This window comes from Pteronotus mesoamericanus, unplaced genomic scaffold (genome assembly GCF_021234165.1).
Source record: "Pteronotus mesoamericanus isolate MK-2021 breed Mesoamerican mustached bat unplaced genomic scaffold, CSHL_Meso_final scaffold_54, whole genome shotgun sequence".
In the NCBI taxonomy this organism is placed as follows: Eukaryota; Metazoa; Chordata; class Mammalia; order Chiroptera; family Mormoopidae; genus Pteronotus; species Pteronotus mesoamericanus.
Window position 1 is genome coordinate 47,250,915 of NW_026555321.1, and position 288,358 is coordinate 47,539,272.

General features: G+C 39.4%; 4 protein-coding genes and 3 pseudogenes across 10 annotated transcripts; 5 read left to right on the forward strand and 2 right to left on the reverse strand.

Moving 5' to 3' along the window:
* Window positions 1-7,856: 7,856 nt before the first annotated feature.
* CUNH3orf49 (chromosome unknown C3orf49 homolog) lies at window positions 7,857-23,269 on the forward strand. Its single transcript, XM_054595279.1, has 5 exons — window positions 7,857-7,984; window positions 13,084-13,376; window positions 16,505-16,629; window positions 22,504-22,617; window positions 23,072-23,269. Exons 1-5 carry the CDS (start codon window positions 7,857-7,859, stop codon window positions 23,267-23,269), a joined length of 858 nt encoding a protein of 285 aa, XP_054451254.1.
* Window positions 18,093-21,262, forward strand: LOC129088477 (tRNA (uracil-5-)-methyltransferase homolog A-like; annotated as a pseudogene).
* THOC7 (THO complex subunit 7) lies at window positions 23,155-44,049 on the reverse strand. The gene is made up of 8 exons (XM_054594859.1): window positions 43,943-44,049; window positions 31,390-31,507; window positions 30,537-30,664; window positions 30,137-30,223; window positions 28,532-28,589; window positions 25,496-25,562; window positions 25,342-25,411; window positions 23,155-24,604 (listed from the first exon to the last, which is right to left on the reverse strand). Exons 1-8 carry the CDS (start codon window positions 43,959-43,961, stop codon window positions 24,537-24,539), a joined length of 615 nt encoding a protein of 204 aa, XP_054450834.1. The 5' UTR covers window positions 43,962-44,049; the 3' UTR covers window positions 23,155-24,536.
* A 196-nt stretch (window positions 44,050-44,245) lies between these two features.
* ATXN7 (ataxin 7) lies at window positions 44,246-179,109 on the forward strand. 6 transcript variants are annotated; one of them, XM_054595909.1, is made up of 14 exons: window positions 44,246-44,307; window positions 74,399-74,497; window positions 87,942-88,289; window positions 88,516-88,584; window positions 128,863-128,967; window positions 157,644-157,896; window positions 159,958-160,217; window positions 160,692-160,774; window positions 164,954-165,219; window positions 166,694-166,892; window positions 167,245-167,366; window positions 171,113-172,100; window positions 172,892-172,958; window positions 174,823-179,109. In XM_054595909.1, exons 3-14 carry the CDS (start codon window positions 87,953-87,955, stop codon window positions 174,930-174,932), a joined length of 2,859 nt encoding a protein of 952 aa, XP_054451884.1. In that variant the 5' UTR covers window positions 44,246-44,307; window positions 74,399-74,497; window positions 87,942-87,952; the 3' UTR covers window positions 174,933-179,109. The 6 variants fall into 6 exon arrangements, with proteins under 6 accessions (XP_054451884.1, XP_054451885.1, XP_054451886.1 ...); XM_054595910.1 differs by lacking the exon at window positions 172,892-172,958; XM_054595911.1 differs by lacking the exons at window positions 44,246-44,307; window positions 74,399-74,497 and adding an exon at window positions 87,471-87,574.
* Window positions 62,452-63,452, forward strand: LOC129088526 (actin-related protein 2/3 complex subunit 2-like; annotated as a pseudogene).
* An 18,245-nt stretch (window positions 179,110-197,354) lies between the features above and the next one.
* On the reverse strand, window positions 197,355-212,644 carry PSMD6 (proteasome 26S subunit, non-ATPase 6). Of its 2 annotated transcripts, XM_054595893.1 has the most exons (9): window positions 212,419-212,644; window positions 211,493-211,698; window positions 208,865-209,010; window positions 208,398-208,617; window positions 208,178-208,286; window positions 202,429-202,597; window positions 199,347-199,423; window positions 197,684-197,761; window positions 197,355-197,549 (listed from the first exon to the last, which is right to left on the reverse strand). In XM_054595893.1, the coding sequence occupies exons 1-8, from the start codon at window positions 212,561-212,563 to the stop codon at window positions 197,715-197,717; spliced, it is 1,119 nt and encodes a 372-aa protein (XP_054451868.1). In that variant the 5' UTR covers window positions 212,564-212,644; the 3' UTR covers window positions 197,355-197,549; window positions 197,684-197,714. The 2 variants fall into 2 exon arrangements, with proteins under 2 accessions (XP_054451868.1, XP_054451867.1); XM_054595892.1 differs by lacking the exon at window positions 199,347-199,423.
* Window positions 212,645-273,369: 60,725 nt separating this feature from the next.
* Window positions 273,370-273,451, forward strand: LOC129061158 (uncharacterized; annotated as a pseudogene).
* The last annotated feature ends 14,907 nt before the right edge of the window (window positions 273,452-288,358 follow it).

A 288,358-nucleotide genomic window follows, 5' to 3' on the forward strand; every position in this document is an offset into this window, starting at 1 on the left:
AGAGGAATATTTACAAATGTCCAGGGAATGATCCTATGGGTATGACTCCAAGACATATATCCCTTGAAGGATGGTTGAAAGGAAAAGGGTACTTATGGAGGACTCTTAAATTGGTGCCCTTCCCTCTAGCTCTGTTACCCACTACCTGAACCACTACAATCTCACATTGAAAGACTGCAACAACCTAACTTTCCAGGCCAGAATCCCCCTCCCTCTACTCACCTCCTTATACCCAGTTCATCTCAGTATTATACCTCTTAAGAATTCCTTAAACCTGTACACTTCTATCTCACTCTACTCCTAACCACCATCGTGTCTAGCCTGGGCCAATTGCCTACCCAATGACATTTAAACAACTATACTTGTTCCCTCTTTTGCATTTTCCAAACTGCACAGAACAGGCTTTTTAAAGCACAAGTACACTACCTGGGCCAGTGTAGCTCAGTTGATTGGGCATCATCCTGCAAAGTGCAAGGTTGCCAGTTTGATTCCCAGTTGGGGCACATGCCAGGGTTGTGAGGTCAGTCCCTGGTCAGGGCACATACAAGAGGCAACTGATCAATGTTACTCTCATCTCAGTGACTCCCTCTATCTCCCCCACTTTCTCTAAAAAATCAATAAGCATGTCCTTGGGTGAGGATAAAAAGTAAAAATATATAATAATAAAACACAGGCATAATGTTACCTTCCCTTGTCACCTATGTTCCCACTACATTGGTCTCCACATGGCCCAGTTCTCACCTACCTCAGACCCTTTGCTCTGGTTGTTTTTCATCTTTGAAATACTTTTGCCAGAGCTTACTATCATTTGCCTCCTTCTCAACATGAAATGTCTTGCCTCAAATATGAACTCTTTAAGAGGTCTTTCATGATCACTCTGGCAGAAGCACCCACGTGCCCTTACTCTCTACCATGTATTTCTAGTTTTCTCATATCATTTTTTTAGTAGTGCCTGAAATGCTTTACCTATCTGTTAACATGTTTGCTTCTCTGTTGCATCCACTAGAAAGTAATTCCTGGGCAGGGATTCTAGTCGTTTTGTTCAAGGCCGAATCCCCATTGCACAGAATAAATATGTATTGACTACCTCTGTAAAAACCCACATCAAATTCATTGAGGGAGAAAGACAGAATGGTGGTTTTGAGGCAGGGGGTGGGGCCAGGGAGGTGGAGAATGGGGAGTTAGTTTAACGGGTATAGAGTTTCAGTTTTGCAACATATAAAAAGTTCAGGAGACGAATAATGATGATGGTGGCACAATGGTGTGAATATATTAATGACAGTGAACTGTACATTTAAAAATGGTTAAGATGGGACTGTTAGTCATGACATCGGCACAGGCAGACATGGCTTGCCTCTTTGCACAACCACATCAAAATATAGAACTACTATCACTCAGATGCATCAGAGATTGAGTTGAATGGAATTCTGACAACTACACAATTAAAGAAATCACATCCGTCCAGACAGGTAGGAGGGGCACAGACATGAAATGGGCTGGTCCCACACCCATGTGTGGTGGATAAAAATTCAGGAGGTATATCTTGAGAGCAAAGAGTTCCAGCCCCACACCAGGCCCCCTAGTCCAGGATCCCAGTACCAGGAAGATAAGTCCCCACAACTTCTGGCCTCAAAAACCAGCAGGGATTAAGTTGGTGGAAAAACTTCTGGAGACCCAAGCAGTTTCTCTTAAAGAACCCACACACAGAGTCACCTACTCAGACTCACTCCCTCTCAGCTCAGTCACTGGGGTAGCAGCTTGAAAGACACCGGTGAGACAGAGGGAGAAACTGAAGTCTGGCATCAAGGCAAACAGAGGCTATTGTCCCTTTTCTAAACCCTCATGCCACAGAGCCAGTAAGCTGGTGCTTATCTGAGACTCCATCAACCTGGCTGTAGGGTAAATGGAGGCAGTCTGGCTTCCTCACCCAGGTACTTGGGTAACTAGGGGAAACAGCTTCTTAACCTTGAAGGCGTCTGATAAAGTAGTGTCCTCATAGCCTTGGGTCTGGGTGCAATAAACTGCCCCTTAGCCTTGACTAGGCTCGCATTGCACAGCTCATGCTAGGTTACCTCACTTTTTGGCCTGAGGTGGGCTTTGTTCCTTCTAGTACTTAAGAAGATAGGGGCTTCTTACTGGGGGAGTGAGTAAGGGAGTGAGGGAACAAGTAAGGGATTGAGGGAGTAGAGTGGAGCACTGACATAGACACGGGCTTGTGGCCTGTGTAACTCCCCCAGATAAAGGCATGTCAAGCATCCCCATGGCTCCTTGCATACTCTTCCATCTACCTGAGTCTTGAGTGGACCTGCCCAGCCTAGGGAGGTTGCGACATACTGGCTAACACTGTTTGACCCACCTTGGAGATCCCCAGAGACTCTGTTCCACCCAACTTACAGGCCCATCCAAGCTGCTTTTCCATATCAATGGTTGGTCTTGGCTCATGCTTCACAATTCCCTAAATCGGACCAAACAAACAACAGCTAGCTTCAGTGAACCCCAAGCCCAGCACTGGTAGCAGCCAGCTTAGGTTCACAACTTGGCTTCCCCTGGGAATCTCCAAGCCTAGCACAAGTAACAGCCATCTCAGAGTGCTTCATAGCTCAGACAGAGTGCCCTGGGTAAAACGCAAATAGGGACTGACCTTGGCCTGCACCACCAAGGAAACCCTAGGATCATACCCAGTGGACAGCTACAGACTACACCAGAGAACCACCACCCTCCCCTGAACATCTGATCCACCACAGAGGGCAGAGATTGACGGTCAGTGGTCACAGCCTTGCAGCTGACTAGCCTGGCTTAATCCTTCCCATTGATCTGCCAACAGCAACCAAGGCTCAACTGCAAGAGAAGGGTATATTCGGCCCACGTGATGGGTGCACCTCAAGTACCCAGTTTGGGTGATAGGGGAGGCTGTGCCACCAGACCCCTTGGAACACCTACTATATTAAGCCACACTACAAAGAAACAGAGTCAAAGCAGCTGTACCTAATGTGTAGAAATAAACACAGGGAGGCTGCCAAAATGAGGAGACAAAGAAACATGCCCCACATCATAAACAAATCAACAAACAACAAGTGCCAGAGAAGTTGTAGGAAAAAGGGAACCCTAGTACACTGTTGGTGGGAATGCAGACTGGTGCAGCCACTGTGGAAAAGAGTCTGGAATTTCCTCAAAAGGCTAAAAATGGAACTGCCTTTTGACCCAGCAATTCTACTGCTAGGATTATACCCTAAGAATCCCAAAAAACCAATTCAAAAGAACCTATGCACGCCAATGTTTATAGCAGCACAATTTACAATAGCCAAGTGCTGGAAGCAACCTAAGTGCTTATCAATAAATGAGTGAATCCAAAGACTATGGTATATTTACACAATGGAATACTATGCAGCATAAAGAAAGAAAGAGCTATTACCCTTTCGTGACAGCAATGGATGGAACTGGAGAGCACTATGCTAAGCAAAATCAGCCAGCGAGTGACAGACAAATATGATTTGATCTCACTTATAAGTGGAACCTAATCAACAAAACAAAAAAGCAAAAAAAAATATAATCAGCAACATTGAAAGAATAAACAAACTGACAGTAACGAGAGGGGAGTATGAAGGGAGAACTGAGGAAAAGAAGGGGAAGAGTCAAGTCAAGGAACATATATAAAGGACCCATGGACAAAATCAAAGTGGGGAAGGATTGAGGGTTGGGAGGTGGGGGTGGGTGGTGCAGGGAAAAGTAGTGGTGGGAAAATGGAGACAAATATATCTGAATAATAAAATTTTTCTTTTAATTTTTCAAAAAGTGAAAAAAAGAAACATGACCCAAGTGAAAAACAGATAAACACTCCAGAAAGAGTTAAATGAAATGGAAATAAGCAACCTATCAGATGCAGAGTTTAAAACACTGGTTATAAGGATATTCAAGGAATTTAGTGAGGACCTCGGCAGCATAAAAAAAGAACCAGTCAGAAACAAAGGATACACTAACTGAAATAAAGAACAATTTACAGGGAAACAAGAGTAGAGTGGATGAAGCCAAGAATCAAATCAATGATTTGAAACATAAGGAAAAAAAGAACAACAAGAAGATAATAACAATCAGAACAATAAGAAAAAAAGAATCCAAAAAAAAAATTAGGATGGTATAAGCAGCCTCTGGGACAATTTCAAGAGGTCCAATATTCACATCATAGGGGTGCCAGAAGGAGAAGGAAAAGAGCAAGAAATTGAAAATCTACTTGAAAAAAATAATGAAAGAAAGTGTCCCTAATGTGGTGAAGGAAAGAGACATACAAGTCCAGGAAGCACAGAAAGTCCCAAATAAGATGGATGCAAAGAGGCCCACTCTAAGACACTTCATAATTAAAATGCCAAAGGTTAAAGATAAAGAGAGAAACGTAAAAGCAGCAAGAGAAAAGAAGTTAGTTACCTACAGGGGAGTTCCCATAAGACTGTCAGCTGATTTCTCAAAAGAAACTTTGCAGGCTAGAAGGGACTGACAAGAAATATTCAAAGCTATGAAAAGCAGGGACCTATGACTAAGATTTCTCTACCCAGGAAAGCTACCATTTAGAATGGAAGAGCAGATAAAGAGCTTCCCAGACAAGAAAAAACCTAAAGGAGTTCATCATCCCCAATTCATTATTGTATGAAATATTAAAGGAACTTATTTAAGAAAAAAAGATCAAAACAATAAACAATAAAATGGCAAAAAAGACACACCTATCAACATTGAATCTAAAAAACAAACTAAGCAAAAAAGAACAAAGACAGAATCATGGATATGGAGAACATATGATGGTTGCCAGATAGGACGGGTGTTGGGGAGAATGGGTGAAGAGGCAAGGGGATTAAGAAGTACAAATAGGTAGTTACAGAATAGCCATGGGGATGTAAAAGTACAGTATAGGTAATGGAGTAGCCAAAGAAAATACATGCATGACCCATGGACATGAACAATGGCGGGGGGATTGCCTGAGGGAGTGGGGGTGCTTGGTAGAGCAGGGCAAAGGGAGAAAACCCAGGACAACTGTAATAGCATAATCAATAAAATATAATTTTTAAAAAATGGTTAAGATGGTAAATTAAAATTATGTATATTTTACCTCAACTGTGATTTTTAAATACCCTTAATAATTCTGCACTGCTCTGAAGATCAAAACAAAGATCTTCCATTTGTTCTGTAGGGTCCAGCTGCTCTGCGCTGCCTCTCCCTGCAGCTCATCACCTGCATTGGCTCTTTGCTGCAGCCACCTGCCTGACTGTAACAGTGAGAAATTGTAACCTACCCCAGCATTCTTTTGACATTGTTTCTGTCAAAACAATGGATAAACAGCATGTTCATATAAGAATCCTAGGAACTAACTTCAAAAGATACAAATGCCAATGTTCAGGCATCCCAGCTCCAGGAGATTTTCTGACCTTCAGCCATGGAACCAGAATGACATGGAACCAGATGAGTAAACCAGGATGACATACAACGGACATCACTTAGCTTATCGGAATGGACTGTGCTCATTTCCACACAGAGAACTTTGCAACCTCCTTCCTTGATCTCTTTGTTCTGTTCCCTTCTCCCTCCGTATAAAAACCTCTGCCTCCAGTGAGAGGTGGAGATGGGCTTTGAGAAATGAGGCCCCCATCTTCCAGATGGCAGGCATCTGCAAATAAACCATCTTTCCTTTACATCAGCCCCTGCCTCTCAACTATTGGCTTTGGCAGCCACAGGCAGCTGAACCCACTTTTAGTTACATGATGATTTTATACTCCTTTAGAGGCATCAGGATCCTTCCACCTTTGGGCTTTGGTAGATGCTGATTCATCTTCCTGGGACAGAAAGATTTTCACACAACTGGCTGTTTCTCCTGGTTCAGTTCTCAGGCCCAATGACTTGTCAGAGAAAACTGCTTCATTCTCTCCCACAGTCTTATAAGTTGTATTAGTTCAATGGTACTGTGTTGGTCACTGTAGTTTCCCAGGTGTTGAGAGTAGTGCCAGCATCCACCAGGCATTTAAATAGTTGCTAGGTAACAACACATAAAACATCCCTGGAAGGTGGCAGTTACTATTACTATTTCACAGATAAGAAAGTGGAGATCCAGATAAGTTTTTCACCTGCTCATGGCCCCAAAACTTGTAAGAGACAAAGCTAGAATTTAAAAACAGATTTGGCTGAAATCAGTATCCTTGGTGCCCTAGCTCTTCTCTCTGTCTTCTCCCATGCTCCACTCTTACAAGTTCCATCATCCGCTTTGGGACTCCTTGAAGAACCCGTGCATCTTGTCACAGAAGCCAAAGCAGCAAATGTTTTAGCCTGTTAGACACGCACTCACAGAATTGCATACTAATAGACATATGTAAACAGATATACACATACACAAACAAAAATCATCTCTCTTTTTCTACTACAGAGTTAATCTTATTCAGAATTAAGACAACTATTCCAATAACTGAATGAAAAGAATTGGGCTGTGGTTAAAGAAAATGCTCATTCATTCATTTATTCACTCATGCACCTGTTATTTGTTGTGCTCTGGGGATTCCAATGGACAAGGAAAACTGACCAGGTAGAACCACATACTCATTTGGCTAGAGCACATCAGGTGTGCTGTGTTTCGGTGATTCTCAAAGGATCACTTGCATCCACTCTCCTATGGGTACTATTATATCCCTACTTTACAGATGAGAAAACAAGCAGATAGGTTAAGTGAACTGATGAAGGCCACACAACTGAGCTGGAACAAGAAAAACCAGGTGTAACTCCCAAACCCACTCTCTTAACTTCTCAATGTTACATATGTCATTCTTGAACATTTTTAAGTTCCTTCCCCCAGTACTGGAATATACAAGGCCCTTGCTTGCTACTCAAAGTGGAGCATGTGAGTCAGCATCATCAGCATCACCTGGGAGCTTGTTAGAAATGCAAATTATTGGATTCCACCCCATACATACTGAATTGAAATCTGCATTTTAATAAGACCCCAGGTAATTCGTGTGCACTTGAAAGCTTGAGAAGCATTCTCCAGATTACTGATGAGTACAAACACAGAAAGCAGAGTAATTTTTGTATGCCCGAACAATTTTCTAGATTTTTCCTTTTTAACATTCAGTTACTTCGGACTAAAAAACTCAAGCGACCATGAGTGATGGGAATAAATCCTAGTGTCTGCTGCCACCTTGTGGTTAAAAGTTTCAACACAGCCAAAATTGGCTCTTTTCCACAAAATAAATGGGAAAATGTTAGAAGGAAGGGGTGGACCAGGCGCTCAACTTTTTTAGCCATGTGCTTTAAGAGACCCCTACAAAATCCCAAAATATAATAAAATAGTCTTTGGGGTGCCGTTTGAGAAGACCAGATAACCACTGGCCTTTTCATGTGTGTCCCTGGGGTAAAGGGTATCATCAGTTCTCATTAAGAGATCTAACAAAAGCTGGGATCATTGGTATTGCTATAGGTTCTTTCCTTCCTGGAATTCAGTATGCACAGATGAATGTGATAATCAATTTGTGTGTGATGATTTTATTACCAACCTGAATGGTGGTGTTTAGATTATCAGGTCAGCTTTTCTGCATTTGCCTTGCCCAAGGAGCTACAACACCTATTCCACAAAGTGAAAAGGAATTTCCCACTGCTCTGCCAAGTGCATCACTGGGAACTCTGTGAAGTGGTGAACAAGGCCAGGCCTACAAATGATGTCTTTGACATCTGGAGGCAAATAAAAAAATTTTCAAAAATCTCCTACGTATTTTATCCCAAACAGCCCAGAAATTAAAAGTGCCTCAGTCACTGGGTAATTTTGTTTTGAAGTCTGTGAGCTCAAAAGCTAAAGAATTCCCAAACAGCTACTGCAGGTGACGTTGAGAGCAATGGACAGACCTCAGCTCTATCAACCGGAGCCCTTTAAGTTTGGTTATGGAAGAGTTAGCCAGTACCGAAGAGTTGGGCAGCAACCCAGAAGAAAAAAAGGCTCATTCAAAAGGAAGGGGATGGAAAGGTAGGAAATTGGGACTTGCTTTATTTTCCATTGAGTGAGGCTCTTTGGATTTTGCATTAAACAATATTCACTGTGACATTAGAAGAGGTAGCATCCTTTTAAGCATCTCTTTTTAAACATTGCATTTGGAAATAAAGGCTCTGTGTGCAATGGAAGAGGGCGCTGTGTTTATACATTAGATCAAGAAACTTCACTTTGTCATCTGAAAAGTCTTTATTATAATGAGGAAAACCTTTCCTTTCCCCTGAATTTGAGTTTTAATGCGGCATATGTCCCCAAAGTAAGCACTGGTACTAATTTCAGTCTCAGCATTTTAAACATCACCCAAATTATTTTGAAAATTCAGTAGTTCATTCAAGATGAGTCAGTGTTTTTGTTTCTTTTCCCAGCAATGTTGGCTGCTAAAATAGGTACTTACTATATTTCACCTATGTGTGTGCTCTTTAATGTAACCTGAAAACTGTCTTACACCTGATATTTCTTGACAACGGCAACACCATGAATGCAGACATGAAATATTCCAAATATAATACATTTTAATTTGGAAAGTCAGTTAGATTATTTATTTTCCAATTTCTTCGGCTTCTTTCTTACTAGGGTCATTAGCAATAGCTCAGGCACAGAGAAATGAGTTGTTTTTATGAGGCCAGAAGCATCACAGACTCAAGTTTTGAAATTTCATGGACAAAATGAAATTTGCAGAGATGTTCACTTTTATAAAGAAATAGGAGTTGAAGCGATACAACCGAATAAATTCACTAATAACAAAGAAATTTAAAAACTTAAAAAGGGTAGTATTCTTTGCATAACAGACATAGCAGCCGTTCTATTCTAGGCCCTGAAGCAAAATCACTTTTGTTAATTGCTATAAATAGATTAGGAATAGGGGAAGGAGCGATGGGAATGGAAAACACATTCTAGAGATTTCAGAGACTGCTAAGAGCTGGGTTTTTTTTTTACCTGAGAAGTTGCACGGAAGACCTTCAGTGCTCCCGGACCTCCTAAAATGTTTTTTCATTGTTGCGTGTGTGAGCATGTGTGTATTTACAGTACTAGAAAAAGATGGCTTTATTAAAGGATGCTTAGAGGGGTCTATGGAAGATTGATCCTAGCCCATAAATGACCTTTGGGTGAATTAGAACATGACACTCCTTCCTGAGGATACTGTACTGTCAACTGCTAGAAAGCTATTAGAGTAACTATACACAACTGTAATGACTAAATGTGAATCACACCTCCTAGAAATTGTGAAATGTTAACTGGTTGACCTCTGCTAACCCAGAAGGTCTCCCTTCTTTTGACCTCTACCCTGTGCTCCCTTGTCTTTTACATTTTTCCCACACAGATCTGATACACATGGTACTAAAAGCAATCATTGATTGAATGTTTTGTTAGGTTCCAAGCACATCAGTTATGCCTTTTATTCACACATTCCTGAGAATAGTATGCCTATTATCATATGGGAAAACCGAAGCTTACAGAGTTGAATAACATGCCCAAGATCACACAGCGAGGAAGTATGTTGCTGGGTTGAACTGAGATCATTTACCTCTAGCACTGGGGCTCTTACTGACACACTTTCCATGTATAATGACAGAGGAGCTGGATAGCTTAAGTCCAGTTTTGAACAATGTTTTCCTGAGTATATGTGCTACTGGTGGCACATGAAATATTTTAGGTAGTATACAAAGAACATTTTTTTTAATGGTTGTGAATTTATTTACATCCACATTAGAAATTTGTACAGGGTCTGGCAGAAGCAAGGCCTGCTTGAGTGTCATTGGTAGGGTAATAATATGGGGGTAATAATTTATAGTTTTAATTTAAACATTTCACCTAAAATATATGGTGTGCTAGAATGTGGTATTGTTATGTTACAGAATTACATGCTTATGACTTTGTAATAGAAGATTTAGTAATAAAAAAGGGGTGTTATTTGTGCTGGACCCTGTATTACAGGTATTATCAGGTATTATTACAGATATTACAGGTTATCTCATGCATATAATATGATATAGCATAATATGTAACCTGTGATTTCACTCAAAGAAATGGAGACTTATGGTCACACAAAAACCTATATACAATGGTTATGCAGCTTTATTTATAATAGCCCTGAAGGAAAACAACCCAAATGTCTTCCAATGAGTGAATGTTAAACAAAGTGTGGTACATCCATATCATGAAATGTTACTCAGCAATAAACAGGAACAAATTATTGACATACAAGAACATGGATGAATCTCCAGAGAAATATGTTGAATGAAAAAAGTAAATCCCAAAATATTACATACTGCATGATTTCATTTATATAACATTCTCTAAAAGATGTAAATTTTATACATGAAGAACAACTTAGTGTTTGCCGCGGGTTAAAGAAAATGTGAGGTGAGGGAGAAGTGGTTGTGATAAACATGTTCTGTATTTTGATAGTCTCAATTTCAATACCCTGGTCATGATAATGTGTTATAGTTTCTCAAGAGATTACCATTGGGGGAAACTGGGTAAAGAATAACAGAGTTTCTTTTTTTAAAAAAAATAGACAACATATTTTTTGTTTTTTAATCATTTTTTAATGTTATTCTGTTACGGTTGTCCCAATTTTTTCTCCTTTGTCCTCGTCCACCCATCCCCCCCACCCCATGCCCACCCCGGCACAGTCAATTCCCAGGTTGTAGTTCATGTCCATGGGTCATTCATACATGTTTTTTGTCTAGCTCCTTCCACTTCTTTCCACCATGATTCCTGTCCCTGCTCCTCTCTGGGTACTTTCAGTCTGTTGCATGTTTCCATGCCTGTGGTTCTATTTTGTTCATTAGTGTATGTTGTTCATTAGATTCCTCTTGTAGGTGAAATCATATGGTATTTTCCTTTCATTGACTGGCTTATTTCACTTTGCATAATACTCTCCAGTTCCATCTATGGTGTCACAAAAGGTAGGAGTTCCTTCTTTCTTTCTGCTGCATAGTATTCCATTGTGTCAGTGTACCACAGGTTTTTGATCCACTCACTTACTGATGGACAGGCGGTTTCCAGCATTTCGCTATTGTAAATAGAACTGCTATGAACATAGGAGTTCATAAGTTCTTTTGAATTGGTGATTCCAGACTCTTAGAGTATATTCCTAGCAGCAGAATTTCTGGGTCAAAAAGGCAGTTCCATTTTTAGTTTTTTGAGGAATTTCCATACTGTTTTCCACAGCGGCTGCACCAGTCTACATTCCTACCACCAGTGGACTAGGGTTCCCCTTTTTCCACAATCTCACCAGCACTTGTTGTTTGTTAATGTGTTAATGATGGCCATTCTAACTGGTATGAAGTGCTATCTCATTGAGGTTTTAATTTGTACCTTTCTGATGACTAGTGATGTTGAGCATCTTTTCATATGTCTATAGGCCATCTGTTTGTCCTCCCTGGAGAAGTGTCTTTACAGGTCCTTGGCCCATTTTTTAATTGGATTATTTGTCTTCCTGGTGTTGAGTAATCTATAGATTCAGTGTAATTCCTATTAAAATGCCAATGGCATATTTCACAGATCTACAACAAATATTTCAAAAATTTATATGAAACCAACAAAGCCCCCAAATAGCCTCAGCAATCTTGAGAAAGAAGAACAAAATATGAAGGATCACAATACCCAATATCGAACTATACTACAAGGCCTCTATAATTGAAACAGTCTGGTACTGGCATAAGAACAGATACATAGATCAATGGCACAGAATAGAGAACCCAGAAATAAACCCATGCTTCTATGGTCAATTACTATTTGACAAAGGGGACATGAGCGTACAATGGAGTAAAGACAGTCTCTTCAATAAATGGTGTTGGGAGAACCGGACTGGTACATGCAAAAAAATGAAACTAGACCACCAACTTACACCATATAGCAGAATAAACTCAAAATGGATAAAAGACTTAAATATAAATTGTGATACCATAAAAGTCCTAGAGGAAAACAAAGGCAGGAAAATTTCAGATATCCCACATAGCAATATTTTTGCTGATATATCTCCTAGGGCGAGGGAAATAAAGGAAAAAATAAACAAATTGGACTACATCAAACTAAAAAGCTTCTGCATGGCTAAAGAAACTATCATCAAAATGAAAAGGGAACCAACCATGTAGGAGAACATATTTGTCAACGATACATCGGACAAAGGTTTGATCTCCAAAATATATAAAGAACTTAACATATTATTCCTTACAAATGACAACTTTAATTTTTTTTTAATTCCTGGTATTTTATGGGTATTATTGCTTTTGGATGAGATTAACAAAAAACTGTTCATTGAGGAAGAATATTAGGTAAATTCTAGTATTATGGAATGGGTGATGTTTACTCGCACAGAGGATAACAACACAGACCTTGGGATCAGATTGTTTGGGCGTAAGTTATTTAATCTTTCCAAGTTTTAATTTCCTCTTTGTAAAAGGTAGATGACCATATGAGGGTTAAATTATGTGTTACACATGAAAAAAGCAGAGTATTTAGCACATAGAAATCTATTAAGAAGTTTTATTTATTTTTATTACTAAAATATGCCAAAATGATGAAGATGGTATATGACTGTTTAGAATTTTGGAACTGTGTTTAGAATTATTCTAAATGAATGTTCTCTGTAAATGGATCCTTGGAGACTATATTCTTTATTGGCTATCCTAGCATACTGTTTCATCTCTCACCACCGAAGTCTTAAAATCACCAAATCCAGCAAAAACTATCTCAAGCCATCATTGAAATATGATTGCCAATTTGTCGATATGAGGTAATATATTCTAACAGTCACAAACCAAGATTAAAATCTGCATTTGTACCTGGTCAATTAATTTAACCTCTCTATGTCTCCGTTTATTCATTAATAAAATTAAGATAATAATATAACCTGCCTGCTGTGAGGATTAAATGAGATAGTGGCAGAATGCACTTACTAAAGTTTGGTGACAAGACACCAAGTAGTGGCTTTGGCTTTATTTTCTGTGACTTGATTCTCAGGATTGTACAATTTGTTCATATTTGCAACTTGGATTTTAATGATTTCAATTGTTTATTTTTAACTTTTCAATTTCCTTAATACAAATTATTTTTATTTTGTTTAGATGGCACAGAGCTGTGTCTACCAACTTAGTAAAAGAGAATGTATTGGTCCCCAAAGAGGACTCATCTAGTAGTAGTGACATGGAATTTCATGAAAGCCAGCAAAATCAGAAAAAAAATTTGATGAAGAAAGTGAAGACTTTTGTCGGCAGAATGTTGTCATCCGAGTACAGATGCAAGCCCACAAATGTCAGTGGAGAGGGAACCACACAGAGCCTTCTTCCTAGAATTGTCAAGGAGCTTCCATCACCGAGGTTATTCACCACACCAAGGATCAGAAAGCTCTCACAGAATGGTAATCACAGGCAATATATGGCTAAGGGTTGAGGCCAATAGAAACAATAAAATTAAGATGGATTTTCTTGCTGCTCAATGTAGGGTATCACCTGGGATCTTGTCTGCAATGCAGGCTCCCAGGCCCCACCCAGGTCTACCAAGTCAGTATCTGTATTTTAGAAAGATCCCCAGGTAACTTGTACATACATATATTTTTGAAAGTTTCAAATTAGATTGCATTTGGTACCTTCCAGTCCAATTGATCAGTGGTTTAATCAGTTTAAAACCCCTTTTTATTTAAATATACAGGGTCCAGCATAAATAATGCTCCTTTTTAATTACAAAATCTCTCATTACAAAATCATCAGCATGTGATTCTGTAACATAACAATATCACACTCGAGCACACCATATGACATTTTAGGGGAAATATTCAAATTAAAACTATAAATTATTACCTCCATATTATTACCCTACCAACCACACTCAAGCAGACCTTACTTCTGCCGGACCCTGTATATGCATACATACATATATGTCAGGAAATCAAACTAAAGTGGGATGGCTAATTCCAACAGTCAAGGGTGTGGTGAGAATTCTATGAATAAAATTTATGATTGGTAAGTCATAATGGATATTTTATTCTATTGTATCTACTTCTCTTGTAGTTTGTGAAAGAATGGATATCTGAAGAAAAACATTGTCTTTTTTGCAAGTAGTAATGCTGACTTAGAAGGTCCTATGAGTGATAACTAACAATACCACTAATATTTGCATTCTCCTCTGTAGATTTTACAAATTAATAGATCTTATTTTTTAGAGCAGTTTTTAGATTTACTGGAAAAATTGAGCAGAAAGTATAGAGAATTAGTTCCCATATGGCCCCTCTCCTCACCCCACATTCACAACTGATGATCTATTATTGATATATTATTATTATTATTATTATTATTAACTAAAGTCATAGTTTACATTAGGGTTCACTCTATGCCTTGCACAATTCTATGGGTTTGAAAAACTCATCATGTAGTGTCATGTAACCACCATTACAACATCATACAGGATAGCTTCACCTGCCTAAAGAGCCTCTGTAGCTTCTTAATATCCTTTATAGCACAACATCAGGGAACATATACAGCCTTTCTGCATTTGCAGGGAAGCCAGACATAATTTCACATTTTGCACAGTGATGAGGCTGAAAGCCTAGTGGGTACTTTTCCCACAAAAAATAAAAATGAAAAACCGATGGCTTCAAGTTGGCTGAGTGTCCTTTCAAACAAACTTCTGGAAAAAGCAGTCACCATACAAACATCCAAGCATCTAACAGTTACCTTGGGATGGAGTGACCTGCCTCTTTCTGTTGAAAGTAACAAAAAGAACATGCTTCTATATTGATGAAACAGGGGTTGAAGAGTCCGGCAGGACACAGAAGACCATCTTCCTTTTCCTCATTTGTGTACATTGGCTTATTTTTGTCTTAGTTGGAGTAACAAATCTCTACACTAAGATTTCTCCAGAAAACCTGATCATCCTTCAGGCTTCAGCTCAAGTATTACAACCCTGTCTCACCTACGGCCCAAAAACCATTGCCTTCCCTGCTGACCCTCATAAGTTTCCAATAAATATTTGCTAGGTACATATTACATGTCAGCCACACTTTGGGGACAGAGTAGCAAGTAGAACAGACATGATCCCCACCTCTATGTAGTTACAGCACAGAGCAACATTCTAACATTACACAGTTACATCTGATGCAAAGTAGAACACGAGGTGTTCTGAAAACACATCACACATGCTACTTTAGGGAAGGACACTCCAAAAAGGCCTCCCTAAAGAAGGGATTACTCAGTGGAGATCTCAAGGACACCTAGCATCAAATTAGTAAAGAATGATGAGAACCATGTCCCAGGGAGAGGGGGAGCATATTCAATCCCAATATCAAGAGAGCACCAGACATAATTAAGAAATGAAAGTAATCCAGCCAAGGGTGTTGTAAACCCTGTTAAGAATTTTTTACTTTTCCTAAGGATGATAAGAAATCATCAAATATTTGCAAACTGGGGATTTATATAATCTAATTTGCATCTTTAAAAGATAGCTCAGTCTGCAAAGTGGAGACTGGATTGGAAGAAGGCAGGACAAATGCAGGAAGAACAAAATAAACAGACTCAGACTCATATTCATTCAGGCAAAGGATGGCATTAGCATGAGCTGGTCACAGCAGTGGAGATAGAGGAGCTGGGTAGTGGAGGGTTAGGCAGTGAAGAGAGTCTCTGGGCTGAGCACCTGCTTTGAAAGTGGAGCCCCCATTCATCAACGTTAGGTGTCATGGCTCCACGAGAGGATCCTTATCAACAGACCTTAAGCAGGACAAGATGAGTTTAGGTGCTGTGCACAGCAAATCACTGAAACACAGACCAAACTGCAAATACATTTTCCCACTGTCCCCATGAATCTCTTTAACTACATCAAGGAAAACGTCTCATTTCCTGCCTTTTCCTCTTATTTTAATAAAAAGCAACTTCAAGTTTAGTGCCTTCCGCAGCCAGTAACATGGTTTTGTTTTTACCATATTATTTTTAGTATCTATTTATGATACTGGTTTTCAACTTATGGTAGCATTTTAAAGTTTTCTTTAGAAATACATTTATTTTGTTAAGAATTGAATTGATATAAAAAATACTAAAGAATTCACATAGCTCCTGGATTATGGGCAAAACTGTTAGGATGGTATGTCAACACCTGAGCCTTGAGCCACATTGCTGATGGGTAAATTTAAATTTATTTCAACCAACAACAAATATTGAAGGGATATCTTACACATTAGAGGTTACTTTTTCTAATTTCACAACAGTTAAAGGGAAAAGCAACAGAGGGCAAACTGAAGTCTCCAGGACAGAGAGGTGACCAACGACCTTATTAAGACTGGTCAGTGACCACTGAGATCACAACCGCAAGAAAAGGCAAATGTGTGCAAGAGAAAATGTAAGATACAGAAAAGCAAATCCATGTGTAATTTTTAACCCAAAGGAAAAAACTACTGAGGCAGCATGTGATGCTCTTTTTCAGAATACTTTCTAATAGGAAGAACATGTTTATCATTGTGATCATTACAGGTTCTTTTTTTCCCCCCCTCTTCACTCTAAGCGACTATACAACTTGATGTTGTAGAAGCAGAGACAGAGAAGATAACCCAAGGAAATACACTCCTCCGAGCCAGGAGAACCACCAGACGGTTATCTGTGACATCCCTTCCTTCAGGACTGCGGAAGGTATCGTAAAACACTGAAACAAATTGGCCTCTGAAGATTTACGTGTAGTTAATGTTTAGCATGTTATAAATACCAGCTTCTCTCCTGCCACATGTCCCTCACAAGAAAGGCTTTCAATCTCCTGCTTATGTGTCCTCTCCAGGAATTTAGGGTCCAGAAAACAGGCTAATCAGGTCTGATTCCTCCATTTCTGAGCTCAAATGGTTTCTACTTCAATCTGAGAAGTAGATTGATTCTACTCAAACTGAGCTTCGACTACAATCTCAGTAACAATAAAGCTTAAAGCTCTATATTACTATATTAATGGTTCAAATACCAAGTTAGTATACTAGCATCTGGCCTATCATGCATGCCATGTGGAGAGCATTCACTAGATCAGCACTGCCCAGCAAAACTTTCTTTGAGGATGCAAGTGTTCAATACAGTAGGTGCTAGCCATATGTGACTTTTGAGACTTTGAAATGTTGCCAGTGCAACTGAGGAAGTGAATTTTTTATTTTATTTGACTTTACTTGAAATTAAAACGTAAACGGCCACATATGTAGGTAGTATAAAGAATGCAGCCCTAGACCACCCATGATTGTCCAAACCAGAGCTTATATTTATCTGTAGGTATGTAAATTTGAGCCTAAATTGCTCAGACTGAAATATTGTTATTTTAAATATAAAACATTTACGTAAAGCTGACTATATTCTAGACCCTATTCCAAGTGCTTTAAAAATATCAACTTATTGGCCCCGGACAGGTGGCTCGATTGGTTGGAACATCATCCCATTCACCAAAAGGCTGCAGGTTCAATTCTTAGTCAGGATACATGCCTAGGTTGTGGGTTTGGATGCCCAGTCAGGATGCATATGGGAGACAACCAATCAATGTTTCTCTCACATTGATATTTTTCTCTCTCTCTCCCTTTCTTTCTATCTCTCTAAAAGCAATAAAAATATATCCTTAGGTGAGGATAAAAAAAATATATCAACTTATCAGGTAATTCTTACAACAGTCCTATAAGGTATGACAATGTTATCCTTATTTTAGAGATGGCATAGAGGTTAAGTCATTTGTCCAGATGAGTGACAGAGTCAGGCTTCTAAGCCAGGAAGATCTGGATCTAGAGTCCTTGCTCTTTAATTACTATGCTAAGTACTAATTGTACCATCCAGTATGGTAGTCGATAGCTACATGAGACTATTTGTTAATTAAAATTAAATTAAATTAAAAATTCAGTTTTTTATTGCACTAGCTACATTTCAAGTTCTCAATTAATATGTGGCTAGTGGCAGAACAGATAAAGAACATTTTTATTTTCACAAAAAATTTGATTAAAAAGCACTGCTCTAAAGCATCAGAGTACACCATATTAGTTTTGAATCTTGCCTCTTTCACACAAGGTTCATATTTATTGTATTCCTATTATGTACCGGGCAATTCCTAGGTTTGGAGCTACAAAGGTGATCCTATGGGCATGGTCCTGTTTTGTGGGATTTATAGCTTAATAGAAGATATAGACGTGAAACCATGGCACTGTAGAGTAGTGGAATAAGGATAATCATTTGACTGAATGGAACTGGGGCAGGTGGATACAGAGGAAAAGATGAAATTTGATCCCTATCTCACACCATATGCAAGGCTTAGTTTTTGTTGGGTTATAGATCTCTATGGAAAAGGTAAAACCTTAAAAATTTTTTAAGGACAATAAGAATATCTTCATGATTTCAGTATAGAGAAAGGCTTCTTAGAATACATCACTGACCATAAAGGAAAAGATGGATATGTAATTGAATGCAGGACTAGCTACCTGATGCAATGAAAGCCCAACACAGGAGACAGGTGTTGGAAAGAAAGGAAAGTGGTTTATTTCAGATGCCAGCAATATGGAAGAGGGAGGAGTCTTGTCCCAAGGCCCATCTTGTCATCTCTGGTCAAGCCAGTGATTCTTATGGGAGTTGGTGGGAATTTGGGATGGGGGAGTGAGGATGTGCAGGTGCTGGTGAGAGAGGAAAGTGGGAGTAAGGGGAAGGGCTGTGGACATGCAGGACCCGATATGAATTTTCATGGTCAACACCCCTGGGTTGGCCACCTGGGTTTTTGTCAGCTGAATTCCTGAACCAGGACCTTGAGGTCAGGTTGCTTCTTAGGTTCACACAGGAATTGTCACTGCTGAACTATAAAGTGTACTTAGAAAAGAAACAGAACACGCAAGCTCTAGTTTTGAGGGCAAAACTAGAGCAACAAGCTGGGTTTAATATTTAATAAAATTGATATGGGTAGCTTCATATAAGTATAGTATATTCATTCCCTGTTACAGATACTTTTGGCTATATGAAAATTAAGAATTTCAGTTCATCAAAAAACATTAAATTAGGCACTGCTTCATCTGCTGGCCAATGACAGTGGTGGGGAGATAAGCGGCTGGTGTGGGCCCCTGGCCAGTGGGTGGTACACCCCGTGCCCAACACCTGAACCTGAGCACTGAGAGTTTGAGTCCCACCCCCATATCGCCAAACAGTGCCCCAGGCCCAGGGTGAGGCAGCGGATGCAGCCCTGATGAGGTCCTCAATCCAGGCAGTTGACTGACTGGATGACAAATGATAAGTTCGACAGTGAATGCCAGGGGCAATGTAGAGCTGCAGCCAGGATGGCAGTAGTGCTCTGGGCATCTCTGCAGCCCCAGCCACCCACAGCGGGGAAGAGAGGGCGGGGATGGCTGTGCAGTCAGGGCCTTAGCCTGGGTTCTATACCTCCGTCAGGGATGACTTATTCACTTTGGAGATCAAGTTGGAGCGGCAGAACATGCCTCACATGTGAGCTCCAGTGATGTCTGGCACTTTCTGGACCACTTTGGCCTGCAGCCCCATAAAGGCCAAACTTTTTAGGCAACCCTCTGTGCCTTTGTGACATTCTGAAGCACCTCTGAGTGGGACAAGCCCTTGTGTGTACTGCACTGTGTCCTCTAGAAGGGCTGCCCAAGGCTGAAACCAAGGCCAGGAAAAGGCAGCATGAGGAAGAGGCAGTGTGAGGATGCACGGCAGCGGTAGTGACTCCTCTTTGGACTGCATCCTGTGTTGAGCAGCTTGATCAGAAGTGACTGGAATGTGAACAGGTGCTGAAGAAGCTCGCCAAGGATATTGGGAACACCAACCATGCCCTGCTGCTCTTGCAGAGGCACGGCACAACAAAGCCTTCTGTCCACTGGAGGGGGTCAGGCCATTACCCCCGCAGACTGAGTGTCATAATAAGTTTGAGTTTGATGGGCATCGGGTAGACTGAGAAGACAACACTGTTAGCTGTGGCTAGGAAAGTACAAAGACATATGCTGTGGTGACCTCTTTTGACATCATGCACATCCATGAGACCACAAAGCAGGTAGTAAAGGCCTTCCAGGAGTTGAACCAGTCTACTTCGTACTTGCCATATGACACAGAGACACACTCAGACCACTGGAAGCAGCTGATTGTGTGTACCAACTGCCAGGGGCCAAGCCATTGCCATCGATCACCTCCAACTTCAGAAACTGAATCCTGAGTATCTGGCAGGGCTGAAGGCCTCCTTGGTGCAGCACTTCATAGTGGGGCCAGGTAAGGCCAGTGGGGTGACTTGTCTCTACTTTACGCAGGAGGGACAGCAAGACTCTCAGCCAAAAGGGCCTGCCCCTGGAGTGCATGGCTAGGGACCATTATATCCACAAAGACCTGCTGGGGTTGAACTTCCAGATCTCCCTTCACACCTTCCAGGTGAACAGGCTGACTGCTGAGGTGCTCTATGTAGTCTCCAGGACTGGCCCAGCTGGACACAAGGAGCACAGTGCTGGATGTATCTGAGGCACCAACACCAGCCACCTCGCCCTGGTCTCTAGAAGATGAAGAGAGATGTGGGAACTGAGCTATGCCAGGAGGCTGTGACAGTTGCCTGGGTGAACACCCACAACAATGAGTTGAGCAACGAGTTCTACTGCTGTAGGGTAGAGGACCTGGTGCCTGCCCTGGTGAGCACACTGGCTTCCCAGAAGCTCATTGCCGTCCTATACCACCTGGTACCCACGTGAATCCCAAAGTGATCCTGGGTGTCCACAGACCTTAGAACATCAAGTAGCTCCAGTATGTCTCCTGCAATCCCCAGTCATCCATGGGCAACTTTGTAGATCTCTTCAGTGCCCCATCTAACTGAGTGAAGAGCACCTTCTTCTGGCCAGTCAAGGCAGTGGCCATGGACCTGTACCTGCAGACTCCATATTGCAAGATGCTTATCTTATTTGAGAGGGTAGAGCACCGAATGGCACAGAGACCCCAAAGCCCCCTGAGCCCCAGGACCCTCCAAGCCCAGCACTCACCGGGGCCCCCTGATGATACCCACCAGGAAGCTGAGTCATCCCCTTTCCTAGGCTCTGGAGCAGTGGAAACCAGTCCTAGAACAGAACCCAGTCTGTATCGGGGCAGAAACCAGGTGGCTCTTGAAGTCCTTGCCTCACTCCAAAACTCTCAGAGATGGCAATCAACAGGGCACAAGATCCAGCTGTCCTGTCTAGGGCCAGCCTGTTCCTGTGGGCTGCAGGCTTCTGATCCCGCACACACACACCCATTTTTTTTGCACCAGTTGGCCTGCAAGGGCTCTAGTGAACTGCTGAACAAAAAGTAGAATAAAAATTTATTTTAAAAAATTAAATAAAATGTTCTCTACTGGCTATAGATGGGTTTTCTTTAGTTCTCATATTCTCAAAAATATGTAATTGCCCACATTTAAAGATTAGACTATTTCAAATAAAAATCTGGATTTTCAGCTTTCTTTTGAAAAATAGGAAGATATATAAACTCTAGGCCACCAGGTCCTCATGGCAACAGCAGGAGCTGTGCAGAGGCTGCCCCATTTGCTTGAGACATGTTCTCTCCAGTTCACACCAGCCCCAACTGGTTCTGCTTTACAAAATCTGCCTGACCCTTCTAGGCATTTGACTTTATATTAGTGGTAGTGAACAACCCAGAAGTAACTTAGTCATTACCAAAGGTGGTAAGTACTTAGTAGGCAAAAGTACTGAATTTTATGAGAGAGGAGTCCAACTATACACAGACTGGGGGAGGTTCTGCAAGTGACATTTGAGCTTGGGCAAGCTTGCAGGACAGAGGGGTCGCTCAGCTGACTCATTTGTAAGCTTCTCACCAGGCAAAGGGTAGGAACCAGATACGGTCTTATATCCTACTTTAAGTAGGTCTCACAATCATCCTAATGCTGTTTATTAAGCAGAACAGGAAGAAAGAGTGAACCCAATAAGACCAAAAAAAAAAAAAAAAAAAAAAAAAAAAAAAATTTGCCAGGAGCCATGACCTAGGAATGATTTCTAATAGCAACACTATTAGAACAGGTACTTGTAACCAGCACACCAGGGATAAGAGGAAAAAATCAAGCATGCGGCAGAAAGAACACAGAGCTTTCTTTTTATGTCTGGAGACATGTCTTTCATGAAAATAAGGAAACCTACAGAACAAAAAAAAAGACCAAATTAACAACTGGATCCAGTAATAATGAGCTTTCTGGGGCACTGGTCCACAACAGCTCCACACTCACTGTGCTCAGCAGCTGCACAGGCAATTTCTTCTTCCGCTTATGAATGACCTGCTTTTCTCTTGATACTGTATATTCTTTCAGAACCAGACAATCTCATTTCTCTGCACCCTATAGATCTCTTCAAAGAGAGTTCTGTGCACAAAGGAGATACATGGGATGTGGAGAATAATATGAATATAGACACCAACTCAACATTGTTATGTGGCAAATGTTCAGTTTACAAGAGACTCTCCCAAGGGTGAGAATTCTTATTTAAGCACTGTCACAAAAAAAATGTTGGTGCATCCTAATCTGATGTTTTTGCATTTTTATGATAGGTTCCATATTCCTCAAAAAAGAGACCACACTTTCCAGCACTTAAAAAGAAAAAACACAGCATGGACAACATCCTCCGAAAATCAGATTTGACAGTAGGAAACCTTCAAACGCAGGTAGTGGACAAAAGCTTTACTTTTGTGTTTCAGAAGCATCAGAAGTTCAGGTTTAACTGAATGCACAGCCCTGCTGGACAGCACAAATGTGGGATGAATTTAATGATTACCATTAAGAAATAATGTTAGTGGGGGGCATTTTGAAAGTGGCTGAAGGGTTGCTGAAGGCACCTAGAATGATGATGTTATGTGTCTAACAAATACTAAGTGAATTAAATTAAAATAAAGGCATGCACATAGGCTTCTTTTGAGGAGAAATGAAATTGTCTTTACCACTAAGTGGTAAATATAAATTTTTAAGCTATTTGCTATGACTTGAATTAAAATAATGCTTTGGGACTTACAAAATGTCCACTAATTCCTGAACTCATCTCTCAGGTAAAACTACCATCCCTTAGGTTTTGACAAGGTTTCCTGACACATGGCTTCATTTATTTGTATCTACATGTCATAGGTGGATGACCTCATAGAAACAATGACTGATAAGTCCATGAAGTTACTGGCCCAAAGACACGCTGAGCTTCAACAGTGTGAGTTTCTAGGGGACGAAATTCTTCAGTCTTCTAAGCAATTCCAGAGGATTTCCAGGAGAACCATGAGGAAGTATAAACTGAAAAATGTGTGCTTCCCATGTACCTGCTGCTGCTTCTGACTTTGTTCCTGATTGCATAAAAATTATCTTCCTACGGATTCTTACGTTTTGGTACATAATCCTGAATACATTTCTCTAGTGAATTAATCAATGTGGGATGGGGCATATTTAAGAATATTCTGCCCAACAGTCCTTAAAAAATGCTTTTACAAAAATTGGTTTTTAATCCTGAATCAATATAAGTGACTTTTGCTTCATAATTCTTACTAATAATGAAAAACAGAAATATTTTATTAAGGCATAACAATTCTGCAAAAAACTTTCTCCTACGATTTTCCAGATGAAATTAGAGGATGCATTTAAAGGTATTACAACACTTTTGATGTTAACAACAACTGAGCTAATTTTAAATTTTCACTTTTAAAAAATACGAATTCTTATTAAAATTATAAAAATGTAACATTAAGGTATAATTCACATAAAGTGTCATGTTTCTGAACTAAAAGAAATGAATAAGAATGAAACCTAACAAGTATTAAAAATATAATTCAATATTTAAGAAAAGTATAGGTGATTCAGTCTTAGCTTAATTTTGAAAAAAGTCATAAAATCCTTTATGCAAGACCGTCTTTATAGGCTATTCATCTCAAACTTCCCTTCATTTTATCAACTTTTTTCCATTAAAAATGACTCCTAAAGAACAAAATAGTAGAGAGAAACATGAACAAAACATTTAACAACCACATTGCTCAAGTATTAAGGAGAGAGATCTAGAAAGTAATGCGTATGGATTAACTTTACATTTTATTACCTCTTACACCAATGATTCTTAGTATCATGGAAACTGGCCCACAACAACCATACACCACAAACATTTTGCACACAATTTCACAAGATCACAGCCCTCCTGAAGCCTATTCAAGTACTTCATTTTCAAAAGTGGTAACAATTTATAGAAGCTGACTCATTTTCTTCAGGCACATCCTAGAAACACCACCTTCTCACAATCTTCAACTTATTTTATAAGCAAATCAATGTTAACAGTTAAGAACTACGAGCACAAACATTATCTGACTTGAAAAAGTTGTATTCAACATTTTTGGATGATGTTTCCTACCTTTTAAAAATAAATAAGGTATTTCAATAAAACAAATCTATATACTGAAGTCATTTTCCTTTGTGTGAAGAACTATAAACTGTATATTAACATTTAAAAGCAGAGTAGTTCAGTATCAAAACTTTAAATATCTCAAGAGGACAGCAAATTCTAAACACACTAATCATGTTGCTGATTCAATAGTCTTGGGAATGGTGAGCATTTGCCTGTCTATGGCTTCGGATCTGCTTCCAGACTTGTTTCCTGAGCTTCATCCACCTCTGAGAGCTTTTCATCATCTGCAATTGAGAAAGAAAAATAAATCCTTAGTCCAATTTGCTTAATTTATGTTTAATAAATACATGAAAACATGTTTATCCTTTACTAGCCAATATATTTAAAACAATGACGGCAAAATAACAGCCTAGAACTGTAATTGGCATACACAGGTGTTTAGTTTTAAAAGTTCTGTTTTTGTTGTTCTTGTGTATTAGTTGAATCAAAATGTAAAATTTATGTGATATAGGTTTCACTAAAAAAACCATAAAAATCTAGGCCTTAGGGTTTTCTTGAAAACAATCAGATCAGATAACACAGATATTTCTAGTTGACTATCATCAATACAATGACCAAGTCTCCAGTTGCCCCAAAGCACCCACTGTTCAAGAGAGTGCAGATATGCTTATCACTAATTACTTCACTCACTTATTATGGTCTGCCTGGTTCCTGAATTGTTACTTTATACTATAGCAAAAACTATAATAAACCAAGAAATTTCCAAATATATCATCCTTGAATTTCTCTTAATATAAATTACTGAATGTGTTTAAATCATTATTACAAATCCAGACTTTTATGCATACATTCAGAAAGTTGAACAACATAAGTATCTTGTAACATTATCTTATAAGTATCTTATATTGCTGTTCTAAAATTGAAGGTGTATTCTCTCTTAAAGATGTATATTTTAGAAAGTGTGTTCCTGGATCACTTAAAAATCTTCATAAACATTTGTTATGAAACTATCTTTACTTACTTTCCAGTGTTTGCTGAAGTTCATGGATGGTACTAAGAAGGACATGAAACTGTTTCCGTCTCAATTCCAGCTGTATTAACAAGAAAAAAAATTAATTTACATTGATCTATAAACACACATATCATGAAGTCTATAAAATTATATGTGCAGATACCTTGTCTTCAACACTTTCTTTAATGTGTGAAAGATGCTCTAATTCTTTGCCCAGAGCCTCTAGTGCCCTGAAAAACAATAAAACTGTTATATTTTGCTAATTGGGGTAACAGAGTTCACAATACCTAACTTTTTAGATACTAAGTAGTATTTTAAAAATAAAAAAGGATGAATTATAACACTAATGAGACTTTTATTTTTTAAATATATTCTCTTGATTATGCTATTACAGTTGTCCCATCTTTTCCCCCTTTCCCTCCTCTACCTGGTACCTCCCACTATTCCCTCTAGCAACTCCCCCCTCCCCTTTTTCCATGTCCATGGGTCATGCATATAAGTTTTTTGGTTACTCCATTTCCTACACTGCTCTTAACATCCCGCTGTCTATTCTGTACCCACCAATTTGTACTTCTTAATCCCTGCACCTTTTCCTCTATTCTCCCCCTTTCCCCTCCCAACTGATAACCCTCCAAATGATCTCCGTATCTATGATTCTGTTTCTGTTCTGCTTGTTTGCTTAGTTTGGTTTTTTAGATTCAATTGTTGATAGTTGTGAATTTATTGCCATTTTAATGTTCATAGTTTTGATCTTCTTTTTCTTAAATAAGTCAGTCCCTTTAACATTTCATATAATAATGGCTGGGTGATGATGCGCTACTTCAGCTTTTTCTTGTCTAGGAAGCACTTTATCTGCCCTTCCATTGTAAATGACAGCTTTGCTGGATAGAGTAATCTAGGATGTAGCTCCTTGCTTTTCATCACTTTGAATATTTATCAGTTCCTCCTAGCCTGCAAAGTTTCTTTTGAGAAATCAGCTGACAATCTAATGGGAACTCCTTTGTAGGTAATTAACTTAATTAACTTCTTTTCTCTTGCAGCTTTGAAGATTCTCTCTTTATTTTTAACCTTTGGCATTTTAATTATGATTTATCTTGGTGTGGTCTTCTTTGGGTCCATTTTGTTTGGCACATTTTGTGCTTCCTGGACATGTATATCTATTTCTTTCACCAAAGTAGGAAAGCTTTTTTCTTTCATTATATTTGCAAATAGGTTTCCAATTTCTTGCTCTTCTTCTTCTCCTTCTGGCACGCCTATGATTTGAATATTCGTACATTTGAAGTTGTCCCCGAGGCTCCTTAGCCTATCCTTGCTTTTTTGGATTTTTTTCTCCGTGCTGTTCTGTTTTTTTTCCTCCTTAAGTTCCAAATCATTGATCTGATTCTTCATTTCATCCCCTCCACTGTTGGTTCCCTGTAAATTTTTCTTTATTTCACTTAGTGTAACCTTCATTTCATTGAAGTACCCAATGAGTTCCTTGAGCATCCTAATAACCAGTGTTTTGAACTCTGCATCTGATAGATTGCTAATCTCCATTTTGTTTAGTTCTCTTTCTGGAGTTTTGAACTTTCATTTGGGTCATGTTTTGTCTCCTCATTTTGGCAGCCTCCCTGTGTTTGTTTCTATGTATTAGGTACAGCTGCTTTGACTCCCTGTCTTAGTAGTGTGGCCCATTGTAGAAAAGTGTACCCATAAGTTGGATGGTGTAGAACTCCAGGTAATCATAAGGGCGGATCAGCCTTAGTGAGCCAGGTTGATGGAGTCTCCAACAAGGTGTCCCTGCGCTGTGGCTCTGTGTGGGGGAGGGCTCGTAAAGGGGATAATGTCACTGCCTGGCCTCTGGAGTTTCATCTGGTAAGAAGTTGTCCCCTGGCACTCACCCTCATGCCAGACACTTGAGTTTCTCTCTCTATGACACTGGTGCCCTGCCAGCTGCTGTCCCAGTGCTGGAGCCTAGAGGGAGTGAGTATGCATAGGTCCTAATTCTGTGTGGGCCGTTTAAGAGGAGACTCCTGGGAATCCCACAGTTTCTTCCACCACCCCAACCCCCATTGTTTTTTACAGCCAAAAGTTATAGGGACTTATCTTCCTGGCACTGGAACCTTGGGCTGAGTGGTCTGATGTGGGGCTGGGATTCCGCACTCCCAAGGTATCCCTCCCAATTTTACCTACCACACATGCATGTGGGACTGCTGGTTCCAAGTCTTTACAACTCTGCATGTCTCTACTCCTCCTACCTGTCTGGATGAACTGACTTATTTAATTCTTTGGTTGTCGGATTTCCATATAGCTTGATTTTTCTGACAATTCTAGGTGATAGTTGTTTTGTAGTTTAGTTGTAATTTTTGCTGTGGTTGTGCAAGGGAGGAACTGTGTTTACCTACACCTCCATCTTGCTATGATAAGCCTTTTAAAGCTAATATGATTTCTTCTTACTTTTAAATATGTACTTATTTTCTTTAAAATTAAATTTCTATACAATCTTTACAGTATAGGAAAACTATAGATAATAGAATATCAAACCTCAAGAATTGGTATGTTTAACAACATTTTACCATATTTCTTTTTTTCTTTTTGGTAAAAGAAATAAAATATTACAGGTTAATTGCTGATTAATTTGAAATACACTTTTAACCTTACCCCAAATCCTCTATCTCAAGCCATTTTTCTTCCTTTACCTCCCACTCAGGCAATCACTGTATTATTCCAATCTTTTTGAATGTATATATTTGTATCTCTAAATAATGTACAGTGTAACTATATAATATTTTGGGGTCCTACAACTTTTATAAATGATTATAATTCTATATATACTTTAGAAGCTTAGGAATAACTTAACATTTATTTTATATATGTATATATAGATATATGTCTTCTCTTTTTCTTTTCTCTGATTATGTTTTTGAGATTTCTATTTAAAATGTGTCTATATACTTTATTCTTTTTAACTCATATTTAGTATTATACTATGAGTAGACCACATTCTAGTTATCATTTTCATATTGATGAAAATTTATTTTAGAACTATAGCAGTAAGGCAGGAGGAATAAAATCTAATCAGCAGTATTAGAATACATCATATTGACTATCTGATCCCTCCTTTTGGAGTATATTATGGATTCCTGTAAAAATGGATTGGCTAGTATATAAACATTTATATATAAACATTAGTTACTTTCAAGTAAAGCTCTAAACATACTTTAATGTCTCATGTCTGTCTGGATGATGTTGAATCACTTTTGCCAAAGCATCATATTCTGAAAGATATAAAAATATTTACTAAATTAAGTTCTTTTTTGAATATCAAAACAAAATGTGTAATATCACAAGTGTCTCCTAATCACTTTTCTGTTACATAAAGAGATGAAAACATTGCAGGATGTAAAGAGTATTGACAGTTTCATTTGAGTCAGCTACAACTGTAATGATACATGACTTAAGAGTGTTCCAAACGAGGACTTCAGCTCCCACTTTGTTTTTCATTTACCTATTCATGGTCAGAATATACAAAAGGCCAGCAGAAGCATAAGTGATCTTATGTCATTGATTGTCAAATGGACTGATTCTAAAGAGGACTGTATTTACTATTGGCCCAGTCAATAAAAGATCAGCAAGGTAAATACATCATACCATTAATTTTAGATCTTTGACAACAGCAAATTATACTTCTCACTCATTCTCAAGGTAATCATTTCAGAAACTTGGAAATGATTTAAAATTCAGGAACCTCATTTCTGTTCCACTGAGACTTCCAGGATAAGCTATGCACCTCCTACTAACCTTTCTCTTGAAATGATAAGTTGCAGCATTCATTTAAAAGCCTCATTAGTCAACAAAAAGAATGTAAAACATTTTAACAGAATTTAGAATTGATATTAATTATTAAACAAGTTGGTATATCTTGCTGTAAATTCTCCAGTGAATTTACAAAACATCTTTTAAAAATAAGGAGTTTAACATCATTTTAATTAGTTCATTAAAAAGTAAAACTCATTGTTTTAGAAATTAGCATATTAATTCAATAAGTGTGATTTTTAATAAAAATTTTTTAGATTACAAAATAATACATGCTTAGTGAAAAAAAAGGAAAAAAGAAAAAAAAGAAAAAAATTTAAGCCATAAAAGACTGCAACCACCAAATAACCATTAACATTTTCCATTTCCTTTTAGTTTTTCATATATGTCACAATTCTGATTATACATTATAGTTTTGTCTTTCTTTCAATTTACATATAGGAGGAACAATGCCTCTGCCATTACAAATTATTTTGAAATAGTTTCTATGGATTGCAATAATGACATACCCTAATTTATAAACAAAAGAGATCAAAACAAAACTTAAACTTCCTCTTATTATTTAGGCAGCTTGTAAATGTATGCCTCCTTTTTACAAAATGAGCTTAAATTCTTTTCTTTTTTTAAAGTAGTTCCATTAAACAAACAAACAGCAAACAGAAATGTAAATCTAGTATACTTATGTAAATAGCCTTTCCTAAATAACCGTAATATTATTTAGGCAAAGGGTTCTGAAGACAGAAGACAAATAAACAAACAAAAACCTGAATACTGAAGAAATACTTGCATAATCAATTCAATCCAGTAAAAAAAAAATGTTTTTTCAGCATAGCTTTCCTTCTCTGCTATTTTAAAGAATGTAATTTTAAAGAATTCAACTTGGCTCCTAATTCTTCTTTATAATTCAGGTTAATTCTAGCTGAAGAGTCTACCTCACAACATTAAAAAGAGCATGAAAATACTTGTCAATAATAAAGTATGTGCATACTAAATCCCACAAAACCCTTACCTTGGCGATTTTTTCGTATTCGTTTTGCTTGAAGAATTTGCTTTTTACACTCAGCAATTTTTTCATGTGCTCCAGCAATGCTACATTCTATATAAAAAGGTTTTTTAAAGATAGTCATAACAACATGTATAATTTCCATCCATTTTCAATTTTAAAATGTTTTTAAATTAAGTTCCTTTGCTAATAAAATCAATGCTGATGTTTAAAAAAATAGCTGTAACTTAAAGTACTGTATCATATTAAAATACATTTCTGTAACTAATTTTACTATATTTTTACTATTAATATTGTTATTATTTTACCTCTTATCAAAGAAAAATGTTAGCAGGTATTATTTCCTTTAGGCCATAAAAATTAAAATTACAGATAAAGAAATATTAATTACTTTAAGTTTCTTTACCTATTTCTTTGTAAATTTTTTCATAATTTTCCATTTCTCTGAGATTCATATCATATACCAGCAAAGTTTTGCCCATTGAAAATTCACACTGGGATAGTGTACTCAGCATACGTTGGTACTGGCTGTATCTAATTAAAAAAAAAGGAAAGTTTAAAGATTTTTGTGGATTACCGAAGTTGAAATATTTACAGTGCGGACAAAGATTTGCAAATTACATAAAGTTCTGAGAGAATCCTTTGCTTTAAAATAATTTAGAATATCTGTCCCTTATGTTTTCTTTTTCCAAATGTACTATATTTGAATTCATAAACTACTTTAGTTACAAATGCAAACATGGAACTGTTGTTCCTATAAGTTTAATCCATATAGCTACTTGCTTGAATTTTTGTTTTTAAATACTTTTAAAAATACTTTGACCAGATTTTTTTAATCTTCACAATTCTCACAATTTTTTCACTCTATATAATTATGTGAAAAGCTAATTCAAATGAAAAATTTTCTAATTTAAAAAGTTATTAAGTATATGTAAAACTTTGCAGCACCCTATTAGCTTACTAAAAAAAGAACATTTCATTTAGATATTTAAACACTTATCTGCTAAAAGTGACCAAATAATGGTCTGGATTTAATCTTCACTTCTTCTTACCACTATGCCTTCTGCACATTTTAATAAACATTTACTAGGCCTCTCCAGTGAGAATATTAAGGCCAGAAAAATCTACTCTTGATTAACCAAGAGTTGACTTAATTGCATATTTAAGGTGAATAAAAATTTGCAATATTAACGGGATTGTGTATAAGGTCTAAAATCATATTGGGACATTGGTATAGAAACAACAGTAAACAGAAATACCCCTCTTCCTGGGATCCAGAATTGCACCATTTAATGAAACTTTTCACTAGCAGATTAATTCTGCGATCATCTCCAGCACCATCTCCATCAATTAGGAGACGCTTCCGTATGACTTCATCTGGAGGAAAGAAGAATTGATGTGAATTAAAGAGACTGTCTGGCTCTTGTTAATTTCAGGAACATAACCAATATCACTATTTCATTCATCCAAAAGAAAATTACTGAAATGTAAATGTATTCAGTGCCACTAGATTGCACACTTAAAAAATGTTAAAATGGTCAATTCTATATTATGTAGGCTTTACTACTTACTATGTATTTGTAAGTTACTGTGTCAGTTACTTACTAAGTTACTTACTAAGTTACTAAGTTACTTACTAAGTATTTGTAAGTCTATATGTGTCAGGCACTATTCTAGGGACTGGGGTTGTAGCAGTGAAAAGCCATGCCCTCACAGAACTGTGATTCTACTTGCTGAGTTGTTGAGTAGAATTAATTTTCAGGTACCACCAAGGAAATAAGCCAATAATTCTTAGAGAGCTTCTTCGGGGGAAAAACGTTCAAATGGAAAGAAAACTGAAGTGTTCTTGTCTCTGACTAGTATGAGGTGCTGGTAACAGGAACAGAGGGAAAAGAGGATTTAAGGATATAATGGCAGACTAGGAAAAAAGAATGAGAGATGGAGCAGAGAAAAAGGAATGGATTTGTTTTTTAAAATGTGTAATTTAGTTATTATATTTGCAATTTTTTTCCCCATGAAGGCTTTTTTGTTTTTATTTTTTAAACAAGTCTGTTTCACTTTTGCTTTAAGGCAAAGAAAAAGAGGAATTAGAAAAGAAGCAGAAATGATTATGATGAGTAAGAAGTGGTCTGGCAGCTGGGAGCTAGTATTCTTCCTGAACAAAATCATGCTGGATCACAACAGGAAAGAGGCAATTTGAAACTGCAATATATCATTTTCACGTATCAGAATGGTAAAGATCAAAAGACCTGGTAATAAAAATGTTAACAAGGGTGCTGAGAAATTGCACTTACACTGATGGAATGTAAACAGCTACACTCTTTGTAGGGCAACTGACTAAAAACAATATTTAAAATGCACATTCTAGGAATTCATAATATAGATTCATGTGTACCCATGCACAAAGATAAATGTAAAGGGATGTCCTTAACAGTGTTGTTTGTAGAGGAAAGATTGCAAAACTAAACATTCACCAGGAAGAAACTGGTTAAACTATGAAACATATTATGCAGCCAAAAGAATAGTGTGGATATATATACTATTGCCACATGCACACACACAAAAGTTAGATATACTAAGTAAAATGAAAACAAAACAGATACAGAGAAGCATAGAGCTTGTTGCCATTTGTGTAGAAAAGGGAGAGGCATGCTATGTGTCTGCATTATGTGTGCATACATCACACACGTAGTGTGTTTATGTATTCAGAGAATATCTTTGGAAGGATACACAAGATACTGATACTACTGGTTGTTTTTGGTAAGAGAGATGACAAAGGATGAGATTTAATTTTATAAATGGCTTTGTAGAATTGTTTGTTGGGTTTTTAACATGTGCATGCATTTTTTAATAATAAATTTTAAAGTATAAATACTTCCTGGAGAGCCTGCCTGATGAATTAAGAGCAAATCTTTAAACAACGGTTCCTGTGTGTAGGCAGAAATATTTTTGAGCGCAGGTGCAGCAGAGATAAACTCTATAAGGCTGATGGCTCATTTTAAAATTTACTGTGACATCAGATAAACATTTTAGAATTGGGTTTTGTTCTCAGAACCATGGCTTTTATAGGCTGCTTAAACAACAGATTCATCAGGTGTTTTAATTTTACACTTTAAATAGAAAATTAGCCCTAGCTGGTGTGGCTCAGTGGATTGAGCACCGGCTTGCGAACCAAAGGGTCACCGGCTTGATTCCCAACGTTGGACACATGCCTAGGTTTCAGGCCAGGTCCCCAGCAGGGGGCGCACGAAATGTAACCACGCATTGATGTTTCTCTCCCGCTCTCTAAAAAATAAATAAACTCTTTTTTTTAAAGATTTTTACTATAAAAAATTTTTTTTAAAAATTAGTTTGTAAAAGCTTTCAGTTTTTAACCACCAACAATGTTATTTGAGGAGACAGACAAAACACAGTCCTTGAAGAGATGAAAATGCAGAAAATGAACTGATTTTTTTAAAAACCACAAACATATTTTAACTTTGTTAAAATAAAAGGAAACATAACAATGGGTAAGCAGTCTGGCATTCAACTGATACTGTTCAATTCCTTTGCCAGTCTTTTTATCCTTGCTTTTCCAAACCCCCTACCCCTAACCCTGCCTCCCCAAACTCCTCCTTTCTCCCAGATGTCTGGATATACTACTTTGTTTATGACCAGGGATCTCAAATGTAAATGCATTCAAGGAATAGAGAAATTGGGGAGTGACTATCGTAACTAAGGGGAAGTTACTACCAGAACTTGTTTTTCAAGAGATTTTTTTTTAAGTCTGGTAACTAACCAAAAAAAAAAAAGTTGCAAACAGATTTGCTATCTTTCCACCTGTATACTTAACATCTGTTCACTTTTATATATGTAATATCCCAATTACAAAAGTTTTTGAAAAATGTTTAAAATACTGTAAAGGCCAAGTAAACTTGGGAAAGGGTTCACGAGGGCCAGTTCCATGTCTTGCTCATTCTTTTTTCTTCCTAGCCTCTCACACTGTGTCTACATTTCTGATGTTCAAAAAATATTTTAAAATTGGATTTGTGGTGCCCTCCTGGGGCAACCCACCTCTCCCACCCAAGGAGAGGTTGGTCTCCATAAAACACTAACAAGTAGCAGCCAACTGTATCATTTTCAGGTTAGCAGCAGAGATTTCTCTTTTTGAACAAAAGACATGAATATTTGATCAATGAGCAGATGTGTCTGTCTCTAAGGTACCAGAGTAAGTTCTTTCACTCTACTTGGAGAAATAATACGCATATGAATACACACACCCAGAAGGCTGTGATTATTAAATGAGTGGCTCGGACACACAGTAGAAGAAATTAGGAGAGCTCCCTTTGGTTTGGGGGTTTTAGGGCAAGTTGATTTTGAGTTGCTCTTTTGATATTTAAAAATCATCAATCAAAAAAGCTAAAAGGCACCTAACAAAATTTCAAATATTTTACCTTTAAACCAATGCTAGATATACTACTTGCATACATGCATTATATATGTCCATCAACAGGGGACGAATTAAATAAATTTTGGTACAGGAATATGATGAAATAGCATGAAGCTCTATAAAACAAAAACGTCAACATGCTGACACAGCAATCATTTAAGATAACTTGTTAAAGAGCATGGTGAAGAACTGTACGTTTGGCATGTTTCTTTCATATAAAAATGAGGAATAAGAACATATAGTCACAAAGATACCCTGAAATGATATACAAGAAACTAATAAAACCGATAGAGGGGAGTATAAGCAGAATAGATGAGGAATGGGCTAGAAGGTGGGGAAATATCTTTTTATATTATTTGCTTTTGAGCCATATGCATACTCAAAATCTGTTAGCTGTTATTTGAAAATGAAAGCTATCATGTAGTGATGTTATCATAGGAGTTTGCATATGTCCAAATGCAATGAACTATACACACTGAATATGTGCAGGTCTTTGTATATCAATTATGCCACTGTTAAAAAAGATAGTAAGCTAAAGTCCTTTTCCTGGCCCCCACTCCAGGCAGGGAGAAAACTGTAAACTGCAGCAGCCGGACCAGGGACTTGGCTACCCTAGAACACCAGTGAGGCAGGGTGAGTGAAGACAAATACTGGGACCCAAGCCCATAAAGGCTGTTTGTGGTCAGATTGTGGGAGTCCACACTAGTAAAAGCCATATTAGTAGACTTGAATCTTGCTGGTAAGCACCTGGGAGTTTCTAAAGATTCATGGGTAGGACTTTCTGGCAGGATTAGGCTGAGGGCAGTGTATGAAGTGCACTACAAATGGAGAAAGGCCAAAGGCCAGGAGGTTAGTTAGGGGGCTACCAAAGTATATATACAGTTAGGAGCTAAAATGCCATGAATTAAAGTAGAGATTAGAATCACAGGTCCTGAAAGGCAGGTCAGGGCTAAGAAGAGACTTAGAAGAAGGCAGGACCAATGCCAACACTGGGAGGCACAAAGAAGAGTCTGGTATGACCAGTCTGGTGGCCCCAGCCGAGGATTCCATCAAGACAGTCAAGGCCACTTTCTGCCTTCAGTCCTGTCCCTTTTCTAAGAGCAGAGCATGTCTTCACAGCCAAACTGCTGGGTCAAAAGTCAAAACTGAGGCCACTGTTCTGCTCAGCCCACACAGTGTTTACTTTGGGTATGTGTAAGTATGTGACCAATATTTAACTTCATCTGTAAAATGGGAATAAAACTATCCACTTTGTAAAACTTCCGTGAAACTTTATGAAAATATATACAAGGAGCATAATGCCTGTTCATAGTAGAAAAGCAGGGGAAAAAAAGGGTATCCTTATCCTTACGTTAAATTTAATCTGCAATTTGTATCATCCTAAAAATGGCAGAATGTTGAAATTCTATAGATAAATCAATATACGTAGATAGATATCCATTTATGCATACGAAGTTTTGCCCAATTATGATCTCTCACAAATTTACTTCTGTCTCAACCTTGTTATTGCAAGGTCACAATATTTCTAGCTTAAACTGCATGGAGAGTTGCCTAAAAAATTCTCAAGGGCCCTGGCTGATGTGGTTCAGTGGACTGAGCACCAGCCTGCAAATCAAAGGGTCACAGGTTCGATTCCCAGTCAGGGCACATGCCTGGGCTGCAGGCAAGGTCCTCAGTAGGGGGCGTGCGAGAGCCAAACATGTTGTTTCTTTCCCTCCCTCCCTTCTCCTTTGTCTAGAAATAAATAAAATCTTTAAAAAAAAATTTTTTCTGGGGATGAGAATTACTGAAAAACCATATATAAAGCAAAGCACAACTCCAATAGAAACAAAATCAAATGAAGGGGTGAGGTGCCAGTTTGAAAACAGGCTCTGCTCTTGTGAAATTCAAGGATGGCCCACTGTTGACAGTTCCTAACACACATGGTATAAGCATTATTATTTTTAATGATACCTCATCCATTATCTCTAAATTGAACACACCTAAAAAAGTTTCATTTACTATATACATTCACTTCATAAATCATTATCATGGTTGAAGCCCTTTATAAGCAATTTGAATACTAATATTAATAATTCTGGCGGGCCTTGGCACACCCTGTATAACAGTAATGATGGCTTAGAAACTATTTTATTGATGTTGTCAATACCATTCCTTAGTTGTCATAATTACTTTCTTTACTATGAAGATCAACATCATCTAGAAAGAGCTTTTAAACCCAAATGCTTAACATCTGCCTGGAGAATGGTGGCTTTCCATTTGACTTTAAGTTTATAGGAAGATTTCCCACTGCCCTCAGTTATATTATATGTTGAACCATAATTATACCTACAAAATATCTGGCACTCAAAAATCACTTTAAAATCAGTATGACACCTGTTGCTGATGAGCAAATATTTGTTCACAAAATTGAAATGCATTTAGGTCCCTTCCTATCTTATCTACCAACCTATACCTAGAAGAAATATAAAATTACTTAATACACTAAGCCTCAAAAAGTCTTTTCTGAGGGTTAGATTTTAATGCCCATTTTCCATAAACAGAGAAGCAGGAAAAAAGTCTTCCTTTATAGTCACAGGACCAACTCTCCATTTCCAAGCCTCTTGTCAGGTGGCACAGCCATTTAAATTGTGTTCTCATTTTAGTGTGGACAGACAATCTCTCATAAACCCAGATTAATATTCCTTTCAAAACCCACAGTTGTTATTCAGTCACCTTCAAAGTACTCTCTATTTGATGAAATACTCCTATCGAGACATTTTTTCCACTACCCAAAACAGTTTCTGAACTTGTCGATTTTGATGCCTTTTAGTGCTTCTGCCATTTTTTTGTTTCACCTCTTATGTATTGGCTGCATGAAATGGGCAAATGTGTTGAAAGAGTCTTCAAAAAATTTCACTGAGGCCGAACACAGACTCTCATAACAACACCAGTTGGTACACTGATACAGATGGGTTCCTAAAACATTCACCCAGTGGGGGAAGCCTGTGTTACAAAGGGCTCACCCTCTGCAAGATAACTGGGCCTCATATAAGATTTTAAAGGATATATACATACATATTGGCATTTTAATAAATACATAATGCTTGCAATATGCTAAGTATTGTTCTAAGTTGTTTTCACATATAAACACATGTAATCTCTGTAACAGCCCTAGTAAGTAGATATTATTACTCCTATTTTACAGGTGCAGGTAGAAAATATTTTCACTTGCCCTGAATTAAATATCACAAGAAGAGTAGAGCTGGGACTCAAATTCAGGAGTTGGGAACCAAAGAAGTTGCTTTTTATCTTTTATGAGCATTTATTTTTATTTATTTATTGAGAAGGGGTAAGGGAGGGAGAGAAACATCAATGTGTGGTTTCCTTGTGCATGCCTCCTACCAGGGAGCTGGCCTGCAAGCCAGGCATGTGTCCTGACTGGGACTTGAACTTGTGATCCTTTGGTTCGCAGGCCAGTACTCAATCCACTGAGCCACCGTGCCCAGGTCTTTTGTGAGCATTTAAAAACCATTCCAGAAGGGAACACAAGAAAGTTTCTAGTGACTACCTTTGAGGAGAGGGAATTAGTAATAGAACATAATTAGGAGAAGGTGCTCACTTGTCACATTTCTTCTTGAATTTTCTGACATTACTTTAAAAAAAAAATCAACGGTGGTTATCTAGGTAATACAGTTAATGGCCATTTTGAGGTATTATTCCTTCATTCTTTTCTGTATTAAAAATTCTAAGAAATGTTTCTTAATAAACCTATGATGTGTTAATAACGAGAAGAAATTGGCTTGACCTGAACTGTTAACAAGAGGAGAAACTAAGGCCATGTAAAAACAATGTATATGCAGATTCCTTTTAGATTTATCATTAGTTCACCACTGCTCAAGAGTTCTTAAGGTGAATTACATATATTCCATTGTGTTAGCTTCCTTATGGTAAAATAACACCTAGCCAATCCTTTCAGGAAGCTTAAAATCATTAAAAACAATTTTAAGGCCAACACTATGAAGAAGACACAAAAATGGAAGTGGAAAAAAATAAGATAATTTGATTCCTTTATGTAAATACTGATCTGTTGTGAGATACTTAGGACCAGCCTAAATAAATTGCAGATGTCAAAGTAAAAATACTGTGTTGAGGTCCTTTGTTTTTCTCTAGATTTATTTAAATATTTAGAGTACAGTGCTAATAAAGTCAAGGTTGAAACTCCAATCCTGCATTGTGAAACCACTTATTTTGGCTAAGGAAACATTATTTAATAATTGAACAGCAGTAGTAACCCCTGTGCTGGGGCCATGGCCTAAGGAACAAAGTGGGCAAATTCATTGGCACTAGTGAAAAAAACAGAACAAAAAAACAAAAAAACCCCTGTGCTCATCTAAGTAACACTGCATCAGCAATTGAAATAGAAATAACAGCAGCAGCAGCAGACACTTATACGGTGTTTATACACTCCTATTTGATGACCTTAGATCTTTTTTGTTTCCTATCACTCTGAAAAGTATCCTGTTCTGGACAATAAAATAAATGGTCATTCAAAGTGCTTTACATATAATATACTTCATCCTTGAAACAACCCTATAGAGTTATGTATTATTATCTTCCTTTACAGACTAGTGGTGTCTCTTCTGCAGTTAAAGGAAAATATAAACAATTACATGATTAGAAAGTCATTGTACAGTTCCATTATTTTGTCACATTGATCATAGGCATAATTAAAACCATTATTTCAAGTTTTAACGAGTATTTAGCCATGAATTACACATTCTAATTAAAAAAAAAAACTAAACACTGTCAAAACCAACAAGCTCTATTAAATGGAAGGCACTGTCACATCCAGCTCCTTACCAGCCCCTTCTCACCTCCCATCTGTTGCTGACATATCAATATATCTACCTAATTCTATATCACAAAAAGGTTTCTGAAATGATTTCTATCAGGGTACTGACACTGTTTAGCACCTTTTAAATTACCACATACAAAATATAAACTGTGAACATAGTTTAAATTCAAAGTGACAACTTCTAAACTGCTCTTCAGTTAATCAAAATGCTGGGGTGCAACAGGAGAGGAAAGAGAATGGCTGTGCCAATAACTGGCTATGACAGTAAGTCATTGACTTTCCAAGACCTCCATTTTTCCATCTATAAAATGACTGTGCTGATGATAATATCAATAGTACAGTATCTACATATAACAAAATGGTGTTTCTTTCCTTCCCTCTGAGGCAGGGAAGTTCCCCTAATTAATCAACGTGTCATCGTGCTGGGTGCAAGAAATAAAGAGCTTGTCCTCCAAGAGTTCCCAGTTCAATTAGATAGGCAGACCCATTATGCAAGGATTACATGAGAGCACAACACCTTGCCAGGCACCTCAGATCAAACTCATAAGAGGACAACAGCCTTCCTCTGTGCTCTGGAGACAGGTACTGGTATTCCTCCAAGAACCTCTCAGGATGACTGAGATATCTAAGCCACCCACTTTTCAGTTTTCACCACCATCACCCTAATTCAAGCCTATTTTGTCTCTCACTTGCAATGCCAATGGCCTCCCTGCTTCCATTATTGCCTTTCGAGAATTCATTCTCTACACAGCAACAGAATGATTGAAAAGACAGATCACTAATCTTCTGCTTAAAATATTCCAATCACTTCCAAATATCCACAGAAGACAACTCAATTTCCTTTCCATGGCCAATAAGACTCTTCATGTAATTTTTTCCAACCTCCTTTTGTGTCACACTGCTCCTTGGTCCATCCACTTGGCTCACCTGGATCCAGTCCCAGTGGCTGCCCTCGCCCCGCGCCCCCCCCCCCCCCGCTATCTTCCCTAGAGGGAGAAGAGTTTGTTTTCACCTCAGGCTTCTGGAATACTCTATATGGAATACTTTTTCTGGGGTCTTCACAGAGTTGACAACTGCGGGTCTCACATTAAATGTCACTTTTGAGAGCAGCCATACTTGATCAACCTATTTTAACCTAGTTGCTGGTGGCCCTTCCCCATTAATCTCCCTTACATTCTATCTAGTTCATTTTCAGAACTCAATTAACTTCAGAAATTACTTATGTTCTTTTTCAAAAACTATCTTATTTACTGATCGATCACAAACAATTGCTTCTCTCCCCTAAGTAGGAGTCAGGCCTTCTTCTGTAGTTTACTGTTGAAGCCAGCACCTGGCATTGTGCCTAGACAGTATGCAATAGATACTTGTTGGCCTATCACACATCTCTTACTTCTGCTTGATTTTTACCAAAATCTCAGTTGAAGAAAACCACATTTAGAGAGAACTGCCTGAAGAAGTTGTAGTTTGTCCTTTCCTCTATGATCTAGATATTCTTAAAGCAAACAAGCAAGCAAAAAAAAAAAAAAAAAAAAAAAAAAAAAAATCTTGCTCTAAATTAAGGCAGACTAGCAAAGCTACTCACCTAAACCACAGTCTATTGGCTTTTTTAACTTGTGATTTGGCCCTCCTTGACCTAGTAAGTGATGTGCTAATTTATAGCCCAATGATCCTCAGTGCTACAAAGAAGTTAATGTAACACTGGCTTTTCTTTATAAGCACCCCAAAGATAAGCTTTTTCTCCAGTGTTTAAGAAAAAAACTGCTTGTCTGGTTATCTAATGCTGCCTTCTCTCATATGCACTACATCACAGAATGGACAACCTCCTGACGCTTGGTATAGATTGCTAGAGAAACAAGATCCACCATAGCTTTCTTAATAAGTGTACCCTAGCATTTTGAGGATCACCCTCACTTCTAACTTTCTCTTATTTTTCCTAGTCTCCATGTTCTTTTTCCCCTGCTTCCTCATCCATTTATTTTGTGTTTACTCATATGGTGAGCTGCTGTATTTTCTAGAATAAGCCAAGTAAAGTGTCAAGGGCTACAGCAACAGTATACATGAAATAACATGGTTATAAGTGAAAGATTAACTGCTTCTAGGAAAGAGAAAAGGAGAATGTATGAGGTAGATCTGTCTACAGACAGAGAAGGACAATCATGCAGATTAAAAAGAGGAAGGAGTCACAGTTCTCATCTAAGGAAAGTGGAGGAGAGATGAGTAACAGCTCTTACACTTAATAGTATTTACTGAACATTATTATGTGTCAGACTCAGTGAAAAGCACTTTACAACTTTTACTGCATTTAATCCTCATAACAACCCTACGAGGTAGATTTTATTATACCCAAAGAATGAAACTGAGGCTCAAAGAAGTTAATTAACCTGCAAAAGGTCAGACAGCTTGCATGTGGCACTTCCTGTGGCCTCTCAGGATATAGGGGGCACTTGACTGTAGCCAGTAACTTTACTAGAACTCATCTTTCTTTCTTATCTCCTATCTGACAAAACCTCTCTCTGAAGTTCTCTACCTCAATAAATAGAGAAGTACAGTGGCATTAACAAGCATAGAGTCACTCAACTCAAGACACCTAGGATAATCCTTGATCCTTCCCCTCACATCCACTCAGTCATTGATGTCCTGACATTCTCCCTCATAAATTTCTCTCCCACGTGTCTACTTCTCTGCATTCCCACTTTGTTGGAAACCCCATTAGCTCTTATCAGGACCACAGCAGTAGTAGCTGTGTGACCAGATGAATAATGATGAAGGGGAAGAACACTGGAGCCAAACCACGTGGTTTTGAGCCCAGGCTCTAGAACTTACTACCTGTGCAACTTTGGGCAAGTTACTTAGTATCTTCATATCCCAATTTCATCTGTAAAGTGGGGACAATAATTAGAATACTATTTGACATACAATAAATACTATATAAATGTTAGAAGTGGGGAAAGGAACTTCGCACTTTCCCTTCTCTCATCATTCTTCACACAGAAGAATATAGTGGTCATATTTTTTTTAATGCAAATCTGATCACAAAAGACCAGTGTTAAAAACTTTTAATGATTTTCCATTGCCCTCAGAAATCTCTCGTTCATAACTTTCAAAATTCTAGCCAATATTTGTAATCTTTGTGTTCTTCCAAAACTTTGGGGCCTTTTCACAAGTCATTTCCCACCTAGAACACTAGTCCAACTATATCTATTCATCCTTTATGATGAGATTAAAGTTAACTTTTTCAGGAGGGCCTTCTGATCTCCAAGAATGATTAAAGAAATCTTTGTTACATGCTTCTACAGTTCCCAACCTTGTACTTTCCCTATGGTAACACAGGCCACACTTGAAACTATTATCCAACGTGTCTTTTCCACCAGACTGCAACCTCAGAAAGCAAAAGGTCTTGCCTGTAGGTTCTGGGCTGTAAGCCTATGAATATCTACTGAATCAATGAAATTGGAATGAAGCAAAGTTAAATTTTCCCATAAAGTTTCTGGATCTTTAAGATCCTCCCCTCTTACCGCCCCCCCATCACATCCACAAATTTGGCCCTATTACTCTTCTTGCCATTGCCTGGCCCCTTACTGTGGGGACCTGTCTACTCCCAACTCTTCAGAAGTGTCCTCTACACAGGTAACTATGGCTACTAATTACTCCCTCCTCAAATAAACACAGCGTCCCTGTATGTCCCCTTCCCAGATGTCAAACAACTGGATAGCATTTTGGATTTTCCCTCCAGCTGCCCATCATGCCAGTCCACCCTCCCCAAGGCGGCAAGTTATTTTATTTCTGCTTTCAGTCCACAGACCACCCTCCTCACTCAGGTCACCTTCCTAAACAGCCCTCAAAACTTTCCAGCCTCTATCCCTAACTTCCTCCCCGAGCCACATACACACTCCAAAAAAAACCCTCTAAATATCTACCCTCGGTCGCCCCATACCTACACTGGCTCCTCACCTCAGGAGTCTCACAGGCACATTCACTGGCTGTCCTTTAGACGCGGTTCACATCCACTTTAAAATACTGACCCGGCTCCCTCACCCCACCCCCAACCCAGGGCCAGTTCCGGGCCTCACTGTGATGCACCCCAAGGTGAGGAGCCCCTCCGATTCTGTCCAGAGGACTCCTCCAGGTGTCACCATCTGTAGGGCGACACTCCTGGTACCCTTCTCTCCTTCCCGGCTGGTCCCAACTCCGCCCCATCCCCGGATTCCCACTGCTTTCCGCCGTCCACACGACCTGCGGACCCCGGGTGCGCAGCCTCCTCCACCTCCTTCCCTGCGTGGCTCCTCGGAGCCCACTACCACACCGAGCTCTCCCTCAGCTCGTCCCCGACAGCCCGGACCCCTTCCAGGCACCACCCACCCACGTGGGCCCCAGGGGCCCGACCACCCTCTCGGCACCACCACCCCTGGCCCTGCGCGGCATCCGGAAGCGGCCAGGGGAGGCCGTAGAGACCCGGGAGGTTCAGTGGCGAGGCCAGGGGCTCCGGAAAGCGGCCGTGCAGGCCGCGGCACCCGGGAGCAGGCCAAGGTGGCGGGAGCGGCCTCACCGTCAGTCACGGCTCCCATGGCGTGCGCGGCGGCGGCGGCGGCGCAGGCTGAGGCGGCGGTTGGCGGCGGCGGAGGTCAAACTCCCACAATGCAGCCGGGTAAACAGCCATGGAGGCGGAGGCGGCGGCGCCCGCGGCCGCCCGCTCCGACGCCTGAGCTGAGCCGCGCCGCGCCGCGCTGCCGCGGGACCCGAGCTCCCCGCGCTGCGCACACTGCTTGGGGGCGGCCGCGGCCGGCACGTGTGGGAGCCTGGTCAGGCGGGCGGCGGCCCTGGCGGCAGCCCGATCCCCGCCGCCCCCCCGCCGCCCCCGCCCGGCCCGGCCCACGCCCAGAGGCCGCCCCGGAGGCCGACGCCAGCAGCCAGGTGAGATCTCTGGGCGCGCCCGTGCAGCGGGGGCTGCGAACCGCCCGGGGTTGGGACCCCGCGCCTTCCAGGGAAAGGGGATCGCGCGGCCCCGGCCGCCCCATCCGTACTGCCACTGCTGGGGGTGTGCTCGCCCCCTCGGGGGTGGGGAGGGTGACGGGGGCGCCTGGACCTGGCTGAGCCTCGGGGACATGGAACAGGGGGCGCGGCGCGAGGGTCCCGCGAAGTTAGCGCCCACGCGTGCCCGGGCGGGTCTCGAATGTGCGCACTAGCGCCCGGCGCGGCCGGAGATCGAATAAGGCCCCGCGTCCAGGTGGCGCGGAGCGGGCCCCAGCGGCCGTCCCTTCTCCCCGGGGTGCCGGTGGGTGCTGGGAAAGGGGGAGGGAGAAACTTGGCGACCTCCAAGAGGACCTCGCGGCTCGACTGCGAGCGTCGTGCCCGACGTCCTACCCGGCGCCGGGGTCCCGTCGCTCTTCAGGGATAGGGTGCTTTTTATTTATGTTTTCTTTGATTTTTTCAAAAAATGTCTATGTGACTATCCCCATCTTAAGGGGAAGTTGAAAGTGAAGGGGGAGGGAGGTGCTTAATGAGAAACGTTGCCTTGTGTGTAGAGTTACACATTTCCGGAACACACTGTGAATTGTATTGGCATCTCTTCCCAAAAGTCACTTTGATTCAGTTTCGATGAGTTTCTCGCAAAGGGCGACCTTTACGTGGTGAGAGGTTGAGGGGAAGCAAGCGTCGATACAACTGGTTTTATCTCCAGTGGGATGGGTTCAGTTAGCCACAGGCAGCGTGTCAGAGTTTCGAACCGAGGTTTGATATTTTATTGAGCGTGGAGTTATTTTCCAATTTTCCTGTCCCCCAAGTATCCTGCCTCTTCATTTCCGGGATGAAGCAATTATGTAGGATGGATCTGGTTGTTCGATTCCTTTCTGAAGTTGGGTTCGTTCTCCTTGTTTCTCCCAGGTTTTTCAAAGGGGAAGAGTTGTCAATGAAAGTGAAGTGTGTTTAATTAACCTCTAGCTAGTAACCGCAGTATAGGTAAAATTTGATCCATATATATGAGGTCGAAACTTCAGTAATGCTCTTGAACAGTACTTTGAAGAATTAGTATCTTTGACTTTTGGCACAAAGGCCAAAAAATAAAAAGTTACTTTGAGTGAAGATTGTGAGGCATAACTTTCTCTCCTCACAGGGTGGGGAACCTTCCCCGGCTTTTAAATAATATTGGCCTAAACACTTGCTGCTATCCGTCTAAGTTGCTGCTCATTTTCTTGATTTTAGAAGGAGAGAAGCTAACCAAAAGGATTACTTAAAATCTTAAATATTATAAATTATAAATTGAATGTATCGATTGATTATCTGTCTATCCTAAGGGGCACTTTGGCCGGGATGGTTATTATTTAAAAGGTAATTGTCAAGTGGTGAAATGAAGTTCTTTTTTAAGTTACTTGTTACTTTGTTTTGTCATCATGATGCTGATTTTGAAACAGTATCTAGTGATTTAAAATAATCTTTAATGTTTATAGACAAGTATCACTGCCCCTGCAACTATTAAATTGTCATGAGACATTCTATTCATAGATGGAATCCTGGCTGATTTTGTAACTCACAACTTTGTCGAACAGTGCCAGGAACGTTCTTAAGTTATAGTAGATCAAGAGAGATTGGAAAAACTTTAGAGTTCAAGATAAGTCTGAACATAAACAGTTCTGAAAGTTCTTCACACAAATGATGGGAAATACATGAAAATATGAGCCTTTATGAAGTTTTAAAAATATGCTTTCTCAGCCATATAATTTAACTCCCAATTGCATTGACACAGATCTGTGTGTTGAACATTTGAGAATTATTTTAATGGACTTTTCTTCATATCATATATAGTGAAAGAATGTCTTTTAGTAAACTTTATAAAATGTCTCTTTTTTCATGTAATCAATAATATATCAGCATGTTCATGAATGTGAAAGTAGGAAGGACTCAAGCTCTACTAGGCCATGTTAACATTTCTCTCTTTTCCTGGGAAATCTCTGAGGAGAAGTAGCAGATTTTAAGCTATGACAAACTGATTTGGACTTTGGACCTTACATTTAATGACCTTACATATAAATTACCTTACATTTGGCTATTTACGCAAGTCTTTAGATTCCTGGTTTCTTTGAGACTATGGGAGTCTAGATGAGAAAGTTTGAGTGTTTATTTAATTTTAGCTTTCTGAATTTATAAAGGATGATGACAGAACTAAGTAAGTGGTCTTTATCCTGATTCTTTGAAATGATGTGGGCATTTCTATAATAAGTGTTCAGGGCAAGGGTTATCCTGAGGGTTCTGTGGACCTTTAGGGTCCATTGATAGGCTTCAAGAGATTCTTGAAACCCATATCATTACCCAGACTTTTTGTGTACGTGTATTTTTCTGGGGAAAAGTCCCATTGTTTTGTTATAAAAGAGGTCCCTGGCCTAAAAAAGTTAGAGATTTATATTTTTATTAAATAAAATGGGAGTGTGAATAATACTTAACAGAAAAAAGCAGGAAAAAGTAGATCTTTGTGTTCAATACTTGCCTTTTAAAGTTTTCTTTAGCCCAGTCATGTGGCCTTAGAGGTGCAGAAAGACACTTCCATTTCGTTCCCACAGCAAAGCGCTGCCTGTTAGTTGATAAACCACATACATAAAGGGCTTGACATGCTATTCTGAGTGCATTGTGGGTGTTTTTAAATTATATTTAAAAACTTAGAACAGAAAGATTTATGGTCTATCAGCAGAGACTTGATCTTGACTACCAGCCCCTGAAGCAAACATTTCGTTCAACTCCACTACTTTATTACTCTCCAGCAAATCTGAAATTTGACTGGGAGGCAATCACTCTAAAAAAATGTGTTTGTGCCTTGGCAAGACAGCAGGGCATGATGGAAAAAACAGATTCTAAGTTAAAACAGAGAAGTTCAAATCTGGGTTCTTTCATTTACTATAGCTACTGAATTTGCCTGACCCTTGAGTTCCTTATCTGGATCAAACTTAGTAGAGATGTTGGGAGGCTGGCGTGAAGTTTCTTATATAAAACTCTGAGTGCCTCATTTGTCCCACAGGAAGGATATGGAAGCTAGATGCGGGTAACCATTAATAAACATCTGAGTTAACATGTATAAACATGACCTGTAATAGTGATAAACATTTTTTTCAAATAAGTATGGTGACAATATTAACAAACTGAAACATTTTTTAAAAATCAAGTTTTCAAAAATGAGAGGATTTAGTTGTACTTATATTATGGATATTTGGGGGAAAGTTGAGGGAAATCGTGGTGCAGTTGACAAAGCTGAGGACATGGATGCTGGGCAGAAAGAAACAATAACCATCCACAGGCATATAGCTCTCTTTTTGGGTGAGATTCCATTTAAGCTGTGCTCTTCACCTGTAATTAAAATGAGAAATCTAAATTAAAAAATCGCATGTGTATTTTCTAGTCCATCATCTCTAAAGAGGTTTGTTCACTCCCTCCTTTATGGGATCCTCACAGGTACCCAGGGATTTAATTAGTGGAAGTTACACCTATAACTTTGGCCATCTAATTCTGACATCTTTAAAATGCCTCCACAGCTGGTGTCTGTATCAATTTTTCTCAATAGGGAAAGTGGAAGAACCGAAATGCATTAGGGTAATGAGTAAAAAGTGAGAGATATATAAATAAAATGCTTATAATGTTATGGCCATAAAGATATAATGTGCTTCTACTATTTCTGTGTTCTTTCCTTTTTCCTCTCATCTGTTCATGGTGAGCATTCATGTCTTCTGCTTTCAGGTGGGTTAGTGGCTATGAGCACAGCTTTAGACTTTTGGTTTTGACAACCGTGGATTGACTCCCATTTCCTTAGCTTTCTGGTTGTGTTCAGCTTGAGCCAGTCAGCCTCACTGAGTCTCAAAGAGATGACCATTAAATGAGACAATAAAAAACAAAAGGCTTTGCTCAGTTCTAGGCCCCTAGTAAATTCTCAAAGGTGGTAGTCATTTTGAGGATGGTTTCATTCTCATCTTGGAAAGAGCTAATGCATTCTTTCAAAGAGAAAACCTTTAATTATACTGATTCCTATATAAACCTTCTGGGACCATCCTACTTTCAACTCAGAAAAAGCCTTTCACATCTTTCTGGTTTCCATGGACGGGTCCCACTGCGTTACAAGACCTATTAGACCTGTCCAGTGCACTTAACATTTGGGTTGAATTCTCTGTTAGGCTGGCAAATTATGTGTAAATTCTGGATATGTCAGGGGTCAAACCAACAAGAATACACAGATTTGGAGCCGTGATTCATGCAAAACGACATGTTTTATGGCCTAGAACAGAGGTCAGCAATCTTTCTGTAAAGAACAAGATAGTAAATATTTTCAAATTTGCAAGCCACCCAGGTCTCTGTTGCACTTACTCAGCTCTGCCAGTGTATCTAGAAAGCAGTCATAAACATAAGGGAATGGGCATGGCTGTGTTCCAGTAAAAGATTGTGGGCACTATGTTTGAATTTCATGAAATTTTTATATACCATGAAATTAATTTTTCAACCATTTGAAAGTTTAAAAGCCATTCTGGGCTCATGGTATGTATGGGCAAGCAGCTGGATTTGACCCGTAAGCTGTGGCTTGCCTAGAGAAATGTTAGACTCATCAGTCCTATAGGTTTGTGGCATCCTTAAGGAACCCCCCGCTCCCAATATACACACACTGCCATTTGGCACCTCAAGTATTTTATGCATAAGCTAATGCCCCATCTCCCCATTAGGATAAAACTCAAGTAGGTTAGTTGTTATTAGTCGTAATGTGTGGCCTTCTCTTCTTAGCACAAGCATTATACTGTATCACCAGTGAATTTTACTTACTGCTAGAAAAGTTCTCACTTTGCCCCGTTTTCTATACAACTTTATGATTGAACCGTGTCTATATGATGGCTCTGTAGGGAATCAGTGCCTTCGGAGCTGCCCAGTGCTTCAAGTTCCTTTTATTCCCCCCTTGCCCTGGAGGGGAAGTAATTGATACTGGCCCTCAGGTTGCTAAGTAGACACTTTTATGTTAAGGAAATCTGTATCCTGCCTCCCCCACCTGCTTTCTGCATGATGTTTTGTTAAATAAAGCACACAAAGATTCCTCTTGTGCTCTAACCCCCAGAGACTAGCTCCAGGTTTGGTGTGTACAGAGCATGTAGATGTATATGTCTGTGTGTAATTTCATCCGGCCATCACTGAAGCTCTAAGGGCTGCTGCTTTTGGTTTCGCCTTTTTTCTCTTCATTGACCCTTCTCTCTTGGCCATTGTATGAGATGCAGATTTGGTGACCTGGTAATTGCTATAACTGATTGGTGTGTCCATTCCTTAACATTCTCTTCTAATTTACTTGTTTTGCAACAAGTATGTTCTTTTTTAAGTTTATCTTTTAAAACAACATTATGCTGAAAATAAAACCACTAGAAGTTATTGGGTGTTTTAGAATTTTCCCCCTCCAAATATAAACCTTATGTAATCCTAGAGGCGTGAATCAATATTTTAGCTATTTAGGAATAAGTCTCAGTTTTTAAAAGTTGTTGCCATTTTATCTAGATTTTAGAAATGTAAAATATGTTATTACACTTAACACTTAAGGATTTCTTTTTTTAAAAAGGTAAATTTGGTACATGTTTTCTGGATGACATTTTAGGCCATAAAATAAAATGGTGAGCCAACATCTAGGAATTTATCTTAAAGAAACCAACCATTGGTCAAGTATGCATAGTAGTACCAGACTACTCACTGCCCAATTTTTTTTTTTATAGTAGAAAAACATGGGAAGTGATCTAAATGCCTATTAATAAAGGGTTAAGTCAATTAGGGCCTACCAATATAGTGAAATAGTGTGCAGTCTTTAAAAAGGCTGATGCAGGTTGATATTTTTTGGTATGTAATGATATTTAGAGAAAAGAGGATAGCATGCAAATATGTATTGTGTGTGTATCTAAATATGTAACATGTATCTGAAAGGATATACTGTGCTGAATAATAGAAACTTGTTTCTAGGTAGTAAGTGTGGGTGACATTTTTTAAAAATGTTTTTCTCATTTTTTTTCTTATTTAGCATGTGCTTTTATAATCAGGAAAAATAACAAGGCTATTAAAGAATAAATATAGTAATTTAAAAACATCCCTTATTTGTGGCTAATTGAGCCCTCATTCCCTGAGATGACTAATTCCCTTCACTGTCTGTGTTGTATTGAATGAGAAATGAAATACATCTTCCCATACCTTTAAAACTGTTTTCTGTATTATTAATAAGAATGCATTTCAGACTCTTCCAACAGGAAAGAAAAAATTCCACATAGGACCAAACAGTTTTCAGGAGAAACTCACTGAAAACACACACATTTACATTGAAGTAGTTTGTTGTACCACAGAATTCTCGCTGTGGAAAGATTTTTCCCCCTTTGAAATTCCTATAAAATCATGAGTTCATATGTATGGAGGCAGTATAGAGTAGTGTTTAAAACATGATCTCTCTCACTTAGTGTCTCTGTTACTTTACCCAGTAAAAACCTCAGTCTCATCTCTAAAATGTGGGTAATACCTTGCTAAGTTATTGTGAAGATTAAAAGGGTGCTTAGCAGAGTGCCAGATACTAAGCAGTAACTAAGGAGGAAGAAGTGGTAGAAGCAGTAGGGTATAGAATAATAATAGTAATGATAATGATAATATTGGTGTTGGTAATTATAATATTGACTGCTAATATTTCTTCTCTTCCAATCATAGGTTCACATAAGGGTAGAGCGTTACTTGGCACATTCACCAGTGTAAACCCTCTAACCAGACCAGGTACCTAGACCAAGACAGGTGTGTGGTCTAGTTTCACCCAGTCATGCTCCTTTTACCCTGATATCTCTATGTACTGTCAAAAAAACAAAAAAGTTCAGGTGCTCACAACTCACTGGCATAAAGTTGGCGCTACATAAATGTTTGTCGACTGGATGGTAACCAAAGGAAGCATTTCTTCTTGACAGTATCTGGTAAATTTTTAAGAGGGTTTTGGTCATCTTGAAAGTATATGGAAGAAAGTGCAGGCACGAAAACTGTTAAGGGAGAATCTGTTTGATTCCTAGTTTTTAAATGAATCGTAGCAATTTTGTGTTATTTTTCTTCTCTTAGCCAGTTACCTTCAATTTCAATTTGACTATGTCTGCACCTCCATTCTTGTGGTATAACTATGATCAATTTAGAAAAGTTTTCACAAAAGTTATTTTGGCTTAAGAGCATGTTCAGTTCTCTGCGTTATACCCCCAAGTTCTGACAGAGATACATTTCCCTGTTTTTATGGAATTGGAAACATTGACCTGGTCATGAAGATTGAGAAGTTTAACCACATTTGGCTATGACATAGTTATTTGGCAACTTTGAGCTTTGAGTTTGTTCATATGAAACTTTGGGAAATGCATGGAACTTTAAAAAATGTAGAAATATGACAGTTCATGAAGCATGTCAGTCAGTTATCTATGGCTGAGTAGCAACAGCCCACTACAAAACTTTGTGGCTTAATACAGTAACCATTTATCTGCTCACAATTGGGGCAGGGCAGTTGCTTAGCTGGTCTTGCTTGGCTTGAGGTCTCTAATGTGGCTGTTGTCATTTGGAGGCTCCAGTTGGAGCTGGTTGATCTAGGGACCTGTAGCTGGGACAGCTCTTGGAGCTCTACTTGATCCCATCTTTCAGCAGCTGAAGCAGACTTTCTCACCTGGAGGCACCTTATTACAAGAGGGTGACAGCTGAAAGGCCTTTTGAGGCCTCGACTAAGAAGTCATAGTGTTGCCTTGGCTGGTGTGGCTTAATGAACCGAGCACCAGCCTGCAGACTGAGAGGTTGCCAGTTTGATGCCTCAGTTGTGGGCCAGGTCCCTAGTTGGGGGCATGTAAGAGGCAATCAATCCATGCTTCTCTCACACGTTAATGTTTCTCTCCCTCTCTCCCTCCTTTCTCCTCTCTAAAAAATAAATACAATCTTTAAAAAAAAAAGAAGGAAGTCACACAGTTACATTCTCTTAGTCATAGCAAGCCACAGGACCAGTACAGATTCAGGGGCTTGGAAATACTCTAAGACACCACTTCTTGCTGGGAGATGCTGCCCTGTGTGTCTCACAGGTCTTGCCTTCAGGAAATTGAGTGGGGCTGGGGTGGGGGTCATTGTTGAGGCCATCTTTGCAAACAACATGCCCATTGCTTTTGTTATAGTAACCAAATTTTTTGTTTGCCTTGGTTGGTAAACTCCTATGAGAAGCAGTGCTAAGTGCTTCCCTGTATTATCTCTTGGGGTAATAGTTGTATGAGATAGGCACTGTTATTATTCCCATTGTAAAGGTGTGATGAATGAGCCTTAGGGAGATTAAGTAACTTGCCATATATCTTTTACATAGTTAGGGCCAGATCCTAAAAGTTGGGGGAAATTTATCCCTATACCAGTGCTTTTTAAATCCATGGCTGAAAAAATTTTCATGGGAGATGGAGAATGAGAAGTAGAATGAAGCATATCTTTAAAGACTCTCAATAGAAAAATCCAATATATGAATGTTTTCCATGAATTTTGTATTCTATTCCATGATACATCCCTGTTTTACCATCAAATTAATAGTTTAAATTGCTTGCCAATCAAATTAAATTTTATCTCCCAAATCCTTGAGAAAATAGGTTTTTCTATATTTGAAATAATAGGTCTTTGGTTGTAAGCAGTAGAAACTAAATCTTCAAAAAAAGAGGTTACTGGAAGGATGTGGTGTAGCTCCCAGAAATGATGAGAGGTGAGGAAGGAAGCATCAGAATGGATCAGATCCAGAGTAGCCTCAGGGATCAAGGCAGCAATGCCACCTCAGGGCACTGGATTTACTAACCTCTCCAACTAACTATTTTTAACCCCATTCTTTACTGAGAGAGTGTCCCTCAGGCCTAGACTGGCCCTTGACAGGTACTTGGTTACTTGCTGAGGAAAGTACCTGCTGGGAAGTTGTCATTCCCCAGCAAGAGGAGTGGATGTAGGGCTGGTAAAGCCAACAGATGTCCAGTGTCTGAACACTTGTGGGCTGCTATGTAAGAGTTGCTTTGTGCATTATCTGTCACATTTAATATTGGCAGCACCTGCAGTATTCCCTGATTCAACTTTCTCCCTCTCAACCCCACATGCCTCCAAAGGCTTTTAAACCCCAAAGTGCGAAGAACTCTTGTGACTATCTAGACCATCCATTTCCATCTCTGCTGATCAGTGCTTACCATTGTTAGTGCAATAATATATTTATTTTGTATGTGTTACTTCTTTCTAAAGCATACACATTTCTCTGATTTTTAAAGAAAAGCATATGAACTGTAATTTAAATGTTTATTGATAACAGGGCCCCTGTTAAAAACATTTTTTACCCAGTGAGCAGTGACCCCCTTACGACACAGTGAGATAAACTGGCCCCTGCACTCAACTTCTCCACACTGCCCTGCATTTGTTTTTCTGTCTTCTCCTGGTGTCTAGCTGCCTTCATTGTAACTTTGCCAATACTTCAAACATTTTAGACCTTAAAGCTCATAGGCTAAAGGGCCAACCGATATTGCCTATCCTTTATAGTATAAGTAAAACCATGTTTCAAATGATAAAATGTGCAAATCCAATGTAATTTTATTCAGAGCATTTTCACATGTATTCCATGTTTTATTTTATATGCTAATCTTTTGAAGTAAGAGAAGAGCCAGTTTTTCCCCATTTTTCAAATGAGCACATTAAGTAGAAAAGGCAAGTGATTTCTCCCTTAGCATAGGACTGTTGGCCAGAAAACCTGGGTGCTACCCATGCCTTTGCTGAGGGAGGTTCTAGAACAGTGCAGAAGCCCCTTTTCTGGTTTCTCAAGATTCTGAGCTGAATCAGAGATGGGTACACTTGTGTTTGCCCTCTATTACTATAGGAACATGGGGATATAAGGAAGGTATCTAGCAGTCACCTTGGTCACTAGCAGCCACTTTTGTTTATTCTTGCTTTGGAACCCCAGCATCTTTTTATTTCCCCACAAATAACCACGGTGAGGAGCCGACTTACCCCACCTCTTCCAGCAATGATTAGCTCATTTTGAAGTACCTCTTGGAGCCCTTCAGTCTGGCCTTTTTCCCTCCCCATGGTTTAATTACCACCTTAGGATGCAGTCACTTGTCCTCTCAATCCCTGGACTCTTTTAAATGGTCCACTCTGTTTCTTGCTGTTCAGGTCCACTACCACAGAAATTTTGTGAGGAGCACTTGGTGCTTTTGTTTAATTAGGGTCTCCAGGTAGTTTTCTGTTAACAATAATGTTGTATGTTAGGCCCTCTCCCCCATGCTTTTAAAGTTACATTGTAGTCTGAACCATCAGCATGCTCCTAACAGTGATGTGGTGGTTCTGTTTGGCCAGACCTTTTGGTAAATAGAGAGAGCCCACACTTTTCCCTAGCTTTTAGAACGCTGTCCTAACTTTTACCACTAGTGTTTAAATTCTTTTTAAATTTGTTTCAGGCATTGATTTCTACAGCTTCTAACCATGTTCAATTAAGACTTACCTCTAGTCAAAAAACTGCCTTTTTTTCTCTTGCATTTCTAGTTTGTCTCATGGTCTTATTTTGACAGACTTTTTGAACTTTTGTTTTTTAAAAATTTTATTTACTTTTAGAGGGAAGGGAAGGGAGTGAGAGAGGGAGAGAAACATGTGAAAGATACATTAATCTTTTATTTCTTTACATTTTATTCATTGATGTGTTTAAGTTTTAACATATTGAACACAAAGGAATTTTTAGTGGCCTGGCACATAGCTCCTCTTGCATACTCTAAGAGGAAATATTTAAGACTCCATTCTCTATCCCCTTCCCTCTTCATCCTGTTATTATCATTCTGGTAGTTATAACTCTAAATCACTTGGAAATCAAAGTTAGAAAAGAGACCACGTGCTATTACATTAGGACAGTTTAAAAGGAATCGCTTGTTCAAATTTACTGGCTTCCTGAAGCTAGTAAAGATGTTTATGGTTTCTAAGGTTCCCTGTTAATATATTTCAATACTATAAGACAGTGAAAAACACATGTGTAGCTATTATAAGTTATGAGAAAGGTAACTCCTAGAAAAGATAGTATTTCAGTTTTCTGTTTAGAAGTACAAATAGTGATAAACTGAAAAATCAGTTGTCTTATTAAACAGCAGTCATGAACTGGTCGTAGGCAGGTTTCTTAGTGTGTCTGTTGCTTTAGCTAACAGCCAGCAACGATTAGCTTTCTTTTCCATAGATCTGGTGTCAAGTATTAATCAACTGTGGACTGGAAAGTTTTTATTGGCTAGCATTTGTAGTGGAAGAAACACCAGTCTGTTTTTTATCTGTAGTCTCTTAGCCATATAACTTCATATGATATTGTCTCTGTGGCTTTCTTACAAAGAGAAACAGTCCCATTCATTTTCATGTATATTAGGAGTACTTCAGAGTATGAAAAGAGTGAATTTTAACCTTGAAGAGTTTAAATTGTCTCAAGGTCATGATGTATACCAGGGGAAAAAATTTTCCATGTTAAATCCAATTTACCATTCTTGTTTTTCACATTTTGAATGGTTTTGAAAGTTTTTAAGAAAAGTTTATAAAATGTTTATACTATTGACAATCTTAAAATAACACAAAAAATAAGAAATGTAATTTGGATTTTGAGTTTGAAAAATTACATACACTTGGTTCTTGTAGAAAACAGATTCTTGAATACTTACAGGGTTTTCGTTTAATAATTTTTTCCTGATTGTGAAAATCACACATAGGTGTTCGTAAAAATTTGGAAAATTTCACAAATACACAGAAGGAAATAAAAGTGACTCATACTTCTGCTTCCCAGACATACCACTTTTAACATTTGATATGTATCCACCCAGCTGCTTATATAGTTACCAATATAATATCCTTTGAAATGAATGCTTAGAAGAAAGAGTAATGAGTGGTATGAGTATGAGTATGAGAAATACTTGTAGAGAGGGAACTCAGTTTTGTTAATCCCCTTGCCTCTCTCAGATATTGCCTTAAGGCTGAAGAAAGGGGCTTCCCGACCAGGATGGAAGAAGTGATATGTCTTTCCTTTTGGTTGGCCATGGGTGAAGTTTAGAACATCTTTTCTGCAGACTGCCGTTTATCTGCCTGTGTCTTTATGTTAGCAACTCTGTCAGCTCTGAATGCCTGCTAGGTACAGAGGGAGACATTTAAATTCTTGTTGGAATAGCTTGTTGACATAGGCCACATCAGTTCTCATCAAACTCCCTGGAAGAACTCTCTAAATCTGCTCTTGTTCAAAAGAATGCCCCAATGTTAAGAAATAATAGTAACCTCTAGGTTACTTGTGCCAAGTGAAAGCAAAGTGGAGTGTTTATAGACTCCCAGGTGATTCCCAATTAACATCTAACCTTAAATTCAGCCACTTTGGTAAAAAAAAAAATCTGAAGGAGGAGCTCAGAGCAGATTATAGTATAAGCATATGCCAGTCCTCTCCTGTGGAAAAGAAAAATGTTCAGCTGTTAAAGAGACAGGCAAGACTAAGCAAAGCAGAATTTTCTTATCCTGCTTTTCTTTCACCTTAGTGCAGAAAAAAGATTTATCCTGGGATGAAGGAGAGAAAGAAGGAAAGATCATGGGCAGGTAGCTAGTAATATAAGATGGTTGGCTCTCTTTCTATGTGCATTAGCTAGTGGTAAGAAGATCCTCAGGTCTGAGAAAGTAGCATAGTCAAGTTGACACACAGGGCAATTTCCCCAGGCAGTGATACAACTTATTAGTATTCAGGGTGAAAATACAATACTGACTTCGATTCCAGGCCCTCAGCAAGAGGAAACCCAGGTAGAAGTAGGAGGAAGTGGTATCTCTTTGTAAATGTTTTATTCTTGACCCCTCTATTCTGCCTTTCAGGAGCACATCCTGTGTTCTCCTGCACTGACCAGTTTGAAGGGTGTCACTTCTGTCTGAGAACTGTAAGAACTTACAGGTAGTGCTTTATCTGAAGGAGTTGCTTTGGAAGATGAATAACCATTGTGATAACTGCTCACAAGCAAAGGAGAGAGATTGCTGGATTTATAAATCTGTGGTTTGAATTCTTAGGTCTGGCAGGAAACAAAGTCCAGTGCATAAGGTTCAGGAGACTTCAATGAAGAGGTTATTTTCAGAGGAGTGGGCAGAATTAAGGATGACATGGGGTCCTTCACCCAGAAACTTAGCAGCAGTGGGAAGCTGCTATTACCGCTCAATCCAAAGGAGCAAAGAGAAGAAATAGCATTCATTCCTGAAGTCCGGGGAGAGAGCTTGAGCCACAGAGGAGGAGACCACTGGAGGGATTCAGCCACTGACAGAAAATGCAGCCCAGAACGAAGAGGAAATGGGAAGCACTACACCCTTCCCCTACTTGCTTTCTACCCTCTTTGATCTCCTTCCAGTGTCTTCTATTGCATACCCACCTGGAAGCCTGCCTGCATGAACCCAGTGATGCTACCCATAGAGGTCAGGCTTTGGGGCACAGGGCAGGGTCAGAATGGTGGAAAATTCATCTGGGGATAAAAAGAGGGATCACACAGAAAATTACTAGTAGCATATTCATAATCCCCCTTTCATCAATTTATCTCATTGTCCTTATCTCCTGAAATGCCAAAAATAAACCTTAAAGCATGTAAATGATTGATTATGACTCAGTTCTGTCTTTTAATATAAGTAATCCAAACAGTTATCCTTATCAGAGTAACTAAATATTCAGAGAAAGAATCTGAAAAATTCTCAGAAGAATTGGAAAATCACTGAAAAACCTTCTGTTGGAACATTTTGCTCTTAGTTAAAATTAAACTAAGATTTTTAAAAATCATTCATGTGAACTGTATAAGTGATTTATCCTAAAATATAAAAATTATGCTTTTAATCATACATTGGTAAAATGGGTTTTTGTTGTTAAGATACGAAAGGAAAGTGTAACTTTTTATGTCCTTGAATATTATCTCTTCAGATCTATTTAACTAAAGTGGAATGAATTGGCAAGAAGATTCTCACTTAGCCAATATAAATATAAGAAAAGATTTATAGTTACTGAAAGTGGGCCTGGCCCTCGCCTGTGTGGCTTGGTTGGAGCATCACCCTGTAACTGAAAGGTTGCAGGTTTGATTCCTGGTCAGGGCACATACCTAGGTTGTGAGTTCAGTCCTTGGTCTGGGTGCATACGGGAGGCAACCAATTGATGTTTCTCTCTCACATCGATGTTTCTCTCCTTTCCTCTCTCTCTAAAAGCAATGAAAAAAAAAGTCCTTGGATGAGGATAAAAAACAAACCAACAACAACAACAAAAAAGCAGATCTGTTTCAATCCATAGCTTTCATGAACATTTGGTTTTGAGAGACAGAAAGATAAATAAGATATTTACTCTACTTTTCAGAAACATGTGCAGTGAAGAGAGGTGTACACTCAAGTATCATAATCAGTGATGGGCAGTTTAAAGGAAGCATCAGCTGTGCAATTAAAAAGAAGTGGCTTAGTTTGTCTTTACCAGAGACTCTTTCATATGGCTCACACACAGTATCAAAAGTCTGCGCTTGCCATGTCCAGCTCTGGTCAGAGTGAGCCTTTTATTATTGACTGTTTCAGCAAGGATAGCCAAGCTTTTAATGCTTCCCTATTCCTTCAAGAATGGATGACATCCAGAACCTTACCCTGTCCTTCAGTGATCCTTTTATCTGGCCCCATCTGCATCTCCAGCCTCCCCTTTCCTTTTAGTTCCTCATACTTGCTGTGCTTCCTCAGTCTTAGTCTTGAGATTCCCTTTGCTTGATTGCCAGCTGCCACTCTCCTCTCCAAACACCTTTTTCTGCCTCCTGGTCCCAGTTCAAATGCCACCTCTTCACAGAAGTCTACTCTGACCTTAGAGACAAAATCCAGGGATTTTGTTACTTGCTCTAATATCCTTGAATATGGATTTAGGCACCCCATTCTTCTCCTTCAAGCACATTTCAGTTTTTCTGCATGGAGGTTTGATGGCCATCTTCCCTGCCAGAATATCAAGCACCATGTAAATAGGTTATGTATGTGTCTGCCTGTTTCACAGCAATAGCCTCAGTACCAAATATGGTATGTAATGGTGCTCAACAAGAATTGTAGAAGAAAGGAAAAGATTTGATTTCAAGTCCTGACCCATACCTACCTTTCACTCATCAGTTCTGTGACCTTTGGTATCTGGTCACTTGGAGTCTCAATTTCTTATCTGCATTATGGGGTAATAATGATAATGGCACTTAGTAAGTGCCAGGCACTGTGTGCTTTTACTTGTGTCATCTCAGTTCATCCTCACAGAGCTGAATGACTTGCTTGAGGTCACACATTTTGTGAATAGATAACAGGATTTAAATCTTGGTCTGTTTAATTCCGGAAAGGGATTGTTCTTCTCTAGGCCTTTGTGTGATTGTCCTGGGGGCATAATATGCAGGAGAGACGCCCATGCTAGAAATGTTGACATTAATGAAGAAGCACGCTGGAGATCTCTTAAACAGTTTTAGGAACTCAGAGTTTGAGAGTAACTCCACTTAGATGAAGTGATTTCTAACCTGAGTAATAAAGTTAGCTGGTTCTGGAAGCCGCCTGAAGTGCAAATGCCCTGAGACACACACTGGGGCCTGAGACTGGAGAGCCTTGCTGGCTGGGCCAGGGAGTTGCTACGGTCTGTAAAACGCTGCCTGGAGACCTTAATGGGTTTTCCGTATTGAAAGTATTGTGGAAGCAGAAATGTCCAAAGCCGTCTCCCAGTTTGCATCTCCATAGGAATGGAAGCATTGTAGCTGATTCTTTCATTTTACTGCAGCACCCAGCACAACAGTGTTTGGAAAGGAATCGGCTGTGTGAGGGAAGGAATGGATATTTACATTCAGGTGTTTGGTATAATTCTGTTGTTTGTTTTTGTTTTTTGTAAGAGTAGATTGCTTAGCCCAGATGAATGGCAACCTTGCAAAAATTACTTCACCTCATTGGCCTGTTTCTCATTTGGAAATTAAGGATAAATAAAATATCTACCTCGAAGGTTTGTTTTGTAACATCCACACAGTGCCTGGCACCAAATAAGCTTTCCAATGATGTTAGCTGTATTATTGTTACTATTTCCTGCCTACTCTGGCTCATGCCTCTTGAATGATTGTACATTGTTTATTTATCAAAAACAGGTTGACTGGGACATAGAAATTGACATATTTTTAAAGATCATGATTTTAGGGTTTACAAAGATAGTAAAATTGACAAAGAAAAAAACAATGACACACCTTAGTGGGGCAGTCCTAGAACCATTGTATGTGCCTGGACTAAGTTTTCCCTGTGTTCTTCCTAAGAAGTAGGTTTGATTGTATCTATTTTACAGATAAAGAAGCTATGATCTTTTCTTTCTAAGATATTATCAGACAACTATAGAGGTAGACATTAAACCATGTGCTTCTTAAAACCTTTTATGTCCTCAGCATTGTAAAGGCTTTACTTATCTTCCATCAACTTCAGCATCTTTGCCAGGAGGAAAATATGGAAACAGGGCTCTTAACTTTTTCTAATCTGTTAGATTAATTAGAAGCACCAGGCATAGTGTGATGACTTGTACATACTACAGGCTCAGGAAATTTTTATTGAATATAAATATTAATCAGATTGGGTGAAAAATAAAAAGATGACACAGGAAAGCAGTATTAGATGCTGGGATCAGTCTACTTCGGGTTTGTTTTTTTTTAAAGTCTGAGATCACTAAAGATTTTATTAGCATTGCCCAGCAATTTGCAGCCTTTTTCATCTCATGGCACACATGAAGTGATTACAAAAATTCTGCAGTGCACCCAAAAATATATTTTTTGCTGATATAACAAAAAATTGTTACGATTTTGATTCATTCATACCAGGTGGCTATTGCTGTGTTGGCTGTTGTAATTTTTTATTTGACAGTCTAAGGGAAAAGAGGTCAGTGCCCCTAAGGGATCAGGCATTGCATGCTTTAAAAATTCTTGTGGCACACTGGTTGAAAATCACTGGCATAGCCTATTTACACAGACTAAAGGTTGGAATCTGAGTACCTAAGGTGAAAAATTTCCTGTATGTGTTGCAGGGTGTAAACTTTAGTCTGTGCAGTTTAGTTATCTATAGAAATCTGTTTGCTTCCCACTCCATACCCCCACAGCGCAAGAAGCTCCTGGCTCTGTCCTTTTGTTGGGCTGATTAGTTTAGTGTCAATGAAGAAAAACTGTGTACATTAAAATATACAAATCATAAATTAGAAGATGTAGCTGCTGCTTTAGATCATCACTATTATATTTTCAAGCTAAATCTGACTGATTTTTTTTTTTCCTTTAGCTCATGCAATTAAGAGTTGACATAAAGTAAATACCATTTAATGGTAAGGGGGGAGAAAGCAGGAAACCTGATTGTATAGGACATCTAGTATGCTGCATTTAATTCTAGATTTCCTCTCCCTTTCTCCAACAACAACAACAACAAAATTCCTCTGGAAGCACGTCATTATGGAAAGGCATTTATTGGCCACATGAAACCTGGCCAGTTAGATGGTAGTTTGATTACTAAGTATCTTCTTCATGGTTTATCATGCTACAAAATGAAGATACTTAAAAAGGTAATTATAAATAAAACAAACAGTATAAGTATAAATAAAATACATAATATACATATATGTAGTAAAATATTACTATAAATATGAACATATAAAAATATGTAATATACGTATAATAAAATAATATAAAACAAATATCCATGAGTCTATACTGATATAAATAAATGATTGAATAAGTAAACAAATAGCATAGATAAACCTACTACATTGAAGAATTTTAAATGATTTTTGTGATAATTCCCTTGAAAGGAGATGAAACATAACTGCCCATTCCTTAAATGGACTGTAGTGACATCCTTCCAAAGAGTACAGTATGCAAAATGAAAAAAATAATGAGTTTACAGTGGAGAAACTTGCCAAACAGTACTTCAGCCAGATGATTAAGTTAATATGAACAGTGATAAACGTGGCCTTGATATGATGTAATGAAAATGGCTGCGGGGAGTGGAAGTGGTTTTGAGAGCAGAAATGGCTGGCTAGAGCTGTGGGCTGGGTGGGGACTGGTTTTGTGGGTGAAGCAGCAGCAGCAGCAGTGGGGGCATGGTAGGCAGATTCAGGCTTCTGGGGTCAGCCACTGCCATGATCCTGCTGGAGGCGAACAACTGCATTATTGAGAAGATGCTCACACTCAAGTTCGAGAATGCCGCGTCAGGAAACCAGAAGCAGTAGAAGTAACATTTGCAAATTTTGATGGGGTCCTCTATCGTATTGCAGATCCTAATGGAGACAAAACAAAAGTGGTGGTCAGTATTTCTTTGAAATTATACAAGGAACTTCATGCACATGGTGCTGATGAGTTACTGAAGAGACTGCACAGGAGTAAGTTGGTAAATCCAGAATCAGGATACAATGTCTTTTTGTTACATGACCTTGAAAATCTGCCTGCATCCAAGGATTCCATTGTGCATCAGGTTGGCATGTTGAAATGAAATCATTTTGCCTCTGTCATTGAGAAATTTCCCCAGTTCCAAGAAGAGGGCAAGGAAGGCACAAATAGGGCAGTCATCCATTATAGAGATGATGAGACCATGTATGTTGAATCTAAAAAGGACAGAGTCACAGTAGTCTTCAGCACAGTATTTAAGGATGGTGACAGTGTGGTCATTGGAAAGGTGTTCATGCAGGAGTTCAAAGAAGGATGCAGAGCCAGCCACATAGCCCCACAGGTCCTCTTTAGCCACAGGGAACCTCTTCTGGAGCTGAAAAACACCAATGCTGCTTTGGGTGAAAACACTGGCTATATTACCTTCATGATATTCCCTTACTACAACAATACCAGTGCTCAAGACAACATCATCAACCTGATCCACATGTTCCCGAACAACCTGCACTACCACATCAAGTGCTCTAAGACCTATATTCACACACATATGCAGGCAAAAACATCTGATGTCCTCAAGGTACTGAACATACATGCTCAGATGCTGAGAAAAAAGAAATGAAAACAACCATGGGGAAGATGTTTTCATCCTGCTAACTCTTGGGAACAGGAAGAGGAAGCAGCTGGCAACTGAAGGGTGGAAGACTTGCTACTGAATAATCGTAGCTTTTAATGTTGCACCTCTTCATTAAGGGATTCTCCATTTTGGTTCCATTTTATACACTTTGGAAAATAATCTGCAGAAATGAGCTGTACTTGCAAGGACTTAATAGTTCCCAAAAATTAAAAATAAAGAAAAAGAATAAAGAAAAATCCACTTGATCAACTTAATTCCTTCCCTTTATCTTCCCTCCTTTACTCTTCTTTCCTTCTACTCTCCTTCCAAGCTCTTTTGCTTTGCAGTATGTTAGATAATAAGTTGCAGGATAATGCAGTCTTAACTTGTTTTCTCCTAAGTATTTGAGTTCAAAACTCTTGTACCTAACATACATTTGGGGTCATTAATAAAGAAAATCCTTCTATCTTTAAAAAAAAAAAAAGAAAGAAAGAAAATGGCTACCTCTGTGATCTTCCTTCCTGTTCTATAATCCTGTTATAATCATGAGAAAACTATTGACAAACAATTGGAGACTTCCTACAAAATACCCAACAGTACTCCTCAAAACTGTTGTCAAGGTCATCAAAAAGGTACAGTCTAGAGAAACTGTTAGAGCCTAGAGGAGGAGTAAGGAGATCTGACAGATAAATATAATGTGGGATCCTGGAAGGCATCCTGGAACCGGAAAAAAAAAATTAGGCAAAAACTAAGGAAATTTGAAGTATGGACTTCAGTTAATAATAATGTGTCAATATTGGTTCATTAGCTGTGACAAATGTAGCAATTATTAATGTAAAGGGTTAATGATAGGGAAAACCAAGTGCAGGGCATATAGGAATTCTGAATAATCTTAACTTCCCTGTAAACATAAAACCATTCTAAAATTAAAATTTTATTTTAAAAAAGTGATGGTAAAGACAAGTCTATGGTTCAAGTTTAATTTTCATCATGCTGGGAGCCTGAAGTATGGGTAAATAAAGCAGTGCTTGGTGTTCTGGACAGATTATGATGTAGAAGTGGGGCAGCTCTTCCTCGCTGCTGTCCTGTAAAGCCATGGCAGTTTGCCTGCAGAATCACAGAGCACAGTATTTCTAAATGTTCTCCTATGCAGTTTCCTGCTGGCATGACTTTTCCCTTTTTGCTTCTGCCCAGTAGCAGTCCCTTGAGTGGCATTTGCTGTCCTAGTTAATCAGAGGGTAGCATTAATAAAAAACTCTTCTCTTCCCCTCCTAAGAAGTTTCAATGGGCACTGGGAATGTAGGTCAAATTGCATCACTGCAAGAAAGGAGTGAACAGGAAGGTATGTATCAGTGCTGCCAACCTCTCTTTAGATTCTGAGTCACAATGAACCAGTGTTGAGCAGCTTAGGTGTGAGATACAGGGAATCAGGGATTTATGTTTTTGAAGTAGTCTCAGAATGTTTATATATTAATCAGTGATTTTAAAAAAAGATCTCTGTCTAAAGCTCTAGTGAAAATAACTTACACTGTTTAATTTGCATCTCCCAGCTTCTAGAATTCTTTTTTGCCTCTTTTTTATCACCTGCATATTGCAATAGTTTATATTAATTTAGCCAGAGAGATGGTTGGATTGTAGAAAATATTGCCATGTGTCTATTTAAAAAAAAAATCTATTTTTTGATAATCATATAAATCTAATTAATATATGTTGCTAATTATATATAATTGTATGCTCAGTGGAATCTCGATTAGCATATAGAAATCACAAAATATGTTTTATTTTTCATGTTATGTTTAAAGAATACTGTTCCATAGTTCTTTTAATGGCTAAATCTTACAGATTTTAAGATATAGGAAGTCTCTAAATATACGTTTTTATTTTTACACATTGTATGCTACTTACCCTTTGTAAGGCATTCATATATTGGCTGCTAATGTGGTCCCCATGGGTGACATTGTCATGAACAGTCAGCATCCTGACAGCAACACCTACTGTGCTCTAGTCCGTTTCCACTCTCCTTGGCTGTATCAAGATAATTGGCAATTTATCTGTATACAAAATGGAAAGTCATAGAACATTTATTTGCAAAGGTTTTGGTGTTATTTAATCTTATAGATTGAATACATTATTCTGTGAAATGTTTATAATACAATATACTTTTAGCTAATTTTAACTTTTTATTTTACAATCATTTTAGATTCATGGGAAGTTGCAAAGATAGTACAAAGAGGTCCTGGTTACTCTCTAGTTTCTCCCAGTGATTACCTCTTACCTAAGTATAGTACAATATCAAAACCAGGAAATTGACATTGGCAGGAAATATGTGTGTAATTTTATGTCATTTTATCTTGTGTAGATTCTTGTAACCACTACCATAATCAAGATACAGAGCTGTTGCATTACTGCAGTAATCTCCTCCTTGCTACCCCTCTATAGTCACAGTCATTCCTGTTATCCTCACAGCCCCTAACTCCTGGCAGCTGCTAATCTGTCCTCCAACTCTATAATTTTGTCATTTGGGGAATGTTACATAAATGTGATCTTTTGAGATTTGCTTTTTTCACTTGGAATTTTAAAAAGAATTTTACTTTAAAAGACTATTTATGTTAAACATTTTTAAAGAATATTTATTTTTTAAAGAAGTTGTTATCCAGAATTTGATTCACTAATTTTCCCACCGGTGTTTTTCTAGCTTGGGTGTTTCATACTCTGTGTTGCTATATTTGAACAGCCACTAAAGTCATATGTGCCAATATAATATCTGATTATAGCATTAACCTTATTGCCTGCCGCGAGGGCTGAAACCATGAAGTTAAAGGGAAAATCACCTCAGGAAAAGCCTGTCAACAAAGTAGGTATTACAATTGATTACTGAGTATGAACAAGATGTCTAAATGTGTACTTAAAGTATACCAAATAAAGTAAAAGAACTCTTCAAGAAGAGAGACTTTTTGGAACATATTTAAATGAACAGCAATTGAAATAGTTACATTAATTAGTTAATGTAAAGATCACGTCACAGAATTGTTATATGTGGTTAGTAAGAAATGTTACCATGTAAACGCCTGTGTCTGCAGCCTGTTAATCAGATTCTTTCAATGTCTTGAGTAGGAAATGGAGCCCTGTGGGTAGATGAGGACTGGGAACAGAAAGCCTCAGAAGGAACAAATCTTTCTCAGATGACAGTGTGTTGTTTTCTAACAAAATATAAAAAATTCTTAAGGAGCTGTAGGAGGGCATCTTAGTATTTCACTACAAATATCATCAGGGTTTCAGGGAATCCCACGTGGCTGGACCTACAGAACTGAATCCCACAGCACCATTCCGCACCTCAACTAGCAGTGAAGAAGAGGGTGTGAGCCCTGGCTCGTAGTCTTGCCCAGAATTTGTGTTCCTGAAGATTGTGTCAGGACAGATTCTTACGCATGGGTTCATCTTGTAACTGTGTGACTGACAACTGGTCTTCATTTGGCTATGGCCCCTACATTTTAAATGGTTTTTGTTTCAAATAGGAATATATTCTTTGTAATTAAAATCAGCCTCTATTTATGGGTTTAACATCTTTCTATTGATCATCTTTGTTTTATTCAAGCAGCGTATATTTATATTTTAAGTAGCTATTAGGATGTAAGAAAAGGGATATTATCATTTATTGGTCACTGGATGTCTGTCAGACACTGTTCTAAATGTTTATGTACATTCATACATGTAACTACAATATTGAAAAACTGCACAAATGATAATCATTAAGTCATAGATCTGAAATAAACAGCACACCAGTACTAACTCTTCCTAACAAATAGGCCAATTTTCTTGATAGGTTTATTTAAGAGTTTTATTGCCCCAAACACAATGTATATATATATTATATACATATATATGTGTATGTATATAATATGTAATAATATCCATATTTATATGTGTATAATATAATATATAACATACATATGTATGTGTATATCATACATATGTATATGTATATAATATGTAATATAATTTTTAAAATATATAACATATGTATAATTTTAAAAATATGTACTTGTTAAGTAATTTGTTTATTCATGAGATGATATGTGAGTAACATGAAATCTAGAGATGTAAGGCCTACCCCTTTTTTTAACAGCTTTCTATTTAATTGAGGAAAAGAAGTTACAAGTACAAGAAAAATCATCTAACTACAAGAGTGAAAACTACTTAACCTATCAATGCAACATGTATAAAATAGCAACCCATAATTATCAAATAAATCTTTGAGATTGTAAATGCTGTAAATGTTCAGAGTAGGAAACAATTATTGATCTCTGATCCTTGATTTTGTCACCTGCAAAATGTAGGTAATGTCTATCTCATAGTGAGAAATGAATAAAATATGTATGTAAAGACTTAATATAATGCTAATAGTACACCTTCAATAAATTAAAGCTGTGCTATTGATGATGAAAATTTTGATGGTAATTAGAACAACATAGTACTGTATTGGGGTAGGCAGACTTTCATTGCTACCCAAAACCTCAGTAGCTTAATGCAATACATGTTTATTTCTCACTCAAGTCATAGCTTATCATGGATTGTCACAGAGACTCTTGCTTCATCCAGTCATTCAGGGGTGAAATTTTGTGGCTCTGTCCACCTCTAGGAGCTTGAAGCCGTCTCTACTTGACCAGCAGAGAGACTAAAGAAAAAGACAATGAGATTTGCATGGGCCAGGCGCAGAAGTGGCTTCCAAACTTTATCTTCACATTTTAGGATTCCGTCATGTTGCTATACCTTACTGCAATGAATACTGGAAAATTTAGTCTAATTGTGTGCTCTGAAAGATAAGAATGTGGATGTAGGTAAGCAATGGCAATCTCTATCACAAATAACATTTAGAAAGACTTAATAGGAGAGATCTTTCTTGAATCTTTCAGAGAAGTGAAATTTGTAATAGGTTTCCAGCCTAACTTTAAGTGGCATTATTTAAAAAGGTAAAGTAGAAGAATTTTTTTTTAAGTACTGCAAGCATTACTAATCAAATTACACGTTTAATCCACCAGCCACTGTCTTCCCTATAAGCCATTTAACTGCTATAGCCCTCCATTTCCTCACTTAAAAATATTCATCATAGAGTTGTGTTGAAGGTTAAATAAGACAGTGCATGTGAAGTTCTATACACGGGGTCTAGCACAAAGTAAATACTCAGGGACTAAGTTGTTATCATTATTGGTAGTTTTATTTATAAGCCTGGCCCCTGAGCTGAATGCTTACTAGCTATTCATTTATTTGACATCTTTTTTAAAGGACCAGTAAAGAATGACTCAGCTGAGGATATTCGTATGAATTTTAGAATTCTGCAACTCCAGGCCAGTAGGAGATTAATGTTCTGGCACAATATTGACAGAGAAGACTTCTCTACCTGCCAGGCTCCCCTCCCCTCAGTCAACTCCACCAAACTCAATTCTCCTAATAAGAGGACAAAAGCACTGCACTTTAATTTACCTCTTACCCCTGCTCCCCGTTCCTCACAGTTGAGGATTGTAGGAGAGTTTGGCTAGGACAAGTGAGAGTAAATGCCAGAACAGCTACTTATTGTTCAGGCTTAATTACAAGTCCTTAACAAGGCAAGTACATCCCACCCCAGACACATGTTAACCTTAGTGAGCATTGCTATCAAAGCATGTCATTCCACTTAATTCAATTCTATTCAGTAGGCATATATTAATACTTACCATGTCAAGACCTGGGGATACAAGGATGAAATGAAATGTAGACTCTGCCTCTAAGAAGTCCACTTTGGGAGATAAATGTGTTGACCTGAAGATATTTCATCTGAGCTAGGTTTTCAAGGCTGGATGTGAGTTACTTACAAGGTGGGAACAAAGGAGTTCAAGATGGTGGGAACAGTAGGTGTGGAGGAATAGAGGTAGGGATTGTTGGGGTGAGTGACAGTAGGAGAAATGGTTTTAAGCTCAGGTCTATACTGCCTCACTTCTGCTCCTTATTGGCCTCATCTCACAAGCCTCAGTTTTCTCTCTGTTAAAGGTATGTAGTAATAGTTCCTGTATCATAGACCTGGGAGGATTAAGTGAGATAATACATGGGTTAACACCAGGCACATAGTAAATGCTTAGTACACATCAGCTGCTACTACTCTTACTGTCATGTGCTTTTGTAAATCAACCTGAAAATATACTGAATTGAAAAAGATTTTGGCATAAAGATTAAAGAACTGCTGGGAACTTTATCATATGTTTGGTTCTCTGTTCGGCTAATGATGAAATAGTGTGCTGTAGTCACAGTTGATGGGGAAATGGCTTGCCAACCCCTGAACTAAAAGGAGAAAGAGCCCAGTTAACCTCAGTGAAGCCTGGGAGAGAGGACTTGAGGTGTGCGACCCTAGATGGTGAAGGGACTGCAGGATGGCAGTATCGAGCCCTTTGGATAGAAGACAGATGTGGGTATGTGCAGATATGTAGAAGCTGTCAGAAAATGGAGGCTCCTTTAAAAATGATAAGAGTGTGAGGAATTTCATGCAGGGTCAGGAAAGTGCTAAGACTGACTGCAGGGACTAAAATGTATTCATGAAACCTACTCCAGAGGTGTTATAGTTCTTCCTTGTAAATGGTTTCACCTTCCTCTTTACCAGCTGTTTTCAAACTCTCATTTGTTCAGTGGAGTGGCCCTGAGAGCAGTACCTGTAGTTCATTAGGTGTAGAAACTCCAGCTGGGCTTCAAAGACGGGGCACGATTGAAATCGTGGTAGAGATACCCAGTAGCATGATTGAAAAGACAGGTTGTGTGGAATATAGAGGTTCATTCATAAATTTGCTTTGCAAGGGAGAAAGCTGTCCAGGATAAAAGCAAAGTAGAACTTGGGTAGGGGGGATGTGAGTAAACTAGGGACCCCATTAATTCAGATTTCTGTAGAACATTGCTATCGCTGACAAGTAACCTGAGTTTAAAATTTGTGGTTTTTCACCCTGGCCTGTGTGGCTCGGTTCATTGGGCATCATCCTACAAACTGCAAAGTTGCCAGTTCATCAGGGCACATGCCTGGGTTGTGGGCCGGGTCCCAGGTTCGGGGTGTGCAAGAGACAACTGATCAATGTTTTTCTCTCACATCAATATTTCTCTCCCTCTTTCTAGAATCAATGAAAAGAAAAACAAATTCTTTTTAATTCATGGTTTTTCATTTGGGAGAAGAAACTTAGGAAAACAACAGGCTGACAAACTTGAGCCACAAACTTGACTCTCTATAGGAGATAGGCCTGGCAAGAAAATAAATGATGCAGAAAGGTGGGTGCCTTAGAAAGTACATGCCCAAGGACAAAAGGCTGCACAGGACACAGCATCACCTGGTTGTCCCCAAGCAGATTTTTGGACATTCCAAGAGAAAATGGAATATGAAATTTTATGTGAATCTTTCCACCTTTTAAATATGAGCAACACATTTCTTTTTTTTTTCCCCCTGGGATCACTGAAGAAACAAAAAAGTGAACTATTTTAGGCCTCTGGACTTTCTATTTGCAGTGAGGGTCAAAGAGTAGAGAGAAATGCATAGCACAAAGAGTTAGGTGGCTCACCTGGACATACTGCTGATTCCTGTGCCAGGCACAGTACCTGTCAGGGAGCACACACTTAAGGTGGTTTATTAAATAAAGAGACCAGCTTATGTGAACCCCCCTTGGTTTTCAGTCGTTTCACACATAGAATGGAAAGGTAGGAGTTAGCCTTCCGTCAGCTCTAACTTAGAAGACAGAATCAAGTCAAAACTTGTGTAGCCCTCCTTGTAGGGCCTACCTCTCTAGATTTCTTTCTTCCTTTTCATGCCTTTCTAAGCACCCAGGGTGCCATTCTCACATTAAAGCTCCATGGTTTGCTTAGAACTTAAGAAAGTTTCAGAAATAAAAATAAAGTTTGTACTGTTGTGCTTCAAAACAAGACTGCTCAGTTTAGCCATCTTTTTTTTTTCTTTATTATGGTTAGTAGGCTTTTGCCTAATTTTTATAGACTGTTATATAACAAGAACATTCCAGATTATGCCATAAATTGCAACAAAGCTCTCAGAGTCCTAAAATGACATAGAGATGTTACTCCTAGAAAATAAGTCATTTTCTCTCTAAAAGTTGATATCATGCTGCTCATGTAATAGTGTGGGCTTTTCTTTGTTTAAAGGGCATGAGAGGATTTTTCTGAAGCTTTGGGCACTGGATCTTTTGTTAAAAGTTCTAGTGATATCTGCCCTTTTATTGTTTCAATACAAAAGTTTTAACTGTCTTGAGCAAGATTATTATTGCAGTTATCAGAAATTAATTGGAAAAGATTTAAGTTCAGAAGAAGGGGGCCACTATCCCTACAGGTCCAGAGAATTCTTGGAAGTCTAAGGAAGGAAATGCTTGGGTCTCTGGGGACTAGACTTGGGAGAGGAAAGACCTAGAATGCCAGGCAGAAACTATTTTCTGTTCTCTTCTGTAAGAGCTAGGTAGCCTCTTGGGCCATATTTGCTCTGAGCAGCACATTTATTCTTTTCTCTTTTCTGACTGGTTCTTTCCTGTAGACTGAGAGCACAGGGGGGTGCTTGCAGCCTAGACCAGGATAGACCCTCTTCATTCCAATTTCTAGTTCCAAGGGAAACAAGTTGAATCTCACTTTGGGTCATGTGTCCAGCTTTGGCTAAAATGGGAGCAGTTTGGAGTCCGATAGTACAAATATGACTTGGCATGAAGCTGAGGATTACATAGTGCTGAGAAGAAGAGTCACCATGGGCTAGACAGTAACTTTGAAAGAGTGGCATCTTCTACAGTTTCACCCACTCGCGCCCCCAACCCCCAAAAAATAAATTTATCCTTTCATGATTTTGGAGAACATTCAAGTTATGTCCTTTTTTTCTTGTTTCCTTCTGTCCCATCTCTATCATTTAAAAAAAATCTTAAAAATTTGTATTTATTGAATGCTAGTTACATAGTAGGTAGTGAATAAATAAAAGCTATCAGATTTCATGTTTCTATTCTTAGGCCATGCTCCCCAGTCTTCCTTTCGAACTATTTATCTTTCCCTTTTCAAAACAAAATGAAGTTTAGGCAGTTTGTTGTACTGCAAGGGGAACTAAATATCACCAAAGGCTTCCATCCTAGTTCCAATTTCAAACCATTTATTTGCTGGGTAATCTTGAGCAAATTATGAGTTCTCTTAGTCTGTTTGTTCACTAGCAGAATTGAAATTATAGTAACAGCTCTTTTGAGCAGTGTCATGGTGAAGATAAAATGAAAGAATATATACAAACATATGGTAGTTTTTTCCCCTATGAAAGAAAGGTTTCTGACCCCTTTCCTCTAAGTAAAGAAGTTACTATTTTTAAATGCTTATTTTTAGTAACTGCCACTACCATTTTCCTCTAAGAATAGGGTTTCCTTTAAAGCATTTTTAAGGTATGTGGACTGGATGTAGTGAATTTTTTTATGGCAAGTACTGTCTTGGGGAAAATTTCATAGTACCGAAAATCTGATGGCTTCCTTGGATGCTTTGGAGATATAGCTGGAATGTCCTGATGGAAAACTGAAAAATAGCTTGACCCAGTGAAATAAGATCAAGCACACAGTCTAATCTGATGCCGGTTTTGTTCCATCTCCACCTCAAGTGTACTCTGAAGGAATCACCGTCAGTGAGGTGAATGGTTATCTCTAACACATAACATCTTTATTGGCCGTCTTTTTCCTGGTAATTTGTAGCTTCCTTTGAGTGATTGTTGCGTAGCTAGTCATTGTTTAGGATGCAAAGAAATGAATTTTGTGTCAGGACAGATATATTAAGATAGTGGGTTTTATTGCAAATAAGGCAGAAAAGAAACACTAAAATAGAAATCAGAGAAAATTTTTAAAAGATGGGAGACTGGGAAGGAAATACAAATCCAGAGAAGAGAAACACACCCGGCTTTTAAAGATTGTAGGAATGATCACTTTAATGAGTGATTACATTACTGAATAACATTTTGTGGGTGAATAAAAAAACTGTCTAAAAAAAGGAGAGTGGAAGGATATGATCCAGGAATAACTTAAAAGCCAACAAAGATAATTACTAGTGAATGTTCAAAACACTTAACTTTCCGAGATGCTTTATTAGTATCCCACACCATGGAAATATTTGACTTACCATCTCAGAGTTACGAAAATACGTAAAAGTTGATCAAAGCAATAATCCTGTCACATAACTTGATGATAGCCAGTGAGTATTGTCAGAAGAGAAGTATGTTGCTGGTGAATTTTTCATGTGAAATCAGCCTGCCTTGTGCTGTTTTATGCTTCAGTATCTGCTCCATAGCTGTGTCATTGCCCATATTTGTTGTTCTCTCTCTTCTTCTGCAAGTCAAACTTGAAATCCAGTTAAATTTCTAACTCTGGTTTGTTAATTTCCAGTTCCTTGACTCCTTAACTCAGTGATCCTTCCTAAATTACAATAACTTGAATAGTAGCCCCCTTCTACTTGAAATGTTCATGTACATATATGCACAAAAATATGTAGATAATGGAACACAATTTTCTTGTGCTTCTTAGGAAGATGGTTTGATTTTTTGTTTCTTGTTTGTAGTATTATGAATTGCTTTTATAAACTGTTAGATGATAAAGGACAGAGCGAGCTCTCCAAATAATAATCTCATTCAGTGTGTGCGTGTTTTTAAATCTGTGGTTCTGACAGGTTTCATAGGAGCAGGCTTTCTGAATAGCCATTTTAAAAATTAATTGAAAACTCATTAGTGGCAAATTATGCACAATGACTAAGCCCCAGGTGCCTTCTCTCTGTACATACTGAATAGTATTTGTTCTTAGTTTACTGTAAATATAGCCAATTAAGGTCATTGTAAAAAAAAAAAAACAACCTGAATTACATTTATTGTGAAACTTCTAAAGTGCCTCAAATTTTAACACTTTGACAGTCAAAGCACACATAATAATTTTGGAACATCAGGTAACTAATGAGATTGTAGATTTCTAGTTAGCTTTACCTCTCATTTCATCCCTTTGCCCCTTTTCTCTGTTTGTAGATCTGAACAGAATTAAGAAGAAAGCACTTACACAGTCACAGCAGATGAAGATCCACTGGTAAATTGATCAGGAGTTTTGGCCTGCCCTCCAAAGAAAAGGTAACTGGCTGTTCCAGCATAGCACAACTGAAAAAATGGGATGCTTCTGAGTATAACAGAGCAAGTTTTACCAAAGGATGATGGTTTTTAAATATAAGATATCTGGATAAGGTTTCAAATTTTAAGCATAACTCTGAATGTGATCTTACTAACATGAAATGACAGTGAATTTGGGAGTACAATATTATTAGGTGTTAGTCAAGACAAAAACTGCTAAATACTGCCGCGCCCCCCCCCCCCCATCATTTTTTAAAATATACAGGAAGACTTTGGGGATAGGACAACCTCCCGCCCCATAAATCCATATTCATTTTTTTCTTAGGAAGTTGTCCAAAGATAATGCTGTTGTATTTCTGTCCAGCCCTTTTTTCCCCAGCCCCTGTTTTTTTCTCTCCACAAGCAGCATAGACCTAGCTACTTAGGGCTAGGAAGATCCTATACAAATTATAAAACAGGCAGGAGTTCTTAAGACACACTTTTCAGGCCCAGTGCCTTTGCCCAGCCATCAGACAGACGGCTCTGCTCATGAGCAGTCCCACATCTTTACAAAAATAGCAGCCACCATTAGTTGGAAACAATGTGTTTGCCATTGTGCATTACTATGTGTTTGCCATTGTGCATTACTATGTGTTTGCCATTGTGCATTACTGTGTGTTTGCCATTGTGCATTTACTATTTGGGGAGGAGGGATGGTAAGTTTTACATAAGGTGAAAAAGAGGAAACATTCCTGGAGGAATTTTTTATTCCCATGGATTCTTGTAATTTTTTTCTATTTTATACTTTATAGACAGTGGTGGGAAATAACATTAAGCTTTCAACTATATGAGCCACTTCATGAAATTACAAAAACCTGATATATAGAAATCCTTCCCAGGCACCCTCTATGACCTCCCTCTCTTATCTAGCCCAGTATCATTCTGCCACACCCCAGCATACACAGTGGCAATTCAGCTGTCCTGTACTAGCTGTGTAATATGGTGCCAGCTGTGGAAAACTGTCAGATCAAATTATCCTTTTCCTGAAGGAATTTTTATTAAAAAATCCATTCTTCCATCTCCTAAAAACAATGAGGGGCTTACATGTTAAGATGATGTTTAGGATGAGTCATGTCATTGAAGGGTAAAACTGAACAGAATCCAAATAGGAAAGACCAAAGGCTTTTTAGCTTCTGAGATTGATCAGAAGTTTGCCTTCTGATCAATAAGTAAATAAGTTTACTTATTTAGGCAACAAATGCATTGCCTCAATCAGGTTTTAGGCAATGATGGAAACATCTTGAACAATGTGAACATTTAGCTACAAAGTTAACATTTTTACCCTTACCAGACAGAAAGAGGAGCTTCCCGAATGATGTGTCAGTTCTGTTTAGGTGTTTAGAACACAGTACTAGGCAGCTCTGAAGTCTCCACCCTCAAAATAGGCCCTTAGAATTTTCTGGCCTAAGAGCAGCAATGCATCGGTACCCTTTGGTGATCACCGAAGTCATCAGAAAGGATGACACTTATTGTGGTATGTCTGGAAGATACCAGAGAAGATAGAAGCAGGGCTTTACTACATGGTGGTCAGCAACTGGCAGTGGTAGATTTGGGGGGAAAGGAGAGAGGAAACATTTGACAGAAATGCCAAATGAACATTTTAGTCCATAATTATTTATCGAGTTTGTACTATGTGCAAAGGGAGGGATTGTCTTTCAGGAGGAAAAGAGAAGAATAACGGGTGATTTCACAGACTGCATTTATAATATCTGTTGTTGTTTGTTTTGTTTATTTTTTTTTTGAGTACTATTCTGATGAAAAGATTAATATGATACCAGGAAGTCAATGATGAGAGGCAGGGACAATAGAAGTGTCACAAACTCAAGTCTGCAGGGACCAGCCAGCCAGAGGAATAAAAGGGGCCAGGTGGAACTGAGAAACTATCAAATTCATGGCCAACCTAAAAGGGCAGCATCTTTTCAGCACCATCTGATTGTAGGCCCAATATCCATTCCACAAATAGTTATTTCATGCCTACCTATGTACTGTGCTCTTCTGGGTACTGCACATTAATTAGTAAATCAAAGGGACAAAAGTCCCTGCCATGGTGGCACCTACCTTTTAATGGAAAGAAACATAATAGGTGGCAAATGCAATAAATACATACATTATTCATTATACTAGATCATGATAACTGGTTAGAAATAGCATGTCAGGGTAAGGAAAATCAGGAGTGCTGATGAGAGGGCAGGGCTTACAATTTTAAATGAGAAGTCAGGTTAGGATATTTTGAGAAGGTGAGATCTTAGCACTGCAGGTGAAGGAATGAACCACTGAGCTATCTGAGGATACAGTGAACATCCAGTGCAAAGGGCTACAACAGAAGTCTGTCTGAGTTGTTCAGGCAATGGAAAGAAGAAGGCTAGAGCTGAGTGAGAAGGCAGGAGAGTGGTAGGAAATAAAGTCAGACAGGCACAAGAACAGTGTGTACCACCTCATAGCCCATCCAAGCCTTCGCTTGTACTTCGGGAGAAGTGGGAGGCCACCAGAATGTTATGAGTAGATGAGTGACCTGATCTCACTTCTGTTTTGAAATGAAACTACTGTGGGTACTATATTGAGATAGAGTGTGGGGGGAAGGGGAAAAGCAATGAGACAAGTTAATCTGGAGTTATTGCAATAACCCATGTAAGTGATGATGCTGCTTCCAGACCTTCCAGATTTTTAAGGGAACTGAAATCTTGATTTCAATGATTTTCCTTGAGTTTTTCAATGTTAGCAACTAATTTAAGGAAAGAAAACAGTTTGAGTCAACCTTAATAAATCTGTGGGATTCTGCCATTTGTTGACAATTCACTACATTAGGTATAGAAGTGGTGAAGGAATTCAGAGAAAGCTGAGGACTTTGGGCTAGGCTAAATTGGGGAGATTAAGAGTTGATTTGAAGATCACATGAAAGTTTGTCTCTGATTAGCATAAAAGCTGAAGGAAGACAAAGATAAGGGCATACAACTATTCACAATGGCCAAAAAGTGGAAACAACCCAAATGTTCATCAACTGATTAATGGATTAAAACAAATTATAGATACATGCTTTAACATAGATGAGCCTTGAAAATGTTATGCCAACTGAAAGAAGTCAGACACAAAAGTACACACGTTGTATCATTTCATTTAAGTGAAATATCCAAAATTGGCAAATATTGCTCCCTGACCAGTTGACTGGAGTATCACCCCGATACACCAAGGTTGCAGGTTTGATCTCCAGTCAGGGCACATAGAAGAATCAACCAGTGGATTCATCGATGAGTGGAACAACAAATTGATGTGCTTTTCCCCCCCTTTCTTTCTTCCTCCTTCTCTCTGGACATCAATCAATAAAAAATTGATTAATTTAAAAAAAGACAAATTATTTGAGACAGAAGACAGATGTAGCTTTTGTGGCTTCTAGGAACTGGGGGAGGGATGGGAGATGCAGAGTGACTGCTTAATGGGCACAGGGTTTCCTTTTGGGGTGAAGAAAGTGTTCTGGAACTAAATAGTGATCATGGTTGTATCACATAATGAATATACTACAGGTCACTAAGTTGTACACTTTAAGATTATTAAAATGGTAAATTTTAGGGATGTATATTTTATGTCTTCTTTAGCCATAGTAGAGTCTTTGTAGGGAAGAGTGAAGGGTTGTAAGTCCATAAAAAAGATGTTTGTCCAGACAGTGAAAGGTGTTGAGTGCCAGACCAAGGAGTTTAGAATGTCTGTTGGCAGCAGTAAAATATAGCAGTGTATATGTACTCCATAAGGAAGAAGGAAACTGAAGGGGGGTTGGTGTCTTAGGAATCTTAGCCTCTGGGTTTCAAAGGAAGGGAAACTGGCCCCTGGTTTAATCAATCAGCCTGTGATACTGCTGCTCACCTGGTGGAATTTTCTGACAATCTCACAGAAGTGTCAAACAAAATTAGAACTTCTTTAAAAAAAAATATTCTTACTGACCTGGCCAGGTAGCTCAGTTGGTTAGAGCATCATCCCAATACACCTAGGTTGCTGGTTTGATCTCCAGTCAGAGCATATACAGGAAGCAACCAATGATATGTAAATAAGTGGAACAACAAATCAATATTTCTCTCTCTCTTAAAAAATAAAAATTTTAAAAATATACCCTTATTATAGTTCTTGGTTATAAGAGTTTGTCATTAAAAAAATTAGGTGATTATGTGAGGTGATGGATATGTCAACTGATATTCACATACACACACACATACATACACACACAATATCGTCACATTGTACACTTTATACAATGTTGTATGTCAATTATATTTCAGTAAAGCTAGAAAAATTTAAATATCATATAAACAGGTTAATAAAAAAAAGCCCCTTTAATTATACTCTTTAACATCCTGCTCCCCATAAATCCAAAGTTATTTGGACTGTTTTCTATGTATAGACTTATCATTATCATCATTTCTTTTTCACAAAAATAGGCACATACTATGCATAGTGTTTTCCATGTTGCTTTTTTAAAAACTTATATCTTGCCTTGATTGGTGTGGCTCAGTGGGTTGGGCATCGTCCTGCAAACTAAAAGGTTATGGTTTTATTCCCTGTTAGGGCACGTGCCTGGGTTTTGGGCCAGATCGCAGGTTGGGGGCGTGCAAGAGGCAACCAGTCAATGTTTCTCTTGCACATTGAAGTTTCTCTCCCTCTCTTTCTCCCTCCCTTCCTCTCTCTCAAAATAAATTTTTAAAAATCTTTTTTTAAAAAAATCTTGGCTGTATTTCTACTTCTTCCTATATTATATATATTATATTACATCTACATAGTATATATTATATTCTATATACTATAGTATATATTATATTCTATACTATAGTATAGTATATATTATATACTATATAATACTATATACTATAGTATATATTATATACATACACTTCGATTTGTGGAAGGAAGGAAGGAAGGAAGGAAGGGGCCATTTACCTCTATACAAAAAGGATGGTGTATCATAATATATAAAAGTAACTAACATTTACTGTGTCAGGTGCTTTTCTAAACATTTTAATTCATTGATTCATCATAATAATCTGATGAGGTAAATACTGTTACAGTGCTCCTTTTATAGAGAAGCTCAATGAGGCAGAGGTGAAACATGGTCAGAGGTAGGCAGTGCCAGAGATGGGCTCCAGGGCCAGCTTCAGTTGCGACTGATGGTTGTCATGAGGGACGCTGTGGTCAATGCTGTGAGGTTATAGAGATTTTTAGAAGTCAATATGTAATTTTGTGTGAAATTTTTCAAGTTTTAATGTTGGCTTAAAAAAATAATAGCTTAATTGAGATACAATTCAAATACCACAGATTTGCCCATTTAATAGTTTTTAGTGTATTCACAGTGTTGCTCAACTATTACCTCTCTCGAGGTCCCAAATATGTTCATTACCCCCAAAGGAGACCCCGTTTGCATTACACAGTCATTCTTTATCCTGCTCTCTTGCCAGTTGCTGGTAGCCACTCATCTGCTTTCTGTCTCAAAGGATTTGCCTATACTGAATATGTCATATAAATGGAATCATACAATATATGGCTATTTGTGTCTGGCTCCTTTTACTTGGCTTGTTTCTGAGGTTCATCCATGTTGTAGCATTCCTTTTAGTGGCTGAATAATATGTCAATGTGTAAATATATCACATTTTATTTATCTATTCATCAGTTGATGGACACGATTGTTTCCACCTTTTGGCTACTGTGAATAATACTGTTACGAACATTGGTGTACAAGTATCTCTTTTGATTCCCTGCTTTCAGTTCTTTTGAGTATATACCTAGAAGTGGAATTGTTGGATCATATTGTAATTCTGTATTTAACCTTTTGAGGAACTACCCAACTGCTCTCCACAAGGGCTGTACAGTTTTACATTCCTACCAGCAATGTACAAGGATTTCTGTTCCTCCACATCCTTACTAACACTTGTCATTTTCTGTTTTGTTCGTTTGGTTTTGTTTTCTTAATAGTGATCATAATGGGTGTGTAGTAGTATCTCATCATGCTTTTGATTTTTATTTCTCTACTGACAAATGATACTGAGCATCTTTTCATTTGCTTGTTGTTTCTTTGTGTTATTTTCTTTGTGGAGAAGTATGTATTGAGATCTTTTGCCTTTTTTTGAAAATTGATTATTTTGTTGTTGTTGAGTTGTAAAAGTTCTTTATACATTCTGGATACAAGTTTCTTGTCAGATTTATAATTTGTACAAATTTTCTCCATTCTATGGGTTGTCCTTTCACTTTCTTGAATGTATTATTTAAAGAACAAAAGTTTAATAATCTTGATAAAGTCCAATTTATCCGTTTGGCTTTGTTTTTAAAGAAATACCTGCTAAACTGGATTATAGCCTACTAACCACCCACTTTTGATTGCTGCTCTGTTGCCACTGCCCCCAGAAATCATTTGGAAACTAATGCTTTGTGAAAATACCTGTTTATGGAGGTGGAGAAGGGTAAGAAACTCTGGAAAGTAGCAAAGGTTTCTCATCTGTAGCAATATTGTTTCAGTTCACCTTTTCTGCTCCTGAAGTTCCTTCATTGACAGCAGTGATTTTCAACTGGTGTGCTGCAAGAATTTTTAAAACATGCAATACCTGACAATACCTGACTATTTAGTCAGGGGCACTGACCTCTTTTCCCTCAGATTGTCAAATAAAAAAATGATAACAGCCAATATAATAATAGCTGTGTGGTGTAAATGAATCAAAATTATACCTATTTTTTGTCAGATTGGCAAAAAATATATTTTTGATGTGCTGCAAAATTTTAGTAATTAGTTTATGCGTACCATGAGATGCAAAAGGTTGAAAATCAATGGCTTAGAGCTGTTTGGTGGGGAGGAGGATATGGAGAATAAAGTAGAGAAAGGAGTAGAAAGAAGAGAAGAAGACTGGGGTCTCGGGGTCCTGGAGATTTTATGTGATCAAAAAAGAAGTTAAAATAGATTGAATGGGTTAAAATAAAAGGTCAGAAATTTTGCCTTGAGTCATAGATGATGCCATTTGGAATCAGAATGGCCATGGGAGTGTGGTAATTGTGTATTTCTGGGAAGAAAAGTTAAGGGACCATGCAGAAAGTGATTTGGGTTAAGGTCTCCCTTTTTATATAAGAAAATATGTGTTTGGGTTGGCCATTGAAGACAGGAAAACTGTATTCATTCTTTGTCATTCATTCACATGTTAGTGAAAAACAGTTAAATCCACATGCTATTTATCTCTACCAAGAAAAGGAAGGTTTTATTTTAGAGGTGGAAAGGAGATGCAAACCTTTGTGGGACAGTGTATCCTTTAGAAAGCAGTACAAACCCACACGGGCTACTGGATCAGGGTGCACATAAAGAATGAGAAAAAGTCAGGGTGGTGTTGTTTGCCAGATCTGTGACTTGACTTAGAGCTGGAATTTTGCTGAGGAAAAGTAGAGGAAAGACCAGTGTTGTTCCCTCCCTCTTGTGCTAGTGCACCTGCACTGTTAGTCAAGAGTTCAGCCCTAGTGAGTTTTGTGGACCAGCCTGGGAACCTGGCACACACAGATCTTGTGATTTGCAGGGAGGTGAGTTCAAAGCTCCAAATAACACCTTTATGTTGGGAATGCAAACTATTGATTCCTGGGAGAACAAGCACATATCTCATTGGCACCTTGATTTCAGAGCATGTACTGTTACACCCAATTCATGAAGTCCTGTGATTTAGGGATGGTGATGATTTCCCCTGTGCTTAGTGCAAGGTATCAGGAAAGATTTTCTTAAAGAAGTGGAATTTGTTGGGGTACTTGATTGAACAGCAGGGTTTCAACCAAGGGAAGGGGAAAGTATTGCAGAGGGAAGTTACCTGTATGAAGAAAAGCTAGAGAGCTGAGGTCTGGAGCAGGAAACATGTCTGAAGCTATGAATTGGTCATTTTGGCTGGACTATAGAGTGCTTGCTAGATGGGAAATTTAGATGTGATCGGATTGGGGTTGGAACACTCCCTGAGTGCTAGGACAGAAGTTTTTATTAAATTCAGTGGTAAGTGGGGAGCCCTTAAAAGTGTTAAAACATAACTAAAGCTGTGCTTCATTCTGTAAGACTGTTCTGGTAGGATAACATGGATAGATTAGAATTGGGGCTCACTATGTAACAGGCATGGCACTAATAATAGCTAACACTTATAAGGTGCTTTTGCACTTACTAACGGTATTAATATTATCATAAAGTAGATACCTCTCTCTCACTCATTTTATAGATGAGGAAACAGGCACAGAGAGGTTAAGTGATTTCGCCAGAGTTACACAGCTAGTTAAGTGGTAGAATTGGGATTCATCTGGGCAGATGGGCTCTAGAACCCATGCTTTTAACTGTTGGGCCCATCACGTGGTGATATTTACAGTCACTTCAGTGAAAGCTGTATTGGTACAGAGGTGACATTGGGAATTATTTTTAACACTGTGTTTAATTTTGCATTATATTATATATGAAGCAGTACACTGGAACTCTAAACAATGTCTTTTTATAGCTAAATGTTGGTCCAACTTTTCCATTCCTTCTGTATAACTGAATCCTTTCTATTTTTTTTAAAAAAGCTACTTCACCTGTAACTTTAAATGAAGATTTTAAATCAAGCTTGTCAGTAGTTAATAAAATACAGGTCAGTATTAAATTCCTAGGAAAATTTGGGTATTACTCAGTTTAAAGTTACAATGTATTACCTTTTATGTGTGTATTTTTAAATTTTTCTCTTTCAAAGTTTTTATCACTGGTGAATGTTTCTTTGGGAGAATTTGTATGTAGCTGCACACATATGATTAAGAAAACCAACTTAAAGTTCAAAGCTTTGAACTTCTTGGCAAATAATAGAGTTGTATAGAATGAGTACGTGGATGGGTTAAGTCTTGAAAAAGATAATTTCCCTCATCTTTAAATCTCCAGTTTTGCAGCTTTTCATATTATTTCTAATTCTGCACTTGATTGTTAGCAATTCCAGCCACTAAGCTGATCAATTTCCTTCCACAGTTCTCCCCCTACTGGAATACTGACTCATGACAGTCTGTAAGGTACAGTATTTTACTACAGAGAGCACAGTTTAGGAGGGGCCTTGCCTGCCATACCCCATATGCAGAGTATAGCCCTGGCTCTGTTTGGAGAAGAAAGAGGGAAAGAGAGAGATGTGGTCAGAGGAGGGAGAGGGGATAAGAACACAGGCTCAGCCAATTTTAGGGGGGAATAAAGAAATCAAAGTCAATGCTTTCTAATTCGGTAGACTTGAATTTCTTGTTACTCAAATGAAGGCAGTCCTTTGGGGTTGATAATGAAGAATCTGTTACCGGCCCTGTAACTTGCACAGATAAATATACTATAGTTGCTGGCTTTCAAGTTTATTAAAATGTTGTATTGGGGTCAGTGTTTTTCCTTAAATAGAAAGGCTGGTTGTATGGGGTCTTGCATCTAAGAAAATTTTTTGGAAAGTTTCAGCCACTTTACATTAAACTCAATTTAAAACCTAGGAAGATCAACTTTTTTTTCCTACTTAGTGATGCCTTTGGTATTTGAACAAAGCATTTTATAAGTGAATCTGTCGTGGAAAGAATCATTCTTGTTACGAGAGACCTTGTTACTCTTGGCACCTACTGGGTACATCCCTAAATTTGGATGGTGAAGTAAGGCCATATTTTAAATACATCCCTGGAAGGGATGAAATGCTCAGGACTTGGCAGAGTTTCACTTCTGACAGCCTAGTTCTTAAGCCACAAACAATCTAAGTGGTAGTTACTACAGCTTTCCATAAGAGCATTTTGATGAATTAAATGTCTTCCCCTACTTCTTATTCATCTCATGTCCTCAGCAAAATTGTTATATTGTGTTTACCCTGATGCCTAGCACAGTGCCTGGTACGTGGGAGGAAGTCCAGAACCATTTGACAACTTGAGTCATTACAAAACATACCGCGTATCTGGAGATCCTAAAGATCCTCAGAGCTACCTGACATCATTAGAGGTGCACTGACGAAACTGATTGATGGAACGTATGAAAGGCACACTGCTATATTAAAATAATTACATGAATATTTACATGAATATTGGGTCATTTTAAAAATATTTTTTAGTGTAAAGAGGGTTATTTAGGTAAGAAGTCATCCTCTTTATTACGGCCTTGTAGGTAGGTAAAACAAAGTGTTTGAGTTTCTGATGTACTGTTGTTTATAGACAGTACACTTTATGTAAGGAACTCAGTTAAAATGTTGCCCGAATTGAGCATCAGAGTACTGTACTTTCTTGGTTAGCATTTTTGACTTTGTTGGTGACACATTCAAACCTTCGGGAAACCGAGACCAATTATGGATATAAGAAACTGCCTGATCAAGAAGGGTTAAGACTTGTGGATAAAGAGAGTGTGGTAAAATGCTATAGCTGAAGAGCTTGGTAGGCAGATGTCAAGAATTTCCTGCCATTCTCTTAGTCCTCACATCTTCATTTATGTGATAATAAATTTCTCAGATAAGAATTGATCTGAATTGCTTGGTTTGACATAGGAACCTTATTTATAGTGTCATTTTGTGTTAAACGTTATACCAAGTGGTTTCCATGGATCTTTTCATGTAATTCCCAGAAGTCTGGCTTTAACTCCCTTTTAAACTGTAGTGGACATACGTTAGGTAACTTTCTCAGGTTACACAGCTTACAAGAAGAGCCAGTATATGAACCCAGAAAGACTTCCTAGGGACTTACCCCAGAGCACTCCCTCATTTTCCTTGTCTGTAAATTCTAATGCAACTTCTACCGTATGCTATTGTGAATATTGAGACAATGCAATAAGGTACCAATAGCAATGCTAGTAAGTGCTTAATAATTCATAACTACTATTAGTAGTAATTTATCTTAATAATTGCCATCAATGCTAACAGAATACTTAGTATTTTTCATTTTAAGCCCTCTTTTTTCTTTATTAAATCAATCAAAAATTTTGAAGGAAAAAAAAAGTAGCAAGCTGGAATAAGGACCGAAGTTGAAGTATTATACAAATTGCCATATTGACCCCCATTGGCTAGAAGCCATATTAATGAATCTTGAAGTATTTTTGCATTTAAAAAGGGGGAAATTAAGCAGTGTCTTGAGGAAGTGGGACTGTACTTCATGTTTGCCAGCCTTCCCCTTATTTTCCTTCTCACCCTGTCCTCTCAAGGGCTCTTCTCAGCAGCCACACTCCCTTGGTATCCATATAGTTGGGTGTACTTAAGCTTTTCTTTTTAATGGCGACTCCAAATGCAATTAAACTTCATATTTTCAATTATCTTGGATGGAATTACAAAATTCAAAGCAATTCATAAACTATGTATTTCAATCAAGGAAAACAAATTGGATGTTTTTATGTACAGTTTTTCAGTATTTGGTAAGAATGAAAAATTTAAGTCTGCAATAGGGCCATCCAAGATTGAGGTCCTGTGTTAAGAGTTAGGAACCCTATTGTTACCAGAGGAAATTAGATATTTTACCCATGCATTTTTCTCATTGGTGCTCTCACTAGGTTAAAGCTTTAGAAGTGATTTTTAATAATTTCAATCATTGCTACTATTTTTGGTTATTTTGTTTTTACTACTTCTTGGATAAGGACAGGAAGCATCCATAGTTTAACTTTTTGAAACTTATGTTTGCATGCAACCCAGAAGAAATTTACACTTATTTCTAAATATTTTTAAAATAAAAAAATTCATATATTTTTTCCTGAAACTTTCAAATTTTGAACCTAAAATTTAAAATAAACCCCTTCCACAAGAGCCGTGTGTTGAATTTAGGTGCAATAACATTTCCTTGTTAATTTTTATTTACTTAAACATTTTGTTTCTGCAAGTTGGACTTTGTTTCTTTAGCAGAGAAACTGGCCACCACTATCACACCAGATATCCTAGATAAAAAACATGAATAAACCTTCCTTCCTACATAAAGAAAGTACCTGTGAGCTAGCAGCCAAAACGCACTTGTCAAGGGAGTGCTGATGTTACTGCTATGTGAAACATGATCAAAATCCTTGTTTGTCTCAGGCTTCAGATTTTCACATCTTCACATGCTCTAGTTTATTAAGTAGCCTTTTACCATTTTATCACTGAAGCAAAAACTTCGGGTTCTGTGTGTGTGGTTTGGAGGGGTTCTAAATGTGGGTCAGTGCTTAATTTAGTGAACTAAATCTGACAAAAAACAGTATCTTCTAAACACATTTTCTAGGAATGCTGTACATTGCCCTAAACCCTGGGTTCCAGCCCTGAGTAAGTAAAGAGGGAGAGACTAATAACTCGAATTAAAAATGAATCAGATTTTAAAATAGCAAGATTTTTAAAAATTTTTATTTTGGGGGTGAATGAATCATTTCTAGGAGCAATAGAAGGGAAATAGAGAAATTCGGAGTAGTGTCTCCAAAACATGTCAACGAATTCGCCTCAGTCTCTCTCTCTCTCTCTCTCTCTCTCTCTCTCTCTCTCTCTCTCTCTCTCTCTCTCTCTCTCTCTCTCTCTCCCCTCCCCTCCCTCCCCTTCCTCCTCCTTTCATGGTCTTCTCTTTGCCGGACAAGTCCAGGGTCCCCAGGCGCCCACCGTAACCTCTAGTGGTGGATCTTCGACAGACACACCTGGAACGTCACCTGGGCTGCATTTCCTTGCCTGCCAGTGGTTTCGTGCGCACCAGGCATCCACTCGGCAGTGTCTTCCCATTCATGCTTTTTTTTTTTTTTTTTTTTTTTTTTTTTGACAGCTGCTTGGCCGCCCCTGAGCGGAGACTTTAGCGCTCCCAGCACCAGTCCCTGCAGCCCCCTGGGCGGGAGGGCCCGACAGTGACGACACTTGGAGGTGCCCCGGGGTCCACCACCCGGCTCCTCCATAGGTAGCTGCGTTTCCGACTGAGCCCTGGCTCCACTCCGGGGGCTTGACGTGCAAACTTCGCCGGAGCGAGCTGAGAGGGAGGGACCGGCGAGGGGGAGGAGGCGGCGGGAGGCGCCTCCGCTTAAGGGAGCCGGCCGGGTGCCGCCGTTTGGACGGACGCGCGGACGGAAGGAAGGAGCGGGGCCGCCAGGCCCGGGCTGGGGATGCGAGCGGCCTCAGGGTGGGCAGTCGAAGGCCGGGGATGCGTTTCAGGTCCTCCCGCCTAGGGCAGCGGTGCTGGGGCGCGGGACGGGCGCCGCTACGGGTGCCGGCCTCCATGCCTGGTCTCCCGGCAGAGGCCGCCGGCGTCTCGTCCCCTCCCCCGAGGGGCCACGGGAGTCGAAAGCGAAAGCGAGCCCGGGCCGCGGACTTTGCGCCCCGGGCGGGCGGGAGGGGTGGCCGGGGAGGAGGCGGGCTGGGCGGCCTGGGGGCGCTGTCAGCGCGCCCCACCCGGCCCACCGGCCGCGCACGCTGCCGGAACTCCCCGGCGCCTCCTTAAAAGCGGCCCCCGCGCGACTCTTTTTTCCCCCTTTTTTGTTACATTGTAGGAGCGGAAAGAATGTCGGAGCGGGCCGCGGATGACGTCAGGGGGGAGCCGCGCCGAGTGGCGGCGGCGGCGGCGGCGGCGGGCGGATCAGCGGCCGCGGCCGCCCGGCAGCAACAGCAGCAGCCGCCGCCGCCGCCGCCGCCGCAGCAGCAGCCACCGCCGCCCCAGCGGCAGCAGCAGCCACCGCGGCGCCCGCGGCCGGAGGACAGCGGCCCCGGCGCCGCCTCCTCCTCGGCCGCCGCTGCAATGGCGACCGTCGGAGAGCGCAGGCCCTTGCCCAGTCCCGAAGCGATGCTGGGACAGTCGTGGAATCTGTGGGTTGAGGCTTCCAAACTTCCTGGGAAGGATGGTGAGTGTCCACGCCCTCCGTTTCCCCACGCCCCGCGTTCCCCTGTCCTCTGGCCCGTCATCTCCCCTCCCCCATCCTGTGACCGGCCCCCTCGGGGTCGGAGATGCTATCTCTTGGTTGGGTGAGGCAGAGGTGCCCGCACCTACTCCGTGCTTGCGTGAGCCTACGTCACACTCCCAGCCACTGACCTGCCTCTCCCCTCCTCCTGTGTGTGTGTATCTCCTAGGGACGGAATTGGACGAAAGTTGCAAGGAGTTTGGGAAAAACCGCGAAGTCATGGGGCTCTGTCGCGAAGGTGAGTCCAGCCCACTGAAGGAGTTTGTGCAAGCCCCAGAGAAGTTTCTTTGCCGGCTTCATCTGGGCAGGGAACTCTGGCCCACCTTACCCACTCTTCCCTGCCACCCGAGAATGCTGCCATAGGAGGAGGAAGAAGCAGAGAAACGGATGGAGCATTTGGAAAATCTGGTTTCCGGGTGCCTCTCGTGATGGGGAGCGTTCTGGAACCCTCCAGTGGAGGCCTGGCTGGTGCCGCGTGCGTGCTCATGATGAGCGCTGGCCACCTGCAGTTAGTTCAGGTCTGACCCCTTATGGAGAAACACCAGTGCAGGAAGGAATTCTCCACTTCTGAAAGCATTTCCGCAAATGCTTTAAGGGGCTCTGGAAAGGAAACTTTGCCACCTGAAATTTTCTTCTGGAAGTCAAAATGAATTTTGAACTTTAGAAAAGATGACGCTTTACTTCTGCAGTCTTATTGCGGAATTTAAGTTACAAGGGTTCAACAGGATCATCACACCTGAGGAGCAGCTGGTCAGATGTCTTTGTGAGCTGCCAAGATTGGGGGGGCGGGGGGGGGGAGAACGGGGAGGTGCCTATGGTGAAATAAGCCTATAGTGTCCTAAAGGTGAAATCAGAGTCTAATTAGTGGTCAATTTTTAATAAAACTGTTTGGAATAAGGATAATCTAGCGAAATATTTGTAGTTGAAGGTGTGTTTCTCAGTGAAAGGTTAGCTATATAAATGTCAGGCTTTCCTACAGATTTTCTTTTTCCTCGAATAGTCACCTTTGCTGTCTTAATGCCTGTGGCAGGCCTGGCCACACTGGTCTGGAAAGACTTCTGGAGACCAGTAGACTTTAGGTTCAGTTCAAGTTATTTTTTTCAGTGGTACTATGGACAAGGCCTTGAGTGAAATTTGGTATACAAAATATTTTTATATTCTCCTATGCAATTTTATTTCTCACATGCAGCCATTTATTTTGGTATATTGTCCAGGGCCCCAAAATAGGTAGAGCTTTGGCAACTAGAACATACTAAAGTCCAGAGTTGGCCCTTTGTTATTGTCTTCACATTCACTAATTTGGTTTTTTGAATTGTCCACTTGTTGGCCTTTTGGCACCAAGAAAAAGAGTAATTCCATTGGCAGCTCTTTGAGAGCTTCCAGTTGGAACAGATTAGCAAATCAGTTGATTTTGACGAGAATATTTGTTTGCAAGCAAAGGAAAAAGAGGGAAAGCACAAGACTTGATGGTGATGTTGCAATAGGAAAAGTCAGTTGTTAGTCTGGTTTTAGTGTTGAGCTGGCAACTTGCCTGGGCTTAAAAAATTAAAATCACTAAGTGGCAACTCTCGTAGGAAGCAGTTGGAGTAGAGCTTTAGAGGACCTGACCCACTCTTGTTTTTAGTTTTCATTCTCTGGATGTGGATACATTTCCCATAAAGGGTTTCTAAATCTGTGTGGAAACAGCATCTTAATTATTGGTAATTTCCCTATAAAGGATGAGTAAGAGTATTAGTGTTTCACTGGGCAACTTACTCGGTCTGGACTGAGACTGAATTTAGTGACCTCGACCCTGTTTCTGTTGTATTTGTTATTGTCTGCTGGGACATAATCAGCAGGATTTACCATGAAGATTTAAGACTTCTTAATTATCTTCTTGATGCACAAAGTGGTAATAGATTTGGTTGTATATCCTTCTGACCTATCCAATTATTAGTGATTGCTAAGGGTGTCTTTTTTTTCAACTGCTCTAACTATATAGGGGATGCCCAAGTGGCCAGCTCATATAAAACTCTGCTACTTGTCTGGAGTGGAAACTGAAGTTTTTAATTCAGTCAGTTCTGGGTTCATTTGTGACAGTTTTCTGGGACAGTTTTAAAAATCCATTCATGAGAAGGTTCAACACTCATGCAGTGGGCCTTTGTTTTTGTAACAAAGAGCTTATGTCAGGCTGCTTAAGGAATGAAAATATATTTTAAAGTTACCAAAAATTATTAGACAGTTGTCCTTTGTTTTTTGTTATAAGTATTTCCTACCAAGAAAAGCTATTATGGAATTACATCCATACTAAATTCCATCTGTCAGTAGAGTTAAATTGAGAAGAAATATATAGATAACTGGATTATATGAACAAAGTACTAAAAGTCAGGATCTCTCCGTCTTGGAGGATGTCTATGAATGTGGCCTAGATTTCTTGACTTTTCTAATTTATGATTGAGAACTTAAGGTTAGAAACCTGGGTTCTAACCTTAAGTTCTTAAGGTTATAAAGTTAGAACTTAAGGAGGATGCTTAACCTTGAATTAGTTTTCACCTTTCAGAATCTAGCTTTCTCTCTTTGTAAAAGGAGATGATAATACTTACTTCCCAAGGTTGTTGTAGGGGTTGAAATTAAATTAGGTAATGTGTTGAAAATCACTCTACATGCTTCTTTCAGCCCTTTCAACTGCCGATGACATGAGACCTGATTTCCTAATTTGATATCTATCTAGGTCAGGGATTTTTAACCTGGGATTTGAATGGGCTTCAGGAGGTCATAGTCCCCCTGAAATTGTATGAAAAATTGTATATATTTCCACTCTCTAGGATAAGTGTCCAAAGCTTCTCTTGGATTCTCAAGATGCTTTACATTCTGTACCCCCTAAATTCAAAACTGCTAACCTGGGATCTCTTCCCCCCCCCCCCCTTTTTTCTTTTTCCTCTTGCCACTTACCTTGGCCAGTTTCCTCATGGCAAGACTACCCAATGGTTAATGCCATGGGAGAGGTGGGAATTATTGATTTTATATGGAAGTGAGATTATTTGTGGTTTAGCTGCTATATCATTTCCTTTTCCTACTAGCCCAATAGGTAAATGTTAGAATAAAATTTCACTTACCTTTCAGAGATCAGCCTCTTTTTAAATCTGCATCCCCATGCTTTTATTGCCTTGTTTTCTTCTGTAATTTGTAGCATGAGTGGATTACACAGTTGATTTTGGTGGGAAAAAATTGATAATATATTTGACTTCTTCCAAATGACTAAACCTAGAAGATTAATTACCTTTCTTTCCAAGTGATTGTCTAGGGTTTACAGAATTATGTTTTGATGAAATTGATTGGTGTAAGATTAAGGTTTCCATATTAGTGCTTGAACGTATAGGGAGCCTTTAAAAATTAAAACATTAAATGCCCTAATTTCATGGTAGTTTAAAAAAATTATATGGTGTCCTTGTGGAGTCAACAGTGTAACTGGAAAACGTTTTCTTTGGGATGCCACCCCTAACTGCTCTTAATCCTGTTGTGCAATATCAAAGTAGCCTGTGCTTTTCCTTTCTCCATACAATTTACCTATCCCTATGTGAAAGCATGATGGCCTTTCATTAGAGTGTAAGCTCACATAGGACAGGAGCATGGCTGACATATACAAGGTGAGGCAAAAGTATGTTTATAAGTTATTTGCATGGAAAATAATACAATAATTAATAATGCAAAAGTAAACTGGTATACTCAACAACTGTAAACCTACTTTTGTCCTACCCTGTATTTAGCTTTTGCACACTGTTTATGCTCAATAAATATTTGCCCAAAAAATAAATTAATTAGGCTATCAGGAATGTTGAATTGGGGCACTCAAACGTGTTCAAGTGGCCAATTTTCCATTTTGTTGTGACTCTTAAAAAAATACAAAGCTACCTATTCCGTCCAGAGGTGTGCTTTATGGCCCCAGGGGAGGCCAGAGGTTTTCTTTCAGCACTTCCTCTTGCTCTCTCTTGTCTTGAGTTTAGCACTCCATTTACACTTTCCAGAAAGAGTGCAGACAAGACAGGACATCACCTCTGTTATCTCTGATATTTAGGCAAGAGCGTTCGATGGCAACCCAGGATGATGTCCACACTTAATGACAGATGATTTTTTCTTCATAATAACAGAGACACAGTTGAGCCTAGGGCAAGATGGAAAAGAGGCTGGTTGACACCCACAGGCAGCTGGGTTTAAAAAAAAACAGATTAGGGAGGTAGGTAAACTCAATTAACACAGACTAAGTTAATATAACAGTACCCCCTTTTTCTTTCCTAGGTAAAAAAGAAAAAGTTCATAGTTAATGAAAACAAATAGGTGTTTGTGTGAAGTACTGTTAAAGTAACTACATCACAGGTGTAAAACCCTCTCCCTGAGGCTAAGAGCATTTCTACTTTTCTCTAGGACTTCTCTTATGTTTTCCCCTCAGTTTTGGGGGGCAGGGGGTATGGACAATTCGAAATATACAAAAGTAGAGAAAATATTTTAATGAGCCAGCCTCCTTGAATCCATCATACAGCCTAAACAACCGAGACATTGCCCAGTCTTGTTTCATCTCTACACAGCTCCCCACACTGAATTAGTTGGAAGCATGTCCCAGACATCATATCATTTCTCTTGGTTTTCTTTCTTATGCTTCCGTGGACTTCAGCTTTTTTCCTACAAAATGAAGCCGTAAAGTGCTCTGCACCCTATTTTGAAACAAGCCAGGCTTCTGTTTCTTAAGTCTCCGGTGAGTGTGTGAGGGTTTGGCAGGTGACAGTACTTACAGTCTGCCTACATCTCAAGTAGAGTTTGAATCTAAGCCAGAGACCGGAATCTGTGAGTTCCATGTTAACTGCATCAGAATCACATTAATACACATTTAAGAAGCACTTAGGTGATTCACTTGCAGGTTGCCCACACTCTTTAAGGCTTCAGTGACAGGAGTCAGCATCCTTGCTGACTCTTCCTGTAGGCAACTCCCAGGACACCTAGAGAGAAACCCCTAACAGCAGGAAGTGTTTCTTTTGATTGTGGCACCTTAGCTATTTTAATGCAAACTACAGCCTGTGGGCCAAATCCTGCCAGCAGACTAAGAATGGTTTTTACGTTGTTGAATGGTTTAAGTAAAAAATCAAAAGAAGATGACTATTTTATAATGTGAAAAATATGAAATTCAGATGTGTCCATAAGGAAAATTTCATTGGAACATAGCTACATCCATTCATTTGCTTATTGTCTTGGCTTGCTTATTCCCATAGAATGGATAGCAGAGTTGAATAAGTGTCACAGAGGCCATGGAACCCACCAAGTCCCAGACTGTCTGGCTCTGTAGAAAAAGTTTGCTGTGTTTGTTCTAATGGGTTCCTTGGTTAAGGAAGGGAAACTCATTCTACAGAATGTGATTCTAGTACTCCTTGTACTTTCTGTTTTGAGAGGGTGAATCTTCAAAATAGTAAAATCTACTACTCTTAAACCAAGAGTTTATTCAATATTGAAGAAATATGTTGAGCTAGAAAGAAAAATAGGGAGAAGCAGTTCTGTGTAAGAAGGTACTTGTCCTTGTTTGCTTTTATCATTCACTTCCACTTTTCTAAGGCATAAACCTGTTTCAGGACAATTCACATAAGAGCATCAACAGAGCTGTTTCTATCTCACCTTCTAAGAGCCTTGGGCTATGAGGATGTTACTTGACTTTCATTAAGCCCCTGGATAATACCTAAATACCCTAGTGAAAGGATCTAAACTTTTATGGACTATTAGGAAGGTTACCTGACTCAGATTCTTCAGAATTTCTGCCCTTCAGCTGGATAAGAGAAACTGAAGCCTTTTTGGAGGTTTGAGAGTGGTAAGGATTCACCAGGAAACAAATCTGCATTTTGATTGATGAAACGGGCATATGGTGTCCTTAGATCCCACATCGTATGAAAAGTGCAACACCTGGCACAGTCCATGCTGAATTCCTCAACCCTGAAGGCTTCACAGTTAATGGAAACCATGTGCGTTGCCTATAGTAGGATGGGGTTCCCAACTGTATTCCATTTAGTTTTGATTGATTCTTGTAAACTCTAGTCTTAGGAGGGAAGTGAAAGGAATTTATGCATCATTATTGAGCACGACCTACATCTTATGGGGTCTCATTTCTTAAAAAGGCATCCTGCCTCCTCTTGTCCACATCTTAACAGTGATCCCATGTGAGTGTGTGTGTGTACAGCTCAAATTTGGTGAGAAATTTTATTCTGTGCCATCATGGGTTTGACTTCATATAATCTTCACAGCAGTCCTTTGATCTAAATATTACCATTATCCTCATTTACAGAGGAGGAAACTGAGGCTCAGAAAAGTGAGGTACCTCACTAAGATCACAAAGCATTTAAGAGGCCCTGTAACTCCGATCTGCCTAACACTGCGATCCACATGCTTAATTCTCTGCCTTGCCAACCCATTCCGGAATGTATACTTGCTTCTCATGAGCTTGAGAGCGGATTGCTGTGACCTTTGTTTTCCTTATCCTTGGCTGGAAATACTGACCTTTACCAAAAAAATGTTTTTAAATAAAAATATCAGAGCTTTTCCCTTGCTGTGTCCTTACAACAATCTATATGTTGTATTTAGCAATTCTTTTAGAAAGACTTTTCTTTGAGGGGGCGGGGAAACGTGCAGTTTGCAGTAGAAGTATTTGGCTTTAAAAAAAAGATTAAATGAAAGCTAAGGTTGCAAGAGATAGCAAACAATCACCTGGGATTTGTGCCATTAAAAAAAAAAAAATCCTATAAACAACAAGTGAAATTTCACTACTTAAATAGCATTTCAGTATAAGATTGCTTTTAATCACATTGATATTCAAAGTTTATGGCAGTATTTCTAATAAATGTGCCCCTTGATTATTAAAGTATTTTTTGATTGAACTTCCTACTAAGAAGTAAGCCTGCTAATAGACTTAACAGTTGGAGTTACTGTACTTTTGAGAGAAAAATCAGAGGATTACATTTATATTCATCTTGTACAGCAGGGATTATTATAAATGAGCAAGAGAAAGAATAGAATGGATTTTGCATTTCAGGAATTCATAACGTAAAACTAGATTAAATGTACTTGTTCCTCTTTGTAATAAAGACCATACTAACATGAAATGCTTTTTCTCTTATATGTAGGTTTATGGCAGGGAAAAAGTAATAGCTTATTATCAATTAGATTCACAATCTTAAAACAGAAAATATTCTTCTCCCAGGTTATACAGATGTTTTCCACAAGTCTAAACTCCAGATATTGCAATAGGGGGAAAAAAAAAAAGAAAAAGAATGCTTTTAGCTAATGGTCCTTAAGCTTTTGTAATTTAAATCATGAAGTTTCTACAACAAACTGAGGACCAAATAGTATTGGTAACATTTTATAATAAATATAATTAGACACATAATTCTTACCACTCTAAAAGTATGAGGGTGATTGTTTTAGAATAAAATACAGTCATGTAAATTTGAAGAAAGTTGAGGTTCAGGAAAGACTCTTTGCACAGTCCTCTCTCTTTTTCTCTTTCTCTGACTGTCTGTCTTTTCTTTGTGGACTTTCTGGAGATTCAGTAGGTTTGAGAACCACTGCTTTAAATAAGCTTCCCAAAGCATCTTCCATGTAACTCCACTTTTGCGTGCTGTTAGTGGGTATTGTGCAGAAAAGGGGTTCCAGGTGGTGAGTTTGCAAAAGACAATTTTAAGAGAGAAACAATACTGGGAACTCCAGTTCCAGAGTTAAACAGACTTAGGTCCAAATCTCATCCCTAATAGGTGAATAGCTTAAGGAAAATTCCATAGCTTTGCTAACCTTCAGGTAAGTTACCTGTAAATGGGGATAGTGGTGGTACCTCAGAGTGTTAGGGAGGATTAAATGATATAATGCAGGTTCAGCACATTGTATAGTGTCTAGCAGAGTAACTATTCAATAAATATTAGTTGCTTATTTTATTATTTTTATCTTCACCCGAGGACATTCTTTCATTGCTTTTTAGAGAAGAAGAGAGAGAGAAACACCGATGCAAGAGAAAAGCATCGATTGGTTGCCTCCCGTACGCACTCAGACCTGGGACCAAACTCACAACCTTTTTGTTATGGGGCAATACTCCAACCAACTGAGCCACACTAGCCAGGGCACTAATTTTATTATTTTTGTCAATAATGAAATACAGTGTTATGAACGTGCCGCTAATCAAGTGGTCAGCCAGGATGCTCAGGGGAGCAGCAGGCAGTGAAATGTCAGTTTTCCTTTAGCAGGCAATATGTAGATGGTGAGAGGAAACTGCAGCATCCTCAGGATAATAGAGAGTAGCAAATGAACCCCAGTTTCAAACTTTCTTGGACTCTAGTAAAAATGAGAAGTGGGAATCGACATTTCTTATTTCCTCTTTTGTCATCTCTTTGGACATGCAGAGAGAAGCCCAATGTGGTTATTTACCTTCCCCTATTTGTAGAGTTGTGCTGCTCCTCTTCTTGAAGTCTATAGTTTGTTTTTCTTTAGATAGCTTCTTGTAATGTTTTACAAACTTCTTTTTCTGGGCAAGAAAGTTAAATTATAGCTAACAGAATAAAGTCATTCCCACTAAGTTGGGAAATGGGTCAGAGATAATTGAGGCTACTCTACTTATATGATTTTATGTATGTTGTGGTAGTCACAGGGAGTTTTCACAGGCAGTCCCTGCCTGATGAGGGAATTTAGAAAATTTCCTTTCAGTTCTTAGAAATTTCCATTTTAACTTGAAGCAGTTCTTCATTTAAATTACCTTGTTCTCTTTGGAAACTATATAGACACATACGTTTTAATGGGAAAAAACTATTATTATTATTATTGAAGTTAATACATACTCATAAGGATTTTATTACTAATGAAAGTAAGAAAGATGAAAGCCATCATTCTCTATAATCTCACTGTGGGCCGATTATAAATCTTCAGTTACAGAATTTGAACTTAGGGCATTTCATAATTAATCAAGGACACCCATGTAAAAACGTTGAGCACTTACTGACAGGCAGGACTCAAACTTGCCAGCCTTTTCATTTCACTTCTTGACAAGATCCAGACCCTGTCATTGAGGCCTCAAGATATTTTATCCAGTGTGATTCCTGCCTTGAGAATTCTTTAGCTGTTTCACCTTCATTCATTTAGATTTTATTCCACAAACATTTGACAGGTACCTTCTCTGAGCTGCCTGCTAGACTAGAGTTTGAGGGCACAGCTGCAAACAAGGTAAGAAGGCACAGCCCTAACTCCCAAGTCAGGCAGTTGGTTAGCAAATATTTATGGAGTCACTCACTAAGTGCCAGGTTCTGATTGGTGTAGAGGATAAAGTGACACAAGTCAGAAAGAGCCCCTGCCTTGTAGTGAAGCAGGACACAGTAAATACAAAACATTTTTCAAGGACTTCGAGTAAACTCAATAAAGTAGGCTAATCAGTTGAGGATGCTAACGTGATTAGGAAGGCTTTTTTGAGAACTGAACGTATGAGCTGAGATCTGAAAGATGAGAGAAAAGTGGACACTGGATCGTGTGAAAAGAGGGGAAAGAGTGCTCCAAGCAGAAGAAAAAAGCAAATACATGGTCTCAGAGATGAGAATGGAGAAGTGGTGGGAAGTGAGGCTCATGAAGGTCAGATCAAGATCTTCATGATCAAAGGTCAGGAATTTGGCTCTGTCCTAAATGTAATGGGAGCCTGGGGGAAGGGGAAGGTTGCTTCAGCAGGAGAATGGCCTGATCTAATTTGCCATGTGTGAAGACCGCTGGCTGTTGTACAATAAGTGGAATGGGGAGAGAGGTGGTATAGAGACCCAAAGACTAGGTAAGTGAGAAGCGATGGTGACTTAGATCCTCTTGATGGCCGCGCCAGTGCAGAGATTGTCCTGTTAAGGATATGTTTTGGAGGTGGAGTTGACATGACTTAGTTAATATTTGGATGTGGATGAGAAAGAAAGCTAAGGATTTGGTGTGTGAGGCATGAGAGCTGAGTTGGTACTATTTAATGAGCTGAGGAATGGCAGAGAATGTGGTGACTCGGGGTCAGGAGCTCTGTTTTGGCCACACTGTTTGATGTACTTGGCATTCATGTGCTGCTATGGAATGGGCAATTGAGTATACAGACTGGAACTGTTGACAGCCTGGGCTGGAGGCTGTAGGTGAGTTTGTGTCATCACTGCACAGAGGGCCTGGAAAGCTGCAGAGTCAGGTGAGTTTCTCTAAGGTACAAGTGTCAATAAAGAACAGAAGAGGGGCAAAGGCTGAGCCGTCACTGAGGAGGTTGTGATAACGAGGAATCTGCAAAAGGGGTGAGGAATCTCCAGTGAGGTGGGAAGGTAAACCAGGTTAAGTGTGGTGGTGTAGAATTTGAGAGAACAAACCACTTTAAGTGAGAAGTGATTGCCTGTGTCAGATGCTGCTGAGAAGTAAAGCCAGGCCAGAGACTTGATCTTGGGCTTTGTTCGTGCAGAGGTCAATAATGACCTTAGAAGAGTCAGAGAGGCAGATGCCCAATCAGAGAAGGCTGTAAGAACTGGTGCTGAGCAAGTGGAGAGGGTAAGTGTAGGCAGGTCTTTAAAGGCTTTGGTTTTGGAAGAGAATGGAGAGATGAGGAAATAGCAGGATGGGGGTATGAATTAAGGGAAGGTTTATTTTGTTTTGTGTAATTTTATTTATTTTGGATAGTATTAGGGCATGTGTGTCTGCTTTGGAAATGATCCAGTATTGAGGAATAATTGAACATATTTGAGAAGATGGGTAATCACAAGGATAATACCTTGATTTGGGAAAAGGGGATGGGACTTAGAGCCCAAGTGAATGTGTCAGTTTTGGACAGAATCAGAGACTTCTTTCTGTTGTAATGAGAGGCAAAACATGCAGCTCAGTTGCAGGTAGAGAGAGGGAATTGTGGGAACATAAGGTAGGTAGTTCTTTCCTGTTATTTCTGTGAAGTAAGAGAGAAGTTAAGAGGTCATCAGTTGAGAAAGGGTAGGAGGAAGAATTTTTTCTGTCTTTTTCTCTAAACAGACAGAGGGATACAAGGACATAGGCTGTAGTGTATTCTTTAGAAGCCTCCTAGTGCAATTAGAAGAAAATCCAAGTTTCCTAGTAAGACCTGTGAGGCCTTGGATGGTAGGTAGTAGCATGAACCCAGAAAATTTGGAATCTCAACAACTGAAGTAGAGTGCTGTCAGAGCAAGGGAGGGGAAAGCAGAGGGCAGGTAAGGAAGCCTACCTGGAGGAGGTAAAGGGAAAAGTTGGAACTTCTGTTAAGTCTTGATGGGTGAGTCAGTGGGTGTGGTATGGGAACAACTGCCAAGGTGGGGACATCTTTGAGGCGTCTGAAACTTGGCAGTAGCCCTCGGGTGAGTAGTGGAGGACAGTGATGGAGCCTGATGAAGCAGGAAGCAAATCATACCAAAAAGAAGTTTGTGCTTTGTTCTGAGAGTGGGCTTTGGTAGATTACCATGGTAACAGTGTGGAACTTGAATTGGTGGTGACCAAAGTAGAAATTGGAGGCCAATGGGGTATGTAGTCTGCCTCCTTGATGTGAAATCCTTAAGTGTCTAGATAATGATAAACTGAGGAAGCAAGGATTGTTTCTTCCTGATAAAACCCTGTAATGCTTTCTGTTCATTTGCATTCATTTTTCAGCATGTATTTATTGAGCACTTATTTAGTGCTAGGTATTGTTCTAATTTTCAGAAAAGCAGCAAACATTCTTGAACTACCCTGATAGAGCTTCTGTTTTAGTGGGGGAGACAGACAATAATTTGAAAAGAAAAGGGAAATATATATGTTAAGTGGTGATGGGTGTTCTGCAGAAAGCTAAAGGGTAGAAGAATACAATTTAAAATAGCGTGAGGAGACTTGTAGGATATGAAGGCATGAGTCAAGTGGATACCCTGAAGGAGACTTGTGTGCAGAAGGGGCAGCAAATCCAAAAGCTCTGGTGGGAAAGGATTTAGGAGTATCCTAAGAACATCAGAGGGCCCAGGTGGCTAGAGAAGTATTAGGGGAGGGTAGTAGTAGAAGCAACATGCTAAGGATTTGGGAGTGGATTGGGGAGACAGATCACATGGAGCCATGTGGTCCATTGACAATCCCAGTTCCTTTACAGTGGTCCACAGCCTGTGCTCAATCTGGCCTCTGTCAGGTTGCCCGACCTCGTCACCTTCCATTTTCCTTTTTGCCTACTGTTCCTCAGGCACCCTGGCCTCCTTACAATTTCTCTCACACACGGGTCTCTTTCCTGCCTATGAACTCTGGCAGGGCTACTGCTTCTCCCTCTGTACCACTCCTTCCTAAGGTTAAGTGTCACCTTTTATTTTGTAGCTCCTATCAAAAATTGTTCTTTGGTATTTTGTGTGGAATATAAAGCTAGCCTTCACTCTTGATAGATTATAACATTACTGTTAGATTTGGGGTGTTAATGCCTGGCAGATGGAATTAGAACAAGTTTTTACATATGTCTTAGCTAAATTTGCAAAATTGACTTGGAGCAGGAAAACAGTATAGACTACCCACTAATGATATTCTTCAGCTTTTTGTTGGGGGGTGGGTGATAGTATTCACTGCAGTATCATTTCATTCCCTTGTTGGATATAAAGTTTGATAGAGCATTGTTTATCTTTGCTTCCAGTGTTCTCATACCTTCGTTTTGGTTGAGTAACAATATGCTCTGAAAAGAGAAAGGGTTTTGGAATAGCTGGTTATATACAAATAAAAGACAATGGCCTAAATCTTTCTGTTACATCACTGAGGTTTTCTTTTCCAAGATAAACTCTGTGCTATTTTCAGCCTTTGAGTAGGAAATTTATTTTCTCCCTCCTTTTTTTTTTTTTTTCTATTTCCAGGCCTTTTTCTGCCTACTCTGATGAACTACTGTACTAGGGACAGGTTCAGAGTTTACTGCAGATTTTGTATGCATCACTTTCTATTCCTCTTAACTTGGCCTGAAGTCTGATGAGCTTTTCATTGTTGACTGGCAGCTGCAGTGGCTGTTTCTTTAAAAAATCTTATGTGCGGTAGATGTTTTCTTACAACCTGGTGACTGTTGCTGACAATAATCTGTGTTGTGTGAGATTATAATCTATCCATGAATTATAGTCTTCTTATTGAAGAGGTAGTTATGCCAGGGTAACAAATAAAACAACTGATTTTTTTTTATCCTGTAAAGACCAAACCGTCCTGACAGATTAATAACATTGGTAAGCACAAGTATTCATCAGGTGCCAGGTAAATCTTTGTAGAAATTTCATAGAGATCTTTCTTTTTCCTCGCCAATAATTGTGAAATAAAAACAGCTCCTTAAATACAGGATTTCGTAGATGGCATTTAAGGATTATGAAAATCTATCTAATCCTGATAGCCATATGGTTTGCATACCCTTTTATTTGAGTGGGAAAGCTTTTTAAAGTATTTGAGAACTTAAACAATTAAGCATCATAGCCAATATCTGGTAGTCAGTAAAAGTAGTACTAGGTAGTGCTCATTATTTAAGTACTTCCTATGTGTCAGGCATTGCACTAAGACCTTTACATGGATAGCCTCATTTAATCCTTAGTATAATACTGTGTAGCAGGTACTTACCGTATCCCCATTTTAAAGATGAAAAAACTGAAGGCAAAGTGAGTTAATTTGTATCAAATCACACAGTTTATTAATGGCAAAGTGGGCATTTCTGGTCTAGCTGATCCTAAAGCCAGCTGCTTCCTTGACTTGTCCAATTAACAGCGGCTAATTTCTTTTTGTTAAACTGCCATTTTGGAGGGGACACTTGGAATAGGTTTTTCTATATTGGTAAACTGGTAAAGTGTTAGTGCACATTCCAAAAAGCAGTTTAAACTTAAGAAAATTGCTTGGTTGTTGTTTAGGGAATAGCAACAGCAGTGAAGTTCTGGCGGGGAGAGAGGGGTTTATTGTTTGAGAACTTGGGACTTAAAATCCTGGGGTTGGGGAGATGTGAGTGTGTATGTGTATGCATATGAGGCCATGAAGGATTCATTTAAAATCCATAGCGAACTTACTTTGTGGAATGCTTGATGGAGAAATGCTTGACTTTCAGGAAGTAAATCTTAATAGCTTGTTAGCTGAAACAGATAAAGGTAATTTAGCAATTTCTTAAACAGGGGAGTGACATGTATGCTGACCTTTTAGGACAGTGTCTTCAGCTGAGAAGATAAACACAGCTAATACAACCTTTTATAATCACAGAGATTCTTGTAAGCCAAGGTTAACCAGGAGTCTTTCTCACTCATCAAACCATGTTTTGGTTGATGTTAAGTAGCTAAATTGATTAATGTGATTGTTTATTCTCTTTTTTACCCCCCATCTTTGCTTGTCTTGGTGGTGGCGCTTCCCAAAATGGAAATGGGGGTTACAACAACAAAACTTTCCATCAGATATTTTTCTTTGCTTTGGTCATGTTACATTACTGTGGTCTTGCCTATGTGTGATAAGACTGGCACAAGGCATATGGGAGTTTCCTTGAAGGTCAGGCCAGCCTGCTCTTCCTGACCACAAAAGCCCTTTGTAGTATCCTGTCTTTGCTCTGCACACAATGGTTTCACACTGCCTGTTTTTGAAGCAACTGACAAGTAATGGGGAGATGATTAAGAAGTCCCCTGTCCATCCAAAGGAACTGGGAATTGCCTGCTCAATAGCCTTTGGCAGGAATCTAGGGTTTTTTTAAATGGTTATGACTAAATTGGACATAACTTGTTTCTTTTTAACAGGAAAAATAGATCTTAATGTATATTTTAATGGTTTTTCAAGCAGCGCTGATTACTTTGAGAGGTCAGGCTTTAATGCTTGATTTTGGTGAAATTTTAGTAGTCCCTGCTGTCAGAGACAGCTTTTCCTTCCATTTTAAAAGATAAAAAGTTTTTATTTTTATTTCCAAATCCCAAGGAAATTTTAAGTGCTCTCAGTTTTATGAATAGGTAATTAGTGAGTGAGTCGGGAATATATCTTGCCAGTGGTTGGTTTGGCATCATCAGTCAAGGTCCTATTTGCCTGATGAAAATATCTTGTAATAAGATCCCTTTGTGTGCAGCCTCTCCACAGCTTTGCCTGGAAGGCCTTGTCCTTAATCATTGTCTATATCTGGGCACTGTCAAATGAAGAGAGGAGTCTGAGTGGAAGAACAGCCACCTGATCTTTTTCAAATCCCACAGTTTACAATTTGGTGTGGGTTCTAACATACCACTGTTGCTAAGGATTTTTGTACCAAGTTTTAAGACACTGGGCATGTGGCTGCTTCTGTGGAAACACAGTAAGAGTCTGCTTGTGGGTTGATTTTGTTGAATAGGACTGTTGTGTATCCTATGGGGCATGGGAGAGTAGACCAGTGCTGTTTCAGAGAACTGCTAAGGAATTAAAGTGTGACACAGAGGGGCCTGTAAGAGTTTGGCCCTTGAAGCTGGCATCAGTGGCCCTGTACTTAAAGTTCTAACTTCTTGTTTGCACTAATGATCTTCCAATTACTTACTTATAAACATCTCCCCCGGCCCCCCCAGAAAAAAGTGGAGGGGAAGGCATGAAGCTTAATTGCTCAGAATTATAACTAGCTCCAATAAAGGTTTTGTGAGGAATAGCTGTTGACATCCCATGTGTGGAATCTGCTTATAGAGTGTCTGGCCTTGACTAGAGTGTCAGGAAGAAAGAGCCCCTGGAGACCAGAGAGGGAGCCCTTGGACTTTGTCTTTTGCAGAAACAAGCCAAGTCCCTGGCCTGTGAGGATGGGAGGGACTGACCCAGTGTTACCTTTTCCTCAAGGCCCTTTTGCCTGTTCTTCAGAAAGAAGATAGGTACATCACTGCCTTACCTATCTACCTCTCTTTCTCTCTCTCTCTCTCTCTCTCTCTCTCTCTCGCTTTCTCACTTTCTTTTTAATGCCCTTGGCTGTATTTCTTCTGGTTTAGTGGACTCATTTTTCTTTTTTTTAATGCAGATTGATTTTATTCATTTATTTTTTAAATGTCAAAATCCATTATAAAATATTAAAAAATTTAAGTCCATTATAAAGTCTCAGCAATTAAAACAACATGACACCAACACAGAAATGATCAAGTAGATCAGTGAAATAAAATGAGTATTCTAGAAACAAATGTATATATTTATTTGTCTAACAGTGGAATATATGATTAAACTGATATTTCAAATCAATGGGGAAAATAAGGCTTATTCAACAAATAAGGTGCATGGACGATTATTACTTGAAATAAAACAAATATAGAGCCCTATTTCACACATTATACAAAAAATATTCAGGTGAGTTAAACATCAGTATGGAAAATCTAAGGAGTTTTAGGAGAAAATACAAAATAATATTTCTCTTACCCTGAAGTAAAATATTCAAACCCAGAAGCTATAAATTATTGACAATATGACTATATTAAACATTTCAGACTATACAGTAAAATACATATAAAAAAAGTTAAAGGACAAGTTATAGACTAGGAAAGTATTTGCAACACATCTAAAAAAAGGGTTAATAGATTCTTGGGGTTTTTTTTTTTTAGGGAAAAACTTCTACAAATATTGAATCAAAAAATAAAGATACCAAACAATAAACAATACCAAAAAGTCATTTGAAGGTTTTTTTTAAATAATAGAAATAGGCAAGAAATATACAAAAACAGGCTTAGTTTCAACAAATAAACACTTAAAATAACACATCATTGTCACAATCAGATTAGTATGTGTTAAAAGTAAGTATAAAAAATACGTGGTAATATCAAGTATTGGTGACTGTGAAAGGAACTAGGTATTCATAGACTCTTTTTCTTCATCTTCTGAAAGCAGTCCCTTTAGTATATCTTGTAGTGCTGGTTTCATGGAGGTGTATTCTTCTAGCCTTTTTTTTTTGTCTGGGAAACTCCTTACTTCACCTTCCATTTTAATTGAGAGCCTTGCTGGGTGGAGCAGTCTTGGGTACAGGCCTTTGCTTTTCATTACTTGGAATATTTTTGCCATTTCCTTCTGGCTTGCAGAGTTTCTTTTGAGAAGTCAGCTGCTAGCCGTATCGGGGCTCCCTTGTATATTACTACCTGTTTCTCTCTTGCTGCCTTTAGGATTCTCTGTCTTTGATATTTGCCATTTTAATGATGATGTGTCTTGGAGTGGGCCTCACTGGGTTCCTCTTGAATGGGACACTCTGTGTTTCCTAGGCTTGTGTGACATTTTTCTCCTCCAATTAAGGAAATTTTCCATCATTACTTTTTCAAACAGGTTCTCTATCCCTTGCTGCTCCTCTTCTCCTTCTGGTATCCCTATTATATGGATATTATTATGTTTCAGGTTGTCCTGCATTCCCCTCAATGCCTCTTCATTCTTTTTGAGTCTTTTTTTCATTTTCGTGCTCTTTCTGGGAGCTTTCTTCTACCTTGTCGTCCAGCTCACTGATTCGATCCTCTGCTTCATCTAGCCTTCTTTCAATTCCTTCTACTGTGTCCCTCAATTCAGAAATTGTATTCTTTATTTCCTTTTCTCTCTGATTGACAGTTTCTATGTCCTTTTTCATGGTGATATAGTTTGCAGTAAGTTCCTCGTAGTTTCCCTGTAGTTTTTGGTAATTCTCTCTGAGCTCGCTGAACTCATTGAGCTTTCTTAGAACCATTATTTTGAACTCAATATCTGATATTTTACTTGCCTCCATTTCATTTAGTTCTCTTTCTGGGGATTCCTCCTTTCTCTTCGATTGGGGGGGGTTATTTCTTTGTCTTTCCATTATTTGTGAGACTTTTTTTTTTTTTTTTTTAGCTTCTGCTTCTTAAATGATCTGTCTTGATTTCCTGACTTTGCATTGTGAACTTTTGTGGTAGGAGACTACTGTTTTTTCTTTCTGAATCTGCCTCTGCTGATGTCAGATGTTAACCCCGTTTGACCTTAGGGCAGTCTGTTCGAGACTTCCAGGAATCTACTCTCTCTGGCTGTCTCCTTCAGTTGTTAATCTAGCCACTCTGCACTCAGCAGTCAGGCTTAGACACCACAGGGTGGGGCATTCTTTCTCCTGAGGGCTGGGGTTATTTGGATCCTCTCACACTGCTGCCACTCAGGGGAGTGGTCTTCCTGAGCAAGATGGCTGCATCCATATGGGGATGAGTCAACACTGAGATCCCGCCAGCTACTCCCTCAGTTCTCTCCCCAAAGCCTCCTTCGCTAGTCTCTCCTCAGGCGTATCTAGCCCACTCTGCCCTTGCCTTTGCCAGAGACCAGCATAAGTGACAGTTTGGTTGTGCTAATGCTGATTCTTCTGTCTGTCCAAGGTTATAAGGCTTCTCTCTCGCTATTGTTCCGTTATTTGTTCCAGGTGATTTCGCCACAATTTAGTTGTAATTCCAGATTTGTCCTGGGAGGTGGTCCATGTGACTTCCATTCACTCCCCCACCACCTTGATTTCTCCTCCACTGCCTGTTATAGGTGTTCTCTTTTCTACACTCATGCCCTCTTTATATTGTGCCTACCTCTAACTCTGTCTTTAGGAAAAGGGTTCACATTAAATCCTGCTTTCTTCCAGTGCTCTCCATCTCATGTCTTGATATGGGTGATGTAAAGTGTGACTGTGATAAATCTGTGTCAAGGGAGAGAAAAGTTTTAAGTACAAAGGTGGAGGTAGACACAGGAAGAATTAATGCATGTGTTTTGAAATCATGGGTTCTCAAACTGGGTTTATATGAGCAAGGGAGATCCTTGAACCCCTTTGTAGATACATGCAAAATATTGTCTTATTTGAATAAGTACAGTTCTCTAGGGGAAGAGAATATACTTTCAACACATATTCAAAGACCTTCATAACACAGTATTGTTTAGCACTAATTTTATTTGTAGTTAATGCAGGTTTTTTGTTCAACTTCCCATATTCAAGATAATTTTTTAAAATTTTTTATTTGGTTTCTAAATGTTTTGTTTTGCTTAATTAATGCTTTCACAGCAATATTTTCTGTAATTCTAATTAGTAACATATAGAATTAAAGGTTAAGATCATAAATGGGCCAGCCTGAGATGACAACCATTTTTTGTCATAGTGGTACCTTGCAGACTTGCATCCTTTCAGATAGATAGATAAAATGTTCAATCTTCCTTGAAGTTTTGTTTCTGAAGCAATTCATAAATCAAGGACAAATGAGGGACAGACTGGGTGGTTTTTTGATACTCACATCCAAAAGTATTTATTATTGCTTAAATGACTTGTTCTTGCTTAACTGACTTCACCGATTCCCATTGCCCTTAGGGTAAAGCTAAAACTATTTAATGTGGCTGACTTGACAAGGTTCTGTTTTCCCAAGGCTACCACAGCTCCTTAGCTCTTCCCTTCCAGTTCTGTGCTGTTCCCATGCAGAGACAGTGGCTCCCTTTCCCCAGACACCCTTCTTCCCTCTTCCCTTTTTTCCTCTAACCCCCTTCCGCAACAGTGGGTTAACCCTTATCTCTTAGTTGAAAACTTAGACATTAGTTCTTCCAGGCAGCTTTCCTGAGCTGCTGGTCCAGCTTTATGTCTGCTGTTTTTGTTCAGTCATAAGATCTTCACATATCATTATGTATAGTTTAAACTACTGCATAGTATTTTGTATTTGAATATTACTATCATGGTTTAAGCTTGACTTCTGTGGATGAATGGTTAAGCTGTTGGCGCTTTTGCTACTTTTACCAACAGTGCTACAGTTAAAGTACTTTTACAGGCTTCTTACCACTAGTGAAATTTTTGTCTGCTTGTTTGTTTTGTAAATAACCAGGTAAATGCAGAGTATATTTAAGTAGGTAATGCCAAAGTGCCCTCCAGAAAGGTTTTTCAAGTGTTGGAGGTCCATCTAAGTGACAGAGTATATTGATGCCTTGGGGCACAGTTCTTTTCTCTTGGAGTATTTCTCTCTTTAAGGATCTAGCAGGATCCAACATTTCCCCCTAAGTTTGGGACTATTGAAATTGTAGTCTTCTGTTTGGTAGAAACATAGAGGCTTGTAGTTTGAAAATGCAGTCTGACCTTCAAGGTGCTGTTGTTTAAGGAAGAATTAGTTACAGGATTCTTCTTCATCTGAAAAATCACAAAGTACCTAGGATATTCACTGTTTAATCTACACAAAATGTGGGGTACAGTTTTTTTGACACTTTATGGTTGACTTTTCTCATCTACTCTGCAAACCCTATCCTTCACAGTCTCAGACAAAGGCAAAAGCTATTTTCTACTTCCCTGGAAAAAAAGTCCACAATAAGTGAACTGTACATATAACAGGATTTGGGTTGAAGAAGGAACAGAACGTCAAGTGATTGTAGTCTGGCTACTTTTCTTGTATAAAAAAAAGGAAATATAATTTCCCTGTGACTGTAGTAATCTTTTGACCTCCCTGTTGATAAAATTATATTCTTTATTGGGTATTGAAAAAAACCTGTGCAAAGTAGCTTGTTAGCTGCCCTTTCTGGGGAGGGGTAATCGTTCCTGCTGAAGAGATAATAAACCTAATAAACCACGTACCCTTTAGAGGGAGTGGCTAGTTGAATTTTTTTTTTTTTTTTTTTTTTTTTAGTTTTTAGTTTTTATTTTAAGATAAAACCTTCAGTTTAAAAAAAAAGTAATTGGAAGTTGGATGGTTGATTCATTCACCAGTTTTGCACTTAAAAAGTTACTGATGTCCATCCTTACTTTCAGAATTATCAATTGTCCTTGCATCTAATGGCCAACATTACACTGGTACTGTGAGGCCAAAAACTAATTTTTCCAGGATCTGAGAAGTCCAAAAACCACACTTTGTGTCCTGTCCTTTCATACCTGCCCGTGGGCTGACAGCCTCTCCCGCCTCCCACAGCCCCTTTGTTCTTGCCTACTCAGAGGGTATGACTGAGTCTGGCCTCTTCGGCATACTGTGTGCCAAAGTTTCACCACTTCTGTGAAGAGAATTCTCAGAAAGAACTGACTGGTTTTCTGGGTTCTTGGGGGCAGGGGATGTTTTGTTTATGCTTATGGAAACCCCTCTTTGAACACTGGATAGAGAAATAAGAAATCAGACAGTCATCCTACTTTACACCTCTCTCCAGAGATCAGAATGAGATGGGAGGCTCTGTCAAAGAGATGGCCTGTGTGAGATGCACAAAGGGAATTCTTTTGGCTGGAACTGAGGGAAGAGGAGTGAAATGAAGAGTGCTGTGTGGTGGTGACTCAGTTTTTTAAGTACTCCTGTCTGGGTCCCTGGAATCACACCCAAAGTTTTATAGGAACAGAGCAGCATCAAGTTTCCTGGGTTATGACCCCTGCTCCATCACCCCTCTGCCAACCTTCAGGGTTATTTAACACCTCCTATCCTCAGTGTCCACAAGTGGGCATGTGTTAGAATAGCGTTTCCTTTATAGGGCCATTTTGAGGGTGCTTTTAATTAAGGCAGAGTTTCTCAACTTGTGTTACTGACATTTGGGGCCAGATAGTTCCTTATTGTGGGGGAGTCTCCTGTGTGTTGTAGGGTGTTTATTTAGAGAGATCTCTGGCCTGTATCACTGGATGCCAATTAGCAGCACCCTCTCCAGTTGTTACAACCAAAACCATCTCCAAACATTGTCGGTGGCAGGGAAAAGGGATGCAAAATTGCCCCTAGTCAAGAACCACCCCTTCTATGTAGGTAAAACATTCCTATATGCCAAGCAATGAGTGGTATATAGGAATGTTTTACCTACATAGTTCTTCAGTGTTTGCATAATACGTGGTTGATAAATGTTTGAATGTTGGTGTTGCTGATGTTTTCCTGTTCAAAGAATGTTGGCTCCTTCCTTCATTGAGATTCTTACAGTGCTGCAGTAACTAAATTCCTTAGGGTGGCTACGAGGAGGAGCAGCCTGGCTCCATGCAGAGTCACTGGTGTTGCCCAGCAGCACCAATGCTGTGAGGTGCTAGAGCAGTAATTACTGTCTTTGATTCCAAGAGGCCCGATTTTCCTCTTGTTTTAATGTTTCTTAAATCAGAATGGATTGTAAAGTTGAAAGGTACATTAGTTTATCCTTCCTCAGAGGCAGATACTGGCACACCCTTGATGGCAGCTTTGAAATTAAGGACTGTAGTATTTCTGTGAATGTTTGCCTTTTGCAAATGGATCAGAAGCTTAGTGCCTCAGATGTACCATCTCAAACATTTGAACAGCCTGCACTTTCCAGTGTTCTGTTATGATGCCCTTAAACTGCCTTTCACGTGGTTTTGGGCCTTCACACAGATCAGGATGAGAAACAGTGCGGTCTCTCACGAGATGTCAGTACCAACAGTGTTTCTCTTCAGTAGTCCCTGTTTTGCTCTTTCAGCAATGTTTCAGTGGTGGTTTGTTTTACTGCACTTTGCTTACTATAAAGATGAGTATATAGCACAAACTAGTTTTCTGACACTGGTGACAAGAAACATATGTTTCAAACTTTTATAGGAGGGTTGCATCGTAAGTGCTTGTTAACTTAAGCCAGTTATACTATGTGATGGCACAAAAGAGAAAAAAATAGTGTGGATAATTTCACCAGTTATTTAATAATATATAACATTCCCCTGAAATGTGCCTAAGTAGGAGGTGTGAATCATCTAGCATGTAAGTTTCATGAGGACAGGATTTTGCTCACTGCTACACCTTCATCCTGAAAGAATATTTTGAACAAATTAAGCACACAAATAATTTTGGAATATTGATTCCTCTTTCTTTATTTGGTCTTAGTTCCCTCAAGTATCTCAAAGTTTAAGCATCTCGTTATCCTATGATTCTGGTGTTTAAGTGCACAGAGTTTTTTCACACAATAAGGGCCCTAAACACAAGTCTACTATTTCATCTGGTAGAAACAGCTCTCTCTTGTAACATCAGTGACAAAACTGGCTGTGTAGGACTTACTGATTGGGCTCCATGTAGTGTGTGACAATTTTTTCAAATTTATTTTTTTATTTCTTTAAACAAGAAATTTTAAAGAATGATTTCAACTGACTTTAGAAACTAACCAACCAAATCCTCTCTTAAACTGGAACTCCACTATCAAAATCTGGACAGATGAAAATTATTGGGCATGCAAAAAGCTGATATCAGCTATATATTAGTCTCTTGATTGACTTAAACCAATCAAGAGACTGTTGTGTTTACCTTTGAAGTACTAAAAAATATATCCTGGAGACAATTTCAAAGGTGATGTCTAATTACAAGTTTTGTGATTTGTGATGCTGAGTACAGGATCCCAGTAATCTCCTGTTTGTCTTTCTTACATATGATTTTTTTGTAGGAAAGTAAGGGACTGCCTGTGATAAATTCTAAGTAAATATTTGTTGATAGATTAACCTCAGTTCTAATATAAGAAGAGATGCAAGTCTATCCTGAAATAAAGCTAGATTTTTCTTGGTGATTCCACTCAGCCCTTACTTTGTGCCTTTGACTGGTTGGTCAGTTTTCCAGTCTGTCCCTTTCCTTCCTGATTGAATATTCATGCTACAATAAAGAATGGAAACTATCATCTTCTAATGACCTTAATCTGATTTGCAATTGTTCAACAACTGAAACCCATTTAAAGAAAGGCGACAGGCCCCAGGATAAGAAATCTCAAGAGTGGAAATGTTCCCGCTCTCGTCTAGTGTAATTATTTTTGCTGTTCAGTTGCATAGGCAGGCTGCCAGAAGATAGGGGTACAGATTAACCAACTGCTTGCAGAGATATGACCATGTCATTACTGATAAGCACAGGCGTAAATAAGGCAGTATGTCGACTGTTTTTCTGTAACGAGGACAAGCAGAAAGATATTAAGTAAAATAGAATATACCAAAGGCTTAGTTGGGGGAGAAGTATAATTTCTGTTAGCTTTCTTTTATTAACACATAAAGTTCTTTTTCCCTGTTGTCTTAAGTGATTCCTGATATGCTGAAGGGGGGAGAAAGTATAGATTGTCATGTTAGTCTTTTAAAAATATAGATGAATGCTTTGTACCGCAATTGAGCATATATATAGATCCTACCTCACTGACTAAAATCATTTCCAATATAAATTGAAAGTTATTAGGCCAGTGTTGAATTTTAAGTAATATATATAAAATATGTTTTGTGCAGACAAGAGTCTTAAAGTAAACAATTTTCATAATGTAAGAAGTTGTTTCAATTCTGTGAGGAATCTCTGTTTTTCTTGTTTACTCTTCCCCAGAGGTGACACTGCTAGGACCCTTAGTAAATACTTATGAGAGAAAGGAATAAAGCTCTGACCAGTGACACATCATTGCATGCCCGTTAGGGACTAGGATTTAGAGTCAGCTAGATTTAACCTTTAACCCCAGCCCCACCTCTGCCAGTTCTGTGATATTGAGCCAGTTACTTAATCTTTCCATGCTCATTTCCTCATTTGTAAACTTGGACTAATAACAGTACCTATACCACAGGGTTGTTGTAAGGATTACATAACATAAATCATGTAAAGTACCTAGCACGTTGGCCCAGTAAGGTTTGTATAAATATTTGACAAGGTGGCTGTTGTTACTAAATTGTATTTTAAACATTTGCCTGACCTTTTACTTTTGAAGCACTCAAAAAACAAACAGCTGGGAAGAAACGGGTGTTTAACTTGAGGCATCACTCTGAACGGTAGTACACAGGGTGCTGTCTCCCAGCCACATCTGTGCCTGTTATGGTTGTGGTGAGCATTGAGTACCTCGTGCAGGTGTGTTGACCTTTTTCCCCTGGAAGGACAAGGAGTGAAACTGCAAAGTCTGAAGAAGTAAAACTGAGATAAGAGAATGCATGAAACTTTCTTGTGAAAGTATTGCCCATTAGGTCTTCCAGTTATTGAAACAAAAATGAACTAAAAGTCAAAACAAACTTGAAATGTTTTATTGTATTCTGGTGGTAATAAACTGCACCTAATTGGTTTAAACAGAAAAGGCCTTTGTAACATTGAGAGACTAGGAGTAGAATTAATTAACCAGCAGTCAACAGTCTTCTTCCCCCTGTTAGTGTTTCCTTACAAATCTATCCCTCCCCAAACCCAACTATAAAAAGCAGCTGTACATGTGAACTTCATGTATGAAGGAGAGCTGAATAGAAATGATTACAGAACTAAAAAAGGATGAATTCAGAGAAGTTGGTATGACCAAGACTAAAAAAGCAATTCTTACTTCAGGAACCTACTCTGACTTCTTATTCCCCATCGTTTTCCAGGTCTAAGCAAGTGCTGTCAACCAGGAGGCACTTAAGTATTTATGGAATGAGTGGAAAAATGAACAAATCTAATTGATTTTAGTTGTTTTCACAGGCATCATTGAGACCATTAAGTTTACATATGTGTATGAGTGCAACAGAATCTTTGTAGACAAAGGAAAGATTTATTTTTATTTTAACTCCTCTTTAAATAAAGCTGCGTTTGGGGGTAGCTTTGATTCACTTGAGTGTAAGCAATGAGTAGTTTCAGACATTTATGCGTGGTTCTCATTATTCTTGGAACTGTATTTTTATCCCTGGGTGATTTTGAATTATTGACACAGTATATATGCCTTGCCTATATTTTTTGTGTTTTTTTTATATGGAGGAAATAATGTTTTAGGACTTAATTTAAAAAGCATTTAATTTAAAAAGGGGAGAGTCTTCAAGGTGATAGCTTTCTTGATATCTTCTTGATAATCTCAGAGGCACTTAGATTTCAAATGTCCTCGTATATGTTCCTCAATCTCAGACCTGGCATTCTTCCAGTATTCCTTCTCAAGAGACCAGTACCACCTATCCATACTGTTCTGCAGGATGGGAAACTTGGCATCACTCTCTGCACCACCCTTGTATCCAGGCCATTACCAAGTTATATCAACAGTTCCTTCTGAATATCACTGAATTTTTTCTTTGCCATCTCATGGCCATCTCATGTCTTTCATGAGGTAGTCCAGGCTACCTCATGTCTTTTCACCTGTACTATTGCAAACAGCAGCTGTATGCCCTCACTTCTGCTTTTGAATCATGAATCTCTTCCCATCTCTACACTGCGGTCTGAGCAATGTTGAAAATACTAATAAGCTGATATTATTCTCCATTAAAATACTTCTAGAAAGCATTTCCAAATGGCAGAGTAAGGACCTCCAAAAATCTTCTCCGTAAAAGCATTTAGAACACTGGCAAAAATTGTCAAAATTAACTTTCAGAATTCTGAAAATTAAAGGCTTGCAGGATCTGTTGAGCATTTATATAAGAAAAATGGCCGAATCTCTGTAAATACAGCAAACTCCCTATTTGAATTGTCCCTACCCCTCCCAGTTCCACCGTAACTTTTAAAAACCAACAGCCTCACAACTGTAGTAGCTGCAAAAAAGTAAAAGCAACCTACAAGCCACCAGAGGGGACAGAATGGTTTTGGAGCTCCCCTCAAAGCCCTATTCCTAGAGAACTGTCACTGTTTGAACTATCTGGTAGCTCCCTAAAAAGCCCCACCCCCCGAATTTGTCTTTGAGCTGGCTCAGAGCTCTGGTCCCCATCCCTCAGGTGTTAGGTTAAAAAAAATTAGCAGCAATTGAACATCCAAGTTGTCTGAGGCAGTGATACCAGTTGCAGGTAATGAAGCGAACCAAAAACAAAGTAGGAAACACTGGGGTAAGAGGTGTCAAGTGGAGGTTTTAAAGAGTTCCAACATATTCCTGAGACTCAAGAAAACCACACACATACACAACGCTGTGCACATGCCCAGAAATGACCTGAAAAGGGCTTTAATTGTTCACCTCTGGCTGGTCTTGAGTCTCTATGCATGCAGAAGGTGAAGGCTAAAGAAGAGTTATAAAGTACTTGCTAGAGCATTGGAAGCATTCTGCAACATTAACAGAGAGCACCTCAGCAAAGGCTGGGAGACTTACTGGTTCAAGATGTTGAAAATCCCTGTGCGATAATAGCTTACCAAGGAGAGACCTGGCATAACCAAACATGACGAAGAACCACAGGCTTTACATAATTACCAAGTAAATAACTAAACAAACAAAAGGGATATGTGGATCCTTTTGCACATTATATTGTCCACAGTTGGCACATTGTCCAGCTTTCAACAAAAAAATTATAAGATAGGCAGAGAAACAACAAGTATGGCCCATATGCGGAGGGGGAAAGCATGAGATGGAGCCATGTCCAAACAAATTTTTTATATACTGTTGAAATTAAGTTGGCTTTACTCAGCCTGCACCATTTAAAAGTCAAGATACAAATTATAATCCCCAGGACAACTACTAAGAAAATAATTTAGGGGAAAAAATGTAAAAGAAAAAAGGGTGAATTAAAAAGTATACCAGAATATATTAGTTTAACACTAAATGAGACAGTAATAGAGGAACAAAAAACATGAAAAGAAAACGAGCAAAATTGCAGACATATTTCTACTGTGTCAGTAATTAATATTAAGGTATAGATAGACTAAACACTAATCAAGCATATAGAATGAATTAAGAAGATTATGATCCAAAAATATGCTGTCAACAAGAGACATACTTCAGAATTAAAGTCAGAATCATGTTAAAAGTTAATGGAAAAGATACACTATGCAGACAGTCATCAAAAGAGAGCTAAACTGGCCACACAAGTATCAGACAAAATAGACTTTTTGAAAAAAATTGTCATTAGAGATAAAAGAGGACATTTTTAAATCATGAATGAGTCTACCAGGAAGAAGTAAAAATTATGAAGATACATGCACCTAACCTAATGATAGAACTTTAAAATACATGAAGAATAAAACTGATACTGGAAGGAGAAAAAGACAGTTCCACAAAAATAGCAGGAGACTTCAATAACAGATACAAAAGCCAGGCAGATAATGCAGATAATCAAGAAGAATGTAGAATAACTGAACATCATAAACCAGCTAGATCTAATCAACAATAGCAGAATACACATTCTCAAGTAAACATGAAATATTTTCCAGGATAATTACTGTTAGGCCACAATAAAATAAGCCTGAATAAATGTAAAAGGACTGAAATTATACAAGTACAAAGTTCATTCTTTAACCACAGTGGAGTAAACATAGAAATTAACAAGAGGATATTTGGAAAATGCAAAAACAAGTGGAAATTGAACAACATACTCCTAAACAAGCATTGGGTCAAAAAAGAAACCACAAAGAAATTAGAGAATACTTTGAAATTAATGAAAATGAAACATAACATACTAAAACTTACATACTAAAGCAGTACTTGAAGGAAAAATTATTGCTGTTAACTATATTAAAGTAAGAATGATCTTAGAGTGATCTTCTGCCTTTAGAAACTAGAAGGAGTAAATAAAATACAAAGCAAGCAGAAGGAAGAAAAAAAAACCAGTAGAAATAGATGAGCTAGAGAATAGACAGAGGAAATCAATGACACCAAAAGTTAGTACTTTGAAAAGATGAGAATACTTGGATTTTGATAAAATTGGCAAACCTCTAGCTGGATTTTACCATATTACTTACACTACTAAAGTCAGGAATTAACTAAGTGACACTAGTCCCACCAACTTTACAGAAGTATTAATAGAAACGGTTATAATAGAAATACTATGAACAATTGTATGCCAACATATTGGATAACCTAGATGAAGTGGACAAATTCCTAGAAAGACACTGCCAAACTAGCAAAACTGATAGAAAATTAGGAAATCTGACTAGACTTAGTAGAAGAATTTGAATTCACAACTTTAAAACTTCCCATGAAGAAAAACTCAGGCCCAGATGGCTTCACTGGTGAATTTTACTAAATATATAAAGTATTATCACCCTTCCTGCATAAACTTTTCTAAAACATAGAAAAGGAGGGAACACTTCTCAACTTATTCTATGAGGCCAGGACCCTGACATGAAAACTAAGGACATCGCAAGAACTGAAAAAATAGACTAATACAGTCGATATATATTATGCAATATACACTTCTTATGTTCTACAATATATAATATACATTTGAGCAAATATGCTCAATATTCATTTGGTAGATGGATAGATTTGGGAAAGTCTGAATTACTACGATAGGAATAATTTCTCCAATATTGGTAACATAAGTTTTAGCCTAAATTGTATGATGTACTATTTTCAGCACTTCTCAAACATAGAAGTCACTTGGGAATCTTGTTGAAGAGGAGATTCTTCTATGGTAGGTCTGGTTTGGGGCCTGAAATTAAGTAATTCTAACCAGGTTCTTGGTGATACAGAGGCTGTTAGTCCATGACCATACTTCAGGCAGCAAGGTTTAATATTCAGGATTAACGTAGAGTTACATGTACCTTCTTTTTCATTGTGACCGTTAAGATAGAAGCGCTGAAATGCATTTCTTCTCTGACTTGTGGAATCTGAACCACTCAAGACACTTACTAAACTTTCATTATCTGTCAGAAGTCCTGAACCATCTGGTGCATGTTTTCGGTAAGATATTTAGAGACTTTACAAATATGAGCTAATTATATCTTATAACATCCCCTTAAGGTACTTAAAAAGATCCAGATCTCTAGTTTGCTACATTCGTCACAGCCACATGGCTCTGTTGAATAATACTCAACTATAACATAAAGCAAATAACATGCGTAACATGTGCCAACTAAAGGCTAGCCATTTATTTTCAGTTTTCATGTGTTCATTACAAGTATATAGGACAATTTTCACCTTGTATAGAGACTGAATATTTGTGTCCTCCCTTCTCACCCAAATTCATGTGTTGAAACCTACTCCCAAATGTGACACTTTTTGGAGATGAGGCCTTTAGGATGAGGGTGGAGCCCTCAGGAATGGAATTAGTGCCCTTATAAAAAAGGCTCCAGTGAGCTCCGTCGCCTAACCCACCCAGCCTGTGGTATTTTGTTATAGCAGCCCAAATAAACTAAGGTACTTTTGTGCCCTGTGATCTTGCTAAACTGATAAATCCTAGAACGTTTTTTATAGATGTCTTGTGATTTTTACATGGACTATCGGGTCACCTCAAAATAGGGACAGTTTTCCTCCTCTGTAATCTGTATGCCTTTTATTTCCTTTTCTTGCCTTATTGCTCTGGGTAGAACATAAGTGGAACAGCAGTGGTGAGAGTGGAAAATTTTGCCTCATTCTTAGGTGAAAAACATGCAGTCTTTCTCCTTTAAGTATGTTGTTTAGGCTTTCTGTTAATGTTCTTTATCAATTGAAGGAAGTCCCTTCTATTTCTACTTACCTGGTGTTTGTTTTTAATCATGAATACTTTTTTTGCACCAATTAATACAGTAATAACATTTTTCTTCTTTAACCTGTTAGCATCATGGATTACATTGTTTGGATATGGATTATTTGAAGTCTGTTGTTTAGTTTCCAGGTGTTTGGAAATGTTCTTATCTTTCTGTTACTGATTTCTAATTTGATTCTGTTGAGGTCAGAGAACATATTTGGTATGGTTTCAGTTCTTTGAAATTTCTCAAGGTTTGTTTTATGGTCCAGGATATGGTCTTTAAAAGGCTAACTATTTAAAAACATAAAGATAGGCCAGTAGGCAGTGCCATTCCATAGTTAATGCTGTTCTTAGTTGCATGAGAGTTGTGGATTTTCTGGCAGAAGTGCTGTTTTCTGTATTGACTACCTTTTGAACAAAAAAAGGAATAATTCTCTTAACTGTCAGGAGATTATAACCATAACAATAATAATGATAATAAAATTGACACTACTCTTTATTGAACCCTTACATACATTCTGCTTACGGTGTAAGCATTTTACATGAATTAGGTCATTGAATCCAACAGTGTTTTCACCATCGTTTTCACCATTTTATAAATGCAGAAACTGAATGTCTAGAAGTTAAATATTTTGCTTGAGATTAGAATACTAGTAAAGTGGGAAACTGCCTTATGGTCCACATTTTACCATAGGCTCCAAGCTTAGCTGAGTTGTAGTGATGCAGATAAAATTCAGAAAGGAGTTTGGCAGGCACTTGGAGATTTAAGATGCATGACGTGTTATACTTGGTTTCTGACTTGAAAAGTCAGAATCTGCTGAGAGTATTTTGAGAACACATGAGACAGCCTGTTATGTATACTGCCATGTTGGTCACCTTTGTAGCCCTACCTGCCTTCCCTAACCCAGGTTTCCTATGATTTCGATATTTGCCACCTCTGTTCTATCCCAGGTGCTACATCTCAATTTTAGTACAAGCAGTGACAACAGTAGCACTTGTGATTTTTACCTATGGAAATTTACTATGAGGTTGGCTACTTATATTTAGTGATTAATAAATATTAGAACTGCTTTCTTCTAACTTTTTAGTCCACTGGTGTTAGATTAGTTGCTTTTTCACTTGAAACATCTCATTTTTCTTAATCCAGTTTTTACTACTTTAGTTCATACTGTGCCCCAAACCACATACATTTTAGCAGGTGGTTAATTATCCTTTTTTCTCCTTGGTTTGTTTCATCATTTAATATCTTATAGTCAAAGAAAATCCATTTCCCTTTAATTATTGGAGCAGAGGATATGAACTTGGTTGAAGTGTTGTGTGGAGGGTGGAAATAAAGTTCTATTTCATCTTTTCTGAGTTGAGATGTTAAAGCTCATTAACAGCAATTTAAAACTTTTTTTTTTAATATCATTGCTATTACTTTCACTACCCAGAATTGAAAGTTACCATTTGAAATAAAGCCCCGTTAACATGCAGACCAGCCTTCCAAGTCCATCAGGTTACTTCAGAGTGTTTCAGACACCAATGGGGCTGAAAGTCCTAGTATCTAAGGAAGGCTTTGAGTAGAAGTGAGAGAAGACAGTCCAGAAGTACTCAGAAGCCTGCTGTTCAATAGGATATGATGGTTGGCTTTAATTAAGTAAGGTAGAAGAGTAGAGATTTCTTGGGATAAGTAGTGGCACTGAGCAGTCGAGAGGCTCATGTAGTGAGTTGTGAAGAACTATAAAGGAGCAGCCTACCTTCAAATCTCAGCTCCTTCATGTCATGGTTCTATAACTGAAAGCAGGTCATCTTCTTGTGTCTCACTTGCTTTATCTATAAAGGGGGGGAAGCAGCCATGAGAGACATTTAGCCCTTTACCTGGAACGTAGGAAGTACTCAGTAATTGCAGACTGTTACTGTTTTTGTTATATGTATTAATGGTTCTCAGGGTTTTTGTTGTGATTTTTTCTCAATGATAATATATCTTTACCTAGAATAGTGTCTAAGCATACTAGGCCCTTAATACATGAATGAATGATGTGTATAAAGTACTTGCCATGATACCTGATACATAGTAAGTACTTAATACATAATGTTATAGGATGTGGTGGCTGTAAGCCAGTAGAGATAGAAGCAGTGGCCAGTGTAACCCTCTGACAGTAAAAGTAGACATAATTATAATAGGTAAGACAGACCTACCATGGGTTCTGTGCCCAATATAGTTCTAAGACCTTTATGTATAGTAATGCGCTTCCTTCTCATAACTACCTACTAAGGTAGCTACTATTATCATTTCCATTTTATAAATGAGGATATTGACACAGAGGAACTTGCCCAAGGTCACACTGCTAATAAATGATGGCATTGGGATTTGACCTCAGGAAGTCTGATCCAGAAGCCTTTCTCAAATTCTTTTATTAAGAACCCACTATGTTCTTATGCACACATGGCCTCTGCCCTCATGGAGCTTATATCTCATTGAGGGAGAAAGCCAAAATCAATAATAAATAACTATGAGAGAGGGAGAGTATTGTTTGGAGAAAGAGGGTCTTACTGTAAATTGTGTTGTCAAGGGAAGGTCTGTCTTTTTTTTTTTCTTTAACCATCCAAGCAGTTTTGATTCATTAATATTCATAAATACAGCAGCTTCATTACAATTTCAGTTTTCCTCTTCAGTTTGAATGTGGAATATTAGGAGAGTCTTTTGCACGTGAAGGTACAGAAATCAGAGATCACCCCGTACTGCTTCCTACATTTACCTGCTAGAAGTAAAAATTAGTTATGTGGAAATGATTATCATACATATTTTCTCTCTCCCTTTTAATGTAACAAGAGTGACAGACTTAAAATTTCAGTCAGCAAACAAACCCAAGATAGTTGTTGGCCACTTTCATTGCCAGATACAGCACAGAGGACATTGCGAATTGGGATGTCATCAAAGAGGAGGTGGTGGAGGCTTATTTCCTTTATTGCCCTCTTTTTTTTTTTTTTTTTTTTTTTTTTAAGATTTTATTTACTTATTTTTAGACAGGGGAAGGGAGGGAGAAAGAGAAGGAAACATCAATGTGTGGTTGCATCTCACACATCCCCTGCTGGGGACCTGGCCCACAATCCAGGCATGTGCCCTATACTGGGAATTGAACTGGTGACCCTTTGGTTCATAGAGTGGTGCTCAATCCACTAAGCCACACCAGCTAGGGCTATTACCCTCTTTTAAATTTAGGTTTTCTAAAGTAACGCCTAAAGGCATAATATGTACACAGTCCACAGCACCAAAATCAGACATCTCCCTAAAGAGTGTCTTTCTGATGGAAAGTAAGCTGAGGCCTGGAGCCATCCAGGCAAAGCATTCAGTACAGAGGGGACAGAATTAGCAAAAGCCTAGAGGTGGGAAAGTGACTGACACACTGGCATAATTGTCAAGGAGACTGAAATTCAGGAGTGGAAAGTATGCAGAGAGAGGTGCATCTTGAGTTTGCAGAGGTCAGGCAGGACCTCCTGAGCATTGGTGTCATCTGACTACATTGGAGAACCATTAAGGGGTTTAATCACACCAGGTGACATTTATGATTTTAAAAACATCATGGTGCAAGGGCTGAGGAAATTGGACTAGGTGGAAGAGTTGGGCTAGGTCCAAGGGAACACAGCCACTGTTTAGATGAAAGACCAGATAGGACAATGATGGGGAAGATAATAAAAAAAAATGGCTCACATTTACAAAGTACTTTCCACTGTTCGAAGCACTTCACATGTATTCATTGGTCTTCCCAGCAACCTGTTAGGGAGGTACTTTTACCTTACCCATTGATAGATTAAGTAAGTGAGGTTAAAGGCCAGTAAGTGGTAGGGCTGGGATTTGAACACAGCCAGTCTAGAACTAGGCTCTGTTGACTTAGCAAACTAAGTTCTTCCATCTGTGACTCACACCACCCATGTGTCCACATTAGCTGCTGTGAGGAAGGAAGAAACTGCAGACTCACCTTTGGCTTTCTTACTCTCCTTTACCACCCCCCGCCCCCCCCTCCATCCAGGATCTCTTGAGCTCTTTGCTTTGCAGGATCCTTCAGAGCATGTCTTCAGTCTGGCTTTCCCCATCTTCATCACACTTCAGTGTCATTCCAGTCTGCATCAGCCCTTCGGGGTCACCCTCCCCTTCTTACCTAAGTGGAGCCATACTCATGCCAGAGTGACTTTTTATATCATATAGCTTCCTTACTTAAAATGGTGGGTTTTCCTTGGCTTGCAGGATTGAACTGAAACTCTGAAGCATGGGCCTGACACTCTGTAGGGAGAGCACTAGCAGCCCTCTTCTGCTGCTCCACTCCCTTTCATGTCTGTTTGCTTTCATTGCTTACAGGGAGGAGTGTGTGATCAGCAATAGGAGAAAGGAACTACTTGCAAGTTAAACTCACATTGTCAGTACAGCGGGGTGTGTCCAAAAGGTATCCAGCCATGTAATATGAAAAATAGAGACATGTATTGAAGAAGATACAAGATAGAAGAAACATTGTACAGAGGACAATGACACCTCAGTTCCCTTCAAAGTAGGTACCTTCGTACCTCACATAGTTCTTCCAGTCTCCATCAGCTGCCTCATCATATTTTCCTGAATCTCATTGACGGTCTGAAATCTCTTCGCTTTCAAAGGTGATTTTAGTTTTGGGAAAAGTTGCAGGCACCAAATCTGGGTTGTAGGCGGGGCTGAGTCACCTGGGTGATTTGATGTTTCACCAAAAAACTCTACATGAGATGTGATGCGTGAATGGGCTCATTGTTGTGATGAAGCTGCCAATCACCAGTTGCCCATAGCTGTGGCCTTCTGAATCATCTGAGTAGTTTCCATAAGGGAATGTTTAAGCTTAATGCAAAATTCGATGCAAATTCATTGCTCTACTAGCTCAGTCATTTTGAATACGACAGCCACACAGTATGCATGTTTCCCCAGCAGCATCTACTGCCCCCACTGACTAGTACAGTGAAATCATCATTGTTCACACATGCATATTCCAGTCCACTCTCCTTGGCTGCCACGTTACATTGATGGCACTCAAACCATTTTTGTTATATTAACAATAGCTGGACTTTTTCTGGACAGACCTTGTATATCTCCTATGAGTTTAATTGCAGCAGACATATTAGTGTTTGTATTTTTTGTGGTTTTGGTTTTTTGCTCACATTTAGTGAGTGTTTACTACAAACTCAGCACTGAGTGCTCTTCATGGATTAGTTTATTTAATCCTCACAATAATGTGAAATACAGATCCTGCTAACTATATTTTATAGATGAGGAGAATGAAGTTCAAAGAGGTTAAGTAATTTAACCGTGTTCACATACATTGTAAGAGGAAGGATAGGGGCTTCAATTCACATAGTCTGACTCCAGAATTGCCCCGTGTTACCACATTGCTCACACACTAGCACAAGAGAATTGGCCAATGTACATATTTGAGAATAAAACCCTGCAATGTGAAATTTTACCTGAAACTGCCTCCTTAGAATGGGATCCTGTGTTCAGGGAAACATTCTCATTCTTGAACTTTTGTTTCACTGAGTGGCATATCCATTTCTAGTGGGTGACTGACTATATGTCATTAAATAACATAAAGGCACAATTATAACCTTGACTGTTGATGGCACCACAGGGACTTAATTGAATACTTCAGTTATTATCCATAATTGGCTCTGAGCAGTCTGAGACTGTCTTGATACTGGAGCAGGTTGGCTCACATTAGAAAGATTAGAGGAGCCAGAGTTGCTAGAGGCCTTATTTGTAGACTCGGGGAGTAAGTGGTCCAAGCCCCACCTTGGAGCCAGCAGAGGTCTTCAAGAAGAGAAATAGCATTTGGCAACAGTAGAGGAGGCTGAAGACAGAAGAAACTGGCCCCGTGAGATCTGTCCTGGGTATGGAGTTTATGTGGAAGTCACCAGGCCCTGACGTCAGGGCACTAGCAGTGAAAGTGGCTTGAAGGAGACAGATTCTGGTGGCGCTTTGGGGAGAATGTTGGGGATTACCTGGCCATGTGAGCCCAGTAGATCTGGGTTCAAATCTTGACTCTGCCACTAAATAGCTTGTCAGATCTCAATGTGTGTTTACTTTAGTTTCCTCAGCAATACAGTGAGGGTGCATGACTGCCCCCCTCCCCCGCAATCTTACCGGTTATGGTGGGGAAATTGAGCTGTTCCTAGGAGGTTCTATGGCTTTGTATGAATTAATTCTCTTAATCTGTCTGCCCTGTGAAGTGCCCGGTGAATTAGGTACTGTGATCTTCACCATTTGACAAATGAAGAGACTGAAAATGTCGAAGAGGTTGCAGAACTTGTCCAAGGTCACATTGTGTTCAGGATAATAGAGAGTGGCCTATACTGTTAGCCACTTTGCTTGAAATACCTGTGACACAGAGTAACTAATTGAGGAGGGGAAAGGAACAACCCTTTGAAGAAATGACAGCTGAGCCAGAGACCGGGTGTGTGAGAATGCATCAAGCACCTTGTGAAGAGTACAGGGGCAGAACCTAGCTCCAAAAGAGATTTATGGGTCTAAGAAGATAATGGAGAGGTCAGTGTGCCTGGAGCAGAGTGAGCGAACTAAGGAGAGAGAAGCAGGGAATAAGTGAACAGAGAGGCAGAGGGAGATAGACAAACATCTGGCGGGACCTTGGTATGGGAAAGGCTGGGATTTTACTCCGAGAGAAAGAAGCCACTGGAGAAATTTAAGAGGCATGATTTGTTAGAGAACTTCAAAGAATCACTCTGTCAGCTATGTGGAAGGGATTGTAGGCTACCTGGGTGACTTCTTCCATAGTCCATTGGAAAGGTGTTGATCACAGGCTGTTCAGTGGTGGCTTAGATAATGGAGAGAAGTGGACAGAGGTTTTGCAGTAGAGATGACCAGACCTTCTGGTCGCCTGGATATGATAAGGGAAAGAGAAGTCATACATGACATACGGGTTTTTAGGTTGAACAGTTGAGGTGATGAATAGTATTATTTACTGAAAGTGGGAAGGGTTTGGGAGGGTGGGGTGCAAGGCAGGGTGGAAAGTGAAGTTCCCTGTGAGATGTATAGAAGACATACAGATGGCAGTGTTTAGGAGGCAATTGGATATGTGAGTCTAGACAGAGCTTGGGAAGCCATCTGGGATAGAGACAGAAATGTGAGAGTCATTGGCATGTACACAAGTTTGGGAGCATGGTAGAAGGGTGACAACCCAGAGTATTGCAAATGTGAGATGCTTTACTACAACACTCAAGTTTTGTCAATGGACACAATCCTCAAAATAGACATAGCAACACCAAACAACTGAATATATTTGCTCCTGTTCAGTGTCTAATTTCAGGAAGAGGGCCTTCATTCTGCATGTGATTGTGGGGGTTCTGCATGTATCCATGTGCTTAAACCCAATTCTTCCTAATATGCAGGCCTGGGGTTTACAAAGTACATGATGGCCTAGATGTGGGTGCTGAGCCACTTGCTGATTGGAGGGGTGGGGTGATCTCAATCCTGAGGAAGATTTAGGGCTTACACACAATAAAGCCTATTCTTTTAAATTAGTACAGAGACCATGGGGTCAAGTACAATTTTAAAACTTTTTATTATTTTGAAGTATATAATGGTTTAAGTTGTATATTTAAAGTGTATTATGTAAGGTTTTTTTTAACTTAGTAGGAACTTGTTTTTATCAATTCTATTTTGTTTTCAGTAGTAAATCAAGCATTTTACCCTCCTTGCATTTGAGCAAGATCCATGTTAATTTATAGATGGGCTGATTATGAATTTATGCTTTAAAAATACTCAGAAACATACACTGTATCTCACCAAAATTATTTCATTTTCTCTGTTGCCACAACATTCCACACTCTCTTGCTGTTGCTAAGGCCTCTGGAATGTCCCAGTGCAGAAAAAGTATATAGAACTATTTTTTTTCTTCCTGAAGACATCTTATTTTAATCATTTTATATCTTCTAGCTTACTTCCAAATAGGGATATCTGAAAGTAAAGAATTTAGAAAGCTAAAACTAAATTTGCTTTAGATTTTTTTAACCAGAGCTCAATTTCATAGGGTAGCATGGACGAGACATAAGTACCTCATGTTCCTTTCCCCAGGGATTTTGTGTGTGTGCGCATGTGTGCACACATACAGGCTTTTTAGGGAGATGTGGTGTGATAGTCAGAGATTAAGAACTGAGCTCACAGGTAGTGCAAACCCGAGAATGCATCCTGTTTGTACTTTCTTGCTGGGTGATATTAGACAGGTTCACATGTCCATCAGTAAAATTAGGATTATATTCGAGGATAAAACATAAAAAGTGCTTAGCACAGGGCCTGGCTAAGTAGTCTCTCAGTAAATGCTACCGTTGTACTGTTTTACAATTATGGTTATCGTTATTACTGTCATCAGTTGCAAATGACCTGAAGTTATGAGGAAGTTGAGCTTTTTACGGAAGCGTAGATTCCTTGTCCTTTACAGAATGACTCCTACCCTCTTAGTTTTATTTGTGTTTCTGAGTCTAACAAAAGGACCAAAGGAATCAGAGCAAAACATAACAATTTTCTACATAATCATTATTGTGGCCAGTTGAATTCCTATGACCTGAAAGGCTTGGTTCAGTTTTTCATTTTTATAAAAATTGCCTTTTTTCTAAATGAGTAGTGGTATTTGGCAAAGGGATATATTTTAAACAGCATTGTTTGACATTGAGTACTGTGGTAAACTACACAAACTAGCATATCACAGAGGCCTAGATCTACACTGAGATTACATGGTTTAATACTGTTTTAACTACTATTTATTAATAAAACTAAGTTATTATTATTAATGAGACTGGTGATTTGATATTTATAGACATTTCAGTTGTTCCATTTTTGTAAGTCAGATTTTCCTTCTTAATTGTCCTGTATCAGAGGCATTTAGCACAGGGGTATATGGAACTTAAGGTAAACTACTTTGAATTTTTATTTTTAAAAATAAACTGTCATGTCAAGAAACTATAGCCATGGAAAATGTTGACCATTGCATGGGCATGCTTTCAAAGAAAATAACACATTGCTTGACTCTTATTTTTTATTAAATTATTAGTCTTAGTCACAGAAGCAACAGTCTGCTACACTTATGTTGTCTAATCAGTTCCTGCAGCCAAAGGTGTCAGCCCTGGCATTTCAAATTATTGGGGTTGGAATCTGGAATGAATTTCTAGAAATCATATTCCTTTACTCTTCAAGGGACCAAAAACCAAGCCATTGAAGTGAATGCTGCCACTGCATACCAGAATCATGTTGGTTGCTGGTATATTTCAGATTGATAGCTGTGCAATTCAGGGTGGTAGAAAGTGGTCAAGAAAATCTGAGCTATAGCCACATGGAGGTATTAGATCAGTAATTTTATTTTAGAGATTATCATATTACATCACCTTGGGACATTTGCTTTTTCCTTTAATATCAAGATCACCCAAGCTGGAGAAAGTGTGAAACTAAGTCTTAACTGAAAGAAAACAGATGCTGATCAGTTTTGTAGATCTTTTTGCCCCCTTTGTACTTGGTCTACTAAAATATTTGCCTAATTAAAATGTGCTAACTATCCATTCATTGCACATATTCTAAATAGTGCATATAGTATAAAATAGTTGTTTAAAATCATCAATTTTGAAATATTTAAAAGATTTAGATTCCGGATCTGAACTGTTAGCCCTGTTCCCTATATTGTTGTTAATTAAGTTACTTTCATTTTTCATGTATATGAAGATAATTGAGTTTCACATGTCTTAAGTTTAAACTTCTTACTGTAAAAAAAAAATCCAACTTATATCTTACCTTCTAGTAACTGCATTTAGATTAACATATTGTATGAAATGCCATGTTTGTACTGACGTTCCGTCTTTCTAGTGGCATCAAGTATGTAATCAAAAGGACTAGAGGTTATTGCAACCTTAAAAAAGTATAAAAATAATTTTCTTTGTATTGCATGCCGATGAAACCAGCAATTTTACTCTTTAGTGAAATCTCTGCTTCCTTTCTTAACTGTTTGTAGAGCTCAGAGACCAGATGGCTGGAATAGAATGCATTGTTAAACAGATAAAACCAATAGATGGTACAGCTTTGTGAATTGTTAAGCATTTTATACAGTCGCAAATTTTTCCCCGTAACCATTGGTAGAGTTCATCTAAAATTGCTTTATTGTACAATGTATTAATTATTTGCATTTCAACATATTTGTCAGTTTTATCTCATACTAATGATTTTGGGTGCTTTTTATTTTAATACTTTGTTGCAGTGCTTTTGTATTCCTGATTTGATTTCTCTCTTAATAGTCATGGTATGCCACATCAGTTACTTTTAAACTGGAGTAACATTTTTCCTGGTGCACTTTATCTTAAGACAGCTTCTTTAGAAAGTATGGTCACCCAAAATGGTTTCATATTGATCAGAACCAGGTGAGTGAGTGATGCTTCCTTTCTTTGTTGCAGACATGCCAATATTTGGTCTCTGTCCAGCCCACGATGATTTCTACTTGGTGGTGTGTAATGATTGTAATCAGGTCGTCAAACCGCAGGCATTTCAATCACATTATGGTAAGTGCTTAATCATTTAAAAGTCATTATTAGAGGATAGAAGGTAATGCAGGATTAAACGGGAGGCCAGGGACAGCCCAGGTAGGATATGGTATCCCTTCCCCTGTCAGGAAGTAGGCTTTTCAGTTCATTGAATGGGTTAACGCCTGTTAGATGTTGGATATTTTCTGAATTTTATTGAAAGTGATGTGCATTTTCCAATTTTTATGGATATTAGGGAAAATGTATTTTATAAAATCTCTTTTGAAATACTGCATCAGTATAGTAAAAGGTTTGTTTCCTTATAGATCCTGAGGTTGGTTGGGAATTTAGTGTCAGGTAAAGTACAATACACACACAATATGGAGACACGGCTTTTTTTTTTTTTTTTTTTTTTTTTAAGGAAATGTAATTTTGAAACTTCCAAGTTTAGTAGTTCTAAATCTATTTTGATAGCATGTTCTCATTTGTGAGTGTGTTACAGCTATGACATCTTCCCTATCAAAATTGCACATGTACTTAAAATGATACATTGTGACTTCAGGGATTTCATGAATCTGAGCCACCCCTGGGCTTCAGTCTCCTGAAGTTTCATCTCAGTAGATCTTCAGTCTCATCTAGGTGTTTAGTCATGGAAGTATGCAAATGAGTTCTCCTGTATTACCATAATGCTCCTAACATGTTTATAATAACATTCTGATCATGTGGCTTAGTTTTATACACAGTTTGGTTCAATAAAAACTCAGAAGTATTTTAATACACACCTTGTATTATGATTCCTACCTCCATGGAGTTTAAAATCTAGCTGGAAAAATAGGCAAACCTAACTAGAAACATTTTAAAAGTAACTGCAAGTTGTTCCCTCATTTTCCTCATTACCACTACGCAAGATTGAGACAGAGAATAGTGGTGGGGTCCTTCTGTACACAGTGTTTAGGTAAAGCCCCTGAGGAGATGACCCTGGTGACCTGAGCCCTAAGTGATGAGAAGGGAGCCACCCTTGTGACCATCTCAAGTCAGAGCATTCAATATAGAAGCAAGAGCTGGTGCACAGACCTGACGAAGGCCAGTGTGGCTGGAGGGTACTTAGTAAAAGGAACTAGAAACCAGAGAAGTCTGGCCTTGTAGGCAGGGACCCTGATCATGCAAAGCCTTCTAGGCCAGAGTAAGAAGAAGCTTATGGGCTATTACAGAATTTATGTAAGGGAGTGACACAGGCCCATCTCACTTATACACTGTGGAAGAAGAGTAGAAGCAGGGAGAGTAGTCAGAGGCAGGAGATGATGATAATAGAATAAGGCTTAGGTAGGGCAGTGGAGCTGCGAGGACAGCATAGCTTTAAGATATATTGTAAAGCTAGAACCTGCAGAGCTTGCTGTCAGGACAGCAGTTGTTTTAAGAGTCATTCCCTGATCTACATCCCACCATTTTTCCCAAGGAATCTTTTACGTAATCATAAGAAGGTTCTTTGAGGTTCTGCTTCTGAATGAGGTCCTGGGGTAGGTACAGAGAGTACAAAGACAAAGAAGATATTGTCAATTGCTATGAATTTTGGAATTAGGATTTTGAAATTAGAGAAGACTGGACTTAAATATAAACTTTTAAGAACCATAGGTTAGTTCTTTGCTTTCAGCAAGTTTTCCAACGTCAGTTTTCTTTGTTATAATGTGGGAATGGTAATAGCAACCTTATAGGTTTCTGGTGAGTATTAAATGAAACAACATGGATAAAATTCCTTATACAATGCCTGACACACAATAGGTATGAGAGAGAGAGATAAAAATACAGTTGTTATGTGGATACAGGAAAGTACATGTCTAAAGTCATAGAACAGTCCACGGTCTTAAGAATAAAGAGGAGCACAGATCGCTTCTTGTTGAGTAATTCAGAGAAGGCTTCTTAAGAGTCTTCACAGTAGGCTATCCTGAAGAGTAGAATGCATTCTTTTTCCCATGTGCATTTTCCCCTTCGTTTTTAGATATATAATACTTGTGCATTGTGCAAAATGTGGGAAATACTTTTATAAAATCACCTATATTGCCCTAAAGTGGGAAGTATTTTGATGGGGACAGATAGGGCTGCCTCATACAGCCACATGGTTTGTGCACTTAATAGCCATATTTGGTGGCCGCTGGTTGGAAGCTGGGGTGACATGAGCAAGTGCAGAAGCAGAAAATTCCAGGCTGTCTAGAATGTACTGCGTGAGTCTCCATCGGCAGGAGCTGATGTACCCATGTGTGCAAGAGCTATCTGCAAAAGGAGGCTGGGACTAGCTCAGAGAGCCTCAGTGCTCATGAGACACTTCTGGCCTTGATGTGTCAGTGGGACCTTTTACAGGTTTTTTAGCGCCAGAGTGATGTGACTTAGTGGTCCGTGGGGATTGATTGGAAGAGTGCACTGGGAGTGAAGGGGGAAAGAAGGAGTGAAAACTGCAGTTCAGGTCAAGGTTTGCTTAAAGGTATAGGCCTCTTCCAGGACTTCCTTAGACAGAAAGGGGACTTCTTGGTCTTGTCTTCCACAGACATTCACACAGTTATTGCAGCACATTTTATAGAGATGATTTTCTTTATCTTCCTCTGTCTCTCTTAAAACATCAAGGTATAGTCGGGGAGTGGGGGTTAGCGTCTTAAAATCCTTTTTCTACTCTTTTTCTCTACCAGTAACTAATACACACAGTGTATTCTAATAAGATGCTTGTCAAATGACAAAGGAATTGTGGTAACTTCAAATATGTAAATGAGAAGATATAAATTCGAGATTCACACATTGAAATGCCTTCTGTGGCTACTCAGAACTTGTGATTGATAAAGCCACTGAGTGGGTCACTTCGATCCTTCTAGTGGCAAAGGAAATATTAATGTTGTAAGAGAGAGGAGAGTCCTTGGCAGAAAGATGATGGCCAAGTGCAGGATTCAGCTGGGAAATATAGAAGGAGTTCCATCCTTGAGGAAGAAGCCAAGGAGAGGGCTGATGGAATAAACAGAAGGTTTTGGAGATGGATAGGTCTGAGGGGTTGGGGACAACGTGTGGAGTAGAGGGAGGCATCATGTGGCTCTCGAGTGGTTTGAGAGTGACACTTTACTCACCTGAAGGAGAGGTGGACATGCTCCCCAGAACCAAGAACCATTCCCGAGGCTGCCAGTGGTCTCTTCTGTCTTTGGGGACAGGGGTTATAACAGTAAAAAAGTAGTTTGGGAACACATTATTTTTTTTGTTGTAGTTGCATTCTTACTCATTTGCTCTCCAAAGTTAACACCAAGAAAAGGTTTTCAAATTCAGAAATCTTCCTGAGCAGTCTGTTTTTACTGTATTAAGAAGAACCCATTTTACTTTCTAATCTTTGATGAAATTGGTCAGAATGTGTGGGCATTTTTCTCTGAATTCATGTATTGCTAATATTCATCCTTGACTTTTATGAAGAAATGAACAGTTGCTATAAAATCCAACAGGCAGCTACTTCAAAACCACTGCTGCTAGCACAAGGAAGGAAGCTACCATGGCCACAAGGCTGGTGAACCAGTTTATGTTGGTGGTAACATTCTGAATTGGTGAGCAGCTTACTTAGCCAGAGAAGGAGGCTGTGAACTTTTTGCTAGCTAAGCTCCCTTTTTGGGAATTAACAGTTAACCAGGATTTCAATGTAAACAATGGTTGGTAGTACCTAGAGTCATTTTGGCATTTCCAGTTTCATATAGTCTGATTGCTTTTATAGTATAGATTGCTTTCTTTCTTGGAAACTGCATAGTTATACCATGCTTTCCTGGTGGTGTTTTAATATTTTGAAATAGTCCAGCGCACCTCATATTTCTCTTAAAGTTACTCAGTATTTTTAAAGAGCAAAATGTTACTTACTGCTAATTGTAGATTTAAAAATACATTAATCTGTCTTCCAACCAATATGAAGGCATAGGTAGATACTCTTCGCTTCCTTGCACAACCAAAAGAAGGGTGACAACCAATTTAAAAACAAAAGAACAACCAGAACTGCCAGGAAATCAAACTCTATGGAAGTCCAGCAAACAAGGAGTTGAAGAAGAAACATTGATCCAGACTGGTAGGAGGGGCAGAGACAGGAACAGGGTGATGAGGATGCACAACAAGGCAGCGGCTGGCCAACTGGGTGGACAAGACGGTGGCTGGCCAACCAGGATACCCCACATTCACACGCGGACAACCCGGGGGAACAACTGGGGAGTGAGTCAGACTGTGCAGCCAGGGTTCCAGTGTGGGAAACTAGCCTTAAAACCTCTGGCTTAAAAACCTGTGGAGGTTGTAGCAGCAGAAGAAACTCCTGGTCTCACAGGAGAGTCCATTGGAGGGGCCCACAGGATCCTACAACATACACAAGCCCACCCATCCAGGAATCAGCACCTGAAAGGCACAATCTGCTGGTGGGAAGCAAAGGACCTGCCTGAAAGCAGGGCAAGAGCCAAGCAAGCAGTATTGTTCCCTCTCTGACACCCACATACTGAGCCACATTGCAGCAATGTGAATTGCTCTGCCCTGGTGAATACCTAAGGCTCCACCCCTTACAGGTGCACTGAGACAAAGAAATATGAATCAAATGAAAGAACAGAGCAAAAGTCTAGGGAAAAAACTAAGCAATGAGGAGGTAGTCAACATATCAGATACAGAGTTCAAAACACTGGTAATCAGGATGCTCATAGAAATGATTGAGTATGGCTGCAAAATAAAGGAAGAAGTGAAGGATATACAAAGTGAAGTAAAGAAAAATATACAGGTAACCAACAGTGAAGGGAAGGAAACTGGGACTCAGGTCAACAGTTTGGAACAAAAGGAAAAAATAAACATTCAGACAGAACAGAATGAAAAAGCAAGAATCCAAAAAAATGAGGAGAGACTTAGGAACCTCTGGGACAACTTTAAACGTTCCAATATCTGAATCATAGGGGTGCCAGAAGGAGAAGAGGAAGAGCAAGAAATTGAAAACTTACTTGAACAAATAATGAAGGAGGACTTCCCTAAATTTGCAAAGGAACTAGACATGCAAGTCTAGGAAGCTCACAGAGTCCCAAAGAAGTTGGATCCACGGAGAAATACACCAAGCCACATCATAATTAAATTACCCAAGATTAAAGATAAGGAGAGCACTGGCTTTTGGCTCAGTGGATTGAGTGCCAGCCTGCGAACTGAAGAATCACTGATTCAGTTCCCAGGCAGGGCACTTGGCTGGGGAGTGTGAGAGGCAACTGCACATTGACGTTTCTCTCCCTTTCTTCTACCCTTCTCCTCTTTCTAAAAATAAATAAATCTAAAAAATAAATAAAGATAAGGAGAGAATCTTAAAAGCAGCAAGGGGAAAGGAGAGAGTTACCTACAAAGGAGTTCTCAAAAGACTATCAGCCAATTTCTCAAAAGAAACTTTACCGGCAAAAAGGGGCTGGCAAGAGGTATCCAAAGGCATGAAAGACAAGGACCTACGACTTAAATTACTTTATACAGCAAAGCTCTCATTTAGAATGGAAGGGCAGATCAAGTGCTTCCCGGATAAGGTAAAGTTAAAGGAGTTCATCATCAGGAAGCCCTTATTATATGAAATGTTAAAGGGACTTATCTAAGAAAAAGATCAAAAACTATGAACAGTAAAATGACAACTAACTCACAATTATCAACAACTGAACCTTAATAAAAGAAAAGCAACCTAAACAAACAACTAAAATAGGATCAGAATCACAAAAATGAAGACCCCATGGAGAGTTATTAGCAGAGAGGGGAGGGGGAGGAAAGGTGCAGGGAATAAGAAGTATAATGGGTGGGTACATAATAGACAGGGGGAGGCTAAGAATGGTATGGGAAATGGAGAAGCCAAAGAACTCATACGCACAACCCATGAACATGAACTAAGGGCCGGGGGGAAATGCTGGAGGGAAGGAGGTGCAAGGTAGAAGGCGATAAAGAGGAGAGAAACAGTGGTACAACTGTAATGGCATAATCAATAAGATATACTTAAAAATAAATTAAAAAATAATAAAAAAAAAGAACAAACAGTAATCTGAATTGATGGATCCCAAACCTGCTGTGCTTCTGACCAAAATGGGTATATTTAAGTGGACCACTTCCTAGGGACCTTCCAGATTTACCAGCTGGCTGGGAATGTCCAAGAATAGGACTCAGGAATCTGCATTCTAAACTGCTCTTGAGGCTTACTGAGAACCACAAGCTTGCTCGGGTACATCCTGTGCTGCACTGTGTTCCCAGTGCCTGGTATATTGACTGGCACAGGCCTGCATTCAGAGATTTGTTGAGTCTAGCAAGAGTGGCACAAAAGGAGGTGCTATTTTATTAAATTGATTTTTAACTTTATGTTATGTGCTGGAAATGTCACATTAATTGTCTCTAAAACTTTTAGTATGGAGGATGACTGAGATGGTAAATTTCCTAGGGCTAGAAACAGTTTTTTAAGTTGTTTACTAAGTTGGGAATCTCAATTGATCAGTTAGTATTAAATGTGTTCGTCCTAAACTGGCTACTGACTAGCATAAAATTTGTAGTCCTATTCAGATACATTTACCGTGACTCTGAATAGGTAGGACTAGCAGATGACTTGAGGGTGTTCTGTGGTCAAAGAGCTTCCCAGGTGATTCTGATAACCTTGCACTGCTCTGTGCTCTGCTGCTTCTCTTTGAGTTTGTTTATGAATAACACATTAATCTCTCTCACCCTACCTTATGCAGACATAGGGTGCTCTTTATCTAGGTGAAAAAAATGATTGATGTTAATTCAGCTCCAACAGGTGCCATACTTAGAATCTCTTGTTAACCAATTGAAATGCAACTCAAATATCAGCCGTTGAGGTATTTTGCCTCAGATTAGTTAGGCTGACCCACTCGTTCACCTCTTGGCTAAGCTCTGAGTCCCAGAGCAAGGTCTCCATAGTCACATGTGCCTCTACCACCTTTTTCCAGTTTTAATCAATTGTGTTCCATCTTTTTGATTTGCTTACTTAATTCTACTTAATATTTTTTCTTTCAATCAAATCACTTATATTTAAATAAATCTTTTACCAAAGGAAAAAACCGTACTAGAATCATCAGTGGGAAAATTAATGTTGTTTGCCCTGGATGTTAAGTATAAAAATAAATACAGTGAAAAGATGATTAAATTCTTTGATGCTCTTGCCAGTGCCAGCTCTGAGTCCTAGGCTCGTTGCCTTTGTTGAAAAGGAGATAGCAGGGTGTAGGCATGTGTTACCCACATGGTAGTATAATGTTATCAGAAGAATTGAAAGAGATTTGGAAAGGAAGTAAATTTTCACTTGCAATTTACTGTAATTAATGTTGGGGAGTAATAGTTACTCCATGTTTTGGGAAACACCAGCTAAAGCTGTTGGATTTGGTTTCCTCTTATATTTAGGGGGCTATCTACTGAGCTCAATCCTAACCCTAGCAAATGCCATACCTGGGAAACAGAATTTGCGAATCTCATATTGATCTGCAAAAGGAATACAAATAAACACCTCTTGCCATTTATCAATTGATTTTATGTATTGATTTCCTACCAGTTGCTGTCAGTGGCATGTGAGTCTAGCCTCTGTAAAAATATCTGCCCCTCTCAGACCTCTGCTCACAGAGGGATGTCACAAATACAACTTTTCCATAATGTTGTGACACACTGCTGTGATCTTAAAGCTTTCTGCACTTGCATAAATTCTATTTTTTTAATACCCTTTTAACCAGAGGATAAGTAAATAGAAATTACTCATACTTTTTTAAGCTAATTAATTGGTTTCAAAGAACATTAGTATAAGAGCAAAATGAACCTTACTCTGTAAGATCCAGTGGGCCAGTTCTGACAAAAAATGCAGGTGACCATTGTTGACACTTCACATAGTTGTGACCAGTGATTGCCATCCTGTAATTAATATACATCAAAAAGCAGAAGTTTTGCTGTTTAATAACTAACTCCCCCCGTTTTTTGCCATTTGATTGACCTAGACATAGAGTAACATCTTCAGGTATTTTGAATGAGTTATTTTATTTGGCTATTAAGTAACTTTGGGGACAAAGAAAAACGTTTCTTTTTTTCTCTCCAGTGTGCTAGCTAAATTTGGCTACTAAATTTTTATAATCTAGATACTTTATACTCTGAAACATCAGTGATAGTTAATATTGGCATTCATTTAAAAGTCCATAGACTAATGATAATTTTTAGTAGCATTTGAAGATTTACAAAACATTTTGCGTGTATTACCTCATTTCCTGTTCTTACGGACACACTAAAAGGATAGTTTCATTCCAAGTTTATAGATCAAACTCCTAAATTAAATTTCTTTCACACAGATAAAATGTACCAGGCCAGATTTTCTAACTACCTATGTCTGTTTCTCTTGCATATAATACGGATGTCTGGAGTTAAAAGAAAACCCAGAAAAGATGTAATGAACTTCACCTGTCACAGACCTATCATTAGTGACATGTTCTAGCTCAGGTAGAATTTTAATTTTGCTTAGAGTATCTGGGTCAGCATTTTAAACCTATTGCCTCAGAGAGGACATTTAGTAATTCAAAGACGTAATGATAGTAGGTAGGTATTTGATTTAGCACAGTCCTTGGATTTCTCTTCAGACTGTTCTACTTTATTTAACCCTAAATCATAGTAGCTAGCCAAAGCTAAATTTCTCTTTTTGTTCCAGCCTCGTGACATTTCATAGCTTCTTTAGAGAATTGGTTGGCATATTTATTTCGGAAGTCAGTATAAAAATTGAAACTTGTTGGAAAGCCAAAAAAATACTTGGCTCTTTTGCTTCAGAGACATATGCCAGGCCTTTCACCAGCAGCGGGGGGCTGAGCCGGGGAAGGGAGGTAACCAGAGCAGGCATATCAAAACGTGAACCATGTCAAGGTGGACATTAGTTTAACTCTTGAAAGAAATTGCCAGTTGACCATTTGACCTAAAGTTTCTTGTCACTGAATAGCGTGATGTAAAATAAATGCCATGAATTCCATTTTTCTTTGCCATAAACCAAATAGTGCTAATACAATTTTTTTCTATTATATAATAAGTAGGCATCTTTAAATGGTGTTATTTTTGCCATTTGTATGAGCAACATTTTCAGTTTTAGTTATAAAATGTGTTGATTTTTTTCCTCATACTGAAATCTGTACCTTTATCAATGTCTGTGTTTGAGGTTTTTTGAAAAATAAACTGACAGTGGTGCTGTTCATATATTTAACAAGTATTTATTGTTACCTGCTGTCTATTATAGGCATTGCTTTCTACTGAACTAGAAAAGCAGTGTCTTTGATTTCATGTAGCTTATATTCTGTTTAGGGAGGGTGGAGCGAGAAAGAATCATGTAAAATAAAATTATTTCAAGTAGTGATAAATGCTAAGAATAATGTGAAAAAGGATGGCTGTGGTGACATTTTAGATAAGGCTAGGCAAAGAAAGCCACTCTGAGAAGTTGATATTTAAACCCAGTGATGAAAAAGAGCTGGCCATTTGAACATCTGGAGGACCAGTGTTCCACATAGAGAAGAGTCCAAAGATCCCAAGGGGGAAATGCATTTGGCAGAAAGGCGAGCGAAGAGGTGGGAAAGCAGTGTGCAAGGAGGAGAGGGGTTCAGGTTGAGGTTGGAGAAAGAGGGGCTAGGGCCAGAGGGTTTCAGGCCCTGCAAGCGACTAAAGGAATCAGGATTGGACCATGCAAGCAAGGCGAAAATCACTGGAGGGCTTTGAGCAAGGAAGCATCTTGATCTGGTTCAGGTTGGTCTGTGGAACAAAGGGGGCAAGATTGGAAACAGGGAGACCAATTGAAGGGTTGTAACAGCACTAGTCCGGTGACAACTGGATCAGAAGAGAAAGCTTAAGACTGTAACAGTAGAGGCTGAAAGGTGTGGATGAAATAGGTATCTGCAGGGAATTAGAAAGCCAGGGCCTGCTGCTGAACTTAGGGGAGAGCAACATGGGAAAAGAAAGGATGAGGAATGACTCATGGGGTTTTGGCTTAAGCAACTAGATGAATTTACTTTGCTTGTGGATCATGGGTTTGTTCTTTCAATTTGTATATGGGTCTGTTGTTTTTAATGAGGTGTACTGAGGCCTTGATGTATTATATTTAGTCTGTAGACATTTTCTAAAGATTGTAGGGGTAGAAGATAATTACTACAGAGATGCCAAACTTTGGGATCACTTATTCTTTTGGGGTTTTTTGTTTGTTTGTTGTATTTTTGTAGTGAAACAGTATAAGCTAGAAAACAAAAGAAAATGTGTACACTTTTCTGGGACTTCTGATGTTCTCATCTGGGTAGCAAAAACTTACTGATTAAAAAACCAAAAACAGTCCTGGCTGATGTGGCTCAGTGGATTGTGCACCAGCCTATAAACCAAAGGGTTGCAGGGTTCGATTCCCAGTCAGGGCACATGCCTGGGTTGCAGGACAGGTCCTCAGTTAGGGGCACATGAGAAGCAACCACACATTGATATTTCTCTCCCCCTCTTCTTCCCTCCCTTCCCATCTCTCTCAAAATAAATAAAATCTTTTAAAAATGTATTTTTTATTAATAGTAGTAATATACATTGCAAAAAAAATAACCAAAAAGAGAATAAATATGTAATCAGAATGAATAAGCTTCTCCACCTTTCTTTTCAGGGGTACATTTTGGCATGTACTCCTGGAAGCATTCTAAACCTGAGCAAAACAGTTTATTTGGCTGCATACTTTTTGTTCCCTCACACATATGCAAAATTAGGTTTATTATAAATATACTTTTTAAGCTTAATAATCTGTCTTATTTTTTCATGTTAATGTATATTAGTCTACTTCCTTTTGAAAACTGCCTATTATTCCACTTTATTAATGTATTTAAATTAATTTAACCAGTCCCCTGTTGGTGGGCTTTTAGATTTTCAGTGTTGCATTGTTGCACAGAGTGTTTCAAAGACCATTCTCCTTTGGGAATTTTCTGTCAATACTTCAGCGTATTGGTTCTCCACATGGAGACCAGTCATAATTGCCCTTCAGGTTAGGATGACTATGATTTAATGAACTACTGCAACTTGTGATTTGTGTCACCAGGATGAGACAGTGAAAATGTGAGTTTCCAGCACTATCAATAAATAAATTGTTAATATCCACCAGTGCTGCTCTTGATTGTCTGCTACATACAGAAATTATGAGGGTGGCTGTGCTTCGGGTTTTAAAGGGGACATTTTAGGATATAAACCCCTATTTTGGTTATATTTGCTAAAAGATGTTTTTCCTGACAGTCATTTCACAAGACTAATTTGTATGTTGACTGGTTAAGATCCATTTACATCTGCTTTTTCAACCCTTTTAAAGCTGTGATCTTACAGAGAATCTGAAGAGGGAATTTTTATCACTTCCTTTTGCTGTAGTACCTACTTCCTGGCTGGGATAATTCCTCTCATGCATATTATAGTCCAGGCCCATCAAAAACACTGGTTTGGGGCAAGGGGGCAGTGGCTAAATTTAGCTATTTCCTTCCTGATTCCAGATTGTGTGTATAAAAATCCCAATTTTAGGTTTACTTCTACATTTTGTTTTTTAAGACAACAGTTCTCAAATTGAACTTCAAAGAAAGTGTATATCTTTTCTTCTTGTGTGTCTGAAAGTTAGAGATAGATCGATCGATCGATCAAGGACGGTAATTGTCATACTTTAAGTTAAAATAATCGGTTGGCCAAAAAGTTTTAGTTTTTTCCATACGATGTTTCTAATAGTGCTTAGTTGTCTTTAACTTATTCAAAACAATTTTGTTAGATTGTATTATGACAGCTGTCATATCAGCATGCATTTTCAGAAAATTTTCAAAATTGGTGAATTTTTGTGTAGCCATTTTAATATTGAGGACGGAAGAAAAAAATGCAAATTTTCTGAATATTATGCTTTATTACTTCAAGAAAGGTAAAAATGCAACTGAAATGCAAAAAAGGATTGTGCGGTAGGTATGTGGAGAAGGTGCTGTGACTGATGGAACGTGTCAAAAGTAGTTTGTGAAGTTTCTTGGTACTATTGACATTTTAGCCAAGTAATTCTTTGCTGTGGGGTTGTCTTATGCATTGGAAGATATTTAGCAGCACCTCTGGCCTTTGCCCACGGGCAGCCAATAGCAGGAGGTAGCTGACATACTCAAAATATCCAAATCAATAAAGTTATTTCTGAAAATGAAAATTGTGTCTTTTATTTTATGGAAAAAACTAAACGAACTTTTTGGCCAACCTAGTACAAACAGTAAACCCACACACACTATAGAGTTCTTGATTTGTAGTCCTAGGATCAAAAATTAATTTGAGAATGAAATATGTTTCATTGTTTCTTATGCTTGATATTATTAGAAGTTAGAATTCCTAATATTAGATTTGTAGTGAGCTTTTTAAAGTTAAGATGTTTCACCAGTGTAGCTATTACTGTTCTCAGCTGTGCTCATTGAATCTCAGTTTGCTTAGCCAAACAAGTGAAACGGGTGTCTTAAACAGGGTAAATTATTTGATGGAATACCAGGATTTCATACTTTTAAATTTTTTCAGCTCCCTTCACAGTCCATTTTTTAAAATTTATTGATTTTAGAGAAAGAGAAAAACATTGATTTATTGTTCCAATTATTTATGCATTCATTGGTTGCTTCTTGTATGTGCCCTGACTGGAGATCAAACCCACAACCTTGGCATATCGTGACGACACTCTAACCAACTGAACTACCTAGCAAGGGCATTTTTCATAACAAAACCTTGTTAAATCACTTTCTCTATGGGTTTTTTGATTGGCACATGAATATATGAAATATATATACCCAGCAAATATTTTTACATGGATACAGAAATGGAATAATTTCAACCATGCTATTTTCAGTTAAGCCTCCTTATTTCTTACTTCATTGTTTCTTTCTGCCTCCCCACCTTCTCCAACTGTAACAGTCCCTTTTACATTAAGCCATCTATGTAATGTAGTACAGTGTTGTACATAACTTAGTAGACATCCTTCCATATTTTTTCTCATGTTCATAACTCTATATAGGCACGTATAGCCCCATGTTTCATTAGCAGGACCCTTGGATCATATTTGTACCCAAAAATGGGTCCTGTTATGCATGCTTCTGCATCTTTTCTACTCAGTGGTAGCACATTTGAAACACTTTCACATCCCAGGAGAACACTAATTCCCTCTTTTTAATGCTAACTTCCTGTTCTAAGGTGTGAAATGGAAGGGAGCTTCCTCAGCCAGGCTCTCTGTGGAGGTTAACTGTGTCTCCTGTTTTATGCCTTTGTGAACAAAGCAGCAGTAACTACCCCACTATCTGTCCTTAACTCTGGTAGTTTTGTTTCTCTGCGATAGAGTCACAAGAAAGGATTCCTGGATCAGAAATGGCATTTATTTACATTGTTAATAGCTGCTACTAGATTGTTTCCCTAAAGGCTATAATACTTTATGTCCCTACTAGCCATGTATGAAAGTATCACCAGCAGGAATAGGCACTTTATTTTTTTAAGTTTCCATTTCATTTTCTAAAGCCTCTTAGATCATTTTACAAACAGACACACATACACAAATGTGATTAATTGTAATCTGACTTTGAAATAAATTTCTCTAACAAGTTAAAACTTTTTGTGTTACCAGAGTAGCACATATCTTCTGAGTTTGACTGATATTAGTGACATCAGGCAAAAAGATCTTCCAAAATGAGTGGTGGTTTTTAAAGATATTGATTTAAACAATTACAAGCACGTTTCCTAGCATCTATGGAAAATTTCTATCATTCTCTGTGGGATTTACCTTCAGGGAGGAAATCTAGTTCTGTTAGGCTGGTATTTCTCTCTGCAACATGTGTAGTCTCCTAAAGGATAACAATTTTTGGTGAGATTAATTGAAGTCCCGGTGAAAAACTATTGTCAGTTTTATTTTGGATCTCATTATCCTCCTTACATTTGATGTGATTGGTTACCTTTTAACAGTGTTCACTTTGTGTATCAAATAATGACTAGGCTGAGGTGGTGGTGGTGGTGGTGGTGGTGGTGGTGATGATTATTATTATTATTATTATATATTATGGCCTCTATAAATCTGGCCATGAGGTTATACTTTATTTGCCTGCCTTTGAACTATTGGAACAGTTGAAAGGGGACACATACATGAAGTGAGGCTGAGCCCTGAAGGAGCCATCCACGGAAAGGTCAGAGGAAGGCTGCTAGGGGCTCTTAGCCCCCAAGGTAAATTATCCCCATTTCCATTCCGTGTTCCACCTCTCCTCATCTGGGGTGAGGACTAATGAGCAGTGGATAATAATATAGCAACATTTCTTGGTTGAAGCTAATCTGATTGAGGACAGCAGGCTTCCAGGTCCACAGCTAAATGAATTGCTTGGTATTTCTAAGTTTGAAAATACTTTCTCCCCCTTTCAAGTGCTCCCTGGCAGCAGGTAAGGAATGTTAAAGCTCCTGTAAGTGCCAATTAAGGCCAATTATAAGTTGCCCGGCCTGCTGAGGCAGTGAAGTGGAGGTAGTGGAGACATGTTGTGCTCCTGTAAACTGGAGAACTGCCTACCGCCAGTGACAGAAACAGTATTTCCCAACTGCTTGTTGCCCTGCAGAACACCAAGCAACATCTCTGCTGACTTCTCACAGATTTGACTTAGGAAATCCCAAGATTTGTTGAGGACTTCACTAATTTCTCTGATCAAAACCACTCTCTTTCTCTTACTCTTCATTTCTTAATGTAATGTCCACCATCCAATTTCCTTGTTTCTAAGCATTTAGGATGTGCTGGGCACTGTGTTCCGTGTGTTTACCTTTCTTATTCCTCACACAGCCCTGTAGGCGGAGGCGGTCTTAGTACTTCTCAGGGGAGGGAGGACACAGGCCCCAAGGAACTGAAGTCCCCGGCCCAAGGCCAGTGAGCCAAAAGTGCTGAGACTGCGTGCTGGCTGCCCTGAGCCTGTGCCCTGGGCCCTCGTAGCTGCAGGGACAGGTCTGCCATTTGCTGCAAAGGTTAATTCACAGAAGAATTTGTGTCAGTTCAGGACTCCCTTTGTGCAACCAGAGTAAAACTGATGAGTGCACACCAGCCACACCTTAGCCATTACTATAATTTTTGGTCTGTAAGGCATGGATGTTACTCTATTTAAATGTTATTTTAATCTATAGTATGTTTATTCTTTCATAAGAAATAACAAATCTGACCGTGCCTGCAGACCTAGACCCTTAATATGGGCCATCATCGGGGGATTTAATATCAGTAGAAACTTTGTTCGGATAAGATATTGGAAATGGGTTGAAGAAAATAATAACATTGCTTTTCAAGTAGAACAGAGCTGTATCTGCTTAAACATTTTACTCAGGGCATTGAGAGCAATGTATGCATATGTTTAAAAGATTTATTTGAGCTCTGTGCCTAGTTTTTGTATATTTGTGTATATTGTACAAAATTATAATTTCTTGGAGTACACTATCATTCATCTCTTTTTTTGATGTAGGTCTTAGAAATAAATTTGTTTCTCTCTTGGTTATATATGAAATTAAATGTAGACATGTTTGTAATATTTAAAAACATTTGCTGAAATTCACCCTGGTTTTTGTCATGGATTCCCTGAATTATGATGGATTGGCTGGTTCTCGTGATGATTGTTTTGCCCTCTGTACTGTCACCCTCTACAAAAGGGGACATTAGAGAGTCAAGCATCAGTGCTGGGAAACTGGCAAGGAAGCCAGTGTCCGACCTGGCGGATATGGTGGTATAGAACTGAGGTCTAGGCTAGAAGCATCCTCTCATCTCACTTCTGTTCTGCATTTGATGCCATCAAGGAGACTCCACGGTTGTCCACTAAGGAGGCAGGTGGATTCAGTGACTAATACAGCAAAGGATTTTTTTTTCCCTACAAGTTTAAGAAAACCTTCAGTGAATTAAAATTCTTATTTTTTGCTATTTAACTTTTGATAGATTTGCTCATCCTGTCATTCTAAGACCTGTTGATGGCTCTTTCCTTGTGTTCATTTGTTGTCTTTTAAGGACCAGCATAGTTTTGTTTCTTTCAATGTGCCTGTAAAAAAATCTAAGGAAAAAAAATTATGCTTCAAAAAATCCTCTGGATCTTAATATTGCTCTAGTGGTTAGAATCTGAGTGCTTACTGTGAAAATAAAGCAGTGTGGCTATTATTCTTTTGTTTTAGTCAATTTAGAATTTTTATCTGGTCTAATAGAAACCATTTCCTATGTCTCATGACTCTTTCCCACCCCTTCCAGGCTGAATTTTTTTTATGTGTAATCTGTATCTTGTTGCCAGATATTCTGCATGGGCTGATGGGATTCTCTAAACGAACCCCCCTCCCACACACACAGACACACCCTTTGGACATGTAAAAGTGTTCATTCTGACATCTGAATCTTATTTTTATGTACAGCCTTTATTATCATAAAATTCAGATCCATCGGCTTTCTTTTTTCCATGCCTGACAGTAAGATTTGGTGAATGATAATGGTGGAGGTAATGATGTAGGGAGTGTAAAAGGCTGAGGTAGGGAAACAGCTAAACCATGAAGACATTGTTTACAAAGAGCCACTTAGAGGAGTTTTTGGATTATGAACATAAAAAGGTAGTCAGCTTTTGTCAGTCATTCAGTGATTGAGACTCTGGACAATCAGATGTATATTCTTCTGAAATTAGACATATTTTGTGAATATGCACAGAAAGTGGGTTCATATTTTTGTGACTATATTTACAAAGAAAGGTGTGCCTAGATGTGACAGACTTTTATTTTTTTAAAGTATAGATCATGAGGAAATAAAATGTGAAGGAGAGCTTGCTGATATTTATAGAAATGTGTAACTTTAAACTTCTAAGTCTATGGAGACTTTATAATGAATCCTGGATTTTCTAATATATCTGGTAATAGCAGTGATTGTTTAAAGGTATTCAGAAAACCAGAGTATGAATAATTCGTTTTAGCAGGTTAAATTTACAAATTTCATCTTTCCCAGTATGGCAAGTTGCCTTTCAAGTAAAAGGATTAATTTACACCAGCCAGGACGCCTTCCTTGTATGACCATATTAGATGAAATTAGACTCCACCCCTTGTTTTCTGTTGATCTGCCAGGACCTTTGTAATTCAAGTGCTTTTTACAGTAGTAGCAAATGTTACATAAGACCAAACATGGAGCATATTTTAACTTGGTGGGCAGACCCAAATCATGATGGAAGCCTTCAGTAGCAAGTGTGCAATTAAGCACAACCAAATTATGTGAATGGAAGGTAACAAGAAGCTTCTCCAGAACAGCCCTTCTTCCGCACCAGGGCTGAAAGCTCCGGTGGGTAAGTTTTCCAAGGCAGTTTTCAGAGGCTGGGCTTGGCTCGGGGCCCAGTTCTGGATGAGCCTACAACAGACGGTGAGTTAGGTCTTTACTAACATTACACAGAACCAAGCAGAGCGAGCTAGAAGAGTTCGTACAGGCCTCTTCCCTCCTGGTATTTGTCCTGTCCTGCCCACAAGCTCAAAGCGCTGTGCTGCTGAAGTGGTGGAGAGGGTGAGCTCTGCGGAGAGGGGAATTGCCACAGAAGGGATTAGCTGCTGCTGCCGTCCACAGGAGCCATTCTGAAATGTCATTTGAGTGATCTGGCCAAAGTTCAAATGCAGACGGGAGTTGAGTTTGCTATTAACTCCAACAAAATGCTGAGGTTTGCACCAACAGTTCCTGTATCTCAAAACAGGGAGAGAGCGTTGCTTACGTCGTTCTAAAAATGGAGGAACGTTGTAATATTCTTTAACTGTTTGTTTTTTATCTCACTTGTGGTGAGGTTTCATGACAGGCAGTTCATACTGTTTCCGGTAAGAAAGTGCCTGAAAGCTCTTTTGTTTGATACTTCATATCCACAGCAAAGTTTCTAACAGAACACTATGTTGAGAGGAAAAACAACTTCAAAATACAAACAGCAACCCGGGGAAGTCATTCAGTAACTTGAATTGAGTGTATAAAAATATAATTATTGACTGACTGCCAGAAAGGACAATTTTTTTTCAGTTGTTATTAAGGTAGACAGTACAGCTAAGCTGATTCTTCTTGGGTGGGTTGGGAGGTTGTTCACAAAGTTACCTTAACTATTTCATGCCTCTGTCTGAAAGCAGGAAGTGAGGTGATTGATGGTTGAGTACTGTACTTTTCACTAGATTCACATTTCATGCCTTCTGCAGTAATGAGCTTGATGAGAAGGTTTTAATTGGGGTTGAAATTTAGCTTACCAGTTTCAAGGAAGTTAAACAGATCTTAAACCTTTAATCAAATTGCTGTTAATTCCCTAAAATTGATTTTTCTAAAAGCTCTTACCTGTTGTCAGGTCATTTTAGTTTTGCCATTTCTGGTTTCATATTTGAGTATTGCTTTTGGTCTTTATTTGTTTATAGCCACAGCCTATAGGTGGGGCAGATACTGTTTCTCCTCAGAAAAAAATTTATACGTGCTGCAAACTCATTAAAGACAGCAGCATTGTTAGGTAATGAATCACTCTTACTAACATGCTTAATGAAGGAGGCATTTTTGGATTGTTCTGAGTTTGAGGGTTTTGTTATCATTCCATGTTCACAGTCTTCTCTCCACCATCCCTCCTCCCATCCAGAATGAAATGAAATGAAAAGGATAGAAAACCAGTGGGACATAGCAATAAGGATGTGACAGCCTCAGTGCAGCAGTTGGCCACAGATGGGGCTCTGATCCCATTGTACCTTGGACTTGCTGCAAATTTGCAGCCTGGGAAAACAGTACTCCCTTAGGGGGTTCCTACACAGACGTTTTCATTAAAAAAATAAAAATGAAAAAATAAAAATAGGCCTCTAATTTGATTTTTATTAGGTTCCTTTAACTCTCCCTCCCACTCCCCTTTCAGAAATTGGATTGGAGTGGTAAAGACATACTGTTTTTCTTAATTCTCTTGCATTTTGATGCTACCTTTGTATTTTTCATTCGGGAAAAACTATGACCTAGATCCAAAATCGACTACAGAGATGCTCTGTAAAGAGTATGTTGACGGTCTAACAAACTAGGAGGCTGAACTTAACATGATAAATAGGGTGCTTTTTTTCCCCCTAACAGATAAAAGATTAAATCAAAAAGTAGCTGGAAACCTGTGGATTCTTTATTTTGGCTTTTTTTTTCATCTCCTATATTGCTATCTGAGGAATACAAACAGCGTTTCAAGTCCATGATGGGGTGGGAGGGAGACAGGAGTGAACCCTGAGACCTGTGTGCATCACTCAGTGACATAGTACTTCTTTCAGGCAGGTGATCGCTTGCTGAACTCTGTCAGTATCACTTGGGTGTCACTGCTTCTGGAAGACAGCAGAGAGAGGTCCATATAACCTTTAACAAAATAGACGTGTAAGCCAGAATTTCATGGTATCCCATAGCCAGAAATGGTGATAGTAGAGCCCAGAGGTGGTTCTATGATCCATATAGCAGTGGCTGTGTTTGCTCAAGGCAACAGCAGCCTTTTCCCCAAAGGTACTTTCTCTAAAAACGGGTGTGCGTCTGAGATCCCCCCTGATAACCTTCAGTTCAGAGTCTCTACCTTGAACAGGGAGGGTTGCAGGAGCATAGGAAGGGCCCCCTTACGGAAATGAACTGCTTACTCAGACCAGTTTTCTTTGAAACAAGCTGTCTTATGACCATGATTGTGAAGAAATGATGTTATACTTAAAACTGAGGTGATCGGCTGTTACACCATTGAGAACCCCTCATTTCATTTTCTTTAATGAAGTATTTGGATTTTTTAAAAAGCCATTTTAAAAATCTTTGCGAAGAGCTAGCTACAAGTTAAGATGGCAGGGGAGGGGTACCCCCAGATAGTCGGTAAGTTTTTCATATTTCTCACATACTTGAAAGCAAAGTCCAGAAAGAACAGTCCCCATGGGAAGAATTCCTGGCAAGAGGATTATTTGAGGTTGCCATTTTTCTGCTCCTTTCTTAGCAACATTATTTACAGTCCATTGACGCCAGTCCCTTCCCCCACAGGAGTCTCTCTCCCTTGTAATCTGCCCTTTGTGATCTGTTCTCTTTCATGCTGCCGGCCCTGTGAATGGGGTGCTGCAGTGCACCCTGCCCAAAGATGTGGAAATGTCCAGAGACCTGGAGTACTTTAGTGGGCTTTATTTCTGTCATAAAGCCCTGACTCGAAGAGCTTGGTAATTTGATTATAGACCTTTGGCTAAAAGTTGTTTCAAGTGACCCAAGTGCTATAAATGACTCTTTTCTGTGCTTTCCTTTATGCTTTAATTTAAAAACACCTCTGCGTTGGGGGGAGGTGAAATGCAGCTGACAGAAGTTGCAGTTGGAGACTAATTTGTTAGAGCAGCCAGTGTTGAAATCATCCTTTTCAGTTAAATCTCTGTAGTGGAAATGATGCCAAATGCTTTGCAGTAAAAACTTTCTTCCTCGCTGTTTTCCGGTGCTGTTTGTGACACACCTAAGCATACTCTGTGGCTGCCTCCGGCTCCAATTTTGGCTAATTGTCCTTTGAGACACTGCATTTTAGAGAAAAGCTCCGGATTCCCCAACTTGAAATTGGAATATTCCAGGGACAGCCCCAACGATTTACTTACTTTTTAGCATAAGACTACTAATCATGTGCCTGGGGATCCTCAAGAAATTGGATTGAAGAAAAAACAGACTTAGGATTTAAAAAGTATGTGAAAACAACAAGAAGTGGAGTCGTACCACATTTGCTGGTCAGGACACAACAGTGCTTTTAGAAAAGAGGAAGAACATACATAGCAGCCATCCCCAACCTTTTGGCACCAGGGACCAGTTTTGTGGAAGACAGTTTTCCCAAGGACTGGGGTAGGGGGGATGGCTTTATAGCCTGCCACCAGATTCAGCTTGTCACTTGCCAGTAATAAGGTTTTGATATGAGTCTTCAAGCAGTTAATTTAATCTGCAGTCAAACCGCTCTTCTAATCATAATCTGTATTTGCAGCCATTCCCCAGTGCAAGCATCAGCACCTCAGCTTCACCTCAGATCACCAGGCATTAGATTTTCATAAGGAGCACACAACCTAGATCCCTCGCATGCACAGTTCACAGTAGGGTTCATGGTCCTATGAGAAGCTAGTGCCCCTGCTGATCTGACAGGAGGTGGAGCTCAGGTGGTAATGTGAGCACTGGGCAGCAACTGTAAATACAGATGAAGCTTCGCTTGCTCACCTGAGGATCACATCCTGCTGTGCAGCCCAGGGGTTGGGGGACCCCTGATATATAGGGAAAATCTGACAGCGAAAGTCGTGAGAAGACATTATTAAATGCTTTATGCCCATGCATAGTCCATGGTGTGATTTTAAGTGGCATACTAAGTATTTTTTAACAGTTACTAGGAAAAAATATTACTATATCAAACCCAAAGTCCTTTTTAATAGATATTGCTCATAAATGCTAAATTAGGTATGCCTTCAGCCACTGAATTTTGAAAAATTCAGGATGTGGCAGAAGTAACGCCAACCTGAGTGTGGTTGGTGGGTACGTGAATGTGTCACAGAAGATGAACAGCAATTTGATCATTTCACCTAAAATGTCCTGTGGTGTGCTTGAGTGTGAGATTGCTATGTTACAGAATTACATGCTTATGATTTGTTTTAAAAAAAGAGGGAGTGTTATTTGTGCCAGACCCTGTATATTAAGTAAATAATAGTCTAGATAATGTGCAGATACAATAAAAGATCTGGAATGTGATTCCATTTTGAATCTCTAAAGTTTAGAGAAAACACTAATGTGGGGCAAAGTAGTTATGTAAGGAAGAAGTTTTGGGATTTAAAATATGTTTCTTCAGTCCTAATTTATAATCTGCCTCAGGTCCTGATCTGGGATGTTTCTTGGAGGGTAATAGTCCTTATGAAAGACAGGTGATGCCAATTGATATCTATCTCATGAATTGTGTTTGGCGTCCTGAGAATGAAGTATGACAGTTTGGGTTAACTGGAAGCTCTCTAATAGCACATTGCAGTTATTTTTAACCTGGATATCAAAATAAACAATTTAATTTTGTGAAGGGCTTGCTTAGTGAATGACCCAGAGTTTCTAAACTGAGCGTTTTGGTGTATGTAATTGTTACTTGCTATGCCTAGACAAAGGACTTGTACATGTTTACCTGTGTTTTACATCTTATGGCCCTGGGTAGCTTGATTGTTAAAAATCCTTGTAAGTGGGAGCAATTGTGCCCTGGCTGGTAAAGCTCAGTGGATTGAGTGCAGGCCTGTGGACCAAAGGGTTGCTGGTTTGATTCCCAGTCAGGACACATGCCTGGATTGCAGGCGAGGTCCTCGTAGGGGGTGCGCTAGAGGCAACCACACACTGATGTTTTTCTCCCTTTCCCCTTCCTTTTCCCTCTCTCTAAAAATAAAAATAAATAAAATCTTCAAAAAAATAAGTAAATGGGGGCAATTGTAGAGTCTTAGTGTAGAGTCTTAGGGGGGACCTCATAGACCCCATGAAATCATACATTCCTTGAAGTGTGGATTGGTATTTCTCATTAGGCCTTTCCTTACAAAGTATGCACCTGTTTAACCTTTCCTGATCGAATCCATCCAAAAGTGCAACTTTTATTTAGAGAAACATTTGTGAGCTTTAGTAATCATTACTTTGATAATCTGCCTAAAATTTCTACCCTTGGAGATTCATAAACTTGATCTTCACTTTTTTCCATTTCACCTACAATTCTTCCTGAGTGACTCAACTCTGTCAAGAAAATTAGCCAACTTTTATTTATAAAATAATTTTATCTTGAATGAGCATCCTTTTTGGTTCATGTGAATTTATTAAAAATGAATTCTAGGAGTCATTCCTCTGAGCTCTTATCTGAGAAGAATTTAGTATCTTCCTGGACTGACATATGAACTAAATCTGTATCACATTGGTTAAGATAACTTAGAGTAAAGTGGATTTGGTTTGTTCTTAAGTGATTTCTGCCTGCTTTGATAATCAGCAGGACTTTCTCACTTAAGTCTGTAACTGGCATCACCTGAACTAGTAGGGGGCATCTGTCTTACTCTCTATTGAGTTCCCAGTACCTGGTCCATAATCAGTCTTGGGATGCAGGCTTTACAACTCTGTCATTTAATCCCCAATAGCCCTGCAAGGTAGGCTTGACGGATGAAGAGGCTGCCAAGGTAGGTGGAGTCGGTTCATTGTCTAGGGTCACCAAGTTAGTAAGTGGCAGAATAAGAAAGAATGTGAACTCACGTGGCTCCAAAGTTCCTGCCCTTTCAGGTGACCTATAAAAAAGTATTTTTATTTTACTTTGTATTCTATTCAGGCTGGTTAGTTACTCAATCATTCCACATCCAGACTATGCACAACAGCCCTGAACCTCTGTTGAAAAGGCAGTCAGGACTAGAGAAGCATGCATAATTGTGTTGATTGATAGGGGCCAGCCTAACCCTATAGAAGAGGTATTTCCTGCTCCTACTGGTGGTTCTTTATAGAACATAGTTATCTCAGAACTTTGTAAGGTGAGTCTTTTTTAGCCAAGTCAGACCAGCACTACTGGCACTTTCTACCGAAATTTACTCTTCAAATCATCTTTGATGTTTTATGACCCCCCTGAGCGCAAAAAAAAAAAAAGAGAGAGAGAGAGAAACGAACAAACTATACTGGCTGACAATCATAGCTAATCTTTAGGATAGCGCCTTCCAAAATAGAAAGGTGAAATCCTGGGTTTTCCTTAAACAGATTCAGGATCTTCACCCCAAGTTTACCAAAATTCCATCTTGACTCTGTTGTATGTTCAGCCTTGACCTTGTAGTATTTTCAGCCTATGCACTGTTTTGTGCTAACAGTTAGCCTGCTTTTGCTGAGCAGTTGGGAAGATGGGCTTCTTACTGATACGTAATCTAACCCTCTCACCTTCACCCTTCCTTCCATTCTGCCTTTGGACCATACACAAAGGCTTGCTATTATGCCACCTAAGGGCAGATAGATTGTAGTGTGGTTTTAGCCTGAGTGCTGGAGTCAGCTTTCCTGGGATTGCATCAGAACTCTGCCTCTTTGAAAAGGTTGGACATATAGTCTTCTAGATATTTTTCAAGCATGAATGGTTTGAAGTTAAAGTTTGCTTAGACTGCTTTTTATTTTTGCACCCTAACTTTCACAGTTGTGCATTATAAATTATTTTTAGTTATTCTCAAAGCATTATCTATTTTTGACTTAAAAAGACCTAAGTATTTGGTTTGAGTTCCTTTCTGGTTTGTACTTGGGTGTCAATACTTCTGTGCGTGTGTGCGCACATGCATTTATATATATGTATATATTTTTATATATATTTAAATCTCAGCATGATTCCTAAATTACAGTCTCAGTATTTGTGCTTGTTTTCCACTTTGGAAGGCTCAAAGAAAGCTGTGCTTTCCCCTCTCCCCAGTATCCTGCCCTTCCCTTCAGTGGTGTCACATATTCAAGCCACAAGAGGAAAGAAAGAAAGCCCGATGCATCCATATCTTGCTGTCTCTTTCTCTATCTTCACATCTGTCTGTCTACCAAGTCTTCCTTGCCCCCGACACACACCCATGTATCTTTCTCTTCCTCTTGTCTGTCTGTCTCTGTATCTGTGTGTTTGTTGGTCTCCCTTTTGCTGGAGTCATTCAAAGTGCCCTACTCATTCAGGGACAAGGGTGTGCTTTCTCTGGGCCTGTTCCACACCCTAGAGAAAGGAGTGCTTTGGAAATTCAACTTTGATTTCTCACCAAACCACAGTGTAGTTATGCTTAGCACCTGGCCACCAGTTTGTCCACTTAATGTAAGGTCCCTAACCCCACCCATAACTTACCCATTTCACTTTTGATCTTGGAACATGCACTGTTCAAAATCTTATGAAAAATAAAGGCCCACAGTGAAAACAGTGAGAAGAATCCAACTCAACTATAACTGAATTAGGTTTTTCCTCTTTGCTTTCTCATAAAGGGAAAACCAGATGCTGCCTTTCCAGAGGATAAGTTACCAGACTGTGATGTGAAGGAACAACTCACTTCAGCAACATGAGAAGGATTTGAGCTGGCACTTTGCAGCCAGAATCTTAGAGAGCGAGCAAGCGAGCGCAAGCGCGTGCCTGTTTCAAGTTTTAGTGAATGAAAGAATTTCACATGATACATTGTCATTCTCCGTTTTTAAATAGCTTTTACTGTTGAATAGAAAATACAATTTTTTGGAAATGTTATTTATATATCAGCTGACTTTTAATGTTAGGAAGCTTTGAATCTCGATTTTGTAGTGCAAAATCCCATTTCAGGAATTAATAAACAAGAAAAGAATTAACTAAGAAAACATTAACTGAAGAAAATGGGGAGAGTGGACTATGATAGGAATAGAAAGTTGAAAGGACAAGCTTGGCATTACGATCAGTTATGCTATAACACAACACACGTTCCTTAAAAAGTACTACACTATGCAGAATTCTGCACTAAAAACCACATCAGACTCACTGATAAAATTGGGTTATGGACACAACACTCAAAAATTAATTCAGTGAGCCCTGGCTGGGTGAATTGGTTGGAGTGGTGTCCCATACACCAAAAGGTTCCATACTGGTCAGGGCACATGTGGGAGGCAACCAATCGATGTTTCTCTCTCACATTGATGTCTCTCTCTCCCCCCCCCCCACCCCCTCAAGTCAATAAGCATATCCTCTGGTGAGGGTGTAAAGGGAAAGGAAAAAAAAAAACTTCAGTGACACACAGAAAAAAATAGGAACCTAACAAAAAATAGGAATACAGCTTTAACATAGATTAAATGGTTAAAAAATACATAAATACTAGAATAAATATGGCAGTTTACCTTGAAAATGACCTGACATTTACTTCTAGAAGTAGGTGTTGGGAGGATTGCAAGCTTGTGAGCTGTTGTGTGCTGGTGAGAGGACGGTGCTCTGCAATCAGTGGGTGGTTGTAGCACTAGATGTAGATGAATGTGACTCCTCACATCCATGGTGACCAGTGGATGTGAGGAAAATTTTATGTTTCCCATGGGGTTCAATTCAGCTGCATATAGGTTTCTGCAGTCATCTAGTGCTTCCGTCACTTGCAAAAGCAAGATTTCATTATGCTCAAATTGTTTTTTTAGTGTATCAGTGACTTTGAAATAAGTTTATGTTCTCAAAACAAGCATTGTAGTAGAACTTATTTAATTAGATGATAATTTTATTTACATCATTTGATATCAAGAGAAAATATATCACATTTACCTGAGACACTTGGCTTGAGAATTCTGATACCCAGAGGATAGAAAGGAGTATTACTTCCTGAGAGTCCAAGGTCTGGTAGGGTTTTTCACCCTTTGCATACCACATTGTATTCCTTTAGTTCACTGCCACTGGGATACACGAGATTCTATATATATAATCTCTGATATATCTATATCTATCTATATCTATATACCAGAAAAATATGTGTAGCAAGCTTACCAGACCTGTTGTTTCATAGATACTAACTACAGTTTTGGAAAACTCTCTCTCAAGTGAGGTATTGTGCCATTTGCTGGGCCATCCGAAAATGGGTTAGGGAGCAGTTTCAGGTTGTCCCTGCCACAGAGGCTGGCACTGCTCTGATGAAAGGATGGAATACTAGGAATTACCTGTACGAAAACTGTCCTGTCCAAAATCCCAATAATGTCCTCATAAGAGACTGGTTAATATTAAACTAAGGAGGAGTAGGGAACAGTAGAGTTGATCATTTAAATTAAAATGTTGAGCACAAAGTAGTATTTTATGTGGCTTTGGTAAGAGCAGTGAAAATAGTTTGCAGTTGATAGAAGTTTGAAAATACTAGTTGAGGACCAGTAGCGGCAGTGAGCTTTAACAAACCCTGAAATATAGTGCCGTGTGCCAAGTAGTGTTCTCAGTGCTATGCAGATGTTGTGGTTAATGGTGTTTGAGGCATTAGCCTGGTCTAAGGCAGGCGCTCAATCTTGGCTGCCCTGGGAGCTTGTATGCGTCTGGATGCCCAGGCCACACCCCAAACCAGTTCAATCACAATCTCTTGAGAGCGGGACTCAGGTATCACTATTTTTTTAAGCTCATTTAGTTATGCCAATATGTAGCCAAGATTGAGAACTTACTGGCCTAGGACCAATTGAAAAATCATTCTTACTCACAGGAAAAGCTGTGTCGATCATGCCAATTTTAATTGAAGGTCTGCACTGTCCCATGCCTTACAAGGGAAGAGGACTAAGTTGTGGCTTAGGGAAGCTTCACCATTCGAGGCAGGCAGCAGAATGGAGACAGGTTTACAGTCCTGGCTGGCAAGTCTTTATGCCTGGAAGGGTATTCAGAGTGCTTGGGATCACAGACGATAGAGAAACTAAATTTAAAAACCTTGGGTGTCAAATTTGGAAAATTATTAAACAAGTTATTTTAAGTTTAATAATTTTATTAAACTTTCTTATGCACAACGTTCTTATCAAGAAAGGGGTGAGGAGCAACTGACCCTCATAAATCACTGTCAATTTAGCCTCTCTAACCTGGTTGTGGCCTTTGTGCAGTCACCTTGGAGAGTTTGAATTTTGACTGTAGATAGCATGATAATTTTATACTGGTGTAGAGCAGGTTCTTAAGTACCTCATAAAGCATTGTTGAGCGGATGTCCTGGGAACAAGTCATCACAGCTCTTTAGAGAGGCTCAAGACTGGCATAGAAAGATCTTTGGAAATAAACCATTTAAGCGATGTGTATAGTCACTGAGTCTGATATGCCTAATTTTTGAAATACTCATGGAGTTTCCATATTGTGATAAGTAAATGTTGGACCACATACATTTTAAAACTTAGAGTTAAGCAAATGTGTCATTTTAAATTACAAGTTTAAATGAAGGCAGGCACTAAGCTACCATCATAAGGTACTTAAGTAGATAATGTTACTAAGTAATTTACCTGTTTCCAATGGTAACATTCTTCAGCTTCTCTTGATTTATTTAATATGGATTACCTTACCCAGAAAACCCGATTCTCCATGGGATAGACTTATTTTCAGTTATACCTGTGTAGCTTCTACTTAAGCATGCATTACTTCCTGGTACAAACACCAGCCACAGCTATCTGTGGTGTTTTTGTCTTGTGCCTTTGGCATCTGCGTGGTGTGAACAGGAGCTATGCCATCTGCAGTTGAGTGAGATGACTAAAAAAGGGGGGAGTGAAATGATTCACTGGAAAATTTCAGCACAGATTCTTAAATAATGATAAGATAACCCTAGAAACATTCTTATTTGGTGTCATATGCTAGTGGGTAGTGACAGAAAAAAAATGAAGGCACAACATGTGTCTTAACATTTTGCTATTTTGAAAATTGGAGAGGTACTTTGCTAGAAAGGAAGAATGAATTCAGTAAGGTGTTAATTAGCAGAGTTCTGCAGATGAATGAATAATTTTTCTCTCTGACTACAAGTTGGAGCCAGTGAGGTTCATGTCCAAAACCCAATATTCTTGGGTTTAGAATGGCTGTTTAATTTCCTAATGGCTATCTATGAATTATAAAGCTCTTTATGCTGAAATGTTTCCTCAGCAAAATGATCAGTTCCTGGAATCCTAAGTAAGTCTGGGGTCTAGATAAGCCATTTGTGAAGGCTGCAGAATTCCATATATGTTTTTACTTAGTGAGGCATCTTTGAATCTAAAATGTGTTGTATTTCAGGGGACTTTTCCAGGATTCCACTGGAGACATTCCTGAAACATGGTGTCTTTTTTTCTTTTTCTTTGTTTTCCTTTTCAGAAAGAAGACATAGCTCATCCAGCAAGCCCTCTTTGGCGGTTCCTCCCACATCAGTATTCTCCTTCTTCCCTTCTCTGTCCAAAAGCAAAGGCAGCAGTGCCGGTGGAAGCAGCCGCTGTGCCAGCGGAGGTGTTCTCAGCACATCCTCATTAAGTTCCAAGCTGTTGAAATCACCCAAAGAGAAATTGCAGCTCAGGGGGAACACCAGGCCAATGCATCCCATTCAGCAGAGTAGAGTCCCCCATGCTAGAATGTGAGTATGGCCAAGAGGATCCTTAATGCTTAACTGGTGCAAGAAGAGCTGTGCATACCAGTCATTTGAGAGTATCTTAGCATCCTGAGGAAGAGAGCCCACTTTGGGGAAAATTTAAATATATGTTGTTCCTTTTTGTTTCCCTATCATATCTTGGACAACTTTACAAAGTAGTAGTTGCATTAATTGTAAGGTGAATAACACATATTTATTGCTCCTTTATTGTGTACCACCTATTGAAGCTTATCTCTGTGCATGTATTGTCATATAATTACCAAGACAACCCTATGAAATAGATATTGTTGTTATCCCCCCTTTTCCAGATAAGAAGACAGTATAGAAAGGTTGAGGAGCTTTCGCTAAGGAACTCTTATTCAAATCCTGGGTTCAAATCCCCACTCTGTCACTTCCTGGCTGTACGGCCTTGGACATGACACTGCTTTTCTTAAAAGTCTAAAAATAACAACCATTATGCAGGATCATTGGGAACAGTAGGATTAATATATTAGAGCCAAGTATCTGGCATAGTGTCTGGCCCACAGGAGAAAGTAAATAAGTAGATGCTGGTGCTTCTGCTGCTGCTGTTGGTAATAGTAGGAATAAAAGGAGAAGAGACTCCCAGATGTTGTACCAAGATTTTCCGGGACCTGCAGAGCAAATAGGGAAGCAGTGCTTCCTCCCCAGTCCTAGGTTCACATCACCGTACTGTGGCAATGAGGGAAGATTGGGAAAGTTTGCACCTGCCAGCCAGGTGAGGCTTCAGCAAGTTTCCACAGTGGACCCGCAGATTGGCAGGCCTCTATGTCACATGAGGGAGCCACCGTGCCCTCCCAAAGAAGCATGTCTTGCCTTTTCTCGGCATCCCTCAGCCTTCCTGGCAGCAGCTTTACCCTGGCCTGCCTCCCTCTGCAGAGTATGCCCCATCTCAGTCCCAGGTCTGAGAATCTGACGAATCTCAGGGCAGCGTTCCCCACCCTCTGCTCCTCAGGGACACTCCAGCTGGGAGCAGCCCTGGCATCTTGCAGTGTCTTTTCTCTGTCAGGCTGTCTCAGGTACAGCTGTTTGGGGCTGTTTGTCCTGGTTGCTAAGCCCCCAGCCTCTGCTCATCTGTCAGAAGTGCAAGGACAGCAATCTTGGCTTTCGTTCCTAGAGCTGTCTGAAAGCCAAAGAAAATGCCAGCACAGCGTGTAAGTCACTTGCCAGCTTAACAGCTGTTAGAGCACTGCCTCTACTGAACAGAGTTTATAAAACCTCATCAATCTAAATCTTACTTGAAGCTGGGCTCTAGAGAGGGACCAGGCCAACTGTTAGCTTTGTACCAACATTTGCCACCCAAGTAATTGTGTCAGTAAGATGCTAAGAGAAATCAGTTCTTTGGTTATGGCACAGGTACTCATTTAGTGCTCCCCAGCTGTGTACCAGGCACCAATATTTCAAGCTTCCATATTAGAAACCTTTTTCAGGGACACAGAATTATCACTTCAGTAACACATCATTTACTAATTAAACATGTTCTTATTCATTAACACAAACAGAGAGCCTCTTTTTGGAGATACCTTGTTAGGTTTATTTGAGTTCTTGTAAGTCCTTAATGACATTTCTTAGAAATACTCTTTAATTCCATGTTATTTTCTTTGCTCACTCAGTTTCCTTTGTTTTGATGGGCCCTTTTTAAAAACAGTTCTCAGAGACATTCTCTACAGGTCCTGCAAATGTTCTTTCATCCTTTTAGACCTTTCCATATTTTGCTGCTTGAAGGAATTACATTGGGTATCAGGTCTATATCTCCTATAGGCTCCTGTGTAAGATCATTCTGGAATGATGAAAGAGCAGATAACTGTAGTGGTTTCTGAAGCTCTTTGCCTCACCAAAAGGGCTTATGGACTGAATAAGTGTGTACTTTCTTGAGTTTTATGGGTAGTCCTAACAAATTTTCATAAGGTGCCTTTGGGAGCCTAGCTCTGTGCAGTGCACAGATAGATCCAGGCTCTCTCCCATCCCTCTGGCTCACTGGGGCCTCATGGCACTTAGGTACTGGTGTTCTCGCTTCCCCTACCACAGCATGACACCCTCTGTTAAAGTGGAGAAGATTCATCCGAAGATGGATGGCACACTACTGAAATCTGCGATGGGGCCAACCTGTCCTGCTACTGTGAGTTCCTCAGTCAAGCCTGGCCTTAACTGCCCCTCAATACCAAAGCCAACCTTGCCTTCACCTGGACAAATTCTGAATGGCAAAGGGCTTCCTGCACCACCCACTCTGGAAAAGAAGTCTGAAGATAATTCTAGTAACAGAAAATTTTTAAATAAGAGATTATCAGGTAACTTTAATTTTCTCTTAGTGCTTCTCTTTTTCTTAATTGGCCATTCTTAGGAGAGCAAAGGTACTGCTATCATTAAGTCTTCTTTTTAAAACTGGTCAACTTCATCTTTAGGAGGAATTTCCTTAAGTAGTATGCTTGACCTTTTCACTGTTGGTTTCAAAGTGCATGGGTATGTGGGTAAGGTAAAAATAGCTTTCAAGTGATGCATTTCTGAATGGAGTAATGCAGTAATGCTGACTTTAACAGTCTATTTCCTGTCACCTAGTAGCAGTAATTCCCACTCTCTTAGTGATGTCACTGCTTATTTTTTAGTACTCACACATTGTTCAGTTTATATTTATTGATAAATGTGGTCAATTTTATTCAAGTTATAATTTGTCTGTTTTTAAGATTTCTCCTCTTTGCTTATTTACAAAATAAGAAAAGGGAGTGTTTGTTGAGCCCTTTGTAATGTCTGTGTGCTTTTGACAGAAAGAGAATTTGATCCTGACATACACTGTGGGGTTATCGATCTCGACACCAAGAAGCCCTGCACCCGGTCTTTGACATGCAAGGTAGGTTGCCTCCTGGACAGAGGTGAATGCCCTGGCAAGCTCAGGGAGCTGGGATAGATGGCATTGCTCCCAAGTCCATAACCCAGAAGGGATCGAATCTGTGGATTGTTCTGAATTTTATAAATGAAGGAATAACTTGGTTTTGATGAGAAAGCCTCACATTTAGAAAACATGAAGTCTGTTGTAAACGGCAATCTTCAGAGAGGTTTTGTTTCCAGCGAGCAGTATTGTATCCAGGGGAATAGTGTTCTTCCTTAATCAATCTGTTGTTTACAAAGATTTTTAATGTTTATTCAGAGAAACTTAATACAAGAGGCAACCCTTTAATGTTTAAATTATCCTGACTTAGAGCAAGTCCAGAAATTTCCTTTGAATATATATGAGCAGTTTTAAAATGTATTTATAATCTGTGATTCTTAAATTTTAAAGAGCCACTTCAATATTTTGTGAATCTTAGATAGCCTTATTATTCTAGGTTTTTTTTGTTTTGTTTTGTTTTGTTTTTTAATATTAGGTGCCTTGGCCAGCATGGCTCAGTTGGTTGGGTGTTGTCCTGCAAACCAGGAGGTCTCCAGTTCAATTCCCATCAGCCCACATGCCTGGGTTTTGGCCTCCATGCTCTCCCCCCGGTTGGGGCACTTACAGAAGGCACCCAGTCAACGTTTCTCACATTGATGTTTCTCTTCCTCTCTTTCTGCCTGCCTTCCCCTCTTTATAAAAAATAAAATAATTTTTTGAAAATATTAGGTAACATACAGTCTAATTTATATGTAAACTAAGAAAATGTAATGATCCTTCTTTCTGTCCTGAGGTTTCCTTTTAAATGGCATTTTTATAACAAGAAGACAAAATGTTCGTTATAAAATAAGGGTTGTTGATGTAGGGTGGCTTCCATGTGTCAGCTCACCTGCTGCATAAATGAACATATGTATGTTTATTTGCATTTCTCTGGAGAGTGTCCCCAACTACCCTTCAGCAAAATTCTAAAAGTATTAAGAATCACTACATTGAAGTATGTACTTTAAAACTCCTTGTTTGAAGGAGGGGTTAAACCTTATAAAAATTAGTCTTTTAAAAGTTAATAAAATTGTTAGGGTATTATTTTAAATTTTACCAAAAATTGTGTTTGAATAAAGGACTTCAGGCTCCACTCCACCCCTAAACAGTGGAGGAATATTATAAATTCCCAGAAATGGGAAATGTAACTTCTTAGTGTTTTCTTTTTTTATTTAAATTTCTGATTTATTACATAGATTTTTATCTTACAACAATGATTCTGATCCTTTGGGGAAAGGGGTTGGTCATGGGCATCTTTAAATGTATCTTAACTTTTTTAAAATCACAAGTCCTCATACCTGAGGAAGAAACGTATGTAAACACATGTATATTCTGAATCTTACATTCTTTTTTTTTTTTTTAAACCCGACTTTTTGACACTTCCACTGAGATGTCCAAAGTTTACCCATCCCAAACTGAACTTTTGATCTCGAATTTTGCATTGTATTTCAGGATTTGTTGGGCATTCCCACTGCAGGCCCACCCCTGAATCTCTAGGTTAAAAACTCTTAGCTCAGAACAAATTTTGTTTTATACAATAATTAAACACGTATACTGGTGTGTAGTTGTTCTTTGAAGACAGCCATTTGAGCTCTGCAGGATTGTGTCCACGTTAGCCGCCCCTAAGGAACTTGTGAAGACGTGCCTTTGCCCTGCTGCACATCATCATCGTAGTTTGCCATCCCCTGTGCTTTCTTCCTGCCTACCTGACTCTCAGTAACACAGGTTTCTCAGTGTTATGATACTTATGGTCAATGATGAATGCTTTCTTTTTCCAGCATCCTTTCTTTTAATCCTCTCTGAGGCATACTGGTGAACCAAAAAGCTCTATCAACTCAGAATCTGCAGGGGTTTGTTTGACGAGCCTTCTTCCTGAACCTTTATTGATGGTGAACTGACATGATGTGGATCCTGCATTTTTCTCCCACCTTCCTTTTGAAATCATGTGTGCCCTCCATGTGTTAAGGGTGTCAGTACTGTCTGTGGTATGGTGCTGATCTTGTCATCACATTAATAGATATCTTCAGCCCTGGCATGTCATGAGTTCAGCATAGAACTGGCATAAATTGCAGCATCTTGGCAGACCTGCCCTTTCATAGAATGTCCTTCCTTTCTTCCTGTGCCCTGTTGGTGCTTCACCCTTTTCTGCCTCTGTGGCCTGAATCTATTCAGCTGTGGTGGGCTAAACATGCTTGAGTGCCTTGCTGAATGTCCCCCACCTTACTGCCCAGGTCTCTCCTGTCATCAACTTAGAACATTGTCCCTTCTCTTTGCTGTCAGGGCATCTGCTTGCTTCGACTCCTATTTCTTGTTCCCCGTTGTCTGCCTGCCATTCTCACTGTCCCCTCCTTGTTTTCCCATCTGCCCAATGTCCTGTGCTATCCATGCAAATAGATTTTGAGTTCACAAGCCAGAGGATACCAGGGTTTAACAAAATCAGGGCATGTCCCCCTAACCTTGTGGGGCTTGCAGTCTAATGAGAGAGGTGGAGATTAATCTGATAATCCACTCAAGTGTCAAGTTACAGATGATGAGTGAAAAATGGAAAGAGGGCTGTGTTATAACAGCCTTCAGTGGATAGGCTGGGCCAGGGAAGCCTCCTTTGCCACAAGAACGGGGGCAGAAATCCACATGATTTATCTGGGCAAAAAGTGGGGGGGGGGGGGGGAGAGAGGAAATACCTTTGGCAATGGGCAGACCTTAGCATCTGAAAGACAACCAGAAGACTGAACAGAAGGAGGAGGCACTTGATACCAAAAGATCAGAGGGCGTGGGTAAGTGGCTCAGAAGCCTAGTTACACAGTCAGTCTTTATCCTGTGAGCTTAGGCAGAGTATTGATAAGGGTTGGGAGCATCAGATTTGTGTTTGGAAGGCTCCTTAGCACCCAGTGGAAATACTATTTACTCTTCAAACCGAGCTGGGAAAATATTAATCATCCCTGACTACTTTTTTCACCTGGCTTTTCTCTGCTAAGCACCAGGGAACATTCAAAGATAAGGAGAGGCTTCTAAATCTGGCTGAAGAGACAGACATGTGTACCAATGATGTTATGTATTCATTTGTTCATTCGACACATGTTGGAGGACCATTATTTTTATATACTTTTTGTTTGAAGCATTGATTGAATGCCAGGTGTTGTCCTAGTTGCCGGTATAACACTGAACAAAATAGTTCCTTGTCTTCATTTAGATTACTATCTTGTAGATATATTACATATTAAAGAAAATTGTCAAAATTTAAAAAGAACCTAAGCACATTTATCTGTCTGTGCCAGATTAGATTCTGGGTGTACACAGTTCGCATTGTGTCTAAGGAGGAGGTAGGTCGTTACTGAATTTCAAAAGAGCAATAGAGGCCTAATTCCTCTTAAACCCCTTAAAGTTTGGCAAACATGTAAACCTGTAGAACAACACATTTGTATAATGAATAGAGCCATGAATGCACATGAAGTATCATTTGCAGTAGTTTGTAACATAAGAGAGAGAAGGAAATATGTGGATGAATTTACTGATATTTCGGATTCACTGTGCTTTTATGTCTCTTGTCCTGTCAGCCTTATAGGACTTTACTCGGCCTTAGCAGTCCCTATCTCTGGGTTGCTTTGAGCCACTCTCTCTCAGTAAATGGCATTTTCATTGCAGTGTAGAGAAACAGTTGTGTTTAGTTTTCATTCTCTGACAGCCACTAAAAGACTTTCTGATACATATTTTGTGGAATAATTGTTTCTTCCCTTTAACATTTAAAACTCTGAATGACACAAAGAGGGATTTTTTCTAATGGAGTTAATAAGAGCCCAGTAAAGGAATTGTTCCTGTTGCACCTGCATGCTTCTACAGTTTTTGCTCAGTGACATACCAGTGGCGCAGCAAATATTCTGTCTTTCTTCTGGCAGAAAAAAATCACCAAACTCTTGTATGTGTGGAACCTGGGATATGTGCCTTTCTTCTAGCTGAAGAAAAAAGATCATACTCATCTTTTTTAGCTTATCATATGTTGAGCAGCCTTTGACTGTGCCCACTATGGTCTAGATTGCTTTTTTATTGGGAATGGTGTTTTTGGATAAATGACAGAAAAAATTATTACTGAGATAACCTCAGTTTCTATATTTTTTTGGTCTGCAGACACATTCCTTAACCCAGCGGAGGGCTGTCCAGGGTAGAAGAAAACGATTTGATGTGTTATTAGCCGAGCACAAAAACAAAACCAGGGAAAAGGAATTGATTCGCCATCCGGACTCTCAGCAACCAACGCAGCCTCTCAGGGACCCGCATCCCGCCCCTCCTAGAACTTCACAGGAGCCACACCCAAACTCTCATGGAGTGATTCCTTCCGAATCAAAGCCTTTTGTAGCTAGTAAACCTAAACCTCAAACCCCCAGTCTTCCAAGGTAAGCCGAGTTTCCCAACTCTTTCCGCATTCAGAGAACAGATTATATACACAGTAAAACCCCAGTGTGGTCATGATGTCAGGCTCACTATGAGAAGATGAGATGTTTTTAAATTGGGGTTTACTCTAAGGAAAAAAAAAATTTTGAGTTCATCGTTGGTCTCTCTTGGCCCAGTGCTAGCAGCAGAATAAAGCTAGAATTATCTGCCCTGCTCCTGCTCAGTGGTCTGTGTCTCTTAAGCCCACTGAGCAGGGCTGACACTTGGGTCCTGCCTGCCCGTTAGTGACTAGAACATTTCCCATGGCTTTGGCAGCAATTTCGCATTCATTTGTCTTGCTTCTTTCAAAGTGCAGCAGTGGCAATCCCTTGCTGGGGACAGACATTCAGCCTGAGTTTATTCAGCATTGATTTATCAACATATTTTTTTCATTCATTCATGTATGACTTTGGCCTAAACATGTATTAGGCATGTTAGCCATGCACTAAGCCATGGATCAGAGTGTTTTATTGCAAACTTACCATACATGTGCCTCAGAGACAGTGCTGGTGGGCTGCATATGTGTATGTCTGTGCTTGTGTACTTAACCAAGTTGAAGTAAAGGACTTTGTACCCAATTTCCTGAGGGAGGGAAAAGAGAAAGGCATAGAAAACAAGGCCTCTAATGTTGGCCGTGGGCAGCAAGGGCTTCTACTTAGGAATGTGCAAACCCGTGTTGCCATTGCCTCACATTTTACACTCACATGTCTGATCCTTGAAATTGTCACGTGAAGGGTGGAAGTGCCTCCTGCATGGAAACCCAAGCGTGAGCTTGAGCCTGTTCCAACATGAACCCTCTCAATTCTGAGCAGCACGGTAAAAGAGCAGTCCAGGAGGCTCTCCAGAGAGTGGCCAGGCCCCGGCATGATTCCTTAGCAAGTCCTTTCTTTGGCCGTTTTCTCATTGAAGTTTTTCCATCTATAAAAAAGTAAGCTTCATTCTAGAACCACTAGGCCTTTGTATACGGAGAATAAAATACATTGCTGTCTCAGATCACTTTTTCACATAAAGTAGTAATGCTGCCTAGTTATTTTATCACCTCCTGTCCCTCTTAGGTTATTGTAGAGCATTTTGTCAGTTAATCTCATCCATTGTTTTAGTAACCCAAAACCAGGTGAAATTTGAAGAAGAATCAAAGAAAGGGTTCTCAAATTTTCCTTCCTTTGGGGAGACCAGGAGGATCTGAGCCCCCAAGTGGCTGTAGAAAGGAGAGTTAGTTATAAGTTCCCTGGGCTAGACCTGGTACACAGCTGCATTTGACATCCTGCAGTTCAGGGGAGAGGATTCTTCACTCCTGGGCCATCTGGCTCAGGTTTGCCCAGTGCTAGAGGTGGTCCCAGATCCCTAGGTGGTTTTGGATACATTGTTGTATCTGAGTTAAGGCAGCTGATTCCCAGACATGTTATCTGATCAGTGCTGCACTTTCTACTCACCAAGGCCTCCAGGCTGCCCTGCTCAGCAAGGTGGGAGTGCCCCCATTGACCCTCCTCCAGTCCATGAATCTCCACACCCTCCCCTGCCTGCCACTGAGCCAGCTTCTCGGTTATCCAGTGAGGAGGGAGAAGGCGATGACAAAGAAGAGTCTGTTGAAAAACTGGACTGTCATTATTCAGGTCATCATCCTCAGCCAGCATCTGTAAGTTCCACACTCCGCATCAACCCTCCCCGTGCAGCAGGGATGAGACACTGCAGGGTGGTGCGCCAGGGGCCTCGGCCTGCCCATATGCGTGGGGCGCGGTCAGGGTATGAGGGCAGCTCAGCACAGGGTGCCCCAGAGGCAGCATGTACTGTGCTTGGGAAATCTCATGCTTTTCCCCTTCTCTCCATGAAACTCAGGGCCAGGCATTGTCACTCTCATGCTTCACAGCCTGTGGTAAATCAGAGCAAGCTGTCTTTCATGATAACTCCATACCTGAAGGACAGAGGGTCCTGCTGGGTGTGCTGCTGTCCGAGTTAGCAAACATGGGCCCCCATGCTCTCTTTTTCAGTTTTGCACATTCGGGAGCCGGCTGATTGGAAGAGGCTATTATGTGTTTGACTCCAGGTGGAACAGGCTTCGCTGTGCTCTCAACCTCATGGTGGAGAAGCATCTGAACGCGCAACTGTGGAAGTGAGTGCCCATCTCACCACCTCTGGGATGGGAGGGGGACTAATGACTCAGCGCTGCATCCTCTTTATTTCTTATGGTACTAATTTCATGAAGATATGTTTCTCTAAGTGAAACTCTGGCTTTTGACTAGCCCTGAGAAAAAGACCCTTATCATGCATTCATTCACTCTTTCAGCAAATATGCCTTGTTCTGGGTGCTGGGATTCCAGGCACAGGCATGAAGCTCACATTCTAGTTGATGGAAAAACAAAAACCAATAAACAGAAACTAGAGATAGATGATAGCTTATCATAAGGGAGATAATAGAAACACTAATTATGAACAGTTACTGAAAGCTTACTATATGCCAGGCAATTTATTAAATATATTTAGTTTTCACAAATCACTTTGTCAGGTGTCTTTGATTTCATCTCCATTTTACAGATAATGAAATTGAGAAACAAAGTCACACAGCATGTTAATGTAGAGCCAGGATTTGGACCCAAAGGTAGTTTGGTTCCAGAAAGCTGACATGGAAGACAGCAGGTCAGAGGGAGTCAGAAAGAGCCTCCTTGCAGAGACATCCATTGATCTTGAACTGAGGTGGATAGATGAGAAAGAACAGCCATGGGATGGTGGGGAAGAGTGGGTTCCAGGCAGAAAGAACCATTTGTGGGAAGGCCTTGAGTCAGAATAGAATGTGGTTTGTTTGAGAAAGCATGAAAGTGAACGTGGTGTAAGACCAGATCCAAGAGGCCAGCAAGGGCCACATGACACTGGCCTGGACTCTTCAGAGTGGTTGTGGCTGCTGAGGGTTTTAGATAGAGGAGCCATTTTCTCTGATATACAATTTAGGGTAAGACAGTTATCTTGTGTGGCATTTTTTTGCTGGTGTTTCCCAAATGGGATTGAAAGTGGAAGAAGAGTTCCATGGTCATCCCTGAAGTAAGATAATCTGTCCATCCTTCCCTCCTTCCTCCCTTCCTTCCCTCCTTCCTCTCAACAAGGGTATGTTTATCGATTTTAGAGAGAAACATGAATATGAGAAACATCAATCACTTGCCTCCCATACACACCCCAGCTGGGGATCAAACCCACAGCCTAGGTATGTGTCCTGACCGGGAATCAAACCTACAACCTTTTGGCGTATGGGACGATGCTCCAACCAACTGAGCTACCTGGCCAGGGCTGTAATTCTTTTCTTGCCGCAGGACTTCTCAGATCCTGTCATGGGCACTTTCCTTGTATTCTTAAAGCAGGAGATATCGTGTATGCTATGTAACATGCCCCAAGCTCTTTTGACCTGGCAACCTCTTTTAGGATAGCATCTTGGGGAACCAGTGTTGGTGGGATACCCACTTGAGGAAACACTGGGCTTTACTAAAGGGAGCTGGCCAGTATGCCATAGGCCAACCCAAGTCCCCATTTGGGCATCATTTGCAAATGCCTCCCTGAATGGACTCTGCCAGAATATCCATTTGCCTCCCTTGATTTCCTAATAAAGTCAAAGGAAGCCAGAGATCTTGGATAGTCCACAATTTAAAGAACCGTCTCCATGATCATTAATAGGACTTGTATTTGTTCACTTAGAAAACCAGAGGCAGAGCAACATTACTGTATTCTTCTCTTCCATATTTCTTTCTGGTTCTTACGAGATAAGAGACTTCCCTTCCTTCTATATGAAGGAACCTTGCCTCTGTCCAGAGACAGACTCAGGGCAGTGCTTTGTAGGGATTATGGGGGTCTCTCCGTGTCAGAACACCCTAAGATACGTGAAATCTCAGCTTATTTCTTCACACTACCTGGTGGGACTTGGAGATCTCCTTGAGCTCACTAACATGTGGGTTATTGTACTCCTGTGGGTTTAGAGGGGTCCTCAGAATGTTTTGTCCTCATTATATTGATAAGTGGTTTATGGCCAGCAGTTTGGGTGAAGGTTTCATTTCCTGGTGGCTTGCGTGGAGAGGTTTTCTTGTTTGTGTTGTGAACTTTGACCAAGCAGGATTATGGCTTGAAGTTCATTCTTTCTCTCTCCCTCCCCACCTTCCACTTTTCCAGCCACCCGCCACAGACAGAAACATTTTTACTAGTTTCTGTATCTTCACAGAGTTCATGTCTGCAAACACAGGCCAACATGACAACATATTCTGTTTATTGTTTATTATCAAAGGTAATGAATGACTTAAAAGAGCTTTTTGCAGAGAAGTCAGTAATGTAGTCCAGAGAGATCCACAACGCATCCCACCCGCCCCAGGCTTTTTTAATTTTCTGGGATGTGGTCCGGCAGCCTGGTCTTTAGGCTCTGACTTTGTCGGCCACCCGGTAGATATGAGAAGCCACTCCATCAAGTGAGCAGGAGCTCCAGTACTTCCTGGAGAGCAGGGCTTCTTCAATGTGCCAGTGCCCACAACTCATCTGGGATCTTGTTGAGACTCAGATCCTGGTGAAGTAGGTCTGGAGTGGGGCCTGGGGACTCAGCATTCCTGATATGCTCTCAGGTGGCATCAGTGATTGTCCTCCGTGAGAGTACAGGGATAGTAGAAACGAGCTTCTCAATCTTGGGCTCACGTTGGAATCTCCTGGAGAGATTTAGAAATTACTAATGTCTGGGCCCCACCCACCAGGGACTCTGCTGTCTGATGCAGCCAAAGTTAAGAAGCACTGACTTAGGGCCAGAGCCACACTCTCGAATGGGAGTTTTAAAGTTGCTGCAAAGACTTGCGTTAATTAACTCCTTTTATTAGTTGCTACAGTTCTTATTTAAAAGCATGTGGAAAGCACTTTGGCAGGAGTCTGGGCCAACCTTCTCATTGGAAAGATGAGGAACTGGAGCCCCAGCTGGCATGATGACTGGCTTGGCCAGGGCTGCCCCAAGAAGTCATGAGCAGAGCAGGCTTGGTGCTGACCTTCTAGTCAGGCCACTTTCAGTTTGGCCACCTCTGAGTTAACTTTGCTGTAGGGGGTTTTGCAGTTTTGGTGCTGTCACATTTTAAAATCAGAACCAAAATGAAAGGGGATGCCCCTGTTTTGACTATTTAAATAGCTCCCCATCCCAAAATAAATACCTTGCCCAGGCATCATTAACAGAATACAATCTTTCAGCACTTTAACTGGAAGTCCCCTGAGATTTGGGGCTTTGTTCCCGTGTCCAGTCATTCAGGTTGATAGGAGCACGCAGTTGTTATTAATTAGCTGTGCCCTTTCTCCTTCCTCACTCACGAATGCAATCAGTGTTCAGGTACCTTCAAGTGTCCCCAGCGCTCTGCTGGGCTCTGCTCTCAATGATGTTGAATAAGCTATGGATTGCTCCTTCTGCAAAGAAGTTAGACAGTGATCAACAGTCATAAAGTAAGACCACTCTGAGTCCTACGGAGTGTGGAAGCAGGGCAGTGTTAGTCCATGGATGGTCAAGACAGATTGCCTAAAAAAGTGACGATGGACTAAAACTAAAGTGTGAGCATAAGTTAGGGTAACAGGAGATACATGGGGGTCTTATATCGTGGTCTGTTCTCGGAAGCAGGGCAACTGGCAGAAGGGTGAAGCTGGGTGGTAGCAGCTGGAAGGCACATGGAACCTAAGAGACTTATTCTCAGAGCCCAGGGAAGACATTAGAGAGCTTGCAGGAGAGGAGTGACTGAATCGGCTCTGCATGTCAGTGATTCCTCTGACAGCGGTGTGCGTCTCAGCACCAGAGGGAAGGGGTGTCAGTGTGAAAATGTGCATGAATTGCTGTGCTGGAAATGACTCACTGCCCTCTCCTCTCTGCAGGAAAATCCCACCAGTGCCCAGTATCATGTCCCCAGTCTCCACACGTGTTCCTCACCGGACAAACTCAGTGCCGACATCACAATGTGGGGTCAGCTGTCTGGCAGCAGCCACTGTGTCTACATCCCCAGTCCTACTCTCATCCACCTGCATCTCCCCAAACAGCAAATCGGTACCAGCTCATGGAACCACACTAAATGCACAGCCTGCCGCATCGGGAGCAATGGATCCCGTGTGTAGTATGCAATCCAGACAAGTGTCCTCCTCATCCTCGTCCCCTTCCACGCCCTCTGGCCTGTCCTCAGTGCCCTCCTCCCCCATGTCCAGGAAACCTCAGAAGTTGAAATCCAGCAAGTCTTTAAGGCCCAAGGAGTCTTCTGGTAATAGCACTAACTGTCACAACACCAGTAGCAGTACCAGTGGCACCTCAGGAAAGAAACGTAAAACCAGTTCTCCACTGTTAGTTCATTCTTCCTCCTCCTCCTCCTCTTCCTCTTCCTCCTCCTCTTCTTCTCATTCCGTGGAGTCTTTTAGGAAAAACTGTGTGGCTCACTCTGGGCCTCCTTACCCTTCCACGCTAACATCTTCCCATGGCATGGGCCTCAACTGCATGGCAAATAAAGCAAACTCGATGAGTGTCCGGCACGAGCAGTCAGGGAGGGGCGCCCCCGGAGGGAGCCCTGCTGAGTCCATCAAGAGGATGAGTGTGATGGTGAACAGTGGTGACTCTACACTTTCCCTCGGCCCATTAATCCACCAGTCCAGTGAACTGCCAGTCAACTCCCATGGCAGTTATTCACACTCACACACTCCTCTAGACAAACTCATAGGGAAGAAAAGAAAGTGCTCACCTGGCTCAAGTGGCATCAACAACAACAGCAGCAAACCCACAAAGGTTGCCAAATTGCCAGCCATGAACAACGTCCACGTGAAACACACGGGCACCAGCCCAGGGGCACAAGGACTGACGAACAGTTCCTTCCTTCATCAGGTAGGAAATGGACTGTAAGCCCTATGGGATGCCACCTCCTCTCCCTTGACATTTTTTGCCAACTTGGACATGTGTGGTTGGGTGGGTTGGTTTGCCTATAAACAGATGCCCAGCTCTCTAGTATCTTTTAAGAAAACGAAGAGTTCATGGCCATCTGAAGGTAAAACAGGCTTCTCTTTGCCAGGATTTCTCATGACGTGGAGAATGCCCCTGGGTCATGAAGCCGTAGCAGTGCATTTTAGCATATAGGGCTGTGGAAACCATCCTACCTGACAGCAGAATCCCTCCCCACAGCCAACGAGTGTAGCCCTGGGGGGACAATGTGCATCTGCGATGCTGTTCAGGGAGGAGGCAGGCTGTTTTCTAGAGAGCAAGAAGCAAGCTGGGCTAAAATCTAACTGATCTAGAAAGGGATAATCTAAATTTTAAAAAGAAAGCACTTTTAATATTTTTCCAGCAGAGAATTCTGGTTAACTCTCTTTGTATATTTTCCTCTCCCCGTTTTCCAGAGAGGCAGGAAAAACAGCATAAATATGGGTATAGCAGAAGACTAAAATCTCCCAAGTTAACAAATAAAAAAGAAATCAGACTGATGCATTTGTACAGAACTGGCTAAGTGGGTGTCAGATTCTTAATTAACCATGTTTTTCTCGCTTATGCTGTGTCTTTGTCTTTCTCCCACTCCTCCACCTGTTACTGTTTTCTCCTGACCCTCTCTCCTTAGCCATTTCTTTCAGCTCCCTTTGCTCTAACTTCCAGCTCATCTTTCATCTTGTTATTTCATTCATCAGGATATCTCCTCACCTTGCTTACGAACAGGAATTTCAGCAGCATCACCCCCAAGCCCTGATTTAAAATGTGAGGCTCTTTTTGTTTGTTTTTGTTCTTCCTCAACTTCAGAACATAATGCAAATGCCAGGTTAGGACTTCTTCAGAAAATACCAAGGAGTTTCTTATTGTGATATAATTTTCCTCCAACCCAGTGCCAAAGGTTGGAGGCCATAATTACCCATGAATTTTACTTACTTACTTCTTTATTTATAGAGAGGGGAAAGGAGAGAGAAAGAGAGGGAGAGAAACATCAATGTGTGGTTGCCTCTCACGTGCCCCTTTCTGGGGAACTGGCCCACCACCCAGGTGTGTGTCCTGACTGGGAATCGAACCAGCAACCCTTTGGTTCTCAGGTCAGCACTCAATCCACTGAGCCACACCAGCCAGGACTAACTATCCATGAATTTAAATAGCAGCTACTTAAATTCTTTTATTTGAGCCTCCAATACATATGGGCTCCTTGTTTATTTGACGCTTTGAGCAAGATCCTGGACAGGTGAAAATGTGCTTTTATTTCTTGGTTTGTAGTTACTGATTACATATAGTATATGATAAGCACAAAAATGCAGTGCAGACGCCACAAGAAATGATATACCCATCTGTTAAAACTCCCTTCTGAATGTACTTTCCTGATTCTACATGAACCCCAGAGGAGGGCTGTTCCATTGTGTAGTGATGCCTACTTGGTATGCTGAGTATAGTCTGCCTTCATATAGAAGTGGCAGCAGACTTCACGGCCCACAAGTAACAGAAAGGAGAGGAAGAGGCTGGGCAGGCACATTAAAGGATAACAGTGCGTGTGGAAAATTGGGAAGTGGAAGCACCATATGCTGCTCCCACAAACTTGTTACCATTTTCAAAGAAAAACTGCAGATCTAGACTCGGCATGAGAAATTTGGCCACTTTAAAGCCATGTATTTTTTTTATTGTTGTTGTGTTTTGTTTTATTAATCTAATATAGCCCACACAGGCTAAGTTTGGCTGGTGAGCTAACAGTTTCCCACCTCTGATTTCCATCATCAGGGGAGCTATGTCCCACTAGGACAAACAGCCTAAATTTCCATTCTTTTTTTAAAAAAATTAGTTTTAACAAGTTTGTATTTGAGAATGATGTCCTCTGTGGAGTGGAATACTTTTTATTATGTTGCACAAATCCTAGGGGGATCAATAGCCAGAAATCAGAGAGTCTGTGAACACCCAAAGAAGTGTTGTATGTTTTATATCTGTGTCATTTACTGCAAGAGGGATCCCATAGCTTTCACCCAAATCTCATAGGGACCCATGACCCCAAAATGCTTTAAAGAATGCTACTCTTAGAAAAGCAGAGACCTCAACTGACTGTTCCTCGCGAAGCTGACTTTAAAGCAGAGATAACTGACCTGGTTGAAGCTCCCTAAACAAGGGAGTGAATGCAGTGGGGCATGCTGGGAAGCCTACGAGATGGGGCTGGGTAGTCTGTTCATGGCCAGAGTTCCCTCTCCCTGAGCATGGGCACTGCTTTGGGTGTGAGTTTTCATACCTGCACGGGCTAGCCCATTGACCTTGCTCAGTTCTCAGTTGACAACCTGGAGTACCTTCAAGGAGGAAGAAAAGTAAGTAAATAAAACCAAAAGGCAAACATGTGACATTTTTCTCTAAGCCAGAAACCCAGCCTGAATCTCTTCTAGAGAATTTTTTAAAACTCAGGCTTGTGGAATGATTGTGCCTAAAGCAGTGAAGGCTGTTGAAAGCTAAGGCCAGATTCTTGAGCTGCATGCTCCTGGCATTACCCAGTCAATGAATACTTTAGAGGCATGTGGCCTTGGAATGTTCTTATTTAGCATCAAGGTAGCGCAGTACACAAGTGCTCACTTACCTTTTCATTGTTTCCCTACCCCCTCTTTTTTGAAAGCCAAAGACACGTCCCTGACAACTGAAAATAGCACGGGAAGGAATAATCTGGACACTTTTGATGACAAGTTACACCTCCACTCAGCACTCTGGACTCCAAGATGCCTTTGAGTCTGTTTTCCTAACCTCCTGTGGGCCTCAAGGATAGAGATCTGCCGGGCTGTTGTTTTAACGAAGATTTCCCTGAAGCTATGTCTGTAGCAGTGAGTATTTGTAAAGGACACTGGATCAAGTTCAGCCACCGAATTCTTCTATCAGTGTTACAGTGGTCTGGACTGCTTGTTACCAATCTGTGAGACATTTTTGTTGTGCTTTTTAACTTGCAGTATATCACAGAGCCACTCTTCAAGTAGATTGGCTGGGTGAAAGAGTGTTTTGGCAAGAACATTACTGTAGAATTTTCTCCCTTCCTCCCCTCTCCACCCCAGTTCTTTTTCCATTGTCTTCTGCCGGTCACACTCTAGCAGATAGGCACCTTAACTGGAGACACCTTCCAGAGGGGAAACAGGGTTCTACCCCAAGCGGCCCTCTGGAGAAGGGGATCTGTCATTAGGTTTTTATAGCAATGTTCCAGGAGTGGAATAGGTGTGTAAACGCAAGACACCATGACAGAATAGCTTGTGTTTTGCCCAGCATTTTGCAAGTAATTTGGGATAAGCTGTCAGAAGTTTCTAGCTTACAGACTGGTTTAAAGCTACTGATGCCCAGAGAGGAAGTATATACCATTTTTAGAGGCTTACTTTTCATGGTACAAAAGCAATTCTGAGTGATTTTAAAAGAAGAAAATGCAAACTAGTTTTGATAATAGAAAGCCAAAATTGGGAGGGGGGGTGTTGGATAAAATCACTATATGGGGAAATTTTTTTCTAAGATTTCCAAAGAGGTGGAATTTTTCTATCTTTTAAGTCTTCATGTTAAACAGTATGGCAGATTGGGCTGGTAGTCCTGCCCAGTCTTCTTTTTTCAAAATATTGCCTTTGTAAAGTGAAATCAGGATGCAGCAGAAACTGTCATTCACAAAGTCATTAATATACTTAAATGTTTCCAAGGCACTCTCAGTACTATACCCTCCATCTCCCCTCTGAATACTGTCCTGGACTAAGGGTAAATTTCCACTTTGAGCACTCTCAAATGTTATGTGTGTGCAGTCCCCCTCCTGCCATTACAGATGTTTATTTGGTTGCCACTGGGGTAGGGAGCAGGCACCTGGGGAGGGAGGGTAGCGAATTTGTACAAGTACCCATGCAGAGATGATGGATGCACATCTAGTATTTCCCCAACACACCCTCTTTTCTTGGGATTCATGCCAGCCATCTTTCTGAGGAGTTTTGGAGACTCTCCAGGATATTTTTTCTAGTACTCCACCCCAATAGAAGGAGCTTACTATGTTAAAACATCAATGCTTGAGAAGGAGTTTGGGGGATAACTTGGAGCTTTTTAACAGGTGATTCCACCAACCACAGCTCCTGAAATAAGAACCAGGCACATATTCTTAGAAGAACACACAGAGTTGCTGAACACAGGGTAAATTTCCCCGGGTTCTGGTGACGGCCCTGAGCAGGGCCTAGGCCGGGCCTAGGCAGGGCCAGTCAGTGCATCCTTTCTTCCCTGCAATTCTTGGGTTACTTCAGTTTCAGGGAATTTCAAGTCAACAACAGATAGAATGAATAAATACTTGGTTACCAGCCTAATAATGTGAATTGCTACAGAATTAATCTTAAATAAGAAAACAAAAACTTTATGCAGATACTTTAGCTATAAATTGATGTAAAATACTGATTTTTTTGTTTAAAGGGGAGAACAGTATCTTGTTCGCTTATTATGCAATCAATCAGTAAATGTTTTTAAAATGATACTCCTTGTAGGAGCGCTCAGTAAGGAGAGAGCCTGGGCGAGCCGGTTAAGTGTAATTAGGAGAAATCAGTCCAGTTGTTCCATCCTAGTAGAGGAAGAAGAGGAGGTAAAAGGGAATCAGAACGTACTTGGTTGATTCCTTGGTGACAAGTGCAATGGGGTGTGGGTAGAATTTATTTTCAGAGCCAAGGGGAATTGATGGTTATAAATAAAGTTGCTTTTAGCAATGGAATTTATAGACAGATCATGTTTTCCGAAAGATGTGAATAGGATCCACAATAGCAAGTTGGTTTAGAATAATGTAGCTATATCTAGATTAGCGGTGTTGATCATTTAATTTCTTAGATGGAGGTTTTAATTGGATTTTATTATGTCTCCCGGTAGTACAAAAAGCATCGGGATTAGGAAATTAGCCATTTTGGATTCTGCCTGCCACAAACAGAGATATTCTAAACAGTGCTATTAAAGTTTAGACTGTTGTTCAAATGTTTTATTTTCTCCTACAACTACTTTTTATTATGATGAACAATTAAGACCATTTAAAACATGGGAATACAAGTATTTTTTTTTAATTAAATTAACTTGCAAAAACCAAATTTGCAGTGGTTGGGTTGTTTCTAGACAGAATTTGGTATCAATTTAAAACCAAGATAATTTTTATATCCTTTCCAATAGAATTTCATGACAACTCCTGCAGTTTTCTTAACCTTAAAAAAAAAAAAGTGCTGCAATGATGAACAAAGAATTATACAAAACCTACTTTTGTACCTTTATTTTGGAATTTCTTGTTCTATTATAAATATGGAAGTATCCCTATCTCAGAAGACATATTTTGTTAAAAATGAATTGTACATATTTAAATATGTATTTTTGCACAGGTCTTTTTTTCTGATATCCTGTTTTGGTACAATTGAGATCATCTAGTATTTATTTATTAATTAATAAAAGTAAATACCTTTTTATAATTTGAAGTGGTTCACTGCCAAGCCAATAGTTCTAGAACCTGCCTCCTTTACAGTTTAAGGGATGCCTCTGTTCTGTGAAAGTCTTTTTGTCCCTTTAGCGTCTCGGGAGTGGATTCATACCGATGAAGTGGGCATTGCTTCTCCCTAGTTGCCTGGTTTCCCGATAGACAACATGTAACTAAGTGACACACTGCTTTTCTTTTGTTTTATGTGAGAGAGTGTATGTGTGTGCGCCTGTGTGTTTGTATGTTTACCCTCTGAGCGCATGTGTGTTGGTATGTGATGTGGTTTAAAACTAATGGAAAAAAACTGAAAGTGCCTGAACCTAGTTTTAAGCGTAGACAGATTCTCTTTAAAAAGACTTGAATGTTCAGTTGAACTTTTGGAGTTTGCTTTTTCCACCTAAATACTGTTTCTAAAAATTTAGAGGAGGAGTTGAAAACCACCAATGCTGGTAATTTTATATGGTATTTTAAACTTAAGGCTTTTTGGTTCATAGTAATTCAACTGGTGATGGATTGCCCAGTGGCAGCAAGAGTTACAAATCTTTTTGTCAGCCAGCAACTTACATGATGTGTTCGTTTTGTTATTCACTCATAAAATATTGAGTTTAAAATAGAATATTTAAATTTTTTATATTCCAAAAATATAATACAAAGTACCTCTGAGAACATTGAAAAAAAATGTATAATTTGAAAAATGTAATTTATAAAGGCAGCTGTCTTCCTGCAAGAGTTCCGTTGCCAAGAGATTTCTTAATATCTCTCATTCTGTCCTGGGGGGAAACGCTGGGCTTTGGAAAATGATTGTTAAAAATTTCATTGTTTAGAAGAAAGTAATGATTTTTACATTTTGTGCAAAACATTTTACATTTTCAGATCATTTAAATGAGCACTACATACTGTCAGTGTGAATGTAGGGGCTTGAAAGCATTTTGCTGTTTTTTTGTTTTGTTTTTTGTTTTTGTTTTTTTTTTTTGAGCTTGGTTATAAAAGCAATCTCCTGTGTTAAAAATGTGTGTGAATAGTTTGATAATTTGTACACTTAATCAAGAGCATCTCAGCTGGACTTTGTGTTGGCTGCTGTATAGAACATGAACAAATGTCAAGGGATAGAAAATTACTTTGGATATTTAAAACAGAAGAAATATATAGTCTATTTGTTTTGTAACAAGTTTCTGTAAATAAAATAATTTATACTATTTATAAGAAAAAGTTGTGCTTTGCTTTATGAGAAATTAGTATGTGGAACAAACATGTTACTAAATGGGCAATAAAATTAGGACTTCTCAATAAATAAGGTTGGCTGCATGAACTATTTTACATGTTTCTGCCTCATTGTGATACCAAAGCACCTGTCAATCTAATCTCTTACTCATTTTGTCATCAGATGTCCTTGTGAAGCACCTTCCTTTAGTTCCCCTTCTGTACAAGCCAGGTATTTCTAAGGGCCTAGGATGTTTCCATTCTTGGGCACAGATCTTTGCCTTGGATAAATTAATAACTGTAAATAGTGAACACTACTGCTTCTTGCCCTGCAGGTTTATCAACACAGGGGAGTTGATAGATTGAGAAACCCATTCTACTTGTACTTGTTTATATGTAAATTTGATGGCACATGGTCAGTTTTGCTTTAGAGGTAAGTTTTCATCCAGTGTTAGTCTGGCCTCTTCCCTGTTTTTACATACCTCTTTTATTGACAGTACAAATGCATTTTAGTAGTATTCGGAGCAGAACATATCTGTTATTCTAGAAATCTGGCCAGTTTTATCATTTGCAAAGAACTTATACTAATAAATTACAAATTACTTTCGTTGCTTAAGATAAAGGAAGCAACTAATTTATGTATTGGAAAAAATGTCCGTCCCTTACATGAAGGAGTTAGGCTGGCTTCAAGCTCAATCCCTGTGGACTTCCTGTTCCCTCCTAGACCGACTAAAATCCATTCCGAAGAAGCTCCCTGTGGATATAGCTCCTTACCCCTTGGGTGTCCCCCTTAAACTTCCTGGGAAAAGATTCAGCTACTCAATCTCTTACCCTCTTTTCTTGTATTTCCTTCCTTGCAGGTGACCTGACCATGGAAAGCAAGCAACTGTCCCAATTTAAGGAAGGGGGTTTGTAGTTTTGGTCTTGGTGTACTAGGAATTCACAGCAGAAAGGTAGGTGAGGTCATTCTAGGCAGATGAAGCAAACCAAAAAATGCAGAATAAGGAATACTTCTGAATGAAGGGTGCTGGGAGGAGCTGATAGGGTTGGAGAAGTGGGTGCCGGGTGGTACAGGGCTTTAAATGTCATGGGGCCTTCATCTTGGAAACATACTATATTTCTGCCTCTGATAGTTAGCCATATGCAACTATGAGAGCCTAGAGAGTGTCCTGATACAGGGCTTGTGTGGTAAAGGTACCAAAATTGGAAAATCAAAGAAGCACTTCGGTCTCTCCCTTCTTCTTGCATTTTGATTATCTTTTGCCTTAAATTTGTCTTTACCCTTGTCTCTCCCAAGTCCTAATCAAAAAGCCTCCCCTTAAACCAAGCTTAAGGTCCTTCCCCTTCTTACCACACTTTCTACTCTTGCAGTTGCCTTTTTCTGATAAACTCTTGCTCTTCTTACTAATGGAAGTTAATTAAACTAGTCTTTCACCTTGTAAATCTGTGATTTTCGGTGTCTGTTATTTTTCACAACCCAGGGACCAAAGCTGGCACTAGCAAAGTATCACTTACAGGGGAGGGTGAATCTGTCAGCCAAAAAAAAAAAAAAAAAAAAATTTCAGGTAGAAGGAGAGACTCAAACACTTAAAATTTAATACTTTTTAAAAATCCCCATCACATAAGACCCTTCAATAACGGTGGAGGACAGAATCTACAGGTAAGAAACTTAGGACAAATGTAAGTTACAAAGCTGATGTAATAATCTAGGTAAGAGTTACTAAGTTTCCAAAGGTGGTGACCATGGGGACGAACAGGACCGACTGCAGAGATCTTTTAAAGGTAGAACCAGTAGACCTTAAGGTCTAATCATGTTGAACATTAAAGGGAAGAGTGAGTCTCTGATAATATACAGATTTCTAGCTTGGCCAAACTGGTGGATGAGCTTTAAGTGAAATACATGATACAACTGACAGAGAAGAAAAAGACAAAATGAAATTGAGTTATGGGTGGGAAATTGAAGTTTAGTAACCAGTGACTATATGTACGGTCTGGATGGAGCGTAGAGGCAGGTTTGAAGCTGTAAAAGTATTAGAGGATTTGTCTTTCACTTCATGGAAATGAAGGAGTTCACAAAGGTAACTATTAGATTTGTCATATTATGTTAAAATAATGCTTACCTAATTGAGTCCCTATTGTACCAAGCATTTTACATGACGCTAGTAGGTAGTATTACCAGGCTGTGAATTCTGGTCTGTCATCTTTGGGTCTTAACCTTTTTAGAATTCTAGTCAATCTTTAATCAGGTAGGGACAAATCCCCACTTTGAAATAAAAAATCTGCAAATGCCCTGGCCGGGTGGCTAGGCTGTAGTGTTGTCCCAGACACCAAAAGGTTGTGGGTTCAATTCCTGGTCAGGGCACATACCTAGGTTGCAGTGCAATGTCTTCGGAGTGTGTATGGGAGGAAACCGACTGTTGTTTCTCTCTCTCCCCCCCCCCACCCCGGTCTCTGCTCCCCGCACCCCATCCCTACCCTGTTCCTTTCTCTAAAATCAATAAATATATCCTAAGGGGAGGATTTTTTTAAAAACCTGCAGTTTGAAAGGCAGAGGGAGCAGATCAAGAAGAGGAAGCTTTATATTCGCCTCTCCCCCGTAGGTTTTCCAAATCTGTTGTAGACTGACTAAAATGTTCTGAATGTACAAATTTAAAAGTAAGATCTCTTTATATGAAGAAACTAATGGCATTCTTAACTAGTGAAGAATTATGGCTTAAAGCCTATTCTTTTGAATCCGAAACTTGGTCCAAGAAAGCATATTCTGATTGTAACAACTAACCAGTCAATCCTGAGTTCCACTTACAAAACCCCTGCACTGTTGGCTTTATGTTTCCACTTCCTTCCCTGAGAAAAGGACACTGTGTGGTCCAAGCTGTGGAGCTCAGGCTTATGTCTTCCCCCTAACGCGTAATATTCCTTCTTCTGTGCAATTGAATTGCTGCTTGATGAGCAGAAGTCAAGTTCAGGGCTCATCTATATCAGTCATTCACAAGAAAATGTTTTTTTTTCCCCTGTCAACAGATTCTGAGAATCGCATGAAAGACGTTATGGATTCTCTCTGGCACAGGCATGTAACAGAGAGAAATGCTCCGCCTCTGACTTCCTTGTTCAAGTCTGCTTCTTTCCCACGGCCTTCAGGTTGATAGCTCCTGCTTAGTCTCTCATATAAACAGGCTAATCATTCTGCTTGTGGCTTGAGCTTTACAGAAACAGTCCTTTACCAGAAAGTGCCTCTCCTAAAGAGGTAAGGGAAGTATTTTAATCAAAGATTTGCAGGAACATTGTGATGGGACTCACATCCACTAGAGTCAGTAGACCAAGAACAAAGTTTCACAATCTTGCTTAGAACCCCTGCTGGTGCCCAGATGCCTGTGGTCATCAGTTACCTCTTGCCCCTCCCCTTCACCCCTTCATTAACATAAAAGAAACCTAAGTTCTGTATCTTCTTAACATGATTCTTTAGGACCCTAGTCCTCCATCTTCTTGGCTCTCTGGCTTTCTGAATAAAGTCACTTTCCCTTCCCCAGCACATTGTCATTCACAGGCACGGGCACACATACCACATTTTATATTCCATTTCCAGGATTTCACAAACTTGAAGCCAAGAGGGGAAAGCCCAAGATGAAACCCTGAAGAAGAGAGTATTTGCGTGAAGACAGAGAACAACTATAAAGAACAACTATAAACCGTATCAAGGATTAATTCAAGGAAAAATTACGTCAGGGATGGAGTTAAGATGTTTTAGTTAGAAGTAGAGGTAGGTTGACACCATCATAACTATGAACCCATCAGCCCACCTAGGTAATAAGTTCAGTTTTGTTTTTGTCCTACTTTTTTCCCCGGGATACTTGGAAGAGCAGATATTGATTGAACTGAAAAATTACAAGAACTTACGTAGGAAGATTGCCAAAAAATTAGAGTATGTGTGAGGGTGTGGCTAAGTGATTGAGTGATGGCCTAACATGGGTGTTCAAGGAGCGGACAGGAAACTGCCATGTAGAATCTAGACAGGCTCTCAAGACAAGTCGTATGATCCTTCCAGGTAACTTGTGTATGATTAGACAAGTCAAGTGATTTGTTCGAGGTCACAGAGCAAAGTCCATGTTCAATTCAATATGGCTGGTATTGAAGAGGGGCTAACGTGAGGCAGATCAGGCACCAGCGTTATGACAGTGGCATAGCACTTTCAGGAACAGGTCAAAGGGACAGAAGAGAGTACAGAGTCCAAGTGGAATTCCAAGCTTCATTTTCAAAAATAAAGCTTTGTGAATCCTGGGTCATGGGTGAGACTGCCAGTGGATAAAGCAGCCTGAAAGGAAGAGAGCACTGGAGTTAAGGCTAAAGAACTGACACTAGGGTCTTAGTCTACAGGTTGTCCATTTTAAATCAGGGTTCAGAGAAGGATAGGGCCAGTTGCTCAGGCCTGGAATGAGCGGGATGGGCTAACTCGAAGGCAGTGAGCACAGTGAGTTGGTGGTGGTGCTGGGTGGTGAGCAGCTTCAAGGAGAAGGCATTTTGAATGGGGGTGGAAGCACCATGACCAGGAAAGGGAGCGAGGTACTAGGAAACTGTGCACTTTCTCTTGGCCCAAAGTTCCTGAGGTGTGTATGAATGAGTAGTCTCTAACCCAGAGGGTTTTGAGAAAAGCAGAGTCCTCAAAAACCAAACATCTAGTTTTATCAGCATTAATACTCTGGTAATTGCAGATGCTTGGGAAGAGGTTTCTGATAACCTCTGAGAAGGTTCGCAAGATTGTCAGGACACCACCTACTGGCAGCCTTGGTTAAGTGGTCACTTTCCCAAGGCAGTCTCAGATTTGTCATATATGATAGCTGAATTGAAGGCTCATCATTCTTTGGCAAATTGTCCCTTTTATTTTTTACATCCACTCTGTACAAGGAAACTTACGCCATTATAAGAGATTTCTGATGGTAAGGGCAAACGTCCCCCTTGACCATGTACTTCAAGATTACAGTAGCCTGGACCAAACTGCTGCAAATTCTTGCTATCTTTTGTAGGTCTTCAGAAACACAAGAGTAGTGTAACCCTGTGGCTCTGTGGCATTGCAATCCAAACCAAGACTATTAGAGCTTTTCCTGTTTTCCAGATACGGATTCAACTTCACTCCATTGCCACCAGCCAGGTATGAGGTTTGTTACTAACAACTCTAAGTCTGATAGCATTAAGTGAGGGATTATCACAGCCCTCGCCCCTCCTCTTTTTCCCATAATCATGGGAACAGATATTTCAAGTATCAGCTATTACTCCTTTTTTAAAAATAGGTTAAAAACCGTATCAAGGATTAATTCAGAATTATGCAATAGATTTGCTAATGATCAGTAATCAATTACTATTAACACTTGGTTAGGTTACTCAGGACTAATCATGTTCAGTCATAAAAATCATACATGTACTTCAGTGTATATGCTCAGCGAGCAAATGAAATAGGTATTCTTTTAGTCTTTTGGTTTGGGTAAAGTTAGGTAAGATACCTAAGAACAAGAAATGGTTTTTAGACAGTATCTCCATTCCTAAAAGTCTGCTAATTAGTAAATTAAAAATTGGCAAAAAGCTATTATTTCTAATATAGGAAATAGATTTCCATAATCTGGCACGGCTTTCAAGTGCTTCTTTATATCTTACTGAATAAATAAAATTGATACACATTCAAATTTTACTCAGAGAAATGGATATTAATGCTTTACAAAACAATTATAAAAGATAGCTCATTCTAGTGACTCCTTTTCACAGTAGGACAGTGTATTACAAATGATACAGCTTTATAAAAGTGACAAGATTAAATTTCCAACTTCGATTTTTTAAAAAATGTCTTCAGTACTGAAAAGAAACTAAGCACATGAAGTGTTTTAGCTCTATCACTTAGCAAATAAGTATCATTTGATATTTTCATATTGTGACCTTCATGACTAAAACCAGAAAATTATGGAAGCTACCAGAAGTAGGATGAAGGTCAAGAATTCCTTGGCTAGATTCTCCTAGATAATTAATACAGGACACTGACCATCAACTCCATGTGCACAGTATGGGGACCAGTGTGGGAAAATCAAACTCATCTGCTGGTGGGGCCAGGCAGGAGTGTAAAGTAATAGCAGGCTAAGTGAGCTACATGCTGCAGAACACATGTAGCCATTTCACTTGCCTAGGAATGCAAGCCCAGAGTAAGCTCCCTCTGTCATTTTTCCAGAGTCAGTGGATAGGTGATTTTTGAAATATCTTTCAATTTTTATGTGGTGACCATAAATTCTGTTCGTGAAAACCTGTTGTGGGAGGAGTAGTTGCAGCCCATAGGTGACCAGTTTGCAACTTGGTAGCATCAGGAAGCCTCCTTTGGCATCCTGACTTGCTTTAGTTCTCAGCCTTTTGTATCCCCAACTGTGGGAAGTAAGGGTCTGAACCAAAAATTTCCTTCACAGGCCTTTTATCAGGTTTCAAATACTCTAACTGGCGGAGTATTTTAAAAGGAGAGAACCAAGGTTTGAAATAAACACAAAAAAATAAATTTGTTTTAAAAAATCAAGTTAATAAGATCAAATATATAAAAATTATAAAATTCTTGGTTTAGCCTGTATGTGTAAAGCTTGGCTTAGGTGGCCTTAGTCAACTTATGTGTCAGGAGCTTTTTAAGCTTTCTACTAGGACTCGTATTAATGTAGTAAGAAATACATCTAAGTATATTATTCTTTAGTTTGTTATGTTTTCACCTAAATAAACCTGGCTTTCTATTCTACAGATGAGGAAGTAGGCTCCCTTTGTCTCAGAGAGATGAAGTACTGTCTCCCAACATCAGACGACTGGTGTGAGGGACCAGAAGCTGGTTTTCCCAGCTTCAGTGTTCAGTGTCTCTCTCTCATACCATATGGCCTCACTTACAGAGATCTGTTGGATTCCAAATTTGTTTTCAGCTTCAAACTGTTACTTTGAGACCTAACAGTATTCTGCTTGGATTTGTAATTACATAGAATAACTCTTGAACTGTATGTATTAAAAATTACATATGCAGAGGTCTAAATATGGAGACTAGTCATCAAAATGTTAACAGTAGCTTTCTCTGCAGTATAGAATTTCAAGGCAATTCACCTGCTTGAATGTATTACTTTTCAGAAAAAGAAGAAACAATGGACTCCTACTCCTCAAAATTGTATTCTTCATCAGAAGGTAAGTTATTCTACTTGACTTAGCAGCACTCTTGAGTTTTCAGTCTCCCCATCGTGCACTGAGAATGGGTAGCATTCCTTGTTTCTTTTAGCATCACTTACCTGCCATCCTCACCTACTAATTTTAGGCAGTTGGGCTAAAATGGTAAAAGGAAAATAAAATCAAGTGCATTTTAAGCAAGAAAAGGAGAAGTGTTTGGAAACTTCCCTCTCCTCTAGACCAAGAGTAAGTCCAAGCCATGATTGAAAAGTCATAGTTGCTCTATGATCACTTCAGTCCAAGTGGTTTTATAGGTTGGAGGTTGGGGAAGGGTTATTTCAAGAACCCGACACTTCAGTCGTATTTGTTTTCCCTCTAGCATGAACTGCAGTGTGTCAATTTGCTAAAAACAGACTTCGGCTAATTTTTAAATGGACACAAGAAACGGAGTATATTCACAATGACTATATGTCTACCATTGCGCTGCATTCTCAGGATCATGGGTTTTCTTAAGGGTATTTATATCCCTAAGTTTTTCAAGAAATTATAATGATTGTTGTTATTAAAGTTTTATAACTAAGCACTTTTAGAATTCCTTACATGCATATTCGCAAATGCTTTAGGCATATCCAGCATTTTATCAGCCTCCCATCCACCATGAAGAGCCTACAGGACACCCCTTTCAAAGCCCAGCTCTGGTCACACTGCTTCCCTTGGCAAATAATCAATGGCCCCTCTTTCAGCACAATACTGATGATAGCCACTGTCTTGACTTTTAAGGTTATGCTTCTAGTTCTTCACCATTAAGTATCTCCTTTGCAATAGGGCAGGATTTCCCAATCTATTAAAATGCCTAATTTACTCCAGTTCTTATCATAAATGAATGTTGAATGTTATCAAATTACTTTCAATTGATTGAGATCGTGTTCTCTAATATTTTAACAAATCATTCCCATCAGCATATAAAATGCTGTCTGAAATAAAAAAAGCCTCACACTTCTCACCCCTTCCTTTTACAATGCAGTGTCACTTCTGATTCTCTTAACTCACCTCTCTACCCAAACTGCTTTTGTCCAGGTGTCCATTCAAAAACCCTGGGATCATGCTTGACTTAATTTATCACCCTCTTCCCATTCTATTTTTTTTCTTTTTTCTGCTGTTCTTACAGTTGTCCCAATTTTCCCCTGTTGCTCTCCTATGCCCTACCCACCTCCCACTCCCACAGTCGTCCATGTTCATGGGTCATTTATACGTGTTCTTTAGACCATTCCCCTTCTTTCCTCTCTTATCATCCTCCCAGTCTTCTCTGGTCCTTCTCAGTCTCTTCCTTGTTTCCATGCCTCTGGTTCTATTTTGCTCCTTTGTTTTGTTCATTAGGTTTCTCTTATAAGTAAGATCATATGGTATTTGTTTCACCACCTGGCTTATTTCACTTAGCATAATACTCTCCAGTTCTATCCACACTGTTGCAAAAGGTAAAAGTTCCTTCTTTTTCTCACCATTGTGTAAATGGACCACAGTGTTTTGATCCACTTATTTACTCATAGGTACTTAGGCTGTTTCCAGCACTTGGCTATTATTGTATATAATGCTGCTATGAACATAGGGGTGCATAGGTTCTTTTGAAATGGTGTTTCAGGGTTCTTAGGGTATAATTCCAGCAATGAAATCATTGGGTCAAAAGGTAGTTCCATTTTTAGGTTTTTGAGGAAATTCCAAACTGTTTTCCACAGTGGCTGTACCAGTCTGCATTCCCACCAGCAGTGTACTAGGGTTCCCTTTTTTCCACAACCTTATCAGCATTTGTTGTTTGTTGATTTATTAATGATAGCATTCTGACCAGTGGGAAGTGATATCTCATTGTGGTTTTAATTTGCATCTCTGATGGCTAGTGATGTTGAGCATCCTTTCATATGCCTCTGGGCCCTCTGTATGTCCTCCTTGGAGAAGTATCTGGTCAGGTCCTTTGCCCATTTTTTAATTGGATTGTCTTCCTCGCGTTGAGTCATATGAGTTCTTTATGTATTTTGAAGATCAAACCCTTGTCCAAGGTATCATTGGCAAATATGTTTTCCCATATAGCTGGTTCCCTTTTCATTTTGCTGATGTTTTCTTTAGCTGTGCAGAAACTTTTTAATTTGATATAGTCCGATTAGTTTAGTCTTTCATTTATTTCCCTTGCACTAGAGGATATATCGGTGAAAATACTGTTATGTGGGGTATCTGAAACTTTCCTGCCTATGTTTTCCTCTAGGACTTTTATGGTGTCATGGCTTATGTTGAAGTGTGTATCCATTTTGAGTTTATCCTGGTGTATGGTATAAGTTGGTGGTCTAGTTTCATTTTCTTTGCATGTACCATTCCAGTTCTTCCAACCATTTGTTGAAGAAGCTATGATTACTCCATTTCCTTCTCCTGCCCCCTTTGTCAAATCTTACTTGACCATAGAGACATGGGTTTATTTGTGGGCTCTCTATTCTCTATATGTGACTTCTTATGCCAATACCAGAGTGTTTGAGTACAGTGGCCTTATAGTGTAGTTTGATATCAGGTACTGTGATCCCTCCTACTTTGTTCTTCTTTCTCAAGATTGCTGTGGCTATTTGGGGTCATTTTGGGTTCTGTATAAATTTTTGAAATATTTGTTCTAAATCTGTGAAGTATGTCATCGGTATTTTAATATGGATGACATTGAATCTGTTGCTTTTGGTAGTATGGACATTTTAATGATGTTAGTTCTTCTAATCCATGAACATGGTATATGCTTCCATTTATTTGTATCTTCCTTAATTTCTTTCTTCAGTGTTGTGTCGTTTTCTGAGTACAGGTCTTTTAACTCCTTGGTTAAATTTATTCCTAAGTACTTAATTTTTCTTGTTGTTATAGTAAATGGGAATTTCTTCCTAGTTTCTCTTTTTGATATTTCATTGTTGATGTACCTTCAGTTTCTGAATATTGACTTTGTATCCCACTGTTTGGCCAAATTCACTTATTAGATCGTGTAGTTAGTTTTTTGGTTTTTGGTTTTCTATGTGCACTGTCATGTTGTCTACAAACAATCACGATTTTACTTTTTCCTTTCCAATTTGCATGCCTTTTATTTCTTTTTCTTGTCTGATCGCTATGGCTGGAACTTCCAATGCTATGTTGAATAGAAGTGGTGAACTCAGACACCTTGTCTTGCACCTAATCTTAGGGAGATTTTAGTTTTTGCCCGTTGAGTATAATGTTGGCTGTAGGTTTCTCATATATGGCCTTTATTATGTTGAGGTATGCTCCCTCTGTTCCCACTTTGCTGAGGGTTTTTATCATCAACAGGTGCTGTACTTCACCAAATGCTTTTTCCTCATCTATTGATATGATCATGGGGTTTTTGTCTTTCATTTTGTTTATGTGGTGTATTACGTGTATTGATTTGTGAATATTATACCATCCTTGCATCCCTGTGATGAATCCCACTTGATCATGGTGTATGATCTTTTTAATATATTGCTGAATCCAGTTTGTCAATATTTTGTTGAGGACTTCAGCATCTATGTTCATCAGCAAGATAGGCCTGCAGTTTTCGTTCTTTGTTGTGTCTTTACCTGGTTTTGGAATTAGGATAATACTGGCATCATAAAATGAGTTTGGGGGTCTTTCCTCTTCTTGAATTTTTTCGAATAGTTTGAAAAGTGTAGGAGTTAGCCCTTTCCTAAATGTTTGGTAAAATTCACCTGTGAAGCCACCCAATCCAGGGCTTTTGTGTGCTGGCAGTTTTTTTAAATTACTGCTTCAGTTTCAACAGCTGTTATCAGTTTGTTCAGGCTTTCTGCTGCTGCTTCATTCAGTGTTAGATGATTATATTTTTCTAGAAATTTGTCCATTTCACCCAGGTTTTCAGATTTCTTCACATATAATTGTTCATAGTAATTTCTTACAACCCTTTGTATTTCTGTGATATCAGTTATTTTTCCTCTTTCATTTCTGACCATTAGTTGGATCCTCTCCCTTTTTTTCTCGATGAGTCTGCTTAAAGGCTTGTCAATTTCATTTATCTTTTCAAAGAACCAGCTCCTGGATTTATTGATCCTTTGAATTATTCTTTTAATTTAATTCTGCTCTGATCTTGATTATTTCCTTCCTTTTACTCACTCTGGGCTTTGTTGTTGTTCCTCTAGTTTTTGTAGATGTTGGGTTAGGTTGTTTATTTGAAACTTTTCTATCTTTTTTTTACGTAGGCATGTGTTGCGATGAACCTCCCTCTCAGGACTGCCGTCCCTGTGTTCCTTAGGTTTGGGGCTGTTGTGTGTTCATTTTCACTTGTTTCCAGAAACTTTTATTTCTTCCTTGATCTCATTGTTAACCCATTCATTTTTTAATTGCATATTATTCAGTCTCCATGAATTTGAATGTTTGAGTTTTTTCCTTGAGGTTGTTTTCTAGTTTCAAGCCATCATGATCTGAGAAGATGCTTGATAAGATTTCAGTTGTCTTGACTTTGGGAGGCTAGATTTGTGTCGTACCATGGTGGTCTATCTTTGAAAATGTTCCATGTGCATTTGTAAAGAATGTATTTTTTGCTTCTTTGGGGTGAAAGATTCTGCATATATCACTTAAGTCCATTTGATCTGTAGTGTTGTTCAGTGCCACAATATCCTTGCTGATTCTTTGCTCAGAAGATCTACCCATTGTTGACAATGGGGTGTTAAAATCCCCTTCTATGAGTGTGTTGCTGTCGATGTCTTCCTTGAAGTCCTCCAAGATTATCCTTATATACGTGGGTGCTCCTACGTTGGGTGCATATACGTTTACAAGGGCTATATCTTCTTGATGAACTATTACTTCCCCAAAATATTATGAATTGTCCTTCTTTGTCTCTTTACGGCCTTTGTTTTGAAATCTATTTTGTCTGATATAAGTATTGCTACCCCAGCTTTTATTTTTCACGTTCATTTGCTTGGAATACTTTTTTCCCATCCCTTCATTTCAGTCTGTGTAGGTCTTGTGAGGTGGTTCTCTTGTAGACAGCATATATGCACGTCCTGTTTTCTTATCCATTCAGCTACCCTATGTCTTTTGATTAGAGCATTGAATCCATTTATATTTATTATTGATAGGTACTTATTCATTGCCACTTTTTTCTTCTGTACCTGTGTTCCTATCTCTCTTAATCTTCTTAAAGCAGTTCTTTTAGCATCTTTTGCAATGCTGGTTTGGTGGAGGTGTGTTCTTTTAGCCTTTCTTTGTCTGAGAAACTCCTTATTTTGCCTTCCATTGTAAATGAGAGCCTTGCAAACAGCATGAGAAGACCCAATAAACCTGCCCCCAAGAGGGACTCGCTCTGGCCCAATAGTGCTAAAGCCTGACTACTGAGTACAGAGTGGCAGTCACAGATAGTAGATACCTGGCTAAAGGGGGCGCAGAGTGGTCTAGACGCGCTTGAGGAAAGAGTGGACGGAGGCTTTGCAGAGAGATCTGAGAGAGTAGATAGCGGGATGCCAGTGCTGACTCCTCCGCCATATGGCAGCAGTTTGAGAGGACCCAATGACCCCACTGCCTGGAGGGACTCTGTCCTGCCCTGTGGTATCTAAGCCTAACTGCTGAGTGCAGAGTGACTACTAGATAAACAACTGAAGGAGACAGCCACAGACAGTAGATTCCTAGAAGTGTCGAACAGACTGCCTAAAGTCAGGCAGGGTAAACATCTGACATCATCAGAGGCAGATCCAGAAAGAAAAAACAGCAGTCTCCTACCATAGAAGTTCACACCACAAAGTCAGGGAAATTAAGACAAGATCAATGTAAGAAGCAGAAGCGAAAAAAAAGAGGATCACAAACAATGGGAAGACAAAGAAAAAATACCTCCCAGTTGAATGGAAAGGAGGAATCCCCAGAAAGAGAACTAAATGAAATGGAGGCAAGTAAAATATCAGATATTGAGTTCAAAATAATGGTTCTAAGAAAGCTCAATGAGTTCAGCGAGCTCAGAGAGAATTACCAAAAACTACAGGGAAACCACGAGGAACTTACTGCAAACTATATCACCATGAAAAAGGACATAGAAACTGTCAATCAGAGAGAAAAGGAAATAAAGAATACAATTTCTGAATTGAGGGACACAGTAGAAGGAATTGAAAGAAGGCTAGATGAAGCAGAGGATCGAATCAGTGAGCTGGACGACAAGGTAGAAGAAAGCTCCCAGAAAGAGCACGAAAATGAAAAAAAGACTCAAAAAGAATGAAGAGGCATTGAGGGGAATGCAGGACAACCTGAAACATAATAATATCCATATAATAGGGATACCAGAAGGAGAAGAGGAGCAGCAAGGGATAGAGAACCTGTTTGAAAAAGTAATGATGGAAAATTTCCTTAATTGGAGGAGAAAAATGTCACACAAGCCTAGGAAACACAGAGTGTCCCATTCAAGAGGAACCCAGTGAGGCCCACTCCAAGACACATCATCATTAAAATGGCAAATATCAAAGACAGAGAATCCTAAAGGCAGCAAGAGAGAAACAGGTAGTAATATACAAGGGAGCCCCGATACGGCTAGCAGCTGACTTCTCAAAAGAAACTCTGCAAGCCAGAAGGAAATGGCAAAAATATTCCAAGTAATGAAAAGCAAAGGCCTGTACCCAAGACTGCTCCACCCAGCAAGGCTCTCAATTAAAATGGAAGGTGAAGTAAGGAGTTTCCCAGACAAAAAAAAAGGCTAGAAGAATACACCTCCATGAAACCAGCACTACAAGATATACTAAAGGGACTGCTTTCAGAAGATGAAGAAAAAGAGTCTATGAATACCTAGTTCCTTTCACAGTCACCAATACTTGATATTACCACGTATTTTTTATACTTACTTTTAACACATACTAATCTGATTGTGACAATGATGTGTTATTTTAAGTGTTTATTTGTTGAAACTAAGCCTGTTTTTGTATATTTCTTGCCTATTTCTATTATTTAAAAAAAACCTTCAAATGACTTTTTGGTATTGTTTATTGTTTGGTATCTTTATTTTTTGATTCAATATTTGTAGAAGTTTTTCCCTAAAAAAAAAAACCCCAAGAATCTATTAACCCTTTTTTTAGATGTGTTGCAAATACTTTCCTAGTCTATAACTTGTCCTTTAACTTTTTTTATATGTATTTTACTGTATAGTCTGAAATGTTTAATATAGTCATATTGTCAATAATTTATAGCTTCTGGGTTTGAATATTTTACTTCAGGGTAAGAGAAATATTATTTTGTATTTTCTCCTAAAACTCCTTAGATTTTCCATACTGATGTTTAACTCACCTGAATATTTTTTGTATAATGTGTGAAATAGGGCTCTATATTTGTTTTATTTCAAGTAATAATCGTCCATGCACCTTATTTGAACAAGCCTTATTTTCCTCTTTGATATGAAGTATCAATTTAATGATACATTGTTGTTAGATGTATCTTTCTAGAATGCTCATTTTATTTCATTAATCTACTTGATTATTGCTGTGCTGGTGTCATGTGTCAAGTGCTGAGTCTTTATAACAGATTTAAATTTTTTTAGTATTTTATAATTTATTGACATTTTAAAAAATAAATAAAATCAATCTGCATTAAAAAAATAAAGTAAATGAGCGCCTTGCTGGGTATAGTAGTCTTGGTTGCAGTTGATTGTCTTTCATTACTTGGAATATTTCTTGCCATTTCCTTCAGGCTTGTAGTGTTTCTGTTGAGCAATCAGCTCAAAGCCTTATCAGAGTACACTTGTATGTTACTAGCTGTTTCTCTCTTTCTACCTTTAAGATTGTCTTTACATTTAGCCATTTTAATTATGATGTGTTAGAGTGGGTCTCTTTGGATTCATCTTGATTGGGATCCTCTGTCCTTCCTGGACTTGCATGACTTTTTCTCTCATCAAATTAGGGAAGTTTTCTATCATAACTTTTTCAAATAGGTTTTCTACCCCTTGCTCCTCCTCTTCTCCTTCTGTTATCCCTATGTTACAGATATTACTATGTTTCATATTGTTCTACAGCTCCCTTAAAACCTATTCAATCTTTTTTAGTCTTTTTTCATTTTTTTGCTTTCTGGGAATGTTTTCCTACCTTGTCCTCCAGCTTACTGATTTGATCCTCTGCTTCATTTTGCCTGCTTTTAATTCCTTCTACTGTGTTCTTTATTTCAAATATTGTATTTTTCATTTCCTCCTGGCTCTTATTGATATTTTCTATGTCCTTTTGTCATGCTAGTGCAGTGTTCAGTAATTTCCTTGTACCTTCCCTGTAGTTCTCACTGAGCTCATTGAGCATCCTTATAACCATTATTTTGAACTCAATGTCTGATAGTTTGCTTACATCAATTTCATTTAGCACTTTTACTGGGGATTTCTCCTTTCCTTTTGATTGGTGGTGGTCCCTTTCCATTGTAGGGGACTCTTCTTGTTTCTACTTCTATTTAGAATGATCTACTTTGACTCCGTGTTTGTGGTGTGATCTTCTGTGGTAGTAGACTTGTAGGATTCAGTTGTGCAGTCTCCTTGATTGCCTGAAATTGATCCTCTTGGGATGCGCTTTATGCCGTTTGTGTGTTGCCCTCTGGCTGTAACTGGGTTTTGGTTGTTGTTGGGTCGTTCTATAGTGGGTCCTTAGCTCCAACTGGATTGAGAGTCGTTCCACCCACATCTTGTATGCTGTTGTGTATGTGCTGCCAGAACAAAACCAGACAGCCCAGGAAACAAATCCACACCCACAAAATTAACCCCTGCTTATAATCACACTATCAACAGCAAATGAGCCCGTGTTAATAAAGGTGTGAAATTAAGAATATTATAAAAAAGGAAAAACGAGTATGAGATGATTAACTGAAAGAAAAATGATTTTGAGAGGGTAGAGGGAGGAGCAGTAATAACAGGGAATTAGGAACATGGCAAAGAGAGGAACAAAAATTTACATCATAAATAAAAGCAGGAGGGAAGAAGGCAGAATGGATGAGGCGGGAAGTGTAATATTAAGTTTAAACAAATTAAAAAATAAGAAAAATAAAAATAAAATTTCTTTTAAAAGTAGGAGATAAAAGGAACCAAAATGGAGGAAAAGATCCACTACATCGCTATCAACAATGAGCAAACATTAATATAGGTGGGAGGGGAATAAGAGGGAAAACAGAAAAGCGTTAAGAGATGTCTAGGGGAAAGGAGTGATTGAGATGACAGCGGGAGGAGGAGTACAAAGGAGGAGGAAAACAAGGCCAAGACAGGGAAAAATTAAAATTTTAAAGAGTGAAAGGGGAGGAGGAAGGCAAAATCAAGTAGGAGAGGGGAATGGTAAAACTTGAGATTTGAAATAACAAAAGTAGTGAAGACCTAGAAATAAAATTGGAGAAATGCAACAACCGCCACCATATCTACAACCAAGGAGCAAAGACTGAAAAAGGTAGAGAGAGAATAAGGGTTTTTTAAGAACGGGAAAAATGTGAAATAACTAATGACAAGAAGAATGTTTTTGAAAAGCTGGAGGAGGGTGAAGTATAGAATGGAAATAAGTCATAGCAAGAGAAATAAAATTTAAAATGAAAATAAGAGGAAAGTAAAATGGAGTAAGAAAAGGGAGGAGCAAAATATAACATTTGAAACAAACATAAACATATAAAAACTAGAGACCTAATATGCACAAATTTTCAGGTGAAGAAATAAACGTTAAAAAGCTATGCAAGAGAGGAAATAGTGCAAATCATGAAAATGACTTGTGGAATTCATCTCACTGTTTTCTCTTTGGATTCTCCCCTGGTGATGTCAGATGGTGTCCTAGTCTGGCCCAAGGCAGTCTGTTGGATACTACCAGAGATCTACAGCCTGTGGCTATCTCCTTCCTTTGTTAATCTAGTCAATCTGTAACCAGCAGTCAGGTTGAAGCACACTGTGGGGCAGACTAATTCCTGTAGATGGGGCTATTGCTTCCCCTCAGGCTGATGCCACTGGGAGGGGAGCATCATGCCTGAGCAAGATGCTGCCTATGGTTTGGAGGTTTGGCGGATGACTGAGCACAGGGATCTCAGTGGCTGCTCCCTCAGTTCTCTCCCCAAAGCCTCCATCCCCAGGCTCTTCCCCAGTGTCTCCAATCCACTGTGCACCGCCTTTGCTGGATACCAGGGTAAGTGCCTGCATACAAAATTATTTGTTTGGCCCTTTAAAAGGCTCCATGACTCTATCCATCTCTCCCTGGCAGACAAACCCTGCTGCTTTTCATAGGTGGGTGCTACCTGCATTCCTTTCTTGGCTCTGGTGCGGTAGGCTGGGGAGCCCAGCTTAGGGTTTAGACTCCACATTTTTCAGGGGGAACCCCCTGGCCACTGAATTTCCCTCTATCACTTCAGCTGCCACCCAGAGCCCAGCCACCCCTGTTGCATCTCCTCAGCACTCTACCAGTCACACTGTGGTGAAGTGGTTTCTTCTCTCTGTCCATGGTTTTAAGACTTCTCCCCAGCTATTGTTCTATTGGTTTTTCTGGATGATTTCTCTACAATTTAGTTGTAATTCCACGCTGGTCCTGGAAGGAAGTTAGGGTAGCTTCTACTTACTCCTCTGCCATCTTGAGTCTCTCCCCATTCTACTCTTTTAGCAAATCGAACTGTTTCTAACAGCCCACACTGCCATTGCCAGAATGACACAAAGTAAATCAAATCAGGCCATTACTCTGCTTAAAATCTCCAGTGACATTCCATCTCTTTTTTCTAGATATCTGCTTGGTCTCTCCCTCCTCTTTATTCAAATGTCACCTTAACCAGAGATGCATTCTATGATACCCCATAGAAGATAGCCCTCCATACCCTACTGCACCTTGTCTCCTTTATCAGGTTTTATGTTTCTTCACTCATAGCACTAATAATCCCTATCTGACTCACTGAGTTTAAATTATAATTGGAGAGGAAAAACTGAGAACTTTGTTTTCCTCATTGCTATAGCTATGGTTTTGGTGGCTGGAGGAAAAAAATTCCCTTTGTCAAAATTATATAGGTGTTTTTATATCTATATTTGAGATTGGCCTTGGTTCATTCTGGAATCCAGGGTTATGGCAGCCTCAAGTTACTTGTTTTCGAGTGAAGGCTTCTGTCTTTTGTGTACTAAGTGGAAGACACTGTTTAATTTTGGCCTACAAAACATAGTATATACTCTTCTTTCTAAAATTCAGGAGGCTTAAAGGGAAGAAATAATTGGCTTGTATTAATTATCCCTACATTACTGATGAGGCAGTCAGGATCTGAACTCAGGTACTATACAGCCTCTGATTGTAACCATATTACACCAGAGATGTTTAAATGCCATAAAAGGACATTGTTTTAACATTACTGGACTGCATGGTTAATGTAGATTAAGAAAAAAGGTAAACTGACAGAAACAACACAGTATTTATTTTAGTTGAATTGGACACATAGTTAAGCTATAAAAATTCCAAGTAATTATCTTCAAAGGAAATCCTTTGTTTACATGGTTTTACATATTAATTACTCTGGAAAGTTTCTGAACTCTGTTCAGTAGCAGATCTCCTTTCTTGATAGTTTCTTGGTACTGCCAGTTCTTGCTATCAGGTCTACAAGTAAATTCAAGAAAAAAATGAATTATTTCCCAGTCACATTACTCCATAGCAATCATTGACCTGTTTTTAAAAAGGAGGCACTTAAGAGTGCCCCTTATTCTGGGAAGTATTACAAATAATACACAAACCTGTTGGTTTCCACTATTTCATTCACTTTATCTATTTTGCAGTGTAGTCTTCCAGCAGCAATAAATCTGGAGAGTTCCCTAATTGAGAGGGGGGGAAAAAGGCCTTTAGTGTTAGCCCTAAGTAGAATCTTAGAAAAGTACAGAGTGCACTAAATATGTGATTCGATTGTCTTTCAAGGAAACGTAGTTTGCCTCACTCCTTAGCTGTTAATATACAGGAGTTGAGGAGGTCTCTGGGTGTTACAGGATTATCCACAAAGATTAAGTCATCTACCAGAATAAACATGACCCTAGAGTTTCATACTCAGGTGGAACACAGATGTTAAAGAATGCATTCATAGCAAGTCTTCAGAGCTGCAGAAGTGCTCAGAGATAAACAGTGAGTTAGCAAAAATAAAAAAATTAACAAGATTTATTGGAAGTTTTGGGGTACTTACTAAACTGCCTAGTTTCCTCCAACTTAACTGTTAAGGAGCATGTAACTCTCAGGGTTTTCAAAATCCTTCAGAATACGAGCGGGGGGTGGGGGGGAGTAATTAACATGCTATAATAAATAAGGACCAGGAATGTGAAGATGTGTTAATCTAGTGTGAATGTGAAAAAGGTATTTCTGAGCATCTATATCCAGTCATGATCCAGACCTCACCATTAATACAGCTATTTAAACAGCATCGTTATTGGTCACACATATACCTCAAAAACCAGCATCAGTGGTGACACTCTCCAAAGACAGTCTACCACCACATGACATGGGAAGAAAAGTTAATGCTTAGAAATGTACAAAAGCTCTATGAAGGGAGCTCTATGCTACTAAAGAGAGTAAATGCAAAGATGACTCCTTTAAAACAAACATCTATTTGAACTGTGTTTAGAGATTCATATGAGTCTTTCTAATAAAAAAAAAAACAGATTTCAAATAAAAATTATGTAACATATTACTGTTCCAGATACTAAAACATCGAACTCTAAATACTGAGTCAAATATATAACAGAAGTGCTACTGCTAATCAATGGGGACAGGTTGGCTTAATCAATAAATGGTGTTGAGGGAGACTAAAAAACCACATAAGAAAAATGGGTAAACTTGATTATGTAAAGAGAATTTCTACATAGGAAAGAAAATACCACCAAAACCAAGTCAAAAGCTAAAAGATAGTGTAGATAAAAGGTGTCTGCTGTATAAAGTAGAAAATACTACAAATCAGACAAATGACTGAATACAACTGCAAGTTAAAAGCTACAATGAAATGTTACCATATTGGGCAGAATAAAATCTAACACACTGTTGAGGAAGGTCACAGGCAAACACCATGCTTATTGAACAGCAAGCACTACAATTAGATGAAAAAGTGTGTAGAGTGTACTACTTTGTGATTTGAAAGGAATCAATGCCATAACTAGTTGCAACTGGTCAGTCCCTGGTGTAAGACTCACTATGCCTTAAGTTATGCTGTTGAAGATTTTAAGCTAGAAATTATCCTAAACTACCAAGAATAGGAGCATGTCTATACAGCCTGCTTTATTTCTACATTCAATCAAAATATATTTGATCCAATTGCTGCAATGTCCATTCCCTCTTTCAATTGCTAGTTTTTGAGTTATATAACTGAGTGGCTTTAGGTAAAATCTAAAAATTAAAGATCAGCACTGCTTCTAAACTCACTTATATTTGTATTCCAGGTAAACAGCTGCACTTCTGGAACACAGCTGTTAAACCCATTTGCAAGTCTTGTTCTGGGACTGAAGTACACAGAGAAAATTACACAATCAAGTTTAATCACCACCAGCTTAGCCCTACCCACATCTATAGAACAGGGTAGAAAACCTCTGAAGAATACCGATGTTCTGATTTAGTAACAAGATACTGGGCAGCAAGATACAGAGAAATACACTGGATTTGACTTACAGGCCAACTGACTCAAGACTGCCCTCTGCTGAGCTTAGACCTACTGTTCGGCTCTCAAGGCTGGCTGCTAACACCAAAGCTGACAATTTGGCTGCTGCTTTCCATCCTATTATCCCTAGACCAGTTTAGGCAGGGGTAAAGGAAGAATGCCTTAGGGTGTCATTGAAGATCCTGCTTTAGAGCTAACCTGGTATCTTTCTAGGCTTATCTCAGTGGATTTCCCTGTACTTCCCACCACACACTCCATCCAGTACAACTAGGCCACTTGTTTCTCAAACACATCCCTAAGTTTGTGTTACTTCTTCTGTCTGGAAAGCCCTTTTTTCCATCACTTCCTATAAAAATCCTAAACATGCAATGACATTCAGTCTAAACATCCACAAGAAACCATCTGTGGACGTGTCCATTTCTCAGGCAGTGGCATCAGATTCTGACTTCCAGTTATGCTCATTCTGAATTCCATGCCAAGAGTAATCTGGGCAGCTTCCTTTCTGATTACAAAAAAGTTTAATTCCTAACACCCATGTTGGCACTGAAAGTCCCACTCCTTGCTTTAGATCTAAATTACCTTTTTCTCATCTCCGTGGGTGCTAATCAAACATATCCCAAGACAGTCATCTTCCCCTGCCTCTGCTTCACTACAAGCCCTCCACATGGTGCCTCATATGCAGATATCTAGTAATGACAGAGTATTTACTGAATAAACACCTCTAGAATAAATATTCATTCCAAGTTTCAAAGAAAAGACTTACCAACAAAATCGTGGAACACAGCCCATGGACATGATTCCTAACCTTAAACATATCAACACAAATGGTGTTGACTCAACTGTTGGCCCCTTCCTTTCCTACTGAGTCTAAGGAAGTAAAAATGAAACACTGATGCAGAATTAATGTTCAAACTTACTAGATCAGCCCATTTTTTAAAAAGGATTTCAGGGGATAATAAAGAGTCCCTGAAAACCTAGAAGTGAAGCAGGTATCAGAAATTTAAAATGAGGCCTTTCCAGGTCACAATAATTAAAGCCAAGTGGTATAACCTTTGTCTCTAGAACTGGTCTTAGAAAGTGACGGAAAACAAACACTAAACAATTCAAATACCCCCTACACTGTACATACTACCTATCCTGAAATGTGCCACCTACCTTCGATGCAGGTATCACTATAATGACTTAAAGAATACTGCGGTGTGTCTAAATGGCACTGTCCTGCTTCAGATGTTAAACTGATTCTGAGCTTCGTTTTACCCCAATTCGTGATGGCTTCATTACCTCCATGCCACAGTTAAGAAAATGAAAAAGGAACAGAACCTGACCAAGGCCACACAGCTCTTTACTGGCAGTTAGAAGAAGGCAGGCCAACCCCCTCTTTTCCATGCACTTACTCACTTCTTCCACTAATTCATGAAAACCATAATGGCCACCCCTCATCCTTGTAACCAACTCTGGTGGGCAGTGGTTATCAGACAAATCTCAGAAACTAGTTAATTCAGAAATGAAACAAAACCAACACAGTGATACCAGCCTTCTCTTTTGAAAAGGATAATTTTTAAAACAGAAAAATGACTACCACTGCCTTTTTTCTTTAAAGGAAGAGAATAAGGGTATCTCTGATGATGGCTCCATAGGAGTGTGGATTACACTTAAGATCTATGCATTTTGCTGAATGCAAATATACCTCAAAAAAGCCCATAAACAAATACTGATAAACTTACTAAAATGTTTAGGGAGAAAATGAACAGGGATCTGAAACTAACTTTCAAATAGTTAACAGATATGTGATGATCAACAGGTGTGTTGGGAAGCAAACATAATGTTAATTACAGAATCAAGGATATATGGGAATTCACTGTGTAATTCAGAATTTTACGCACATTAGGAATTTTCCACAAACTATTAGGGAAAACCACTAAAAAGAAAAATCGTCTTAAGTGAAATGCAGCTTCACTTAAAATAACTATATAAACATCACTTTTTCATTGTGAGCCACAGAAAACTACATCATGAACATTTAACAGACTTATGTTTGGGGCTTGCTAATCTTGATACCAAATGGAGAGCAGATTCTGAATATCTGTTTCTCAACTCCACTCCCACTACCCTCATCCAGGCCACCGAAAAACTCCATGAGCTACTGAACAGCCAAACTGGTCGTCTCGTTTTCTTGGTCTGTGGGAGACAGACCAAGAAATCACATCATTCCCATGCTTAAAATCTGCCAATGGCCGCCGTCCCTCCTCATCACGACTATGCTGCAGTCCTGCACATCTTTCTATTCCATTTTATTACATCTGTTGACTCATTTCTATTATGAACTACGTTATATATGTATTTGCTTACTGTCAACTCTCCTCTACAACTAGAATAAAAGTCCACAGTGATTTTTAACAAGGCCAACCATGCTGTAATGGCTTAATGAGTATTTGATGAGTCATTCATTCAAGGGCTACCAGCCCCATATTTAACAATCAATCTGACCAGAATTGCAGCCATGCCTAAAAACTGGAAGGCATTTTTATCAGAGGAAACATGACCTGTGACTTATGAGAGGTCTAAACATCATTCCTGTTGTGGCAGTGTAGTCCAGAGAGGAGGCGCGGAAGACTACTTTAATAACAACTGGTCTAATACTTTTTGCAAAATCGTTTACCCTCTCTACAACTCTGCTAATAGAAGGGTCACATCATGAAGGCAGAAGTGATAGACATAGCTGTTTGATAATTTAAGAAAAATTCTTAAGATTTTTATTGAGGGAAGCAATGAAAATGGGAGAAAATATACAAATTCACACATTAAAAGGCAACTTTAAAAAAAATTAATATGATGTAAATTTAAACTTACTGATCAATGAATTCCACGCCAACACCAAAGGCTTCTGCCATATAGCCGAGGGTTAATGACCTATATGATTCTAGCAGCTGGCTGTATGCATGAATTCTCATTTCTCTCACATAGTACCGGTAATGAGGAGCAAAAAGCCAGTCCTTTTTCATTTCCTGTTCCACAACAGCTGCAATGAATAAGATGACAAATTATAAGACTCTTTCAGATGAAGAAACTAGAGGACATATTTATAACAGGCTAAGAATTAATAGCCTTGATCTATAAAGAGCTCTTATAAGTCAATAAGAAAAAGATTAATTGAACAGTAAAATGTACAGAGGATATTAATGAGCAAGCCACACAAGTACAAATTATTTTACTGAATAACTACTATATATCACTACTGTAAATAGTGAGGATATGGCAGTAAACCAGAAGACAAGATCACTGCTGCCACAGAAACTACATTTTCAAATGGCAGAGAAAGATGAACAAATAAGATACTCTGAGATACTACCAAATTCTGTGACATGAACAAAACAATGATATGACGGAATGTTAGTAGCAGACCTTCCCCTGGACTGAGGTGGACAGGGAAGTCCCGAGGAGCTGGGCAAGCTGAGAGCAAGAGGCACAGAGAAGTGTGAATGATGCAAAGGTCCCAAGGCAAGAAGCGCCTGGCTAAGCTCAAAAATACCGAGGATAGATTCAGAATGTAGTAGGAAGACAGCTACAGGGGTATGGAAGGTAAGCGAGAGAAATCAATCAAGAATACACTTTTGTTTCTGGCTTAAAGAAAATAAAAATTCCTGGAGAAGAAGCAGACTTTGTTTTGTCTTTGAAAGTGATTTTTTAGGGACAAGTTGGGATTGGGATGGGGTTCTTTGGCAGTGTTCAAGTGGATCCACATATTAGACATTGAGTGAAGACATCAAGGAGACAGGTAGGCATGGGTCTGGTGCTCAGTGGAGACAGGAACTAGGGAATCACTACCATCCGGGTATATTTGATGACAGAATGCAGACAGAGAAAAGAGCAATGACTAAGTAAGTCTAGGGCAGTCAGTACCAAGAAGTCTAACAAAGGATGAGGCCAGAAAGTTATGGCAAGAAGCAAAGAATGGTCAACATCACAGCAGAAAAGGAAACACAATTTAGCAACATGAAGATCAACAGCCCTAAACACAAGATGACGCTCATTCTCACTAAAAAAAAATTATAAAAATATAATTACTACACACATCTTAAACTTACACAGTGTTATATGTCAATTATGCCTCAGTAAAACTGATAAAAATATGGCAAAGAAAACCTACAGAATAGGATGAGGAAAAAATGTTTGCTGGTCAGGATGGGTCACATCCATAGTCCCAACATAAAATATCTTCTTACATCACTCATGTGCCATTTAAAAGAAGACAAAGCCCTGGCTGGTGTGGCTCAGTTAGTTAGATGTCGGTCCACAAAGTGAAAAGTCATTGGCGTGATTCCCAGTTAAGGCACATTCCTGGGTTGCGGGTTAAGTGCCCAGTCAGGGTACATATAGAAGGCAGCAAATAGTTATTTCTTTCTCACAGTGATGTTTCTTATCCTCCATCTCCCTCCCTTTCCCTCTCTCTTAAAATAAATAAAATCTTAAAAATAAAAGACTAAAAAGTTCAATGAAACAACTATCTTTGGCCAAAAAAAAAAAAAAAAAAAAAAGCATACATCAATAAAATGACTTCTCTCAAACTTGCTAAGGGTACGAGGGGAAGGGGACAGATTCTCTCAAATGATGTTAAAATTAGAGAAGTAAAAATTGTGTTAATGTAAACTGGCACAACATATCTGGAGGGCAACAGTGATCAAGATGAAATTTACCCTTTGCAAAATTTGTTTTTTTTTCCCTAAGGAAATAACAAGCAAAAGTGGAATGTATTGTAAATGAGTGTTCAAAAATAAGGTTGCTTGTTAATAGGGAAAAATTGAAAACATAATTTTTTATCAGTAGAGAATAGAGTGTGGGAGAGTAAGTACTAGCAAGTCCTTAAAAGAAATGGAAGCTCCAAGGCATGCCATCTGTTCTATCGGCCACGACACATATACTCAGTGCCTGATGCATGACAGTCACTTAAAAGTACTCAATGACCAGCTATTTGTATAGTGACATGAAAAGATAAATGCATTATATTGTGGAGAGAAAAAAAGCTACTTAGAAAACAACACGTAAAATACACCCACATGTTTAAAGGTGTTTCACGTGTCTCTGGATACTAATGAGCCTGAAGAACACACTTGAAACCTGCTAAAAGCAGTTGACTCTAGAGAAAGGACTGTGGTTAAGGAAGGCCTTTTTCCTCTTTAAGTGATACTGCTTGAAATTATTCCATGTATACATAGAACCTTGGTTTTTTGGTGGGGTGTATTGTTTTTGTTTTTTAAAGTACACATAAGTGAATAAAAGGTCTGGAAGGATATATAAGAATCTTTAAATAGCTATCTTAGGGAGAATTTTATGTGTGAGTAAATGTGTGTATGGATTTGGGGATAGGATGATATAAGATCTCTCACTTTCTTAGTTTAATTTTAAAAAACAATCAGGTATTACATAAAAAAGGATGTTACTTCATTTTTCACATGAAATATCTTAAAGCCTATGACTATTTGGAGAAGCAGTCTTATAAAACCAAACAAACCCTAGTGTCTCAGTACACTAAAAGAATAATACAAATAATGATGACTCTGTCATGTAAAGAAAATTTATCCTGTCTTCCTCATTTAAAACACCTGGGAAATGTACAAAATTGGTAAGGATAAAAAGTTTCATCCAAAATGTTTAAATAAAAGGTTGTTAATAGCAATGGACACGGTGGGATGAGGCTAACACCCTAACAACTCAGGTTTCCAAAAGCCATTGCTCACTGTGCCAGGAGAGCACCCTTTGCCCCCCTTTTCCTTTTTGATTTAATTAATACAGTAGGCATTTACATGGAGCACTCAATAACACACCAGGAAGTGCTGGTGTCGGCATCACCACAAATAAAAAAAAAAGCATCAAGTCTGCTCCCAGTAACTCTGGTTAGCAGAGGAGACAAACTCTAAGAAAAAAAAGTCACAAAACAACATGCGAAGTTTTAAAAAGGGGGGAAAATGGCCAATAAGCACATGGAAAAAATGCTCGAAATCACTAGTCATCAGAAAAATGCATATCAAAATCCCAAGGTATCACTTCACACCTACTAAGATATCTACTATTAAAAAGATACAATAATAAGGATTTTATGTGGGGAAATCCCAATTCTCACACATTGCTGGTGGGAATGTAAAATGGTATAGCTGCTTTGGAAAAGTTTGGCAGGTCCTCAAAACATTAATCAAGCAGTTACCATATAACCCAGCAATTCCACTACCAGGTATATTCCCAGGAGAAATGAAAATATGTTCACACAAAAACTTGTACACAAATGTTCATTACAGCGTATTTCTGATAGCCAAAACCTGTAGACAAGCCAGATGTCTACCAACTATAGAACAGATAAATAAAATATGGTACATCCATTCAATGGCCTTTATCACTCAGCCATAAAACTAAATGAAGCACTGATATGACACATGCCACAGCATGGATGACCTGTGAGACCACTGTGCCAGGTGAAAGAAGCCTGGCACAAAAGGCCATATATGAATGTCCAGAGGCAGAAAAATTACTGGTTGCCAGGGACTGGGGGTAGTAATAAGAAGTCACTGCCAATGGGTACAGGTTTCCTTCTGGGGTGATAAAGATGTTCTGCAGTTGGTGGTAATGGTTGCACAACCTTGTCCATGCACTAAACCCACTAAATTATACTTTTAAATGGTGAATTTTAAGGTATATAATTAATGAGGGGGGACCCCAAAAAACCCCATGGAATTTATTTATAAAAAAATTGTATTCTTATGTTTAAACTTCAGTCACCTTCAAAGTACTCTCCATTTGATGCAACACGCCTATCAAAACGTTTTATCCAACTGCTCAAAACAATTTTTGAACTTGTTGATTCTGATGCCTTTTAGTGCTTCTGCCATTTTTTGTTTCAATTCTTCCGCAGCAGCAAAACGTTTCCCTTTGAGGTCTTTTTTTCATCCCGGGAAACGAAAGGTCACTTGGGGTGAGATCGATGAACAGGGAGGGTAGGGCACGAGGGTCATGCCATTTTTGCTCAAAAACTACTGAACACTCAGGATGGCGTGGGCAGGTGCACTTAAAAATTACCCATCAAGAAATGGGCAACCACACTGAGAGTCTTCAAAAAATATTCACTGAAGCCAAACGCAGCCTCTCACTATACCAGCTGGTACATTGATACAGGTGCGTTCCTAGAACACTCGCCTAGTGGAGGAAGCCTATACTATAAGGGGCCCATCCTCCAGAAGATAAGTTTGGGTTTTTTGGGGTCCCCGCTAGTATATCTCAAAAAAATGAAATAAAAAAGAGAGGAAGGGGCATAAAATAAGGGCTCCAGTAATGCAGAGAAGTTATTTGTTCAAACTCAAGAAAGAAAAACACATTTGAGCAGAATCACGACCATGAGCATGAGAAAGGGAGAAGAGCCATTCTGCCATACAACCTTGGGGGAAATGCACCCATGTATGTACAAGAAGATAAGGCCAAGCAATTCAGCACACCTGAAGAGCACTATTCCCACATTACATCAGGTAAAAAGTATGAACTCCCATAAAGCTGCCAGCATTTATGCATGGAGAAAGCACTCCATAAACACTGGGCCAAAATTCACTCCAAAACAGAACGACCATCATTTGGAGTGTTTCCCACTCCAATTTTTGTGAATGCTACCTACACATTTAACCAAATATTTTCTGCAGTTTGCAGCATTAACAATGAAATACAAGGGTGGGCAAAAGTAGGTTTAGAGTTGTTTATATGAAAAATACAATAATTAATAAATAATCATACAAGAGTAAACTGTTTCACATACTCCCAACTATAAACCTACTTTTGCCCACCCCTGTATGTCAGTCCCAAGTTCTTTTAAGTCTTAGGAAGCACTTTTGGGAAGGACCCCTGGATTGACTTGATGGAAGTTCTTTCTTTTCTCATCTTAGCAATTCGTGCTCATTGTAGGAAACTAAATGATCTGGCTGTGGGAAGGAGTGGGGACAAGAAGAAAAACAAGTACATTTATGTAGGTAGGATCGCTGTAAACTAGCTTTGAAGGCACCCCACAAGTATTTTCAACAGATTATTTTCTCCACCTACAGCCCTTGAAAATGATCGGCACATCAGCACAAAGATTTGTCTACTGCACAAAGAATAACCCATTGTTGAATTCAAAGCTCAATTAAGTATCAACCCATTAGGGCACTAAGGACTCTCTCACACTTTTCCCCATAAATCTTAGTATTCAGAACCATTGGCTCACTCTGCCCTTCACCTCTTTAAGACGCTAAACCAGGGGGCTGGCAAACTTCCTCAGCAAAGGTCCAGACAGTAAATTCTTCCAGTTGAAAACCATTAGGTCTCTGTCACACGTTCTTCTTTTCCCTTCTTTTAATAATCCTTTAAAAATGTAAACATTAATCTCACCTCCTGAGCAGTGTAAAAACAGGTCATGGTCTGCTAACCTCCCTCTAAACAAAAATGGGCAAAAGATTAGCCTGTTCAAAGACCTACAGCTATCTGTACACTATTTTTTTTCATATACATGAAAAGTCATTTTAGGTTCTCTGCTAAAGGGATCAGGAATAAGGCAAAGACAGATAATCAAAACAATCAACTCTATCCTTACCTAAGGACTGGAAGAAAACTGAGTAACGACATTCATAGAGTGAAAACAGATACTGCCGAACTGCTGGAAGACTGTGCAACACTTCAAGAATCTCTGCTCCTTTAATAACCTAGGAATATTTTTAAAAAAACAAAGGGTATGCTTTAATGGTTTTTGTGTGTTTAAGTTAGAAAAACATGACATAAGCTTTAAATATGAATATTAAAGATTCAGTCATTACCTTTTCCCTGAGATCTGGTCTTTCTAAGGCAATCATGCTGACGTAGACAGTGTAAGTCACAAAGGTTTTATAATCCATCAGCTCATAGGATGTAAATGTTGAAACAGTGTCAAGGAAGAGTTCAGCTGCCTGTTTGAAATCACGAATAGCCACACAATAAAGACCTTGATATACTTTTAAGCGGTTTCTCCTGTCCCAGTCGCCTCCTTCCTCTATTAAGCTATAAAATAAAAATCAGTGAGATCATAATCTGGAAGTAGACAATGCCACTTTTTACAAGTTTTATTTTCAAGGACAAAACAACTTTTAACAACTCAAACCAAAAGGATATTTAAAGAAAATATTTTACTAAATAAATCATTTGACCAAATTTAATAATAGTGGAAAGAAAATAGGTAAATTTCTTACATAAATCTTACTTATACTATCATAATTAGAGGGAATATATCTCAACTGCTCTCAAGTACCTTTTGGCCTTTTCGGTGTTTCGTGTGATGAGATCATTATCCATATAAAATAAGCCAATCCTAAGGAGATAGAAGACAATATCCAATCGATGACCCAGTGCCACAGTTTTGTCATATGTCTTGCGAAAGGCTGTCAGAGCACCCTCCTGTCAAAACAAGGCAACAGGTGAGAAAAGACAGCTACTAGCTGTCTGGGAGTTTCTTAACAAGGGATGGGGTGGGCATGGTAAAAGTAGGAATAGAGAGAAAACAAGATAAGCATAAATTGATCTTTGTTGAAGGTGGGTGGTAATTGCAGAGTTGTTCATTATACCCTTCTCTCCACTTGCATAAAGTACAAAAAAATACAGCAAATATTCCTAAGTATATACTTATATTCTATCTAGAAGAAAATATTAAAAAAATAATTTATTCACAATTGTTTCTATATTCTTTTCCCCACATATTCAATAATTTTCTCTTTAACAATTATAATATGCTACTTTAAAATTACTGTAAGTTATCATTCATATCACCTAAAGGGTGATGGAAATGTTATCTTTGTCACTACTATTAAAATACAATTGAGTGTTTAAATGTACAATTCTATCTCAAAGCATGGTGAGATAAAATGTTTCCATTGCTTGCAAATATGCACATGGATAAAACCATGTGTTTATACTTGATGCTTTCTAGTATGTATCTGACTTCATATAATTATTAGTTATGCATCATAAATTTATAAAAAGGGACTGGCAGTAATGGGCACACCCAGAACTCAGATCTTGGTTTCTATTAATACTATCCCCACCAGGGATCCTAGGAAAAATGGATGATTCCAGGTTTGTAAAGAAAAATAACAGGTGAGCCTGTAATATCTTGCTGTACAACTAATGAGATCATGTTAAAAAAACAAAGAAGCCTTCTTAAAGGAGCTTCCATGAACAAATTTGGAACAAACTGAGCACCATGAAGAATAGTAACTATAATCAGTGGTAACACAGTTAACAGTAAAAATCCATTAGGCTCATTATTTAGTAATCGTCAAAAAAGGATAGGAAAAAAAGCAAGTCAACAGGAAGAAGAAAAATAAAAGCTGTTCTTTTCAGAATAATGCCCCTTGAAAAACATACAATATTAGAACATCACCAATTTATAACCCCCCGATATTGACTCAAGCATATTCTCCTTAAAATTCCTCAAGGCCTGAAACAATAGTGTATATAAGTTTCTCATTCATATGTAATAATGCCATATACGCACAACCTAGAAAACCACACAAACCACTTGCTCTTCTCTAAACATTTTGTATTTTTGAATTTTTACCATGATCAATCTCAAACTTATGATCAGAAGAACACTTGCTTTAAATTTAAATTTAATTAACATTTAAGCACTTTGTACCATATAGTAGTCTTAAGATCTTAACCTCTACCTTGAATCCTCATTAGCAGGAGCTATCATTATCCCTATTTACAGATCAAGAAATTGAGGGTCCAGCAAATCATAATTGCTGAAACCAGAAACAGAACCTGTCTGATTCAAGAGGCCAAAATGTATTTATTTTTATATTAACACCATGTCATCTGCTGTCTAAACACTTTAGGGTGCAGCGCTTAAAATTAAGGACCTTCAAAACCCATCTTCTTAACCACTATTACACAACTACTAAAATTTTTTTAAAAATTTAAACATCCAACACTGTTGGGTATCCTACTCATGCACTTATAGTGAAGGATAAATTAGGCTGGCTGTTATGTGCAGGAACTGGCCACTCATATTAAGATAAAAATTGTTCTTTGTTCCAGCAATTTCATTTCAAAGAATATACCCTAAAGAAATATTAGCATATATAAACAAGGAAGCATATACAAGCATGTTTTCACAGCTGCAACTTGTAATAGCAAAAACAGCTGAAAACAACATATTGTACATGTCTATCAATAAACAGCTGAGTAGCTAAGGAAATCATGGCATAACCCTGCAATGGGCTATTAGCTAGCAGTTAACTGGAATGAGCAAGATTTATGTACATGAATATGGAAAGACCACTCAGAAATAATACTGAATGAAATAGTAAACAGGATGATACACCATTTTTTTTTTTAATTCAAACACAATACTACCTAATCTCTACAGGTATATACATGCCTGTAAATGTACAATAAAAGAACTAAAAAGGTTACCTTTGAGGAGGTATGGAAGAAAGAAAAGACCTAATAGAGATTTAACATTAACGACAATGTTTAAGTTTCTTACAAGGAGACTAATATTTGTGTAAATAGTAATTTTTAAAATGCATCAGAACTAATGCTTCCCACTCAAGATACATGAGAAAAGTGAACTATTGAAAATAATTCCAATTTTGTAATAGCAGTAAGAAACCCAAAAGTCTCTGTTCACTTAAGTTTTTATTGGTGTTAAGGGAGATGGGAAAGAATACACGTCTGGCTGCTTGCTGTGTGGGGGGCAGGTGATTGAAAAGGTGTAGCAGAAAAACTACTTTTTCTTTATTCATTCCGCTAGGTCACGGAAGCATGTTACCTTCGTAACTTTTTAACAGTAACTTGATTTTTAAAATAAGATGATATTAACCTACAATAGTGCCCATTCTCGACCATACAGAGAGGAGAAACCATCACTACTCACTTTGTCACCTATCCGGCACAGGTACTCGGCCTTCGCCATCATTGCATCGCGGATTTCGCTCTCTCCGAGATTCTTCTCTGCATCTTCCAGCTCCTCGTCCAAACGTTTTAACTCTTCTTCATTTGCCTTCTTCATCTTACTGAGCAGGTCCATGTCTACCTGCCAGTCAAGGGATTTGCACAAGGCTTCATAATAAGGAGCCATGTCTGAGAGCCAAAAAGAGGGACATGACTTATGAGTGGGTCAACCCTCTTACCCTGAAATGTGTCCACTCATTTCTTCCACCAGTCTCCCACCCACGATCAGAAAGGAATGGGGTACAGCTCGGTAAAGGGCTGGCTGGGCAAAGCGCAGACGCTTGCAGCATCAGGGCTGCTGCCAGGGCTGCGTGGAGGGCAATCCTCGGTTTGCTCTTGACATCTTGTGTTCCAAGACAGTCTTCAAGCATGTAAAAGGGTAAGCTTGCTAATACAGACTGATACACGTCACAGAACATACAGGTCCGCGCCACTGCCTACTACGAGGGACCAGAGGAACCGACCCCAAATTTCCCCTTCACAAGGAAAGCCTAATTCTCCCGTTGGACTATCCCTAGCCCAGGACCACTCGCCAATGACAAGAAGTCATGAGCCACTGCTTTGTGACTAGCACCGGGCTCAATACCGCAGGATTTCCCAGCGAAATGCTCTCAGAGAGGAAGGGCGCACAGCGGGCAGATCCCGCTGAGAACAAGGCTGGAGGTCCCCCAAGACACCCCGACAAAAGTAAGGTCCTCAGGGTCTGAGAAGACAGGCCTGGTCTCGGGGACCCGTGAGGGAAAGGGCTATCCCGGGGTCCGGAGCCCCGCCGGGAAAAGAACCAGGCAGACTCCGGAGCGCGGGGCCAGCCCAGGCCTAGGCCGCTGACTCGGCTACCGCGGGCCTCACTGTTATCGCGGACGGCCGCCATCAGCTCATCGCGCACGGCCGCGTCTCCGCGGTGCTCTGGCAGGCTGAGCAGGAAACGCAGCTGTGCGATGCGCAGGTCGGGGTTCTTGGGTAGACCCTCTTCCTCCAGGTTCTCCAGCGGCATATCGGCAGCGGAGAGGTTCAGAGTAGATAGCAACTCAGCAACGACTCACAGCGGCCGGGGCGGCGGAAGCGGGAGGAGTCCGCGAGTGCTCCCGCCAGCCGCCAGCCCGGTTTCCGATCCCGGCTCTACCTCCACCAGCAGCGACCCCTGCTGGACATATCCGGGAACGTCTCACCTAGCCCGCAGCTTTTGGCTGTCATTTTCCCTCGCTTTCCACCCCGGAAATCCCAAACTCAAAAGATTTCGTGAACATCTTCCTCCCTACCTTTTTAGCTACTTTATTGTTCATTCCGTTTGTAATTGATAGAAGCTGACAATCTTTTGAAGATTTTGAAAATATAACAATAACAACAAAATTAAAAATAACTGCTACAATTTGTTGAGTCCTTTCCTACTCTTTGGCCTTTTTCTTTTATGTCCATCATCTCATTTTAATCCTCTCAATATTAGGAGATAGTACTATCAGCCCTTTTTTGTAAATAATAAAACTGAGGCACCAAGAGGTTACGGAACATGATCGATCAAGCTTATGTAGCAATTCTTGAGTAAAAATCTCTGTCTGTAGCTCTAAACCAATGTTCTTTCCGCCGTTCTAAGAAAATACAGTACCCAGAATTCCAGTCTTAATACAACAGCACCATCATGTTATTTATGCATAGTTTCAATCACCTGCATTTTCAGCCTCTTTTTATTCGTGTTGCTACGGAGGCTTCAGAATTAGTAATGATTCTGTGAAAGTGTCCACACAGTGGATTTACCATAATTTACTTTTCCTCTTCTCTCCTTTAGATGTACGTTTAGGTTGTCCAGGGTTGAATGCATTGGTCATTTCATAGTTTGCATTTTTTCTTTGCAGGATTAATAGACAAAAGAAAGAAATGTCTTGCAGTTTTTGGATATTTAATATCAAATGGTATTCCAAAAGTTTGAACCAGTTTACACAGCCAGCGAATACACTTGGAACTGCCACATTCTCACCAGCAGTAGACATTACCACAAGTTTTTATTATCTTACCAGTTTTGGTTAAAATAAAATAAGCATTTTGAAGGGAATTTAAATGGTAGAGAAAATATAAAGAACACAAAAAATTACTAGCACTCCACTAACAACAACATTAGATTATTGGTGAAAGCCTTTCTAAACATCTTTCTTCCTTCCTCCCTCCTTCCCCCTTTCTTTCTTTCTTTTCTTGCTTCCTTGCTTGCTTGCTTGCTTGCTTTTCTTTCTTTCTTTCATTCAACATTATTGCATGGTTGCAAAGTACCAGGAACTGTTCTAGGCACTAGGGGCACAGAAGTGAAGAACACTAATACACTATTTCCATGGAACTTACATTCTACAGACACTTAGCTTCACTGAAACTCACCTAGATATTTTAATAGGATCATACCATACTTGTACCTTATAAACTATTTTGATCATTCCACCATATATTGGAGATATCTTTCCATGGCAGTAAATGTGGATTGATATAACCATTTCTAACGACCACATAGGATTCCTTTATGTTTACATACCAACTTTGCCCCCATCAATCCTTGATTGATATCAGTTTGTATCATTTTCTTTATTTCACTCTTATAAATACCACAGCATTGACCAGCTATGTACACATATCCTTACTCTTGCGTAGAGTAAGATTAAGTAAGATTTGGGTTATTTCTTAACCCAAATGTCTAGAAGTATAATTACTTAGTAAGAGGTTTTGAATGTTCTACATTTTGACATATATTATTATATTTTCAAAATCATATAGCAATTTACATTTCCACCAAAATTAAACAGAAGTCCTGTCTCCCTCTTTGCCAATACACATTTAGTAACCATTTTAAGTTTTGGCAACAATAGCAATGTTGCTTTTCCTTTATTCTTTTATTATTTTGTGGTAAAATTCTTTTAACATTAGTACTAAATATATACACATATATTCCTTGATTTTAAAATGACTGTTTTGCTTTCTCAATTCCTTTATGGAATTTTCCTTATTGATTTGTAAACTCTCTTCACATCTTAAGGATACTAAATACTTGCCGAGTGTTGCAAATTTCCCCCTAGTTATTTTTCTACTTTTTCATTTTGAGGCTCTGCTTTTGAATATTTAATTGTGAAAGTTTCTAATCTATAAAACTCTTTGCCTCCTAAAATAATAGTACTTCTTCATGGTTTCATAATGGATATGTTTTCTTCAATGCATTATTCACTGTGGAGGTTTCTAGAAAGCTACATCACCAGTGGAGGTTTTCCGCTCAAGGAGTTACTTTAACTCACAGACAGGAAGGTGAATCCCCATGACCATGAGCATTCTTGGATGAACATAATGGACTGATCACAGTCAATGCTGAAGTGATTTTTACTTTTATACTCGGGATTTTTTTTTTTTTGTTAATATGGGGCAAAGAGCCCCATATTCTCTTCATACATCAGTTTTCACATTTTTATGTCAGGATAAATTTCTCAGGTAATTATGTGAAAATATTTATTTCTGTAAGTTGATTTATTATTTCACATGAACCCCATCTTAAAACAAAATCCAATATAAATATTACCCAATGTTATCAAACTTAGAGCTGAGACATGAACTATTTCAATTTTAAAAGGGGGAGGATGAACTCAAGTCTACCAGAAAAGGAAGACAGAACAAAATGATCATATTAGGGATTCAGAATTGTGACAAGAATTGGATATAAGACTACAAACTCAGGATTAAGTTTAAAGGAAAATCTGTATATACAGACAATAATATAGAGAAGGTAGTTTAAATTATACATGAGTGGAATATACTGGTTTCCAACTCTCCTAGTATAGATCCATAACCAAACTTAGGATGCAATTGTCAGAGGATCTAAATCAGAGGGGATTCTAGGAGTCACCCCTCCTGCAGGTGCTTGTGCCACCAAGCCCCCTACTCAGCTCCTGGGGCCAGGCTCTCCACTCAGCACAGACGAGACCAATTTCTGGACAGTTCTGTCTTTTCCTTTGCTTTTTAGCACTCCAGTTACCACTAATTGCTGAGAAACCAATCAAACCTGAACTGTTGCTGTGATTTGCCTGAGCAAAGCAGCTCTTTGTCCCATAGTGACAATTCAATATTGAACAGTAAATCACCCATTCCATCAACCTCTCTATAGACATTAACTCGATTTGAGTACGTTAACTAGTTTTACAAAGACCCCTCTTCAAGCTTGAAGTCTGGGGTCTTTGTAACCTCACAGAGGAAAAACAAATGTATCTTTTCTTTGTAGAATTCTGACCCATGGCAAGTAAAACACTTAATAGAAACAGGCAATGGTGAGCTAAGGACATGTGTGTCTTCTTTCTTTATTTTTTTATTGAAATAACATTGGTTAATAACATAAATTTCAGGTGTACAACATTGTAATTCAATATCTATAAAATCTGCTACATGCTCCCCACCAAAAGTCTAGTTTCTTTCAGTTAACATATGTCTTCTTTATTGCTCTGATTGTAAGGTTTATTTTTAAATCATACTTTCTTCAATTATTATCAGTGTTACGAGCTCTTTCTTTTTTTAAATGAGGTATAATTGACATGACATTACATTGGTTTCAGGTGTACAACACAATAATTGAAGATTTGTATGCAGTGTTAAATGATCACCACAAAAGTCTAGTTACTGTCTGTCACCATGCGAAGTCACAAAATGGTGGGGGGGGGGGGTTTGTTTGTTTTGGGGTTGTTTTTTCTTTTTCCTTGTGATGAGCATTTTCAGGATTTACTCTCTTGGCCACTTTGAAGTATGTCATGTACAGCATGGTGACTCTAGTCAGTGATATTGTTGTACAAGCTTTTTTCTCTTCCAGTCTGGTTTTATTTAGAGATCCTACCAAGCACGCCTTCTTACTTCTTTTCAGCCTTTGTACTTTCCCTTTATGTGAGAGTATTTGGCTCTGAAAAGGATGCTCTGTTTCAGAGCACTGGATTCTTTCATTCTAAGCAGATCTCAGCTTCCTGGACCAGCCCCACAAGCTTCTGTGATGTGTTCCATGCCCACTGCATAAAAATGTTCCTCTTGGTGTATAATTAACTTTATCTGCTTGGCTGTGGTGATGCTCACTTTTAATAATGTGCACTTTCAGATTTTCCCCTTAATTTCAAAGACTTGCTGTGAGAGGCCCTGATGACAGCTTCCCTGCATGTGTCCGAGATGGGTTTGTGCGGGTGCAGTGACCTCTGGTCCTTCCTGGTAGGCAGCTATTGATCACACCTCATAGAATGCAGACTTTACATAGACCATGTGCACACTTGGCACACACACAAGTTCAGTGTGATTGTATCATAATGGTCAATCGACATAGCATGCTCATTTCTTCCTCACTAGATTACACCTTCACAAAGGAGCATTTCTGGAGGAAGGAGAGTGCTCAGAAAATGCTCTTGTTTTGGCGCTGGTTAACAAGCTTGAATGATGTACATTAAACAATATCAGCTTTATTTCTCGATTACTACAAGCCATTTGCACACAGCAGGAAGTGTACAATGGTGTCACACAGCATCACACATTTTGTGCAAACACACTATTTAGTATATTGATTTGCTAAACAAATACTTATTGAACTCCTACTATGTGCCAATCACTGTTTTAGGTGCTATGGGTGCAGGACAGACTAGTGGCCACTAAGTTCATGCAGCTCCTTCCTGGTGGGATAGGGGGGTAAACTGACAAATAAACAATAAACCACTTGGTAAATGATTTAACAATGGCAAGTATAGTAAATATGTGAATACAGTGATGAGACAGACACAGTAAGGCAAGACTTTTTGGTGAGATGACACTGAGGGCAAGATAAAAGTGATGGGCTTGTTTTAGGTCCATCTTTCAAGGACATTACCTTGTGCCAAATCTTTTAGTCCCTTCATATACAAAATAAGTAGTGATGAAAAAAGGTTTTATAGCTTTTTTTCCTCTTTACAGTTTAAAAACAAGAGTGTGATGGGAAAAATTGGGCATCTATTTGCATCTGGCTTTGTGCAGCCATTGAGAACATATTAGATAAAGTCATAAGAGGGGCCCAACTCCCATTTCTGGTAAATTGCTAAATTATATCTATCCGTCATGCCACCAGTTATACTTCCAATCCCACCCACAGCTCCTCTGTAGCCGCTGTTTCCGGCAGATACATGCCATCCTGTGCAGCAGTGTGAACCGCAGGTAAGCACCTACCTGTGGCCGAGATGATACCACCCTGGCATAAAAAGTTCTGTCTCAAAAGGAATCTAGGGGCAAGCTGAAAGCATGGGCAAGAGGAGCAGGAGAGACAGATTTAGGTCTCACAGAGAGCAAAGGAGCCAGGCTGTGATGTGAGGAGAAGCAGATAGACAGAAATGTCAAGTTACAAGAAGTGGTGGCATACCTGAATGAATATTCAGCCCACAAGGTGCATGGACCTAGGTCAGCCTTTGGTCCAGAACCAGCAGCAAACCCACCTCTCCAAGGCCAGCTTGTACTAATGTTTCTGTTCTTCTCAAGAGGCCTGTTCACATTGCTCCCTCCGCCCCCTGCCATCCAGCCTATTTTCTTGAGGACTCATGAGACATGACCACACGGTTAGTACTCTGGTATTTGGTATTCCTTTTCTTTTCTTTTCTTTTTCTTTTTTCTTTTCAAACCACAACTATCCTTATAGGTGAGATCCTATAGTATTTGTCTTTCACTGCCTGGCTGATCTCACCTGTAAGTGGAAACTAATCAACAAAGCAAACAAGCAAGCAAAATATAACCAGAGACATTAAAATAAAGAACAAACTGACAGTAACCAGAGGAGAGCAGGGAGAGGGTTAATAGGGGAAGATTTGTCAAGGGACATGCATAAAAGAGACATAGACAAAGTGAGGGAGACAGGGCTGGGTGGGGAGGGAGGGAGTGGGGGATAGAAAATGGAGACAACTGTACTTGAACAACAATAAAAAAGAGAGAGAGAAATCATGTTCTTAGAGGTTTTAAAGGGTAAAGCAACAGTTAAATATGTCAGTTTCTCCTAGAGGTAAACAGAACAGGTATTCACCAGCTGGAGAGGTTTTCTCAATACTTAAGGCATCCTTCCCAAAAAAGATGCATGAGAGCTCTGATCTTAACCAGCACTAGGGGTGGGACATGGCACATGATAGGTGCTCAAAAAAAGTGTGTTTAAAGGTAAATGAATTAATATTCCCTTACTGCTTGTCAATTATCTTTGTAAAGACCCACATACAATGATTCTTCCTCAAATATAAATTGTCTTAACTTGAAAAAAAAGATGCTGACCCACAAGTGTTTATTTTTTTTTATTAATATGTTTTAGATGGCAAAAGTAACTTCTGTGCATTTTTTCTATAAAGTCAGCATAGTGATTTTATTAATTACATATTTTATGTCAGTCATTATTTACTGAATTGGTCCTCTTGGATTCAAACTTCCTGAAATTTTGACTCTGAAGCCTTCTAATGACACATTGATAGATGAATTCACTGCTTTAAATCTTTTTGAAGAAGTAATCAAAGATGTGAATATGAAATCATCGACAGGAATGTTTGCTGCCACATTGCAGTATTATGACAGTAAACCTTAAAAATAAAGTGTTAAGCAGGAGGGGGAAAAAATCACAACTATCCTCTGGCCACTAACAGTCCCTAGGAGGGGCGATTTGTTAAAATTGAACAAAACTACACATGCATTCACCCTTTAACCCACTGCTAGGAACCTACCCAGAAGATCCAACTCCAGTGACACAAAAACACACATGCACAAGGTATTCACTGCAGCATTATTTGGAATTGTACAATATTAGAAACAACTTAAATGCCCAAATATAGAAAAGTAGTTTAAAAAAACCATGACACATAATACACAAGGGAGTATCATGTAGCTTTAAAAAAGAATTACGAGCTGATATGGGGTGATTTCTAGAAGTCAAAGGATATCATTTAACAACAAAAGTGACAAATGGGACTAAGGGAGACGCAATATATAAATTATAAGTTCAAAGGTAACACCTAGGACACAAAATATCAAAAGAGGAAAAGAAGCGAGCCTCTAATTTTTGTCATCAGAAGAGTCTGAGACACAATCACAGACCGCTGTAGCACTGTGCTGCTGGTCTAGTACAACACAGGGCACCTGGATTCCAAATTCTTAAGATAAACTTGAAAAACCTGCACTTGACACATTGAAACAGCCCTGTGCTGTATCAACCACCAGCAGATACAGCAAAGCAGAGGCTGGAGAAAGTCAAATTTGGGAAAGAAGTAAATAGCAAACATTTAATTAAGTGTTGTGGTCTAATTGTGACATAAATCAGAACTGTGTTGGACTTCCTATTGCTCATGTATACTACTTAATACTGCTTTTATTTTGACCTTTTCCTTTCAGGGAGTGTGAGGTAAGGGGGAGGCGGGAGACTGCAGGGTGCAGGGTTTCAGAGGTGTTCCTGAACACTCGGTTCCTGTCCTCTGAAAAGCCCAGAAGGAACGGAGTGCAGTGTTCTATGTGATCACCAGCAGAGGGCAGCAACGCCCACAGAGTCTTGCAGGGTCAGGAGGGCGGAGGAGCCAAGGCACGTGGGACTCCCAGCCTGCCAGAGATCAGGATTTCTGGGCCAATGGGTAAGGCACAAACAGCTTGGTCAAGGCGTAGGGTGTGCGGGACCAAGGTACTCGATACACAGAAAATCAGGCGTCTTCTAAATTTTACATGAGAAAAATCATAGGAAAATTACTCATTTCAAAGATGAATACAACTTTCGGAACCCTCCCCTCATTTCAGTTACAAATAAAGCCAAAGATCCGTATTTCTAATTTTAGAATCTGACGTTCATGATTGGAAAAAATACAAATAATGTATTATTTCCTCCATGTAGTCCACCATATACTGATTCACCCCTTACTATGTATCACATGTTATAGGCAAGAAGAAGGAGAAGGAGAAAAGAATGAGGAGAAGGAGAAGGAGAGGAGAAAAAGGGGCAGGGAGGGGGGGAGAAGAAAAAAAGAAAAGAAAAAGAAGAACGACCTCAGGCCATCAGGACACACAAATTTAAACCTCCATTAGAAAAATGCCAAGCCAAATGATGATGGAAGGAGACTTAACTTGGGGTGGTGAACACACAATACAATATACAGATCATGTATTTTAGAGTTGTACACCCAAAACATATATAATTTTATTAACCAATGTTACCCCAATAAATTCAATAAAAATAATATTTTTGCAAAGAATTAAAAGAAGAAAAATGCCAAAGCAATGAATTTTTAGAAGTTACTAAGATGGTACCAATTAGGTTTTTTAAAAGATGATGTTTAAACAAAAGGTGAATAATTAGAATTGGCCTGAGAAGTCAGTGTTCTTGGTTAAGTCAAACCTAAGAAAGCAGACATTTGAGCCATGTATCTAAGACATTGTGATTTCTTTATTTCTGATTTCCTTGGTAAATTAAATTGTTTAAACTTACAGGGAAATTCTTGTTTTGGTTTATATTTTTAATAATAATAATAATGGCACCAAACTCTTATATAGTATTTCCTATGTTCTGAGCTCTTCTTTAAAAACTCACCAAATATTGTCATGAATCTGTAAACAGCAAATGAGATAGATACAGTTATAACTCTGTATTATTGAAGTCCAGAGGGGTTAAGTAACTTGATCAAGGCCACACAGCTAGTACATGACAAAGCAGTATTTGAACTCAAGGAGTCTGGATCTAGAAACCATGCTCCTAGCCTACTGTCAAGCACTAACCATAGCACACTCCACAAGCAATGAGTAAAGAACTTCTGCTCAGAATTAATTCACTCTCCCTCCCCTGAAATCTTACCTTTGATCACTCTAGAATCAGAGGTGTCCAACTTGCGGCCCAGGATGGCTATGAATGCAGCTCAACACAAAATCATAAATTTACTTGAAACATTATGAGTTTTGTTTTGTTTTGTTTTCATTACTGTTAGTTATTTAATGTGTGGCCCAAGGCACCTCTTCTTTTCCCATTGTGGCCCAGAGGTGCCAAAAGGTTAGACATCCCTGCATTGACTGATTACCCCAGTCTTCCCTACCTCCTTCCCTTTCCACGAACTGCCATGTAACAAGAATCTTGACATTTAAGAGAAGATAAAGTTCTTTATCTGTTGTTTGGTTTGGGGTTTTTCTTAAATAACATTGCACCTGATTCTGACCTTATCCTTGTACTCAGTGTTGATAATTCAAATAACTGTCTTTGTGACTATCTATTGAAGCCTAACTTAAAATGTGTAGTTTAAGAATTAATTAATCATCCGTTTACTCCAATTCACAACATCTGCCATTGTCCCTCTCCTGATCCCCAAGGTAATTTTGCCCAGGTCATGAGCAAGCTTCCTTGTCTACCTTCCCTCAAATGTCTCCTAAATTGTTTCTGTTTCGGAAGCAGTCTCAAGTGCTCTTTACCCCTGGCCTGGGCTTTTATAACAGCCTCTGATTCCTCTCCAAACCCAGAACCATCCCACAAACCGCTGCCAGGTGAAGTTTTCTAAAGCAACCTTCTGACAGGTCATATTACTTGCTCAGAAAGTTTGCATGGCTTTGCTGGTCAACAAAAGTAAGTGTTGAATCAATTTAGAATTAGTCTTCACCTGGGCTCCAACTTAGTTATACTATTTTCTAGTCCACAGAAATACTTCATTCTCTAGGCAAATTCATAAAGACAGAAAGTAGGGATTTGGGGAAGAGGAGAATGGGAGTTAATGCTTACTGATCACAGAGTTCTCTTTGGGGAGAAACTGAAACATTGTGATGAGAACATTTTGGAAACAGTAGTGATTGTTGCACATTATGAATGTTACTAATACCACTGAATTATGCACTTAAAATGGTTAAAATATTAAATTTTGTGTGACATATTTTACAACAATAAAAAATTTCAAAAAAGTATACCTTGTTCTAGCCCAACTAGACTAATTGTTCTTTCCTCTCTGAACCCCACTACCCACCTGTTAGCTTTACATAAGGCACAAAAAAATGTTGCCTCCATTTTGTCAACTATTCTTCAAACCTTGTGAGGCTTTCTGCTTTCTCCTTTTGATCAGTGAACTATTAGAATAAAAATTTAATAATGTGTCTGGTGGCTTTTATTGCTTTTCTATCACAAGTTCATAAGAACATTTTTTTTTTCTTTCTTTTCAGTGAGCATGGGCCTTCTTAGGGCATACAAAAAATAGTACAAGTTTATTTCATGGACTCTGCTTTCTAATCAGATGGTGTTTTGTGGGATATTTTCTCAGAGGAGGTCTTAAACATGCCGGACTGTCATGCCACTCAGAGTCTTGTCTTTTCTGTTTCAAAAGCAAGTTGGTTGCTTGATTTTCTAGACCACGTACAAGACAAATATCTGAAATTTTTAGCATTCCTCTTTGCTCTTAAATGGAGAACACTGACTCCACACATTCAGCTTTTATTTTAGGAATTATGTAATAATTTAGCACCTAATCTGTTTAAAATGATGCTACAGTTGCTGTACCACAGCTTTATTGTCACTGAGAAATCTCTAAATCTGAAGTGTTTGCATCTCTGGAGGAAAAACCCTAAGCAAACCTTGCTAAAAAAAACTCTGTGCTAAGGGAGGAAGAAGGAGGGGTTCTAAAAACAAGGCAACCAAAAAGCAGCTCCTTTTGTCTCCATCTCTGTACCTCATGGGATCCTCCTGCTGAAGGCCCAAGAGCAGTGGGGTTTGGGTGAGGCCTTCAGCTGTATGGAAGGCCCTGCTGGAGAAAACCAGTGGAAGTATTTCCCAATAGGCTGGACACGTCCCTGTGGACCAGGCTTTGGGAAGGCTAGGACAATGTCAAGAGAGTGGCAGGTATTAGAAAGAACTGACCCGCAGTCATCCCTGATTCCTATGACAAAAAGCTGACCTGGATGATACCTCCTGAAATTGTGCATGTTGGCGGCCCCCAAACTGTCCCCGCAACACACACACAGAAAATATCTTGTCAGAATGACCTCATACTGGTCACCTGTGATGTTGATAAAGTGGAGTAACATGTAAGACAGAGCAGCTAAGCCACAGTGGAACAGTGTACAAGAGAAGGCTACAGCCTGAGAACCTGAGTACCCAGCCACAGTATCTTCCATCTGCCAGGTTGAAAGCTATTTGAAGGTGAGAAAATAGCCAGAAAATATAATACCCAAATACCCCTTTCCAAAGAAATAACTAATCTCAGATATACCAAAGAAAGATCAAAAGATAGAAGATGAATAGAAGTCAAAACCACTCAACAGGACATAACGGGCCATTTTGTAATCATAAAGCTGACATTCATTAAAACAACATACAGACAAAGCATATTATGTATCAAACTCTAGAAGTTAAATGTGTAAAACAAAAACTATTACAAATCCAAGGAGAACTTGATAAAATTACCGTTGTAATCAGACTTCTAGGTATCTCTCTCAAATAGCATATCCACAAAGAAAAAAAGTGACAAGAATCAGAAGGAATTAAAATCTACAATTAATAAACGATATAACTGGTATTTATAGGATCTTATGTCCATTGAATAGGGAATGTGCATTATTTTCAAAGAGCTAGCAATGTCTATAAAAAGTGATCATAAAGAAGTGAAAGGAGTCCATGATTTAAACCTTAAAAATTTAAAAGCATTGTTATTTTACAAGCCACAATTTTCCAATTCATAATCCAATAAAATTAGACATAAGTAGTTTTAAAAATGATAATATCACCCACTTGAAAACTAAAAAGGAATTGTTGATAACCTTTGGATTAAGGAGAAAGCTGAAAGAAAAATGACCAGGTATCTACAAAGCAACCAAAAATAATGCACAGCCTATAAAACCTATCAGATATAATAAGATCCATTTTCAGAGTTCATGGCCTCAAATGCCTTCTTGGCTAAAGAAGAAAGACCAAAAAGCACTAAGAACTCACTTTTATACTTTCCTAAAAAGAATAGCAAAATAAAACCAAAGAAACTAGGAAAAAGGATAAAATAAAAATACAGCAGAAGATGGCAGAGGAGTGAATGGGAGTCACACTGACCTCCTCCCAAGACCAAACTGGAATTGCGACTAAATAGTGAAGAAATCACCTGGAAAACAATGGAACAATAGAGGGAGAGGAGCCTTGGAGCCGGAGACAGACAGTGGATTCAACTCTCACACATCCTAACGGGTGAGAAGTACGGTGGAGGCTCGAGAGGGTGGGCTGGGCGCCCACGGGCACCAGCACCAGAGGGACATTGAAACGGCCAGTTGGATCCATCTGAGAAGAACAGGGTCTGAACCATAAATAGGGACCTCTAGACTACAGCAGCTAAAACCAGGAAAACACACAGACAAAACACAACCCTGAAAAGCTGAGGGGCGCTCTCTGCCAGAGACAGGTGGCTGGGGATGCAAAGAGACATTTAAAGGGCCAATGCAAAAATTTGCAGTGGCAGCCGCCCTCCTTGATCACTGGGTAGAGGCGGCAGCAGAGTGGGCTGGTGCCTGGGAAAAGATTGGTGAGGAAAACTGTGAAGAGAACTGAGACAGTGGCTGCGGAGCCCCAGAGATAACTCACCTCCCACTCTGCAGCTACCATCTTGCTCAGGCATAAGGGAATCAATTAACCTGCCTTTTGTGCGCTCCACACACAGATTGTGCACATGTGAACTGGGGAGGCTAAGTGCAGACAAGCTGGAAGAAATAGAGGCTCCCTGGCCAAAGGGGTCACACAGCTGCATAGAGCCTTGAGGAGAGACTGGATACAGAGGCTTTGGGGAAAGAACAGGAGGAGGAACCAGGGAATCCCAACTCCTTCTCCTTTCCGTAGTTTCCATTGTGCTCAGACAGGCCACATCCACAAAGAGCCAAAAGCTGAAAAGCACACAATAGGCAGGCCTAGACCACCCAGTGCAGCTCGTGCGGGCACACACATGTGCCGAGTGGCCGGCAAGGGTTGGCGAGCGTGTGTACGGACCCACGCGGGCTAGCGAGGGCTTGCACAGGTTGGCGCCCACGGGGCCTGCCAGGGAGTGGGCAGATCGGCGAGGGCAGGCGTAAACCAGCCCATGCTGGCCCATGAGTGCAGAGCTGTCCACAGAAATAGTGGATCCCCGGCTGAAGAGGGCACAGAGCTGCCCAGAGACCCTGGAGGAGAAACTGGACACAGGATTAACCAGAGAGTCCTGGAGCTGACTTCCTCCCATTTCCGTAGTCTCCATCTTGCCCGGGGCAGGCAACACCCGCAAAGAGCCAAAAGCGGGGAAAGCACACAATAGAACATCCTAAACTGACCAGTGCTGGGGTGCCTGCCAAGCAGGGGGACAGACAAGCGCGCGAGGTCGCGAATAAGCGCCTCTGGGCTGGGGCAAGGATGTGCAAGCCCAGGCGGGCGGGGGATCCTGCCGCGCCGGAGAGCACGCTCAAGGAGCTGGTGTGCCAGTGCAGAGCGATCCACAGAAATAGTGGATCCTTGGCCAAAGGGGTCACAGAGCTGCCCAAAGCAGGAGTCAGACACAGACAGTAGACTCCTGGAAGGCTCAAACAAACAACTCAAGGTCATATAGGGTCAACAACTGACATCATCAGAGGCAGGCCCAGACAAAAAGTAAACAATAGATAGATAGATAGATAGATAGATAGATAGATAGATAGATAAAAGACCTGCTTACTACCATAGAAGTTTAATCCACAAAGTCAGGAAATCTAGATAGCCCAATTGAAGCAGAAGCAAAAATAAATAAATAAATAAGTAAGTAAATTACTTAACAGACTCTCACAAAAATGGGAAGAAAAAGAATTTTCCCTCAAATGAGTGGAAAAGGGGACTCCCCACAGAGAGAGCTAAATGAAATAGAGGCAAGGGAACTATCAGATATTGAATTCTAAACAATGGTTCTAAGGAAGCTCAATGAGCTCAGCCAGCTCAAAGAGAACTTTGAGAAACTGCAGAGAAACTATCAGGATCTTACAGCAAACTATATCAACCTGGAAAAGGACATAGAAACTATCAAGAAGACACAAGAGGATATGAAGAATACCATTTCTGAATTGAAGAACACAGTAGACGGAATCCAAAGCAGGCTGGATGAAGCCGAGGATCAAATCAGTGAGATGGAGGATAAGGTAGAAAGAAGCTCCCAGAAAGAACAAGAAATGGAAAAAAGACTCAAAAAGAATGAAGAGGCATTCAGGGAAATGCAGGACAACCTGAAACACAAAAATATCCATATAATAGAGATACCAGAAGAAGAAGAAGAGGAGCAAGGGATAGAGAACCTCCTCAAAAATGTAATGATGGAAAATTTCCCCAATTTGAGGAGAGAAAAGGTCTCATGGATCCAGGAGGCACATAGGGCCCCACTCAAGAGGGACCCAAGGAGGTCCACTCCAAGACACATCATCATTAAAATGGCAACTATCAAAGACAAAGAGAGAATCCTCAAGGCAGCAAGGGAGAAGGAGAAAGTAACGTACAAGGGGACCCCGATACGGCTTGGAGCTGACTTCTCAACAGAAACACTACAAGCCAGGATGGAATGGCAACGAATATTCCAAGTAATGAAACACAAGGGCCTACAACCAAGGCTGTGCCACCCAGCAAGGCTCTCAATTAAAATAGAAGGGGAAATAAGGAGTTTCCCCGACAAAAGAAGACTAAAAGAATACATCTCTACCAAACCAGCACTCCAAGATATGCTAACGGGACTGTTTTAAGAAGATGAAGGAAAAGAGTGAGTAAGAGAAAAACACAGGTACAAAGAGAAAAAATGAATAAGTTTCTATCAGTAATAACTCTCAATGTAAATGGACTAAATGCCCCCACCAAAAGACATGGGATAGCTGAATGGATAAGAAAACATGACCCACACAGATGCTGCCTACAAGAGAGCCACCTCAGAGCAAAAGACCTACACAGATTGAAAGCAAAGGGATGGAAAAAATATATTCCAAGCAAATGGGTAAGAGAAGAAAGCAGGAGTTGCAATACTTATATCAGACAAAATAGATTTCAAAACAAAGGCCATAATAAGAGACCCAGAGGGACATTTTATAACACTTAAAGGAAGAATCTATTAAGAAGACATAAACATTATAACTTATGTGCACCCAACATAGGTACTCCCAAGTATATAAGGAAAATCGTGGATGACTTCAAAAGAGATATAGACAGCAACACACTGATAGTAGGGGATTTCAACACTCCACTGTCAAAAATGGACAGATCTTCCAAACAAAACATTAATAAACATATTGTGGCGCTGAATGACACACTGAATCAAAGAGACTTAACTGACATATATAGAACCTTACATCCCTAAGAAGAAAAATACACATTCTTTTCAAATGCTCATGGTAGTTTTTCAAAGATAGACCACATGATAGAACACAAAGCAAACCTCAGCAAATTCAGGAAAATTGAGATAATACCAAACTTTCTTGGACCACAAGGCCTCAAAACTCGAAATCAACCTCAAAGAGAAACTTCAAAAACTTGCAAACTCATGGAGACTGAACAGTAGACTATTGAACAATGAATGGGTCAATAATGAGATAAGAGAAGAAATCAAAAAATTTCTGGAAACAAATGAAAATGAACAGAAAACAGTCTAAAACCTATGGGACACAGCAAAGGCAGTCCTGAGAGGGAAGTTCATAGCAATACAGGCTTACCTAAAAAAGATAGAAACATTTCAAATAAAAGACCTAACACTACAACTTCAAGAACTGGAGAAACAACAACAAATAAATCCCAGAGCAAGTAGAAGGAAGGAAATACTCAAGACATGAGCAGAACTGAATGACATAGAGACGAAAAGAACAATTTAAAGGATCAACCAATCCAGGAGCTGGTTCTTTGAAAAGATAAATAAAATGGACAAGCCTTTAAGCAGACTCATCAAGAAAAAAAGGGAGAGGACCCAAATTAATAATATCAGAAACAAAAGAGGAGAAATAACAACTGATACCACAGAAATACAAAGGATTGTCAGAAACTACTATGAACAATTATATGCCAAGAAACTTGAAAACCTCAATTAAATGAACAAACTTCTAGAAAAGTATAATCTTCCAACACTGAAGTAGGAAGAAACAGAAAGCTTGAACAGACTGATAACAGCTGGGGAAATTGAAGCAGTAATCAAGAAACTCCCGGCACAGAAAAGCCCAGGGCCAGATGGTTTCACAGGAGAATTTTTACAAAACATTTAAGGAAGAGTTAAACCCTGTCTTTCTCAGACTATTCCAAAAAATCCAAGAGGAGGGAAGACTCCCAGACTGTGTCTATGAGGCCAGCATCACCCTGATCCCAAAACCAGATAAAGACCTTACAAAGAAAGAAAACTACAGGCCAATTTCACTGATGAACATAGATGCTAAAATCCTCAACAAAATATTGGCAAACCGCATCCAGCAATACATTAAAAAGATTATCCATCACGATCGAGTGGGATTCATCCCAGGCATGCAGGGATGGTTTAATATACGCAAGTCAATAAACATGATACATCACATAAATAAAAGAAAAGACAAAAACCACACGATCATCTCGATAGATGCAGAAAAAGTATTCGATAAGGTACAGCACCCATTTATGATCAAAACACTCAGCAGAATGGGAATATATGGGGCATTCCTCAACGTAATAAAGGCCATATGTGAAAAACCTACAGCCAACATCATACTCAACGGGCAAAAACTGAAAGCTTTCTCACTAAGATCGGGAACATGACAAGGATGTCCATTTTCACCACTTTTTTTCAACATCGTATTGGAAGTCCTAGCCACAGTGGTCAGACAAGAGAAAGAGATAAAAGGCATCCAAATAGGAAAGGAGGAAGTAAAGCTATCATTGTTTGCAGATGACATGATAGTGTACATAGAGAACCCTGTAGACTCCACCAAAAAACTCCTCAACCTAATAAGTGAATTTGGCAAAACAACAGGATACAAAGTCAATATTCAGAAATCAAAGGCATTTTTGTACACCAGCAATGCAATAGAAGAAGAAGAAATCAGAAAAAAAATACTATTCGATATAGCAAGAAGAAAAATAAAGTACCTAGGCAGCAATTTAACCAAAGACATAAAAGACCTGTACTCAGGAAACTATACAACATTGAAAAAACAAATTAAGGAAGACACAAATAAATGGAAGCATATACCGTGCGCATGGATTGGAAGAATTAATATCATCAAAATGTCCATACTACCCAAAGCAATTTATAGATTCAACGCAATCCCTATTAAGATACCAATGACATATTTCACAGAAATAGAACAGACATTTCAAAAATTTATATGGAACCATAAACGACCCCGAATAGCCGCAGCAATTTTGAGAAAGAAACACAAAGTAGGAGGGATCACAATACCGGACATCAAACTCTACTACAAAGCCACCATACTCAAACCAATCTGGTACTGGCACAAGAACAGACCCATAGACCAGTGGAACAGAATAGAAAGCCCAGAAATAAGCCCAGGTCTCTATGGGCATCTAATATTTGACAAAGGGGGCAGAGGCATAAAATGGAGCCATAATAGCCTCTTTAACAAATGCTGTTGGGAGAGCTGGACAGCTACATGCAAAAAATTGAAATTGGATCATCAGCTGACACCATACACAAAGATAAATTCAAGATGGATAAAAGACTTCAATATAAGTCGCAACACCATCAAAGTCCTCGAGGAGAACATTGGCAGGAAACTCTCAGATATCCCATGCAGCAATTTTTTCACTGATATGTCTCCTAAAGCAAGGGACATAAAGGAAAGAATAAACAAGTGGGACCTCATCAAAATAAGAAGCTTTTGCACGGCGAAAGAAAACATCAGCAAAATGAAAAGGGAGACATATGGGAAAATATATTCGCTAATGATACATCAGATAGAGGTTTGATCTCCAAGATATATAAAGAACTCCCTCGACTCCACTCTAAGAAGACAAATGATCCAATCAAAAAATGGGCAAAGGACCTGGGCAGACGCTTTTCCGAGGAGGAGATACAGAGGGCCCAGAGACATTTGAAAGGAGGCTCAGCATCACTAGCCATCAGAGAAATGCAGATCAAAACCACCATGAGGTATCACCTCACACCGATCAGAATGGCCATCATAAACAGATCAACAAACAACAGGTGCTGGCGAGGCTGTGGAAAAAAGGGAACCCTAGTCCACTGTTGGTGGGAATGCAGACTGGTGTAGCCACTGTGGAAAGCAGTGTGGAATTTCCTCAAAAAGCTGAAAATGGAACTGCCTTTTGATCCAGTGATTCCCCTGCTGGGACTATACCCTAAAAACACCAAAACGCCAATACAAAAGAACCTATGCACCCCAATGTTCATAGCAGCACAATTTACAATAGCCAAGTGTTGGAAGCAACCTAAATGCCCATCCGTAGATGATTGGATCAAAAAATTATGGTACATATACACAATGGAATACAACACAGCAGAAAGAAAAAAAGAACTACTAAACTTCGCGACAGCATGGATGGAACTGGAGAGCATTATGTTAAGCGAAATAAGCCAGGGGGTGAAAGACAAATACCATATGATCCCACCTATAAGTGGAACCTAACCAACAATACAAAGATGCAACGAAAATAAGACCAGTAACACTGAAAGGAAAAGAAACAAACAGGGACAGGAGGGATGGAGGGAGCGGGGGGCGGGGAAAAAGGAAGGGAATGGGAGGGTCGGGGAACATGTAGCAAGGTCTCAGGGACAAAACCAAAGAGGAGGGATTGAGGGAGAGAGGGAGGGAGGGGGGAGGCGGCAGAGGAGGGTGGGGGGAAAGGCAAAGATAAATGTATTTGAAAAAATAAAATAAATTAATTAATTAAAAAATAAATAAATATTGGAAACAGGCAAAAAAAAAAACAACCCAGTAAAACATGATTAATAAGATAGCATAAGTAGATGGACAAAAGCTAATGAAATAGATAAACTTGTTAAGATCCTGATTAAGGAGAGGGAGAGAAAAAGAGAGAGAGTGCAAAAATATGTAAGGTTAGAAATGACAAAAGAGAAATAATCACAGCGAGAGATGTGATTAAAATAATTTAAGAGAATAGAATAGTCAGTTCTATGGAAACAGTTTTGAAATGTGGACGGTTCAATTCCCAGCAATATTATAAATTGTGAAAATTGACCTAGGAAAAAAGTTTTAAAATTTGAATTATCAAAGTGAAGGTGGATATATTGATAAAAAATCTGTCATAAAAATTTAAAAAGTTATAGATGTTTGGAAGACTTTACAGATATTTGAATGTAGGCTGTATATTAAATCATATTTGGAGATTATCAGTAATTATTTTTGCTGTTACAAGTTAAGTATAACAAACCCCTTATTCTCAAAACTGTCATGAAGTATTTAGGGATAAAATATAATAATGCCTGCAATCTATACACACACACAGAGACACATACACTACAAATATGGCAATATCATTATAGAACTACAGTTCTCAAAACATCATGGTGTTGGTATAAAGATAGACAAAGTGATGAATGGAACAGACTAGACAGTCCAGAAATAAACCCTTGCCTATATAGACAACTGACTTTTGACAAAGGCACAAAGGCAATGCAACGAATGGTTGCATTTCAACAAATGATGCTGAAACAATTGGATATCCATATGCAAAAAAATGAAATGTGGATCCCTACCTCTCAGCATATTAAAACCTAAGACTACAAAACTTTTAGAAGAAAATGCAGGAAAAATATTTGTGAGTCTAAGTTAGGCAAAGATATGATAAATAAATACCCAAATTGATAAAATAACAAATTTTACATTGGACTTCATTAAAATGTAAAATCTCTGGCCTTCAAAATATATGATCAGAGAATAAAAAGACAAGCCACAGATTGGGAGAAACTCTCTGGAAAGTGTATATCTGATTAAAGAGACATGTATCCAGATTATATGAAAGAACTCTCAAAACTCAACAATAGAAAAGCAAACAACCCAATTTTTTAAAAAAGATGTAAACAGAAAATTCACCAAAGAACAAATATACAGGTGACAAATAAGCACATGAAGAAATGCTCAACACCTTTAGCCATTACAGAAATACAAACTAGAACCTCAGAAGGTACCTATTACAATGGCTACAATTAAAGACTGCCCATACCAAGTGGTGTCAAGCACCTGGAACTTTAATCACTGCTGGTGGCAATGTAAGAGATGTTATAACCACTTTGGAAAATAGTTTAGCACATGCTTAAAAGTTAAACATTAATCCAGGAATTCTATTTCTAGTTATTTACCCAAGGAAATAGGAAATAAACATCAATTGAAAAATATGTATACAACTATCCATAAAAGCTTTATTTGTAATAGCCCCAAACTAGAAACAGCCGAAGTGTTCATCAACAGATGAATAGATAAACACTGAGGTGTATCCATACAATGGACTATTACTCAGCAATAAAAAGGAGTGCACATACAACAATATGGATGAATCTTCAAATAATTATGCTGAGTGAAAGAAGCCAATCACAAAAGACCACATATTATGATTGTATTTATTTGATATTTCCAAAACATGCAAATATATAGAGATAGGAAATAGATTAGTGGTCCTGAGGGCTGTGGGATAGGAAAGTTGAGGAGTGATAGCTGAAGGGCATGAAGTTTCTTTTGGGGGCGCTGAAGATGTTTTAAAATTGATTGGGTCGATGGTGCACAACCTTGTGATTACACTAAAGACCATTGCATTATACTTTAAAGTGATGAATTTTACAGCATATAAATTTTATCTCAATAAAACTGTTATAAAAATAAACAAATAAAAAGAAGACCTTACTCCACTATATTGTTTTAGCAGGTATGTAAGAGAAAACTTTATATAATCCTAATATTTCAGTTTATTTTTTCAGTCTTAGAGTGCTTGACCTCTCAGTACTTTTTCTCCCCTTTACCCTGGTGATTTCTCACAAACATTTGATCTAGTGAACTGAATGCTTACTTCCTTGACTTTGGTGCCTATCTTGCTCACTAGAATTCAACTCTGTCAATGGAGGTATTTTTCAGTGGTTTATCCACAGCTGTCTCCCTTCTGATTAAATCAACATCTGGCATTTAACAGGTGCTTGATATGTATTGGCTGAGCTAATGAGTACATGAATTAAGACTCCTGCTTCTGCCAAAGGCCTCTGAAAGGATGCTCCTTTTGGTTACATATGATAATCATAGTTTCAAACCCAAGTTCAGCAGCAAATTACATCTCTAATCTTAAAATCCATGTATTTAAATTTGGCACACTGAACCACCTGTGAGGAACTGAGTGGCTGAAAATCTCACTAAACAATAGATTATGACATTCCACAAAAAAATGACCACCAATGTGTCATATCTGCTGTTTCATCTTAACCTCCAGGGCCTGGTTCCACAGTCACGGTATTAACTGAGGTCTGTGATGATAAGGCATAGAACCAGGGTCTGGTGGACACTCTAGTGAAGCCTGGAGGACCAGTTTTAATATGGGAGCTCCAAGGAACCGCAGCCCTCTGTCCAGTTACATCCAAAAGTGAAAGTTGGGATGAATTAATCCAGCATCACTTCTTTTTTATATCACTTCTCTCAAGATTCAAAAAGCGGGGAGAATCCAATAGATCCAGCTGGTCCTCATGCTTGTCCTTGGTAAGGTGAGCATCATGAAAGTCTTCCGGGACACTGGATGTTGTGGGAAAGGTCACTCTTCAAAAAGCTATCAAGGTAGGTCACTAGCAGAAGAGGGGAGAGTGCTGGACGGGGATGAGCAATGGTGGTCAGTGCTGTCAGCTTTCTGTTTTGGGCCTTTTCATTTTTTAAGATTAAATGATTAGTGCCTTCACAGAGGGTATAATTTCACTCAAGTTCTGTTCAAACTTGGGTGTGCAACTGTGTCATTATTTTGTCAATTAATAGTAATAGTCAAATTATAAAAGAATACTCTTCAATCTCTATCTGACTGATGCAGCAGAAATCCAGCTTGGCCATTATTGGGCATGGGAATCAGGGGTGGTGGAAACGCTGGAGCCTGCATGTCTTGGCTGGAGGCTTGCTCCTTGATGAGCCAGGTGCCCTTAAGGTCTTGGAGAATCTTTTCCACCCCTCATCCTCTTCCCTTCCACCCTCCCCTCTGTAAGAAACTCAACTTCCTACCTTATTCCTAAGGCAATTCCTCAATGAACTTAAGCTTTGGGGGAAAAACCAGGGAATGAGTCTTTTTTTCAGGCAATAGTTACCTAAGGCTCTGAATGCAAACCCTCCTGGTCACTGTGTTCATTTCCTAGAGCTGTCAGAACAAAGTGCCACAGACTGGGTGGCTTAAACAACAAAAATTTATTTCCTCTTTATTCTGGAGGCTTAAACTGAGATCAAAGTGTTGGCAAGCTTGATTTTGTCTGAGTCCTTTTTTGCTGCTTGTAGATGGATGTCACATCACCCATCTTCCGTATGTGTCTAGTGTCCTAATCTCTTCTTATAAGGATCCCAATCATTGTTCTGGGGACCACCATATGACCTCATTTTCCTTAATTACCTCTTGAAAAGCCTATCACTGAATATAGTCACATTCTGAAGTGCTGGGATCAGGACTTCAATGTAAGAATTTGGGGAATACAACTCAATATGTAACACAATGGAAACAAACAGTGAGAACCTTCTTGGAGCAGGGAAGGAAGGAATACGAGAAGAAAACACAAAATCAGTCTGCCTCCATGGCTTAGCTGGGTACATCCTGTCACCTGGCCCCCTAACTTTGGAACTCTGCTTCATCCTTGTTTTTGTTTTCTGCATTGTTACCCAAGTCAGGGAACTGTGCATGTGTCTGTAGTGGTTGATGCTTGTATATTGTGAACTTAGAGGAAGGTGTGGGCAGGGGAATTAAGCCAGGGTTAACAATAGGTTATGTTACTAATAAACTACAATCCTTATACCCTAAAGGCTCTCAGAAACAATTTGCTTGTTGCTATGAAGCCTTATTCAGTTATTAGAGTCCATTCATGTTACCTGCCCTCCACCCATGGTTCCACTTTGCGGAGTAACATAGCGAGGTATGAAGAATACGGGCTCTGATCAGAGAGTCTGCACTTGGATCCTGACCCTGCTGCTTCTGGATTGTGTGGTCTTGGAAATGTCTTAGGTTGCCTGTCTGTAAAATGGGTAGTAATAATACTTCCCGTACTACCTTGCTACTATGCCAATTCCAAGTGACAGTATAGGACAAGTGCTGAAGAGGGCCTGACACACACTAGGTGTCCAATAAATGTCAGCTCTTATTTCTTATGGGGCAGCCAGGAAATTTTTAAATTGTACCTTAAAACTGCATAGTCACTGGATGGCTTGAGGACCAGGTTTACTCTCAAAGTTGCTATACAAATAGAAATACATACCTCCTTGGCGATCTGAATGCCAGATCTGTGAAGACCTAATCCATTTAAATCGAGAGAAGTCCCTTAGAACAGCTGAGATAGCAATCACAAAGCCTGATCCTTTACAATACACAATGATCCTTGGACCATCACCTTGCCCCTATGGACTCTATTTTTTTTTTTTTTTTACGTACATTTCTAGCCACCTTGCCTCCTGGGTTTTCCAGAAGCAGCAATTAGAAAGTAAAGGAGGAAAATGATTAGAAGCAGGTACACTGACAGAAGCCAGAAGTGACAGCTGACGGTTTGTCAGCGAACAAAGAAGGAAGGAAATTAAAAAGCAGAGCAAACAGTCCCACGTAGCTCAATAACCCCCGAGGCCTCCCTGGCTCAGCATGATGATTGATGTTCCTAAGGATGACCTGCAGGCCCGCGTTCCTTGCTGCAGTGATGGCCTCTGCAGCCACTCTGCTGTCCAGCGTAGAACCTTCAGCCCCTCCTCAGCTCCTCCTCTTCTCTTTCCTCCTATATATAGTTGGTCACACGTGCTATCCATTCCCTTTTAAATGTGTCTTGGGGTACTGGAACCTGGCACAGAGGACTGGGTGTCCTGAAATTTTAACACATGGTTCCCAACTCTCCATTGTGACTGCCTTTTATTTTACTGCACAATTGTGCAAGAGAATTTTGCTTGGCCTCCCTGCCTCCTGTTGCATTGTCTAAGGACAGTGGACTCAAGGTGGGGGTGGGGGACACGCACTCAGAGCTGTTGAGTGTCTAGCATGTGTTAAACAACATATGGTCATCATTCTGTTTAAATAAAAAAAGCACCCCTAAACATAGGCACAAAGTTATTTTGAGTTATTTTAGAAAATAAGACTAAGTATATGTATTCAGAGTGAATACATATTCAGAGGAAATGAAGTAATTAGTTCAATATTTCAGACCACAAATACCACTTTCATTTCAACTGTAGAGAGAATTGAAGGAACACCAAGAGAGAGGGAAGTGTGTAGCTTAATCCTTTATTGTGAATAGAACAAGGTTTGGTTTTCCTCTTCTGTTTCTGTATCTCACTTTATTCTTCTCTTCATACACCATCATGAGCTTGAGTAAACATGAATCTTGTAGGTTTTGCTTCCACAAATGCAAACTCTCTACAGTGGCTCCCCCTCCATCCTTGTACCATGCTGTGGTGCTGGGCGCTTGCTGTGTGTGCTGGCGTTGTGGGTGAAAGAAAGCTTTGTTGTAGTGTCTTAGATCACTGAGTTCTCTGTGCTGTAGGATCGGCGCCCTTGCTCACATCTGAGCTGTATCAGAGTCTGACCTCCAGGAGCGCCTTTGACAAAAATGACACACAAAATTTAAGTGTTGTATCTTTAAAAAAGTTCTTATTATTCTCTCTTTAACCCTGAACTGAATGCAAATATTTAGTGTCTTTAATGCAGGCATTTCTAATAATCTGCACCCTCCTGATCATTAGCTTGATAAAGTGCCTTCCAATTAGGAATCTTAAATAGAGTATTTGCCTGCTCTGAGGCAATTTGCCTTTCAGCTGGAAATCCCTTTAACGATATTAGTTGACTCCATTAAGTATGTACCTATTCTGGTTGTTCTGGGAACACCCTCCATTAACAACTGCGTCATTCAGAAAACACTGCTATCAATACACTGTTATCCCCTCTGTTGCCTGTACACAGACTGTGGTCTTGGATTTTCCTTTGTGGTCTCTGAGAGCCATGTAATCCCTGTACTTACTGAGAATTTTGCCATGTCCTTAGATTAGCACTCATTGTTTGTGTTCCCCAAGCAGCACCTCAGAAGACCATGGTCACAGCCCTGGGACAGACTGCCCTTACACTGTGACATTTTCCCTGTGATGTCTCAGAGTTTGAGGTGCATGTCCCCGAGTGTCATAGCACCACATGAGAGCATGCCTTCCCTGCCAAAGCAGAGGGTGGGCACAGTTCCACAGACAATCCAGGGAACCACAAGATTTTATTTTTAATATCTACTCACCTACCATCCACTCAGCCTTTCTTTGACTTCCCAGGATGGTGCCCGCATTGAAATGCCAACCTTATTCATTTTATTTTGATTTATCATGTGCTCATATATTGAGCAGAAGATGAAGAGAAGAGAGAATGAGACCACTTTTGTTTTTTTTTTTCCTTCCAAAACTTTGGGCCAATTTATATGGAATGGAATTGATGTAGATAACATATTTTTGCTTTGAATTGCCAGTAAGTTTTTTTTTTTTAAATAACAGTATGCCTTTGACCTAAATTGGTCAAATATTTGCATGAACACAACTTACATCACTTTCAAACTTCTCAGATACATATACTACAACCGGTTTTTGCATGTCTCCAAAGCACAGTTTCTTTTTATCCTCTCTCCACCCTCTTTTCGCTGAGTTTTCTGATCCTTTTACAAACAACCTAGAACACATGAGTGATGGCAGAGAAATGTGCACTCCTCCTCCTCCTCCATAAAGCCTGGGAATGTAAGAAGAGTCTCTTTTCATTATTTATTTAAAAATATATTTTTAAAATAACATTTAATTTTTTTCTCATTAGACTTTTAGTATCAAAGAGAAAAAATTAAAATTTTCTGTATTCTGCTTTTCAGAGATAATAACTGTTATCATGTTAGTGAACAGTCTTCTAATCTGTTATAAACAGAGAGAATGTTGTAAAAGCTCTTTGCACATTTATGAAGTCAAATTTAATGATGAAATTAAGTCAAGATTTAGTAGCAAATTGAAATATTTCCAACAGCCATATCATGAATTAACTCAAAATGATTTTATTTTTGAAAAGATGGGGTCAGTTCTGATGGAGTTCTGATGGGAAGATTACTTAAATTACAATTTCAAGCTTCTAATTATGGTTTTTACACTAAGTGTTCTATAACAAAGGTGGAAAAGGTTAACCTCTAAAGAGCAACAAACTTAGAAACCTGTAAGATGACAAGATTTGTATAACAGAAGCAGAAAGTTGTGTCCTTTAAGAAATGGTTCAATAGGGAATTATTTTTAAGGCTCCTCTTCCATGTATTACCATAAAGCAATTTTGTTCATAATTTTGGTCAATGCTATTCTTAAAAGTCATTGTGATTTCCTATTGGGAAGAGTGCATAGATCACATTTCCTTTAAACAGCTAGAGGATGCCAACTTTCCTTTATCTGTTCAATTAAAACAACAACTTGAAAATAAGAACACTTGGCCAAAATTTGATAGGAATAGCTAATCCTTGTACTTTTTGGAGAGCCAGAGCATTGTGCATATTCCCTAATGACAGGAAGCTTTTCCAACGATGGGTAGAAGTTTCAGTAGAGATTCACTAATAAAAGACTGCACCCAAATATAATTTACCAGCGGTAATCAGTACCCCAGTAAAAAATGCTGGTATTTTACATGAATTTTCTCTTCCAGGCAACATTTCCATCATTAGTTTATTTTTTAAAAAAAGGCAAACAATATTGTTTTGCTGGCTTACCCTAAAATAATTTGCTCCTTGAGTAAGAATTGATTCAGTTTGGCAAGCTAGGAGAAACTGCCCATATTTATACAAAAAGGAAATTTTCAGTGATCTATGGGTTGCTTTAAGCTGCATCCATGCCTGATTATATCACACATTTACTGACATAAACATTGATGCCTTTATATAATAGCTGCTCTCTTACTTAGGGCTGCCATGTGCTACGTGAGGCATCACTCACTGTCTCACAGAACAAGAACACCTGTGGATTTAGGTGTTAACCCAATCAACTAGCCTAACCAGAATGTAACCTGAATACAAATGGGATTTCACATGGCTGGGACTCTGGGCCATGTCAGTTTGCAGAAAATAGCGGTCTGCAGAAAAATGAACATCAAAAGCCATTGAAATCTTTACTCTGTCTCACAAGAAAACACTAAATAAAAGAGACTATTTTTAGTGCAAAGCTAATTTCCTTTAAAAAGCCTCTTGATGATTCTCCACTTTCAAGCTGTTTGTCACTGCTGCCAGTGACATCTACCAAGACGCATCTCCTCTAGCTCTTCTTCCTTGGGACCTTCTACCCACATCCAGACCCAAAGGGTTCTTCTGCCTCTGTCCCCATCTTCCCTCCCTGCCTATTTCTTTGTTATGAGGATTGGCTTACCCCCGTGTGCTACTTTGTCTTTTGTTTTTCAGTTCTTCCATTAGTAAAATTCTGCACAGCCAAGTGGAGCCTGAAAGCTGACACAGCAATCAAAAATCAAGAATCCCCAAAACCTCCATTTTATGGAGTTAGCAGGAACAAAAATATCAGCTTATAAAATTACAGACATGCCTGCTATCTACAGTTGTTGGAAAAAGCCAACTCTTTCCACCTGTCTCCTTGCTCCAAAGACTATCCTCCAAGGAAAATGCCATAGGCCTTCAAAAAAGGCCTTTGCTTTATGCCCACCCACTCTTTGTATTCCACCTAATTCATTCAATAAGTGTTTTGTGCTAAGTGCTGGGTTACCAAGATGAGTAAGACATATGCTCAGATGGTAACACCTACAAATGGCTATGAGAATCTGTACTGTGTTCTTTTTATTGCACTTATAAACAGACAACATGGGTGAAATTGTATAAATTACTCATGAAGGAGAAGGAACTTTAGTTAGAACATGAATAACATGCTTGAGAAATGTGTCCTAGGCAGAAGGGAGAGCATTTGCAAAAGCTCTCCTCTATAACGTAAGGAAGAAAAACAAAGACATGATAATTACCTTCAAATGTTTGGAGGGTACCCAAGTAGAAGTCAGGGCTGCCTTGGTCTGTCTCAGGGCTGAGAAATGGGACAATCAGGCAAGAATAAGAGAAGCCAAATATACTCAAATATACATAAAACAATCTGACAAAAATGATAATAGCAAATATTTATCTGCCAATACTTACATGACACTGTTCTAAGTGATACATATCATTCATGAATAAAGGAATATATATTTGTGTGTATGCATGTATATAAAATTAATCCTCATAACAACCCTCTGCTATTACTATCCCCTATTTATAGGTGCAGAAACTAAGGCACAGAGGTGTTAGGTAACATACCTAAAGTGTCACGATGGGTAACTGGTGGCCCTGGGATTTGAACCTAGGCAGTTAGCTCTAGCATTTGTGTTCTTACTACTCTTCCACAGTGCCAATGGGATAGCATGCTGCCTATTACTTATGTAGAAATATTCTAAATGAGTTTCCTGCATTGAATGGGTAGCTGAGCTGTATCATTTCTAAGACCCATTTCTTTCAAATTTGAACCTGTGAGACTGGTAACTCATCTCAGATCAGATTATAACTCATAACCACACTTCCCAAAGTCTCCTTTCTGTCATCCTCCATTGAATAAATATGGACTTACCAAACCCTAAGTCTCTCAGTTGCACCTGTGTGATTTTCCCTTCATATTTTCTCTTTCTGTCCCAAATCATTGTTATATAGACAACACTGCCTGTATGAAAACATCTTTCCACCTTCCCCTCTTGCCTCTCAGTTTCCATCGTGAATGTTCTTTCCTTGTACCCTCCCCACAACTGTGTCACCATGGCAGTTCGTGTAGCAAAGAAAGGATTCACCTCTGAGAGTGTGGAGAGAAGCTGAGGGGTATAGCTGGTCACACACATATAACATGGTCCTTTCATGGCAGGATCCCTTTGTGGACATTTTACTGTTGTGACTAAGAACTCCTCAGGTTTGAAGCAGAACAGAGGCTAGAGAAAGAGGAAATGTAACAGTATGCTGAATTTGGCAACTTGGGCCTGGAGAACTTTGTGCTGATGGGTAACTGAGACTGGGCTCCAAAGGGGGAGCCATTTCCTGTCCCCACAGAGCCAGGGGAGACTTCAGACATTTCTGTCTGTCTTAGGAACAGCTGGCTGCTCCTATATGAATCTAATTAAACATTTTCCTGGCTGCAAATACTTCAAGTTCTATTTTAAGATTAAAGAATGTTTCCCAAAATGTTCCTTACAGACGATTGGTTTCAGATATTTTATCCCCAACACACCATTTTATGGCACAGGCTAAATCACATTATAGAAATTACTCCAACCTGAAGCTGGGCCAAGCCAATAATATTGATTGATGAAGCCAGGAAGTCAACCATCTGAATACAATGCTTCAGACTAGACCCGTTGTCCTTTAACCTTGTCATATTTGTGGCTAATGTTCCTTCCCCTGACAGCCCCTCCCCCAAATAATAAATGTCAGAGAAAATGAAAACCAATTGCATTTGCTTCAATCAAAAGAAGCAAGATGCAGCTGTGTTGTGGTCTGGCACCTACACTGGAATCAGTTCTGTCTCTGGAACTCGGGCGAGTATCCTCGGTCACTTGTGGGCAGACAGGCACGGCTTGCTGGGCTCTGTTCTGCCCCACGTGCTTCGGCTGGCAGCATTGCACTCCAAGCAAAGAAGACCCACAGGCAGGGGGATGTCCGATTTTGGAAAGTAAAAGCTGCAGTCAAAGAAAGACAATTACTATGATGGAAATCCTAGGCCTCCTTTTGAACCTGTCATTATGCTCATAAATAATGTGGTCCTTCTAGAAGTCTAGATGAGTCTCCTCCTCTCTGCCACCATCATTAAAAGGTGTAATCAGGTAAGAACCTACTCCCCACCCCATAAAAGGCAGCAGAAATCAAAGCAAGAGACATTGCTGCCTATAAATACATTTTCCTACCACCAGGGGGAAAAAAAAGCAAAAAATCAAATACTAAAGCAAGGATTATATCGTGAATTCTTTTTTCCCACTAAGGAAAAAGAGAGAGAAAAGAAGTTCAACCAATTCAGAGTGGGAGGCTGAATATAAGGGGCCTCATGTTCATCCAAACAGAGGATGGTGGGCAGGGGAGGGGTGGTGGTGATGGGTAGGGGCAAGGGGCTCCAGTGGGGCCTGGGTAGGGGTGGGAAGCATCACAGAACTAGCAGGGAGAAAAGAAAGCAGAGTGAAGGCACAGAGCCAGACTACAATAAAGGGGGAAATATTAGGAGAGCCTGAAATTCTTCTTCAGGAATTCTTTCTCTTCAGCTGAGTGGATCCAAGGTTTCCTGTAATTACCCAGTCATGGGCTGGCTTGGATATTAAGCAGGGCTTCTTTTTAGAAAAGGGAGAAAGAGAGAAGGGTGTTGGCCTGTGGTTGGGTCCTGTCTTGACAGCCAGATAATTTCACTAAACCTTGCCTCGCAGCTCACCCGAGCCACAGGACAGGCTTGCCTCCGAGACCAAGCTTCAGTGTCCTCAGTAACACTCAAAGACTTCCGGTGGGTAAAGTCTTCTAAAGTGGGTAAAGAAGGGTACCCACTTCTCCAGGGCCCTGCCAGTCCCTAAATAAGAAAGATTAACATGGCATGATGAAAAGTCATCCCTGCCTTGTGTTGACATGGCAACACAACCTTAGCTTTCTTCAGTTTTTTGAGTTGCTATGCTTATCTGTGAGAAAGGGCAGGTCCCATATAGAGAAGAAAGTGGAAATTGAGAAACGTTTTTTTACAGGTATAATGGAAGCAGAGTCAAAGCATAGAAAAGAGATAAACCAAAATGGGCCAAAGAAGAGGTGCTCGACACAAAACCCAGGACCCAGCAAGGCCACTTCAGGAAGAGAGTAAGAAAAAACAAAACAAAACAACAAACATGGAGAAAAACGATGGTAGCTACTGAAAACTGAAGGAAAATGAATCATGGAGAGAAATTGGCTTGGGCTGCTGGAATAATCAGTCCTGATATTCTGTAATTGATGATTTTGCCTCTTGAAATCAAGGAACAAACTAACAACCAAGATTGTTTATATCCATACTAACCCTGGGTTATTGCAGGTACACAGAACTCATAGTGTAAGCCACTCAACCATAAACCCCAGCATCTGTGTTTCACTTCCTGCCCAACAAAGGGCAACCCGACCTACCAATGCCCCATACTTTAAGTAATAAAGGCTCTTGCCCATGCTTTCACCTTGCTCCTTCTGCCCACGATCGACCCTGCTGCTTCCCCAAGTGGTCCCACATGGGATGGTATGCCCCCTCCTCATGTGAACAGTGAGTAATAAACTCTCCTTTCAAAGACAGTTGTCTCCCTGTCTTTCACTGCACCAGTGCCTGATTGAAACAAATCCTGGGTATATTTTAAAACAGCTACAAAAACAGAAGTGCATGCAATTCTAAACCGTGCTGGCAACTCAGTGGTCTGTGACACAGACTTGTGTTTGGAGCCCATGCCATTTTGAAGGCAGGGTTCTTGACCCAGCTAGTATTGTCAGCAGCCACCACTTGCAAACAATGAGTGCTTTACATGACTTTTCTCATCTCATTCTCATCCCAGCTCTGCTAAGCAGGTGCCATCATCACTCCCATTCTACATGTGAGCAAACCAGACTCAGAGGGGAAGGAGCTCCAAATGACTCAGTGTGGACAGCAGAGCTCAGGAGAAGTCTGGTTCTAGTGGCTGGGTCTCTAAGGTTATTTTATATTCTAGGTATTCTTTCCTCAAACCCACTTGCTAACTTTTAGTTCTTTCTCATTGTGACCATCACATAGTCATGAGCATCACCAAATGTTTAGTGAGGGCCAAAGGCCTGAGTCACAATATCCTAGGCACCAAGGATAACCAATTAGGAGAAAGATGAGCCCTAATCTTAAGGAATATAATGAAAATATAATAGGCCAAGGTGGCTTCCACCAAGAACCAGTTGATAGACAACAGATGGTTTCAAAGATAAGATAGAAAAAGAATCACAGGCTTTGGATAGCTGGAAAAGTGTATGAGTGTGTGTGTGTGTGTGTGTGTGTGTACAGGGATGAAAGAGAAGGGTTAGAAGATGGAGAGCTGAGGTGAGAGCTTGGAGGTGAGGTGAGGGAAGGCCGGAGGAAAGGCAGTCTAGGAAGATTGCATGTGGCCTCTTCACAGTTTGGCCCTAGCGTCCCCACCTTTTTTATTTTTTAAATTGGAGTGAGGGATTAAGTTAAGATGATGAGGTTGTTAACAAGACAGTGAAGGCTCTTATGTAGCTATGCTAAGGAATCTGATACAATGTGGAGATGTGTAAATAGCTGGAGGAAGGAGGTACATGGAGAAAGACAGGATGGGTGGGAAGGAGCAGGACTGGGATGTGTGAGGTCCACAGAGTGTTCAGAGAGGTGGTGGAGTGGTGAAGAGCTGCAGGAAGACACAAGGGGCAATAACCCTTTGTTTAAGGGCAGCAGGGTAGGTCTTGGAGTCCAACGTCCAAGAATGGAGAAAGGACCACTTATAGTTAAGGTTACTGGTGTTACAGGAAATAGCTTACAAACAAGAATGAAGTTCTTGCTCTTTCTCCCTATTCTAACTCTTAGTAGAGACATTTTAAAAGATAGCATATAGGGAATTTTTTTATGACAGATTACTAACACTATGTGCTACTGTTATATTTGTCAGTAAAGTTTTTGCTTAGGGCAATTTTAACTTTTGTATCTTATTAAATTAATAAAAAGTGTTTGGGTAAGATTGTGGAGTGAATGAAAGTCACACTGACCCCTCCCAGAACCAATCTGGAATTACAACTAAATTGTGGTGAAATCACCCAAGACAAACAACTGAACAAGAGTGAGAGAAGCCTTATAACCTCAGACAGACAGAAGGATCCGCTTCAGCACAACCTGACTGGTAAGGAGTACAGTGGAGACTCAAGAAAGCTGGCTGGGTGCCCACAGGCAACAACGCCAGAGGGATATTTAAATGGCCAGTTGGATCCACCTGAGAAGAGTGGGGTCTAAACCATAAGTGGGATCTCCAGCCTACAGCACCAGAGCCTAAAAAGTACACAGATAAGAGCCAGCTGCGAAAAGCAGCAGGGTTGCTCTCTGCCAGAGATGGGTGGCTGGAGACACAAAGAGCCGTTTAAAAGGACAATGCATAAAGTTTTATGTGCAGACACTTACCCTGGGCTCTGGCAAAGGCAGGGGCAGAGTGAGCTAGAGACACCTGAGGAGAAACTAGGGCCAGAGGCTCTGGGCAGAGAACTGAGGAAACAGATGGCAGGATCCAGTGCTGACTCATCCCCCATATGGCAGCAGCCATCTGGCTCAGGCAGACCACTCCCCCAAGCGGCAGCAGCATGAGAAGAGACAATAGCCCTGCCCCCAGGAGGGACTCTGCCCTACCTATTGTGACACAGCCTGACTGCTGAATGCAGAGTGACTAGATTAACAACTGAAGGAAACAGTCACAGACAGTAGATTCCTGGAAGTCTCAAACAGACTGCCAAAGGTTAGACAGGGTCAACATCTGACTTCACCAGAGCTGGATCCAGAAAGAATAAACAGCGGTAAATACTAACGGCCACCAAGACAAAATCCACTGTGGTGTTCTCCATGATTTGTGATATTTTCTTTACTACATAGCTTTTTAACATTCATTTCACGTCCATCAAGTTTATGCATATTAAGTCATTAGATTTTATACTAATAGTTTATTTCTCTCCTTTTTTATAATAGTCTTAATCTCTTTACAGCCTTATTAATACTGGTTCCTTTGCTCTTGAAAGTGGGGTTGCAGGGGGGAAGTTATTTTTGTGGATGTGGTCTTGTTTCCTGAGCTTTGTGGTTGTGATCTGGAAGCACCAACACAAAAACACACAACACGTGGTGGGCAGAGGGATACTCAGTCAACCAGTTGGAGGGTAGGATCCACCAAAGAATGACCAAACAACAAACAAAACCAAATTACTTCCAGAGAGCTAAAATAAACAGCATAAAAGGCATCAAAGAGCATCAAGTTCAGAAGATCAAGGAGACTGTACCACTGAACCTCACAAGTCTCCTACCATAGAAGTTTGCATCACAAAGTAAGGAAGTCAAGACAGATTAATTTAAGAAGCAGAAGCAAAAAAGAAGAGTCTCACGAATAATGGGAAGACAAAGAAACAACCCACAGTCAAAAGGAAAGGAGGAATCCCCAGAAAGAGAACTAAATGAAATAGAGGCAAGTAAACTATTAGAAATTGAGTTCAAAATAATGGTTCTAAAGAAGCTCAAATGAGCTCAGTGAGCTCAGAGAGAATTACAAAATACTAGAGGGAAAGTATGAAGACTGTACTTCAAACTAAATCAGCATGAAAAAGGACATAGAAACTATCAATAAGAGGCAAGAGGAAATAAAGAATACAATTTCTGAATTGAAGGACACAGTAGAAGGAATAAAAAGCATGTTAGATGAAGCAGAGGATCAAATCAGCGAGTCGGAGGACAGGTACAAAAAATCTCCCAGAAAGAGCAAGAAAATGAAAAAAGACTCAAAAAGAATGAAGAGGCATTTAGGGAAATACAGGACAACCTGAAACATAATAATATCCGTATAATAGGAATACCAGAAGGAGAAGAGGCAAAAGGGATAGAGAACCTGTTTGAAAAGGTAATGATGGAAAACTTCCCTAATTGGAGGACAGCAAAAGGCACACAAGTCCAGGAAGCACAGAGGGCCCCATTCAAGAGGTCCCCAATGAGGCCCACTCCAAGACACATCACAATTAAAATGGCAAATATCAAAGACAAACAGAGAATCCTAAAGGCAGTAAGGGAGAAACAGGTAGTAACATACAAGGGAGCCCCAATAGGGCTAATAGCTGACTTCTCATCAGAAACACTACAAGGCAGAGGGGAATGGCAAGATATATTCCAAGTAATAAAAAGCAAAGGCCTGCAACCAAGACTACTCTCCCCACCAAGGCTCTCAATTAAAATGGAAGGCAAAATATGTTTCCCAGACAAAAGAAGGCTAAAAGAATATACCTCCACCAAACCAGCATTGCAAGATATGCTAAAGGAGCTGCTTTAAGAAGATGACAAAAAGAGTAAGAAAGCAAGGAACGCCAGGACAAAGGGAAAAAAAATGATTAGTATGTATCATTCATAACTTTAAATGCAACTGGATTAATTGTTCCAATCAAAAGACATACAGTAGCTGAATGGAAAAGAAAACATGACCCACATATATGCTGCCTACAAGAGACCCACTGCAGAACAAAGGACCTACACAGACCAAAAGTAAAGGAATGGAAAAAAATATTCCAAGCAAATGGACAGGAAAAAAAAGCCAGGGTAGCAATACTTATATAAGACAAAATAGATTTCAAAACAAAGGCCATACAAAGAAACACAGAAGGCTACTTCATAATACTCAAAGGAAGAATTCATGAAGAAGACATAAACATTGTCAACCTATATGCACCCAACAAAGGAGCACCCAAATATATAGGGAAAAATCTTGGAGGACTTCAAGAAAGATACAGACAAAAACATACTGATAGTAGGGGATTTTAATACCCCAATTTCAACAATGGATAGATCTTCCAAACAAAATATCAACAAGGATATTGTGGAACTGAATGACGCATTAGATCAAATGGACTTAACTGAGATATATATATGTATCTCAGTTCTATATATATAAATATATACATCTATATATATTTAAATACATATTTATATATTTTTATATATATAAACTGTCATTATTTTATTTATATATTTATTCCAAATATATAAATATACTCCAAAGAAGCAAAATATACGTTCTCTTCAAAAGCATATGGAACATTTTCAAAGACAGACCACATGATAGGACACAAAACAAGCCTCAACAAGAAAACAAGAAAATTGAAATCACAACAAACATTTTCTCAGACCACAAGAGCTTGAAACTAGAAACCAACCTCAAGGGAAAAAATGAAAAGCATTCAAACTCATGGAGACTGAATAGCATGCTATTAAACAATGAATGGATCAATAATGAGATCAAGAATAAATCAAAAATTTTTGGAAACAAATGAAAATGAACACACAACAGTCCAAAACCTATGGGACACAACGAAGGTGGTCCTGAGAGGAAAGTTCATAGCAATACAGGCCTACCTAAAAAAAAATAGAAGCATTTGAAATAAACAACCTAACCCTACATATTCATGAACTGGAAAAACAACAACAAACAAAGCCCAGAGCGAAAAGAAGGAAGGAATAATCAAGATCAGAGTAGAATTAAATGACATAGGGACTAAAAGAACAATTCAAAGGATCAATAAATCCAGCAACTGGGTCTTTGAAAAAATAGGCAAAATTGACAAGTCTTTAAGCAGACTCATCAAGAAAAAAAAGGAGAAGACTGAAATAAATAGTATCAGAAATGAAAGGAGAAATTACAACTGATACCACAGAAATATAAAGGATTGTAAAAAATTACTATGAACAATTATATGCCAAGAAATTTGAAAACCTTGATGAAATGGACAATTTTCTAGAAAAAAATAACCTTCCAACACTGAGTGAAGAAGAAGCAGAAAGTCTGAACAGACCGATTAACAGCTGGGGAAAATGAAGCAGTAATCAAAAACTCCCAGCACACAAAAGCCCTGGACAGGATGGTCTCACAGGAAAATTTTACAAAACATTTAAGGAAAAGCTAACCCCTGCCCTTCTCAGACTATTCCAAAACATCCAAGAAGAGGGAAGACTCCTAAACTCTTTTCATGAGGCCAGCATCTTCCTTATTCCAAAACCAGATAAAGACACAGACAAGAAAGAAAACTGCAGGCCAATGTCATTGATGGACATAGATATTAAAATCCTTAACAAAATATTGGCAAACCGCATCCAGCAATACATTAAAAAGATCATCCACCATGATCAAGTGGGATTCATCCCAGGGTTGCAAATATGCTGTAATATTTTCAAATCAATAAACATAATACATCATATAAACAAAAAACCAAAATCACATGATCATATCAATAGGTACAGAAAAAACATTTGATAAGGTACAGCACTCATTTATGGGAAAAACACTCAGCAAAGTGGGCGTAAAGGGGGCATACCTCAACATAATAAAGGCCATATAGAAAAAACCTATAACCAACATCATACTCAATGGGCAAAAACTGAAGCTTTCTCGCTAAGGGAACAAGTCGAGGATGTCCACTTTAACCACTTCTATTCAACATAGTATTGGAAGTCCTAGCCACAGCGATCAGACAAGAAAAAGAAATAACAGGCATCCAAATTGGAAAGGAGGAAGTAAAACTATCATTGTTTGCAGAAGACATGATAATGTATATAGAAAACCTCATAGACTCACCAAAAAAACTACTCCACCTAGTAAATGAATTTGGCAAAACAGTCATATACAAAGTCAATATTCAGAAATCAAAGGCATTTTTGTACACCAAACAATGAAATATCAGAATCAGAAATCAGGAAAAAAATCCCATTTGCTATAGCAACAAGAAAAATAAAGTACCTATGAATAAATTTAACCAACGAGGTAAAAGACCTACACTCAGAAAATTACACAACACTGAAGAAAGAAATTTAGGAAGACACAAGTAAATGGAAGCATATACTGTGTTCATGGATTGGAAGAATTAACATCATCAACATTTTATACCACCCAAAGCAATTTATAGATTTAATACAATTCCTATTAAAATACCAATGATGTATTTCACAGGCAGATATAGAACAAACCTTACAAAAATGTATATGGAACTATAAATGACCCCGAATAGCTGCAGTAATTTTAAGAAATAACAAAATACGAGGGATCACAATACCTGACATCAAACTATATACAAGACCCCTGTAATCAAAACCATCTGGTACTAGCATAAGAGCAGACACATAGATCAATGGAAGAGAATAGAAAGCCCAGAAATAAACTCATGTCTCTATGGTCATTAATATTCAACAAAGGGAGCAGAAGCATAAAATGGAGTAAAAAAATAGCCTCTTCAACAAATGGTGTTGGGAGAGGAGGACAGCTACATGCAAAAAAAATGAAATTTGACCACCAACTTACAGCATAAACAAAAATAAACCCGAGATGGATAAAAGACTTAAATATAAGTCATGACACCATAAAAACCCTAGAAGAGAACATAGAAACATCTCAGAACCCTAAGAACCCTGAAACACTAATTCAAAAGAATCTATTCACCCCAATGTTCATAGAAGCACAATTTACAATAGCCAAGTGCTGAAAGCAACCTAAGTGCCCATCAGTTAATGAGTAGATCAAAAAACTATGGTACATTTACACAGTGGAATACTACACAGCAGAAATAAAGAAGGAACTCCTACCCTTTGTGACAGCATGAATGGAACTGGAGAGCATTATGCTAAGTGAAATAAGCCAGGCAGTGAAAGACAAATACCATGTGATCTCACCTATAAGTGGAACCTAATCAACAAAATAAACAAGCAAAAAAATATATATAACCAGCAACATTGAAAGGAAAAAACAAACTGACAGTAACAAAATGGGAGGAGAGAGGAAAGTAATGAGGAAAAAGAAGGAGAAGGGTCAAGTCAAGGAACATTTATAAAGGACCCATGGACAAAGTCAAAGTGGGGAAGGACTGAGGGTGGGAGGTGGGGGTGGTTGGGGCAGGGAAAAGTGGTGGCAGGAAAATGGAGACAAATGTATTTGAACAATAAAATTTTTAAAAGATCTGTAAAAATAAAAAAGAAAGATTTTTAAAAAGTGAAGAAAATAGAAAGTTTAGGTATTAAAAAGTAATGGTCTAAATGACATGATCCTACTATTGGAAATAATGACCATAATTTTTTTGGTATCACCTAAACTTCTAGATATCATGTATCTTTACATACACACACATAATAGCATGTATATAATACACTTATAAGTATATTCATACATATATGTATAGTTATATAATTATGTATGTGTATGTTCTTATATGCATACTATACTTACATGTAATTAATTCACCAGCATACTATTACTGTATTTCCATGCCAGTAGTTCTTTACATACATATATTAACATGTTTGAGTTAACAGTTATCTGAATATACGCTGATTTGTTTGGATACTCTATGTGCTTTCTGTTTTTAAGTATTATGAGCAATGTAGCAATAAACATTCTTGGACTTACTTCCGAGTACATGTCTAACTATTCAGGTAATTTCCCAACAATATGAAAAGTTATTTCTCAGACTCATTTTCCTTTGTTGTTTTCAATACTTCCTCTTCATCTCCACACATCTGTGGACCATAATTTTATCTTTGGCCAATTTTTTTTCAAAATAATCTCACTTGAAAAATGACTGTACAAATCTCCCATGTAGAAGAATTCCAAATGGCTTCTGTAGCTACTTTGCCCTCAAGGAGGGGAAACAGAACTCCCCACTCCATAACTGCAGGCCATGCACAGTGACTTCCCTCCATGGAGCACAGTACGGAGAACAGAACAGAGGAATTTCACAGTGAAGAAACTTGACAAACGACGTCCTACTATGATTGAAGTCACTGATCATGTTGATGATGTGTTCCCTTGATAAGATGTGCTGAAAATGGCATTTTACCTCTTGTGGTCTTCCTCTCAATAATCTGTGACTCCAGTCTCAGCACAAGATAAACATTAGACAAATTGCAATAATGGACCATCCTATGAAACACCTGACCAGTATCCTTCTAAACTGTCCAGGCCATGGGAATCAAGGAAAGTCTGAGATACTCTTACAGCTAAGAGGAACTTAAAGAGACATGACAACTAAATGTAATGCAGGATCCTGGGATAGTAAGTAAAATTAGGGCAATCTGAATAAAGTATAAACTTTAGTTAATAATAATGTATCAATACTGTTTCATTAATTGTAATAACTGTACCATCCTTGGATGTTAATAATAGGGCAACTTGGCACTGGTATATCACAACCTTCTGTACTATCAGCTTGATTTATCTGTAAATCTAAAGCTGTTCTAAAAATAAAGTCTAATAAATGAGTATACGAGCACTCTATACATGGTTAGAGACCACTGCTGTTTCTTCAGAGCTGTCTGAAGACCCAAATATCAAAATGTGGGCAGGGCTTCAGGCCACTGGAAGACCATCTCTGGGCCTTCCCTGCGTCGCAGGTGGGAAGAATGATGCGGCAAAGCGTACTCAGTGCAGGACTTGCCCCAGAGGGAGAGCTCAGTGAAGAGGAGCCGCCATTTTTTTCTTTCTTCACTGCAGCCATTTTGCTTCTCTGAGCCTAGATTTCTTTAAGGTTAAATGTATATGTTTCATTTCTGAGATACTAATAAAAACTGTGGAAAGTCTCCCACTATCCACTGCCATCATCAATCACTGTTAACTTTTGATTTCCAAATCAGCACATCCACAAATCATCCTCCTTCTATGCGCTTTCTGAAATTTCAACCCTGCTTGGATATGTATATCCATGCCAGAAATTCCACATTCTTTCTTTCCTTCCAGTTATAGCAACAATGAAAAGATTTTTTTTCTTCTTACATACTTCTTTATTCTTTGAACTATTATTTTACAATATGCATATATTACTTTTACTTACAGAATGACTATGTATGTGTATGTCTTCATATACTTTAAAATAATTTTATTTTTCAAATACAGTTTGCATTAGACATTATTTTATATTAGTTTCAGGGGTACAGAATAGCGGTAGACAATCTTACACTTTACGTAATGATCCCCTGATATTCCAGCTGTCACCAGAAATGGTTATTATTATAATATTATTGACTATATTATGCTTATGCTTTACATCTTTATGACTGTTTGGTAACTACCAATTAGTACTTCTCATCCCTTCACTTTTTTCACCTCGTTCCCCAACTCCCTCCCCTCTGGTATTCATCAGTCTGTTTTCTGTATCTGTGAGCCTGTTTCTATTTTGTTTACTCATTTATTTTGTTCTTTAAATTCCATGTATAGATAAAATTGTATGGTATTTGCCTTTCTCTGGCTAATTTCACTTAGCATAATACCGTCTAGTTTCATCTATGCTGCTGCATATGCTAATATTTTATTCTTTATTTTATGAGTAATATTTCATTGTATATATGAACATAAAATTGGGTAAAGACAGCTTATTCAATAAATGGTGTTGGCAAAATTGGACAGATACGTGCAAAAAAATTAAACTGGGCCATCTTCTTATACTAAATACAAGACTAATCTCAAAATGGATTAAATACTTTAATGTAACACTCAAAATCATAACACTCCTAGAAGAAAACAGGAAGTAAAATCTCTAATATTTATCTCAGCAATATATTTTCCTGACAAATCTCCTCAGGCAAGGAGAACAAACAAACAAACAACAACATGGAATTATATCAAACTTAAAAGTGTTTGCATAGCAAAGGAGACCATAACAAAATGAAAAGACAACCTACTGAATGGAGAAGATCTTTGTCAATGATACATTTGATAAAGGGTAATATCAATCAATGATATATTTGATAAGGGATTAAAATTTATAAAGAACTCAGATAACTCAACACCAAAAAGCAATTAAAAGGTGAGAAGAGGACCTGAACAGACACTTTTCCAGAGAGAACATACAGATGGTCAATAGACATATGAAAAGATCCTCAATGTCACTAACCATCAGAGACATGCAAATTAAAACCACAATGAAGTGTCACTTCACACCTGTCAGAATGGCTACCATCAATAAATCAACAAGTGCTAGTGAGGATGTGGAGAAAACAGAACCCTTGTGCACTGTTGGTGGGAATGTGGCTTGTTGCAGCCGCCGTGGAAAACAGTATGGACTGTCCTCAAAAAATGAAAAACAGAACTGCCTTTTGACCCAGCAATTCCACTGCTGGGTATATATCTGAAGGAGCCCAAAACACTAGTTCAAAATAATATATGCACCTCTATGTTCATTGCAGTGTTCTTTACCATAGCCAATATTTGGAAAAAACCCAAGTGCCAATCAGTAGTAAGTGGATAAAAAAGAATTTTTATAAAAGAGTGAAATACTACCACCAGGACCACCATTAATGGCAAAAAGCCACCATGACTGCAACAGCTTGCTCTGCATTGATTTCACTTGCCCACTCACAGGCTGCAGCTTTTGGGGCGGGGTGGGGGCAGAGGAATATCCACTTGAAGAGCTAACTCTGCAGGAGCATACCTTGGACCAGAGACAGTGGCAGTAGAGGACCACCATTTATTCATGCTCTTTAATAACAACAGACAATAGCAAAAATACTATTACCATTACTAATTGGCACATTGTAAAACACACCAATAACTTAAAAGTTTCTTGTTTGCTGGTGACCCAATTTTTAAAAATATGGCCTCTTTGTGCTACTTCTAATAAAAATAGCTAAGACAGATCCTGGCTGGAGTGGCTCAGTGGATTGGGCGCCAGCCTGCAAACCAAAGGATTGCCAGTTCGATTCCCAGTCAGGGCCCATGCCTGTGTTGCAGGCCAGGTACCCAACTGGGGGCGTGTAAGAGGCAACCACACATTAATGTTTCTCTCCCTCTTTTTCTCCCTCCTTTCCCCTCTCTCTAAAAATAAATGAAGTTTTTTTACTTACTACATGCCAGTTTTAAGCACTAAATATTAATTCATAATCATCATACAACTCTCTGAGGTGGTTGCTATTATTGTTCCCATTTTACAGATGAGGAAACTGAGAAGCAGAGAGGTTAAGTAACTTACACAAAGTCACACAGGAGGGAGAATTCACATCATGACAGTATGATTCCAGAATTCATGCTCTTAACCTCTATAGCATATAACACACATGCATCCTTACAGATTACATGTATACACATGCACATATACATATAAGTATATATGAATATATGTTTTTGTTTGCACAAACATTCTAAAATGGATACACTGTTACATTTTTCATAATAGCAAGTTGTTTCAAATAGAGCTCAAAATAGGAAATCATTGACTTTTTAATGTTTTGAACAATGCCTATAGATAATGCTGTATACAGATGGCACAGATAAAGAAATGGTTTGGTACTTAAAAATGAATTCCTATGTAAAATACAATTTTTATATCAGTTTTAACAGATAGAAGCCTTTGAAGATTATTTGAATGTTACTGAAATAAAGAAGCTCTCCCTTAGGACAGCTATTACCAAAGATACAATATTTAAGTGCAATTGAAAAATTTGAAGTCCCCTTGGAGTTGGATAGAAGTAGATTTCTCTAATGAAAGCTATTTCCATTCTCTTAAGGAAAACAATAAAGGCCAGATTGATTTTCTTTTGTAGTGACTGAGTAGGCATTCTTAAACCTCACCCACAGGTAGCTGACCTCTGACTCGGTATTTCGAGTCTGTAGGTCATGGGCAAGTCATTGTCATGAATGAGCACATAAAAAACCCCAGAAAAGAATGATGTTGTCATTTTGAAGTCTGTTTTATAAAAATATATATAGTTTTAAATGATATGTAATTTCAAATAACTTTAAGGCATAGCAGAATTTTAAACTTATTTCTTATGTCCTGTAAGGGGGAAAGGCCCCTTTCACAGTGGCCAAAAGAATCTTGTGGGAAAATATTTTTTAGCAGAAAGAACAGAGATGAGAGCTGGTTCTGGGAAAGGCCAATTGAAATAGCAAATACAAGAAAGATTATAAGTAATCAAAGATGAACAGAGCCCATGAGGTTATTTGAGCATCATATATTGTGATGGTCCACACGGTGGCTGAAATTTTCTCCGGGGGTGTATATCCCAAGATGGTAGGTTTTCCCTATGTGATTAGGAATGCTGCTGCTCTTCCTGTTACCATGGTGATAACAAGATGATTAAAAGGGAATTCTCTAAAGTATTGTGAGTTCCATGCTTGTGTATTCTTGTATGTGTGTCTATTTAGGGTGACGCACATACCCACAAACACACATGTGTGCACACAGGCACACATAAGCCAAACCTAATTACTGATATCTTTTGGTAGAAATTTGATTCCAGTATTGGCTTATTTTGAATCTTACTTGTTGTAAGTGGATCATCATTTGGAGGTAAGAAGATTTTTTGTTACAACAGTAATTTTCACTGTAACTATGGGCCTCCCTGTGGCAAAGTTTTCTCTTTTCAAATCCAATGGTGAAATACAGGATGGAGAGAGGTGACCAGTAAAATAAGGTTTTCTTCCTTCTTTCCTTCTTTCCTTCCTTCCTTCCTGCCTTCCACCCTCCCTTTCTCCCTGCCTCCCTCCCTCCTTTGCTCCCCCCTCTTTCTTTCTTTTTCTTTCTCTTTCTTTCTTTTCTTCCTTCCTTCCTTCCTTCCTTCCTTCCTTCCTTCCTTCCTTCCTTCCTTTCTTTCTTTCTTTCTTTCTTTCTTTCTTTCTTTCTTTCTTTCTTTCTTTCTTTCTTTCTTTCTTTCTTTCTTTCTTTCTTTCTTTCCTTCTTTTCTGTCTGTCTTTCTTTCTCTTTCTTTCTTTCTCTCTTTCTTTTTTAGTAAAATCCATTGGAACTCGAGAAAGTGAGGGGCAGCTTTCATTGTGTATAAAGGGTGATGAATTCCTAAAAGAAGATATTGTAAAGAATTACATCAAATTCACCCCCTCTTAGTTTCTATTTTGGTTAATGGAATCATGTGGTTGCCCAAGCTGAAATTCTGTTATCCCTGCCCTTTCCTTGTTCCTGTTCCCAGCATCACGTTTACCCAGATGTTCAAATAAGCCTCACTTATCCTTGCCTTTTGCCTTTATCTTTCCCCCAACATTCAGCCATTCTCTAGATCCAGTTTCTTCTCATAGACTCTTGAATCAAACTTCTTCTCTACATCCTCACAATTATAGCTTTAATTCAAGCTCTCTTTATTTTTACTAGGACTGTTAAAGTAGCCTCTAATCCTGTTGTTTCCTAAGCTATCACCCACATTGCCACCAAGAAAAGTCTTTCTAAAACAGATACAGTCTTGTTACTACCTAACTCAGCACACTTGGCAGAGCATTCAAGGCCCTTCACAATCACAGTCCCAGGCATTTCTCCAATTAAGTCAACAGGTCAGCTGAGGTCAGCACGCCCCTTGAGACTTAACCAAAATGCAGGTTGAGGCCCTATTCTGGGTCCTGAGGAAGGTTTATCGTTCTTCTAAAGAATTTTCCTGCTTTCTAGGTTTCCTATTCATTTGGTCTAGAGTAGAATCACTAAATTTGATGTGAGATTAGTGTGTTGTGTTGAGAGCTTATTATATGGGAGGCACTATGTTTTACATACATTATTTCATTTAACTCAACAGCCCAGTAAGGTTGCAAGAACTATTCATTCTATTTTATGGCTAAGGACACTGAGGCTGAGGAAGGACATGCCCAGAAGTGCCAGACAGTAAGTGGGAAGTGAGCGGGCAGCCAGGTCTACCTCCCTGCACCATGACTCTGTGCAACCACCCTTCCCTTTTTGTCATTTTTTTGATTGTTCACTTGTTCATTCACCTATGAATGAGTGCCCCTCTGTGTACCAGGTACTAGGAATGGGGCAGATATTGGGAAGAATAAGATATGATCCCTGCTCCTAAAAGGGAACAAAAGCATTGAATAGGTCATTATAGCCTCTCACGACCAAAGGTATATCCAAATGCAAAGTGCTCTGAGCCACCTGGCCCAGCTCAAGATCCTCATTGTTCTTTACCTGGCACCCAAGATCTCCTATAACTTTCTATTTTTTCATCTACCTTCTCTTCTAACAGAAATCTCTGTCCTCTATCCTGGATGGGTCAGTTTTCTCTGCAAATATGCTGGATCATTCCCACCTCTCTGGATGTAATTAGCGTTTCCCTGCCTAGAACATTTTCTGCCTCCCTCAGTGCCGTCTATTCCGCAGCACCTGTCTCAAGTCCTACCTCCTCAAAGAAGTCTTTCCAGGTGACCCGCGGTGGCAATAATGTCTTCTGTTCAAGTATTTTTAATCACTTTGGCTCTCTGTTGTTTTGTTTGACCCCACTATCCATTGCTTTATTATCAGGCCTACTGTCCTCACTGGGATCCTGGCAAAATTTCACCCATTTTCAGTAGGAAAGTAGATCAGTACCGCATTTAGAAGTTTAGGCTGTTCAGCTAAACAAGCCAAAATTTAAACCTTAATCCCCATTTGTTAGCTGTGTGTCTTGGGACATTTATGTAACTTCACCAAGTCTCAGTTTCTTCATCTGTAAAATGATGATAGTAATATGATCTACCTCATAGAATTGTCATGTGATTGAAGTATGTAACACTGGAAAAATCCAAGAAACACACAAGGGGGTATCATGTTATTAGGTAACATTCACTAGGTATGTTTTCCAGTTGAAGTTATGAAAAATAAAGTCCGATAACATCAGTCTTGAGAGAGAGAATTCCATACAAAGGAAAACTTGTGAACATGAGCAAAACTCCATGCTTAGAGTATATAATCATTTGATGAGATGAGCTATGCACATAACACAGATGTCAGCTAGGTGACCTTGTTGGAACTAGACCTGCTTTTCATGGATTTGAGAAATCCAATGGTGCCCCCAAGATTTCTTTAAATTCTGCCGCATCATCCTCTCCTGTCTCAGTTCCTACACCTTGTCAGTCCTGTCTTAATTTCCATTAAAAGGATCTCTCACACAATAAGTGCATTTTACTGAAAGTCTAGAGGTGATCTGTATAAGGATCTCTATGGCAGAAATTCAAACTGCTAAAACTCTAACACCGGAAAATCTTGTTTTGAGAAGGCCCAGGCCATTTCCCTGGCTGGAGTGGCAGCTTCCTTCCTGGTCACCTGGGCTTTCACTTCTCCTCACCACCAAGTCCGCTGGAACATGGAATTCTTTCTAATACAAGGCTAGGCAAGTGCTCTCTGTACTCCTTCAAAATTTAAATTCTTTAGGGCCTTACCTTTTTGCTTGGAAATGCATTAAGGTATCTTTCCAAGCAGAGACAGTTATCCTCTTAAGAGGATCTCTGGTGCCAGCTATTAATCTGGTTTTTAAATGCACCACATCTAAATTATTAAATTTGTCCATCTCAATCAGAACACTGCCATCTGTGCCACTAACTCCATGATCTGAGGCACAACTAGGCCACTTTTGACATAACTATAGAATGGAGAGACAATCAAAATGATTGCTGTTATCTGCAAAACCAAACCATATGTGACAATTGTATGGCTGAAAGGTATACAGTTAATTAAGTCTGTCCAAAAGTCAGGTAGAGAACATAGCTCTACCTGAGGGTATGCGAACATGAAGGTACACAAATATTCACAGTAAGAACAAAAGCCCAAGATTTAAGTTTTTATTAAAGTGCTCAAGAGAAATGAATTATTATCTAGCCCTCAAGGGGTAAGGTGAAAAACTAACTGCTTAGGTATTAATTACAGTATCTTAGCAGTTTGATCAACAAATATTTATGATAATATAGTTTCTTAGGAAGAGGGAGTGGCTGCAAGGGTGGTTCTGGCTCAGACTCCCTCCTGAGGATACAGCAAGCTGTTGTTCGGGACTACAGTTATCTGAGGCTTGAGCAAGGCTGGAGAATCTGCTCCCAAGACAGTTCACTGTGTGGCTATTGGCAGTAAGTGTCAGGTACTTACAGGTTCCTGGTAGAAGTTGCTCACCACACAGGCTAGTCCACAGAATGGCTCACCTCTCCTCACAACATGGCTTTTTGCTTCCCTGAGACTGAGTGATATGAGAGAGAGAGAGAGAGGCTTAAGAGGCAATCACTTTTATGACTTAGTCTCAGAAGTCTCATGTGGTCACCTCTGCCATTTTTTATTAGTTAGAATCAAGTCACTAAGTGCAACCCACACATAAGAAAATAGGAATAAGGCTGACTTTTCAAAGAGAATGGCAGAGAGTGTGGGCATATTGAAAACCACCGTAAGAACACCTTTAATCTCATAGAACCACGTAGAGGCGACCTTCAGGTGAAAACTGAAAGAGATATTGCAGAATTTAGGGAGAACTCATTTTCTTCTCTTTCACAAATCCTTAGAGAATCCTGTCCCTGATCTGCAGAGAAACCCTGTCAGAGATGGATAGGAGACAGGATGGAGAGGAAGAATGTGAATGTGGGGCATGCCGAGTTTTAGTATTCTACGCTGTCCCGAATCATGTCAGCAGCAGAGTGAGATTAATTGGGGAATTAAATTTCCTATTTTCTTGTCCTACTGATTTCCCTCTCAAATTCTTCTCCTTAGCCAGAGAGGTTATCAGACGACAAGCAGGGTTTTTTCCTTCATTATTCTTAGCACTTAAGGACCCATTAAGGGGCATCAATGCCTGTAGGTATCAAACAATCAATCATTTATTTCTCTGAAAATGGGCCAGAGTGATCACATGTTTTGTTGTGCTTTATAAAGGCTACGGCTGGGGAGCTAGCACGCACATGATAAAAATACTTTCCAGTTGATATGCAGCTATTATTAGAGATGGTATTTACTTAAATTGTTTGTGTCACCATATTGCATTTACTGTATTGTGTCAAAAAAGGAATGTTTAGCTCCATGAACAGATTTCTTTTTTTGATGCCAGTAAACTGCTCTGATTTACATCTGTAGTTTACAGTCACTGTTTCATCTTCCTGGAAAAGTATCTCTCCTTTAAAAAAAAAAATTCTAAAGCAAAAGAATTTTAAACCAAGCCTTAAATTTGGAACTCTTTTTATGTCAAAAAAAAATATCTGGCATAGTGGATTAATTCATAGGTTTGCCAAAGAACTCTACTGGAGTATTTAGTGCAACAAGGTCTCAAATTAGACACAGCTAGCCTGAGACATCAGCGACTGCTGTTCAGGATTCAGTCATAATTTCAATAGTGAACATAGTAATAGACAACTCACAGAATTAGGAAGGTAATGCTGACCTTCCCATGTGAACTCCTTCACCAGGTTTCCTCTCTCATCTTCAACTACCACATGTAACGACAATTTAAAATGGAGGTAGTTGGTGACTTGTTAAATCAAAGGATCATCATGTTGTCCCAGGTGTGACATCTCATTTATGGTAATAGGACTGACCCCATAAAAATAGCTCCAGCTGTGGAGCACATTAAAAGGAAAAAAAGAAAGAAAATAATAAAATCCCAAACAGGAAGAGCACAAAAGGACTTGTAGTTTCTGCTGCTTGGACCCTTCTGATGATTGTGGCTCCAGAGACAAGCGTCCAGACAGGGAATGGGGGTAACTGTAGCTACTGGGGTAACTGGGAGTGCTCCAAGGGATGGAGACCACCTGAAGATAGTAACAGGCTTCAAAGAGCACCAAGCATGATCTCTGGCATAGAGTGGAGGTTCATTACATATTTTTGAGTGAAGTAACTTTCATCAGTTTGGGAGAAATTAGGGCATTTTTGAATGAGATACTGAAAGATAAATACCTTACTCACCAAGTATGAATTAGGTATCTTGAAGAAATATCAATTATTCTAGGAACTAGGGAGTGGCATTATTATCATAATAATAATAAAATTCCATAATTTAATAGAATTTCCCCCTCCCTTCCTAGTCCTTACCAAATGTTAAGTCTTTAAAAATATTTCTTATTTAATATTATAAAGTCTCTACAGGGGCCCTTAGGGAGAATGTGGAAAATACATAAAATATCAAGGAAAAAATCAGTCATAGTGCTTTTTCCTAGAAATAGACATTATAAACATTTTGACTTATTTCTCCCCAGTAATTTTTGCAGCCATTGTTACATAGCTAGAATAGATAATACTGCAAGTAGCATACTGCATTTCAGAATTTAAAAAAATAACATTTTATTCAGATTAAAAAGTGAATATACATTCATTGTAGAAAATCTGGGAAAAAAACTGGGAAAGTATGAAGCAAGAAATAAAAGCATCACTAGTAAACCATCCACTCTACATGGGCAGATAGTTTGGTGGCCTTGCCTTCCAGGATATTTTTTCTTTCTGGTCCTTAACAAAACTGCAGATTCACTTGAGAGAGTCAAGGCCATTCCTTAAATGTCCAATTACTATTTAACCAAGATTCACATTAAAGACTCTTGGAAAATCAGGTAGTTTAATAAAAATTAAGTGGATTTCTTTTTTCTAATTGGCATTTTATTGTGACCCTTGGCTTGGAGGGGAAGTATGTATTATTTAAGAACAAAGATGCCTCTTGAATTGCAGCCTCTCTGTTCCTCCCAGGCAGGAGCCTTTGTGTTCCTGCTCTTAGAGAGGAGATGAGCCAAGGAAAGGACAACAGGAGACAACAGACAATATGTATGAATGAACATTTTGGGGCTAAGAGACAGCTTGAGATGCCATGACAGCTGCAATCATCGATTCTCAATCAAAATGCTTCTGCAACCAAAAATTCTATTTAGCTCATAAAATTATATTGCATGATAACAACAACAAAAAAATCACACTAACAAATGCCCCCTCTTTCTGCCAGGGGATTCCCTTCTTGTCTCTAAGCTAGGATCCCAGAGATTATTGCCAAAAAGAAATAAGCTCAAAGGTCTTACAAAAGCAGAAATAGAAGCAGAGAATAATTATTCTGGATCTTACACTTCACTGAATTTCATTCAGCTAGTTTTCAGGGGGTGTGGTGGTATAGGAGCACCAGCACAGCTGTGTCCCATGTTACATGTGATCATGGGCAAGTAAGTCACTTACTCTTCCTGAGTTCTGGATTTATCACCTAGAACCAGGGCTAATTCTGCCTTCTCTGCACAAGCAGTGAGAGGCTCAAGTCAGCGGATGATGGAAAGGGCCTTGCACCTATAAAGGAGTCAATGTTTGTTTCTTCCTTGTTTGAAATTCACCAACCACCTCTCACATGAGCAGGTGTGGTAACTGAGGCACTGGTCAGGGGCGTCTGTGCCACTGCATTCATTTTCACGTGGAGGGTAACTATTCTTCTTACCTATGGCAGGTCTGCCAAATTGGAGACAGAGGGGAAAAAGATTGCAGGTAGAGAAGATGTTTTAACTATCTTTAGTAAAAGAGAATTTGATTACAGATGTAACATATGTTTTGTCATTAAAAAAGTCAAATCAATATGTAAGTGTATGAAATGAATAGCAACTCTGCATTCTCACAAAAGTAATCACTGTCACCGGTCCTGTGAACATGTTTCCAGAATTCTTGTTTTTTCACAATATCTGCTCAGTATCGTAGCAAATTCCCGACTTAGTGCACCCTGGTGATATCTTGTTTTTTAACACAGGTACAATTAACCTGCTGTAGTTGGATGAACAATAATGTAAGTGACCAGTCTGAGAAGACAAAGAGGTACAAAAAGCAGTTCTTCACATTCTATAAGAGAAACTGTGAACAAATAAACATATAATACCCTTCTTGTAAGAATCAAACTTCATCTATAAAATGAGCAAAAGAATACCACCGCCATGGCACTATTATGAAAATTCAATGAGTTCATATACATCAAAGCATTTCACAAATTTTAAAGCAAAACCCGATGCTGCCTCTTAGTAGTCCTGTGTGGAATGAGATAGGCAAAGACTACAGCTGATATTCAAGCAGGCACTTTTTAAGTGCTTACACGCCCTGTTAGTGTGTAATGCCACAGCTCTGAGAAATTCACTGGTGAAAAAATCATGCCAATTTGTTTTACACCAAAGCTGATCACCTTAGTAATTCAACTTTAATCAGTTCTGCATTGACAGAACTCCAACAACCTTTGTTCTCCTGTTTTGTAGGGTGGTTCATTCTTCACACAGGCAAAAACCACTGGATGCAGAGGGATCTTCTTTACTCATCAAGAGAAAATGGCAAGGGGGTATGCCTTGTGAAGATACAACAGAATTGAAGCTGGGGTCTTTTTCAGTGCCTCCCCAGGAGGTGAGCTGGAAGGAGTCTGAGTGACCTAGTAAATGGTTAATGCCACTGACAGGAGGGAAGATAAGAGTCTGAAGGAACACGAAGGAACAGTCACCCCTAGATGAGTTTAATAAGGCCTTTCCTTCTCTCTCTCACTCTCGCTCTCTCATACAACACTGTGGCATCTCAGTTCTTATTAAGACAAGGTTAGTCCCTCCCTGGCTCCAGTTCACCGCCTCATCTGCACATGGCAGCTGCCAATGTTTCCTTCAGCTTTATTCTTGAGTTCGGCATTTAAAAAGACCAATACATGCCATGGCCAGGTGGCTCTGTTTGTTGGAGCATTGTCCAATACACCAAAAGTTTGGGGGTTTGATTCCAAGTTAGGGCACATATCTGGGTTGTGGGTTTGATCCCCAGTCAGAGCATGTATGGGAGGCAACCAATCGATGTTTCTCTTTCACATCAATGTTTCTCTGTCTCTTTCTCAAATCAATAAAAAAAAAAAAAAAAAAAAAAACATGTTCAGGTGAGAATTAAAAAAATATAAGACACAAAACCAAAGCCTTTGAGTTTTAGAAGGGAGAAAAGGAGGTAGACCACTGTAGTTTAGTGTAGCAAGAAGCGATGTTCACTGCTGTTGAGATGGAAGAACTGTAAGACTTTGGAATCACAATTTCCACCCTCCATGGACCTCAACTGCAGGCCATACTAAAGGTCAGGTTCAAGTGTACTTTGAGTTGAGCAGAAAGAATTTAATCACTAGACAGATTGCTCATCATGAGGTTAGTTATCCTTGCACTTCACTAAGGAATTTTTCAACTTCATTTTTTCTACCTTGGGTAATCAATCTTATATAATAATTCATTGCTTTTATTATGTTTTATTTTTTACTTTTCATTGAATTTATTGGGGTGACACTGGTTAACAAAATTCTATAGGTCTCATTTGCCCTACTCCACAACACATCATCTGTTCCACACTGTATATACCCCAAGTCAAGTCCGTGTCCATCACCATTTATCACGCCCATACCCTCCTCCACCTTCCTCATACCCAAACCCCCACATTAGCTTTTGATCAAACAAAAAACTGCAGATTATCAAAATCATCCAAGCAAATACCCTAACTTCAGGTCCTTTTTTTTCTCCTTTCTTGTTGGCTAATGAGTATTTTCTGCACCTTGCCAGATATGGACACCTAGGAGATACTTTGAAAAATATATTGGGGCTTTCCAGGGGACTTTTGGCCAAGATGGACACATAGGTAGACACACTTTGCCTCCTTACACAACCAAAAGAAGGACAACAAATTTAAAGACAAAAAATAACCAGAACTGCCAGAAAATTGAATTGTATGGAAGTCTGACAACCAAGGAGTTAAAGAAGAAACATTCATCGAGACTTGTAGGAGGGGTGGAGATGGGCCTCTGGGGCAGAGAAGACATGTATGGCAATGTAGCATCTGGGGGACCAGGTAGGGCTGGCAGCGGCTGGCAGACCAGGCAGTCCCACATTTGCATGAGGATAAATTGGGAGGAACAGCTGGGGAGTGAGACAAACCGTGCAGCCCAGGGTTCCAGTGCAGGAAAGAAAGCCTCAAAACCTCTCACTGTAAAACCTGTGGGAGTGGCAGGGGCAGGAGAACCTCCCAGGAGAGTTTGTTGGAGAGACCCACAGGGTCCCGGAATGTCCACAAACTCACTCACCCGGGAAGCAGCACCAGAAGTGCCTGATTTGCTTGTGGGTAGCAGGAGAACTGACCGAAAGCTGGCAGAGAGCTGAGAGTGACTGAAAGCCATCAGAGAGCTGAGAAAGTGGCATTGTTCTCTCTTAGCCCCCTCCCCAATATACAGCATCACCACGTAGCAACCTGGGTTTCCCTGCCCTGGCAAATACCTAAGGCTCTGCTCCTCCTAATGCAACAGGCCTGCCAAGACAAAGAAATAGGCCCAAATGAAAGAACAGGTCAAAACTCCAAAAACAGAACTAAGTGATGAACAGATAGCCAACCTATCAGATGCACAGTTCAAAACACTGGTAATCAGGATGCTCATTAAATTGGTTCAGTATGGTTGCAAAATGGAGGAAAAAGTGAAAGCTATGCAAAGCAAAAGAAGGAAAAATATACAGGGAACCAACAGTGAAAGGAAGGAAACTGGGACTGAAATCAACAATTTGGAGCAGAAGGAACAGATAAATATTCAACTAGAACAGAATGAAGAAAAAAGAATTAAAAAAAAATGAGGAGAGGCTTAGGAACCTCCAGGACAATGTTAAATGTTCCAACATCCAAATCATAGGGGTGCCAGAAGGAAAAGAGGAAGAGCAAGAAATTGAAAACTTTTTTGAACAAATAATAAAGGAGAACTTCCCCAATCTGGAAAAGGAAATAGACTTCCAGGAAGTCCAAGAAGCTCAGAGAATCCCAAAGAAGTTAGAGCCAAGGAAGAACACACTAAGGCACATCATAATTACATTAGCCAAGATTAAAGATAAGGAGAGAATCTTAAAAGTAGCAAGAGAAAAGGAGACAGTTACCTACAAAGGAGTTCCCATACAACTATCAGCTGATTTCTCAAAAGAAACCTTGCAGGCAAGAAGGGGCTAAAAGGGAGTATTCAGAGCCATGAAAGGCAAGGACCTACATCTAAGATCACTCTATCCAGCAAAACTATCATTTAGAATGGAAGGGCAGAGAAAGTGCTTCCTAGATAAGGTCAAGTTAAAGGAGTTCATCATCACCAAGCCCTTGCTACATGGAATGTTAAGGGACTTATTGAAGAAAAAGAAGAAGATCAAAACTATGAACAGCAAAATGACAATAAACTCACAACCGTCAGCAACTGAACCTAAAAAACAAAAACAAACTAAGCAAACAACTAGAACAGGAACAGAATCACACAAATGGAGATCAGAGGGGAAAGGGAGGTGGGGAGAATGGGGGAAAATGTACAGGGAATAAGAAGCATAAATGGTAGGTATGAAATAGACAGGGGGAGGTTCAGAATAATATAGGGAATGGAGAAGCCAAAGAACTTATATGTAGGACGCATGGACATGGACTAAGTGGGGGGCGGAATGCTGGTGCAAGGAGGGGTGCAGGACAGAGGGGAATAAAAGGGAGAAAAAAATGGGACAACTGTAACAGCATAATTAATTTTATATATATAAATATTATATATATATAGAGAGAGAGAGAGAGACAGAGAGAGAAATATATTGGGGCTTTCCATTAGGAAAATGTTTCCATGAGTAAAATGCAGACCTTCTCATTTTTTCAGAAATAAAAATCCAGGCCCCAGAGTGTTCGGCTAGCAGTGAGTATATCCTCCTGCTCCCTGTGGGGCTGGCTCTAGTCCATGCTCTATTTTTTAGACCAGAAAAGTTTTCCTTAACTGGGAAATGACACCCCTATCACAAATTGTCACACACTGCTCTGCTTTCATTCTCAGGTATGATAGTGTTTGTTCTGCCAGCTCAGAAGCACTTTCAAACCCATTGTTCAGGTGTTCTCAGAATGAAGAAGACAAACCATCCCATCAACAGAACAATAATTTCCACTTAGAGGAAAAAATACATCCTGCCAATTTCAATTCACATTGTCCCCAACTTGTTTGTAAAACTCCCTGCCCTGAAAAACCAGCAATGCTTAAAGTAAACCCCCCGATATGGAATGACTAAAAAGCAGATGCAAGACAGCTAACAATGAAAACAAACACAAATATATAACTGCCTGTTTCAAGTACCAAGTCAATCATGAGAGAATGTTTTTCACTTCTAATCATCAAATATTAAAGGCTGAATATTTAAGGAATGGAAAAAAGGGTCTTCTTTAACAAACATTTTAAGTAAGGAGAAGTCAATACGGTGTGTATGGGGAAAAAAGAAATTTGGAGTCAGGCTTGGGATCAAGACCATTCTTTCCTCGGAATGAGTTGGGTCTTGGAAGGTCCCCTAACTTGTTTCCCAGCCTAATTTCTACCATCTGTAGATGGGAATGACAGCAACACAGCTCTACACACACCTTGTTGGCAGCTAGTGGGACTCAAACTAGCTAATGGACACGAAGTCACTACACAGTTCTATACAAATAGCTGTGCTTCTAAAAAGACAGATGTCATTTGAGAGAGCAGAGGTGGCAAACGAGAGGAGGTGACTGTGGCCTATGGGAGCTGGGAATGGCCTGCACCTTGAGTCTCACCTCCCACAATCCTTCCTCCCTGCACTGGGAGGTCCCAGGTCATCAGACTTTCCCAGTGGGTTACAGGAGAGATGTTGGGGTGTGCCACTAAGCTATGGAGCTAACCACGGCTCTGGGATTTCCCTCTTGTTCAAATGAGAGCCTTCCTTCACTGTTTTTAGGGGAAAATCAGATGTGTCCAAACTTGAAACAATAGTTAATTGGGTTATCAGCAGACTGGTGATGGGTGGTTGAAGTGAGGGCAAGGTTAATGGCTCTGAGATTCCCTGTGACTTTAATAAGGACCTAGAATGGGAAAGTAATAACCTGAAATGGTATAGTTCCAACCCTGACTTGTCCTACTCTGTTAGAATTACTTTTGGGCTTCAGAAAGAGGTAGAAGAGAAGAAAGAAGGAAAAGGAAAAATCACAGAGGAAATAAAAGAGGAAAGAAGGGGAGATACCCCCAAGAGTAGCAAGTGCCCATTCTGACTTGTCAAAGTAAGGGAGTGTCATTTCCCTCCTTCCACAGTTTACATGTGTCACCTGCTCAAGTTCTCTGGGTCCCCATGGCCATGGCTGATAGAGTAAACTCTAGGCCATTAGGATGTGGGAGTATAAATGCACATGTCTCATGTTTGTCTTCTACAGGTGCCAAGGTCATTCCTGAGGAAGAAGACAGTGGGATGTGAAGGCTTGGGTATGGGGTGTTAAGGAAAACTTAAGTTTGAGGATTCTTCCCTCTGCCCTGAGACCTGAAGAGTTCACTAGACATCAGGTCTGACTTCATTCAGCATGTGATACTGGGGCTAAGCTTTGAGCATTGGGTTAGGTATGTGGTAAGAAGGAAGTTCACTGAAGATTCAGGACTCAGAGTTGCTGTCACCAGAAGATGCAAGAACAGAGGCACTGGGGTGCCCGCTTCCCACCTGAAGTCCCCAGAAGGTGAGTTGTGCAAGCACTCTCTGCATTTTGTTATGGGCTCTCATAGGTGTGTTCGGTCATTCACACCTGTAGTTCCCAAACCCGGCTGTGCACCAAGAATCACTCAGTGACCTTTATTTACAAAGTACGGGTTCTCATATCCCCAGTCTTCTCCCTGCCCTATCGAATCAAAATTGTTGGGGCTTGGACCCAAGAATCTGTTTTTTCTTAATTATCATAATATTAAAGAATCAGAAATTCAAGCAAAAGAATGGCCCCACGTCCCAATCCAAGAACATAAGAATTTTTTAAAATTTTGCATGTTAACTTCTAATCTCTGCTTATGGGGATATTTAGTATTTTCTTATTTTTAATAAATAACATCAGATAGAATTTAGTATTCTACAACTTTCATTGACATTATCTGATGAATATTTTTCTATTTTACTCTAGTTTATTTTTATTTTACCTCCCTACTCCTCTTCCAGGTAACCACCGTTAAAGCTTATGTTTTCTTCCACATATATCTCTATGCTTATATATAACACGTTAACATACACATGCATACTTTTGGCTGTTGCTTCTTTTATGACATGTATCTCCATATATTGTTTTTGCCACTTAATGCATCATGGAAATCATTCCACATTCCTAGGTTAGATATAACTCATCGGTGCATATAATTCTATGATATCGATTTATCAGTCAGGGTTATCCAGAGAAAGAAAGACAACAGCATAGATGATAGATAGATAGATAGATAGATAGATAGATAGATAGATAGATAGATAGACACATAGACAGAGTGATTAATTGATTTCAAGAAATTGTCTTATTCAGTGGTAGAGGCTTGGTAAATCTAAAATCTGCAAAGTAGGCTGGCAGGCTGAAGACCCAAGGGAGAGTTGCAGTCTGAATTCAAAGGATGTCTATCGGTAGAATTTCTCTTGCTTTGGGCTGTCAGTTTTTGTTTCATCAAGGTCTTCAACTGATTTGACAAGGCCCACCCACATTACAGAGGATAATCTGCTTTGCTTAAAGTCCACATATTTAAATATCAACCACATCCAAAAACACCTTTACAGCAACATCTAGAAGAATGATTGACCAAATACCTGGGCACTATGGCCCAGTCAAATTGACTCATAGAATGGTCTGTCACACATCCCAATTCATTCATTTCCCAATTCATTTCTCTATTGATAGACTTTAAGTTTTTTCTATATTCTTTTTGCCTCTATAAATAATGCTCATGTAGCAAAATACTTTAATTTTTACAGGATAGACTCCCAGAAAAAAGATTGTTGGGTCCATGGTATGTTTATTTGTAATTTCAACAGGAGCCATCAAATCACCTCTGAAAGGAGTTTTTACTGTTTAAAACTAACTGTTAGGGTAATTCTGGCACAGCCAGGTCAGTTCTAATCAGTGAGAGTTCAAAAATTAATTTTTTTCTTCCTTTGTCAGTGTGGAAATGTTTGTAAGAAACTTTCTTATTCAAGTGTGATGATAACCGAGGTCAGCATATCCAGTAACTGACATAAACAACTTCACCTCACCCACAGGCACGAAAGGCGCTGCTGTGGGAAGAAGGCAAGAAGGCTTATGGCTCCATGTCAAGGATGGCAGGAACTCTTTAATTTAACCTCACTGTACCCATTGTGATTGCTGGATAATATTTTGAGGTGATAATCTATGGTTGGCTTTTTTCCTCTCCTTTGCTCTATTCTTTCCCTCCCCTTTATTCCAGCAGGAAAGTTAAGGGAGTACATGCTGAAGAAGGAAGGAGAAATGGCCTGGGAGACTTTTTATCCCATGCAGAATGTAGGATATTTCTGTAGTGCTAAGAGGAAAAAGGGCAAGAAGAGACAGAGTGGCCAAAAAGCTGGGGGCAGAGACTAGATCAAGAGACTTGCCCAAGGTAGGGGCAGAAGAGGACTGAGCATGGCAGCTCCCAGAGCCATGTGATCTCACTTAACACCTGGCAGAGAAGGGAAGAGCTCAAGGAACAGGAGCTGAAAGTCTGGCTTAGACAGCTGGGACTTTGGCTGCCTCCCCAAATATTCTCCATTCCAGATATAGCACCCTCTACCCAACCTTGGCTCAGCCCAAGAACCCAGATCTATGGTACAGCCATGGGTCAAAACCCCCAAAAGGACTGATTTCAATCATCTTAGCAGCAGAATGGTAGCCTGGGAATAGAAATTCAGTTGATTTAAGGCAGGGTTTCTGAAGCTTGGCACCACTGCTATTTTGAGCTAGGTAATTCTTTGCTGTGGGATCTGTTCTGTGCATGTAGGATGTTTAGAACAATCCCTCGCCTCTACTTGCTAGATCTGTAGCACCCCCTCTGTCCCTTATTTTGACCACCAAACATGTCTCTAGACATTGCCAAATATACCCTGGAGAGCAATATTTCACCTGACTGAGAATCATTGATTTAAAGGAAAGTAAAGAAAGGTTGTACTTTTTGAGTTTATGAACAGAGATTCTTCTGAGCTATGCTGCAATGACATAGATTGCATTAGTTGTGCTATGGTAGGTCAGCAGGATACTGTATTTCTTTCAGATTTGCCTCCCTGACAATGGTTTGCTTGGTCTAATTATTAAACATTAACTTTGTTCTGTGACTCGCTTGTCAACAAGTAGATGACATCCAGAAATAGAGGGCCATGCACTTAACTACCCTTGTGGTGGCTGGTGTGTCAGTGAGGCATTCGGGTACTCTGAGCCCTTCCTGATCTTTCCCAAGCTGGGGCCTGTCGGCCCCGTGGCTGTGCCAGACAGCAATGAATGCCAGTTCTGGAGACCATGGCTGCCCTGTGGGGCCTTTTCATTTCACAGTCACAGACCTGATACAGGCTTTGCATTACAGAGCAGCAAGGGCAAGAGTGATGTCTACAGTCTTTTTCAGGCAAGCAAATGTACTTGTTATTGTCTCCGCCTCCTCTCTTCTCACTGAGAAGATGATTCTTGGAGATAATCCACTTGCTTATCCATGGACATGAACATAATTTGGAGGCCACAGTCATGCCAGATGGCCAACTGATGCTGGGAGTCCTGAGTGGATTTCTGAGCCAAATTTCTCAATCCCAGAAGGAGCAGAGGAGAGGGTGTGTATAGATGGGGAAGGCCAAGCTTCTCATTTCTAGAGAAAAGAAGAGAAGACTGCGTAAGGCCAGCATGAATGGCCATTGTGCTTGCCAAATACACATGGTATGGCTTAAGTGAATGGTTGAGAAAATTTCCTGAGCGTCAGCTGGTATGGACAGACCCTAGAAACAGGGTGCCAGGGCAGCTGTGGGGGCCTTTCCTGGAAGGTCAGGGCTGCCTGGGTGGTTCTGGCTCTTTTGCCTGACTCAGTAAGCCCTGAAGCCTTCCAAGGTGTGTCTTAACTGGCAGATCCCTAGATCTGTGTGTGGGCATTTTGGGGGATGGACGGTACAGACAGGGCACAGTAACATAGAGCTGTGGCAGTTGGCAGCCTCAATGAGCACACAAGAAACTTCGATGAAACTTAGATATTGGAGCATACATTTGAGCTCACTGGAAGGAGAAGCCTATAACAGTGAAGGGAAAGGAAAGCAAAGAAAGGCTGGGAAGCAAAGGAAAAAAATGGATGGGAGAATCTTTAGAAAGTAACATACATGGACCATGAAATAAAAGACAAATTAAAGGCCATTGAGACTGAGACACTGAATAGAAGAGTAGGTTTCATGGTAAGGAAATATGCTCATTTCATTATATCCATTTTTAAAATACATATTCCTTTTTGATTGCTAATTCATTACTGAGATACATCAAAGTTTCTTTCAGCTTTGTGCAGTGGCAATATCATAGCCAATGAGGTTTATCCGGGTGGCAATTGTTGCTAATTGAAAACTTTTCCAAAAGTTTGTTTTCTTTCTTTCTCTTTCTCTCTTTCTCTTGTTCTCTCTCTCTCCCCCCTTCTTTCCTTCCTTCCTTCCTTCCTCTCTTCCTCTCTTTCTTTCTTTCTTTCTCTCTCTCTCCCTCTCTTTCTCTCTCTCTATCTCTCTCTCTCCCCCTCCCTCCCTCCTCCCTCCCTTCCTTCCTTCTTTCCTTCCTTCCTTCATTTCTTCTTACAAACTAGCTCCTGGGGATAAATATCACCTGGGCTTTCGTCTAGCTCTGTTCCTTAGCTAGACTTTGGACAAATCTTATTTCGTCTCTGAGCCTCAGTTTCCTGAGATTTAAAATAAATATATATAATACCTGACTCCTGCAGTGTTATTAAAGTCAAATGAAAAAAATGTACCAACTTGTAAACTATATACAAAATTATAATTATACTCATTTACAACAAAAATATAGTCACTTCCAATTCATTCTTCACCCAGTTTTCAAAGTGAAAATCTGAAATCATAGATGATTAAGGAGTTTTCATGTCTAAAATGATCCAGGGTTCCCTGTGGTTTTCAAGAAAATTTTTATACATCATAGCTTAGCCCACACAGCTACCCCAGTCTGGTTTCTGTGTATGCACCTCCCACAAATCCAAGCCTGAACTCAACAGGGTGGCAGTCCTAATTTATCTATATTGCATTCTCCTAATGCAAGAGGGTCTAAGCACAGGGGGCCTCTTACTGGTCATGATGGCAGGGTGCCTTGGTCCAGAGCTGCAAACTCAAGGGCCCACCAGGGCTGGGCAGGGAACATCAGTGAGTGAGCCAAGTCAGGAGGGGGCAAGTGGGGGCAGTTACTACTTGGACTCAGCTAACTACCTTGTCTTGCAGAAACAGGGCCCCAGTCTTATCAGATCTCCAAAAGAATCCCCTCCAATCGAGATTTTTATATGAACTTTCCTAATTTTTTAAAGCTTGACAAGGAATTTAAAAAATTTAAAATCGATTGTTGTCCAAATAGAATATATCACAGGACTAGGCTTCACTGTGAACTACCATTTTCAACCCCTGGCTTTCTTCTTCATGTATGTTGAAATGAGAACAAAACTAAACATATAAAAATAACAAGAAATATTCTTAATAGCTGCTCTGATGTTTCTTTATTTTATCAAATCCTTCTGGACCTTCAAAATGCTATACAACATCACCTCAAGTGGGAAGCCTTCCTGGACATACCCTTCACTTCTCACTCCCTCATCACTTCATCCCTTCTGCCACTACCTTGGTATAAGTCTGATTACTGGATGGTCCAACATAGTTGTTGGAGATCCAGCCATCACATCTGTACTTCAGACAGAAGGATGCAGGAAGGAGGTGAAGTACAAAATGGCCTGCTCTCAGATGAATTGTTCCCTCTCAAGGTCTTTCAAAAGCCTCACCCCAAAACTTCAATTACTTATATCTTATTGCCCAGTTCTAGCTGCAAGGGAGTAGGGAGCTAGTCCCTCACCAACTAGGATAAAATCAGGGTTCTGCAGTATAAGGAAAAATGGTTAAGTTGACAATTAGCACTCTCTTTTATACTTATTGACTTCTTTTCCTGCTTCTATTATTTTTCATACCACTTAGTCTCCACAACCACTGTTTTAAAACTGAATTATACCATCCTCCCAATTTAAGCAATTTTAATGACTTTTATTGTCCTCAGGGCATGACGAATGCTTTTCTACGGCCTGAAATGCCTGTGTGACTTGGCACCACCCACCCCCTCCTCACCCCAAGTTTCATTCTCTACCCTCTCGCTTTCACTCTCTGCTCCACTAGGCCATTGTGATTTCAGCTCCTTGCATGTGCCAGGCTCTTTCCCACCTTTGTACGAACTGCCCCTGCCTTGAGCCCTCTGCCTCCAACTGACTGACACTTCCAGGCATCAGCTGAAATGTCACATCCACAGGGAGGCCATGCTAAACACCTCAGGGCACCTCTCTGTCCCCATCGCTATTGGGTTTCCACCCTTACTCATGAGCTCTCCACAGTGGAGGACACCATTTTTTGTTGTTAACAAAAATTTTATTTCTACCATTGCGCCAGTAATTTCCCATGGGAATAAAGATTCATAGCTATGAAAACAAGAAAATACTCTAAAAATAGTTCAAGCAGTAAAAAAGAAACGTTAGAAAACAGAAAAGAATAATGACAAAACTTACTAGTGAAGTTAAGGATGTGACCATCCCTAGTGGCCAGTCTTCCTCACGGGTCTCTAACTGTAGTGAGGACAAAAGAACATGCTGGGCTTGCTCCCTTGTGTGTGGATTCCAGGGCCTACTAGAGGCACTTAGTAAATAATTACCTGAATCGCTAATGTTAGCCAGTGCACTTGTTTGGCCCTACTGGACTTGAACAAGTAAGGGGTATGGGAGACTCGGCCAAACACTTATAAACCACCCTCCCGGCCACAAACCCATCACAAAAATTTATGAATCTAGGATGTTATCAGATCCTGCCCAGCTAGTCATTTACCAATGTCTAAAAGCACCCCCCTCCACCTCCCTGCCCCCACTTTCTCTTTCCATCTTATACAGAATAGCCTCTCTGTGCCTTCCCAGGTCAGCTGTCCTATGCTGGGTGATGAATGTGAAGTGACTCTTCTCTCATACCAGATTCAGTTAAATGTATTAATCAAATATAAGTAATTAAGCATTTGCAAGGAGAGGATGCCCACTAGTTTACATTTGGGAAAATTAGCTCTATTTGCTTCAACTGAAAACAACATGAAAAACGAACACAACTCGATGAAACCATTTTCCTCTAAACCTCTGCCTCGAAAATGAAAACAAAACAAAACTAGAACGTGAATTCTTGAGATACATCATGCAACTTTATCTGGGGATTCAAGCTGAGGATGAGCAAGGAATGTATGTACTAAACAGCGGGCAATGTCTCCCATTGGGGCAGGAAGAGGCCCCAAATTATTGGTACTTTTTCTTTCCTAGATATGTGTGATGATTCCATACTGGCTCTAACATACATACAGAGAAAGAGGAGAGAGGAATGTTAAGATTCACTTATTGGCTGGAGTGCTGACATTGGTTTTCTTCTCCAATTAAAGTCAGACCTTGGGTGTTTAGGATGATACTCTCTGTCCAGATGAACTTTGGCAAAGTGCTGGAGGATAGGATGCCCAGATGCTTTGACCCAGCAGCAGATGTCAACACCAGGAAGGTCCAAATGAATGCAAGTTTATGTCTCTCCTTCTTTATGGGAGACCTCAGGAGATAATATCTCACAGTCTGACACCAGATGCTAATCAGATTATATCCAGATGCTCTGTAAACATGTGTCAGCAGTTGAAAAGACCTACTCTAATTGGGACAAAATTACTTTTTCCAATGTGTAGATAAAATGCACAAGTAAAAATGTAACCTTGTGGTTGTTTAAATATACCATAAGGTCATTTATTTTTCTTAAGCACAGAGAAAGTTCAGGTTGAGCAAATATTGCTTGTGCTTGCAGTAAGACTCTCTGAGAGAAAAGAGTGGCAAGAGAAAGGAACAAGGCAGATTCTCCAGCCCTCTTTGCTTACAAATGAAATTTCTTGGTGGTTTAGGATTCCATCACCTGATTTGAAAACTGTCTAGGTTTTAGTAAATCATCTTTCTTTCTTGCTGATTGAGGAGCTTCTAATGTTAACAATCATAACCTATTTCCTACTGAAGAATACCCAAAATGTTTCCTTGTGTGTTCAGTGTTGAACTTTTGTTTTTCAACTGATGCTTCAACCTCCATTCATTGAGGGCCTGCCTTATGCAGTGGGCAGTGGACACTGGGAGACATCAGTGAACTGTGTGTGCCATCAGTGACAGCTGTGAGCTTTTAAGGAACTCATAGTGAAGTAGCAGAGACAGACCAGTAAACAGGAAATTACAACATCTGTGGAAACACTGTGGTAGAGGAAGATTAAGATGCTATGGGAGCACAGAAGGGTTCACCAGATTCAGTCTGGAGACAGGGATGGCCTGAGAAAGCTTCCAGAAGAAAGAGCTATGAGAGATATGGGGTGCAGGAACCAGGGAATGTCAAGGTGAGACTATGGTATACCTTAGGCTGAGGAAACATACCATGCCAGACCTATGTCAGTAGCTATTAAGTGCACAAACTTAGATTAGGGGATAAATAACTAAAACTGTGTAAAAGTAGAATGGGATTCCCCAGAAGGCAGCAAGTTCCAAATTATTAGGAGTGTGCAGAGACTGGATTAACATTTCAGGGGTATGAGAATCTATTACATAAATAGATTTTTCTACTGGGTGAGAGGATATACTGGGTCTATGGCCCCAGTCCCAGAGCCAACCCACATCTCTAGGGGCAGAGTTTAGGAATGTATTTGCTGCCAAGAGCTCTCTAGTTAGTTGTTAGACAAATCAAAATCACAATAAGATACTACTTCATACCCATTAGGTATAGAGAATGATAGGGATAGCTACTAACAAAAAAAAAAAAAAGTGAAAAACAACAAACATTGGCAAGGATCTGGAATAATGGATTCCTTTGTATTGTTGGCAAGAAAAATGGTGCAGCTGCTGTGGAGAACTGTGGTGCTTCCTCAACAGTTAAACATAGAATTATAGCACCTGTAATTCTAGTATACACCCAAAGGAATTGAAATCAGGGACTCAAACAGACATTCATATACACTCTTAGTTCCTAGTAGCATTATTCACAATAGCAAAAGGTAGAAACAGCCAAAATCACCATCAGTAGTTGAACAAGTAAGCAAAATGGTAGTATGTTATTCAGCCATTAAAAGGAATGCAATTCGGATACATGCCATGCCATGAAGGCACTATGTTAAGTGAAATAAGCCAGACACAAAAGGACAAATGTATGATTCCACTTAGATGTGATACTAGACTAGGCAACAGAAAGCAGTATAGAAGTTCTCAGAGCTGGGGAGGGGGGATAGGAGTTACTGAATTTGGAGTAAAGAAAAAGGTTTGGAAATAGGTAAGTGGTGATGGCTGGACAACAATGTGAATGTATTTAATGCCACTGAATTATACACTCAAAAGTGGTAAAAATGATAAAGTTTATGTTACATATATTTTACCACAATTTAAAAAAATGAAAAATTTCCCTGGGTAATTTATATTTAATCCCCACTCGAGGACATGCCTATTGATTTTAGAGAGAGAGGAAGGGAGGGAATGAGGGAGGGAAAGAGAGAGAAAAGCATTGATGTGAAAGAAATGTTGATCAGTTGCCTCTTGGGGATTGAACCTGCAACCTAGGTATGTGCCCTGACTGAAGATAGAACCCACAACCTTTTGGTGTATGGGATGATGCTCAACCTACTGAGCCACCTGACTAAGGCTCCCCTGGGTGATTTTGAAGTAGTTGAGTCATAGAGCAGTTGGGAGGGTCACTGGGCCCATACAACTCTAGGAGTTTCAGAGACTAAAAATCAAAGCATTTGCATGTCATTAAGTAAAAAACTAGCATTTTCCAAACCTTTTGGGGATCTGAGCCAATAAAGGGCCTCCCTCTACTGAAAACAGTCAGTGAAATCCAAAGTCTTTCTCCAGGGAGGGTGGCAGATTGGGAGATTTTGTTGTCCATGAATCACTTATGCAGAATTTCATTTGTTAATATCACAGCTACCCAACAGATGTCAACAAAGTCCCACATTCCCTTTGGCTGGCACCCCAAATTTCTTATGCAATATGCACTTTTAATCTTTGGACTCAATCAATTTCCAAGAGGTGAGAAAGGAGGAAGGGAGTACAGGTGAGTGTCTTAGACTGGGTTCCCTAAAAGGCAGTCTGAAACAAAGGCTCAAGTGCAGGTAGGTTCTTTTAGGAACTGGTCCCAAGGAGCAGGAATGAAGGATGGGGGAATAAACAGGAAGGTGTGAAAGCCTATTTTAAGAATCATTGTTTAGTTGGACATCTCTATGGGCAATAAATAATCCTGTAGGACATTTTGAGAAGTCACACAAATGAGAAGCCAACACTGTCCACCTATTGAAAAGGGGAGATATTTATCCACCAGCTCAGTTTTTTATTGTCAAGAAGGACCTTAGGAGAATTAACTTCTTGCATTGCACACATTGGGTTGAGTGTGCAAGGATTCAGAGAAGGCCCTGGCAGGAAGCAAGAGGCAAGTGGTCCAGGCCAAGACCCAAGGGGGAAGCATCGCAGGCTATGTCTACGTGAACCTGTTTGATGTTGGGTTGACCCCATGGGCAGAGCAACTGACTTCAGTGAGAAGTCAGGCTGAGAGGAGGGAAGTAGTGTACAAGAGCAGTTCAGTGTAACAAATGATCCTGCATTTCTAAGGAAATTTGTGACTACCACGTGGATCCACAGTCTCCCCAGGGAACTCAGCAGGGCTGCCCATGAAACACTAGCTCAGTCCATAGACTTGACTGGGGTAAGTGTCGGCCTCACTCATAAGTAAATAGTGTTTATTTGAGTTATAACTTTGACTCCCTTTAAGCCATGGAAAATAAAATAAAAAACTTTATTCTTCCCATCTTCCCTTTATCTCGAGTGGGATTCTTCCCCCAGAATTTCCACTAGTTTCTAAAATGAGAAGCACCCATTTGCCCCGGGGTAGCTACAAACTTTAGCTGAGAGGTTCTTAAAGTGTGATTCCTAACTAGCAGCATCAGTGTCACTTGGAAACTTGTCAGAAGTCCAATTCTTAGGTACCACCACAGACTTCTAGCATCAGAAATTTGGGGGTTGGGGCCAAGCAATCTGTTTTAATGAGCAGGTGATTCCAATGCATGCTCAAGTTTAAGAAATGCTGCCTTAGAATGAATCAGTCATATGCTTTCAACCAGGTTTTTAGAATCTCCTGTTAGAGAAAGAGGCATAAAATCAAGACTCAGTCTTCATTTTATACCAGCAAACACTGAATATGCCTGCATTAATTTCCTGTGGCTGCTGTAACAATTTACCACAAACCATGTGGCTTAAAACAACAAAATTTTTTTCTCTCACAATTCTGGAAGCCAATGTCTAAAATCAAGGAGAGGGGAGGGCCACTCTCCCTCCAAAGGCTCTAACAGAGAATCCTTCCTTACCTCTTTCAGCTTCTGGTGGCTCCTAATGTTCTTGGATTGTGGTCACCTTACTCCAGTCTCAGTCTTGTCCTCACATGGCCTTCCCCTCTGTGTGTCTCCCTATGTGCATCCCTCTCTCCTTTCTCTTACTGAAATACTAGTCATTGGATATTTAGAGCCTGCCCCCAAAAAAACCTCATTATGACCTCACCTGGAGATACTTTGCTTAATCACATCTCTGAAGACCCTCTATCAAGGTAACATTTGCAGATACTAGGAGTTAAGACTTGGACATATTTTTTCAGGGTCAAAATTCAACCCATGACAATGTTCAACGTACTAGAATCTAATATATTCCAAAAGCTCAACAGACTCTTTTAAAGGTAAGCAGACTTAAGATCCATAACCATTTGAACACTTTATTCTTCTCCATGGGCAAAAGCGAACAGAGTCACATATAACTGGGATGTCGATTCCCCAGTTTGGTGTACAGATGTTATCATCTACACTGATGCTCCAAGTACAAGAGCTCCTTGTCCCTGACTGCTCAAGTGAACCCATTTCTTTACTTCACCCCAAATGTCCAAAAGTTAATCACACCAAAATGCCTGGTTACTCTCAGGGGATACTTGTGCCTTGAAGCTGAGGAATGCAATCACTGTTTTAAACACTCACTGCCCTAGAAACCTGTCACCTCTGTTCCAAACAAGAGCTTGCTGCATGTTGATCTTGTATCCCAGGCTTTACTCCTCCTGTTGGCTCGACTGTCCTGATCTCTGTCATCTCTGTCTTCCCCAAGTCTGATCACAGTGGTGGGAGAAATATAGTCTCTTCTGTATCATATCACCCCAAGCATGGCTAGAGGCCCTTGCAATTTATGTGTATATACAAGCCCAAACCTGTCCCAGGTTCTCCTACTGAACCAGTTCCTTGTCTGTGGTTGGCTTAGGGTCACTTTGCAGCCTAACTCCAGGTGACACCATACACATTCTATTCCCTGAGAATGGTGCCCTCATGGGCCATGCCTAACCACAGCCCTGACAGAGCCAGAGGGCATATCCGCTCTTAGGGCCTCTCCACGCCTTGGAAACTCTCAGCTCCACTGATCGCCATCCTCACTGTGAAGGACGTCATCTCTTCCTCCAAAAGTGACTTACACCCAAGTCAACTGGCAATTCGGCCAATGACTTCTTGGGGAAGCACCACCCCAGCCTCACTCTCAAGGATGTGGTCTAAGCCCATGGCCCAGGGAGATAGTTCCCCAGAACTCTGACACTCTAACAGGTCCTAAATTAAATCTGAAGTCAATCATATACATACTATCCTTGCTACAAGTACAATTGTTAAAAGACATTTGTAGGCATTAGACATCACAGTGTTAGAAACAAAAATAGTTTTTAAGAAAGAAAAGTAAGCTCTCTCATATACTTGCCAAATGTCAATCAAAAAGTGCCATCTGGAAATGATATAAACATAGGCTGGCCCCAGCACTAGCCAACTTCAAACTCCTTGGGGCTCACAAATGGGATGCTGTATGGATCCAATCCAAAGGCTTGATTACTTGGTCCTCATCCTTTGCTAGGTCATCCTGTTGGGAAAGAGTGAGAGGAAACAATGTGGCTTCCACTGGAAGAACAGATGGAGGCTTGTCCTGTCTATAGTTCAACTAGCATGTCAGAGGAGACCTCCTCTTCTCCCTCCACATCTCCTGTTCTTTCCCCGGGACAGCTGGCTCCCAAGCTTGGAAGCTGAGTGATGAATTTCACCTGAGAAATGAAGCGGGTCAATAGAACTGAGAACTGGAAGGAGAATTAACCAATCTACCAAGTTTCCCTGTTTCATTTCTTTCCTTGACTCAGCCATGTTGGGCTTCATCTTTTAGTAAACAATGACTTCTCTTTGTTTCTCATATGTTGTATCTTTCTCCTATCTGGAGCATAGAGACAGCCACAAATGTGTCCAAGGACACATAGGTGGCAAGGGGCAGAGCCAAGATAGAAAATGTGAGCAATCTAAACATGAGCACGGTTCCCACTTAAGGGATCCCATGGCCCCAGAAAGCCACAGCGATGGAAAGAAGCACCCATGATACCAGTGAAACACTCTGTCTTCTGATTGGTTCCAGGCTGACTTGCTTATTGCCTGTCTTCAATGGTTTCATTATACTGCCTCCTCTCACCAGACATTCTAGCTTCTCTTCCCAATTCTCCCCTTTTGATGCCCACTGTTCTGGTCAGACTGTACAGTTCAGGATCTCAACTTCCCTTGCTTGGATTAATGCAACAATCTCTCTACCGCTGGGGTCTTAATTTTCTTTCAACTCCAAAATTATCCTGCATACAGCTACTTGAGTAAGTTTTCTACAAAACAAATGGAATCACATCATGGCCCTACTTTAGAACCTTAAGAGACTCCTTATTGCCCAGAAAATGAAGCTCAAACTCTTTTGCATGGCACCCAAAACCTTTTGCTGCCCATCCCATCAGATGGCCAAAAGAGACTCTTAGGCCAGTGGCACATGTTTCAGACCGGGGAGGAGACAGAAGTAGAGGCACCTCTGGGGGAGCAATGTCTTGGACACCTCCCATGTTCTGCTCTTCTGGGTCCTATTCCTTTCCATTCTTTTTCTATAGCTGTTCTCTTCAAACTTGTCTCCTGGCATTTAGGATACTGGCCATATTAAAGTCACAATATTCCCCAAATACATCACACTGTTTCATGTGCTGAGTTCTGCCTTTCCATCTGCTCCTGTGGAACTCCTACAGATCCTTCAAAATCAAACTCAAATACTTTCTTTGAGAAGCCTTTGTCGATTTCTCTTCTTAGACCACTGACCTTGAATTCATCAAGGTCAGAAGCTATATCCTTTTAAGTATGTCTGGTACCCAGTACAAAGGTTGCACATTAGAGGTTCTTAATGAGATTTTAGGAAAGAATGTTTTATTGAGCACTTACTATGGGGTCAGGTCCTCTGCTAGGCCTTAGAAATATAAAAATTTAATAACAGACATCTTAGAATGCTCTTTGGGGCTGAACATGGAATGCTCTTCCTCATATCACAGCACCCTTACTTCTTTGAAATTCACTTAAAACATCTAATATTTATTTGTAACAGTAGTTACTGTTACGTACATATTCTTTTAGTCACATGTATCTCATTTTAGCAATGAACTTGTTTCTATAAATAGTAGATAAGTTGTGTTTTTATAAAATTTTCATATAACAAGCCATTAAATTAAAACTATCTTTGCTGGACTTATTACAATGCACCAAATCTGCTTTGGTAGATAAATACAACTCTGAAAAATATAGACCCTTACACATACACATACATGAGGGTGTGTGAACATTCTTCAGTGTACAGTGGGGCAGGCCCCGGGATCCCCTGTTGCTCAATACAGAACCTTTATCATGCACATGTTGTCTTTGGCTACTCAACTGCTAAACTACAGTCCTTAGTGTTGGAAAATGAGGGACAAAAGGGAGAGAACATCTATTTATAGACAATGTTCCTCATGGTGTAGTCTCAGAAAGAGAGTGGGAGGAGAAAAATCAAATATCCAATAGAAATAATAAAATAGAATCAGTAAGCATGCACAAAGTATAAATGATTCTCTTAATTTTACTCTACTGAACATGGCCCATACAAAAATTAACAATGTCTACTACCTAGAAGTTTGCTCATTAGTACAGTCATCTGAGAAGATTAAAGAACATACTTAGCCCAATGTAGAGATGAGGCTTTCTCTTGATGCTGTCATCACTTTTGACAAAGACCCATTCAGAGGATGCAGGGAGGTACATCAGATCCAGATTTCAAACTTGTCCCATTAGTGGTGGGATCTGGAGGAAGTTGTGTCTGCCCTCTCCTTTCCCTTCCATGTAGATCCAGCTGACTCACATTCTTAGCTGAAATCTGGGTTGACAGGTTCTGTAGGGGAGGCACATTCTTGTTTTGGTGAAGGCAGCACAAAGGTTCCTTCTCCAGAGCTCTGTCAACATTTCAGACGTGGTTTCGTTCATTGTTATACCTGTTGTTTATAGCTGGATGGCCCAGCTAACAGAAAGAGACTCTTAGGCCAGTGGCACATGTTTCAGACCGGGGAGGAGACAGAAGTAGAGGCACCTCTGGGGGAGTGATATCTTGGACACCTCCCATGTTCTGCTCTTCTGGGTCCTATTCCTTTCCATTCTTTTTCTATAGCTGTTCTTTATAGGGCAATTTATTGCCTGCTCTAAGGATTTTATTTTCAGCTGTCAACACACAAGGTTGAAACCTTATTTGTGACCTGGTTGGTGCTCTCTGATTATTGTGCCCAGCTCCTGGCCTCAGTCTTTCAAAGGACTATAAGGATGGCATAAATTTGCAAGACAAAGAGCTGGGAAGGAGGAGGACTATGCCTGGATGTCAGAAGAGTCCTTTCAGGGGACCATGGGTGATATATATCTCATGAGTGAGGTTGGGTCTACTCAAAGTACTGGCTGAGCAGCTGAGAGGCTGCAGGAGGCAAAAAGGCAGGACTGGATGCTGGAGATCTTTCCCGATGTGGCCCCTGGAAGGTGCTCAGCTGTGCATTTACACCTGTTTGTGACTCTGGGTGCAGGGGCTGGGGCAGGAAGGCACTTGCAGGAGAGCTGGCAGTCAGCTCTTAGGCACGTGTTGCTGCCCCTCTGGGTGCAGAGCGCTGCTTGGCCACCAGTCATTGTGGTGTCAAGCAACATCCTGAGGGCCAGAGGGAGAAAGCAAACATTTTTCTTCAGTCCTTGGGCCCATTCAGTGTAGACTTCAGTTAGGATTCCTGGAAGCATTTCTCTGGAGAAGCAGTGACCCTTTTCAAAATAGTCATAGTACAGAGACCCTGGCTGGGCATATTTAACACAGGGCAGGCCAGTGAGCCATCTCCAAAACCACTGAGAAGAAAACTCCACAGGAACTGACCTGGGGGAGAGCAAAAGAAGTTTATAGAAGGAAATAGCTTTTCTCAAGAATGAGATTGGGCAAAGGAGGAGGGTGGGGTCATCTGCTTAGTTCAAATAAGAAATAGGGAGGCTGGACTCTCCAGGGCAGGGCAGCAGAAATGAATGGTGAAGCATGGCAAACTAATTAGTAATCAGTGGGGTTTGTGGAGTCATCATATTGAGCAGTGATTGGACCTTCTGCCATTTCTCAGATAACTCAGATAATTATGTATCTTTTCTTTTTGCAGGACAAATTTTGGCCTAATTAAAAAAAACAGACATGTGAGAAAAGCAAATCAGAGCTCTATGAGAACAGGAAATTTGTCAGACATTCACTGTTTCACCCAATCCTAGAATAATGCACTCAGTAGGTGCTCAATAAATATCTGAGGAATGTGTATGTTGTCAAATGAATTCTGCTCAGTGGTGTTCTCTGCTGCAGCTTCTGCTCTTCTGTGCAGCGAAAAGTCTTCCCCAGTGTTTCAAGGGCAGCACTTGTGGTGACACAGGGCTCCATGCAATCCAGATAAACATTGCATGTATCATTTCAGTTATTTAATTAGTTCTTTTATTTCTTTTTTTCAATTAATATTTATTGGGAACCTGCTCTGTATAGGCACCTGACTGACTGACCTTAGCAATACTAAACAGAATAAGTGTGCATCAGCTTGAAGCCTGCAGTCTTACAGAACGTAGTTCTCTAAGACCATTACTGTGGTTAGAGGCCTTAACTAACCAAATAATTTAACCAAACCAAAGCAACCGATCAACCAAACCAACCAAGTCAAGAAACCAAGAATTTATATCCAAAGCATTGGCCCTTTTGGCCTTTATAACTTCTCATGGCCATAAAATGGCTCACAGGACTAGACTGTCTGGGCTAGAAGGAAGGTTGAGAGGTCATTTTCGATGTGGATTAGTCATTAGTCTGGGTTATTCTGTAGCAACAAATTAATCCTGAAATCTCTACAGTTTAATATAACTAGGTGTATTCCTTGTTTAAACAAAGCTTGTTGTGGATAGCTTCTTCCACACGGTTACTGAGGGATCTGGTCTGCTGCCATCCAATGACTCAGCATTTTAATCTGTGGTATACAGGTTGCCATGGCATGGGATGAGAGAATGTAGGTAAATGCCTAGGGGCTGTTTACTGGCTTAGTCTAGAAGTGACATTTTATTTCCCTTTGGTTCTTTGATCAGCTCTAGTCTCATGACTCCACCCAACTACAAGGGGGCTGGGAAGTGGGAGGGAACACATGAATATTCAGTGAGCATTAAATATGTCAGCTACATCCATTCTTTACACAAAACTCCCCTGAATCATCATTCTGCTGAATTGAGAAGTAACTTTCCAACAGTTAATAGATGGAATTTAAAGGGTAGGTTTTGCAATTAATGGGCCAATTTCTTTCCTGAGCTCTTTATCTGGGAATAATTTTGAAATGAAAGGAATATAGTTAGCGCCTCCTCTCTTTAGGTCAGAGGAATTCATTACTGACTTTGGTGTATGCCCATAGTTCTTCGATCTCTTTTACAGCCCAGGAAAACTTCATCTTACACTGTGTATTTTCAGGTGGCAAGGTCTGTTTTTCCACTCTAGTAAAAACAGATGAAAGAAAACTCTAGATTGAAGAATAAGCAAGTTGGTTTTAATATCTCTAAAAATTTTGAGGCAGTAGTATTATCTAACTTTTGAATGTGAAGCTTTGTCTACGGGGCTCCTCTTTACAATAAATATAGTTGATTGTATCTAAAATGTTAGAAAAACATTTGCTTTTGTGAGATTTATTTTTTGTTACTGGATAGCAAGAGCCAACTTCTTTGTGTTTCTTTCCCCATGGGGGCTTTTATTAAGTGTTGTACCAACTCATTTGTTTCTCATTCAGCTGCAGGTTTCTATTGTCTACTAACTGTGCCCTGATTTTGTACTGGCTTGCTCAGTCACATTTTCCAATAAACAACAGTAGTATAATTAGCACTAGACCCATGAAAGAAGTATGTTGAAATATGATAATTTATTCCATCTGCTAATATAAGTTTATTCTTGGGCAGCATTTTCCAGATCAGTATTGGTTTGATTATTCTTAAACCTTTATTTCTTAGTGATGAGTCTTTCATTATATCATAAATCATCTTGTTACAATTCAGTGGCACAAAATCTTGACTTTGGTTTTTGCATTTATAGGTGATAGTACTTGAAATGTTAGTAGCTTCATTATGGAGTCCAAGGGCACTATTACTCCTTGAAATTGGAAAACGCTATGCTTAGCTGGAGCTTTTAAAAAAGTACCAATTTGGGGGAAACTCAGTAATGCAAACCTGATCACAGCCACAGCCACTAATAGGAAGCTTTGAGGGAAATTTTGCCTTGCAGTAACTTGTCATGCAGAGGAAAAGAGCATTCTCTTTAGAAGGAAGGTTGGAGGATGGCAGGGAACCAGCACACTTGAAGGCATGAAAAACTAAGCCTGTGCTCTCCCGCCACCCTTCTAACTTACTGAACTAGGATTTTTGGGAATCTCCCTTTTGACATTCCTTCAAAATATTTTTTGACCAGTGCTGAGAGACAGCCAGGATCCCAGCCCTCATAAAATACAGGTTGTAATGGGTTAAGGAGGAAACTCAATTATAGGATGGTGATAGGGGAATGTGGAGTCCACGGAACCCAAGGCTGAAGGACCTCTTTCCAATCTGCCGGGAGCAGACTTTTCATCCTGGAAGAAGCATGTCAAAGCTGAGAGCTGAAGAATGAGAAGTAGCCAGGTGGAGAACAGGTAGAAGAGAATAGATAGGAGGGTGAGTGTTTTTAAGTGGATGGAATAGCAAGTACAAAGGTCTATGTGCAAGGGAGAGATAATTATGAATTAACAGAAAACTCATTTTGGTGGGATTCCTTGCCATTTATTTGTCACATG

Coding starts and splice junctions, on each gene's coding strand:
- PSMD6 (XM_054595892.1), bottom strand. CDS start 212,563: ATGCCGCTGGAGAACCTGGAGGAAGAGGGTCTACCCAAGAACCCCGAC. Junction 208,618..208,864: donor AACACCGAAAAGGCCAAAAG/GTACTTGAGAGC, acceptor TTTATTTTATAG/CTTAATAGAGGAAGGAGGCG. Junction 197,550..197,683: donor GAAATAGTGGAAACCAACAG/GTTTGTGTATTA, acceptor ATTTACTTGTAG/ACCTGATAGCAAGAACTGGC.
- ATXN7 (XM_054595909.1), top strand. CDS start 87,953: ATGTCGGAGCGGGCCGCGGATGACGTCAGGGGGGAGCCGCGCCGAGTG. Junction 157,897..159,957: donor AGAGTCCCCCATGCTAGAAT/GTGAGTATGGCC, acceptor CCCCTACCACAG/CATGACACCCTCTGTTAAAG. Junction 167,367..171,112: donor CTGAACGCGCAACTGTGGAA/GTGAGTGCCCAT, acceptor TCCTCTCTGCAG/GAAAATCCCACCAGTGCCCA.
- THOC7 (XM_054594859.1), bottom strand. Junction 30,665..31,389: donor TCTGGATCCCAGGAAGAGGG/GTATTTCTGTTT, acceptor TTTTTTAATTAG/ATACAGCCAGTACCAACGTA. Junction 30,224..30,536: donor AAAAATTTACAAAGAAATAG/GTAAAGAAACTT, acceptor CTTTTTATATAG/AATGTAGCATTGCTGGAGCA.
- CUNH3orf49 (XM_054595279.1), top strand. CDS start 7,857: ATGGACAGACCTCAGCTCTATCAACCGGAGCCCTTTAAGTTTGGTTAT. Junction 13,377..16,504: donor CAGAAAGCTCTCACAGAATG/GTAATCACAGGC, acceptor CTTCACTCTAAG/CGACTATACAACTTGATGTT. Junction 22,618..23,071: donor TAGGAAACCTTCAAACGCAG/GTAGTGGACAAA, acceptor TACATGTCATAG/GTGGATGACCTCATAGAAAC.